General features: G+C 47.9%; 11 protein-coding genes across 18 annotated transcripts; 4 read left to right on the forward strand and 7 right to left on the reverse strand.

The window, feature by feature from the left end:
• Positions 1 to 13174: 13174 nt before the first annotated feature.
• Positions 13175 to 14042, reverse strand: LOC144143022 (uncharacterized). Its single transcript, XM_077674842.1, has 2 exons — positions 13936 to 14042; positions 13175 to 13845 (listed from the first exon to the last, which is right to left on the reverse strand). Exons 1-2 carry the CDS (start codon positions 13955 to 13957, stop codon positions 13175 to 13177), a joined length of 693 nt encoding a protein of 230 aa, XP_077530968.1. The 5' UTR covers positions 13958 to 14042.
• A 6819-nt stretch (positions 14043 to 20861) lies between these two features.
• Positions 20862 to 54425, reverse strand: Pug (pug C-1-tetrahydrofolate synthase, cytoplasmic). Of its 2 annotated transcripts, XM_077674348.1 has the most exons (11): positions 54205 to 54425; positions 44588 to 44766; positions 42411 to 42607; positions 39676 to 39877; positions 36281 to 36587; positions 33487 to 33563; positions 32824 to 32964; positions 31377 to 31557; positions 31154 to 31293; positions 23801 to 24100; positions 20862 to 21268 (listed from the first exon to the last, which is right to left on the reverse strand). In XM_077674348.1, the coding sequence occupies exons 2-11, from the start codon at positions 44606 to 44608 to the stop codon at positions 20894 to 20896; spliced, it is 1941 nt and encodes a 646-aa protein (XP_077530474.1). In that variant the 5' UTR covers positions 44609 to 44766; positions 54205 to 54425; the 3' UTR covers positions 20862 to 20893. The 2 variants fall into 2 exon arrangements, with proteins under 2 accessions (XP_077530474.1, XP_077530475.1); XM_077674349.1 differs by lacking the exon at positions 44588 to 44766 and having other exon boundaries at positions 54205 to 54408.
• A 2500-nt stretch (positions 54426 to 56925) lies between these two features.
• Positions 56926 to 57797, reverse strand: LOC144141565 (beta-1,3-galactosyltransferase 5-like). The gene has a single exon (XM_077673106.1). The coding sequence runs from the start codon at positions 57665 to 57667 to the stop codon at positions 56972 to 56974; it is 696 nt and encodes a 231-aa protein (XP_077529232.1). The 5' UTR covers positions 57668 to 57797; the 3' UTR covers positions 56926 to 56971.
• Positions 57798 to 80281: 22484 nt separating this feature from the next.
• Whd (carnitine O-palmitoyltransferase whd) lies at positions 80282 to 108809 on the reverse strand. 3 transcript variants are annotated; one of them, XM_077674354.1, is made up of 11 exons: positions 108565 to 108809; positions 106012 to 106477; positions 96166 to 96395; positions 91902 to 92189; positions 90644 to 90973; positions 89236 to 89445; positions 88586 to 88670; positions 85549 to 85712; positions 84267 to 84455; positions 83121 to 83427; positions 80282 to 80521 (listed from the first exon to the last, which is right to left on the reverse strand). In XM_077674354.1, the coding sequence occupies exons 2-11, from the start codon at positions 106450 to 106452 to the stop codon at positions 80456 to 80458; spliced, it is 2310 nt and encodes a 769-aa protein (XP_077530480.1). In that variant the 5' UTR covers positions 106453 to 106477; positions 108565 to 108809; the 3' UTR covers positions 80282 to 80455. The 3 variants fall into 3 exon arrangements, with proteins under 3 accessions (XP_077530480.1, XP_077530479.1, XP_077530478.1); XM_077674353.1 differs by lacking the exon at positions 108565 to 108809 and adding an exon at positions 107927 to 108106; XM_077674352.1 differs by lacking the exon at positions 108565 to 108809 and adding an exon at positions 107337 to 107490.
• Positions 108810 to 109622: 813 nt separating this feature from the next.
• Positions 109623 to 141510, reverse strand: Arfgap3 (ADP-ribosylation factor GTPase activating protein 3). Of its 2 annotated transcripts, XM_077674356.1 has the most exons (10): positions 141354 to 141510; positions 137645 to 137836; positions 134040 to 134171; positions 130520 to 130801; positions 128096 to 128281; positions 126692 to 127023; positions 120293 to 120416; positions 118209 to 118433; positions 109929 to 109949; positions 109623 to 109819 (listed from the first exon to the last, which is right to left on the reverse strand). In XM_077674356.1, exons 1-9 carry the CDS (start codon positions 141426 to 141428, stop codon positions 109941 to 109943), a joined length of 1557 nt encoding a protein of 518 aa, XP_077530482.1. In that variant the 5' UTR covers positions 141429 to 141510; the 3' UTR covers positions 109623 to 109819; positions 109929 to 109940. The 2 variants fall into 2 exon arrangements, with proteins under 2 accessions (XP_077530482.1, XP_077530481.1); XM_077674355.1 differs by lacking the exon at positions 109929 to 109949.
• Positions 141511 to 142554: 1044 nt separating this feature from the next.
• Positions 142555 to 186661, forward strand: LOC144142688 (RNA polymerase II-associated protein 1). Of its 2 annotated transcripts, XM_077674350.1 has the most exons (28): positions 142555 to 143044; positions 146350 to 146427; positions 148322 to 148547; positions 150116 to 150268; positions 151689 to 151898; positions 155901 to 156025; positions 158096 to 158203; positions 159121 to 159222; positions 159928 to 160092; positions 160235 to 160360; positions 161409 to 161543; positions 162028 to 162097; positions 162940 to 163046; positions 164513 to 164568; positions 165405 to 165506; positions 167271 to 167496; positions 168823 to 168965; positions 169718 to 169958; positions 170972 to 171127; positions 172452 to 172582; positions 174502 to 174684; positions 174842 to 174937; positions 175286 to 175416; positions 176064 to 176205; positions 178633 to 178798; positions 182882 to 182966; positions 184292 to 184425; positions 186291 to 186661. In XM_077674350.1, exons 1-28 carry the CDS (start codon positions 142745 to 142747, stop codon positions 186351 to 186353), a joined length of 3960 nt encoding a protein of 1319 aa, XP_077530476.1. In that variant the 5' UTR covers positions 142555 to 142744; the 3' UTR covers positions 186354 to 186661. The 2 variants fall into 2 exon arrangements, with proteins under 2 accessions (XP_077530476.1, XP_077530477.1); XM_077674351.1 differs by lacking the exons at positions 178633 to 178798; positions 182882 to 182966; positions 184292 to 184425; positions 186291 to 186661 and adding an exon at positions 176471 to 176594.
• A 1082-nt stretch (positions 186662 to 187743) lies between these two features.
• On the reverse strand, positions 187744 to 189771 carry Pex12 (peroxisomal biogenesis factor 12). The gene has a single exon (XM_077674359.1). It carries the CDS (start codon positions 189760 to 189762, stop codon positions 188794 to 188796), a length of 969 nt encoding a protein of 322 aa, XP_077530485.1. The 5' UTR covers positions 189763 to 189771; the 3' UTR covers positions 187744 to 188793.
• Positions 189760 to 191279, forward strand: LOC144142693 (LYR motif containing protein 1-like). Its single transcript, XM_077674360.1, has 3 exons — positions 189760 to 190267; positions 190354 to 190414; positions 190985 to 191279. Exons 1-3 carry the CDS (start codon positions 190109 to 190111, stop codon positions 191152 to 191154), a joined length of 390 nt encoding a protein of 129 aa, XP_077530486.1. The 5' UTR covers positions 189760 to 190108; the 3' UTR covers positions 191155 to 191279.
• Positions 191280 to 193369: 2090 nt separating this feature from the next.
• LOC144142691 (mitochondrial glutamate carrier 1-like) lies at positions 193370 to 205480 on the reverse strand. 2 transcript variants are annotated; one of them, XM_077674357.1, is made up of 8 exons: positions 205314 to 205480; positions 204522 to 204656; positions 202192 to 202247; positions 201591 to 201684; positions 201198 to 201313; positions 199572 to 199908; positions 196252 to 196389; positions 193370 to 195034 (listed from the first exon to the last, which is right to left on the reverse strand). In XM_077674357.1, the coding sequence occupies exons 1-8, from the start codon at positions 205340 to 205342 to the stop codon at positions 195019 to 195021; spliced, it is 921 nt and encodes a 306-aa protein (XP_077530483.1). In that variant the 5' UTR covers positions 205343 to 205480; the 3' UTR covers positions 193370 to 195018. The 2 variants fall into 2 exon arrangements, with proteins under 2 accessions (XP_077530483.1, XP_077530484.1); XM_077674358.1 differs by lacking the exon at positions 205314 to 205480 and adding an exon at positions 204779 to 205161.
• Positions 205481 to 206823: 1343 nt separating this feature from the next.
• On the forward strand, positions 206824 to 220259 carry Rpt2 (26S proteasome regulatory subunit Rpt2). Of its 2 annotated transcripts, none has more exons than XM_077674362.1 (9): positions 206824 to 206866; positions 207271 to 207336; positions 211951 to 212047; positions 212830 to 212969; positions 213837 to 213965; positions 215234 to 215590; positions 216141 to 216241; positions 216981 to 217287; positions 220022 to 220259. In XM_077674362.1, exons 1-9 carry the CDS (start codon positions 206864 to 206866, stop codon positions 220154 to 220156), a joined length of 1335 nt encoding a protein of 444 aa, XP_077530488.1. In that variant the 5' UTR covers positions 206824 to 206863; the 3' UTR covers positions 220157 to 220259. The 2 variants fall into 2 exon arrangements, with proteins under 2 accessions (XP_077530488.1, XP_077530487.1); XM_077674361.1 differs by having other exon boundaries at positions 206846 to 206905.
• Positions 220260 to 225090: 4831 nt separating this feature from the next.
• Cyct (Cyclin T) lies at positions 225091 to 260695 on the forward strand. The gene is given in 11 exon segments (XM_077674363.1): positions 225091 to 225273; positions 243735 to 243816; positions 245019 to 245147; positions 248414 to 248474; positions 248561 to 248623; positions 249668 to 249713; positions 251319 to 251409; positions 251534 to 251606; positions 253255 to 253424; positions 257377 to 259590; positions 259592 to 260695. Coding segments are annotated over 11 exon segments (3099 nt in total). The 5' UTR covers positions 225091 to 225127; the 3' UTR covers positions 259616 to 260695.
• The last annotated feature ends 24593 nt before the right edge of the window (positions 260696 to 285288 follow it).

Below are 285288 nucleotides of genomic sequence, written 5' to 3' on the forward strand. Positions count from 1 at the left end.
CGGAAGCTCGGAAGTACACTGCTTGAAACTCTATAATTTTGTAAATGTTTAGCAAAATTACCACTACAGAAAAAAGGCGTGCTTGCGTGCGCGCGCCCATGCGCTTCGTTGTTTTGAAGACTCCTGTAATACCCCTCAAATAAAGGAACATAAAAAACACCCATAGAGAAAATTAATCTACCGCGTGGTTATCGGTGCCAGCACTCATGAAGGCTAGCATATCTCGCGTCTGGAGGTGCTTTACATCGCCCTCGATGTTCTGAAAAACTCTTTCCGAGGGCGAAGCAATTAACTCTGAATGTTCAACAGACGTCAAAGGTTGTTAGAAGTCTGACCGCTATACTAACTACCGGTCTTCTCGACGCTTTTCAATCCAGCCATATCTATAAATGTGCATCGAAATTTCTGCTGCACTCGATATCGACACGAATTAGGATGTAGCCGTCAGAAAAAATTGTAACTGCCTGCGTATGAAAACCATAGAGAACTCGACATCATTAGTAGTTAATAAATTATGTCGTGTCCTAATCGTAAGCACGCCATCGAAAACGTGACTTCCATTTCCTAACCATAGCTGTAATAGAAAACGTATAGACATTATTGTAATCTGCAGCCCTTATATGATAAGGTAACAGCTTCAGTTTTGCTTTAATAAACGTTTTAACTAGACAGAAAAAGTAACACCAAGGACACCTGTATACTTGACGCGCCGTAAAACGCGGAGGCGTCCATCTTGCTCTCTTGTTTTCGAAAAGAATACGCCTCGAGATTCGCGATCGCTGCGCCGCCTGCCGCCGCTTCTCCGCGGCGTTTGCGGGATTAGCGCTGCGTGGCTGATAGGTGGTCATGCAGTGTTTTGGTTCCTTTCGATTCCCTTTGCCTTTCTGCGCTCTAAACAACTTGTTTTGGTGACGTCTGTAAGCTAACTGAACGTTTAGGGCACTTAAAAAGAAACAGCTGCGTCTTGGAAGAGCGCTCCAGCGCCAACAAGAGCTACCCGGGGAGGCGTTTCTGCGCGCTTCTTGGTCGCTCTTGCGGGCGTCGGCGATGGCAGCAGCATATCACCGCTGTCACCTTCGAACCCGTCAGCACAAGTGAATTCTATTTATTGTCGCCTCGTTTAGACCTGATATTCTCACTGTAAGAGGTTGGTTCGTTTTGCAGCGCAGACAACAAATGCGGCTTTGCTTCGAATATGTACGTCGTAGAAAAATATGTTTCGGGGACGTGATAACCCAATAGCTGTCAAAAACTTGTGCCTTTTATGGGAATATAAGCCACGCGAAAATGTTAAGTACACTCAAAGGCTGTGCATTGTCAGATATGTGCCCACTCATGCCTTTTAATTAGAACCAAGGTATATGTTAATGAAACCACGGGAAAATGAATGGTCTGCAAGTAAGGAATAAATAGAATAGTCGTACGGGAATGAAAAAAAAAACCGAGTGCAGCTTCTGAAATGCTAAAGACGTTTGTTTGAGCAAGGTATACTATTCACCAGACCAACTAGATGCGAAAGGCACTGGTATTTCGCAAGATATGGGGGGGGGGGGGGGGGGGGGGATGAGGAGGAGGACGCTTAACTATCGAACTATCGTTGTTTACTAATGCGGAGCGAAATCAACGAATGAACGTTTTAGTAATCACACACACAAGCTGCGTGTTCACTTTTCTTTTGTTTTTCGCCTTGAAAAACGGCTGATCACTCGGCGGACTCATTTTTTGAAGAATACAGGCTAGGCAGTTCACAAGCGATACGAGGTGTCGTTGGAAGAGTTGATTGATTGATTGCAGGGTTTAACGCGCCGACGCAACGGAGACGATGAGGCACGCCGTAGTGGAGGGCTCCGGATTAATTTTGACCACCTGGAGATCCTTAACGTGCGCCGAAATCTCGTACACACGGGCTCGTTGGAAGAGTGTCGTATCTGATAAGGGTCTCTGATTTCGGTTTATGCTAGATTCTGCAGTCTCCCTGTGTCATGACTCATATGACGATGTTTCGAAGAAGAGTTTGGTCACGGACGCGGATTACTCTATAAGCCCATCTTCGCGCTTCTCGTGGAGGATAAATGTAACACGTGAATCTTTGCGAGCGCTCACCTCGGGACAAGACGACCCAGCATTAAATTTGTCATCGCGTGCTGACTCCGGAGTGTAATTTTGCATTATCCATCGTACTTCTTTGGTACGATGTTTGTGAAATTTATGCCGCATTGGCTTGTCATGGTACTGATCAATATCTGATATGCGATATTGGCAGGCGTAACTTGCGTGCTGTCAGGTATGAGTGCTCCGGTGGATTTTGTAAGTGCACAAAGTCGATTTACATCATAGTGTGTATATATGGCCGCAACATGACCATCGGAGGAAACACTGCTTACGGAGACACTGTCACTAAATTACAGGGCAGCGGAATTACAATCAGCTGCATGCAAATGCTGGCTTCAGGACGCCGGCCTGGGACGCACGCCCGGCGCTCATATAGATCTCACTAAGATCGCGTCATAAACGTTTATACTCTCGTGAACACACCAGGCTTGCAAACAGAGTGCCTGCTCCACGTTCTTCGGTATTTCGAACGCGGACAAACGGTAAATCGCTGTCGTGAACGAGCCCCAAAAGCAACGGCGACAGGCGGGAGCGGGCCGGGGACTCCCGCGCCTGCTTTCGAAACGGGCCGCTAGGGGGATTTCAGTGGCGCCCCTACAGGCCGCGCTCTAGGCGTATAGACCCTATGCGAAATTGCTTGGTGATCTAGCAACACTGATGTAAACGAGACCGTCGGCCATATTGGTACGGGCGCCGATCGGGAAGTCTCGTATTGTTTACTGTGGAAGAGTAGGTGACGGTAACGCGGTATGGCTCAAACTGGACGGTGTTTTCCGGCTCTCGACCGCGGATTGTGGACGAAGGACTTGCCTGCGCTGCCGACTGTGTCTGAAGACTCATACCACTCGGAGTGCCGCGCCAAAGACCCATCCGAGCGGCAGTGGAGCAGGGCATGCCGCCTAGTCACCGAGGGGCATTGCTCGCCTTCATCGGTGCGGACAAACACGTGCGACTCGCAGTAAGTAAATCCTTCTTTGTTTTTACTTGACGCGAGTTAACCGGTATGAGCATTTGTAGTGCACTTTGTTCATCGTTGTTTACCACGCAAATGCGTAGCGGCGACCCTGTTGCAGTAACCCTGAAAGAGGAGAGCGACAATCGCCAGACCATAGCGCTAGTGGGTGGATTAGGTATTTTCAAATGCTGTACATGGAATTTACGGGATGATTTTTGGCGAAGATGTTTACGGAAAGGTTGCGGCCGTTTTCCGTGACGATCGTCCGCCCACGCGTTTGCCGCAAAGCAATCGTGCTTTGCGGCGAAGTCAACTACAAAAGCGCACAAACGCCTTGAATTTTCTTTTTTTGTGTGTGTGTTCATTATTTATTGCGCATGCTCTGCGCAAAAATCTGTTTGTGTGTCTTTCTTCTCCTTTTTTGGCGGTGGGGTGGTTGTGTTTGTTTCTAAAGCGCATGTTTTTGGTGTGCACCAATAGATAAAACAGTAAAACCTCGTTAGCTCGAACTCACTGAACTAGAAGATTTTTTTTAATTCGATGGGTCATCGGTATAGCCCGAATGTTTACCTGTTTATCTCGAAAGATTCTGGAAGTGAGTTCCAGATAATCATATTATTGCTTGCTTAAGTTATGACGAACACGATTATGCGGGTACTGGTATACATCATTACCCACGCTGAGGTTTTTAAATTTTAAAATTCCTTCTCTTGAAAAATGCATTAACAAAGCATGCAGAGATACTTGCACGCTCGAACTTGACAAACAATTTTGACATCGTTGCTGTTTGAGGTGTAGATTATTGCCCTTGCAACAGTGTTAAGCAAGACACAAAATCTGGTCATTTTGAGTCTGTTCCATGCGGCCACTTCTTTCTGCTCTGTCCCTTTACCATAAACTGTAGTGGACTAGTCCTGTTCTTCCCTGAGTGTTATTTACTGATACTCTCTCTGTTCTTGCAGGTTGGGCCTCATTCATGTGCTCAGCAGCTGCTTTCGCTCCCAGAAGAAAAGTGACCGGCACTATGTTGTGTGCCTCACCTTTGAAACGGACAGTGGGGCGATTGGGGAGGCATCGTGCGAGTGCCCGGCGGGTTGCAGTGGAGCATGGAGTCACATCCTGGCTGCTGTGCGCCACCGGAGCTTGCGTGCATTGAGCTGCCACAACAGTGGGGGCGTCCGAGACAGCAGGGCATCAAGCCAGCGAGTGTCCAAAACCTTGACTGGAGAAGCCCGCGATAAAATGGCCCCTCCCTTCCCTTGCCAATGCGTCTGTTCGATGCACTTCGAGTACAGGAGCAATGCGAGCAGCAACAAAGTGCCGTGCAGGCGCTTGGGAGAAAACTTGGTAGCCTTGGGAATGAGTTTTTTGCCCCAGTTGCGCTGGCCTCCCGCTCCTCCTCCCCCCCCTCCCCCCAGTTACTTGAACCTGAACTTCAAACCCAGTTACTTGAACCTGAACTTGAACCTCCCCCCAGTCACCTGAAGGGTCACCTATGAGCTACCAGCAAGCATTCATGCCACATTTCGCCGTGGGCATCTCGCAAGCACGCAGAGGCTGGGTAACGTCGTGTTTACTAGACCGCGACATGCAGGGGTGCGCGGATGGTTCTTTTTGTTCCATTTATATCCACAGTTATATCCACAAAAACGCAAAAGCACTCAAGCTGATGCGCGGCGGCCTGATGCAACTGTGGCCGTTTTCTATTTTCTTTTTGAATAAAACTTGAAAATTGTCTCAGCTACCTACATCAGTGGCCACTATCATTACGTCGGAGGCATGCATGCAGCATGTGAGAAACTAAAGGAGTGAGTGTATTTTAGTCGCGAAATGTTCGACAGTAAATACATCGTTGCTGGAACGACAATGGGCACCAAGTTAACTTGACGTAACAACAAACCTTTCATCCCGGCAAATAGGGAACCAAGTGCAAAGCTCGAATTTTCCACCGTTAGATCATCATAAAACAGTTCGCCACTTCTGCAACGACACGCGGCTAAATGCAACGTAAAGAAGAAACCAACAACACACTCCCATACCGTGCGCGCCCGCCACAGAGGAAATTTTCAACCGCGCCGTGACGGCGTAGTGCGGCAAGAAAAGTTTGTTTACATCCCTAGGTAAGATAAAAGCTCGTGTAGGGGCTAAGCGGTACCATTTAACAATGAAATGAAGCGGGCGCAGAGCCACAGGGACGAGTAAAGAAACAGCCTAATTTTGGCAAAGTGTGGTACTGTTTTCCCGGTCGAGCGCCGCTGTCAGTCGCGTGAATAGGCGGCGCACGCTCAGGCTTCATTTAGAATACAAAGGCTGGACAACAGAACTCCAACACAGCTGTATTTTTCATACGGACGGCGACTACGGAACCCCGCGCTTCGCGAACCAACGACAAATATTCGCTCCAAGCGCACCGCGCTCAGCGTGTCACAAAGGTTGCCCGCGCCGGCACAGTTCGCGTCACAAAGTTCGTTCAAAAGCGTGGAACTTCACGCACCTTTTCTCCATTTGAACCGGCATTTCCGCATTGCGTGCTCTGCGGCACGAAGCAATGCTCCGGCATTGTAGTTCATCACCAAGAGCGGTCAATGCCCGCCTTCTATGTTTTGCTAATTGGTTTCGGTTTCAAACGACCGTACCAAAATGGCGGACCTAGTTACCGGAGTCGACGTGAGATGGCGGGGCGCATTTTGCATAGGGTCTATTCAGCACCCACGGGCAGCACCATTCCGTAAAGCGGGAAATGCGAATGGCTGGCTGAGCGGTTCAAGTGGGGATGGCGACGATTATAACTCACAAAAATGATCTTGAAAGTCGCGTGCACAACTGTACACGCCGTGTCACGACGGGTTAGACTCGGCCCCTCCAGATAAAAAAAAATACGCGCAATCATGTTCAGTATACTACTCTCAATAAGACCAAGAGGCCCTTTTCAAAATGGACGTAGCAACAACTATCCCTACCCGAAACAGCTTTCGGGAAAATGTGGAGAATACTTGCTTCTCGATTGAGTCTGGTTCAGACGACACGGCACTTCAACCACCGTACCACTCCATCAACTCGATATTCCACACCTCACCGAGCGGCCCGCAAGCTGTGATGATTATGACCCAGCAGAGCGCTCGTGATTATGAGCAGAAAGCAAAATACCCGACGTAGTAACGCTACCAGTGCATTGTGCACTTTTCTGTCGGTGCATTTGCTGGAATATAGGTTGTATTCACTTGCGAGGCACGCATGCAGGCAACCATGCGAGTGCGCCGTCACTCGTTACGTCGGACTCCGCGGGATGGCGGTACTTGTCCGTGCTAAGCACATGATGTGTGTTGGACGTTCCAAATTCTACCCCACCGAAAGCAAAGTAGCGCCTTGATTCCAATGTGAGTGCGATTAATAACATCTCTGTTGACGCCACCGTTGAGAATCGGGTTGAAACGGAGCAGGCGACGTACGCCACCGTTTTTTTTTCTTTCGGCGTGCGGGCGCAGTGGCACAAGCCGCGCCATGTCCGTGGCGCAGCGGCCATGTCCGTGGCCGTCTCCAGTGTTGCCAAGCGAAGAAATTGACAGCTAAACTTTTCAATGAATACCACCTATGCATTTTGCATCGCACAAGTCAAGCCTAACCAGCACCGCCTGCAGTATAATATGCCTATATCGCTTTAGCTGATAATAACGAAACTACCGCTTTCCTGTCGCTCTTTCCTGCCCTTTTCCGCTCGCTAGCCTTTCCGTCTGCGGCCGCCTGAGTACTGTCCGACGACCAGCGCCGCTTCACGAAAACTAAAGATGGTATTCACTGAAAAGTTCAGGTGTCAATTTCTTCGCTTGGCAACTCTGAAAACGACCCCGGACATTGCCGAAGCGCCACGGACATGCGCGGCTTGTGTCACTGCGCCCGCACGCCGCGGAAAAAGAAACACCGGCGCGCGTCGTCCGCTCCGTTTCAACCCGATTCTCAATGCTGGTGTCAACAGAGATGTTATTAATCGCATTTACACTGGAGTCGAGACATTACTTTGCGTTCGGTGGGGTAGAGTTTGGAACGTCCAACACACGTCATGTGCTTAGCACGGACAAGTACCGCCATCCCTTGGAGTCCGACGTAACCAGTGACGGCCCACCACGGCCGGACTGGAGGAGCGGCGAGCGCGAAAGTGCGCGCCCGCCGCTCCTCCAGCCCGGCCGTGGGCCCACTTACATGGTTGCCTGCATGCGTGCCTCGCCAGTGAATACAACCATAGAGTTTTTTAGTAAGTATACTAGAGAGGAAACTGCGCCTGGTACTCCATGTCGTTGTGGGGGTTTATGGGAAGACCCCCTTTTTGGCTCGGGCTTGGCATGACAATTAGATTCTTAAGCGGTTTTGGGGATTTGCTTTATATTCACTATGCATTAACACGTCTACGAGCTACGAGGAAGCCGAAATCCTTCCTGTTCTGTGGTAGCCGTGTTCGGTGAAACAGCAGGCAGTGCGTGATCGCACCTCACGTTGGTCATGCCGCAGTCGAAGGACGTATGGATGAGCGGGTAATATGCCGTCGCGAAATTTGTAGCTGACGAAAAAAATAAACAAAAGGTACTTCGACGAAGACAAGATACGACAGATATACGGGCGCCTGAATCCGTCCTATCTAGTAATCGTCCACGACTGTTTAACGCCACGTTTTCTTTTTTATTGAAGAAGGGCTTGCGTTCGGGCTAGTTGGTACAGGGACATAGTCGGGCTACAGGGACATAGAGTGAGACAGGGGCAAGCGCTAACTTCCAACTAAATTTTATTGAGCAAGCGTGAAATATATACATGAAAAAAAGGCGATAGGAGAAACAGAAAAGATTAGAATTACATGTACACAAGAGATAACAGACGAACTCGGTGCTGTTCCACACGTGTCAGGCACTACCATGACCAGTTCTTTTTCAAGAACACTGCTTCCTTTACTGACAAGGCTATCGACGTTGTGCTGACGCATTCAAAATCACCTAATTGCATTTCAGCCGCTTCAACTATTTCACGCGTGCGTTGATCAGAATCATGAAACAACGTGACTGAATTTGAAAAGTAGGGTTCGCACCCCTGGCATTTAGCACAGTGATTTGAGAGGTTCCCATTTTTTTCTTTTTAGTATGTTATTCTGGTGTTCACGTAGCCTTGAGTTGATGCATCTGCCAGTCTGTCCTACATATACTATACCACAAGCCAACGGCACACGGTACACTACGCCGCCATCGCATTCGACATACTTGTTGTTATGTCCAACATTACACCCACTGTTTTCTTGCCTTACCGGACACGTTTCCTTACACAGCCTTGCGAGTTTAAGCGGTGCGGACATGACAACCAGAACCCCGGCCCTCTGCCCTATTTTCTTGAGCCTGTGTGCAACACCATGCAGTTACGGTATCACGGCCGTCTTACGCCGCTCATTACCATCCTGTACACTGGTCTCGGCCCCTTTTCCTGGTAGCCCTTCACGCCTGCGGACAGTCTCACAGACTGCCACAATGACGTGCTCAGGGTACCCAGATTCTTTTAGCCGAGAAACATGCGCCTCCACAGCGCTGTGCACTTGATGAACGCAGGACTTTTGCGCCTCCACAGCGCTGTGCACTTGGTGAACGCAGGACTCTTTGGGGACCTTTTTTTCATGCATATATTTCACGCTTGGTCAATAAAATTTAGTTGGAAGTTAGCGCTTGTCCCTGTCTCACTCTATGTCCCTGTATTTTTTTGGCGCTTAAGAAGTAGTCTTTTTTCTTGTGAAACTGCAGCTGACGGTCGGTGCAGCAGTTCACCACGAAGGTAACGTTTTCATAGGCACGCGGCAAAAACTTTGCACACTCTTCAAACAACTTGTTATTTGAAATAGTAAACTTAATAAAATAAGAGTCTATAATGGGTTTCCTCCCCAAATATTAACATTGTCCGTAACTACCACCTTGGCCTGCACAATAGCAGGAACAAACGTTCCGGCAAAAATACGCTTTTGCTCCGTTTCTCTCAGTTTTGAAACAGCCTGTTTTATTTCCCACTGACATAATTGCACACTATTTCTCACGTTTTTGTGGAACTTTGTTTAAATTTGCGGTTACTAAAACGTTTCAATCCAAGCCAATGATGAAATTTAGGCGAGCGCATGATCTAATTAGAGTGAACTAGAATAGTTCACTCTAATCTAATGACGCTAATGACGGTCCATGGCGACACAGACGGCCTTGATGTGAGCCGCATAGACGCTAGCGCCAGATTCCTCTCTAGTGTATATTGTAAGAAACTCTATGAAAACAACCTATATGAAATGATTAACAGGGTTTGTACAGCCTCCGCAATGTGGTGATCATACTATCCGTGTTTTAGGCCCCTTAGCTGTGGTGCGGAACGCGCCAGCGGACATGCCTCAGGCGCTGCCATTAAGAAGCGGCTGACGTGACAGCAGTGTTATAACAGGCGGCGTTGGCCTAACCGATCATGCTATAGTTACAAAAGCCTTTAGCGTGAAATGTCGAAAATTTCTCACCGCCTTGCACGATTTACTTGCGCCATTTTTTGTGTTGCGAGCGGCCCAGCTCTTCTGGCAGCCACTTCACTTTTCAGTAATGCATAGCCTGTGGTACACTTTTCGACATCCTGTGCAGCAAAGTCACCTTTTGCAGAAATGAATTCATTCCTCATTCAATGATGGAAAATTTATTTGCACGAAAGGTGCTTCCGCTATCCCAAGCAACCAGTGGACGTCCATCGACTGTCCATACGTCCATTCCGGCTCTAGTGGACGTCCGTACAACGTCCGTTTCAGGGCCGATGGACGTACCATGTACGTCCGTGGGACGTCCGAATTTAACACTTCCGTACGTCCAGACGGACTTCCGAAATTGTGTGTATTTTGCATGTATTTTGGATGTTCAGTAAAATTTCCAGAACCACATAATGACAAGCTTACGAGTTCCTACAACGTATACTACACCACACAAGACCTAAGCACTATACTGGGCAGACAGGCATACACGAACACAGTGAACTTGCTTCACGTGTGTCATCAGGGGTTCCCAATTCTTATATATCCTTCCTCAAAGAAATCATCATTTGAGTCGGTGAAGTTCTTCAGAAAAGTGAAAAATTAGGCTTAATTTTGGAAATATGTAGATTAAACTTGCAATATACAGATCAGGGTGTTGATGCACAAACCTTTGTAATCGAAAAACAAAGTAGCTTTTCGTTTTTTGTTGATGCTTCGTAGCAAATTTGTGCGTCCAGTGGGGGATGTCATTCGGACTTGTACATCCGTTTCTGGATGTCTACTGTACGTCTGAAAATCTACATTCAAACATGAACGTACAGTGGACGTACATTGGCCGCCCACACTGGGCATTTGATGTTCAACTGTATTTCGGACGTCCCACGGACGTCCGTGGTTGCTTGGGATGTGCACTTCGATGGCGCCTTTTCGATGCGAAGTGACCTATTATCGATTGGAAAGGCCTTTTATTGTACTGTTGCTGGAAAAAATCCAGCGCCCTTCCACACTACGTCCAGTCTGTGATGAAGGATTACCAGCGAAGTTGGGCGCAGTCCAAGGAGTGTACAAAATTAAACACGCATGTTTGTAATTTTAAATTGAGCATACTTATCTAGCAGAATGAAACTTGGAAGGACTGGAATTTTATTGTAGCGGACGAACATGGGACTGTCTGTTTCCCTTCTGGAGAAACCCATTTACAATTTACAATTTCACTGTGAACTACCGCAATTATACGATTCTAACGCGCCCCCGATTTTTCAGGCAAAAAACCACAAAAACTTGCACCTCCGTTTGTAACGCGCAAGGAACTTTGTGAGCAAGAAAAACGAATGCGAGAGAAACGGGTGATTTATTCCCCGAAGTAATCTCACTCGTCTCACCCCTCGTAGCTCTCGGATAGCTCCTTGTCGCCTTCCGCTGGCCGCAACATCTCGTCATTGGTGCCGTCAAGCGCGTTCGCGATGCCACACTTCTGAACGAACGTTCAACCATGTTCGATGGGATCGTGGCCCACGCCTCGCATGCCCATCCCGCGAGCTTCTCCAAAGGCATACGCTTCAGCCAACCGCTCGTTGTGAAAGCGTGGGAGCCGCTCGTAAGCCGCGGAAGAGGTGCACCTTCGTTGCCGCTGCTGCCATTGCTGTTATCAAGTACGCAAGTGGAATAATTTGAGGATTTGTGTGAACGCCGAAAGAAAAGCCTAGGCGCCTAGATCCGAAAAATTGTTGCTAAAAGCTTTGGCGCCATCTTGAGATGGCGATGGCGATGGGTGGAACGAAATTTCAGCTGTTTCGGCAGTTTAGATTTCGTATCCGATTCTAACGCGCATGCGATTTTTCGGCCTATTTTTGCGGAAAAAAGGTGCGCCTTAGAATCGGGTAATTACGGTAGATAATTGAGAAAACTAAATGACACTCGACGTACTGTTACAGTCGTCTTAGAGGTTAAAGGGACCCTGCAACACTTTTTTAACTTTTTTTTTTGAAATCCTAAATGCACACAGAACGTAGTCACCCAACACACCCAGTATGTAGATTATAAGGGGTCGCGAAATACCTCAGCCAAAAATTACTGCTGTATGCCCATCATATAACTTGGAAACTCGCTCAAAAGATTTTCCTCTCTTTTCCGGCCTTAACGTTCTTCGACGGCCCGAATTATGTCACTGAGGAAATGTAGCGGCTGTTGGCCGGTTTTTCTTCAGGTGCAGCAATGAAAGCGTTTCGACAGCAACTTTAAAAATAAAGCCACGAAAACAAAGCGGAAACGTAAGGCGTATCCGGTGTGACGAGCAAATCACGCAGTGCCGCCCCGTGCTGGCACTGTAGCTTTCGCAGTGCTTCTAGACGCGAAGGAAAGAGGAAAAGCGCTTATCGAAAGTGTTGCAGGGTCCCGTTAATTGTCGTATAATATGTTTCGGGGTCGTATCTTGATTAAACACGAATTACAGCCGGTTTTTTTGTAACCATTCTATCAGATCTCTGAATCGGTGAGCGCATAAAACTTGGCCACCCCATTTGGGCCATAAGGTCTGATTGATTGATTGATTGATTGATTTGTAGGGTTTAACGCGCCGAAGCTACTAATGAGGTGCGCCTTCGTGCAGGGCTCCTGCGGATTAATTTCTATCCCTTTGGAATTTTTAACGTGCGCCGAAATCTCGACACACGGCGTTTTTTTGCTTCCTAACTGTGGTGTCGCGTCGGCGATGGCCCCGAAGGGCGAAGCAGGAGACAAACGCTCGTGTCGAAAAGTCAAGCCAAAAGAGCATTTATTCTCAGTGACGTCACATATATACTCACGGCGTAGCCCCCTGGTGGTAGAACCACCGAGACGCTGAGATGCGAAAACCCCGGATACTACACTAACCCGCGACCTTGCGCACAGCCGCACAACGCCTCGCCGAGCGCCACGGCGGATCTCGCGCGACGCTCTCTTTGGGCGCACGACGAACATCGGGCGGTAACATCGTTCCTTCCCTTTGGGCGCACGACGATCATCGTGTGATAACATCGTCTCTTCCAAAAAGACTCTTTGGGCGCACGACGATTATCGTGCGGTAACATATCGTCCCTTCCAAAAATACTCTTTGGGCGCGCGATGATAATCTCTTTGGGCACACGAAAGTCATCGTGCGGTAACATCGTCCCTTCCAAAAATACTTTGGGCGCACGATTATCACCATTGTGCGATAACATCGTCCCTTCCACAAATACTCTTTGGGGGCACGACGATTATCGGGCGATAACATCGGATCCCTTCCACCAATACTCTTTGGGCGCACGACGATTATCGTGCGGTAACATTGTCCCTTCCAAAAAATACTCTGGGCGCACGATGATCATCGTACGATGACGTCGTACCCTTGCGCAAATACTCTTTCGGCGCACGACGATTATCGTGCGGTAACATCGTCTCTTCCAAAAATACTCTTTGGGCGCACGCTGATCATCTTTTGGGCGCACGATGATCATCGTGCGGTAACATCGCCCCTTCCAAAAATGCGTACATCGCCAGCACCAGTCCCTTTATAAGCAGCGTTGAATGAGCAATCAACTCTGACAGAGACAACGCGAATTTTATTACGCGCCTCATGGTCCTGCGGGGTCCGAAACGTCCTCCGCCGACGGAAGGCCAATCGCGATGCGAACCTTCCGTATTTCAGCATCACCTTCGGCCAAAACGCATTTGATGCCGTCGAGCATTCTGGCAATCTTTTCATTTCTCTCTGCTGATCGCTTTTCGAGCTCGCCGAAGAGTTTGTCGAGGCGGTCTTCGAGAATCGACACCTCTTGACGTACTAAGGCCCTAAAGCCGTCCACCAGGCGGGGATCTGCGGACCACGTGGGGACGTGGCCAACGTTGGTGCCAACTTCCGCTATCGCCAGGCTGCGATTGCCGGCTGTATCTGAGGCCGGTACGTTGCAAAACCCGGCTCTCTCAAGCCACTCTCCGACCTTTACGGTGGCACTGAACGTTTCATCGGTGTCCACAGAGGCTTCTAGGTTCGGTACGGCCCCTTGACGCTGGAGGCAAGACTGACTGTCTTCAAGATGCCACACCGGGGTCATGACATGGCCGGTGCCGCCGGGCGCCGGGCGCCGGGCCTGGAACATCGGTGCAGTCTCGTCGTGTTGCTCGAGTGGGGTCTGGCTGTTTTCGTTGACCCCGGTAACCACCCCGGGCATGCCATGGTCGGCGCCATTCCGAGCCTGGGTGGCCCGGAACACTGGCTCGTATGGTTCACTGTCCGCCAAAAGCCCTGCGCACACAACAGCGTGTTTCGTTCGCGTGACTTTGAATAGTTAGTGAAGTCAGCGGCGTGCACCTCAAGTATGGGATCAGCACTCACTTCTGCGTTTGCCGTGTTCCATGCCGGCCGGCTCCACCTCCTGTTCCGGCTACGGCCACTTTTCGCTTTCGCCGCTCAGCCACTTTTGCGATGCCGATGATGATAATGACTGTAATGGTGATGATAATGATATTTGGCCAGCAATTGGGGGAAAACATGGAGGGGAAGTGAGAGAATTCCGGAATTCCCCTCCCTCAGTGCAACTCTTGGGCGCTTTCACCTGCGGTGACCCGGGCGTGGCCACCACGCTACCATGCCCCGTTTGATGACACCTGCCCCTTCTGCACCGCTCCTGCCGCACAAGCTAATGCGGACCACCTAATATGGACGTGTCCCGCACTGAACTCAGCCAGAAAGCGACACCTGAGATGCAAAGGCCTCCATCCTGGAAGACCCCCCGAACTACAGCGGTGGATCTGGGGGCCGCACCACCGCACCCTTGCCTTCCTCCTAGAGACGGGTGCCCATCTCTACCTGTAAATAGGTAGGTTTTTAAATGCAGAGCATTTCTTTAACTCACATGTAGCGTCCGATGTCCGTCCGCAACAGCTCAGCGCGCAGGCGCGCCCTCTCCCCCACTCCTCCTCTCCCGCATCACGCTACCCTCCTCGCTCTCAACAACAGGTCCGCACCCCTCCCCCTACACTATATAAAAAAATAATACTTACCTTGCGATCCCACGACCCTGCGGGCGGAACGCAAGGTACATGGTGCTCTACCCACTGCGCCACAAAGCCGACACAGAATGGAAGTTTACGAACGCGCCTTATATCCTTGACTCATTCAAACTACATCAAGAAGCTGCTGATACAACGCATTCACTACCTGTGGGCGGAACGCGAGGTACATGCTGCTCTTCCCACTGCGCCACAAAACCGACACAGAACCAACACCAACACCACGGAACCCCACTATGCTCTGCATTTACACGTGTCCCTCGCGCGGGGGCATGCGATGGAGGATTTTTTATGCGAACGGGCATTCTATCGCAATTAAAAAAAAGCTCTTGGGCGCAAACGCCATCTTCGGCTAGTTGTACCTGACTATACAGGCTTCACAAACTCAGCGCCCATCAAACTCTAGTGGCTCCCAGCTGATGTGGGTGTCAAGGGAAATTAGGAGGCTGATTTCCTGGCAAAGAAAATTCACGGAAGCTTGCACTCACGCGCAAGTCTTGAATGGAGAAGCTGTTGTATGTGAGCATTGCCGGACGCATTGCCGGACAATATCATTGTTTATTTGCATAGTTGCGGTGCTAGTGATCGTCGTCATATGCACCGAAGTAGTCGTCGTCGTCTTCGCGGCGAATGGCGGATGCAAAGTCATGCTCAGCAATAGACTTCCACCAGCTCAACTGGCGAAGCTTGCTTGCACTAAATCAATTAAGCCTTGTGCGACTTGAAGTCGGAAGCTACCGGATTTCTTTCTACGTGAGAACTGAAGGACACATCATCAGCCATTTCTACAAGTTTGAAATTGCTTTTTTACCTGCTCCGCCTTCGCTTTACACTGTGCTAGAGTCTCATTTTTAACGCGGTAGCGTTATCGCTCTATCGTGTGATTTTCTCTCGGGTACAAGTTAAGAACGGCAACGGAAGTTGCCGCTGTGCCTCATCACCGCTGCCGGATGTTACTCCGCGCTGCGCAAGTACTGCGTCCACGGTCCCTGGGAACATCTTGAACACGGCACGAGCTGTTTCCGTAATTTTTTGGATGTAATATGCTAATAACTACTGCAGGGACGACAAACTACGCGCGTTTTGAAAGGAGATTGCTATGAATGCGTGATATCGTTTGTCTTTTCTCACGTAGTTTGCTTGTTGTCGCTGCAGTAGTTTGTAATCATATTAATTAATAAGTCCAAAAAATCACGGAAACTTAGCAGACGATATCACGCATTCATAGCATTCTCCTTTCAATACTCGCACGCCCGTTGACATCTGGGTCCGTCGCTACTTCAGCTAGCTATTGCCGTGTATTCGCCACGAGCTCGACATGTAGGTGGCGACACCGTCGCGCTGCTAGTGTGGATGCTCCGCTGAGCGGCCCGTAAGAATGCACACTGTGGGCGCGCTTCGTGCTTTTTTCTCGCAGTATGTGCGCACGAAAGGTGCAAACAAGAGTGGTATGCTGTAGTTCGGTTCCTCAACGTTCAATGTAAAGCATGGAAGCGGGAGTCAGTTTTCATTACTACGCCAAAAAAAGCGACGGCTCATCGGGAATCTCAGAATTGCCGTAATTGTGACAATGAACGTGTACGCTGTGGCTCGTAGCAACCTAGATCTTTCCAGACTATGGCTTTGAGCCTTCAATAAAAGCATAATTAGAAACAAATCAGGAATCCTCGATCTCTGAAATTCAGTTTACAACGGCAATCTCAATCGCTTTCACTGGTAGCGTGACGCATTCTTGCATTTGTGGGATGCCCTGAAATGGTAACACTACTTAACTGCCCCGAAATTCTTTCTAAGAGCTTACGATATTTTTTGTGGGTTCAAAAGGCAACATAAAATTACTGAATTTTGATCAACGCAGAGATATAAATGTAACCGCTCTAACGGGTCTTTTAAATTAAATTTTAGCGACTCTGAAGGTGTGATGAATAACGGGTTCGATTCCCGGCCGCGGCGGCCGCTTTTCTGATGGAGGCGAAAAGCAAAAACGCCCGTGTGTACGAGATTTCGGCGCACGTTAAAGATCCCAAGGTGGTCAAAATTAATCCGGAGCCCTCCACTACGGCGCGCCTCATTGCCTGCGTTGCGTCGGCGCGTTAAAACCTACAATCAATCAATCAAATTGATGAATAACGCTTTCAGATCACTTATTTACGGCTTTCGTCGCAAGTGAACTTGCGAATTGAATTGTCAACACACGCAGTACAATCAACATATCATGTTTAGCTAGGTTTTAGCAAAGTGACAAGCAGGTTTACAGTGTGCAAACCAAGCTTCTGGGACCTCACAGTGAGCACAAATTTTCTGTTACGGCTGCTCTGTTGACCATCGTTCCTTTTAAAATCTAACAGGTGCCTGCAACAGCGACATGTGTTTGCATTCTTGCGTATAAGGTCACTTACGAACCCTAAAGATGGCAATAAATGATCGAAGTTGCGCTTTTGCAGATGTAGTAAAACATTTCCTTTTTATTTCTCGTTGCGAATCAGCGCAACGGGTTCCCGGTAACTACTTTGTTTTGTAAACTGAATATCGCCTTTGTCTTGGCATTTAATTCTTGAGGATTGGTTAAAAAATGAAATTCTGTGCATTTCTTTTTTTTTGTTTTTTTTTTTCGGGAAGAGGGGGGGGGGGGGGTCCTGCCAACGTTGCAAGAACAGAGAGAAGAGAACGCATGTAACGCGAAAAGCCAAACTATGGTTATCAATACTTACAATCGAAACTACACTAGGAGTTGTGTTCTGTAGCGGTGAAAAAGCAGTACTTTAACACGTATTTTCAAAATTAATTAACCCCCCTTTGGTCCGAGATTGTCCAGAAATTGTGGTTCGCCTTTTTCAAAAATGTATTGAAAGCAAGCATTGTGGGAAAAAATTAAGAAAAAATCAGCGAGTCAAGGCACACACCCCTCACACATGTGGGCAACAACGAGCATTATATTACACGTTTTACCCTCTTTCTTTAAACTTAGGTCCACCTTAAGAGGTTAAGACGTGACCATATTAGGCATTTGGTTATGCTGAGTGAGACACGTTTCTGGACAAGGTGATTCATGTCGGATTTGAAAATGATATATATGAAAATGACACACGAAATGCCACATGACAGACGCAAACTCACAACTGCTTAATTTTACCAAAAATCTCCCCTAAATACTCTAGCGCATCCATAGAAACGTATTTTAAATAATACGTAAAATTAGCAACTCGATACAGTTGAATAAATGTTTATTCCTCCTCCTCAGTATAAACACGACTAATGGTATTTATTTTAGAAATATACGGGAAGGACACGATCACACAGGCGCTTGCTGGTGTAAAATACGTGTCCGGTAATGTATGGGCGATAGCTCAGGGGTCGTGTGCAGTGTAAATGTTTTTGTTTGTTTCTTCTTTCTATAAGGACACAGCGCAGTTTTACAAGGGTGTGGAATTTGCACGCGTATGCACAGGTCTTGTCGCTTCTTACCCGTTTCGCGTACTAAACTTTTATCCTTTAAATAATCACCACGCCACCTTCAAAAAGCACCCTTCGACGTTCCCGAAACGGCAGACGACTGCACTCAGCAATAGGAAAAGTGCAATGTGTGGAAGCAATTGATGTTCACACTCAAGCCGCGGTGACCACGGCGAAGATGTTTCGCGGAATTAAACCAGCGCATTAACCCGCAACGGCCGCTGATTATTGCGTTTCTAGAGGAAATGCACAAGCAGAGGTAACTATGTCATTGCTTACTGCCAAACGAGCACACATATTGGTTGTTTCGTCGTGTGCAGCACGCGTCTTGCGCCGCACGCAACGTGGAAAAGCAGACGACGCGAGAGCGCCATCCACACTAGGAGCAGTTCGTCCCGCCGCCGCCAGGGGCCGACTCTGTTCGCGCTCGGGGCGAATAGGCGTACGCAACTGCCGTGGTCTTCAGCGGTGTTCTGCAGCCGTTATCCCCGGGCGTCCACGCAGCCGGTAACAACGTCGGGGGAAAGAGAGAGAGAAAAAACTTTTATTGTCCCAAGGGCTATAATTCAGGGGAGGGGTGGAAACCGAGGGAGGAAGGCCCCCGCCGACGCCGAGTGCAGTCGGCGGGGGAAAGGAGCGCCCGGCGGCAGGCGGAACAGGGCGCAGCGACAACGGGTGAATGGAAAGGCGGAGGCGTCCGTGTCTGTAGGCGCGCCGGAAATTGTACAGCGGAGAAAAAGAGGCCACGTGATTTTTGCGCGCACCCCGCGTGCGCGGTCCCTTTTCCCGCGTTTTTCACTCGCACTGATAAGTCGTTCTTTTGTGTGCCACGGTGGGTGCGCCTCCTCCCCCTTCCGCGCGCGCAGGCGCAGTCGTGTCCCGGTTAACAAGGTAACTACGTACACAACGGAACAGACGGTCTGCTAAAACTCTCGAATCTGTCAACAAAACCCGGCCCCGGCAAGCTTCCCACGATTACCTTGTATGTCACTTTGTAAACGTTAAATTAACAGTCCCATTAGACCCTGGGGAGTGCCTCGTGGAAGGCACGAATATGTCCTGTTTGATTTGGGCGGTGTGTCTTTGGTGCTTTGTGTAGACGAACTTTGAGTAAGGCACACGCGGTGTGTCGACGTGTCGCTGCAGTAGTGCGCGATTTTCTGACGCAGAAGGTTAGCGATATGAGCGGGCGTTACGTAGGCGCTGATGTTTCTGAATTAGTTGCACATAGTTATGTTGTCTTCAATGTGGCAAGGAGCTCGCTTGTGCGCCAGAAGGAGTCAACATGCTCGTGAAATCTTTCACGGCCCCATCGCAAGAAGGAGAAATGATGAGGCGGCAATTGATTGATTGATTGATTGATTGATTGATTGTACGGTTTAACGCGCCAACGCAACGCAGGCGATGAGACACGCCGTAGTGGAGGGGTATACGGATTAATTTTGACCACCTGGGGATCTTTAACGTGCGCCGAAATCTCGTACACACGGGCGTTTTTTCTTTTCGCCTCCATCAGAAAAGCGGCCGCCGAGGCTGGGAATAGAACCCGCGAACTCGTGCTCAAGAGCGAAACTCCTTAGCCACTGAGCCACATGATGAGGCGGTGTATAATGTATACTGAAGGGGGGAGATGGTGAGAAGAGGAAGACATGTGGAGGTAGGGGTACGATGGAGAAAGGATTTGAGAGGTTAGTAAATGAAGGTGATGTAGTGCAGGCGGAGAGGCAGGAAAGATGCGAGCGACGGTGAGGTAAATGGCTGGCGGGAGGGGACTATGGAAGAGGGGAAGGATATGAGAGGAAAGAAGAGGCGTTGTCTGGCGTGGATTGCAGAAACGCCATAGTCTCTTGATGCCTTTTGCAGCGAGGCAAACATACACGTGGCCCAGTTTTTTTGTTTTTTCTCTGATGACTGCTTACCTCCAGACAAGGCCATATTTTGTTGCACTTCATTCCCACCCTCCTAGCAGATAATACCATCCGTTGCTGGCGCACGACACCGGGCATATTTGATATAGGTCTGCAATCCGACGTAAATAACTGGCATCGCAGTGCTCGTATCCTGCATCGTTGATATGTACAGTCTTTGTCAAAATTTTGTGGGCCATGGTGACCGTGGCCGGAGCAGGCGCGCGGCCGGGCAGGGGCGCTGCGCTTGCACTGTCGGCTGGTTGCGCGGCTAAAGAGAGCGAGGGGAACTTTGCTCTTCCTTTCGTAGTGTGTCCGGCACGACGAGTGCTGCGCAAAGCACGTGCGCTGAAGCGAAGTGCGCCTGCTCTGAGGAGCCGGCCGCGCTGCACTTATCGCTCCAGCCGTACTACGAAGGGAAGTGCGAAAGTTCCCCTCACTCTCTTTAGCCGCGCAACCAGCCAACAGCGGCAAGTACAGCGCCCCTGCTCGGCCGCGCGCCTGCTCCTGCCACGGTTCCCGACGCCCACAAAATTTTGACAAAGACTGTACCTCTTGTAAACATGCTGTGAACAACATTGGAGAGATTGTGCATCCTTGCCTGACGCCTTTCCTTGTATATAGGTATTTTACTGCTCTCCTTATGGAGAACGATGGTAGCTGTGGACGCATTGTAGATATCCTCTAGGATTCTTACGTAATGGCATCGTAGTGCTCGCATTCTGCAATGTAGATATGGTAATTTCTGTATTGTATGTACCATATACTCCCTCACCCAGAAAGCATAGCCGCGCAAGAATGCGAAGTCAAGAAATTTCGTAATAACCACGGACGCGGGAAATTTCTACCGCGGTATGAATGGCGGCGGAATTCAGTAAAGTTAGTGAAATGACAGCGTACAAGATAGCCCTTTATTCATATTCAGAAGAGCCCGACGGGGGCACCAGTTTCGAGGTCCAGGTCAATGTCCATCAGAGCCGGCCTGGTCGGGAGGCCCGGCATGGTCGTTACGTCGCCCGCGAGCGCGTACACGAAGCCCGCCCCGGCGCTGAGCCTCAGTTCCCTCACGGGCAGGACGAAGTCACGTGGTGAGCCCAGCAGCTTGGGGTCGTGCGACAACGACAGCGGAGTCTTGGCGATGCATACGGCAAGCCCGCCGTAGCCCTGGCGCTCGAAGCGCTCGGCCTGGGTCTTGGCCAGCGGACTGAGCTCCACGCTGCGAGCGCCGTAGATGGTGCATGCCACGGCCTCCAACTTGCTCTCGATGCCCATTGAAAGCTCGTAGGCGAAGCGAAGCTGCGGAGACATGGTTGAAAGAGACGGGAATTTCCGTAAGAAAAAGGGGTGGACACAGGACAAGACCTTGCGGTACACCCTGCAAACATTATCTTTTAAGTGAGCCCGCACTTTATGATTCAGAAAGGCGACGCCGGGAAAGCGAATAATGAAAAGGACAGAGACGTTAAGCTAACTACGCATAGAGCGAAGAAAAAGAAAACGGGAAATTGTTGTGTACTATACATCCGTGTCCAACTGGCGTAAATGGCCACTGTTAAACTCCGAAGTCTGCCACTTCAAACTTCTTGGACGCCTTCCTAAAATTTGTATGCAAATGCAAGAAATGCCAGGCGTTTTCATGCTTCCCAGCAATCAGCTACACAAATTTATTTATTTATTCACAATACTGCCAGTCTCTACTGAGAACAAATGCTGCACGCATTACAACAAATCGTGAAAGAAGGCTGCTTAGCATGAATGCCTCCGACTTTCAAAACTGAAAGTAGTGCTTAATAAGGATATATTATATATATATATATATATATATATATATATATATATATATATATATATACACACACACCATCCTGCAATTTGAACCCGTGTTCCGAATGTGACTATAATTTCCGTAATCATCTTGTACCTCAGAATGAGATTTCTCGGCGGCCTCGAGCAAAATTTGTCTATCAGTACGCACAGTCTTTCTCAACAGTAGAGAAATTATTTAGTAGGCAACAAATCGTTAAAACTACCAGGTAACCGTTTCATGCCAGAAAGCTGGTGAAAGCAGCTCTCTTTCTCGTTATCTTAAAGTAGTTCGGTCCCACCTCAAGCTTCGTCTTCGAATTCTTTGTGGCTTATGAACTTTCAGGGTGGCCTACAAAATTTTGACAAGGACTGTATGGACGAACGAAATCGTACGTCACGATATTGTCACTTTTAGCGTCGCCATGACTGGCTCTTCAATAGCTACGAAATGGCCTGCAACTCGCATTGGTGATGTAACCATAGCATCCTCGGAAGCCTGTGGCCGCCGGAAGAAGCCATGGTTTAACGAACTTCCACGCTGTTAGGGGTCGTGAACTCAGATACACGCAACCATCCAGAGCTTCATACTACCGTGATCTGGGTCCCTAGCTGGACACGCAGGTGTAAAGGGGAATGAGAAGGCCCACGCCTTAGCCCGAGTTGCTCTTTATGATCCGGGCACCCTAATACTCCAGCCTCGCTTTTATGACCAAAAAGAGAACCGCCGAGAAATGTATTACACTCGTAGAAAGTGCTTACAGGACGCCAGATATCAGAGAACTATCCTCCCGTACCCCAGAAAATTCGCCCGCACTGACGCCGTCCTCATTCGACGAGCACAAACGGGCACGCTACCAACACAACATATACAACACTACATAGACGGGCTTTCAGGCACACCAAAATGTTCACACTGCGACCAATACCCCAACAATGAACACACCCTCTGGACATGCCCAAACATACAAAGCACCCTGAGATCTTCCCTGCAACCAATTCCTGCCAGAAAGCGCCCTACTTGCTGGGAGGCATGGGTCACACCCCCTAAGGAGCTTGAAGAGCTCTATTGGACAACGCTTCTGAACCACGTTAAAAACACGCGAGGACTATAGACGGCCAGGACTATAGTGCCAGTAACCCAACCAAGACAACGAGTAGTCATTTGGACACAGGTTTCAAAATAAAGTCTCTCTCTCTCTCTCTCTCTCTCTCTCTCTCTCTCTCTCTCTCTCTCTCTCTCTCTCTCTCTCTCTCTCTCTCTCTCTCTCTCTCTCTCTCTCTCTCTCTCTCTCAAGACAAATCTGCGCTGAACCAAAAAATTGGCCGCGTATCTGCTCCTTTCGTTGCTAATGTCGACAAAAGACGACAGTATTAATCGACTTTTGCCAAGTAAATGCCTCCCTTCGCTTTTCCGCTCACCTCTCATGTTGTTCCTCTTGCGTTGCGCTCCTCCCAAGGTAAACACGCTAAAGGTGTGCTTAAGTAATTTTTAATTTACCGCGTTCCACTGCTCCAGGCCGGGTGTCTCCATGTCAACGCTGCCGTACGGCGGAGACGCGCGTGAATCGAGGCGCCCTACTTCAACGTTGATAGAACCACATTGCCCCACCCCACGTGCGTTCCAAGCAGAACGTGGAACCTATCTAGTGGAACCTTCTGTGACTGTTGCTGGTTGATTTCTTAAAACGGCGCCAGCTATAGTGACGCGGGCGATGGTGGAGTGAATTTTTTTTCTGCAGTTGACGAAGTATTTAATTTCGCAAAAATCAATCATGTTTGGTTTTTTTATACAGGAACACTGCAAATATCACCTCTGTATTGATTTGTTGCCTTATATTTGCGTAATGTCTTGTTATCCTTCAACAATGTTGTCAAGTATGAACATTACACCGGACTTAGACGGGTAGATTTAGCTGTGGGTATATAAGACTACTGCGCCGGCCTTGTTTTACTTTGGCCGGGTGTCTGAAGTAGCCTATAGGAAAGACTATCGTCTTTAAAAACCTCAAAGAGGACACCGACCTTAGGCCTAGGCTTGGAGCACGCGTCCTCGACGGCTCGCGCCAGATCCAGGGCGCCCTCGCCTCCGAGCTCCCAGTGGCGGCAGATGACCGCGCCCTGGGCTCCGGCGGCGAGGCTCATCTCGCGCACCAGGTCCAGCTCGGCCGGGCTGTCCGTGGCGAACGCGTTCACGGCCACCACGGCGGGAAGGCCCAGCTTGGCCGCGTTCTCCACGTGCCGGGCCAGGTTGCAGAAGCCGCTCCGGACCAGGGACACGTCCTCGCGGCTGTACTGCTCCGGCAGCGGCGAGCCCAGGGAAATCTGGCGGCACAGTGTCAAGGGACACAGTTATGCATAGAGGCGTCTTCCTTCATTGAACCTTGGTAAGGTCCTGGCATGTGCTGGACTGTGCTGCGCATGCGCAGATCCATTCCTCCCTTAGGCCATAAATAACGCGCGGCAGTGCAACCGTTAGCGACCAAGCTGTAGGTATTACCATATTTTCGCGCGCATAAACCGCACGGGAAATGCGAAAATTTCAGTGGTAAAGTAGAAGTGGGGATAATACGCGCGGTTTTTCCTTCACTGCAGCTTCACGGTAATGCGTGCTGTGCCGTGAAGCTCCTACGCAGTAACACTGAATAATTAAGCCTTCCATGGCAGCGATTGCGCAAAACATACAGGGACAACGAAGAAAAAACAAGGACGAGCACTATCTAATGTAATGATCCGAGTCTGTTCACTTGCGAACCATCTTTTTATTCTGTTCCTCAACCTTCTCTTCTTTTCCTGCCCCTAGTCCTGCCTTCGTCGTCTTCAGCTCTCCACACTCTCCGGGGCCGTTTTCGTCCTTCCTCTGCGTGTAGGGAACCACGTTGCTGATGGCCGCGACTTCCACAGTCCCGTTACCCGTCATGTACCACACGGTCTTCAAAACGACATTGGTAGATGCTGTCTTTATGACTTCGAAGGGCCCGATAGATGTGGTTTTTAAGTTGGCACATCCTTTTCGCACCAAGACCAAATCGCCTGCAGAAATAGCCGGAATACTCGTGTTGTGACGCCTGTCGAAGAAACGTTTCATCGTCTCCCTATACTTCATTTAACCCGCAACTGTCCTTTTCGTTTCTTGAAGTTTAAGCCTTGTCGTCAGACCAAGGATCTCGTCAGCGGGCAGGTATGATGGCTTACCAAAGGCTGCATACTGAGGGCTGCACCCCAGCGCACTTGTATGCGACCGGTTGTGATGCGTGACCGCCGCCTCCAGACAGCACTTCCAACCCCTGGGAAAGTTAGGGTAGAAGTGGATGTACTGTTTAATATCTCTTATGGCCCGTTCTGCAAGACCATTAGCCGCCGGGTGATATGGGGCTGCAAACTTGAGTGTGATGCCTCTGCTTTCCGCCCAGCGTATCATTGCTCGGCTCCTGAAAGCAGGTCCATTGTCAGACACAACGTATTTTACACCATTAAACATCTCTCTGTTCAGAAGCGCTATTATAGTATTTGCGTCCTCCTTTCCTGGTTTTGCAGCCACTATCCTGGAGCATTCATTGATACACAATAAGAAAAACCGTGTCCTTCTTACCCTTTCACCCTTCTTTTTGAGCTCCGCAAAATCTACATGTACTGTCTCAAATGGTATTTTTGAATGGGCTGCAAGGTCATTGCATTCATTTTCTGTCTCTATTTGGCCTTGTTGATTTTGCATGAGTGACGAGAGCGGACGTATGCGCTTACATCTTTTTTCATGTGTGGCCACGTGAACCTCTTCCTGATCTTGTAATAGGTTCGCCAGAAGCCGTCGTGATCTGACTCTGGACTGTCGTGGTAGAGCTCCAAAACTTTTTTGACCAGTGTAGGTGGAACGTGAAACCGTCCATCTACACATTGTAGTTCTTCTGTTCCTTCCCACAACCTCAGAGCAATCAGTGCATTTACTTGTTCACCACTCTTGCAGCTTATGTCAATAGGAAGACGGGAAAGGGCATCAGCATCTGAAAGCAACTGCCCGGATCGGTGCAATACGTCGAAATCGAACTGCTGCAATTCGCTGATCCAACGAGATACTCATCCTTTAGGTTGACTGTCATGCAGGAGATATGTAAGGGCCTGGTGGTCAGTAAAAAGTTTGAACTTCTTGCCCTCGAGGTACGATCGAAAGTACCTCACCGCTAGCACAACAGCCAGAGCCTGTTTCTCTGTTGTACAGTAGTTCTCTTCAGACTTGAACGTATACGAGTAGTACCCAACCACATGTAGTTCTCGATCGTTTGTAGCCGAATGTCCTCGTTGGTATAGAACGGCGCCTGCACCATATATGAGCTCAAAAGGAAGTGAGAAGTCTGGCAGCGTGAGCACGGGGTCAGATGAAATGGCTGACACTAAGTCGTGGTACGCTTTTTCGCACTCTTCTGTCCACTGGAAAGCCGTAACCTTTTGAAGCAGGCTTGTTGGTGGCTTCGCACGAGCAGCGAAACCCGGAATAAAGTTCCGGAAGTGTCCTGCCAGACCGAGAAAAACTCGCAGTGCGTGTATGTTTTCAGGTCGCTTCATATTTCGTACCCGTTCAATGGACTCCTCTTTCGTGCTTTTAGTGAATCCATCCAGCACGCGCCCGAGAAATGTGATTTTTGGCTTAAAGAACTCACTTTTCTTAAAATTGACTTTCAGCTTGGCTGCACTCAGTGCGGTCAAGACAGCGGTCAAATGTTCCGCATGTGAGCTATCATCCTTGGAGTACACTATAATGTCATCAACATAAACATTGCAAAATAGGCCCAAAAATGGTTTCAACATCCCGTTCATCATCTTCTGAAACCAGGCGGGGCTGTTCTTCCACCCAAAAGGTAGTCGGTTGTATTCGTACACGTCTAAGGGTGTGACAAAAGCCGTGTACTGTTTGTACTCCTCGAGAGGAATCTGCCAAAATCCCTTGCACAAGTCTATGCGTGAGAACACGTGGCAGCCTCCCGTCTCTTCAATGGTGTTGTCTATTCGTGGCATCGGAAATGGGAAAAGGTCAGTTTGTCGGTTTAGAATCCTGTAATCTGTGCAAAAACATAATGAGCCATCTTCTTTTAACGCTAATGTCTTGGGGCAAGCAAATTTGGAGACTGACGGTCGTATTATTTCAGCTTCCAGCATGTTTTGAAGTTCTTTCTTTAGCCAAAGCCTTTTTTCACGGGACATATTGTAAGGCTTTCGTCTAGTGGGTGTTACATCAGCAAGCTTGAAAGGAACAGAGAATTTTACCGACGCAAACGAGCTCTGGAAACATGAGGCGAACGTCCTCCTCACACCGAACAAGTCGGTCTGTTGTGCTCAGGAAACCGCAGGCCTCCGTGTCAACGCACACATTATCATTCCAGTATAGGTTTATTTCAAGGGTTTTCATATCAGGTCTTGAGTAGAAATTGGTATTCGCACCCATTAACAACTAAGGCGCCGATCTCTGTGCTTTGACCTTGGTACGTCACCTTGGCTTTTATCCACTCATCGTAAAGTTGTCTCCTTCCGTCAAAGCCCTGTATTTGTACTGGTCTCCCTTTAAGAATATCTTTTTCAGACACAAGTGACTTGTTTATAACGGACACGGAAGCGCCACTATCAACTAGTGCTGTGACGTCGGTGCCGTTAACTCCCAAAGTTATGAAAAGAAGATTTAATGTGGTCAAGTAAACAGTCTCAATTTTTGTCGTCGGGTGGGACTGATCACCCTCATGTATTAGTTTTTGTCCTGGGTTGCTTCAGCACTACTATGTGCTTCGACTTGACGGGACTCATCCGAGGTTATACTGTAACTGCAGGGGGATGCAAGGTTAATGGCACCATGTCCTCGGTACCGATTCTTTGTGTACCCGATGACACTTCGGAAGTTCCAGACCTCTGTGACGCTTGCCCGGTTTCGAAATTGAAACGTCGCGTACCCTGCATTCTCGGAGCAGCATCTATGCACAAGCCTTGAAAACACTCCAAAGGTTCCTCGATTGTCTTTGGGGACACCTGCTTCTGAAGATCCTTAGGCAACCCGTGAATAATCAGTGGCACAGATGAAGACTCCGGGAGATTAGAATCAGCCATTTTCAGTAGGCGCGTTTTCTCGTAAAAATACTCCAAGGGTTTGCCCGATCGGTATTTACGGAAAATTGCACGGTCCCACCTTTTCACATAGTTTTCTTTGAACGTTGCGAGAAAGCTTGCCTTCCAGCTGTCCCAGCTGTCTGACGCGTGTGTGAAGAAGTGCAGCTCATACCACTTCTTTGCAAGTCCCGTCAAAAACAACCGCATGTTTTCCACTCGGTCGATAGCTTCGTGCCAGGAGTTCTTCTCGGATGCGTATTCATAGGAACGAATCCAATCCTCAGGACTTGAACTCTCTCCGTTAAACCGATCCGGCTTCACCATTTGTGTGCGCTGTCTTTGTTGACCTTGGACCGTAGCGATGAGGGTCTCCATGAGCCGTTGTTGCCTCTCTGCCTGCCGTTGTTGCTCTTGCATAATCAGAAGAAGGCCTGGGTCCATGGTGGTAGCGTTAAAGCTCGGGGCCGTGTTCGTGTTCCCTGACGCCCTCATGGTTGGCTCCATGAAGTATTCCTGGAACTCGGACAGCTTCACCCTGAGCTTGAGAGAAGACTGGGTAGTCAGGTCCTCGGTTGTCTGGCCGGACTTCTTTGCAACCCAGCCACACAGTTGTGGTGTTGTGATGCACTGGGGCAAGTCGTACGGCACTTCGTCATCTACTTGGCATGACGAGAAGTAAAACTTCCCTTGTGAGTTCCACGTGGCATGCAGAGTAATCCACATAGTGTCTGTCTTCGGAATCCTGTCGGCTGCGCCAATGTAATGATCCGAGGCTGTTCACTTGGGAACCATCCTTTTATTCTCTTCCTCAACCTTCTCTCCTTTCCCTGCTCCTAGTCCTGCCTTCGTCGTCTTCAGCTCTCCACATCTAACATCTAACAACTGAATTTTAATAGTAAATTGTGACTTTCTCCTTGCACTCAGTGTATTCTACTTGATAAATATACGCTTTTTATATCTACATAGTATGTGATGTGTTGCTTGAGCAGTAGCTTTGGTGCAGCCTTCCCTGCATCAAATGTGCGGGAAATATGCGAGAATTTTTTTTTCTTTTCCGGTGGGCTGAAATTGGGGTTGCAGATTATAAGCGGGGCGGGTTATGCGCGCGAAATTGCGTAATTCCCTGCATACGAATGCGTACAATTTTGCAGCGAGCCATTTTTTGGCAACGCACACTAGCGCCGACAGCACAACCGAAACCCTGTGACGCCAACGTGCAATGTAAATCGTTTCACCCATAGAATTGTTTTACCACATCCATCCAAGAACGAGAAACTTAGGAGAGGCCCTGATTTGATTGATTGTAAGGTTTAACGCGCCGACGCAGCGCAGGCGGTGAGGCGCGCCATAGTGGAGGGCTTCGGATTAATTTTGACCACCTGGGGATCTTTAACGTGCGCCGAAATCTCGTACACACGGGCTTTTTTGCTTTTCGCCTCCATCAAAAAGCGGCTGCCGCGGCCGGGAATCGAACCCGCATCCTCGTGCTTAGCAGCACAATATATAGGATAGGCCCTGACGACCCGGTTTGTGATTCAGAAACGTCATCCTAAGAAGACCACTCGCCCTCTATATTTCGCATAATGTGCCATGTGCCAACTATGTTCGTGTTTAAAGCAATTAAGGAACGGTGACTGTTCCGAAGATGGCAGAAATTGGTAAGAGTCCCACAAGATTTCTTACTGCACCGCCGACGGTTATCCAACTCTGAAGGCTTGGCGTACAGCGCGTGCGAAGCTCCTCATCTCTCAAAGCGGCCGGTTCAGTCGCACACCAAGAACGACGCCATCCCGATATCGATACGCTCGTGCGGCATAATTCCCACGGCTAACCGTAGACGACATTATTAATAAAGAAAGGAAGTCCGCAGTGGTGCACCATCACCAAACAGTGTATCTGTTAGCAGCACGGAGCAAGAATTATATTTTGAGGCAAAACGGCCCCTTGCGGCAAGAGCGGGCGAGCGACCAGGTAACGTCGCAATGAAAAGAAACACGGACAGCAAAGCTTCGTAACTACGATGACGAGGTAGACGACGGTGGCACCTGGGACGATATTCTCGTGTTTGTCCGTTTTGCGTCCGTTTTATTGTGACCTTCCTCCAGTTGCACGCAGGCTTTGAGTTTACTTTCGCGCAACTGTTCTGTAAACACATTTTAAACAAATAAGCATATTTTAAACGATCTTTTATGTGTTCATTATACCACCAGCGAACCAACAACAAGACGACGAAAAATCGTCTGCTCCCAATCGTCTGCTCCGAGAATCCGCGGCTCATTGCTCCGCCGTGCTTGTATGGCGTCACATCCGGGTGTTCACTTTTAGCTGATCAGGGCTCACTGAAAACGGACACTTTTGAAACGGACCCAAAACGGACAAAATACGAAAATACCACCCGCGATGGACGAAATGATAGTGGCCACAATTCATTCCGGGGGTGTGGAAGGCTGATCGCGGCGGCCGTGCAGTTTCTTCATCTGCGACAGATGCCCCCGACTTCACCTAGGCCAGGCTCTTGTGACGTTATCTGGCCGCACTAGGAAGCGCCGTTTCCCCACCTGTCTTGTTGTCTTGTTCTTTTTCTGTGGTCAGCAGCAGGGAGGGAATTGTGCTGCAGGCAACAATCGCAACCGGTTCCGACACAGATGCAGTAAAGCAGTGAGCAATGCGGGAGCGTCTCAAAAAACAAACTGAAAATTAACGGGAACACGAACATAGAGACAGCTTCACGTGTTCGCGACCCCATTAATTTGCGCGCAGTTTGTTTTTCAACACGAAGTTTAAGTGTTTTATTCCGGGATACACAAACATTTGAGTAACGTCATATCCGTCACGGAAATGGCGCCAGTACAACGAGGCAAGCGGCCTGTAAAGGGTGCACCCCTGCACACAGGGTCTTCTTGCGGGGAAGCTACCTTTGGTACTAAAGAGTATATTATACGTTGTTCGTTTTGGGGTTTTATATTTCAACACGAAAGTGTTCTGTGCCAGGATACACCAAGATTTCACTGACGTCATATTCGTCACGGAAATGGCGCCAGTACACCTTTGCCGAAGCGACCCGCCAGCAGGACGTCGCTCCCCAAGTACACCCACACGACAGCCGCCGACCCGCAAATCATGCTCAGCTGCAGATTTCGCAGCACAATTCACTTTTGTGTTTTACCGATTCTTATGACAGAGGAATCAACCACAATTTTTTTGAGATTCATCGATTACCAACTCACCCAACTTTCGACCCTTTTACAGTGCGGACGCAGCTTCTTTTCACGAGTGACCTGTAGTACTCACCAGAGGTCCGCCGCCATGGACCTTGAGGGCACGTACGGTGACCACGATGACCACAGCGCTTGGCGAAAGACCTGACGCCCTGCACTTGATGTCCACAAACTTCTCCATGCCGTTGTCGGCGCCGAAGCCGCCCTCAGTCACTGCGTAAGACCGTCTAGCTAGCACTTCACCCAGGACCACGACCTTGCAAAAGAACCACAAGGGCAGAGGTACGTGCACATACCGACGTATCCGTTGGGGCCGACCAGCTTCAGCGCAATGCGGTCTGCGATCACGGACGAGTTACCGTGCGCGATGTTGGCGAAGGGACCGCAGTGGATGAGTGCGGGCGTGCCTTCTAGGGTCTGCAGCAGCGTTGGACACGCTGCGTCTTTCAGAAGGGCCAGCATGGCGCCAGCCGCACCCTGCAAGAGACGCAGTGCACATGAACATCGCACTTCTACTGCATTCATGTCAACACGCAGGGGTTTCTTTAAGGAATTTAGGCGGTAACATTACAACCATGTCTACGTCGTTTGGCAAGGGACAGAGGAGGAAAAAAAGGAGGAAGGGAAGAAAAGGCTTTTTATTGAAAAAAGCAGGCAACTGGCGGCGTTAACGATCGCCTACATATTTTTCCGCTTAGGATTGAGGATAAAAGAAGAGAAGGCCCATGAATGAGCTAATCAGGGAACAAAAAACACTGGTGTAGGCTTGGCGCGCGACGACGGAATTACATGCATTTCTTTTTGTTTTGAGCTTGGGCCACATAATTGAAAATTTCGAAATTAGGCCAATACCACCCATAAGCAAAATCTAAAGAGCTTGGCGCTGCTTCGAGGGACAAGTCTATGGTTTTAGAATAATCTTGAGAGTGATTGGTCTTTGTTATGACTAGTGTGCCCTTTGCGTACCCATTGGCCCACTTGGCGATAACAGCCCTTTATGAAGGGAACTATACGCTGCCCTACCAGAAATTACGAATCTGGTTCAATGGATCACATATTGAGAAAGTTGATTGGCAGAGCTGATTGAAGTTCCTTTGATACTTGACAATAAAAAGCGGTCTTGCAAACTTGTAAATAATGCATGTTTCAACTTGTAGGAAGTCTTTTCTTTTATAAAGTGTGGCATGCGACCGAAACGAGTAAAAAATGCTATCGATGAACTTTTCCGTACTACAAATTATCAACGTCACAAAATCCCAAAATGGGTTGAAACAGATACTAGAGTTTCAATGGTACAGAATGAGAGCTACTGCTTTATCAGAGATAAAAAAATCCCGGCCATCTCCACTAACGTGAAACCTGTGGAAAGGCGAAGCACGCAGTGTATAAGTGTATTCTTGGCGCATTCGCGCTCTTGCCAACGGAGATGAAACCGATGGGGGCAGAGGTATACAGCTTTGCTGTAAATGCCTCTTTTCTTTGAAGCACGAAGCTTTCTAGCGCGAGGCGTAAACGAGTGTGCTGGTGTTTTTTAGTACGCTTAAGAAGCGCTCCAGCGCAAGGCGTAAACGAGTGTCCCGGTGTTTTAGTACTGTGACTACATGAAACGACGATTACGACGACGACAGGAGACACCAACAGCCCCAGCCCCTAAGGGGCTTTGCCCCTAAAATCCGCCCCTCTTCCGCAAGTTTCTTCATCCTTGTGACAGAAACAACGTAGTATTCGCTACCATGTACTAACCAAGTCATCCGCTGTAACTGGGTTGCCCTGACGGTCGCTCGCCACCACGATAGCCCGAAGCCTGTCCCGGAGGTCCTCCAGGTCTTTGGCGAGGGCCAGAACCGCCATCACCTCACTGGCTGGCGTGATGTCGAACTGGGTCTGCGCGGCGTGCGAGTACATCGTAGAGGGTATTACCCGAATCGGAGTTACTGGATATAGACAGTTGCGAAACTCCCCATAGGCCCCATGTATCGAAAGCCGGTCTTCGGTTGCCCCCCTGCGCCGGGGCAAGCACGGGGCAAGTTGACTAGCCTGTCGTCTGTCGGCAGGACGTTTAAGCAGTACTCAAGTGCTTGCGGCTGCTGCCGTAAGTCATAAAAAAAAGCCGCAAAAACACAAGTAAATTTTACGTAATTATTGTGTTTTAATTTAAAAAGCAATCTTTATTTTACAGAAGAATTTTGAATAATAATAGTTTAACGAAGTTCCGTTTTCATCTCCTAGGTGCCGCGCGCGTCGACTTGCCCTCAGCTTCCACGGAGTGGGGGGGCTAGCGCCGCCCGGATTCTGAAGCGGAGTTTCGCAACTGTCTATATTGAGTAACTCTGACCCGAATCGCATGGCGCACATAGAAGTCCTGGCTATTCACAGAGAGTAGCGGTTGAGACATGGCGACCTTACCTGTCGCGCCATCTTACTTTCGGCTGGTCCCTGGCCAATTGTGATTCGGCGAAGGAAGCGGTCGTTGGTGTCCATCACTGTACGGGGAAGAGGGTCGGCGAATTTTTCATCAGTGCGACATCGGGGGAAAAAATGGCCGCGCATCTGCTCCTTTCGTTGCTAATGTCGATGAAAGACGATAGCCTTTCGTCGAAATTTGCCAAATAAATGCCTCCCTTCGCTTTCCCGCTCACCTCTCATGCTGTTAATCTCCCGTCGCGTTCCTCCCAAGGTATGCACGCTGGAGGTTTGCCCCAGTCAATTTAAATTTACCGCGTTCCACTGCTCCATGGCGGCTGCCTCGATGCCAGCGCTGCCGTACGGCGGAGACGCGCATGAATCGAGGCGCCCTACTTCAACGTTTATAGCAACGCGTTGCCCTTCTCCACGTGTGTTCCAAGCGGAACGTGGAACCTATCTAGTGGAACACTTCGTAACTGTATGTTGCCGTTTGATTTCTTAAAATGCCGCCAGAAGCTGTAGTGGCACGGGCGACAGCAGGCGACGGAGTGACTGTATTTTTCTGCAGTGGGTGCAGTATATTTCCTTTGTTATCGCAAAAATCAAACATCCATGTATTTGTTATAAAGATGCACTGCAAATATCACTAAGTATTGATTTTCTTATGTTGTGTTCTTGTTGAACAATGTTGTCAAGTATGAACATTAACACCGGACTTAGATGTAGATTCGGCTGTGAGTATATAAGTCTATTGCGCAGCATCTGTTTCACTTCGGCCGGATGGCTGAATCGAGTGACAGACAAACAGACCAAAATTCTCCCGTTCAAAAAACCTTCAAACTCCTGCCAGTGATTCCCCGATTGTGTCAGTATTCTACCAGAATTTATAACGTGGTCCACTTACTGTCGTGATTCACTGCAATACGCAGGAGCAATGCGCAAAAGACCACGCCCGTTTTAAAGTCGGCTTCGCGCCCTTACACGTGCGCGTTACTTGGAAGACATTTTTCAGGGACAATATAAGTACGAAATATGAAGGGCTCAAAGCTTTCTATGAAGTTCCTCCATCAGACTCGACGCATTTTTATGGAGCCCCTATAAAGTCGGTTTCACTACTATGCACAAATGCATTTCTGGGAAGATATTTTTCTTGTTGGGGGGTGGAGCGGGGGAGGCAAGATATGAAGGCCCGACGGTTTCTTTAACAAATACCTCCATAAACCCCGCGTATCATCCCTACGAAGCGCAACGCACTACGATACGGACAGGCATCTTTATTCTGGGGGATGTAGCCGAGGCGGTGGTGAGAGACAGGAGAGCAGAAGGAGTGGGTCTGGCACGGTCCCTTCAAAACTTGGCTTACCTATTGCCTTGAACTCGTTACCCTACAACAGATGTATCTCGCGCAGATCTGAGCTGCTGATCGCAGAGTGAAAAATATTAGAATTGAAGCTTTTTGAACAGAGTATATCGATTCGTGAGACGCCCATTTTAAAGGGCCTATTATAACCCAGTGGCACTCTTAGGTTAAAACGCGCCAATAGCGCCACAAGCTTAACGCGAAGGCAAAGCGGGCGCCGACGTTGGGACATAAAAATCGCGGCGGATTGGCCGATTGGAGCTAGAAGCGGAAAGTTTCCATGCGTCGCAAAATCTGCCGAGTGGCGTTGTAATCCTGACTTCACTGACGTCATCGTTCATCTGAGACCGTGCTGCCGGGCCGCTGCACGAATGCCGGAAGAGATCACGTGTGCGACGAATGCTGATTATCCGGAGCCCAAGTTCGCTCCAATAAGCGTTCGTTTCAACGAAAACAATATAGAGTGGGTGAATCATTTCCTCAAAATATAACTGAACGCTGGTTGCGATGCGCACACTAAAGCAACGAAGATGGGGATCATCGAGCACAGTCATTCCATTCCGTATACGATACAGAGTAAAAGCCCCTAACACCATCTACTGGTTCGCTTTCAATTCACCAGTGAAATATCCTTTTGAGAAACTACTAAAGAGGACCCGCTGTTCGAACTCTGGTTTGGGGCTGAGTCTCCGGTTTTGTTTGTAACGGAATAGATTTCAGCCCCCGCAAACCTAAGTGTTCTTCTCGAGTCAAGTGACTTTTGCGTAAGAATGTTCTAATTTACTTGCACCCATTTTTTTTTCTCGTAAAATACCAGTGGTTCGGATTGTGTTGATTGCTTTAGTCGCAGTGTGCAGCCTATACATAGCTCGCACTGACGTCATTATACTAGAGCACTGATTACACGGTGGAAGGCTGCGAACTTATCTGCGACCGTTACATGTGAAAGCTGACAGCAGTGCTCCAGAAAGGGCTGCGGTGACGTCACATGCAAGCTATGTATGTCCCCGTGATTGATTGATTGATTGATTGATTGATTGATTGATTGATTGATTGATTGATTGATTGATTGATTGATTGATTGATTGATTGTAAGGGTTAAAGCGCCGACGCAACGCAGGCGACGACGCGCGCTATAGTGGAGGGCTCCGTATTAATTTTGACCACCTGGGGATCTTTATCGTGCGCCCAAATCTCGTACACACGGGCATTTTTGCTTTTCGCTTTCATCGAATCCACGACCTTGAGTTCAGCGGCGCAACGCCTCAGCCACTCAGCCACCGCGGCGGGTCGAAAACTGAGAGCAATGCTCCAGAAAGGGCTGTGGTGACGTCACATGCAAGCTACGTATGTCCCCGTGTGATGCTTTGCGCCGTGCAGGAAGGGCCGCTGCTGTACGGTTGAGGAAACGGAAAGTCACCGCCGGGCGCTCACCCCTGTTCCACGTGATGCTGTCGGGGTCCACGTCGAGGCGCGCGAAGCGCTTGGCCTGCTCCGCGCTGAGTTGGTCGGGTTGCAGGTCCGTGGGTAGGCCGAGGCGGGCCAGCCGACGGCGCTGGGAGTCCGAGAAGTACTTGGCACCTTTGCGAGGCGTTACCAGCCTGGTGAAAAGCGCCTTGTCCTGCTGCGTGGCCTCATGAAGCATGCGCGCATCCAGTTGAGCGGCCAGCAGGTTATTGGCGGCCGTCACGGCATGCATGTCACCCGTCAGGTGCAGGTTGAAATCGTCCATGGGAATGACCTGCGAGCGGTGGCTTTTACAACGCAGCTGTTGACCTCTCGTTCGTCGAAATTGTTCCTGCCGTCCGTGTGCAGAAAGGAGGTGGGAGCGGGCCGACATCCGGATAGCAAGAAAACAACAAAAAAAATAACCCAAGAAGACAGTGAACGCGACACAGCCGCTCGCGTGCCGCTCAAAGCCAGAGGACACCTCCCTATTGGTCGCCCGGAGGAAATTAAAATCAAAGCTCATTTCTTAAAAAATGGCAAAAACGGGAAGCTTTCTCCTATGTAAACTGAGTCAGAACCAAAGTCCAAAATATGTTTTCCCGAATTCCGAAATTCAGACTGCCTAAGTCCAAAGCCAAAGTATACCTCAACTCAGCCAAAGTCCAAAGCTAACGTCCAACCTCACACCACCAAAGTCCAAAGCCAAAGTCGAACCCTGCTTAGAGAATTATTTCATCATCGCTACCCGTGTGCAGACTGGCAAACTATATTTTGCGTATTACGACAGTTCTGTTACGTGTGTAAAAACATCCCATTGTTATGTGGTGTGTGTGATTGAAGCACCCATTGTGAAACCTATTGCGTGCAGTTGGCTTCCGTGCAGTGTTTTACCCATATGTCGACGCCACCAGTGAAGCGAGAAAGCTTCGCCTTAAAAAATTAGCAGTGGCTTAGCTCGACTATGCCAGGATATACGTAGCGTGAGCTACGTTCAGCTGGTTATTCTTAGGTTTCCTAGTTGTTTAGGATTATCTGATTTTCACGCTCACTGCTGCTAAAACGATTTCCAATCCAATCCAGTCCAGTCGTGATCATGAGGCGATGAGGCGCGCCGTAGTGGAGGGCTCCGGATTAATTTTGACCACCTGGGGATCTTTAACGTGCGCCGAAATCTCGCACACACGGGCGTTTTTGCTTTTCGCCTCCATCAGAAAAGCGGCCGCCGCGGCCGGGAATCGAACCCGCGACCTCGTGCTCAGAAGCGCAACGCCTTAGCCACTGAGCCACCGCGGCGGGTAGCTGAAACAGTTAAATTATCATGTTATACAGTGACAACTGCGTATCCTAAAGCCCAAAAGCGAGCGTGGGCGGACGTGATGAGGGGGCTTATACTGTATCCGTGTCTGCTGTGGTTCAGCGCCGTACGCCGCGATATATTCGGGAGCTCCCTGTAAAGCACACTTCACTCCGAGTGTACTTATTAAAATGGAAAGCGAACTTTGAGAGGGAAGTCACTGCGGGGCTGAAGGCGAGTAAAATGAAAATTATTTAACTGCATTTTGACGTAGAGAGCGGAGTGGATCAGGGAACAAACGCGTGTTGAGGACATATTTGTAGAAATTGAAAAGAAGAAATGGACGTGGGCAGGGCACGTAATGCGAAGGCAAGATAACCGTTGGTCATTAAGGGTAACAGAGTGGACCCCTAGAGCAGGCAAGCGTGACAGGGGGCGGCAGAAAGTTAGATGGGCAGATGAGATCAAGAAGTTTGCGGGGATAAATTGGTCGCAGTTAGCACAGGACCGGGATAATTGAAGATTAATGGGAGAGGCCTTTGCCCTGCAGAGGGCCTAGATAGGCTGGTGGTGGTGATTATGATGATGGTGACGTAAACAACTCCGGAGCCTTTTGTCAAACAGAAGTCGATGGACAGCGAAGCTGTGAGGCGCCGAGCTGCTCGTTCTGGACCTCCCCGTCTCCCGTCTCTTATTCGGTCCCTGCGCTTGAATGTCTTTCTGAGCTCCACCTTGCCACCCGGCGGTGTTCACCTTGTTGGCGTGTGCCTGTGCACGTGTTCGTGGCAAGACCTTGCACCTTTCGTGTTTCGGCTCGCTTACACTCATCTGTCCCTGCCCCAAATTTTCTCGCTTTCGCGTATTCACTTCTCCTCGACGCTTAATGTTGCATTTTAATGAAGTTTTCCCTCCTTTTTCTTCTTATTACGACAGCACAACTTACACTGACCCCATATCACTGTCACACGACATCGTTTGCGAGATTACCATTTATGCCATGAAAAGTGACCTAGTACGCGCAATTTTGCCGTGGTCTACACCATTCAAGACACCCTTGCTTTCTTCTCCCCCCCCCCCTAACCACTGGCCTTCCTTTCGATTACAGCTCGCAACAATCCACTTCCTTTTTGCACACGGACGCCACTAAAAACACACACCAACAAGAGTCTGACACCTTCATTCTAAAACATAGGTGTCGGTCGCAAACCTCACAGTCCAAACGTGCAAACTCTGGATCCGCGCGAACATTCTTCACCACGTATACGTGGGCCCGTTGAACTGCAGACCACAGTTAGGACCTGGACCTAGGTTTTTTTGGACAAAACGAAAGTCTGACGATTACGGTACTCCCTAATGCGAAATTTGAGCGCAGCGCGAACTGCAGTCTTCACGGTCATGGCGCATGGCCGCTGCGTCTCAGGGAATGATCGCGTGATCATCGAACGCACGACGGCGCGCGCTACTCTAGCGTTATCTCGCAGCGCGTCGCCGCCGCCGAGCATGCATTGAAAACCGTGTTTAAACCTCCCGCGCAAATGTCACGTGGTTCGGATGGACCACGCAACAGAGAGGACGACGAAGGACCGATGTATGTGCTGGGCTTCTGGGCTTTTTGTGAACTTAATTGAAAAAAAGCCTTACCTCGCAGCGCGTTGCCGCCGCCCAGCATGTTGTTGCAAACCGTGTTTGAACCTCCCGCGCAAATGTCACGTGGTTCGGACGAGCCGCGCAACGAAGAGGGCGACCAATGACCGATGTACGTGCTGGGTTTCTGTACTTTTTGTGAACTTGAACTTGACAAGACGCTTGTTTTCATGGATGCCTGGCGTTGCGTCTCCTTTCTCGGGTGCCACTAGACGCCAAGGCGCGGTTTTCCCACACGTCTTGCGGGACCTCGGCATACCGCCCTCCCCCTCGCACTTCCGCCATACTTTCTTGCTCACTCTACCTCGTCTACCTCCGGTGTCCTCTTCGTTTTCTCGGTTACAGCGAGGGACGACGACGCCACGATCCACAGGAGCGTGTGCTTAAGAGCTTGCGCTCTAAAGAGTCTGTTCTCTGTCTGCGACCAAGAAGGTGAACGTACCTGGGCGTACCCTCCCCCAGCGGCGCCACCCTTGATGCCGAAGGTGGGTCCCTGGGAGGGCTGGCGGAGGCAGGCGATGACGTTTCGGCCGAGGTGGGCGCCCAGCGCCTGGCACAGCCCCACCGACGTGGTGCTCTTGCCTTCGCCCAACGGCGTCGGGTTCACGCCGGTCACGAGCACGTAGTGGCCGTCCGCTCCTTCCCTGCAAAAGGCGTGTCACGTGATAGATCTATTTCACACGTGAGCGTGGACAGAGCAGCCTCGTCCAACAACAACATTTTGCAGGCCGCTGGTGCTATAAGACAACTGCAAACCATTACGCTCTTAACCACAGACTACGCAGAAGGCTGCAGGCGAACGTTGCGCAAGACGAGCGCTCGTTGTGCTTTTTCCCAGTCACCTCAGCAAGGCTATACACCTAGTTGCTGCGATATGGAAGTGCTATTCCGGCACTCCTAAAACACCGCAGCACCTCCGAACGCACCTAAATATGAAAAAAGGGTGTAAGAAACATCCCCCTCGCGAGGGGCACGATCAAATGCAGAGCATTTCTGCGGGGGGGGGGGGGGGGGGCGCCTGCAAGTCGTATGGATTACGTATTGGTTGTTGTTGTTGTAATTGTTGTCTTCCAGCGTAGACATTGTCGATGAAGTCGATGGTGAAACGTGCCGTGAACCCCCTGCCACGGCTATGACGCAACGTGGAGCGGCTATGACGCAACGTGGCGCGGCTATGACGCAACACAATCCAACACAATCCACTTTACTCTAATCCAATCCAAATCCAAGCCAATCCAATCGAATCCAATCCAATGCCCCTCGCGAGAGAGTGTTATAGCGCCGAAACCTTCCGTTCTGTGGCGGCTTTGTGGCTCAGTTGGTAGAGTACCGTGCACCTTGCGTTCCGCCCGCAGAGTCGTAGGATCGAAACCTGGCGCCGGCAAGTATTATTTTTTTATATAGTGTAGGGGGAGCGATGCGGACGCGGACTACGGACGCCAACGCGGGTGACATCGTGAGTTACTGAAATGCTCTGCATTTAAAAGAGGCGACGGACAGGGCGCCAAGTGACGTGCCCTGAACAACTTTCTGGGAGTGCTATTAATACATCATACCTGTTAGTCTTCATAGCCACGTCGTTCACGCGCCCAAGGTGCAAGCTACGTGCACACTATCGTCTAACATGCCGTGCCGTCCTGCCGACGGCCGCCAGAGCGGACGTCGGCAGGGCGGCTGCTTTGCGGCTGTGCCGCTCTGCCGCTCTGCCTCTTCACGGCAGAGCGGCACGGAAAGTTCGACGCTAGTGTGCACGTAATTCTACAGAGAATGTGAAGACGAAATGCCCAGCAACAGGACGATATAAGATAACAATAAGCTTTCTCTAACAGAATCCTGAATTAGAGAATATTGATGCAAAATAACACATTCTCAGAAAACCGGTGTCAGCCAATAACATATCCCTAGAATTCCACTAAAAAAGCCGACCGTTCAGGAATCTTGGATAACTATTGCAGAAGAGTGATATTTCGTATAGCGTAAGAAGTCGACTTGATATGAACACTGTGGGAACACTTTGTAGAAGTATGAATAGTTTTTGTGTAATTCGTTGTAGAAAGTTACTTGCCATATCATGTTTCAAGCTGATAGTTTCACATGGCACCAGAACCCGGTATAAACTGCGCACTACACAAGCTTTCGCCTGTGCTAAGATACTTTGCACAACACTGAATAACTCCAAAGTTTTATGCCTGAAAAAAACTGCGATGAGCTTAAAGTACAGGAACCTGATCCACTTTTCTAAACTTAAGTTGCTTTATTCGAGATCTCGTTTCATTACAAGTGCTCCACAGTCGACACTGCAGTGCATCCAAAGCTAATAATCTCCTGTTTTAACGAATTACTGCTTACAACAAAGTAATACCCGTGCCACACGTACACGAAAAATGACATTAAGTGCTTAATGCCTTAAGTTTTAACACCATTAATTCGCTGCTAGACGCAAAAGTCTAATGCCATTCGCTCTAATGTCATTTTTGGTTTAAGGAGTTCCGCAAAACTCATTCACCTTCGCGAACGCCTTAAATCTGCCTACTCTCGAATGCGACGAGCACCAAATGAAACAGACGAAACTCTCAGTACCAGAGTATTGACGCGGAAACGTAGCTGAACTCGAAATAAGGCGATTTTTTGTGCACTCTTGGTGGCGAAGTTTTGAAGAATACGAAGTTCACTAAAACAGAGGCAAAGGCACAATGTGTTAAATTTTTCAAATTTGGCTACCGCTGGCAGGCGACGGTAGCTGCTCAAGCCACTTTTAGAAACAGCTCACACCATTTTTAAGCAAACACTAAATTTCTCATAACGTTTTCTTTCACAAAAAACATTTTTAACCATAGTAAGACACTTTCCTCTACGTCAAATACTTCTACAATATCAGTGAATTTCTCTTTTTGGTCATTATCTCCACCATGCCTAACACATTTAATGCCTTTGCGTTTTCGCGTATAGCACGGCCCGCCCAATTAACGTCATTCGGTATCTTAAGCCCTTAACACGTGTACGTGTGGCACGGGTATTAGTCTGTTCTCCCGAGGAATTCGTTATAACGAGGTTTTACCGTATTCTTCAACCAAAGGGCCCGTTTATGAGCGTTAGAGTAAAGAGTTTCGGCAGGCTGACACGATCCCGGCGGGGCCCCAGAACTACTGAGCGCATGCGCAGAGCGTTCCGACGTACTGTTTCAGCAGCGGCAGCAGCAGCTTCGCTTTGTGTCGACCGTGCGGCTCCCACTCGTGCGGTTTGAGGCCCATCTCCTGCGCCAGCTCGGTGATTGGCTTCGGCTTCTGCGCCAGCGCGATGTCCAGGTCCGATGGCACGGGCGACTGGCGCGATAGCGCCAGGTATCGCATCTGCCACGTGGACGCTGCAGCCGCCTGCGCATGCGCGGTGGCGTCCTCAGCACGCGGATGCAACTACTTCGTCCTGGGAGCTGCCATTTTATCAGTGGGCTGTGCTAGCGGCCATATAATTGGCGCAGTCGACAGGAAGATGTCACTGCGCATGCGCAACACAGCCCACAACATGTCCTGAACTTTAATATTAAATATTAACGGATGTCGACTTCACCGATTATAGCGCCGCTAGCACAGCCCACTGGTAAAATGGCAGCTCCCAGGACGAGAGAGAAAGAGAGAGAGAGCTATTTAATGTGGGCTGGAGAGGTCAGCTCTGCTAGCGGCAGTGCTTGCTACGCCAGATGGGGATGATTACAATGCAGTGAAGTGAATGCGAGAGATCGGGAAAGGAGCAATAGAGAGAAAACAAAAATTAAATAAAAATGGCACGCAATGAAGTGCAAGGAAAAATTCCCCGCATTTCCCCGAGGGGAAGAATGTGAAAGTGCGAATGCACGAGTTGAATTTGCGGGGTTCGGTAATGTTCGCGAAAGAGAGATCACACACACACACACAACTACAAAGAAAGAAAGATGCATTTATTCACAGACACCTATTTGTGTTGTCGTTGTACTTGATTGCTAGAGCGGATCTCAGCTTTGAAATTTCGTGTCAGTACTCCTTTAAGCGGGTGCATTAGCCCTTCTCACGCCCGATTCTTGGCCAATCCCCCACGTGGGTATGTGCCATGTCAGCGGCCAGGCTGTGCGCGCCCATCTCCACGTGCGCGGACATCGCTGGTGGACGCAGGTTCAGGGTCGCTTAAGAAGTGCATTGCACTTAAAAAAACTCGAAATAAAGTTAAGTAAAAGAAAAAAAAATGAGCGAATGGAGCCCACGAAGCGCACATCGCCTAACAAGAAAGAATCAAAGCGTACATGACGACGCAAACGCGTTCAGGCGTAGCCATGCGCACAATGGAAAAATTACAAAGTTTTGTCTAGTCCTGAATCTCGCAAAAAACGCAGAAGAATTTTTGTCCCTAAAGATGAGTCATTGTTGTTGTCCCAGGGTCCAAGGAAGTGACACAACTGAAGGCTTGCTCCACGTCGAACACGAGACAGGCAGCTCGCCGCTGTTCCTCGCGCAGCGAAGTAGTTAAGAAGCTATAGCTTTGCTTGCACATTCTTCAATATGGCGCCTAGGAATTGCTTCGTACAGGAGCGCAGTTTGTGTCGTACGCAATATCGTAATTTGTCGCGTGAAACGTAATTTAACACGTATTAACTTTGATGTAGCCAATAATTATAAATCGCCAATTTTCTGGTCTGAAAACCAGCGCCCCAGATGAAGTATTTGAAAAAAATGAAAGCACAGTTCTCCCACTAACTTATTCTTCGGGGTTTATCAAAAGGAGAGTAGACGATAGACATGAAAAGCCAGCTGCATGCAAGTCTAAATGAGATCCGGGAGACTGAAATCACGGGCGGAAACCTGAACACACCAAGTATGCTTCTCAGACTACAAAATATTTCACGCGCAAACGAGATCGGAAACGGCTTGCGAAGAACCCTGGCGAAAATTAGCAGTGGCTTGGCTCGGCTATGCCAGCATATACGTACCGTGAGCTAAGGTTCAGCACCCGTACTCCAATTGGATTGGATTTCAATCCAACACAATCCAATTTAATCCAATCTAAGCCAATCCAATCAAAGCCAATCCGATCCAAACAAATCCAATGCTTCTCGCGCTTGCGCAGAACGGCCCTTCACGGCACTCGCGAAACCGCTCAACCTCGGCCAGTGTATAGCTTACGCTGCAAAAATATAATGCACGCGTTGATAGCGTTTCTCGCCGATAGTTCGGGTATTATAGCCAAAGTACCTCAATCTCACGAAACCGAAACCTCCCCTTTCTGCAGCATAAGCACGTGCGCAGTTGCCTCTAACCACACAACAAGCATTCTGTGTCGGCGCAGACGAACACCACACTTACTTACCGCGACTAAGAATCGCTTACCATTGACCTTACTGATGCCATCAATAACACAAACGTTAGTACCTCAGGCCGGCTGGTTGGCTACACGCAGTTATGCGTTTCAGAAAGCGCTAAACCTCTATGTCTTCACGGCCCTCTTGGTCTCGCTCACGACGTCCAGCATGTCGCCGTGACTTGTATGTGAGCGCCCCCGACACGACCTATGGAGAAAACGGGGCCAAGGAGACGTCACCCCTGACGTCACTGCACCAAGATTCAATAAAATCTAACACTTAGCTTGCCTATAGACCCGTTCAACTTGTGCGCACTGGAAGTAGCAGTTTTATTACGGTGTATATAGCCCAGCTGGCTGTATAGTTGACAAGTCGATCTAGTTGAGCCTGCACCGCCAATTCCAGTAGACCTTGTTCGAAACTTGTTTCGTCAAATCCAGGAATTCGTTTCATAGAGATTCGTTACATCCAGGTTTAATTGTAATAACTTCAATACGCGCTAACTGTTTGGTTAAGGCTCCGTCAATACGTGTTTCGTTGACTGGTTGTCTGGTCACTGTCTGGCTTGTCGTCACTGCGCGAAATACTCTAACATGAACCAACCCGCCCAACATGTTTTATTGATCAAACTAATCAGTTTGCATCAGAAGCGAAGAGGGAACGGGACATCTTTCCGTCAGTGTAGTTGCTGTTGTTGGAAAACGTTTAGTTAAGCAGGATAAGTTCGGAGTGTCCTTTACTTCGGAAGATCACGTGACGACCGTGTGCCGCTCCGCTGCTCGTGTCGTCATAGTCAGCGGTGATAATGTAACCTAAACTAACAGTTTATAAGTTTTGGTCAATTACCCCGAGATATCACAGAGTCCTCGGGTGTAAATCAGTCAAATCTAGCTGTGTAACAGGTCCACCACGAGGGCACCTGCTTGGGCGACCAGCAGTTCTTGAGAGGCGTTGCAGTAGCGTGGACCACCACCCAATGTGTCATGCGTCAGGTGCTCAGATAGGGCAAATAAGCATTCAGTTTTACGACGAACCAACCAGCGTCGGTCAAAGAAGCTACCAGAATTGCTCTCCTCCCAACAACGATCCTACTACACCCATAAATCTTCACTGCGCCCTCAAGCCATCTTGCTCGAACAGCTCAGCCCACTCGAACCGGTCGGCCCACCTCCTTCCTAACGCGATACCCACAAGACTCTCCCTCCTCATCCCAGAAGACTCAACACCAAGGCTCCCACGATTCTAGAGTCCTTTTCATGCTTACTCTTACCCCACCCTTTAACCCGCTTCACTTAATAAGCCTAGAGCCCACCGGGCGTACAATAAAGGCATCTCTCTCTCTCTCTCTCTCTGTCTCTCTCTCTCTCTCTCTCTCTCTCTCTCTCTCTCTCTCTCTCTCTCTCTCTCTCTCTCTCTCTCTCTCTCTCTCTCTCTCTCTCTCTCATGAGAAGCAATCGCGCCTCGCGTGACCTCGGCACATACTCTCATGGAGCACAAAAACGTGCCAGCCATGCCAAAGTATACATAAACGCAAGACGTAACGTCTACGTTGCTGAATCTGACAGCGCGATGCAGAAGACCTGTACGAATCCACCCGAGCGCAAGAAAGACGACGAGCACTGTGCATGGGCTTGGCGTGACTCCCGAAAATGGCGGCAGTAAAGCGAACTCGGATGCGTTGAACGGAGGAGCGGTCATTACACGCACCCGCTTATTTAGGGGCTAATCTGAATCAATGTGGTCCGCCTTGAGTAAGGTGCGTGCACGTAACGTCGTTTGCAGGCTTAGTTTTTCTAGAGAACGACCACCACGAAGTACATTTCGACAGATCTCATGGACATCGTGTCTTCGGACTATAGCGGCCTACGTGCTCGTCTAAGATCCCAACGTCAAACTCCAGTCTAGCACTGGGGCAAGCACTGAACGTATAGCTCCCGTTCGATTCCAGAAGAATACTTCCCAGGACGTCAGGGAAAACCCTACGAACATACATAGCCACGCCACACCTCACACACGAAGTGCCCCGAAAGCCCGAACAGGCCGATGCGGACGTCTATACATGCGGAGTGTAACTGGCCACATGTTCGCTTTCTCCCTTCCCCATCAGCGCCCAAGGGCAGCTAGACATCATGCTTCGCGCGAATGCACAGAAGTATGCCTGGACTGAGGTTCTCGCCTCCGTCTTATGGCAAATCCTTTCATTCATTCACGCATCCCTTGAGGAATATTCAGCATCATCATCACCACCAGCCTATCTACGCCCACTGCAGGGCAAAGGCCTCTCCCATAGATCTCTAATCATACCGGTCCTGTGCTAACTGCGACCAATATATCCCCGCAAACTTCTTGATCTCATCTGCCCATCTAACTTTCTGCCGCCCCCTGCCACGCTTGCCTTCTGTAGGGATCCACTCTGTTACCTTTAATGACCAACAGATTATCTTGCCTTCGCATTACATGCCCTGCCCACGACCATTTCTTCTTTTTAATTTCTACTAATATGACCTTAACACGCGTTTGTTTCCTGACCCACTCCGCTCTCTTCTTGTTCCTTAATGTTACACCTATCATCTTCCGTTCCATTGCTCGCTGAGTCGTCCTCGTTTTAAGTTGAACCCTCTTAGTGAGCCTCCAAGTTTCTGCCCCGTGGGTGAGTGCCGGTAAGATGCAGCTGTCACACTTTCCCGTTCAGGGACAGTGGTAGGCTGCCATTCATATGAGAATGCCTGCCGTATGCACTCCACCCCATTCTTATCCTTCTGATTATCCCTGCCTCATGGTTGGGATCGGGGGTCACAATTTGGCCAAAGTAGATACATTCGCTCACCACTTCCACTGCCTCGCCACCTATCTCAAACCGCTATGCTGTCCCGAGGTTATTGATCATTACTTCAGTTTTCTGCATATTAATTTTCAGGCCCACTGTTCTCGGAATATTCACTTACGGGCAAACAGTTAGTACCTTTGCACGCACGGTTGCTTCAAGGACACGATGGGTTGGTTGAAAACGTTCGTACGTTGAATATTCCGCGTTTCTAAATGGAAATCTGCGGAGCCCACGCGAGGCACATCACTATTTCAAACGCAGGGAAGCGCATTAGGACGAATTCAAACGAACACGTTCCCAAACCCAGTACGACAAAATCATCTATCCCCTATACAATACTCCCCGGAGTGTGCGTTTTGCGGCAATTCAGGCACACTCTACCACATCCGACCTTCCCCCCGTTACAAACCCTTCCCGTGAGCAGTGGGAGAGCATGTCATCCAGCTACAGCCTCCACGACCAGATTATCTTGGTTGACCGAGCGGTGAGCGCCAGGATTGCCCATGGATTTCCGGACTAGAAAGCCACCCCACAATTTATTTTTGCAAAGTAAAGTTTTAGGGGCGAATCACCTTAAGAATTGTCCGTGGCTTGTCCCTTGGCGTCCGTGTGCACAGTGTTGCGCATGCATGAGGAGCATTGGATTGGATTGGATTGGATTGGATTGGATTGTATATACTGTACACACGCATTGTCACTCATTTACATGCGCGAGTGGGCAATGCCACGGGTGATTTACGGCAAGAACGATCCCCAGTGCTTCGCCCACTCGTCCTGATTCGCTTCGTGGAGATGCGTGAATCTCTCTCTCTCTCTCTCTCTCTCTCTCTCTCTCTCTCTCTCTCTCTCTCTCTCTCTCTCTCTCTCTCTCTCTCTCTCTCTCTCTCTCTCTCTCTCTCTCTCTCTCTCTCTCTCTCTCGGGGAATAGGTCCAGCAGCAGTCTAATCCCCTTTGGCGCTCTGTCATTAGCGCTGTTGGAAGAAACGAAGCTATTGCTGAGAACCGTGCTTTCGAACAGCCCACCAAACTTTTAGAGAAACAAGCTGTGGCGGCGAAGAATTTTAAAGCTGCCTTTACGACATGAAGGCTGCAGAAGAAAGTTACCTTTACCCCTCCGACCGGTTGTCCAAGCTTGACCCAATACGGAAGGAAAGAACTTGCCCAAGGAATGCGGCGCGTATACATTGCTTCGATCGTGTCAATTGCATATCGCTCATAGAGACATTGGATGGGACTGGGAAAACTTCATTGGGGCCTGCGAATAAAGTCCTATTACTAGGCCTTCATGATTTGGCCGGAGTCGTCACCGCAGATGTAGCCAACCCCGCTAGGGCCTCCCCGCTCCCCGTCACCGGGTCGCCGGGGTCCCCCTGCCTGGCCAGCGCCAAGATGACTCGCTGGACATCCTGGAGTTGAAGATTTTGATCTTCAGATATGCGTCTGTTTGCGAGTTGTCATGGCATATCGCTGATAGAGACAGATATGCGTCTTTTTGCGAGTTAGGCGATTTTGTAGCTTATTGCCGCCATCTTATTGCTGAGACTGGCAGTATGTCCAGAGGACGTCGGCGTCCGCGATGAGGTAAACCGTCATTTTCAAGTTGCGACTAAGGACAATATCTAGCGCGGTTAGGGATTATGTGGCGAGAAGTCTAGACGCAGATATAGTTTAACGTCGGTGCATCAGTGAAAATGTTGGTTACCACCACTTTTCAGAAACCAAGTGCACAATTTCAGTCTTTACTGCTACGTGCTGCCGCAGGGCCGCGTGCGACTCCTTGAGTGACTGCGGGAAGATGACTGTTAGCTAACGTTGATGATTGGGCGAGTTGGTGGTCCATATTCTTGATTTAACACCACACACAACAAACAAGGACGAAACGGAGAGCGAGACACAGCCTTCACAAATGCTTACTCCCATTTGATTGGAATGGCAAACAGTGAGGCGTGTGAAGTCTGCGACACACTGGAGTCCATACGCCATCTTCTATGCGAATGTCCGCGTTTTTCATCGGCAAGAAGGCAGCTCCCGGATCGCAGCAGCAAATGGGGCCCTGGGGCACCACCCTCTGAGAGCTAGATAGCCTGAATTTATAATAAAGTTTCCTACTACTACTACTCCTCAACTTTACGGAAGCTCGATTCTCGGCGGCCGTTCTCTGAGGAGAAAATCCTGGGCCACTGGCCTTCACCGTCATCTACGCACAAGGCCACAAAAACGCTCCTGTGCTTCCTAAAAACAACGAACTTGCACAGGAGACTGTAGAGCAAAAGAGTATAGTATATGAAGTCAGTGAACTCTATCGCCTATGGTGTCGTAACGCTGGCCACACATCTTTCCGCTCTCTCTTTACCTTCCCCTTCTTTTACTGTTTTCATCTTTTTTTTTCATTGTTTCCCTTCCCCACGTGTAGGATAGCAAACTAGGTCACGGCCTGGTTGACATTCCTGCTTTTCCTTTACCTTAATTCCTTCCTTACTTCCACAGGCGCTGACTTACAACTGAAGTTTATTGCTGTGACATCTGGCATATAAATACAGCAGAAATCTAGGCAACAAAGAACACGCGAAAACAAAATAACAAATATGCTACGGCATCGCTACCGTCATATGCTTACACACTGTCTAGATAGGCGATTTATTTTGCTGATACCGCCACAGAAGGGAAGCTTACACACTTATCTTCTTTCATTGCCATTTCGTGAGCCCCAGTAATTTCCCTTGTCAGTTAATGCTTATTTTAGGTGCGGAGCACCTTAGGACCGCACAATGTCCGTCCGCGTCCGTGCGCATAGCATTTACACTCGCAAAAAAATCACACAGGCACCGGCAGGATTACAGCCTATGTCTGGTAGACCAGACATAGTTAGTGACAGTCGTCTTATCGATTGGACTACGACCGTGAGTTAGTGGCCGAGAGTCAAACGGCTTACTCCCTCGCCTGTAACGGTGCGGAGTACCTTAGAACCTCCCGATGTCCGTCCGCATACATCCGTGCGCACACCACCATCAAGCGAAAATCAAGCGAAATTCGATTTGAGCCGTGAGTTCCAGCTTCATTTAGGGAATTATCAAGGTGCAACTCACGGCTCAAATCGAATGATGGTGGGGGCGCAAATCGGATGTTCCACTGGGCGCAACTTGGATGTCATTTCGAGTCCCCGTACTCCGCACCCTCGCCATCATCCATGGAGTGGAGATGCTGCCATTTTTATACAATATTTCGGTACTACTAAAGATAGGCTATTATTAAAGATAGGCTAATCATAGGCTATTAAAGATAGGCCACGCCTGTGTGTCTCGCTCTCCCTTTCGTCCATGTTTGTTGTGTGCACTGTGAAATCAACAATGACTGTTAGCGCTGTTAGGGCTATTGTTTATAACGATTGCCGCCGTTCCGCCTTCGTGAAAACGGTCGTGGTGTTGTCAGTGACGACGCTGCTGCCTTGAACAAAATTTAGCATCCCTTCCCAAGGAAAGCTGAGAGAATCGCGAAAGCTGGAAGTGCTTCAAATCGATCGTCAAACCTAGAACGAACCCACGTGACTATTTTTCGTGCAATAAATAAACGCATTTACGAGCGCTCTAAACGTATACCGATACGCGGTTTACGAGATATAGGTAAACTGTTGTACTCCTCCTTCATGATCGATGTGTGTACTGTCCTATCTAGAACCGTTCCTTTTTTTACGATTTTCAAGTAACCGTATTGACACAATGTGAGCCCGCCCGGTTTCACGCACGCGCCGCGTGTCAAGACGTCATACAAGAGCTTCTGGGTTCACCAACCGGTATATGAGGAAATACACGGTAGGTTCCTCTAAGAAAGCTTTCGCTTTAAAAATAACGAACTCGACAGGTGAAAGTTAGCTTTATCGGATCCGCCTCAGGGTTGCCGCCCATGCCCCAACTTCGAAAAGGGCGGGACCCGCTATACAGTCAAACCCGTTTATACCGAACTGCAATATGCACCGCGATTAGTTAGATATATCCAATAGTTCGATATAGCCGAACCCGCCTTAACGAGCTTATTGTTACGAGTTCGCAATCCGTGGGAGTCCCCCGCCCCCTCCCCAACTCCGCCATCCGCGTGTGCAGAAACGAACACAGTACAGTAGCCATTACCAGACCAAAATAGTACATTTATTGCAAGTATCAAAGCTACTTTCCGCCTTAACTGCCCACGTTGCAAAAAAAAAACAACGGTGATTTTTGTTTTCACTTTCATTTTGGCGGCTTCAACTAGCATAGCCATTCTCTACACGAAACATTGTTTGCACCAGTTCGAGTCCGTGTCCTCAAAAATCTAAGAAGCATTGGCGGAGCCCATCGACTGCCGAAAGCGCTTCATTATAAGCGTCGGACGGATTTCACTGGCGACATCATCGGAAACATTGGCGAGCTCTTCCCACAGTTCACCGATGCTGCTGTCTTGGTCCGCACTCACTGATTGGGCAGGTTCCGTCGCGAGTCTCGCGCATCGGAAACAGTTCCGGAAAATATTGGGCGTCACGTCGCTCCGTGCGAGGCGCAATGTCTCAGTCGCGGCTCTTGATCCGTGCTCGCGGCCAATCCACATCTCAATCGCCGCTCCGAGATCATGCATTTCGGCGGCCATTCTAGGCGCCCAGAGTTCGATATATCGGATGTGAACTTCGTTATAAGGAATATGTTTCCCATGTATTTCCGTAACTGAATTATTTTTGTTCGATATATAGCATAATTCGCTCTATCCGGGTTCGTTATAGCCGGGTTTGACTGTACTGGTGCCTGTGTAACAAATCGTCGCCACTCGAGCGCGCCGCGCCATTGTTCGCTAAATCACTATTGTTCCTCGGACTGTCGACATCGTATACAACGACGTATCGAATTACGCGCGTCCGCACGACGCTTGGAGAGGTGCGAGAAGAATTGGCGCGATAGATATGTCGACATCGGGAACCCAGCGCAGAGATCACCAGTTACAAAATGGAATATTTGTTATCAGTTAAAATCGTCTCCGTTTGGAACACGTGCAGGTCGCTACTTCTTTCTTCGAACTTATCTCCAGAAGAGAGGATAGGGCAGAGAACGAAGGGGCAGCAAAAAGAAAGGGAAACGGAAACGTATACGCCTTCTTTGGATTGAACAAGCTATAGCCTTGCCTTAATTCGTACTGCTTCAAGTTTCATTTTGCGGAGGTCAACATCTTCAGTCGTCTGCAGTTTGTGGCAGATCCGAAGAGGGAAGTGATCTCGAACGATTAAACGAATACGACTTTCCAGAACACGAGCGTGTCCGATGGGTTTTTTTTTTTTTTGAACAACATGAGCAATTCAGAATGATGCTTAACGCGATCTGCTCCGTCAGTGCAGACTGCGTGTCTTGTACCCGGTGGCGTACGCAGATTTTTTTTTTTTTTTTCGTTGAAGAAGAGGCGGGCACCCTCAAAAGGAGAAAGACGGCACACGCAAGGAGGGAAAGACAAAAAAAAAAAAGAAAAGAAAAATTTACCATCCCTTCCACAAGAAAGCTGAGAAGGAAAGTGCGAAATCTTTCTCACATCAAAAGTGCGTCAAAACCTTCGCTACACAAGTGCGCCCAAGCTTCGCCGAAAGTGCATCCAATCGATCTTCATACCTTTAAAGGCCTAAATAGCAAGCAAAATCGAACCCATGCGACGACTGTTCTCTCACTAAGTAAACGCATCAACAAACGATCTATATATAGTACGCTGATTCGTGGTTTATGAGATAAAGGTATACTACTGTACTCCTCCATGATCGCTGCGTGTATTGCCTTATCTAGAACAGTTCCTTTTTCGCGACATTCAAGTGACCGTTTTGACACAATGGAAGACCGGTTTCACGCATGCGCCATGTGTACAGAGATCTTATCAGAGCTTTTCGGTCGACCAACCGGTCTACGGAAAATGCATTAGTTTTTTTCACTGGAAGTCATCGGTCCCATTAACGAAACTTCGCTTTAAAAATCAAACCAGAAAAAAAAATGAAAAGTCAGAGCAAGGAATTTATTCAAAATAAAAATAATGGACTTGATGATGCCCTACTCTGCTAACTTTCGGATTGTTTTGTTCATTTTTTTTTACCCCGGTGAAATTTCAAAATCGCTGTTCTTGTAAGGTATATATCGACGCTGCATATGCTTGGTGCATGGATTGCGACACGAAAATTGTTATCGGTACTACTTGATGACAGGCAGCGGCGCCGCGTTCGCCCCCCCCCCCCTCCCCTCCCGGGATCGAAAATTTCGGGGGGAAGGGGGGCGGGGTGTACTACTCTCCTTCTCTCCCTCTGCGTAGGCCAGTGCCAGGCTGTACTACCCTCGAACAAAAACCTAGGACGGGGCCGGGGGCGCCGAAATTGCAAGGTGTACACAGCGCCATCCTGACAATTAATAAATTGACGGCACTTGGTGCGGGAGGTACAGCGATTCGTACTTCAACTGGCTATATCTGGAAGTGACGGATACTCTTCAAACAAGTGTAGGAGACTGAAGCGATCGGCGTAAACTTCAGAATGGTACACTAATTTTCTCTAAATCATTTCAAGCCAACACCGCAGAAGGCCGTACCTACAACGCACTCTAGAATTGCTTGTGATTCTGAAAACCTATACTGATATAAGCACGCGAAAACAAACCAGGCGACATACTCGTGCGGCCGGCGGGAAACCGGCTTTCTTGGCTCGGGCCCGGCGCATTCTGCTTTCTTTCCTGGCCACATTCTCGCACACACGCGCTCCCGTGCGCGCTTTGGAATGCGCTGCGTAACAACGCCGTATTGACGCTAAAATCAAGGAAGCATGCAACGACGTTTACCATGACGGTTGCCGCGGACGTCCGGCGATTCCACGGGACGGGACGGGACGAAGCGGTCAGCGACGACTCGGAGACGCGGGGGGCTGATGGCAGGCGCCTCGGCCGATAACAGCGTAGAGAGAGAGGCCCTTCACTGATTCCCAAGGCTATCTGCGGCGTCGTCCGTACTCGCTCTGCTACAGCGCCACTCGCCGAGGCTGTGGAAAGGAAACACGAATATAAAAGCCGCGCTCGGTTCGGCTTCGTGTGCAGAGGCGCTTCCCGCCGGCTTTGGGTGTCGTCGACGAGCTACTCTTGTTGCGTCGACGATGTTTTGACGGTGCGCACATCTCCATACGCCGCTTAAGAAAAAGCATGTTTTGTATTTGTGTATCAGGCCGGTGAACTTTATTTAACCACGGTCGTCTGTTCGTGGTGATAGGTGTGCTTATAAGAAGCAATGCAAATCACTATCTTATCAGAAAATTAAATCGTGACTACCAGTTGAAAACAGTTACACAGCCCTAGCGCGCATTCTACGGAGTTCCGAATTCCTTTGGTATGGTTCCGTAAGATTTCGTTAGGCAATTTTGCACACACTATTCTGTGCAAGGCGCAGCATCGAGCATCCTATACTTAATCTTTCTCAGCCATCAGTTTGAACAACAGCAGTACCAGGTTAACATTGTAGATGGTATGTCAGACCACAAAATGCCAATCTGTTGACTTACACTCGACCGTCACCTACGCATGCGATCTACCGGAACGCCTGTAGCTAATTTCAGTCAAACGGATGACGGTTCCATATTAACGTATACTTTGCGCATGAATTCCCCACGTTCTCAGACAGGGCTGGGGAGCCCGGAACACACGTCAATACGCTCTGGCTTCAGTTTAAGAACATCGTGTCACATTGTATGAATAACTTCATTCCCCTGAGATTAACACGGCCCCGCAAAAATAATCCGTGGATCACACGCGAAATTATACATGCCAAAAGAAAGGTCAAGAGGTTGCGTAAATCTTTCAAGAAAAACAAAGCGAGCTCTCCTAATGCACCTAACCTGAGACGCGCAATCGCAAACTTTAAGTCCAAAATAAAAGAAGCAAAATAGAACTACTTTAAATTAACGCTCCCTTCATTCATTAGAGATAACCCATGGAAACACATCCGCCCTCATAGAACAGACACCCCGGATTTTTCTACAGAAGAAAAAAAAAAGCTAAAGCTAATTTTTACAATAATTTTTTTCACTCTGTTTTCACAAAAGATAACAGAAGAACCCCTGGACTTCCTTTTGCCGATAGTATTTTAATTGACCCCTTGATTATCACTGATGAGGGAATGCTGAACCTCTTGCTGAACGTCGATCCTAAAAAGCATGCAAGCCCGATGAAATCCCCAGCAATTTTCTCAGACGTTATGCGGAATGGTGCAGCCGGTGTCTGGGACTATAGTCTTCCGTAAGTCTGTATCTTCTTCAAAGCTGCTGGATGATTGGAAAAAAGCAAAGGTCGCACCGATACCTAAAACAGGCAACAGCGAAGACCCATCTGATTTCTGCAGACCCATCTCACTTACTAGCACATCATGTAAATTACTTGAACACATCATTCTGAAGCGCATTCCTAGAGACAAATTCCTAGAGACAAATGGCAACTTATCACCTTACCAACACGGATTTAGAAAAGGGTTATCCACAACAACGCAGCTAACTGAAGTTGTACATGACCTCACTTTTTCTATCTTCCTTCACTTTTTTACACTGTCGCAGACGTAGGGAGCAAAATACCCCCCAAAACTCATAATCCTATACACCTTGCCCCAGGGCTTGGGCGAGGAGATACCCCTGCGCCCATCACACATAGTGTACCCGGTTTCTTCACCATCTAGCGCGCTTTTCGCGCGGCCATTCCTGTCCACGTTCCCCTTGGTTTTATGTATGGCGGCAACGTGGGACGAGTGCAAGTGTGACAGTGTCCTCGCTACTCGGAAATATATAGACGTTCCTGCATCGACTGTAACCGACTACCGCCTCACCAGAGAAGCTGCTGTATATTGCGTCCAGCGAATGCCCTGTTGGTAGGTGTGTGTGTACTCGTTTCACTAAGAAAACTTTGTTGTTGATTGTCGGAGAAATTCAGGTAGCATTCTCTCGTGATGGACGTGAATACCCACTCACAAGAGCATAGTTGACGCTACTTCCTTACCAGACGGGTACGCGAAAAGTTTTGTCGAACTGAATGCTGGTCGCAGCGAAATGTAGCCACCCGCACCTTAACCAAACTGGTATATTTTTTTTCTTTCCGTGCGACAACCTGCCCAAAAGGCATTGTTGAAGGCCTACGCTGTAAATAAAATGAGAGTATAGCTGCGAAGGAGCTCCCTATAATGTTGACAAATTTATTTCATGTAAAAGTCGAATGACACTGTCCATTAAAAGCTGGTAGTGTGCACTGCGAGTAGGTTTGCCGAATACCTTCCCAAATGGTAGTCTTAAAAGCCACGCATTTACACTATAGCACGTGTTTAACCAGTTGCCTGTGTGGAGTTTAACCCGTTGCCCGTGTGGAGACGGTCAAATATCACTGTTACCTCGCCCAGATAACGAAGAGGTTGCATGCTGCACTTTGTTACGAAACATTGGCTATTGTACTTTTCGAGTATCCTTTGGAACGACTGTGCTCTAGATGATGATTCTAATAATGCCTAAAATTTAGAACATTGGACTCGTTGGAATTCATGCTTTATTTGTTGCGCGCAAGATAGTGCTCGTGTCCTCGTTAGTCAGGCCCGCCATGCGGCGTTTCGCTTTCGCGCTGTAACGTTCGTAACGGCGGCGCCTGCGGAAAGGTCAGTGTCATCACAACCTCGGTCCTCAGCGATGGCGAACAGAGAGCGCCACGTCTGCTGCAAGTCCCGCGGCCTGTAGTCGTGGCTCGCCACTATCCTAGGCCTCGTGCAGGGCCTGAAACGCTTTTTGTAATTAAGGAAACCCTCGTCGTGCACTCTCTTGATGCCCATTTTGCCGGCCACCATTCCCGTGAGGAAGACGTCTTCGAGGTACAGGTAAGGCACGCCGGCGCTACCACGCACCAGGAGCGGAGCGCAGTCTCCGGACAAGAGGTACGACGGCCCGGTCAGAAAGTCCGGGTACGTCGAGTTGCGGTACTCTCTGGCGGACACGTACCACTTGCTCCGGGGGTTCCTATGCGGCTTCCACTCCCGGGCCAGCAGGCCCCACATGGTCCGTTTCACGCCTTGCAATATGCGTACCCGATCCGCGAGGCCCCAGACGTTGAGTAACATGTCATCGTCGATCTTCAGGACGAACTGGGGGCCAGGACAGTACTCGTTGGACCAGCGGACCATCGCTATCGACTTGAGGGTCAGGTTCCGGTACGAGTCGGTGAAGTCAGCCTGAACAAGGTCTCCGTGCTTGGTATCCTCGTATAGAATTTTGCTCTGGTCCGGTTTGAGCATCGGCCTGCCGATGAGAAACACGAGCCGATAGCCACGTCGGCACGCCGCTGCTCCCCACGTTTCCCGGATGACCTCACGTTGGGCGAAGTTGATGGTGCTGCTGAGCACCACAATGAGGAGGGTCAGTACTCGCGAGCCAGAGCAGATGTTGGGCTTGTTTAGGATGTAGCTGAATGTGTAACAATCCTCGGCGTTTGGTGCACTGTAGAAGAATTTGGGGGTAGACGGTCGTTGGCCAACACTGGGGGACTGTCTCGTCCTGAAGGCGACCTAGCTCCCCCATAAGCCGGTGAGGAAAGGTTGTGTCCTGTTCTCACTGGTGTCATGCCCCAGTCGAAGTGTATCCGGGAAAGGTGCAGGTACCACGTAAGGAAGACCACGTAAGCGGCGACGCCGCTTGTGGCGCACACAAGCTGCTTCCGCGACAAATTGCAGAGGACGGAATCGCCTGTTGTTGTTCCCGTCATCAGGAAGGGCCTGAAGAAAAGAAAACACGAAATTGAAAAAAAGAGTAACTCACGCGCTCTCGCTGCAAATCTTAAAAGGGCCATGAGGACGAAATACAAGTTTCTTTTACTCGAAAGATTTCGTCTTTTATAGACCTCGTAGCGCCTGTCCGGCAGCAAATGTTGCCGTACTCACTGAGAAATTAATCAATTTAGGTTGAAATTTTAATTCTCCGCCAGATCGTGCGTTTTCGGGACGTCAGCAATCAAGTCATAAGCGCGCGTATACAAAAGAACTTGCACTGCATGATTCGGTTGCAGCGCTGCTCGCCGTCAGTCTTCCCAGATGGCGCTACCGTGCACGGACTGTTGTCTGCAGCTGCTTTACAGATGACACCAAACAAGAACGACAGATCAGGGTTTTAACGGATAACAATAAACAACAATAATGATGTCAAGGTCCTCTGGGTACCCGGACACTCTGGCAACACGGGCAATGAGACTGCGCACAAGCTGGCCAGTGAGGCTCGCTCTTCCCACGACTCGAAGCTTGAGCTCATTCCTCTCAAATCTCAAAGCCCTGAGTCACAGCCCTGAAGAGAAGCGGAGAAGGAACAAGCTTCAAAAGTCCAAAAAGCTCCTGACCCACGTACCACTCCTTGAGGATCCCCTACCTAAGGGTCTTCCCCGGGGCGCCCAAATGTTCGTGTTGAAAGCACGAAGTGGCTTTGCCGTTACGGAGGACGTGGTGGCAAGGTGGAGCCACGCACAGCGGTACTCAAAGCAGCCGAACCTGCCACCTTTCTCGCCGCCCCAGTGCAGTGTGTGCTTGGCCGCCAAGCCGGCCAACATGCGTCACTTGGTGTGCAACTGTGAAGGACTGAAGGACGCACGTGACAAACATCGCCCGTCATCCGTGTCTACATACGAGGACTGGATCCGGCCAACACGCGACCACAAGAGAATTCTACTCTCACAGTGGACATTTGCGTGTGAAGCCTCCATAGTGCGACGCACGTAACCCCCTTCCCTTTTCCCCCTTCCACCACAACAGCCATAGTGCCGTCCTATTCATAATAAATTTTACAACAATTTTTTGACCGTATTTGCACCTGGCTTGTTTTTGTTAGGGCAGAAAGTAATCGTTTCGTGAAACATGGAATATCCTCGACAAACAGGGTCACGCAAGACAACGTCGCCTACGCCAAACGGCCAGTGCGTTTACACAACTCCAAAGCGGCGGACTGCTGGGCAGCATATATTAGTGTGTGCAGTACCAGCCACAGTACGGATCGGTACTTTTATGTTTGCCTCTGCTTTCGTAACGTCCACGGTTTATCCCCCCATTCCCAATTCTTTATAAAGAATGTGGCCTAAATTTAATCGCAAATAGCTCGTTCGGCAAGCTTATAAGCTCTGCCTAATTTTGCGCTTGCTTTCGCCGGCTCCCACCCATGGCAGAGCTGGATGGTATGACATCATATGCTCTGTCGCGGGGAATGTGCTAGTGGGTCGCATGGCACTTCCCTTTTTCCCTAATTATATAGCTTATTTGAGCGACTTTTACGTTAAAACTGGTGTCGGTGTGATTCTAACGAGGCCGTCTTTCGAATGAACCAAGCTTGTGTTTTGTCTTCATGGCCCCCTTAAGGTCTGTTCTCCGGTTCTACACAGTAATCGTTTTGTGTTCGCATGTTCATACAGTATGGCTCAGCATCGCAGTTTTGGTTGCCACTAACTTGAAGCCGTCCACCGGTAAAATCCTGGGAGCCTATCTTCACTACGTTGTAGCGAACTAGGCTTTGCCTGCAGGCCATCTTTCCGCATCAGAAGGATCAGTTTACAGTCAACTCCGAGCATGTATAAACACTTTTCATAATTTAAAACTTCATAGTTCCGGTAGTTTTCTGGACTGCGTTGCGCATGCTCGGTTAGACGATCGTGTCAGTACGCCAAGTATAGCGCCAGAAGCATAGTCGCTCATTAAAAGGACAGCTACCAGGAGGAAGTGGTTGAAGGGGTCGATAATCGCTTCACCACGTGGTCCACGAGAACAGTTCATTGCTCGTCACTCCCCGTGCAATCAGAACGAGCGGCAGCAAAAAAGGCTACCGATCTTCAGATGTCCCGTCTATTTCCCACGCGTCGTGCGTGATAATGAGCACACCTTCTGTATGCTGACCATGATTCAGGGATATGTAATAGTGGGCGTTATGATGCCACATGACCGGTGTAACCAGCCGCAACTGCTGAGACTATATGGCGTTAGGCTGTAGGCCTATTAGGTTGCAAGATTGGGCATTGATTTTATTGGTGCGCCCCCATCTGCCTCAACGTCGCAGAAATGGCTGGTTTGTGTCCCTTAGCTATGTACGTGATTTCACGGTGAACTTAGAGGCTGTGAAATCAGTGAAGGAAGCTAAACAAGCAGCCGGCTGCCGCTTTCGACTCGGCCTTTCACCAACTTTACTTCCATATGAATGTGTACAGCAACCGTATACGCAGGCTCGTTCGGCGGAGCGGTTAGAAAATTAGACCAAGTGAAGGAATTTTTTTTTTTTGGCTGAAGCACAAAAACCTGCGTCGCCAAGCTGTCGACGAAGTGGCTGCCCACGGACGGATAGCAAAGCGCAACGCGTGTACTTACAAAAAATGCTCCTGGAACGCTGTGATGAACTCAGGGTTCGGTGGTGGGAACCACGAGGCATGCACACGGAGTCAATGACGACAGAGGCCCCAAAACGAAGGGGAAACGTAGGAGCGATGTATTATGCGGCAAAAACAGCTCAAATGGGTCATGGGTAAAGGGGGAAGAAACCAAAATGTTACACACGCGGCAAACGCAAATGAAAAAGGAGAAAAACAACAAGCGGGATTCAGTCCTGCACCTGTCCCGCGCAAGTCCCAGTTCAGCGAGGGTAGCGAACGCCCCACGTACGCGTGCAATCTGGACTGGGCTCACATGGATTGTCGCAGTCACACTAGCCGAGGGTCGCAGACGTGCTGGTCCCGTTTGGCTGGCCCCACGTCACTCGAACCACACGTGGCCCGATCCGGTGGCGCAGCCCAGCAGGAACATGAGGCGGCCCGGCGCACGGACCTCTCGCCCGGAGGCCCAAGAGAGGCAGGCAGGGGCGAGGGCTCCGACGGGTGGTCCGCTCGAACCGATGGCGGCCCCGCCTGAGGGCTGATGACCAGACTCCCCGGCGCAAGGCACGGGTGCCCGGTGTGGTAGCGGGTACGAGCGACCGACGTCCCGGCGCGGTGGCACGGGCGCCGTCGGGGGTGTAGATCACGTTCGGTGCTGTCCAAACACACACCGAGCTTCCGCCGACCGATGGTGGTCCCCGTCGCGTTCCATCCGCTCACGCGCACCGGGGCATTATTGTCCTCTAATTGCAAGCATACCCCGTCGGGGATTGGCGGCACCATTACAAATACATTTGCCTATACCGTACTACACTGAAATAGTGGCACATTTTAGAATGAGATACACTGTTTTATTCTTGTGGATAAAGTTTCCGACTGCACATTTTGTAACACAGAGCACATGCAAACGCGCAAACACGCGCACGCACACACAAGCAGGTTTATTGGAAGCTTACCCCAATTTTCCTAACAAATGTTTTTCAAGGGTAAAAAGTATAGTCGTAACTTCGTGAGCTGTAGATGATTTGAACACTACGGAGGGTCTGAGCGGTAGATCGTAGTAGCCTTTTTAAAAGTCTCGTCTGACGGCTTCGTTTTGAATCACTCAAAAAAGAAAACACAGCAAAACAAATGTCAGAGCGACGCCACGATTGGGCGTTCGTCATCTTGTATTTCGATAAGCCATAACCCGATGACTGATTGATTGTACGGTTTAACGTGCCGACGCAACGCCTGCGATGAGGCGCGCCGTAGTGGAGGGCTCCGAATTAATTTTGACCACCTGGGGCTTTGTAAGCGAACCCGCGACCTCGTGCTCAGCAGCGCAACGCCTTAGCCACTGAGCCACCGCGGCGGGTCATGAGTCGATGCAATTGCACAAACCGTTCTCTAGAAAAGAGTCAGCGCCCTTTCACTCTATGAAGGAGGAGGACCATCGAAGCTGGGCGCAGGCAAAAGAGTGCACAAAACAAACAACTCTTGTTTATAATTTGAGATTGAGCGCACTCTCTAGCTGAATAGCTGACTGAAACTTGGAAGGACTGGGACAAACATATGGCCATGGGTTTGCCTCTCTCGTCGCAGGAATCTTATTGTCTGTGTAACGAGCAACTCAAACCTCTCAAACACGAAGGGAAGTAGTCAGGTCTCAAGGGGCCATGAAACGCCCCCGTTAAGAAAATGGCCGCGTATCTGCTCCTTTCGATAGTCTTCGACGACATTTGCCAAGTAAATGCCCCCCTTTGCTTTCACGCTCACCTCACGAGCTGTTCCTTTTACGTCGCGCTCCTCCCAAGGTAAACACACTAAAAGTTTGCTCAGGTCTATATAGATTTACCGCGTTCTACCGCTACAGGCCGGGTTCCTCGATGCCAGCGCTTTAGTGCGGCGGAGACACGCATGAATCGAGGTGCGCCACTTCAACGTTTATAGAACCGCGTTGCCCTAGTCCACGTGCATTCCAAGCAGAACGTGGAGCCTATCTAGTGGAACCTTTCGTAACGGTTGGCGCTTCATTTTTTTAAAATGCCGCCAGAAGCTTTAGCGGCGCGGGCGACAGCAGGCAACAGTGGGAATTTTTTTCTTCTGTAGTGGATGTAGTATTTCATTTCAAGTATCAAGTATCAAGCATCAAGCACCAAGCACCTATGAAGTTTTTTACAAAGGAATATTGTGTGGAAAGAGAACGGGAACACTGTGTGCAAGAGGGAGACTTGCAATCTTTGAATACACTTTTACACAGAATGCTTCGCCCCTCCCCAGGTTTCACGTTAGCGAAGATGGCCCAGGATTTCTGAAATGTATTTTTCCATACTCTGAAAACAAATGCCAGAGCTTTCATTACACACACCGAATTTTCGGTCCCACAGGCGCGAGAACAGGGTGGACTACACACACACACACACACACACACACACACACACACACACACACACACACGCGCGCACGCACGCACGCACACACGCACGCACGCACGCACACGCACGCACACACACACACACACACACACACTGTTATGACTCACTGGCGCCATGTTTGCGCGGGTCAGTCGCCTGCCGGTCGACCACCCCACCGCTTGTCGACGGAAACGAAAGGAGGCCGACACGTCGCCGCGGTGGCCACTGATTGACAGCGGCTTTTGAGCGGCGTTGAGTGTTGTCGCCCCAAAAGGGATTAAGGAGCCGCCGGTATTCCCCCGGCCTGAGCAACTGAACGCGTGTGCGCGTGAAAGCCCAGACGGCGACGACCGGACAATGGGACCCCGTGGCGGCGGCAGCACAGCGAAGAAGGCAGTGGCAATGGTCAAGCCATTAACCCTTCCCGGAGTGATTCCACGAACCTTGTTAATCTGTGCTGTTAGGCTCCCTGGGAACGCAGCGCGCGGCAGACACCAAAAGAATACGCGGCGCCGCGCGGGTCCTGACGAGTGGCAAGGGTGTGTGTGTGTGCGTGTGCTGTGCATCTGCCGACATACCTGAAAGGCGTGTCCCTACCCGAGGGCGGTGCTTCACAGCGAGGAACTTACACATCACCATTGGTCCGCATTGTTTTGTATGGGGATCCCCAACCTAGGGAACTAGGGATCTGGGGTCAACAAAAAGGGCGTGCTGCGGCCCGCCAAGAGCTGTCTTCTGTCTTCATCTCGACAACTCACTGTAAAAATGTAAATAAACCCGTTGAGTTTGCTCTAAGCTCTCCCCTAGTCCTGGCTCGACGAAGCGACGGCGACCGGCGCCGCTACCAGCAGACTGCGGTCGCTACAACTCGCTACAAGACGCAACAACTGGATGGCAAGCGGTTGGATCTGAGCCTGGACGTCGAAGAATGAACAACACGCCGAGATCATGGAGACTGACAGCTGTGAACTGGTGAGTGCTGGCTTTGGTTTTTTGGTTGCCAGGCTGATAAGATAGAAGTGCAATCTTTTCGCTGGTAGAGGCTACCACAGAAGCAGTTTTTTCCGGAACTTCTGGGTAGAGAGTGAGCCGCACCACACTAGTTCTCTGTCATGGATTGGAAGCGTTTGTTGAAGAATCAGCTGCTGATTCTGGGGGAGGAGCTAGGAGCAGAAGTAGATTCGGGGATGAAGAAAGACGCAATTGTTCACGCTATCGAGGGATTGAATCTGAGCAGTGAAGATATTACAGAAACATGGAACGAGATTCAAAAGCAACAGGAACAGGAGCGTGAGAACAGGCGTGAGCAACAGGAGTGCCAGCTAAAGCAAAAGGAACTGGAAGTAGAACGGCTGCGCCTGGAGGTGGAAGTGAGGAAGATGGCTGAGGTTCAAGGAGTAGAGGTAGCAGGAAGACAAAATCTTTGTGATTTATCTAAGCTAATGCAACCCTTCAAAGTAGGGCAAGATGTGGGCCTCTTTCTCGTGAACTTCGAGAGAACCTGTGAAAAAGCGAAGCTTAACCGTAGCACATGGGCTCGAAACTTGCTAAGTTTGCTGCCATGTGAAGCAGCGGATGTGATCGCGCGGCTTCCGATGGAGGATGCGGACGATTATGACAAAGTGAAGGATAGCCTTCTAAAGAGGTTCCGACTTTCGTCAGATGCGTTCCGGCAGCGGTTTCGCAATCTTAGCAAGAAGCAGGGCAGCACGTATTCTGAGTTTGCCTACGAGTTGAAGGTCAACTTGGTAGAATGGATGAAGGGAGCCAGCGCTTTTGGGAACTTCGAAAAGGCTCTTGAAGTAGTGGCTCTCGAACAGTTTTTTTCTAAGCTTTCAGAGCCAATGAAGCTCTGGATCCAAGATAGGGCCGGAGTAGTAACAGTGCAGGCAGCTGCCGACTTGGCTGATGAGTACGCGTCACGCCGGGGAGAAAGGGACGAGGTTCCTCCCGCAAAAGCGGGAGATAAAGGAAAACCTTGGACGGCGAAGCAGGGGGCTGGCGCAGGTATGACGGCACAGAAAAAGGCTGACTTCGCTGCAAGTAGTCAAGGATCACAAAACAAACAGGAGGGAAAGGTTTCGGAGAGTTCTCCCAAAAAGAGTCCGTTTGACGCTAGGCAACCACCTACCTGCTACAAATGCAAGGAGGTCGGTCACATTGCCATAGGCTGTCGTAGGCCCAGGCCAGCCCTTTCGTATACTTGTGACTCTGCTACTAGCGAGGAGCTACTTAGTCCGTACCTTTTTAACCTAACAGTGAACGGAAAGCCATGCCGCGTCTTACGAGACAGTGGGGCAACCATTGATCTGGTGCACCCGGACTATGTGGCACAAGCAGATTACAACGGCAAGTGCGCATGGATTAAACCGGTTTTGCAGGAGGGAAGCATTTGTCTCCCGGTAGCTCGAGTAGTCATCACTGGGCCGTTCGGAGAAGTGGAGACGGAAGCGGCGGTGTCAGACAAGCTGCCCTCGCAGTACTCCTACTTGTTCTCGAATCAGACCGACCGTCTGCTTGGAGAACAAGGGAAAAGTTTTCACGAGGGAACAGTCCAAGCCTTGAAAAGAGCTAAAGCACGCGCGCTAGCGGCCGAACTAGAGCGGAAAGAACCGAGTTTCACCGGAAGTACAGCAACACCAGCTGGAGTCAGCTCAGCGGAGTCTACTATCCCGTCGCCTACTGAAAAAAAGAGAGAGGGGTCGGAGGAGACTAGCGCTGATATAGCTGAAGGGGAATCGGAAGAGGGGCTGCTCGTGTTGCCTGTATCAAAATCACTAGACAATGTACGGGAGAAAGTGACAAGAGACGAGCTCATCGAGCAGCAGAAAAGCGATCCTAGCCTTAAGGAGGTTTGGAACACAGTCAGAGAAGGGGTGGCGAGGAAGAATGTCAGTTTTCCCGTAAAAAATGGCATCTTGCACCGCCACTACCGGGATGCAAAAGGTCGCGCGTTTGACCAGATTGTAGTTCCGACTAAGTATCGGCATGACATTGTTAATCTCTGTCACGGAGTTGGTCGGTCGGGGCATTTAGGAACTCGGAAGACCAAAGATGGGCTCCTAACGGAGTTTTATTGGCCAGGATGCTTCACCGAGGTTGAGAACCACGTAAGAGCGTGTGAAACCTGTCAGAGAGTGGGAAAACCGCACGAGAAGGGAAAGGCACCATTTAAGCTTGTTCAGCTCATTTCGGAGCCTTCTCGGCGGCTGGTAATAGACGTTGTGGGACCACTCCCAGCGACAAAATCAGGCTACCGGTATTTGCTTACCGCTGTTTGTCCACCAGCCAAATTTCCAGAGGCGATCCCAATGAAGGAGCAGAGCTCGGTAGAAGTAGTCAACGCACTACTGTCTATTTTTCTAGAGTGGCCTTACCTAAGGAGATACAGTGCTACCAGGGTTCAGTGTTCAGCAGCGTTCTGACTGCGGGCTTCCTGGAGAAGTGCGGGATAAGGCTGATGAACCGAGTTCTGCAGGGGGCTGAAGAATACGCTGCTCCCTACGTAGTCGACATTGCTATTTACTCTAATACATGGGAAGACCACCTGTGCCATCTTAACGATGTCCTCAGACGTTTGACGCACGCTGGACTGACAGCGAAGCCGGCTAAGTGCCAGCTAGCTCGCGCCGAAGTACGGTACCTAGGGCACGTGGTAGGGCAGGGCAGGAGGCGACCTGACGAGTTGAAAGTAGAGGCGGTTAGCGAATTCCCGCAGCCAGAAACCAAGACTGCTATTCGCTCCTTTTTGGGACTGACGGGGTATTATCAGCGCTACATTCCTCAGTACTCGGAAGTAGCCGCTCCGTTAACGGATGCACTGCGCAAGAAGGCCCCAGAAAAGGTAGTTTGGAGCCCGGAAATGGAGTGTGCATTCCAAGGCCTCAAAGCGGCTCTTGTTAGCTCACCCGTACTGCATGCACCGAACTATGATCGTCCCTTTATTGTGCAGTGCGATGCCAGCAACAGAGGCTTAGGAGTAATACTCTGCCAGGAGGATGAGAACGGGAACGAGCACCCAGTGCTATACGCCAGCAGGAAACTCTCAGTTCGCGAGGAGGCCTACAGTGCGTCAGAAAAAGAATGTGCCTGCATTGTGTGGGCCACCCAAAAATTGGCCTGCTACCTTTACGGAACTTCTTTTGTCTTCGTCACTGACCACTGCCCACTGACGTGGCTGTCGCAAATGTCGGGAAAGAATCCGCGACTACTACGCTGGAGCCTTGCGCTTCAGGAGCTTAACTTCACTGTGAAGTATAAGAAGGGTTCCGCCAACGCCAATGTTGACACATTAAGCAGAGCCTTTTAGCTTTCTCGCTTTTGCTTTCTTTTGTTTTCAGTTGAGGAACGTTTTTCTGTAGTGATTTTGAGTAGTGTTTTAAGTAATTCAGTCTAAGTTTTTAGCTGTGAGCAAGAGTATTAGTGTGGTTGCCATATGTAAAAAAAAAAAGCGTAGGTGCATTGTAGCACCTTTGAAAGAGCAGCCTGGTTGCCGAAAACTCATTGCCGGCGCTTGCTGGTTCGGGGAGGTTGGTCTTTGTGGTTTCAATGGTGCTGGAAGAATGCTGCTACTGTGATCTCTCCCGTCGAGCAGCTGATACTACGTGTACGACGTCCGAGATCTTCCCGTCGGCGGAGGAGCTGTTATGACTCACTGGCGCCATGTTTGCGCGAGTCAGTCGCCTGCCGGTCGACCACCCCACCGCTTGTCGACGGAAACGAAAGGAGGCCGACACGTCGCCGCGGCGGCCACTGATTGACAGCGGCTTTTGAGCGGCGTTGAGTGTTGTCGCCCCAAAAGGGATTAAGGAGCCGCCGGTATTCCCCCGGCCTGAGCAACTGAACGCGTGTGCGCGTGAAAGCCCAGACGGCGACGACCGGACAATGGGACCCCGTGGCGGCGGCAGCACAGCGAAGAAGGCAGTGGCAATGGTCAAGCCATTAACCCTTCCCGGAGTGATTCCACGAACCTTGTTAATCTGTGCTGTTAGGCTCCCTGGGAACGCAGCGCGCGGCAGACACCAAAAGAATACGCGGCGCCGCGCGGGTCCTGACGAGTGGCAAGGGTGTGTGTGTGTGCGTGTGCTGTGCATCTGCCGACATACCTGAAAGGCGTGTCCCTACCCGAGGGCGGTGCTTCACAGCGAGGAACTTACACATCACCATTGGTCCGCATTGTTTTGTATGGGGATCCCCAACCTAGGGAACTAGGGATCGGGGGTCAACAAAAAGGGCGTGCTGCGGCCCGCCAAGAGCTGTCTTCTGTCTTCATCTCGACAACTCACTGTAAAAATGTAAATAAACCCGTTGAGTTTGCTCTAAGCTCTCCCCTAGTCCTGGCTCGACGAAGCGACGGCGACCGGCGCCGCTACCAGCAGACTGCGGTCGCTACAACTCGCTACAAGACGCAACAACACACACACACACACACACACACACACACAAATATATATATATTTATATATATATATATATATATATATATATATATATATATATATATATATATATATATATATATATATATATATATATATATATAGGGTTTGGAAATGAGGTGCTCGTTAGGAAATACAGAAAGAAATGGAAAAAATAATGTAACCCAGTGGACCACAGACGTCCATCGAACATCCGTTGGACGTCCGGTGTCGGACATTTGGACGTCCGTCAGACATCCGCAGAAAGCCAGCGGACGTTTTACAGACGTCCGTGGGATGGTCCGATGCAAAGGAATTGGTCATCCTACGAACGTCCGACAGACGTCCCAGCCGGATTTTCCGATATCCGGCGGATGTTCAAAATTGGACATTTCCAAACCGAAATGTACAGGGACGTCCAGGGGATAACAAAATGCGGATATTGGATGTCCACTGGACGTCCGCTTCTAATCCTAAATTTCTCGAATCGGGGAGAACCTGTACTCGCTGTAAACCTCAGTGCTTTGTTGATAACATGCCTTGAAACACCACTCCAGCTTTACGAATACTTGATACAAAAGCCTCTTCTGTAGCTTGTTTTGGCACAACCCTAATTATAAATGCTTGCCCCATGCACTCTGTGGTCAGACAACTCCACAACCTATTCATATTTCTCTTGCCTAGAGTGCGAACAGTGATGTTACAGAAGCATAATACAGTGGAACGTTGCAAGCTTATCGTCATGACTTTTCAATAAGGACTATGCATACACTGCGGGCAGTTGTGCCAACATATATAAATATGAATAAGTTGTAGTAGGCAGTTACCACCTCGGTGAACAGGATGCTTCAACATGACAACCGACAGTGTACACATGGAAGCGGTTACGATAATAAGCTCGCAACTTTCCACGGTATTATGCTACTGCGAGCATCACTGCTCCCACTCTTGCCAAGAAAAATATGAATAGGGTGTGGAGTTGTGAGTCCACACATTGTGTGGTACAAGCATTTATAATTACGGTTTTGCCAAAACCAGCTACAGAAGGGGCTTTTGTATTGAGTATTCTTAAAGCTGGAGCAGTACTTCAAGGCATGTTATCAATAAAGCACTGAAATTTACAGCAAGTACAGGTTCTCAAGTTTACTAGAAAACTGAAACCTACACTATTAAGCTTTATGAATCTATACCGAGTATGTTTGGGATATTTCCATTAAATTGCTAAAGACAGAACTTCCAGCAATGCACGCTGAAGAACAACAAGTTAGCTTGAAAAAGTGAAGTATTGAACAGTTAAGCAGGCTGCTGAAAACAAATATACTGAATGAAATAGATTACATGTTGCAAAATATGGCAGGCAAAACAGATGAGACAATGTCGCAAAGCTTGAAAATTTTTTTATTTAACGCTTTATAACCTCCAATGTAAGTACAACCTTTCATGCTTCCATCACGCTTCATGCCAGGAACATCTCGGCTCAAACTTTCCCCAACTCTTCGGTCAGCACCTGCAAAACCAAAAGCAACAATTACAGGTTTCTTTTTGGAGCCACCCGACAGAACAAGTCAAATACCTGTAAATTCAAACTTCATGGTTTATTTAGTCCTATATATGGCTACATAATTAGACACACAAAAAGAATTTTAGCCTGCTTTTGAACTATTTTGGTTGGCGCGAATCTACAGCTAATGCAGATGCGAGCAATTTTCATCACAGCAACAAGAAAAGAAATCAGCACACTTTTGTTGCTCCTGTCGCAAGTGTGAATGGGCCTTTATACACAATACATTCACACGGTGACTGGCAGCTGCGGAGGGACGTAACTTCGCGCACCGAAAGCCTGATTGGCCAGGCTAAATGCCTCCCCCCTCCCCCCATATTTCAATATTTTTAATCACCAAGTAGCCCAACTCCAAGCTTCGCAGAGTCAGTGGAGTGCGTTTCGATACGATGCATGCTTTTCACCTACGCGCTTTGACGGCGTCTATCAATATGAGATGTGCGCGCCATAGTGGAGGGCGCCGGATGAATTTTGACCACCTGGTTATCTTTAACGTGCGGATAAATGTCGTACACACGGGCGTTTTCTCTTTTCGCCTCCATCAGAAAAGCGGCCGCCAAGGCCGAAAATTGAACCCGTGTCCTTGGGCTCGGCAGCACTACGGCTTAAGCACCGACACAGCGGCGGGTATTGATACGTGCGTCTACAAGTGCATAAGCAAGCACGGCAAATATATTAGTACACGCTCCATGCTCGCGTCAGCAAAATGCGTTTACTTCACCGCGTTCGCCGGCATGAGCCACACTAAAGGGCACCTCGGCGTAAACACTACGGCCGCGTCCCCTCTGGGGTCGTGAAATCACCCCCATACCTAAAACTCACCGTACAGCTTCCTACACGTTTCGTGACACGTGCCTACATTTCACCTCAAGGCCAATGCATAATGCATCTCTGCACCGAGCTCACACAGTAAAAATTGCTACAACCCTTTCCGTAAACCTGAGTGAACGTAAAAGTAGCCACTGCGCACACCCCGTCGTAGGTAGCGCCGGGCTGAATGCGAACGCGGGCATGCTCGACTTTCTTTCAACGAGAGTACGTGCACGTACTGCTGATAGCTTTAAGGAAACGGTATAACTCACTTGTCACGCCTATGTTTGCGAAGAAAAGGTGATTCCCTGAGCGCGTTTTTACACTGTCATTCAAAACGCTCTAATCCAGTCATGCCTAACTTCGGCACAACGTGCGGCTGGTACGGCGTTTGCAGTACACGGAAAGCTAAAGACAATTTCCTCGCCCTCTCCCCACTCACCGGCACTTATAAAAATGTCTTACCTTTCGTTGAGGACGCAAAAAGACGTCAGAAGAAAGCAGCAGGGTTTCTTTCTCTAAGATAATCGAAGTTCGTTGGCGCTTCACAACTCGCACACGATAGTGACACATAGTGACGATAGTGACACATAGTGACGATAGTGACGATAGATTGTCGCACACAAAAGCGAATGGCTATGGCTGTACGGCTTGACGTGTCTTGACCAGTGTTGGCTTTGCATCGCAAAAAAGAAAAAAAAACTTTCGTCATACAAAAAAATACTTTTTAGCCTAATTAGCAGCAAATCAAACAATACAACATTGTATAGCAACCCAACTGTTTTTATAAAACTTTACGAGATCTGCTGTCGTTCTTTTTTTGAATTCGTTCAGCCCGCAACGAGTTACTTGTGCGCGAGCCAGAAAAGCGCGAGGGTTACAGCAGGTTACAGATATTGCAATTGTTTCCTGAGCTTACAAATTGTTTGCCTCCCGCTGCAGGCAGCAAGAATATGGATAACATAATTAACGCGAGGCTAATTACGATAAGTTAAAAACATGATCGAGGAATATTGCTTCAACCATACAGACGTACGATAGGCGTCCAGCGGACGTTATTGATGGGACCATAGTAATCGTCCATGCACAAACGTAGCTCGGACGTCCGTCGGACCAAATTGTACGGACGTTCACGTTTCCCAGAAAAATACATCCGAAGTATGTCCACCAGACGTCGAGCGCGGGACTTGGACGTTCGGCCGTAAAACGGACGTCCTACGGATATCTGTGGTCCAATGGGAACGTTACAAACGGTAAAAAATAGTCTAACCATTCCCCTATGCCTTCTTTGGCGTTGTAGACTGCTTCAGTTCACGTCAGCTCTCGGGAATGCGCTGCATCGCTCGTGCACACACCAAGCTGAGGCGAGTTTCTGTTCACAGGTGGAGCGACTGAAGGAAGCAGGGTTTCCTTGCGACCTTATCTTGGCAGTTGGCAAGAAGCTTATTCTTGTCGAGTCACGCACCAAGAAGACGACGTGCGAACGGGGCAAGGGCGACAAGATGGCCGTTTTACCTTACGTCCATAATGTTGGGCACAGGATCAAGAAAGCTAGGGAAACGGTGGGGGTTAGTGTTGTTTTTTCGGCACCTAACAAGCTACACAAGTTGTGTAAGCGTGTAAACACCGAAGAAAATAGACATGCGGGGTGCTGGAAAAGACATGAGAAGCGCTTTTTTAACTGTCAAGCATGCGTCGTCTACGAAACCCCCTTGTCCAGTGGATGATCGCACATTGGCTAAACGGGCCAATGCATTAATGATCGACTGAGGGTACACGCCGACAGCCTCCGCACTTTTACCGGCAGCAACTTGGCCACCCACTGTAAAGAACTGCAAAGGCTGTGCGCCACGCCTCGAAGCACACAAATTTACAAAGCATTACAGGGGTGCGCGCAGGAGGGAGATTTTTGCAGTACGCGATTCTGAAAAAAAGGCGAAGATTGCGTCAGTTCACCGTCGGTGTCTCTACTAAGCACCGAGATTGCGTTTCGTGACTGGACTTTTGGGTGTGATTTGGTTGTTCATCTTAGTCCTGTGCCCTAGGTTATCGCACATGGGTAGATAGCAGTTTCCTCCGTGATGTGTTTTTCACTCAAATAAAAAATCACTTGCTAGTCTGCGCCCTGTGTCTAGTCGTCTTCTCTTGTGTCCTCGTTTTAATCGCAGTTTTCTTTTTCGGAATGTACCAACTAGCCCAAGCTTGCATTCTATTCTACTTAATATAGGTACTAAGAAAATAAGGTCAACTGAAACTTACCATACAGGGAAAAATCAGGGTGCATGAAGCGCTTTTTTGTGCTGGGTGAACTAGCACAGCAGTCACCAGCACGATCACACATCTATGAACGCTTTTCTGCTAAAGGAATGCAGTCACTAAAGGTGAGGTATTTGTGAAAATTTGAGGGTTGCTTACTGCAGAAGCGCTATTCAAGAAATAGTCGTCTGGGCTGCTTGGAATGCCGAACCTAGATAAAAATGTGAACTGGGTATACATTATATACATTATACTTATGCCCTTGCCAACACTGGCTTATGGCGGAGTGATCTGGAGCACTAGGTATATTGTTATGCAATTCGCAAGCTTAAATCCCATAGCACTAAGTGGTTTATTTGTTTTTGGGCGGTATTTCCTGCAGTCGAACCCCGCTACAACGAATGCCGCTTCAACGAAATTTCCGCTTCAACGAAATATTTCCAATTCCCCGTCAGCTAGCCATAGAAGTCAATGCAACAAAGTCCTCGCCACAACGAACCATTTGTCTGGCTTGCTTTCGCTTCAACGAAATTTTAGATGATTTGGGCTGGGTTCGAACAATTATTTTACAATAAAATAAGCATAGCGCCAGCTATCTGTAACTTTTTATACATTCAGGACGCTTAGTTTCACCGAAAACATGCGCGTTGCGACCACACCGCCACCCAAAACAAAACAGAAAATAACTCATAGGCGCACGCCATTGCTTGATGGTGATAACGATGTGGCTGGCCGTCTTTACACGAGGCGCAGGCCCGCTTCGCCAAGGCGGAGCCCCAGAGCTACAGCCAATCCGTATCCAGTTGAAATTGCATGAATGTGCTCCGCTGCTGGCGCGGTGCCGTCATGTATGCGTTGTGAGCAGCTGTCGTTGCCGTTTTCCTTCTACCATTCTTCATAGCCAAGAGCGAAAATCATGTTTGCGCGTTTGGTCTTGAAGCCTAGTCATCCTATCTTAGTCGCAGGCGCGCGGTCATGTTAAATGCAAGTGCGCGCGTCTTGCCTGCCAAGGTCAGTAGCTGCCGTGCCCTGTCGGAGGATAAGATAATGGCACTGCTCCTGCCACAAGCGAGAGGGGGGCTTCGGACTGCCTAGCAGTTATCTGCAAGTAATCAGCTCGGTGGGCACGCCTTGTTGTACAGTGATACGTTTTGCGCCTGCATATCTTCACCCCCCTCCGTAACGCGTTCTTTGGGTGGTGAAAAAACAGATAACCATTGGTATGTTTGTTATCCAAATAAACATGAGTTCTTGCGCATCACTCCTTTTTCTAAACATTGTATTATGCTGCCAATGTTGCGGAAACGTACGGGGCTATTTTTCTGGCCTTTCCGTGGTGTGTTGGGGCAGATTTCGCCTCAACGAATTTTCGCTTCAACGAAATTTTTCGCACGTCCCATCAATTTCGTTGTAGCGGGATTCGACGTATACTAAATTCACAATTTTGGCGCTGTTTCTGTAAATCTGGCAAAACTTTGTCGTTTCTGTAAACCTAGCAAAACTTAAGGGTGTGCAAATTATGCGAGTAAATACGGTATTTTACAGAACCGAAACAAACTGGTGTGAATTCTAATCTTGGACATTGTCCAATTACGTAGTAACTTGTATGAACGTCACTGCTTTAGTTGCTGTGGCTGCCTAAGACCGCGCATGGCAGTTTTTCCCCTTTCAGGCCTCGTAAAATAAATACCGCCTTATCGACAGGATAAACGATGAAAAGTGTGTTTATTTGAGCCATTATACGCAGTTCAAATAAAAAAGACAGGAGCTTGACAAATTCACTTCGGTGTCCTTTTAATACCCTACAACCCGCCGTTAGTGGCTAAGGCGTTCAGCTGAGCCTGAGGTCGCAGGTTCGCTTCTCAATTGTGGCGGCCGCTTTTCTGATGGAGGTCGAAAGCAAAAACGCCCTTGTGCTCGAGATCCCGTGCAGGTGGTCAAAATGTTAATCTGGGGCCCTCCACTATGGCGCACCTCATCGCCTTGTGTAGCGTCGGCGCGTAAAACATAATACCCCCTCGTGCCTTTGTCTCCTCTCTACCTGCCTGTCATGCCCTCCCCCACTCCCCACACGAGTGGACATACTGGTGTCCATCCCTAGGTGTGACAATTTACAGCTGCTGGTGCACATTCCTTTCTGCCTTCCTGGAAATTCATTCATTTTGGTAAAGGATATAAATTACTTCAGCCTTAATTCTTATACTTGCTTTCTGGCACCTATACCCATCAATAATACAGTAGAACCCCACTACAATGAACTCCGCTTCAACGAAATTTCCGTTTCGACGAAAAATTTCCAATTCCCCATCAGTTAGCCAGAGAAGTCAGTGCAACACAGTCCTCGCCCCAACGAACCATTTGTCTAGCTTGCTTTCGCATCAACGAAATTTAATAAGTAGCTGTCTGTCTGATACCTTTCACTGCTCACTACTGGTACACATTGTAAGTGACACAGTGCCTTGTGTTCTACCCAGGCATCCTGCTGGCACGGGCAACACGGCTGGAGGCAAGAAGTAAGGACACTCAGCTTCATGGGAACAAGCCAGACTGCTGATGACTGCCACATGAAGCTATCATCCCTGCTTATAAGTATATAGCGGGTTGACGGTTACCTTTTTTTGTGAGAGCTTTCTCCTGTAATTCCTTCTACTTCAATGCATATACCTAATGTTGCACTACAAATAAAGCTTGGTTTTCAAAAGATTACAGGTTGATTTTATCATTTTGTACGCAGGACACAAAACATGTGAAATGAGACCTAGCTGGCATCAAGCAACTCTATTCTTAAGAGTTTATGCGAATACCCCCTATTTATGTTGTGCTAACATCACCTTCAGTTGTGCTGCCCGCTTGATGCTTTCTTTGTTCACACAGGCCGGTTGTGGATGTTGCTGCCAGCTGTCAACAGTAACACTCGGCAATGACCAGCCCTTCTCCGATTAAGTATCTTTTAAACTGCGTGCCAGTTTAAGCAAAGATATTTATTCGGAGAACAGCGGGCAGTCGAGTCGGTGTTCCAAAAGCAGCTGCTGGGTGCGTCAGTTGTGGGGACAGCTCGTAGCGATATTTCAGGCTAGCCTGTGTGTACAGAGAAAGAATTTAGTGGGTGCCACGAAGGAACCCCTGAGTAAACGTGGATAACGTAATTCCTGAAACCTCTTGAAAAGGTCTTAAAACTACTTGAAAAGAAGTTGTATAGACGTCAACAAGAAGGTGCTGAGACATCCTACAAGAAGTCCTGTAGATGTCCTGCAAGCAGCCAGATAGACGGCTATAAGCGTTGCGTTAGCACAGCTACAAGACTTCTTCATGACGGCTTTTATAAATAACTTCTTTGCCAAGATGTCTCTAAGCAGTTCGAATCGTCTTGTGTAGATGTCTTTTAGATTTACGATAGCCCTTTTTGCATTTCATGGGGAGGTGGCCCACACTTTTTTATATTTTTCCGGGAGTGTGGTAGTCGTGGTTGCAAGGAGCACGGCATGTGAATTGGCGTGCTTCTTGGTCAGCAACTACAATTCGTTCGAGACCCTCGTGTCAATGTGTCAATGTATTTTAAACTTCTTTCATTGTGGATGGGATGATCTTTCCGAATTCGTCTAAGAATCCTCCTGTAATGATTCTTGAACTGCTGTAATGAGAGCCTCTAATGATGTTTGGGCTTGTATGTGATAGTTTCCCCAGTTGGATTGCCAGGATAGCCCCACTGTTCCCTTCTTCCATTCCTGTGTGTGGGGGAGGGTCATGCAGGCACGAAGATTGCCAGGGTAGTGCACTGCGTAGGTTGCTTCCGCTGTTCTTTCGCACATTTCGGCGTCAGTGTATCCGGTGTTTTATCATGGCTTTCGTAATTTAATCAATCAACCAATCAAACGTTTTTGTAGGAAAGGGTGACACGGTGGCCTGCGCGGGAAAAGGTAAGAGGGGAGTTGTTAATTGGGACGGTCAGAACCTGTGGAGCGAGCAAACTCCAACAGAGAGCATCCTCCACCGTGTATCGATGATCTGCACCGGGCTTGTCCAGTCGGAAAGGCGCCGAACATCTTGCGGAAGGTACTTAAGCAGTTGCATTTGTAGGGAATTTAGTCAGAAGAACTGGACTGTGGCCATGTTTTTTTTTTTTTTGCTTGTTTTGTTATGTTAGTTTATTTTTAAATGCAGAGCATTTTGTTAACTCACGATGTCACCCGGCATTGTCGGCGTTGGCGTGCCTCGGCGTCCGCAACAGCCGTTCCAGGTGCGCCCTCTCCCCCACTCCTCCTCGCCTGCTCTCCGCTGATCCTCGCGTGTTCTCTTGCGTTCGTCGGCGGTCGCAGTTGATAAGCGCCCTCTCCCCCACTCCTCCTCGCCTGCTCTCCGCTGCTCCTCGCGTGTTCTCTTGCGCTCGTCGGCGGTCGCAGTTCATAATAAGCGATGGAAGCAAGACCTTCAACTAGTACCTCGACGCAATCCAACATCAGCGCCGAAGCACCAGTTCAAGACGTCGTACCATCGTCGACGGCGGCAGAAGACAAGGCGGCGAGGCGGCGGGCTGCCGACGCCGAGCGCAAACGTCGTAAGCGCGCTGCCGACCCCGAACTTCGTGCACGCGAAACCGCGGCCAGGCGTCAACGTCGACAAGCGGATCCCGAGCAGCAGCGGCCAGGCGTCACCGTCGAGAGGCGGACCCTTCGAGTCGAGAGCAAGACACAGCTTCGAAACGTCAGCGTCGGGCCGCGGACCCGGCCGTACGGCAACGAGAGGCGGCGGCGAGCAAGCGTCGTCGTCTGGAGGCCGCCGCCGTCCCGGAACCCGCCGTCGCGGAAGCCGTCGGGCAACGTCAACGGGACTTTTGGGCCGGGTGCCGACGCGCGCTTCAACCCCACTATGCTCTGCATTTACACGTGTCCCTCGCGCGGGGGCATGCGACGGAGGATTTTTTTTTTTTTTAGTGCATAGCCCCGTATATACCTATATATGTTTCCTCTCTTACTCTTTCTTCTCCCTTTCCTGCCTTGCTGTTTTCCTCGCCACGCCCCCCACCAGCAGGCGTTCCGGTATACACACTTATGTGAGACAAAGTACGGCTGCAGGTGGACTTTCCTTTCCATAGTCTGTAACAACAAATACATTCATTCATACACTAGGTAAAAAAAAGTCAGCGTGCATCCCATGGTTGCACATGAACAGCTTTTTCTTTTTTAATTTTTAGGCCACGGCGACCAGGTAAGGCGCGACTTTAAGAGTCAGGTAAGGCGAGACTTTAGTTGGACGAGATCCTCCTTCCATCCCCTGCGACAAGAAGCACGTCGAAGCATGTTGGAGACCTGGTGAAACGCCTTCGAGACTTTCGTTTAATTACGTGTGTTGGCCTGGATGGCAAGGGCTGAAATTTGAAGCGAGGAGGTGGGTTGTATGGTATCGTCGTTGAGGTGGTACAGACTGGTTCCGTGTGAAAAGCAGGGGGATGTTTACGAACAATGACGAGTTCCGATTTTTGGGGTGAGCATTGAAGCCCGAATGATGAGGCATAACTGTTAACTTCATAGTTTTCGGGGAAGTCAGTGTCTGTCCACACGTTGACGTCATCAGTGTAAAGCGCGTAATGTACGTGTAGGATGAGTTGATGGGGTACATCCAGGAGGGCCACGTCGTCCCTGATGAAGGGCAAGAACCAGTTTGTTGGGTTTTGCAACATTGACATTCAAGTTGCCGACAATAACCACCGCTTAGTTTTCTTTGCTGACCTGCGCAAAATGCTTTTACACGACATTCTCAGCACCTGTTTTGAAGTGCTACGTTGGCCTCAGCGGCCTCGAATTATGGGGAAAACTTTGTTCAGCAGACCTCAGCAGGCATTTGCTGCTCTGTTGTAGACAACACTGTGCAAGTATTGCGACTACCGGAATGAAAATTCCCGCTATCTATCAACCAGTCTTCGCAGTCAGTGCTGGAGCCGACACCAGCCCCCACTGCTGAGTTGGCCAACGAGCACACCACACAAGACAGTTTGCTGTGTCAACACCAGTGCAGGCCACATTCTGTAGGTAGAACGAGGCCTTGCAGCTGCTTGCTATCAGGTTATAGACAGACAGCGTGTGAGGCTCTTCCCACACTGCCCAGTCGACACATTGTTCATCCTGTAGTGTTGTCTTGTTACAAACAATGAAGTTAGACCCCATTTCAGAGCAATAGCACGTGTTGCAGTAGCTGACCCTGGTTGTCCAACTCAACCGCAGTAAGAACACCTTTTAAGACGTACATTGTGGGCCGTGCAAGCTACCCTTTACGTTGTAAACAAAGAGCAAGTTTGTTGACGCGACATCCGACTCAACAAAACTTTCATACAATTAGTATGTAATGCTTAGTAATGTTTATGGCATTTTGTTTACGGCTAACGGACGAGCAGCCACGAGCAGCCGAGTATTACTTCATTTTTCTGTCGGCAGATGGCATGCCAACCTACTTTTCCAATGGTTTACAATCAGAACAGGGGAGAACTATGGACCGCTTTTTGATGCAGTGGCTCCAGGGGAGTTGTGCAGCCTCCTATACTGACTAACTCCGGTGCAGTCTAGCAGACGGCCAGAAACAGACACCCTCGCAGGGAGAGAGGGCACCCACACCAAATACAATTGCACACCGTAAGAGCACAACTAAACATTGATACCTGCACAAAAGTTGGTACCTTGCGAGAAAATGTTGAGAAGGCAAAAGACACAATTAACCGAAACGGTTTACTTTTGTTACTCCTTTATTTCTGCTCTCCCCCCCCCCCCCCCCCCTCGTCTCCCACAACAACAAAAAAATAAAAACTGCATTGAAGAGAAACAGGCATGCCGCGAACACACCCAACAATGTATTGCTCCGCTACCCCCCATGCCGCAACGACAAATTCTTGCTCGAAACCACTGCCCCCATCATCGGAGGAGGCAAATAACTAAAAGCTGAGGAGGGGGAGGCCTGTTGGCAGCAAAGTCCACACATCAATATCCATACCACTCTCTCTCAACACACAACCATGGAGCGTGCAGCCAGCACGCGTGTTAAAGCTTCTCAGTCCACCGCTAGTCTGTGAGCACTTTCTCTCTCTTTAGTAAAACTCGCGAGTTAAAAAGGGTTGCTGCGTGCAAACACTTGTCCGCCGCAGTTGCATTGATAGGGCTGGAGGGAAAAAACGGGGCTTCCTGAGCCGAACCACCCTGGGTCGGAAGGAGGCCAGGCACCCGCCCCCACTGGGACTCCGCTCTCCAGTAGTATGCGCGATCGCTCCTTCACTCAAAGAGCGCCCTCATGTCCTTCAGCGACTGCTCGATGTGGTGGGCGAACCGCACAGAGTCCTGCGCATCACGTACAAAAGGAACGTCGTCATGTGGGAGTGTTTAGAAACTCGAGAAGCACCACCGTGCAATGCAAACCAACTGTTTTGCAAATAAAGTTGAAAGCGAGCAAACGTGCTCAACATCAATGAGACGTACGAGAGAACGACTTTGAAAAAAATGAACTCTCCCAATTTCCCGGTTGTGCTCAATGAGAGAATGACCAGCAATAAAAAAGAAAGGCTTCTACACTGTTGAAGAGGGCAGCTGGTAATACCTGCCTCTTCTTCGTCCATAATATTTTGAACACACAAAATCATCTCAAGGTGACAAAACCCACAGGGAAAGCTGTTGAAGCCCCACTATGTGATTCCGATAATTTTTGAAGAGCAATATTTCATGTCGTATGTCCGAAAGTTCAATTAAAAACCCACTGACAATTACTATACAGTAAATCCTCGTTACAAGAGACACTTGGTTATAAGAGACATTGGAGTGAAAACGGTTTGGTCGGTTTTTTTTATGTTCGCCATGTTAGCAACATTGCATACAAGAGACCTTGGTTACAAGAGACAGGATTCCCGGGTCCCTTGAGTGTCTTTTGTAACAAGGTTTAACTGTACTACTGCATAATGTGAAATTTGTGCGCAGCGCAAACTGCACTCTCCTCGGTCACGGTGCATATCTGCTGCGTTTTAGGAAGTGATCGCGTGATCAGCAAACGCCCGGCGGCGCGCACTACCCTGCCGTTATCTCGCAGCGCTCCGCTGCGAGATAACGGCAGAGTAGTGCGCGCTGCCTCAGAGTATGTTGTTGCACATCATGTTTGAGCCTCCAACACAAATTTCATGTAGTTCGGATGAGTGCCGAAGAGAGGAGTGTCTGGCGGGGGAGCGCTACGCTGTGCGCTCCCCCGCCAGACGCTCCTGGAGTGCGTGCCGCCCTCCCCCTCACCCTTTCACCAGACGCTCCAACAAGCATCTCATTGGCTCAGCATACTGCCCTCACCCTCACAATGGCACCCCACTTTCCTCCGCCATTTTCTGTCTGTCTTCGCTCACTCGATTACAGCGCAGCCAAACCACAGTAGCGGCTGCCAGAGTGCTTGCGCACTAAAAAAGAGAAAGAAGCATTGGCATGAGCCACGTGCTTATAAATGGACCCTGGCTTAGAACGGCTGATACTCTGGTACTAGAGAGCAGTTGATCCTCCTCCAGTAAGGTGGCGTGGCTTTGCCAAAGAGCATACAGTAATGGTGAGCTAGAGACTAACTTAGACCAGCTTGGGTGAATACACACTGAGGTCTTGTACACATAGGCGATTTTGTTTTGCACCATCAGAAACAGCCGCTGCACAGAGGAATTGAACTTGCATCACCCTTCCAAGTATCGCTACCCATCAGCCATGGCGCCACCCCCGAAGGTACTTGGCAACATTTCCGTACAACCAAGGCTGCATAGCAAATATCTTGAGGGGTCTGCTTCTCGCGCCATGGTTCAGATCAACTGCAACATGGCAGTGCCGTGAGTTCAATCCATTTGCGGGCATAGCGACTACGACTCTGCCCTCTCCTCGAAGACCACCAGATTTGACTGTGCCCTGCGGCATGCGGCATCCATTCCCAAAGTGCCAACTAAGCATCTACCGATGCAAAATTCCACAGGGGCATGAAGTCAAAGTGGAGTGCCTTAGAGTATTCTTGTGCGGTCACCAGCCAGTACCTAAATGGCATCAATTAAACCTGTCATGGTGGCTCAGTGGTTAAGCCGCTGTGCTGCTGAGGCCAAGGATGCGGATACAGAGTACATACTAGACGGTACGGTGTGTTGTCCGGAGGAGAAAAAAAAAAAAAACAATAGAGAACACGGGTCCCTTTTGCGATGAAAAAATTGCATGGAGCGCAGGCAGTCCCCAGAGAACTCCTGTTACAGTCAGCCCCACTTCAAAGTTTTTATATCAGACTAAGCAGTTATTTGACAGGTTTTACAAAACTTTATGCCATAAAATAAACAAATGAGGCTGTTTAGGGCTATAAATAAAAATTAATTTAACAAACAAAGCTTCCGAAACAAATTGGTAATAAGCAGTGGCCACCAGGAGCGCTGCAGACAACAGGAGTTCATCAGCAGAAATTTTCATCGCAAAAAGGAACCCAGTTAAATCGGCCCCGGACGACACACCTCTCTCTTCTAAGTACACTGTAATGCGGGTTCAAATACAGCCGTGGCGGCCATTCTCCTGACGGAAGAAAAACAAAAAAATATGCCCATGCGTTGAAGTGCTCTCATCAGTCAAAGATCTCCACGTTTTCGAAATTAATCCAGCGTGTTCCAGGTGTAGCTTAGGCAAGCAAAAGACTTTTGTTGGTGCCGTCTTTTGCTTGGCTAAGCTACACCTGGCACACACCGGATTAATTTCGAAAACCTGGGGATCTTTGACTTGTGAGAGAACTTGAACGCATGGGCATATTTTTTTGTTTTTCTTCCGTCAAGAAAAAACATCGGCCTAGTTTGTCTTTCATCCAGTATGCCAATACGGCCTGAGCATGTCATGCCCACGTGACACGTTGTCACTCTTGTCGTTGCGGTCAGCCCATCTAGAGCCAAGTGACACCACTCACAGTCTCCGGTGAGGAGCGCTTGCTGGAGACGTGGAAGAAGAGGTGGTCCTCGCCCGCGATGAGGTACGACACGCCGTATCCATCGTCGGCGACGGGGCCGAAGCCGCCGCCAGCCGAGATGAAGTCCGGGAACTTGCTCAGGTCCAGCAGGCTGGTCTGGTTGTGGGGCGTCTGGCTGGTGGACAGGCGCCAGGGCTCGCTCAGCACCTCGCGCAGGAAGGGAGAGTCCACCTCCAGGTACTTGGACACCACGTACAGGCAAAACAGGTGCCGGTCGATGCCCTTGCCACACATGGCGTCCTGGTACCTGGTAACGCAACACCACCGTCACGCTCTCGTCGGACTGCGCTGCTATACTGAACGACTCCCACTTCTGACAGCCAAAAATGTAAGCTTTTACGTCAGAGGCAGACAAAATGATATGTGATAACTCCTTTGACATACTGGAAGGAATTGCCACTGGAACAGTTGTCACCAGAAATTTTAAGCAGCCCTATTCACATTCCCTATGATAAAGTAAGGAAAGGAGGCCATGGGGAGGGAAACATTGACCTCGCCCTTTTTCTGTCCTCTCGTTACACCTTTTAGTAGGTGCCAAGTGCACAACCCTTTTCGATATTCTTTTTCTCCCTCATTACAATAACCTTATGTCTCAATGCACACCCACTCTGGTGTTTTCCTCCGAGTCTCAACACACACCCTTTCGGTGCTTTTCCCCTTATTGAGACACCCTTGAGTGCCCAGCACACAGCCATCTTGGCGTTTTTTTTCCCCCTCCAATGTGGGACACCCTTCCAAAAGGATTCAACACGCACCCCCTTTGGCGTTGTTCTCCCTCATTACAACACTTTTGAGCGCTCAGTGCACACCCATTTTGGTGTTTTCCTCCTCATATGACACCCTTTCAGGTCTCAACACACCGCTTTCGGTGTTTTTCCTCCCCATTACGACACCCTCGAGTGCCCAGCACACACCCATCTTGGCGTTTTTTTTCCGCTCCAATGTGGGACACCCCTTCAGAAGGATTCAACACGCACCCGTTTTTGGTGTTTTTCCTCTCCCTTGTTACAACACCCTTGGGCGCGCACACCTATTTCGGGTGTGCGCGTATTACGACAGCCTTCTGCAAGCGCTCGGAACACGCACCCCTTTTGGTGCTGCTTGCAGGCAATGCCCAGCTTCTGCCGCTTCTCCTGCACGGTCGCATTGGGGTCCTGCATGGACAGCACCCAGCTCCGAGACTCGCAGGTGACCGGCCGCACCGTCTCTGTCCGGCCCTCCCGAAACAGCCGTGTCATCGACGCCTCGTACGTCAGGCTGAAGCGATCAGCATCCCTGCATGCACAGCACACCATCCTCTGTCGCAAGAGCACACCGCAGATATGTGAAAATGAACGAAATAAGCACCACTTGGAGCACAAAGATTCCACGGCGGTACCTATGGCAACTTTATAAGTGCAGAGCACTTTAGGGGCTCGCCTTGTCGTCGTAGCTCACTCGCTGGGCCCAAGTAGAGCCACACGGCGTTCTGTCGTAGTGGCGTAACCCAGAGGGTTCGAAAGCCAAGCGGTTTGTATAGTCATAAGCGTTAGAAGTCGTGATCCCCTGGCGCTTGTCAAACATCTCCCCGTTGTTTAGCGCAAAGAAAACTGCAGGTACACTTGAGGCAAAATATACGTAAATAACCGGCAGCACCCGCGTTCATTCAGTTAGGAATGCTCGTTGGGTTAACTTTTACGATAGCAAGCAAAAAAAAGTGGCAGTGCAACGCCAGCACGTGCGGGAGGGAAAGCAAGCACAAAAAGAAGAGAACTCCCGCTGGCGCAGTTTCAGGCAGGGGGCGAGCACTGCGAAGGTGGGAAATTTGAATTGCATTGGGTGGTGGTAACAGTGAGCAGATAACGGCGCCACAGCCCGTTATGGCAAATCACTGCTCTGCATTTCCGACAGCTTTCACCTTGAGTGGAACGGCATTAATTTTTTTTTCTATATAGATCACTTGTTTCACTTCTGACGCCTTACACGCTTCAAAGTAAAACTAGGTAACGAGACCCTCAATCTCAGGCTTCACTGAACAAACACGTGTGTTTAGTGAGTAAATAAAAACAAATTTTCACTGCCCACTTAAGCAGCAAATCTGGGGCTTTATTCCAGCACAACTCCTTCCATCTGACCAGCTTACACTGAGAAATTTCCAAACTCGGACATCAGCGGAATTGTTCTAACTACGAAGCGCAGTACAACATAGCCGATCAGAACCCCGATGGAAATCGCAAACTAACAAGCAACAAGGACAAGATCTTGTCCCTGTTTTCCTCCTTGACAGCCATTTTGTGCCTCCCATGATGACCCTAAATGGCAACCGACTAACCTAACAACAGGTTAACACCGCCGAAAGCGATGTTTGGGGCACACCGTGACCTCTCACCTGTAGTAGGCGAGCTGCAGTGCCATCTGGAGGTAGGCGTCGGGACTGCACCGGCACTTCTTCATGAAGCCCTTGCCGTAGGCCGGATGCGTCAGCAGGTACAGGTCGACATCGTCGAGCAGGGCCTGGGCCGCCACTAAGCTCTCCTCCACCCTCTCTATGAGCTGTGAACGAGGGGAATGGAAACCGTGAAGGAAATCACACACACACAAGCAAAATCTGGCTCCACACTGGGCAGAACACGCTTTTCTTGAAACCCGGTTAAAAACAGGACCCGGGAAACCTTGTCTCTCCAACCATTTTACCAGCGAAAAACGGACAGGGACCTAGAAAGAAGTAGACGGGACACTCGCTAGACTTCTTTATAGTCTACTAGCTAGTCTACTTCTTCCTAGGTCCATGTCCGTTTTTTGCTGGTAAAATGGTTCCAAGTGAACACCAACTAGCCCAACTTTCAGGCTTAACTAGTCTCTCCAAGTTGGACAGCAATCAATAACAACAACTATGCAAAGGAATAGAACAATAACAAAAACCACGAGTTTTTTTGGAGGGAAAAGGTGGCGTGGAGAGGGGGGGACCGGGCATCCTACAACTGTAGTTAACTCTACACACTGCGTGCAGCAGGTGGGGCGAAGCTACACAGCTTGCAGAGTTGGTTTCTCCTGCCTAGCGAGGGGACAAAAATGTCCCTCAAAAGCCCCAAAGCCCACTGCAGCTTTTCTTTATCTGTAGTAGAATGTCGCGGCGAGAAAAGCATGCTCGTTGGATGGTTTTGTTTCGAGCCTTGTAGCATCCACACTGCCGCACCCAGCTTGTGAAATGAACCACGATAGAACCCCGTTGATACGTTCCCGATTCATACGATCTCCCGGTTACTACGATCTCAATTACGAACACTAAAAATGCGCCATAGTACATTTCTTCCCGAATAGTGTGCTGCTCCCTCGCTTTTTTTAGGGGTGAAGCTCCTTAAGTCATGGGACTGTCCATCCCTTGTGTCTCGTGGTACGGGACCGCCGCATGCTTTCCGGAGATGTCGCAAAGTGGGCCACGTTGCACGCGCAAGAACCGGCTGCAACCGGCAGCGCAAACTCGGCACCGGAAGCGCGAGCTTGTCTGTGTTCGCCAACGGAGGCGCGAGCGCACGTGCACTGCGAGGGAGAGATCACGCAAGAGATCACGCCACGAACGCAGGCAGTCATTCTCGGAGATCGAACGAGACGCAAGGACCTTTGCTCGTTTCCTCTCGTCTTGTTCGGGCACAAGTTCGCCCTAAATAAAAGTTCTTTCTTTACCGTTGTGTCCCATCCTACGTGACAAATTGTGGTGAAGGTGCGGGGTAGTCCTCGATGGCGCGGGGTCTTCCACCAGGTCTGGGCCTGGGAGCATTGACTCCGAAAATAAAAGTTGATTTGTACAATGAACGCACACAGTCTTACGTCTTTCTTAATGATGTAATGGGCGAACTTTCACGGGAGAGTTACGGTTACCGATGATCTCCCCCTCTCGAGCTTCGCCCCACTTACCATCATTCATTCTGTGGATATGGCGTGATTTTTTTTTTAACATATCAACAAGGTCATACTGTATACAGTTAAACCTTGTTATAACGAGACGGGCTATAACAAAATAATGGATATAACGAGCAAATCGTAATTCCCCTTGAAAGTCCCCATAGAAGCCAATGTATTTAAAACCTCGTTTTAACGAGGTAAAATTTGCCCGTTACGGGATACAACGAACAAATTTCGTCGAGAAATCAAATTTTGAGCTAATTTTACAACAGTGCGCAACGCGGATTTAAGACAGTGCGCGACGCGGCAACTGTATTAACAGTTCAAAACTTCCGCCACGCGCGCGAAGCTGGATGGCGCGCCGTGCGGACGCTGCGCCCGCGAAGCCATTCCCACCCTCCTCTCGCTGCGCACGGCATGCAGACAATGGGGCCCTTCGATTTACAGTCTCGGACGCGGGCTCCCCGAGAAGCAGTCCGAAGTTCGTTTTTCCCATGTATCCCTATGGCTTCGGGGAATCCTCGGACTACCCGCGGACTATCCGCGGTGAGTACGAGAAGAGCCCCAATGCACACGGCGCGCGTGGTTGCGTCGCCTTCCTGTCCCCCCTCCTCCCCTGTTCGTATCGCCGACGTCGCTTTATCGTCGTACTGCCCGTGTGATTACAACAACGCGAGTGCGACAGGCGGGAAGCGAAAGCGAAAGACTATCACGCTTGAACAGAAGACGGTTATGATAAAAGCCTTCGCATCGGGCGCGATGGAAGGTAAGGTGTACTCCGTGGTAAGGTGGCAAGAGACTGACGTGTGGACGAGTACGCTGTCCACCATCGGGAGCAACCGAGAGTCCATGGTCAGCGCTGTTGCACGTGGCGTGAAAGAAAGCGCTAAGGACGGCGTCGGAGGCACTAGATGCGGTGGACGTGCTGCGCCGCTACTTCGGCGCGCACGAGGGCGGCGAAGATGGCGTGAACATAGCGGCCGCAGCAGAGTGAGCCATCGCTCGCATCAGGAAGGTGCATCACCGTCCAATTACGGACTTCTTCGTAGCCAAGTCTGTTTGAAATACGAGTTTTGAACTGCAATAAAGTAGGTTCGTGACTTTTCCTTTTTACCTCCGGAATGTGCTTATGTTACTGACTACCGCCGTTCGGCAAGATGCTATTTCGCCCGCTTTTTGTTTTAGGATGGTTTTAGGTAACTACAATGCATAATATTTGCAGTAAATGTCGGCTACGGCTATAACGAAATATTGGCTATAACGAGCAAATCGCGGCGCCCCTTCAATTTCGTTATAACGAGGTTTAACTGAAGTTTCCATAAAGGCAGACCTTTAAAGAGTTCTACCCCACTTATTCGCCCCCGATCCCCCCCATCTCGGCAGCCACTTCTAGATATTCTGCAACTTCGATCACCCTTCAACGCATGCTACCAGAGCGAAGTTCCACATAAACCACTTCAGCAGTGACCCCAGAATCAACCTGAGAATACCATCCAAATGCAAAAAAGTGCAGAGATGCTCACGCTGTCGGAGAGGTCCCATCGTAGCCTTACAGGCTCGGGTAGTTCCGCACTGGAGTGCCCCCTGGTGTTGCCGTTTTCATCGTACCTGCAAAAGGGGTCGCCAATACCAATTACTTACTCATCAGCGTGACATGGCCACTGAAAGAGACCATTTGTGTTTTAGCATGCGCTGGCACAACCATACATAAAAAAATAACACTATTTCTCCCAATCAACCCTATCGCATCTGTACTATGAAGAAATTTGAGCAAACAGTACTGTTGGCAGTGTGCACCATTCTTCATTATTGCTGATCAGCACGCATTTCCACTGGCTCTATGGCAGTTTGAAAGTAGCCTTTGTTTTCAAAGCAGATTGCCTGCAAGACAGATTGCTCTCTTTCCCACCACTCGTCGTTGACCCAACGAATCCAGAATAACGTTCTCTCTCTCTCTCTGTGCGTGCGTGCTGTGTGTGTGTGTGTGTGTGTGCGTGCATGTGCGTGCGTGGAAACTTTCCAAGGACATGGGGGTGTTGCCAAACTGTACTGTGAGAGTACAGCAAGCTGATGTGCCGCCTTTACGAGATATCCAGCCCAGTTCCATGCAGTCTCTTGCATGAATACCGCAGTGTAGCCTAAGCCTTCCGCTGAGAAAAGAAGCAGTGCTCACTTGAGAATGAAGAAGTCTTGCGCCAGCACAAACTCCCAGAAGTGGCCCATGATGGGGGCGTCAGCCCAGGAGTGCTCCGCGTTGAAGCCCACCCGGCCGTTTCGGCCGACTATGAGGTTGAAGGACTTGTCAAACCAGCGGTCGTAGCCCCGACCGTGGAGCAAGGCACGGGCGTACCGGTTGAGCTCATTGGGGTCGCTCGGATCGTACCTGGAACACCAATTAACTGGCTAGCATCATACGGTTGCGAGCACACATACGCGAGCATACGGTTGCGAGAACTGGCTAGCATCAGCGCGGTTGCGAGCACACATCTGGGTGTCAGGCACAGAACTAGGGTCCGGCACAAAACCCAATGACCACCGTTAACACTTCTTACACACCTACCCACTGCTCCAACAGTGAAGGCAAGCTTCAGAGTAAGGGTTTGACAGATCTGCAAGCACAAAACCACTGCGACAGCTAAAGCTGCTCCCTGATTTTAAATAGGAGCTTCTGACAACTGAGCTCATCATATAACACATTTGTGCCCAGGCCGCAAGTCACAGCTATTAAGAGGCCTCATTGGGAACATAAGTTGCGCAAACAGTCGAATGGCTCTAAACCGAAATTGAACAGACAGTGGAGCAAATTTCGCATTAAAGAAAAACAAACGAATGCTGCATGGCCAGTTGGTACAAACAGCAACAAATGTCAACACTTATTTAAAAAGGAATTCCTGTATTTTCCCATATGAGCACACGCGGGACTAAAGCACGCTCCAACTTTATCCGCCTTTTTCATAGCCATGCCCACAGGCATACTTCTTCGTCAAGCATGAACACAAAGATGGCCTTCTCAAAACCCTTTTTTTTCCCCGTACGCGCTTGCGTTCAATTGAACGTTACGACTTTGTCCCCTTTTTTAGGGCTGCGCTCATCAGAATGCTTCGTCAAGTGATAGCCCGAAGACAGACTCTCATTTGTCGTATTTTCCCACATGTGCGCACCCACGACTGAAGAACATTTCGACTTTGTAGCCCTTCTCTGGACTGCGCTCATTGGTATTCCTCATCAAGCACAAGCCTGAAGACAGCTTTCTCAAAGACAGCTTTCCCAAAGAACATTCACCGACTTCCTCCCCCTTCTCAGGACTGCTTACTGGTATCCTCCTTCGTCAAGCACGAGACGAAGATGGCCTTCTCAATTTCCGTATCCTCCTGTACGCAGCCCCGCAAGTACGAGAAGCATGTAAATACCGTATCCTCCCGTATGCACACCCACATGGACGGGAAGCATGTAATTTCCGTATCCTCCCGTATGCACACCCGCATTGTAGGAAGCACGTAACTCCCGTATCCCCCCGTATGCCCACCCGCATGTACGGGAAGAACATTCTGACTTTCCCTCGATCCCCCGTGCCGGCTTACTGGTACTCGTCCTCGTCGAGCACAAGCACGAAGGCGGCCTTCTCGATGGCGTCGAGGGAGATGCGGTTGAGGCCCTTGCGGAAGTGGGTCTCGCGCAGGTGCGCCCAGCGGGTGCGCTCGCCAGCCGTCAGGGCCCCCAGGTGGGCCTCCCCCCGCTGTGGCTCCCCCTGGTGGTCCAGGATGCGCTGGATCTGGCGCTGGAGGTCGCACGGCTGCAGCAGCCGATGCTTGTGGTACACCAGCAGCTTGAAGAAGCGGCCCGCGTGGTACACCGCAATGTGCTGGCTGTCCTGGTAGTGCACCAGCTGGTCTGTCTCCACGCCGGGAACCCTGCGGCACACAGTAATCGGGTCAATTTTGAAGGGAGACAACAAATATTCGCAGTGGTCGCCTCTCTGTTCTTAGACAACAAGGAATTCAGGTTTTACACACCAGTGCCACTCCAGGGCTTTGAAGACTGCCGAAGAGAAGGGCTATAGATCAATTCAGACTGCACAGGAATCTAGTCAAGGGCTTGACGAAAGTTCACCTTGTGAGACGTTATATAAAGAACGAGTAATGCAGTCACTAGCCAAGTCAAAAATAAGCTAAGACTATTTAATGTTAGTAGGTGCACTTTTCGCAACCTATACAGGTTTCAAATCAACTTAAAGACATCTTTTAACCTTTTTTTGCACTTGACGAGTGACTGCATTACTGTTTCTTCTAAGAATATGTAATGTGCACCGAAATATAGAAATGCGGGTGCATTTGTGTTGAAACCACTGCTACAAAAATGGCCACTGTGGCTGAGTACAGAACCATCAACTCAGCACTAACCACTGAGCCACCATGGAGAGTATTTCAAGCGTTTTTATGAAGACACGTGTGAAACCTTTCCCGATAAACACCCCTTGAAGGAAGTACTCCTACCTACAAGATAGGAACCGGCTCCTGAAGCGCACACCTTTTAAACAGTTGTCATTTCTAAACTACACCAAGCCTGCGATATACAAGAGCATGTGAACACTACAAAGCTGCCTATTTCCGCACGCAGGCGCTGCTCCTTACCGATACGGGTTCAAGATTCGTCAGCCGGCCTTGTACAGCGGCACCCACTCACCTAAACTACACCACACTTGCGATATACCAGAGCATGTGAACACTACAAAGCGTCCCTGCTACCTGCTTCCACACGCAGGCACTACTCCTTACCGATACAGGTTCAAGATTCAAGATACCGATACAGGTTCAAGTGGGTACAGCGGCACCCACTCACCGGGTGGTGTTGAACTGGCGCTCGTACTGGCGCGAGCAGAGGGGCACGATGCCCTGCACCATGATGGGGCTCATCTGCTGGGAGTCGATGCCCCGCCGGAAGAGCAGTGCGGCGTAGACGAGGTTGGCGGCGCGGGCGGCCTGGTTGGAGCTGAGCTTGACCAGGATGGCGTCGATGGCGTAGAAGTTGGAGTTGACCATGATGGGGCTGCGGCCACGCAGGTACACATACTCCTCCCACCAGTCCGACACGTAGTTGGCCGCCCACCACGACTTCAGCAGCAGATAGCTGTGCACAGGATAGGGCAAGGACAACACCGTCAGGGACAGACAGGAGGGGAACAGTGGAAATAAAAGACAGGACAAGAGGCGAAGACGAGCACAAACACGGTGCTGTGTTTGTCATCGTCTTCATATCTTGTCCAGTCTTTTTTGCACTGTTCTTCTACTAAGCATCATGAACCAATGAGCAAACAAAATGTCACACTCTCGGCAGCCTGTAGGCGATAAGAAACATCGACTTTTCCCTTCCCTCACTGCGACTGTGTAATGAAAATTGGGCTGCAAGACTGCTGCACTGCGCAACGGCGAAGACCAACTTCCGAAATGTGCATACTTGTTGCGTTTCGTATTTTTCTTTAAAAAGGCCGCACACTTAGAGAGTTTAAATACTTCAAAAGTGTGACCCTCAAAAGCTTTTTCGTAGGTAAGCCTTTGTCTGCTGACCGAAAGATGCGGGTTCGATCACTGCACCCAGCTGCTGTTTTTTTTCTTTTATGTAAATGAAAAACGAAAACTTCCATGTTTGGACATTTCGACGCACGTACAGATCCCCAGGTGCTCTGCCTGCCCTCACTATATTTGCTCTGCCTGCCCTCACTATACGGTGCGCCTCATAGCACCGAAGTAGCTTCGCGGAATAAAACACACCAGTATTATTTGACAAGTGTGCTTCCACGGGACCATCTCACGGCTTTAAATTATTTCGCCCAGAGTTCCCACACAAATAATTCCGGTTCTTTCTTTGCTGCATTCAGCCATCGAATAAGCGAAATACCAGAATACAGATTTTGCTCTAGACGTCCCGTCCTATGTCCAACCATTAACATAGCCAGACGTGCCATCACAGCGAATGCAGCAAGTATTGTGGTGCCCACCACAATAGTCAGTTTCCAGGGCGTTTAGACCGGACAACTTCGCGTTTTTTAACGGATCCAAATGATAACTCATGTGGCAGAAAAAAATCAGTTAGCGCATGGCTCCCACCTTCTTTTGCGAGAAAATATACCCCCGAATGTGCAGGCACTGCAACGTATTTCGTCTTCGATAAAAAAATGACACTAAAGAAGTAGGCACATGCATAAACGCAGGCCAGTTCACGTTATTCCATTTGCCCAGCGCAAATACTTTGCGCTTTTTTTGCGGTTTTGTCTTTTCAGGGATGCTGTGCCTTCGGCTATGCGCTTCACTGACTAGTCTCACTGACTTACTCTGTTGCCACTGCTACTGGTTCCGAGGGTATTGGGGGTGGGGAGGGGCGGACACTACTGTCAACAAATAAAATAGCCCCTCCTCAAAAGAGTTTCACCTCGTGCTTTACGAGTTCCTCCCCCTTCTCCCTGTAGCCTGTACTCCCTTCCTGCCACCCTGGGTTGTATGCTGGTGAACTCCCTGCTGAACTTTAAAATATCCCCAGTGCACTTTTTTTCCTTTCCCTTCCTTCAAACCAAAACAACAATGACCGTTTATTCGTTTAACTAAATTTTGGCTCACACCCTCGAGTAGGTGGCTGCTAACAAATTACAATCGAATTCATGGGTAGCATTTCCCTCGCTGCTGTAGGGTTACTTTTCTTACGCTACAACTGATGAAAAGAAAAAGAACGCTACTGGTATTTAAACACTGCCCCTACAAATGTATGGCGGGGACTCGATGGTACCCAGGCCTAACTCTAGGGGTGTAACGTTCAGCGTGATGGGCCATCACAGAGATGATGGCCATTTAAAACAACAAAAAAAGAAAGTGGCAGGCAGTAAGTGTATCCCACAGAAGGTAATGACCATTGTTGGTTGTAAGTACTGTATTTATTCGATTAAAAGGCGGTCATGATTATAAGGTGAGGGTGCAGTTCGCGAAGTAAAAACAATTGCCTTATTATATATACGCATATATATTGGAAAAAAACCTCACCTTATATGGGAATAAATAGGTAGCCCCTAGGACAACTAGGTGTTGGGTGGGAAAGTAGTTGGTAAATTGTCACTACTTCATGTGTTTTTTTTTTTAAATATCTGACCTAGTCACTCACTGTTGCTTTTAAAATTGCACTACGTTTATTGGGAAAACGCAGTATTTTAGATTCACCAGAATTGCATTTACTCTTCACGGTCACTTTAAACTGCAAAATGTTGCACGTTGCTAATTTAGCTCACCGAACTGGTTGGTGAACCGGTTCAGGTTTTGATTTAGTCAAATGGGAACTGATTGATTGATTGATTGTGGGGTTTAATGCGCCGACGCAACGCAGGCGATGAGGCGCACCGTAGTGGAGAGCTTCGGATTAATTTTGACCACCTGGGGATCTTTAACGTGCGCCGAAATCTCGTACACACGAGCGGGCGTTTTTGCTTTTCACTTCCATCAGAAAAGCGGCCGCGGCACCCGGGAATCGAACCGACGACCTCGTGCTCCAAACGGGAACTGAATTGAACCAGAACAAACTGAATCTACCCGAACCTGAACCATAACCAAACCGGTATTTTTTCCAGTTAGACACACTGCCTCCTTCGCCACGCCGCAAAGGCAATGTCCACCCTGAAGTGCTTCTAGTACATGACTTGCATAACAAAAAGCTGTACCACCTACTAAACACACGCTTGCCGCAACAACAGCTCCTTATCTCAGCCAAGTGGCAAAGGTGAAGCCCCATAACAGAGCAGATTAGCAGTGAAAGATAACGACAAAGATATCCGCCCGCTCAAGAAGCAACGTAACTGGCCGGAGGCCAATGTGACACTACGCTGGCCGAGGAACACGCTAACGCAAGGGCCACCCGAGATAAGTGCCAGAAGTCAAGGCGTCAAAGAGGAGACGTTATCTCCGTAGCAGAATGAGTCACGAGCCTGCACTCCTGGGACTCTCGGCGAGCGATAAGATTCACATGGAAAAAAATATTCCATGCATAGTTGGAGACGTGCCCCGCTTCTGCTAAAGATGCAAAGGTTGAAAAGTACGATGAAAAGGACCTGTTAGAGGCACATTTTCTAGAACATGGGGGAAGGGAGGGGGAATGTGCTGAAAGAAATGCACTACTGCTCTTTTAATTAAATCAGCATTAATTGAAAACACCGTCCTTGCTAATTAGGTGACAGTGGCTGTGATGGCCTACTTTACGAGCAGTAGTTAGCAGATTAGGGGAATGTTTAGCCTGCTTCCAGTGATGGCCTCTATTGCATCACTCTGTACATTACTACAGTGCAAAATTTGAAAGTCGTTCCCTATATCTTGCTTTTTTTTTTTGTCAGAAAGAAAACGTTCGTGGCTGCAATGAGGCTAAGCGAGTTGCAAAGTTGTGTTTTGTCTTCGTGGTTCCTTAACCGTAAAATCGGCGAACATAAACATCAAAGGCACCAAAAGGCCAGTCGCATGGAATTTTAAACCAGTTCACACAGCAGCTAAAGAGAGAACATTGCTTTTGTTCTCTTTGTGCAAGCACTACAAATGAACAGGCTCCACTGGACAGATGAATGATCAGATATAAAAGTTTAACGACACAATGCAGTCACCAGTAAGGGTTCGACTAGCGTCACTAAATAAGCTACGCTTAAGAGTACCGCCACTTCGCGCACCCGGAGGCGTCTGAAGGCCATTTTGTTTCTGGCTTGCAGTGTTGCCATCTCTCCGAACGAAACCGCCGCCGGTTGTGACGGGCAGAGTGCGACCGGCCGCTCTTGCGCCCGCGCAGCCGAGAGAGAGAGAGGAGAGGCGCCCAAAAACAAAATGGCTGCGCCCATATGTAAACAAACATCACGTGGTGCCGACCGACCAATGGAAATCCCGGCGGCACATAACAATGAGAGAAAAGAGTGCCGATACTCTAAAAGCCTTTATTTAGTGACGCTAGGTTCGACCACCTAATAAACTCCAGACCTTTGCCAAGCAGTTGAACGACCATAAAAGTTTAGAGACACAACGCAGCCACCAGTGATGTTTCGGCAAGCTATCTCACGCCCCTTCTATAAAACACCACTGAGTTACAGGCTCACCGCTGCAGCTTGACGGCGATACCCTTGCGGAACTCAGCGGCCAGGGCCTCCATGCGGTGGTAGTTGGCGTCGTCCAGCAGGGGCCGCACAGACTTGAGGTACCGCTGCATGGTGTCGTCCAGCGAGGGCAGCGGCAGCTTGGGCAGCGTCGACTGGTAGCTGAACAGCAGGGGGTCGCGACCCTGCAGCAACTTGACCGCCAAGAACCACAGCTTCGTCGGCAGGGACACCTGCGAGGCACAGAAGAGGAAATAATGCAGGAATACGTTTGTCACCCGTTTGTCCCTCGCAGCACTGTTTTCGTTTTCGTTCGTGCTGCACCACCATTTTTAAATATGCACACAGTTGGTGCCGCAATAATTAGCAAGAAAACACTTATTAAAATGTGCACACACAAGCGCAGGATGACTCCTCCTTGGAAACATTTTAAACACTGTGAAATTTGGGTTGCTTCAAACTTTGCCTGCACTACCATATGTTCCGGTCTACAAGTCGCACTTTTGTATAAGTCGCACCTTCCTCAAAATGGCAGTTTTTCCGAAAAAAAAAAAAAAAAAAAAAACCCTTATATATACAAGTCGTACTGGTGTATAAGATACATTGGTGTACACAACGCACTTGTTAATCAGGTTAACTCATAGAGGATCAGTTTCTTAGCAAGTACGGCAGAAGTACACGGTTGTGGCGGCTGCCGCGTCCGAATGCATTCCGTGGTAAGCAGTGCTAGACACGCGCATCTACCGTCCAAAGGCTAGACAGAACTGACTTCTCAAAAATGGTTTATTGATACACACAGGGCGTGTACTTACAGACGGCGTTTAGGCAAAACCATCGAAGCCTTCTTCCTCTGACTTGCTAACAAATAACTCATTCATTTAGACTCATTCATTTAGCTGCTTCTTAACATGCACTGACATCACGCAGCACACAGGCACCTTTCCGAGTGCGGACTGCACGCGACCACCACGTACCACATTTATTCCATACATAAGTCGCACCAGTGGATAAGACGCACCAACAAAAATTTCAAAAAAAAAAAAAAAAAACGCAACTCATAATACAAACCCCTTTGACACCCTGGTTCGAGCACTTAAGGCACTATTACCCAATGTGCCAGATTTGGGGCTTAAACCCCTCCTGAAACACCTCTCCCATCCAACTTTTTAATGAGATTGAAACTTTCAAGTTGCAAAGTTTACTCACAAAGTAGGTACTGAAATGCCTCAAACTGGATTCGTGAAATTGCGCACAAGGGCGACACCCATTTAGTAATACCAGTTTGAAGCAGAATGAACTGCATTCACAAATCACATTCATACTATCGTACAGTAGCACTTTTAGGTTGCCCGTAGCTGCAACGCAGATTCGATGGATATAAAAATCAACACCGGCCGAAATTATATTCACCGGCGTCTAAAGTAACATATTCAACCATTAGTAAAAAAGAAAAACAGCATCCTGTGCAGCCTGCGGTGAGGAGTAATGCCACATACAAGTCCAAAGAGAAAAAAAAAATTCTAGAAAATAAAAAGCATACTTTTAGAGCCATCATTTTTCCTGTCACGATTTTCCAGTTGGTGAATGCAACGCACCAAACACCTGCTGTTCTTAGATGTCGCACACACTTGTACAAACAAACAGTATGCTATCATTCCACAGTAAATAATAAAAAACAAAAACAAAAGACACAAGCAGCATACTCGCCGTTACACTTTACAAAAAAAAAAAAAAAAAACAGATTTTGAACTCGCCTTCTTATGCTGCCATTCATTGTATGCAAGCTAAGTATAGGTACAATTTCAGCCCATTGTAACTGAGCTTCCCTTTAAGTAGACAGAAGTTACCCACTGTCAACAAGATGGCCACACACCTCTTGTCCATTGTACACCCCAATGAATTTTAGTTTCCATGAGTCATTCTATGTTTTCAACAAACAAAGGTGTCGAAAGCTTGGCCACTATAAAAGAGTTCAACCATTATGCGGCCTTGCAAGCCGCCCAAAACATCCCTACATGCAAATAAGGTGCGCTGTAAAAGCCCAGCCTTCATGTGACAATGCCAGGGCATTTGTTCATAGCGTGCAAAAAATTTCATAATAAGTGGACTGCAACTGCATACATAATGTGAATGTGACAAGTGCTTTAAAAACGGGGCCACCAGAAACAGGCATGACTCCATTGCAACCACAACGGAGGCAGCCACAAAAGCAGCTTTTTTGTTTCGGTCAATGTGCACAGAATGAACAAAGAAAAGTTTTCAGAAAGCACTCCCGCAGTGTAATAGTAGAAGGGACCTCAAAATGCAAATGTTAAAAAAAAAAAAAAAAACAGTTGCTTCCAAGGACAAGTTTCGTATTACACAATCGATGGCCTAAAAGCATTCCGAACAGGTTTCATGTTTCCATTGCAGCTCATCTTTAAAACGCTCACAGTCGGATTGTTTTAACACTGAAAGGTCCGTGTACATGCGCTCTTGAGTCTGAAATGCAGGAGGAATTACGAACCCCGTGCCCATGAAAGTTTCTCCCAGCGCGATTTTTTTTTATTTGTTTGTTAAGCAATCCGTAAAAAGGCGAAACTAGCCAGCTGTGTTAAGCCAGTGCGACCGGGAGGATTCAATTCAAAACGTTCGACAACAATACTCAACGATTGATTAAAGGGGCCACCAGGACAAAATACACGTTTCGCTCATTCAAAACACCACGCTGCATTAACCCGGCAACAATGATGCCCAAACGCTTCCAACTGCTGCTGTTGGGTTGTAGTAGTGATTCCAGTTCCATATTGATTATGTCCCTTCAATGCTGCACATTGACAGGTCCGTTATTATTTCCCCTATTACATCACTCCTCACCTCGTGTAGCACAAGATTTGAAACTTTTAGTCTTTTTTTCGGTTAAAGAAAACAGGGGGGGTCTTTTGGCGTGGGAATTAGCTTGTAAAACGTGTTACCAAAGGCTAGGGCTAGTCTATCAAATTTCTAGTCTATCTAGGGCTAGTCTATCAAATCTAGGGCTAGTCTATATCTAGGGCAATATCTAGGGCTAGTCTATCAAATAGTCTATCAAAGTCGTAATTTGTCTTCAGGATCTTTTAACATAATATTAAAAATATATTTTTAACGCACACCACTAACGTAGCAGAGAAAGTTAAGCCGCAGTAACATAAGCCAGACAGTCGTCATTGCGCCATTACTAAAATAAAGATAGGAACGGAGAAAAAGCAGACAAAAGAACGACTAACAGCCTTTGAACCCTAGTATCTTGAGGACCTAGCCACCAGAACCACCCTCTCTTTTGTTTTTTTTTCAACACTTCCCTATCTACGTACATTCCCAATCTTTATTTGACAATTCTTCCCCACGTGCTCTTCCCGAAGCGCAGATCTATCGTCTTCCTCTACACGTTCCAACTCCTTGGAAAACCCCTTCGTTTCCAAATTACTACACACGAACACGTGCCAGCAACGGCAACGCACGCCCGGCGATAAAGATCACGACAAGCGAAAGTGCAGATCAGCAGGAAAGAAAGTCTACGAAGACGCCCGACGGCAGGGAAGCGAGGCTGGCTTTGGGCCAAGCCAATTGCTATGCGGGCACGGTCAACAGGGAAGAAGACGTGAGCTGCACGGGTCAATCGAGATAAGTGCCGTACGCCCCCAGCTGCTTATCAAGGCCAACCAATGAGTCACAAGGAATGGCAGAGCTTTCCTCGCACTTGACAAGTCCTTTACTTCCTTCGTTCGTGGCAGTTTTACTATACGTTACTATGCGAATAATAAAAAGTCGTATCTTATGTCTTATGTATCGTACATTGTCGTATCGTACAAGTTGCATTATGTAATATTCGTACAAAATACACCCTTGTTCAATTTCAAGGAACTTGCTTTTGGTAGCCCATTCGATGCCGTTCCAACCCCAAAACAAACTTCGCTAAGCAAAAAAAAAAAAAAAAAAAAGTCCAAATTTTACAATACACATCAGGAGTGAATAGGGGTTTGCTTTACACATTCATATGATTGTTGTTGTAAAATTTATTTTGAATAGGACGGCACTAGGCCTGCTGCGGTGGGAGGGGGAAAAGGGAAGGGGGTTACGTGCGTCGCGCTATGGAGGCTTCACACGCAAATGTCCACAGTGAGAGTAGAATTCTCTTGTGGTCGTGTGTTGGCCGGATCCAGTCCTCGTATGTAGATACGGATGACGGGCGATGTTTGTCACGTGCGTCCATAAAACTTTAATGTAGAAGAGCTAGCTTTTGGCAGCCCACTCGATTCCATTCCACCCTTGAATGACGTTTCTTTTTAAATGAAAAAAGATAAATATTGAAAGTTTCGAATTCCACACTACACAACGTTAGGAGTGACATACTAATAGGCGAAATAACAAGGACAGTTATTTTGTTACTAAATCACTCCTCTTTCTTTGGTTGAAGAAAAAACATCCTTCGAGGCTGCAAAAACGCTTACTGAGCTGCCAAACGCAGCTTCTTTAAAATATAAGGCGCATTTTGTTTTGACGCCCCCTTTACCACCGCACCTCCCCGGTTCCGTTGCAAGTTTCAAACGCTCCCCAGTCGGTACAGGCCCATGTTGGAGCATTATCCAATGCCGCACCTGTTGACACAAGTCCCTCAAACCTTCCGCGGATCGCAAACAACGACGCGCAGTAGAAGCAGCTGTTCAGCCAGCGCAAAGCTGTACCGAAGCTGCCGTTAGCATGCCAAGTGCCAACTAAACAATGCGGCCTGCGAGGGGACACAGCCATTGTTCATGCCGAGTGCCGCCTGTCACAACTCTCTTCCCGCACCATGGCAAGGGGGAGAGAAAGGGAGAGAGAGAGAGAGAGAGAGAGGGTGGGTAAAAGGGAGAGACAGACAGAGAGAGAGAAGGGAGAGAGAGAGGGATTCCGCACGTGGGCAAACCTTTTCCTGGCGTGCAATTACACATTTTCAGGGCCACTAAGGTATTCCACTTCCTCGTGCCACGGCAACGGTCACAAACTTCTTTCAAATCTCCCGCCCACAGCCCCCTCCCCTACTTGTTTTCCGAGGAAACGAGGAAACCCTTGCAAGGACTCCCGTCGCCGGCAACACCGAGTCGTTTTTCTTATACACGGCACAAACTCTTAATTGTGCCAGCGGCATTGGAGCACGCACGCACAGACGGCGGGGATCGTGTTTTGACGACTCGGGAATAGAGGGGAGGGGCAAAGAAATGCACGAGTCTTACCGCCCCTTCGAATGCGGGCGGCTGAACAGAAGGGCTGGGCTGTCTCTGGAAGACGCTTCCTTCGCTCGTGCACGACGCAAATATTGCGGCCCACGACCTTGACAGTCAAGGCTGCCTTTTTTTTTTCTCCCTCCATGCCCTCGCGGTTGGCGGGGCGCTTCAATGCATCTTGGGTATTGACATAACTGCCGGATATCGTTAAAAAGGCATCACCTGTACCATTGTTCGAATTGTTATCGATCGCGGCACTTGTCAAGATCGTACCAGCTTTCATCTCCTCCCTGTGGCCACGTCCTTCCTGGAGTGTCACGTTTTGTTTAAATTCTGCTTACCTAGATTTGTCTACCTTGCTTCATTCATTTTTACTGTCTTCACTTATGACCAAAAAGGCCGCCAATTCATGCAGTTTATTCATAAAGGAAAACATAAACAAACAGCACAGAGTGTTTTCCTTGCTGGGCATTACCGGTCGAAACCAGTTACAGAGCCACTGGGACGAGGTAGCACCAGTTTAAAACCAGATGTCCCACAAGTGGGACTGGACGAAACCAGTTTAATACTAGCAGCACATTTTTATCCGGGTTAACACGGGTGCTCTAAAACGAAGGCAACGAGAGAATTACGCAGCAATAACCTCGGCCGACAGCTACGCGAGGGCCTTTTCACTTTCTTTAGAAACCAAGGCGCCAGTGAACGCTATCCGAGCCTCATAAAAATGCGCTTGCGAAACTCGAATCCCACATTTCACAAGGCTGGTTTAAAACGAGTTGGCAAATCTCGGTTTGCATGGCATCAGCTGTGCCAACTCAGACAGTCACGTCGCGAATGGTTTAACAGAGGAATAACAAGAAGCTTTTCGTACTTTCTGCTACCTGTTATTAACTCTCTCTAAACCGGTGGTTACTTCACACTTCTGTGTAGTCAAGGCTAAAAAGCACTGCCTGCGAAAACAAGACTGATGGCGTACAGGTTTCAGCTGCTTTTCGCAAACAGATCGCACGTACCTCTAAACGCCACGTCGCTACTCTGCTGCTTGCAATGAAGCAGAAGTCAATGCTTCTCACTTCCAATGCCTCGTGTACCAAACATGGGGTTGGGATTTATACATGAAAGCTACGAATTATTTTCAAATGCTGCAACAGATGGCAAAAGGTTTTAGACGCAACCAAATTTAGAAAAAAATGTGCAACTGCCCCCCCCCCCCCTCTACTTTTTTACGGTATCTTTCATACTACCGCTCCCTGCACACTAGACCTGTAAGGTAGTTTTAAAATAGAAACCAGCTACACAACAACGAACTGTCTACCTGGATCAACTAAAAAAAATCCTGGTACTTTTACATAACACTGTCACCATCTATGTAGCCATTCTGTAATAGGTAAACCCCTTCTTTCCTAAACATACCGCGACAGCACATACAGTGGACTCTCGTTAAAGGAGCCGTGAAGACAAAATATAAGTTGGGTTTATTAGAAAGACTGCTTAGTCCCGATAACAATGATACCAATATCATGGCAATCTTTGAACAAATAACGGAGATATTAAATAAAACGTGTGAAGCAGTCGCAACCCCCTAGCCAATTTTCCGCAACTTTTCTATGACGTCACGGAACCTTGTTTGTGCGATTGGCGGCCGCCTAACTGACCTGTCGCGACGACACATGACTGCACGTCTGTAACTGGACGTCTCTAGTTCCATTTTGACCGCATCACTTGAATGCTAACGTGCAGTTAACGCACTGAAAATTATGTTTTATGGTTGGCCCATACGACGTCATTCTTGCTCATAACACGTCACTGTGGCGCAAAATTTGGAAGTTTTTAAATACATTTTGCTTTTTTTTTCGTTAAAAAACATCTTTTGTGGCTTTAATGGAACTGAGTGAGATACTGAATCCTAGTTCTTTCAAATTAAACAAAGTTGTATTTTCTCTTCATGGCTCCTTTAAGATGACCTCGGTTAAGATGAACATTACGGTTAAGATGAACAACACTTTTGCTCTCTTGTAACGTACACAATGCAAAAAAAAAAACCTCCGCTCAAGACGAATTTCTGATAATACGAACAAATTTTTGCGCTCCCTTCGAGTTCGTCTTAACGGGATTCCACTGTACCTGCAAAAACCCACAAGAAGCCCCCTTTTATATGCCCAAGGAATCTAAGAGAAACGGGCATACACGTAAATTCTTCCTGCCAAAGCTTCCCGAAGGATTACCGTACTTTCGCGCATATAACCCGCACCAAAAATGCGAAAATTTCAGTCGCAAAGTAGGGGTGCGGATAATACATGGGGTTTTTCTTTTAGTGCAGTTTCACGGCAATGCATGTTGTTCCAAGAAGCTCGTACGCAGTAACACTAAGCCTTCCATGGCAGCGATTTTGCAAAACATACAATGAAAAGCAAGAAAAAACAAGGACGAGCACACTCTAACAACTAAATTTTGTTATTGAATTGTGACTTTCGCCTTGCAGTCAGTGTATTCTGCTTGACAAATATACCCTTTTTCTGTCTACATAGTATGTGATGTGTTGCTTGAGCCGTAGCTTTGGTGCAGCCTTTCCTGTATCACATGTGCGGGCAATACACGAGGATTTTCTTTTATTTTCCGGCAGGCTGAAAGTGGGGATGCGGATTATATGCGGAGGTGGGTTATATGCGCGAAAATATGGTATAATTTGTTAGCTCAAGTTCTACCAAAGGCCTGTCTCGACAAACAGCAGAGAGGCTTTTAAAAACCTTTCCGCAAGAAAACTGCTGTCACGGGCTGGGTGACTCTTACAACGGCACGGACGCAGTTATTTTTACGCTTTAGATTTCAAACGCGTTATTTTTACGGCCTAGTACTACAGCAGTGCCCAGGTGCTTTCGCATTATGCGCTGCCAACTGTTTATCGCGGGGCTGGATGCGAGGATTTATGCTGCCACAGGTGCTTCGGTGCCACTTGCAGAGGATGGTCGGACGAGGCACGACTCACTGAACGTTGGCAGCTTTATGACAGGAAATGTCACTGTTGGAAGCCAGGCACTGTATGAAACAAGGCACAGTAAAAAAAAAAAAAAAAAAAACTCCCCCCCCCCCTCCCCCTATGGCATTACTGTATTTTTATTATTATAACGTCCGCATAGCCAGGTATGAGAGTCTTTCCATTTGCATGAATGTAGAGCAACAGCAGCATGAGATTTGCATAGACAGCTATAGGGCTGATTTCTAGAGGGTGAAGGCGATAAGAAAACAATACGATAAATCTGCCAACAATCAGACAGTCGTGTTTCACTTGAACATCCTTTGCGAGTTACTACATCAGCAGCATAATTTTCTCTTCTGGCCGCGCGAGAAGCGGTCGGCAGCCCAAAGTACAGAAGAGCGAGCCTACATGCACAGATCTTTACGTTCTTAATCTAAACTGCAAAAATACAGTGCGATTCGAGCAATCTCAAGAGGCACCTGGTTTGCGCGAGCAGTTTTCACACAGATGTTTTTTTTTTTTTTTAAACTCTGCAGCTTTGTCGAGACAAGCCTGCAGAGAAAAATGGGGGGCGGAAAAAGGAATAACGAAATTTAATCCTTCAGGAAGTTGCGACGAAAGAAAAGTTTATACGACGGTTTCTCCTTTTTTTCTTGTACATATTAGATGGGCCTTTAGGTTAATGCAGTTGCGAGATCATACTGCAGGCAGAAATATCGAAATGTAGAGCCGTTCTAAATACACTTGCATGTAGTATGCCCAAGAATGCAATTTGGGTCAACTTTCGGAATAAGCTGAACAAACAAAAAATGTTTAAACTTCCACAACAGCTAATAAACAAGCGCACACTAATGAAGTAAAAAATTACTGAACACAGATTGCTCATAGTAAAACAGTTTTCAAGGTGCCTCAGAGCTGATTACAACATCAAGTCCGCTCTAAATAGCTAATGATAACAGATAAAAAAATTTACTACGAACTCATGCAATTGGAATTGAAGCCTGCGCAGTATGCAGTTCTCCTTTTTACCTTAGATCCTGCCCCCCAAAAATTGAAGCCGTTCCACTCAATGCGAAAGCTGCCGGAAGTGCAGAGCAGTGATTCACCATAATGGGCTGTGGCGCTGTTATCCGCTCACTCTTACCACCCATCACACTCTTCGCTGCCATGTCACATTCCTCTCCCGATGAATTCAACGGAGGCATTTCAATCCCGCCTTCGCAGTGCTTGTGCACCCCCTGCCAGAAACTGCGCCAGCGGGAGTTCTGTTCTTTTTATGCTTGCTTTTCCTCCCACACGCGCCGGCGTTGCACCACCACTTTCGCTTACTACCGTAAAAACCAACCCAACGAGCGTTCCTAACTAAATGAATGCAAGGGCTGCCGGTTATATACACAGATTTTGCCTGAAATGTATCTGCAGTTTTCTTAGCGCTAAAACGGGGAGATGTAGGACAAGCGCCAGCGGTTCACGAGTTTTGAACGCCTACGTTTATACAAACCACTTGGCTTCTGAAGCCTCTGGGTTACGCCGCGACTACAGCTGCTACGACAGAACGCCGTGTGGCTCTACTTGGGTCCAGCGAGCGAGCTACAACGACAAGGCGAGCCCCTAAAGTGGTCCACACTTAAAATATGCGCTGGAGCTCACCTTGCTGCCACTGCCCCGGCTCTCGTACATCCATCCCTTGTAGAGGAAGAGTCCCTTGAGTGCGTAGCGTTGCGTGAGGCTCCAGAGCACCCATAGAGTGAAGCTAGTCACCGCACTGGCCGCTAGCCGCGGCAGCAGGGCCGTCGAGGCCCCCGCCGCAGTTTTCTGGCTGGAGATGACCGAGGCCAGCCGCAGGGTGAAGCCCCCGTCTCGCTCGAGCAGCGCAAAGCCCGTCACGATGGAGAGGAGCAGGTAGAGGCTCCGGTACGACGACGGGTACACGCCGTTGTAGAGGTTGGTGAGGAAGCGGGCGACGCGCTTCTTCCACGAGCGGAGACCACTCTGCCAGACCAGCAGGAGCACCTCGCGGTCATAGTTGATGTTGACCCCCTCGTGGGTCACCGTAAAGCTGAAGGCCACGGCCTGGTGGGCCTCCGCCATTCTGGCTGCGGACCTTCGGCCGGAGCTGGAACCACAGCACACAAAAAATCTGGATTAAAACTAAGACTAAGACTAAAAGACTAAGAATAAAATCCGGACTGCACAGGCAGCAAGCACGTGACAAATAGAAATGATGGTTTAACGCACCTTGGTATAGGGATTCGGATTACTTTTGACCACTTGAAAATCGTTAATGTCTGCCGAAATCTACACATAGGCATTTTTGCTATCTACCGCCTCCATCATAAAGAAGCCGCCAAGATCGAACCTGCGTCCTCTAGCATTAGCCACTGAGCCAGCCGTGGCAGTTAAGGATTGGACAGTCAATGGCTGGCCAAAGAAAATGCCAACAAATTATGGGATGCCTGCGTTAGGTGCGAATATTAATGCCTGCACGGGACAACCATGGTACATTTGACGGACATCCCTTAGATGTCCTGTATACTACTGCCAAAGGATGTACACAGGACAACAAATGACAGCCCCACTGTGTGTACAATCACCACAGGATATACACAGGTGATCTAAAAATACAAGTCAGTCGTACGAATGATGGATATTTACATACAGCAGCTGCGCCAAAGATGCACATGAAGAAACTACGCTGAACATTCACGTTTTCATCTTCAAGGATGGCGAATGCGTTCAAGTCACCAATCCACGAATGCAACGCTTAAGTTACTCGACTGGTGTTCATACTTCTTCGCTTTGCTTTTTAAGAAGACATTTGATGCAAACAGGATGACGTGCTTCATGCTGTTTTAAATCTAGTTACTGAAGCAAACACCAACTTGGCCAAGAAGGTTTGACAAGCTAGGTTACAGTGTCTTAAATGTAAATCAGAGTAATTAGAAACTAGACTAGCCAAAAGCTGCACACAATACCTGTGTAGAGGTATCATATTGGACCCTTGATTTCTGCCAAAGCGCACAGTTAAAATTTTCCACCGTTTACTACATCACAAAACAGCGCACCACACAGCAGCACCTACTGGACTCAACTATTCGCTATTCCGGCACTTCGGCACTTCCAGGAAAAATTAACCTAATGCTTCGCAACATCAACTTTCGGCTTCGCGCGCAAGGAGAGGGGGGGGGGGGGGGGGGGCAGCAAAATTAAGGCACGTGGTATCGCGACCACCAGCGCTTGACGACGTCATGTCACGGCGTTTCCCTCGAGTCTCCAAGAGCGGTATAAACGTCAAGGAAAAGAAGATTATGTGAAACCTTTCACATTCTCACCATTAACATTCGCCACGCTCGACAATTACGAAGGCCTCCCCCCTGAATATTTTTTTTTCTTTCCCCTCATTCAACGCTTCTTCCTGCCAACGTCGCAAGAGACGCAAGGTCGAGGGTCTAGCTCCCACGCTTGACCGCGAAACGGAAACAGGTAGCGTGCAACTGACACGTTCGGAACTTCCTCACAGCAGCGACTGAGGCGTGAAAAACAGACAGATTTATGACCGACGCACCTTCGGGTCCCCGGTGATCGGGCAGGAAACTATCGTTCGGAACGAAGGTTGTGGAGCTCCTCGGCACGCGAGACGGCACCGGAGAAAAAAAACACGTCTGCCGCGGCCTTGCGAAGAAGCACGGCGACGGGTTTTTTTTTCTCGCCGAAGCAAAACAAACAAGAGCAGGGAAAGAGGGAGGACCTGGCCGACCTACTCCCCTCCCCCGAAACGATTTGCGCCAGCGATAGACGCGGACGCCGCTTACGTCCACTGCTTACGTCGCCAAACGCCCTCGCCGCCGATTCGCGGGCGGCTACGTCAAGGTAGACGCTCGGGCCTCTCGCGGGCTGGGATAAAAACACGGCGGCGTGCAGTCCGGTCGTCTCAAAGATCACCGCTACTATCGAGCAGCGTTCCGACTCGAATCACGGCGTGACGACGTCACTACACGCGGGAGTCGCGGAAAACCTGACAATGTTTAATCGTCGTCCCTATTTGGAACGCGCGTCATTTCGCCAAAATCAGGCCGCGGGCCCGGCTAATTAGGCGTTCGCTGGCGAAGAGGCAGTACGGGACGGTGACGAAAGCAGACGCATACCAACGTGTTTCTCGGCAGAAGCGCTGCGGGAAAGCCGAACTTGTAGTAGTAAACTTACCAGAGGCAGACGCCGCTCGGCCGTGTGGTTTAGCGTGGCTCGAAAACTCACGAGGAATGCCAACGTCGTCAGGAGGTCGGTCGGTAGGGCACCCTGCCGTTGTCGTAGCGCTGATAGCGCTTTCTGAGCACGCCGCTACAACACATGCACCGCCGTTGGAACGGCGCTAAGGCTGGCTCTAGGCGGCACACAAAACAAACACTGGAGACCCGGAAATAAGCTCGCATGCGTCGCTCGCCGCCTACGACGCTATGTGGCGCCACAACACGATTGACCTCTGCGGCGCAACCTCGACGGCGCATCTACATTTTTCCGCCCACGCGCGGTCGTCTGCAATCGCTAACGAGTTATTGTAAACCAGTAACAATGGGTACTACTGAGAGAAGCAAGCAGTGTGCGGTTTTATTACCAGACGCGAGTAAAAATGTTCAGCACGAGCGGGGGTCTTAACGAAGGTCATTAATAATGCACGGCGGGAAATTTAAATGTCTCGACAGGCCCACCTGCACGCAGTGTAAGCGCGTGCCGATTTCACCGTCATTACAGCACAATGGCAGCGCATGCTTCTACCTGAAGCAGTGAAGGCCTTTATCTCGGCGGCTCACTTCAGGGACGCCGTTCATACACAACATCGATAGCAGTTATCAGTTCCGGTAGCGACGTCACTGCCGCGGGCGGGTCACCGCTGACTAAAAGAAATAAAAAGAAAAACAGCAGAGACCGTGCATGGGGTTCCCCGCGCGCCGGATGCAAGCAATCTAATCGCAATGGCGCGTGTCCAACACAAGCGGTGAAGCACTTCTTTCAACCGGGAGCCGCAATCTGCGGGGGCGCCGGAACCTTTCCGGCGGGGTTGAATTCCCACGCGGTGTCACGTGATAGGCTGCGTGCGTAAAAAAAAAAAAAAAAAACAGAGCGCAGAGCCAATCACGTGACTGCGTGAAAAACGAACACTGTCGTAAAACTTCCGGCGCCCCGCAAAATTTGGCCCAGATATGCGTCATACGTGAACGCAATGAATCCTTGTAAGGAAGGACAATGAATCGATACACAGCCACCATGGTTACAAACCTAGAAACGGCAGGTCTTTATTTCTTTTTTTTTTTTTCTTTTGCACTTCCAATACGGGCCTTCTCTGCAGGGCAGGTCGAAAGACAAGCCCGCGGGAAAAAACTTGACCTCTTGCGAACCGTCTTGAAAACTTCATCGGAGAGAAGGGGGTGCCAAGGCCTCTTTTTCAATAGCCGTAACGATCCTGAAATGTCAAGCACATTAGCATCCCTGGAGAGTAAACAAAAAGAAACACTTCATGCACACGTCGTTCCCACCTTAAGAAAATGTACGTTAAAGGAAGCCCTCCTTACCGTGAGCACTCTTCACTTTCTCTGTGAGCACAGTGCAGAGAAAAAGTAACAAGGGCAGGCAGGTTAGTGCACTGTTAGTGAACAATTAACAAGAAACGCAGACAAGTGCAAAGACACAACACTGCACACACAAATTTTTCTCAAAAATTAAGTTTGGAACTTTCACGGTCCAAGAAGCCCATCTAAGACACCGACACCAACATAGTGCAGTATCCTATGTTCTGCTACGCTTTTCAAAGCTTTAAGAATAACGTAACCACAAGTTCACGCAGCCCTGCCATGTCCTTAGACAAGAAAAAGGTAGAAAGGCATGCATTGAAAGATTGCCAGTGAGAAGGAAAAGAAACCTGTGAGCTTTCATGCAGTGGCAACTATGCTTTCCAGTGCTAACTACGCCTGACCCGCACCACATAGTGCTAACTAAAGCTTAATTAAGCATTCGGGGGCTAAGCAAGCAGCTAAACAACTTCCAGAAACAAGTAAGCAAAGGCAGCCTTTCCAGGCACAGGTGACCTTACACCCGTGCCATTAACGATTGCAGCAGCGATAAATACCTTCCTTTAAACGCAACAAAACAAAAACAGTTGACAAGTTCTGAGGACCGGAGGCAATAGGGAATTCTTTTTCGTTCCAGATGCCATTCCGAATGCCTGCCTTCTAAAACATGGCAGCTTGTTAAGTGAGAACAATTGCTGCCTTTACTATTATTACTGCAACACTTCTAAACCTCATTATGAGAGACACTCAAGTGACCCGGGAAACATGCCTCCTATAACCAAAGTCTCTTGTATGTGAAGTTGCTAACATGGGTATCATAGGAAAACCTACCAAACCATTTTCATTCAAATGTCTCTTATAACCAAGCACCTTTTGTAACAAACGAGGTTTTACTGTAATGCCTAAAAAAAATAAATGTAGCATCCAATGCTGAATGTTTCCTTTCAAGCATTTGAAGGCAACACAACTCGCTTCCGAAAATGGTGCACTGCTTTAAAAATTATGACAATTCGCTTCCGTATGAAGGGGGGAAGGGGCAGGAACAGTGCTAAATTTTTTTTTTTTCACCAGTGGACACTCCACATTAACGTTTTTTAAAAGGCTTACAGTTGCATCTTGAATGAATCTCACTTCACCCGCTAGAACACGTTCACAAGTGAAGTGAACCTGGGTTCACTTCCAAAAATGACGCCAAAACGATCACTACCGCTCACTACGACGATCACTGTCGCTTGAAAGAGAACTCTGACGCGGAAACATTGCTGATCTTCGAAATAAGACGATTTTTTTGTCCACTCTTGGTGGCAAAGTTCTGAAAAGGACGAAGTTCACTAGAACAGCTCCAAAAGGCAAAACATTGTGTAATTTATCGCGTTGAATTTTTTGGATTTGGCTACCGCTGGCAGGCGACGGCAGCTGCTTAATTAAGCCACTTTTAGAGATGGCTCACACCCCTTTAAAGAAAACACTATGTCTCTGTTGTGTTCGTGCCCAGCGGAAGCGCATTCCGTTTCGGCGCCTTCTGACAGCGCGCCAGTCAGTGCCTCTCGACCGCGTGCCAATTATTGTCCCCCGCAAGGGGCCCTTTTCCCTCGCTGACGCCGCCCCCGACTCTGCGGTGCGATGGACAATGCGCGACAGACGCTTTGGGGACCTTGCTGCAGAGCAGTCGCAAAAAGCCGCGTTCTTCTTGAGTGAATAAACCCTATTTTCAAGTGTGCCCGTGCATCAGCTTGTCACTGACCGCGCGGACATAACAGTCTCATAACGTTTTCATTCACAAAAATCATTTTTAACCCTTGCAAGATGTTTTCTCTATGTTAAAGACCTCTAAAATATAGTGAATTTCTCTTTTTGGTCATGATACCCATCATTTAATGCATTAACACATTTAATGCCTTTGCATTTTCCCGTGTAGCACAGCCTGCCCAGTTAATGTCATTCAGTAGCTTAAGGCCTTAAAGGAGCCATGAAGACAAAATACAAGTTGGATTTATTAGACAGACTGCTTAGTCCCGATAACAATGATACCAATATCATCGCAATCTTCGAACAAATAACGGAGATATGAAAGAAAACGTTTGATGCAGTTGCGACCCCCTCGCCAATTTCCCGCAACTTTTCTGTGATGTCATGGAACCTTGTTTGTGCGATTGGCGGCCCCGTAACTGACCTGTCGCGACGACACAAGACCGGACGTCTGTAATGGGGCCTCTAGTTCCATTTGACCGCATCACTTGAATGCTAACTTACAGTTAACGCACTGAAAATTATGTTTTATTGTTGGCCCGTATGACGTCATTCTTGCTCATAACACGTCACTGTGGCGCAAAATTTGAAAGTTTTTATATACTTCTTGCTTTTTTTCGTTAAAAAAACATCTTTTGTGGCTGTAATGTAGCTGAGTGAGATACTGAATCCTAGTTCCTTCAAACTAAACGAAGTTGTATTTTCTCTTCACGGCTCCTTTAAACAATGTCATTTTTCATGTAAGTGTGGCACGCGTATTAAATATTAAGCAGTGAGTGAAATTTTTACAGCACTGCTGACTTTAATCACACTCATGATGCTTCAATAGACACTCTGGATGATAGCTTCGAATCCTTTGCACTGCTAGTGATTCCATTACTATGGTTACCTGTTTTGGGAAAAAAATGTAACATTAAATTTTGGTTACAATGCTTAATGTAGATTCAATCAGAACAAATTCCTCGGATAACCTGAAGCCATGAAGGCATAGTTAAATGTGAACACTAATAAAATAGCGCTATTACCAAATCCTGAGGATAAATTTTCTTTCGGTGGAGTCACCTTATGAGCTCACAACTAACCTCTGCAATTTAAGAATTCAATGCAACACAGTAACACTTCACCAAGCTCCCCCACAATGGATGATGAGCAAGCACCAAATGCGTTCAACATGTACTCACAACAAACCTTTTGCATCTGACAATGACAACATCTATTCTCTTAGCACTTATACCAGGAATGATTCGGAGACCTCTTTTTCTTACCATTGTGTTTAACCTATTTATGAAAACTAGCCGAAGTTAGCGCTAAGAAAGAGGATAGTTTATTAACCCACCCGCTTCTTTTAGCGGGTTTATATAAGTCGCAGAAACAAACTTCCACAATCTTGAATTCACAGCGCAAACAAGAAACAAGGACAATATGGAAAAAAGCACGACACGCAGGCGCTGCACGACACACAGGAACACCAACTCGCCCAAGCGTCAACTTTAACCAATAAACTTCCAGAAACTAAATCAGAGGTAAAATCAAACGTGTGGCTTGACTTTAACTACACCAGAATACGAATTTATGCTAGGACACTTTTGTCTATGACTGTACGGGTATAGATATTTCACTTCTGAAGGAGAAAAAAAGGAAGACAAATGGGGGGAAGGGAGGGGGGGGGGGGGGGGCAAAAACATAATGGGCAATTGAAGAGACAGCCTTAGTGTGTTTACCCAAGACTTTGAGCACTACGGTTTACGTAATAAAACCACGTGTTTCCGAACTTCCAAGTTTGTTTCCCTCAATTTTTTGTTATACCACTGGGGACGATTTCAAGGGAGGGAGGGCTTTGACGAGAGTTAAGAGGTACTAAATTTTCATTTTTCGAATCCTGCCCTTGGTATAGCTGCCCATGGTATACCATGGTACAGAAATGCCAAAAGTGGTGGCTCACAGACTATTTGTTTTCTTATAAACTTGTTAAGCGAGAATTTTGTACTGTCCCCTGCTACAAACACGAAAAACCGAGATAAATTCGCCCTCCACATTTGATCAAAGTAAGTCCGGTCAAGCGGTTTGATTTTAGGCAGAGTCCAGACTTAACAGCGTGCACATGAAGAATTTTTGCAACGCGCAATGCTGTGGCATTCCTTCATACGAACCCCTTACATATGGATGTTCAGGGTGGTCTTATACGCAGATTCGCTTTTAATACAACTGCATAGATTTGCAAATAACATTTACCCTAAACCCAATGCAGCAATGGCCACCCCACTGTGCCTTTTTAGTTAGCAAAACTAATCCTCTGTAGTTAACAGAACTAATTTTTCTGTTGTAGACGTGTATCATCGGGCATTCCACAGGGTTCAGTTCTCCCGCCGTTGCTGTTTTTGGTTTACACCAATAATGCACCACGCAGAAACACTAAAACATTAGCCAAGGGCACTAAAAATCCCCAAAATGCGTTTGTGTGCGGTCACCTACACAAGAAAGCAACTTCCTTGGAAGGTCACTTACAGCCCCAAGTACTGTTTTCATGAGATCTGTTCTGGTGCAAACAAGGCAAAAGAAAATTTACTCCCGTAAGACATCGTGAATTCTGCAAAATCAACACTTCACTAAGCGCTTCCAGCCACCGTTTTATAAACTATCACTTTACAGTGGAGTCACACGCAGTCAAACCCCGCGACAACGAAATCCCGCGAGTATGAAATTCTTGCAGCAAAAAAATATTTTTGGATCCCCAGCGAGTGTCCATAGAAGCCCGTGTATTTCATATTTCAAGGCAACGAAATTTGCTTCAAGTCCAGTAGGCATTTTATGCGCCCATTTGAGGCTAACAGAGCCCAAAAAGTGCTCAAATATATTTTTTCGGACTCAAAGTGTGTAACCTTCTGCCACAGTGCGCTTGCAAGGTCACCGCCACATTTGTTTACATAAAAGACCGTGCAGCAAGTGGCCACGGAGGAAGCCCGACAGCAACACCACCAGGGGGCGACACATGGTGACCCACGGCAGTGATGGCATGTCTTTGGCTTGGGCTACGCTAGCCGGCTACCACTGAATAGCACGCATGCATTCATTGTGTGTGCGGCAATCCGCACGTTTGCTCTCAATCAAAAGTGGAAGTTTTTGTCGCTACACGAAAAGGCAGCCATCATTGCCCAAGTCAGTGGCCCAAGTGTAGAAGGGAGGATAACACCGACCAGTTTTGAACCACCTGCAGCTCACTCTACCATTTTGAAAATCAGGGACGACATTCTTTACTGGCGTACATGCTCAAAGCAAAACAGTGATGGCTGTGGCCTTCCTGCGCATCAACAATACGGTGCTCACTCAGTTTTGTGAACAGCATTGGAACCATGAGGTGCCACTGTCTGGTAAAGTTCGTCAACAGAAGAAGCTGGATTTCACTTGCATGCTCGGACATACTCGGTGCCGAGGACCAAGGAGAAAAACGTGCAGAGAAGGCGAACCAGCGGGATGTTTTGGATGTGTTTGACACGATTCGGCCGTTCTTAGGCGTGCACGACGTGAAGTACTTCTTGTAGTATGAGAGCTGAGCTGTGAAGTTACTGCAAGGTAAGGCTCGCGAAGTGGTATAACCGACTTTCAGATAAATTTTCCTGTCGTTTGTGTTTCATTCTTGCGGCAATGAAATTTCCGCAAAAGCAATTTTTTAGCTTTCCCCGGCGGCTTCGGTATTGCAGGGTTCGACTGTAGTACAGTTTCAATTCGATACTTACGTACACATCATTATTCTAGGCATTAAACGAATATGCATTTCATACCTTAAATCCAAACAAGCCACACAAAACTGATCGAACTGAAGCCACTATTAAAGAAAACTGTTTGGAAAACAGATGAAAAAACCGCAAAGAGAAGAAGGCTGCTCTTAAGCCAAGGTGGTTACAGCTCCTCCCGTTTCTCAGGTGAGCCTAAGACAAGTTAAGCAAGCTAAGCTAAGCTAATGCCAAGCCAAAACTAAAGCTAAATCTAAGCTAAGCTAAACCTGACTTTCCATATATCACCACACAGCCCCCCTAAACTTGCATCCTCCGTCTAAGTTTTTTTTTTCTCCCCTCAAAGAACATTGCCTTCAGTCACCTTTCCGAAAATGCAGTAAAACTTTTAATACGTACCCGGTTAAACTGCAATTTAATGTTAAAAATAGTAATGGATAATACTGCCAACCTTCTTTGAATCGAGTTAAACTATTTTGCGCTAATTTTCTCCACCCTGTTGAAGAGTAGTCTATCAACAAAGGCTCTACTGCGATTCTTTTGCTTGTTGTAAGCCACCGGTACAATTGACGCTTACATGGTTCAATAATTTCTGTCCGCTTCTGTAAACATTTAATAGCACTGTACACTATGACTGTTATCAGTGCCAGGTGCCTAAACTGGTTTGAATGCCTCTCCCTCGTTCTCTACAGCAAGTTTGTTTTCTTGAACTCACTTCTGCAACGGCACCAAAATGAACCCTATAAGAATAACACAACTAAACCACACATCTGCCAAACATTTCTTTTTTTTTCCCCACTTTTTCTACATTTTCAGCATTGATAAAACATAATTCACAGCAGTGCCAGGCTCCGCAAAGCACGAAATAAATGACTTCCCAGATTGCCTCTGTATATGGGGTAATTTTGAGTCCCTTTTAATAACACTAGCACGTTAATTGATGATGAGGGTTCATTTTTCGCTCAAAGCTGCCGGAGACACAACAAAATTGTTCCTTTTGCTGATGTACAGTTAGGATTGCATAAATGGAAACAGCTGCTTTACTTAAAAGCTTCTATTCTTCCTATTTGTTACTGCACACAGGTTTAACGCTCACTGACCGCTCTCGACATGTTGTAGACGCTTAAGTCACAGTATGGGTGTTAGAAAGAAGGTTCCCTCCCACCCCCCCCCTGCCCGAGTAGTCTGAGTGGCGCTGGCTACCACCCCTAAGCACAGAAATAATTACCTTAACATAAATACCCAAGAAAGCGGAGGGAGCACAGCCCCGCCGGTAGAGCAGTGTCCTTGCACCAGACGCGTACTCTGGAGGTTGTGGGTTCGGATCCCACCTGGCGGGCATGTTTTTCTCCACTTTCTTTCAAAAATCTGTACGTGGCATGCATGACTGCCTAACCTTGTTTGTTTGTGTGTGTGCGTGTGCGTATATATACCGTATTTACTCGCATAATCCTCGCACTTTTTTTTCGGAAAAGTCAATGGAAAGTTAGGGGTGCGAGAATTATGCGGGGAAAAAAATCCGGTGCACAGTGTTGCCAACTTGCCTTATGCCAATCCTGCTAAATGCAGCGGTCGTTTTTTGTATATGTAAGCTCAGTTTTGCCAACAGCAGATATTTCTTTTTATTTTATTATTTACAACGTAAACAGTCTCCCGCCGATCAGCGATCATGAAATTGCCGCCTTTGCTTTCTGGCGCGCGCCCTATCTCGTCGTCGTATGTGCGTGCCCTACTCCAGTAACTCACGCTGAAGTCGGTGACGCCGAAGTGCCTGCCTGCGGCACGGTTGCCGTGTTCGATCGCGTACTCTTTCGCTTTCAATTTGAAAGCGACAGTGTAGCTGGCGTTCTTCCCCATGGCGAAGCAGCACCAAGCACAAAACAAAGAGATCAAAAAGTTCTCAAAATGGCAGCGAGCTATCCACCACTGACACGAGTGACTCACTGACTGCTGCCGCTCAATGACGGGACCACGACGGCTACACGACGACACGACAGCGGGCTGTGCGAACACCGTCTAGTTGCGCGCACGCGAAGCATGCGCGAAACCGGCTCAAGGACAGTGTGAGTAGCGTGTTAGGGCGCCTGTTAGGGAGTAGCCGTGCAGGTTGTTAGGGCACCTGGATGGCCTTGGATACACAGCGCTCTCCGCCGAACGGAGAGGAGGCGGGGGAGGGCGCGCGTTGGAGAGCGCGAGCACCATGTGGGTTTCGCAAGCAGGCAACTTTCGCCGCTGCAAAGTTGGGGGTGCGAGGATTATGCGAGGAACCAAAAAATCCAAGTTTTGGTGGCTCACATTAGGGGCGCGAGGATTACGCGAGTGCGAGGATTACGCGAGTAAATACGCTATATATATATATAATCAAGGTTGCAGTCGTCATTGCCAGTGCTATTCGGCTTATTCCTGAAATATTTGGTAGTGCCGAATGACGTGTGTTTGTCATGTTTCTTCGATACAGTGAAAATAAGCGAAAATAGAAGTCGAGAAAAAATCCGCCGTTTTTTCCGGAAGCGGGAATCGAACCCACATCTCCGCATAACGCGTGCGGTGCACTAGCCATTATGCTATTTTGCGACGGCTCCTCTCTCGACTTTACCGCGGGGGTTTATATTTACAACTTCTCTGAGGCCGGTCAACTATATATATATATATGCCAATATTTTTTACGCTCCAAACTGCACCCTCACCCTATAATTATGACCGCCTTATAATTGAATACATACGGTAAGTACACGTGAAAGGTTCATACACACAACAGAACGAGAGGGCTGTGAAGGGGTGGTGGCAGGAAGGGTGGACTGACCTGGAGTGAGCTCATGACCCCATTGGCAAGCGAGGACAGGCGCGAAGCCACCTTGGTGACCCCATCTCGTACACCCTCGCGGATCTCGTACAGGTTGGGCCCTGCCGACCCGTAGGAGGCAGACGAGCCGCCGCCCGACGCTGAGCCGGGGCCCCCGCCAAAGTAGTCGGCGCTCGAGATGGACGAGGAGCCCTCGAAGCGCGCCAGTTGCGCCTGCTTCTCAAACTGCAAGTACACAGAGAGAGCCAAATGTCGCTAAAAAAAAATTAAGGCTGGTCCACTTGATGTGAAAGCTATCGGAAGTGCACAGCAGTGATTCGCCATAATGGCCTGTAGCGCCGTTATCCGCTCACTGTTACCACCCAACGCAATTCAAATTTCCCGCCTTCGCAATGCCCGCATGCCCCCTGCCTAAAACTGTGCCAGCAGGAGTTCTGTTCTTTTTGTGCTTGCTTTTCTTCCCGCACATGCAGGCGTTGCACTGCAACTTTTTTTCGCTCACTATCATAAAAACCCACCCAACGAGCGTTCCCAACGAAATTAATGCGGACGCTGCCGGTTAATTACGTATATTTTGCCTCAAATGTGCCTACAGTTTTCTTTGCACTAAACAACGGGGAGGTGTATGACAAGCACCAGCGGTTCACGAGTTTCGAATGCTTATGACTATATAAACCACTTGGCTTTCGAATCCTCTGGGTTACGCCGCGACGACGGAACGCCGTGTAGCTCTACTTGGGTCCAGCGAGCGAGCTACGACAAGGCGAGCCCCTAAAGTGCTCTGCACTTAAGCAGCTGCAATCGAGAATGATCGGTTTGCTAAAGGCGCACGGGAATAGAGTCTTACACTAATATATGCTAGATGGAAATCTGTCCCCGCAGTCGCCAGGCGTCATGGGCACAGCCACAGCGGTTAGAAGCGTTCCCCTTCTACTTGGCCTGGATTACAACACGGCTTTCTGTGGTCCCTCATGACGTAGGCAACGAGCGGGGAAACACTTTTTCTTCTTATTCAGGTTGCGCAGTTCTTTAAAAAACTCATACAAAACAAGTTTTTCATTAGTTATACCGTTATATCGATAAAATAGTTTTAAGTTGTCTTTTGAAACCATAGTTATGCTTTTTGCGGTCGCAAGAACCTTTTGAGCTCGTTGGCGAACAATGGAAAGGAACAATAGGACTTCCTCTGTTGCACGCAATGGCACACCCGTCGAAGTGCGACTCGCCTAGATACTAGTGCCAGATACATTACCAGTATTTATTAGGATTTACTAGGACATTACTAGGATTTAGTATACATTACTACGGAACTGTATGTTCCAGGGCCTGCTTCTAAACTGCACAAGTGTAGGAGGACAGATGAGGATTCAGTGTGCGTGCGAAGTAACTAAAAGAGTGCTGTCAGCAGTTGATGATGATGACGACTGCTTTTCATGACCCAAGAAGGGACGAGAGAGTCGAGGGTGCCAGCAAGCGTACAACTAAGCAAGCACCTGGGTTCCAGCAATACGTCAGCCGTCGACAATGATGATGCTGATGATGCCTGGTTTCGCTTTCTAACAATGCAAAGGCGTTCCTTTTGTTTGCACTTTACATCACGTTTGGCTTGACATCAACTCCCTACAACTAGCTAGCTCTCTATTCTGATCGATTGATTGTGGGGTGTAACACACAAGGCTACACCTGTGCTTATAAGCTGCACGGTATATAGTGGAGGGCTCTGAATTAATTTCGACCACCCGGTGACCTTTGAGGTGTGCCGAAATTGAGGCACGTGGGCGTTTTTGCTTTTCCCCTCCAAAGCTCTCCCTTCTGTCTCAAATTCCACGATGTGAGGGTGGTACGGCGGCAACGACAACACAAGCAGCGACAGCAGAGGGAGTGAGGGTGCCACTAATGGACACAATCGTCTTCATCATTCGGACATAAACAAAAGGGGATAGAGTGGGGAGTGATGGAGGTTCGGGCTGAGTGAGCGGAGCAAAGCGGTGAGTCGGTCAGACGTGGCCGACTTGGATGAGTGGGCAAATGTTACAACGCCAAAACGAAAAGCAGCCTCAGAGAGCGGCGCTAAGTGGGCTCACCTCCGAGTCCCTGGAGCCGTGAAAGAACTGGTCCGATGAGATCGCCTTGGCGTTGCCGAATTTCTTGCGGGCTTCGTCCGAGGCGGGTCCCTGTTGTACGACATGCCGACTGCGGCCGAGCAGGCTGCAAAAAGAATTGAATTGAACTAAATTTCATTGTATTTGAATTCGAATTCATTATGATTTCCAACAGTGTTAAAACACATTCAAGTTAATATACACACAAGGGTCCCATAGTCAACAGACTGCAGCGGGACCCTCGATTAATTGTAACAAAATAAAGAATACACAGAGAGCAGCAAAATCAAACGAACAGTAACTAAAAACAAGTAACTAAAAGGAATGAACACAGCTTAGGGAGCGCTAAATTACAATAAGAAAAAGTAAAGAATTCGGTTAAGGGGGGACGAGGGTCTTAAAACTAACTTTTTTATTTATGGGTAGAAACTTATGAAAATTTGCACACTGATGTGCTTTTCTCTGTAGATTTCAAATATGCAATTATATTTGAGCTGGTGCTGTTAGTTCAAAAGTTATCATACAAAGTCTAAACCGCAATTAGGTAATTTCTTACGCAGCTTTAATGAACTTTCGCATTGCATTTTGTCGCTTTTAATTACATGAATGGATAGCCAGAGAGTTCCCATACCCGATGACATTCTTCGTTTTTCTCTAAAGTCACGGCATCCTAAAAAAATATGTCAAGTACAAAAAATGGCAGTATTGGATATTTTGGCTCATCAAAATAACTGCAAGTCATCATTTATGCGTAGCCTAAACAGAAAAACTAAGAATGTCATCGGCTGCCTCAGGCTGTACTGAAAAAAATGGTACCAAGATTGACCTTATGAAGCAAAAATAAGTTTCCAAAAAGCTGCGTAAGGCTGAGGGAAGTGACCAAAAATATGAAACTGAGAAAACTGCATTTGAAGTTTGGCCATGTGTTACGAGATGAACCATCAGTAGTGTAGCTTCAAAATTTCCCAGTAACAAAGACATGTTCTTCCCATTTTCAAATCTGTCTTTGGATTCCAAAAATGTCAACTAGAACTGGAGATACAAAAGGCCAAGTAACGGACCCCAACAGGAATTTAGCAAAATTTATCGACTTCGAATCTGTTGGCATTTTGTTAGCGTTGTGAAATCTGGTGGTGTCTTGCTGGCGTCGTGAAAACTGCAACAGTCCTTCGTGAAGTGCCATCATCTATTACAGTGCACTGTGGTACCCAGAATATTGTGTACGGCAAAAGTGTGAGGGTGAAACTTGCTTTAGGTGCCCCCCTTTTTTGTTCTTTGGTGAGGCTATTTCATTCGCGGTTTTTATGCTGGAAGTTTGAGAGGATACAGGGGTGGGACACTGCGCAGTGCGTTTTCCGCAAATGCATCATGTTGTTGGCCCTCAAAAGAGTCTTTTGGGGAAAATAAATGTAGCTGGAAGGCAAACTTTCTTGGCCTCAGGGGATAAACCCATAGACGCCTTTTTCCTTCAAGCCGTGCATGGTGCGGCTATCTCCATCGGACATCACGGTTGTGTACTGCAGCCCATTCTTGGAGAGCGAGCGCTTGAACATTATCAGGGCTGCCTCTACCTCCATGCGTCCTGCACCACAGTCAATGTTTCGCTGACACTCATGGTCTGCCAGCCAATCTTCGTAGCCCTCATCTGAAGCTTTGGGTCTGATGGTGCAACCTAAGCAAAAGTTAGAGAGGACTACATGATCAATCACCAAGCCGGTGTACACTCCAATGATGCAGCCCACTCCAATGTGTGACAACCGTCCCTTTGTCATCCACGTGCCATCAAACATATCATCTATGTTGTTTGGCGGCTGACCAAGGTGTACAAGTCCTTGATGGCACGCACACTATCAGCTTCAGAGGCTGCTGCAGTGTCCTCGCAAACCTGAACCACTTTCCTCAAGTGCGCTTGGAATGTCTTGTGGTGCAGGCCTCTGTGGGACAAGTTCATACCAGCACAAAAATCTGAAAGAGCAGTCACCCCCTTCCCCATGCTTTGAATACTTTTCAAAGCCCTCATATTCACTTCAAAAAGAGTGATATTGCCAGATCCTTCGGTCCTTGGCGAGGAAAAACGTTCCACACGGTGTTCACAAATCGAGCACGTCACCTCGAGCTTCACGGCGAGGCCGTACTGCCGGTCAGGCTTCCTCAAATCCGGCGCCGCCAGCCCGCACTTGCCGCACCTGACGTGCGCGAAAAGGTCCTTCAGCATTGCAAAATCCACTAAGACAAAATCTGTGCCGGATTCTTCCTCTGAGTGCGCCAAATCCACTTCAAGGAGGTCGAATTTCCGCTGCGTTGCTGACTTGGTCTCCGTTCCGCGCTTGACCTCGTCCGCGTGTTCCGTACGCGCGGCGATCTCCTCCGCCGTGTAATACCTCGTGTCAAGCCGGCAGGACGTGCTTGGACCAGGTATGGATTCCGGAGGTGGTTGGTCAGGCGATGGGGCAGGCGAGGCAATACGAGGCGGCGAACGATTCTCATCCGGCGGAGTCGAGCGGCCCGAAGTCGCACCACGCGACCTTGGGATAGGCGGACGACGCTTTCGCTTCCCGTGCGCATGAAGGGTCGTCTTCTTCAAACGTACGTCTCCTGGCATCATTCACGAAAGTACGCGATGGAAGAATTAGAAGAAACTGTAAAAAAAAACTGCTCTAAGCGAGCGCTGCGCCAGAAGAGCGGACTCCGTCAGACGCGCGTAGCAGACGCCATGATGGCGACCGCCATGACAGCAGTCGCGCCGACCAATGGGAGGGGTCGTATGGCGAACTCAAACCGCGCGCGCCCGCTCTAGCCAATCAGCGGCCGAGAAGGTGCCTTCGGAAAACTGGCAAGGCCGGTCGTTCTACTCAAGCGACGCCATTTTGAGATATCGCAAAATGCGCACAAAGAAACAAGCTTCAAAACAAGACCAAGATGGCGGCGATCGGTCGGCTGCTTCGCCCGCGGGGCGCGCGGGAATTTGAAGCAACTTTTGCCCAATTCTGGGCATTTCGTGGCCCTCGAGGCGTTTCAAAACATGATTTTAGAGTATTTCCCGATGGAATTTCGCGTTGATATTTTGAAGGCAGGTGCTTGAAGGTACAATAATTCCAAAAATTGGATTTTCTCAAAATCGATATTTTGGCCATTTTTGACCATTCTAAGACCCGCGTCCCCCCTTAAACAACATGTGGAGAAAAAACAAGTGTTGCACATTATTAGCACAATACACATTATTAGCACAGAACCAGATGAAGTTCCGAGGGTTCTTCAGGCACAGATCTTGGAAGAAGCTAATCATCGGCACCACTTTTAAGAACCCTAGAACACTGCACAAGCAAAGCTTTTGTGCCCCATTATTTGCAGTGAGCTCATCGATTCTCACTTTCTACCGAACAAGTGAGGAACATATGCACAACTTCTATTGCGGCTCGGCTTGGCTTGGGTTTTGGAACAGCAATGCGACCACACGAGGCACGAACTGAAGGTATCTGCTGGGTGAAGGTTTTGCTTTCTCGATTTTACCTGACCTTAGCAATCCTGACCACCAAGTTCCAGCTAATGACACAATGGTGCTTTTATGCCTCTCAAGGCTCACCACTTGTCATGACCACTCTGCGGATAGAAAAGAAAGGCTTTGTGTGGCCGTGCAAAACAAGTGAGAATTAAAGCTATGAGCTGGGTTAAAGGAATCATAGCGGTAACTCGTTAAGAGTGAAGCCCGCCTATGCCGCCATCACTTGCAATGAACACGATACACTTAAGGTGGCACAACCGTCACAATATACATTAAAGCAACAAAGGTCCATTACTTTGGTGGAAAAGGTGCTCAAACAACACAGACAAAGAAAGAAACAGACAACACTGTGCTTCTCTCTTCATATTGTTTTCCCTACTAGTATGACTACACACCAACTAACCCAACTTTTCGTTCTGCTGCAGTAAAGTCCATTCATTACTATGACCATAAAAAGTCCTCCCTTGTGCCCTTAATGTCACATTTCGTAACCTTGAAGAGACTGAGGTGGGTCAAGTCGGCTCATTACTATGACCATAACAAATCCTCCCTTGCGCACTTAATGTCACATTTCGTAACCTTGAAGGGACTGAAGTGCATTGTAAAAATTGCTTTGCCGAATTAAATTTGACAATCAGTAAGCCATGTTTGAAGTTCCTCCAGCTGATTTATGTGCATTTTTCCCCACGAAAAGACCATTCAAAACTGCCATTTCTCTCGCCCCATCGTTACCGCCAATTTGCTACGTCAGCTATGACAACACACTAGTCACGACTAACTTTAAAAGACGTGGCAAACTTTCAAAGGCTGTGCCTGCTTCAACTGTACAGCCTTGTGTGAAAAAAGAAAGCAGTCGCAATCAACCTCAAAGTCAGTGAAAATTGAAATTCTGAAAACTGAGATAGCGCAAAAACACATTTCAAACCGATGTCGTGTCGTGTCAGGTGTATGGTGTGGCTGTCACGAACGGCATATGGTGTTGTCTCTGCAGCTGCCTATTACAGATTACTACTGAGACTCCAGACTCCCACTAAATACCATATTTTCGTGCATATAACCTGCCCCTGCATATAACCTGCACCCCCACTTTCCATCGACAAATAAAAAAATATATATCCCTGCATACTGCCCACATATTTCATACATAAAAGGATGGACGAAGCTGCTACTCAAGCAACATTACACATTTGTTTATGCAAAAAAAATTACCTAGCTGACTACGTAACTATAGTTCATACCACAAGCTAGGTGCAGCACTGTGGAGGCTACATTGTTATCAATAGTGCGCCCACTGAGGACGCCTAACTCGCCATGAAGAGGGTCCCCAAAAGACATTCCCTTCTCCCCTCTCGGCAAGTGAAACCGCAAGGCTCCGGCACTCTTTGTCGCTTCCTTCGCGGTGAGTTGAGCGCCCTGAGGGGGCGGGCTGTTGACAACAATGTAGCCTCACCAGTGCTGCACCTAGCTTGTGGAATGAACTATAGATGACTTGCCACATACCTTTTTTCAGGCTGGTATATTGTTGAGCTGTGTGTGTAAAATAAAATAAGCCCAACTTGCATTGCGGTGAAGCTTCAACAAAGGAAATACCTCGCATATAATCCGCACCTCTACTTCACCCCTACAATTTTCGCAGTTTTGGTGCGGGTTATACGCGCGAAAATGAGGTATTCAAATAACGAATAACACGGGTTAAACAGCGCGAAGCAGTCACAAATAAGACTGCAGTGTTCCTTTTAACGTCCCCTTAGCATTAGGACTTTGTCCAATAGCGACATGTTTATTAATAATCCGTTGCGTTCAAAATAGCAATCTCCATACAGGAAAGGTGCAATGGAAAGTATTGCAAGTTCCAGCCCAACGAAGCTACTGTCATCAAAGAACCCCTGTTTACTCTTTTCCCCCTGACTGCTCTACATACGGAAGATAGCACAGCGCGTGCATCCTGTATCAGTCACACGCCCTTGTGTGCACAGGTTGCCTCGCGCGCACACCCCTACACTTTCACAGGTCACCGAGATAAGACACGGAACTTGGATAAGCCGCCGCCGCTGCTGCGAGGTCACTGCCTTCCTCGGGTAACAAAGGTTCTCAAATTAAAGGGACCCTGCAACACTCTCCGAGCAATGCAAGTAAACCGTTTAGATTACACTGCCAGGAATACCTGAGCCAAATGTTACGCAGCACGTGAAGCGGTGAGCGTGCAAATTGCTGTGAAAAATAAGGAAAACCCAACCGTGCTCTCTTCAATTTTCCTCATTATGCGCCCGCAAGCGACTTCAGTGAGGAGGACAGCTCCGATGGCAAGTAGAAAATATTAAAAAAAAAATGGTTACGCAACTACCTACGTGTTTTTACTGGAAAGGTGAAGTTTTGTCAGTGCTTCTCTTAGCATCTTTGTTGTCTGAAATTTCAACTTTTAGAATCTGTTGCAACTCTTTCCCGCACAATGAACCCTCCCCCCATATTCATGCCGGATTTTCTGAAAAAAAAAAAGTGGGTTCATTATGCGAGTAAATACGGTAAATTGGTTTCCGGCCTCGGATTATTTTAACTACCTGAGGACATGCACCAAAATATCCCCACATAGGCGTTTTCGCCTTTCGCCTTCATCAGAAAAACAGCTGCCATGGTCAAGAATCGAACCCCCGTCCTTGGGCTCAGCAGCATAATGCTTTAGCCACTCAGCCACAACGACGGGTCAAATTTTTAACATAGCCCAAGTGGTTTGAAATGCAGGGAAATTTTTCTCATGAAATGTTTGTCAAAACTTTTTGAGAAACTGCACTATGTATGCTTAACAGTTTTTGCGCAACCATAATCTAGAATAAACAAGGAGTGCGATGCGAGTTGTTTCACCTGGCCCCACCAGAACGCACCTGTCGCTGTCTTTGCTCGACGAACTCGGCATTGTGTCCCAAGAGGACGACGACTGCATTGTCCTCGAAGACGGCCCGTCGTCGTAGGGATTGTCCCCTCCCGCGATGCTGCCGTAGCCTCCTCCTCCGCCCCCCCTGGAGCCACCGGACGAGAAGAATCCCGTTCCGCTCAGGAAATCGTGCCCCTGCCGGTCTCCCGCCGCACACTGGGGTGCCTCTTGCGTGATGGTGCGCATGTCGGCCAGCGCCGAGTGCGACACTGGGGCACGTCCGCCGCCACCACCCAGACCCATCCCGAGCCGTTCCAGCTGCTGGGCCTTGCGAGGGTCCACCTGGTCGAGGGGTGGTGAAAACTAAACTTTAGGCTTAGCAAAGCGAACAAGCATGTGGATTCAGTAGTGGGCTATTGTTTAGAAATAACTCAAATTTCTTGCCATTCTTTCACTGGCTTAAAACTCTCTGCGTGGGCCTTGTGAGGGTCCACCTGATCATGGGGTGGGAAAAACTAAACTTTAGGTTTAACGAAGTGAACTAGCATAACTCAAACCACTCGCAATTTTTTCACTGGCTTAAAACTCTCTGCACACGGCCACTGTAGCCTCTAAAGATCAAAAAGTCTCATTTTGGATCACAAAAAAATACTAAACTTTAGCCTTAACGACACATGAAGCACCTGGGCTGAGAGGCAGGCTATTGGAGAAAGATGCAACTACATAAAAAAAATCAAATTTTGGGTCACAAAGAAAAACTAAACTTAAGCCTAAGCAACACACATAACACTTGGGGAAAGAGAAATTACATTTTAGGCTTAGAAAAATCCCCAAGCCTGTGCCACAAAGCAGGCATAGTTTGGAGGGCTGTCTGTGATCAAGTCAGACCTCTTTCAATTTTTTGCAGTGGCACAGAACCTTCAATGCACAATGGCCGTGGTCTCTAAGGATTGAAAATTCAAATCTCGGGTCACAAAGGAACACTAAATACTATATGATCAACGACCACCCTTAAACACCTGAACTGATGAACAGGCCAAAGCTGACATTTCTGGTTAAACATACAAGCACATGCAATTCTGTCAAGGGTGCGAAACATTCTACTACACAACCAGCACTGCCTCAAAAAACTAAACTTCAAATCTAGGGCTGTGCGAATTCCAACCCAAAACACACCAAAAGGTGCCTTTGTGTACTGCAGTGCACGACCCTATACTCCTGCCCATGCCAATGTAGCGTGAAATTAGAAAGTTTTTAAACAACTCCTGCATTTTCTCGATTCAAAAAATGTTTTTTGTGGCTTAAATGAAGCAAAGCATGTTACCACAGGCTAGTTCTCTCTAATTAAACAAGGCTGTATTCTGCCCTTGCCTCTAAGAGGCCGAAAATGCTCTTCAAAATACGCAATCCCAACCTTTTTGTTGCGAATGTCCTTGTCGAGGTCTTTGTAGGCCAGCCGCATGGCAGCCAGCTGCTTCGCAGCCTCTTCTGAATCCACAGTCGAAGCCGCCTGGCTCGCACTGGATTGGCTCGCGCCCGCCGCACGAATCTCGTCTGCCTTCTGTGCCTCCCGCTCAATGTCCTGGAAGTTGGCACTGACCTGCGAGCGTAGGACACGGTGTCTTCAGTCAGACTACCACCGTTACTCAGCAGAGCTGACTCCAAGAGCTGAAATGAACGCACAGCAGATGCTGAGGACGTCCCTACCGCTGAAGTCTTCTACAAAATGTTCTGAACAACTGAGGTGTCACAACTCTTGCAACTCTTACAGCTTACAAGAGTATTACAACGCTTGCGAGACAATGGAAGAATACAGTAGGAGCCCGGCAATACAAGACACTGAGAACTCAGTTTGTATGCTGCGAGACGGCCCACAATTTGCATCAACTACAGAATAAAAGCCCTGAATAAACTAAAGTACTCGTTTTTGGTAGAAGTTCAGCAAATTTACAAAACGTGAGCAACTGTGTGACCCAACATGCCCTTGTAATGACTGCTTAGTTTGTCTTTTATGTTCAAAAGACTAAAATGTTTGATAAAGCGCATAAACGGAATGATGGTAAAAAATGCCAAGCACTACAAATGCGTGTGCCGTGCCTGGCTTTCCCAACTACTAAAGGCCAAAACCACTAAACACAAAACAGTTTTGACAAATCTAGACAAAGACCAGAGACTAGACAGCAAGGCATTCACACAAAAGACTTTACCATCCCTTTCTCAAGAAAGTTGAGAGAAGCTCCAAAGCTTTCCGATGTCAGAACTGTATCAAAAGAGTGTCAAAACCTTTGCTAAAAGTGTCCAACCTTCGCTGAAAGTGCGTCCAATCGATCATCAAACCATCATTGACGCAAGCACAAGTCGCAAACAAAGAACAAACCCATGCCATGATTTTTCATGCACTATGTAAATGTAACTACAAGCGATCTAAATGTATGCCGGTATGTGGTTGATAAGATAAAGGTTTACTATTGTACTCCTCCTTCATGATCGATGCACTATATGCTTAGCAACGTGAAAACTTGGGCGAGCTGGTGATGCATGTTGAACCACAGCGATTCGTGTGCTCTGTTGCTATCGTCCTTTGTCTTGTCGTTTGCGCTTTGGTTTAACTTGTTGTATATGCTTTTACTTGTTTTACTTTTACTTGTTGTATGTGCTAAAACTTGTACTCATGCCTTTGTTAGCCCCCCTTACTCAATGTCCTCGCCAAGGGCCTGTAAGGTCATCATCATCATCATCACCAGCCTATCTACGCCCACTGCAGGGCAAAGGCCTCTCCCATTATCCTCCAATTATCTTGGTACTGTGCTAACTGTGACCAATTTATCCCCGCAAACTTCTTGATCTCATCTGCCCATCTAACTTTCTGCCGCCCCCTGCCACGCTTGCCTTCTCTAGGGATCCACTCTGTTGCCCTTAATGAGCAGCGGTTATCTTGCCTTCGCATTACATGCCCTGCCCATGTCCATTTATTTACAGGCCTGTAAGGTACCTGTAAATAAATAAATAAATATTGCCTTATCTAGAACCGTTCCTTTTTCCACGATTTTCAAGTAGCCGTTTTGACACATTGGAAGCCCAGTTTCACGCACGCTTTGTGTGTCCAAAGATCATATCAGAGCTCTTCAGTTGACCAACCAGTCTATGGGGAAATGCATTAGCTGTTTGATAGGACGCCATTGGTCCCGCTAAGAAAGCTTTCGCTTTAAAGTGGTGCTTTCCAGACACTGTTAAACAATGACTCATTCTGCCAACCTGCTCAAACCTAGCCAGTTCCAATCGAAAAGCGACAACTGCTCAACCTCCTTGAAACAAAGAACTGCACAAATCAAGCAAGCATCGAACAAGACAACCGAATTGAATGCCCTATCCCGACGCCTTGCCTGAGAAACCTAGAAACTCGCATTAGTGGGTAAGCAAGACTCCCATTTTGGCTGCATCCTTGTCAAAAAAGAAACCTTAACAATAACAACATCCAGAGAAAGTTAACTGCGTACTTGTTGTTATTCATTGCCTGTCTTTTGTTTGTGTACAAAAATTGCATGTTTCTGTTATCCTACCCAAAGTTTGAGTGTGTGAATACATACATTTGTACAATGCCCTAATCCTCTTTTCTATATCCGCAACGTTTTCGCATCTTGCATTCTGTATCCCGTTACAATGCCTTGTATCACAACATTGGACCCTATAATAGCCTTTGGCTATGGGTCCAAGCAGCCTTTTTGAACTATCATGTTGGAATCGGGAATAAAGTGAAATGAAATGAAATGAACATGCGTTGCTGCTGGGGGACTGATAACAGGACTGGAAGCTTCATAGTGGAGACAAGGACACTCACCTTCTGTGCTCCCAGGCCCTTGCCTGGCTTCCGCTGCGGCTTCCGTGTCAGGGAGGACGGAGCCGAAGACGAAGCCGAAGCCACGGCTGTGCTGGTCAGGGAGGCAGTCACCTTAATGGGCTCCGCCGGTGGTGGCTGAAAGAGGGCTGCTGCGTCACACGGCGTCGGCGAAGTGTTCTCGGCCTTGCGAGCAGCCATGGCCTCCTCGTGCTCACGGAAGAAGTCGTGCTCTTCCTTGCTCTCCGGACTTCCCATCGGGCTCTCGGGATGGTCCATCAGGGGCTGCAGTAAGGCCACGTTTTAACACTGGGTGACACTGGGTAACACTGGGTGATAGTGCAAGGGACCACACAGGCAATCGAGAAGTGCTAGCTAAGACGTTAATGCAGCACTGGGTAAGGAGTGGCTAGTAAAACCTCACTTCTATGCATTAAAGGGGCCACGAAGACCAAATACAAGTTGGGTTCGTTAGGAAGACTGCCTTGTCCCAATAACAGCAGTACTACCAATTCAAAAGATTGCCTCGTTAGAATCATGCTGACGCCACTTTTAACGTAAACTTCGCTCAAATAAGCTGTGTAATTACCCGATTCTAACGCGCACCCCGATTTTCCAGGCAAAAAACCGAAAAAACTTGCACCTCCGTTTGTAACGTGCAAGGAACTTTGTGAGCAAGAAAAACGAATGCGAGAGAAACGAGCGATTTATTCCCCGAAGTAATCTCACTCATCTCACTCCTCGTCGCTCTCCGAGAGCTCCTTGTCGCCTTCCGCTGACCGCAACATCTCGTCATTGGGGCCGTCAAGCGCGTTCGCGGTGCCACACTGCTGAACGAACGTTCAACCATGTTCCATGGGATCGTGGCCCACGCCTCGCATGCCCATCCCGCGAGCTTCTCCAGAGGCATACGCTTCAGCCAACCGTTCGTTGTGAACGCTTTGGAGGTGCTCGTAAGCCACGGAAGCGGCGCACCTTCGTTGCCGCTGCTGCCACTGCTGTTATCAAGCATGCAAGTGGAATAATTAGACGATTTGTGTGAACGCCGAAAGAAAAGCCTAGGCGCCTAGATCCGAAAAATTGTTGCTAAAAGCTTTGGCGCCATCTTGAGATGGCGATGGCGATGGGTGAAACGAAATTTCAGCTGTTTCGGCAGTTTCGGTTCCGTATCCGATTCTAACGCGCATGCGATTTTTCGGCCTATTTTTGCGGAAAAAAGGTGCGCGTTAGAATCGGGTAAGTACGATAGGAAAAAAAAGGAATGGCCATGCGACCCACTAGCTCATTTCCCGCAACAGAACCTATGATGTCATACCAGCCAGCTCTGTGATTGGCTGAGGCCGGCAAACGCAAACAATGAAAGTTACAAAAATACACGTAAACACCGAAGTACCGCTGCATGTTGGTAGTGAGCGCACTATGCTTGTTCTAGCTGCAAAGCCCTGCGGTGCTTTGGGGTTGTCTCTGACGACACTGGCCGATTAGCGTAAGCAATGGTGTCATACGTGACCATATTTGTTGAGCGAACACCATGTTTCTTGAAACGATTATTTTCTTCCTGAACAAAAACAAGACAGGCACAAATACACCTAGAAACAGAGCAAAGGCCGAAAACAGCCCTTCACGGTATGGTGGCGCCATCTAGGTTGACTAACGGTAAACAAGGCTCGCAATCGACTGCAGAGTGGTTCTTGTGATGTCATTGCAGACAACGTGAAAACCCACAATTTGGTGTGAGAATCAAAATTTTAATTGCTTCATTTTTCAGTGAATTAAGCACCATTTGCTTCTGGACAAGTGCTTAGGCACTACAAAACACAGAATGTTTCAAATAAAACAAAGTTCTATTTTGTCTGCATGGCCCCTTTAATAAACATATTAACATTCCCCGAGGAGTGTCATAGCATCACTGGCATGAAACATCCCCTGAACCACTGAGCAGAAAAAAAAAAAATCCTGGCAGGGGGCAGAAAGCAGCCTGAAAGAAAAAAATGAAAAAAATTCCTGGTAGTCCAAACCAAGCTCTTCTGGTAAGAGACATGACAGTAAGCACCCACAGTTTATCAGTGGACTGAGAAAAAGATGTTGAGAATTTCGCCCTCCCCATTCCCCCTTGAATGCTTACAGGGTAACGAGCCTTCTTATACACAAACGCATCCTGAGAAAGAGAAAAGAGCAAAGATCAGAGCCGAAATAAAATCTTGCGATGCCGGAAAGAGAAAAGAGCAAAGATCAGAGCCGAAATAAAATCTTGCGATGCCGGTTTTGCATTACATCCCCACAACTTCAAGTCATAGCTGCATTCACAAATGCTGAAGTAATCTTCCATGCTAGTGGGTCCCGAAAAAAACCTTAAAAAAAGCACTACACAAACAAACAAAGACGTGCATCGTGAAAGAAACACTACACCCCTAGAGCAACATTTCTTGAAATGTTTTGTAACAGGTAATGTTGAACTGGTGCCTGTTGGGACTGGTAAATTCAGTTACGCTTACCGCAGAAATTTGGCTCTGAGGAGTTTCATTTGTTTCTACGCACTGAGCCAAGGAGCTGCAAGACTGCATGCAACTGAAGCAGTGATGCCATTTGTGCTACTTCTGTTTCAACAGGTTTCCGCTGCATATTATGTGCAATAGACAAATCAGCAGCCATTTCCTTTCAGGGCATGCGTCCTTCATAGAGTTTCATACTAACATACACTAGAAGGAAATCTGTCGCTACAATCGCGTTCCGCTGTGGACGCTGCCATAGCAGCTTGAAACATTCCTTTCCAACTTGGCTTGGCTTGCCTAAAGGCTTGTTTTTGCTTCCGAAGCCAAAATCAACAACAAAAAAAAGGGAAACTTTTTTTCTTGCCTATCTAGTATGCAGCTTCTAAAAAATCCCTGGCAAGTAAATCTTTTGAACCTCCGCTTATTCTATAGCTAAATCCTTTCTAACTTAGCTTGGCTTGCCTTATGACTTGTTTTTGCTCCCGAAGCCAAAATCAACAACAAAAAAAGGGAAACTTTTTTTTCTTGTCTATCTAGTATGAAGCGTCTAAAAAATCCCTGACAAGTAAATCTTTTGAACCTCTGCTTACTCTATAGCTAAATCCTTTCTAACTTAGCTTGGCTTGCCTTATGACTTGTTTTTGCTCCCGAAGCCAAAATCAACAACAAAAAAAAAGGGTAACTTCTTTTTCTGTCTTGCATGATGCTTCTAAAAAATTCGTGACAAATAAATCTTCTGAACCTCCAGTTTTGTACTGATAAAACAACTTTAAATAATCCTTGTGGTTTTTTGCAGCCACAGACAACTTCTGAGCCTGTTCATAAGCCATGCCAAGTAACGAAGGAATGCTTCTCCACAGGTACACGACGGTACATTTGCTGAGACGCAGCTCGCCTAACCACTAACGCCAGATTTATTTTTCGTATACATCAGTATGAAACTCTATGGCACCTCTTCCTAAAATTTCTGCACAGCAATTATCCCTAGATTTTCCCCAAAAGGGAAAAAAAGGGGGCAAAAAAGTACTCACACTGGTTCCATACAGGCGCATGGCTGTGGCAGCCTGCTGCTGAATCTTTTCCCTATACAGCTGTGCCGCCCGGCTGTGGTACTTCTGTTGTGCATCTGTGCTGGTGCAACTATGCTGCTGGAAGAACGACACCTGCACACAACAGCACAAACCGGCATTATGTACGTGATGACAATGATGATGATGGTCGCTGCCATGCCTTTGGTAGTGTGCGATCAACTCCTGAATTCTTTAAGGATTTGAAGAAGATGCACTATCCTTTTTACATGGATGATACAGGCCACCCGGAGCACACGTGCCGCGGTAATTGCACGTCACATAAAGAAGAAACACGTGCGTCACCAAGAACCCACCGTGGCAGCTCAATAACTAAGGCATTGTGCTGCTGAGCGCTCGCCATTTTCTTGGCTGCGTTAACTGCCGGGCGGTCGACGCGAGGCCCGCGCTCGCGTGCGCACGCTCGGCAATTTCTTGGTATTTTTTTTAACTGCGGACACGAAAAATTGCGATTTGCTAAACTACTTCACTGTTAAACTTCGTTCCCAAAAGTATGAGTGGCAGCTCAAGGTGGTGCAATAACAGCTACAGTCTAACTCACTCATAACAATCCTACCACCAAAAAGTCATTGTCATAACCAATAGTAATGAATGGGTCAAGCACAATAACAATTTTCTACGTATTTGGTGGCTTTTACCCAGTGCTTGAACAAATGGAAACCGAACTCTATGGCCAGCCCACGCAGACTACTAAATGGTGCCCAGTAACCGACTCAACGCAACACACAGAAAAGGCCAACACCTTCCACAGAAGAGGAAGCCTCTTCATCACCCACAACTTTTTTCATGGCTGGCGAGTCTATTACTGAAGCGATGCTTCTTTTTAATCTCAGTGATTAACAGTAGCTTTGAGAGTCCGGCTCATCAAAATACGCAGTGTTGCGGCCTTATTTTTATCTCAAAGGCATTGGAAAGACGACACTCCCCACTTCTCTTATCTGTTAGGCCCGCTGGCAGCAGCAGGAGATAAGAGGGGCCCAAGCAGTCTGGCACCGGATAGTGAGGCCGCCTTGAAAACAGCAGCTCAACTTTTCTTCTGAAGGCTGGAGAGGTGCGGCTCAAATAATAAGTTGTGTGACTTCTTTCCTGTTTGAAAACTTGCGTCGTCGCATTTTTATCCGCCTGTCATTCTTCCCAAGTATCCAACGGCTGGATTTTAAGTTGGCTGATACTATTGTTATAACCGATAATGAGAAAAAAGACCCCTCCAGTAAGTGGACATGGGTCCTCAAACAGAGGTCTGTGGACCACAAGAAATCTCGCCAGGACATTTCCGGGGTTCATGAAGCTTTCGGACTGAAAACAAAGAGAGTCCAGTTTGGCCGTGACTGCGGCAACAAAGGAATTCATCGTACCAGCGAACATTAAAACAGGGATAAAGCTGAAGCGCAGACGAAACAAACGCTAGAACTTACTCAGTTTATGCCACAGAAGCAGGGAAACGCCAAAATGTAAGTGATATTTCAAAGGGTTACCGTAAAAACGCAGCGAAAGCAAACAAAACAGTATCGCTCACACCACAGGCCACATTACAGCAGTGGCCCATATCGCATGGCGTAAATTAAACCCGCACGTGCGAACAGCATTCATCCATTGCCCATGCGCAACCACCTTCCCCTCTCCTGAAAATTGAATTCCTTTGTGGACAGCGCTAAAGACAGTGCACTGAGGCGCCTTTCCCATCCCCTGTCTATCAAGATAGCCTCAACATTTTCTCGGTTGGTTTGGGAGGGAGACCCGTACACGATGCATGTCTGGCAGAAATCTGGAGTGCAACCCAAAGAGAAATTGTTGAGGCTTTCTTGATAGGCAGAGAAGGGGAAAGGTGCGTCAGCGCACTGTCCTTAGCTGTCCACAAAGGAATTCAATTTTTAGGAGAGGGGAAGGTGGTTGCGCATGGGCGATGGATGAATGCTGTACACACGTGTGGGTTTAATTTACGCCATACGATATGGGCTGCTGCTGTAATGTGGCCTGTGATGTGAGCGATACTGTTTTCTTTGCTTTTGCTGCGTTTTTATAAGCCTTTCAAATGTCATACACATTTTGGTGTTTCCCTGCTTCTGTGGCATAAGCCGAGTTGAAGTTCTAGCGTGTGTTTCGTCTCCTCTTCAGCTTTGTCCCTGTCTTAATATGTTCAGTAGTACAATGAATTCCTTAGTTAGCAAACAACTCGCCCAACTTCGCGCTTCTGTTGCGGCAACAATCTGCGCCAGATTGGCTTGGTCACGTCCTTTCCCTCTTCCCCACATCTTTCAGACTTTCTCCCGCAGCCAAATTGTATCGCGTAAGAGGTTTTTCAACTGGATGGTGGCTCGCATGCTGAAAAAGCAAATGTACGCCGTACATGTACGCCGATGCCGTACATGTACGGCATCGGCAAACACTTTCAAAATGGTCAACTACGTATCTTTAAAAAGCGCGCCTTTTTCGCCAACTTCTATTGCTTGGCATGTGCTGCCACACTTCGGAAATACGTCAAATTTGTTTCTTGCACCAATGGCTCTTCTTTTTATTTTTTTATGATTTACTTCAGCGGCGCGGTGGCTGTCGCTTGTGCATCCGCTAACGAGGGGGCGCGCTGGGTATCGCCCACCGGGTGCCCAGGCGCCTCTCGCTTCTTGCGCCTGCCACAAACCAAGGTCGCCTGCAAAACTGATGAGGCTCTTTTCTCCTTTTTTTTGTATTTTATGAGCGGTGCGCCGTCTATCGCTTCCGCATCCGGCCGCGCACACCCGCGCACGCGCAGCGGCTGTTTTCGGTATCGTCCTCCGGGCGCTTCCCGCTTTTTGCGCCCGCGAAACTGATGTCTATCTGATTTTGATTCACTCAAAAGGTGCCGGCTTGTTACTCTCTCGTTTTTATTTAGAATTTTTCTGGTGTTACTCATGAATAAACCACATATATGTAACAACACAAACGATTTTTTTGTCACTTTATGGTCACCCTAAAAAAATTACGATAACTTTTTCTCGAAATAGATTCATCCGAAGAATTTAAATCAGCATTAAAAAAATCGACCATGGGGGGGCCCGGCCGCATTGGCAAAAAAATTCGACCCTCAAAGGCTTAAGTGCAACTGTGCCGTGTATTGATCTACTGTCAAAATATGAAGTGACGGGGCAGTTTCATTGCACCAGGGAGCAATAAAAGGCCCCTGTTTTATGCTCCAGTTGTGTTATTTATCAATGTATTCCCCCCTCCCCCCCCTCCCCGCCAGCAAAATGGGTCCCCCTTACTCCCTTTCCTTGAAGAAAGTAAGGTCAATATAGTAAAAGAAGAACTTTCATATTATTATTCTTTATCCACCAAGCTTTACAAAAAACCTCATATTTGCAGTATTTGCTATAGGAACTCCTGTCGTGCGACAAATTCCTGCCGCCAAAGGTGAGACCCTTGAGAGTAGATTTTGGAATTTCAGTGCTTCATCAATCAGGAAACTGCAGCTGTCAGTCTCTTTAATCAAGAGGACTGGCTTTTCCCGAGTGTTTTGAAGCATTTTAGCGCAAGAAGCCGAGGGCCTATACGAAACAGAGCGAGGCGCGTACCGCGTTGGCGTTACCGCCCACTTGCATGGAGCGCAGCTGTGGCCAGGTCCAGTTGGTGTCCAGCTGGGTGGAGCGCACGAAGGACAGGTGCACGCCCAGTGAGCGGTGCACCGCCGAGCAGTCCATGCAGATGAACACCCCATATGTGACGCTCGACCATGTTGGGTTCTTGGCCCCGCAGTCAAAGCACACCTGCATTGAGGGCAGAGCCGAAGCAGAACGACAGAATAATGCAGCGGAGGTCATACACCTCTCTCTCTCTCTCAATACACACACATATATACATTTCAACATGAAGACTTGCCCTGATGAAGGCAAGTCGCCTTGCCGAAAGAGTAGCACCGGGCTGAGGCCGCTACCTCGTACAAAGTACTGAATAATGCTACAGAGGTCGTACGCTTCTCTCTCTCTCTGGATACACACATACACGTTTCAACATGAGGACTTCCCCTGATGAAGGCAAGTCTACTAGCCGAAACAGCAGCACCTTGCTGAGGCCGCTACCATGTACAAAGTTCTGTCTCATACGCGCATGTGTGTGTGTATATCAGTAGCCTTACGATTTTTTTCTTCTTTTTCACACAGTTTTAAATTCCCATTTCCACACGAAAAAATGCCAAAACACTAGCCCTACGCCATCCCCAGTGTTCTGGCACTTGTTTCTCTCAGTGTTCATTCAATTAGGTCCTCATTGCCAATTCCAGCAAGTTACATATTTCCTCGCACACATGCACATGAACGCACACACACATGCATGCATGCACACACACAAAACAAAACATGCAAACTCTTACAAAAACCGATAGAATTTGTGAATTTTTCACTCCTGCACTATTACAGGAATACAGAAACTTCTCTCGGAAATTTGTGAGCAGCTGTTTTCCTCCATCGGGTCGCCTTCCCTTTATTCCTTCAGTCCTACTACAGTGCCCAACTCGAGTCCTCTGTCAGTATACAAGCCTTTTTATAACCATTATACTATCGTGATAAATTGAAATACGAACAACGGAGCGTGTGGCTTTCAGCACTGGCGACGGGCCACGCATGCGCAGAGCGAACAAGTTATGAGAGTTCATGACCAGCCTGGATATAGAAAGACCATCGAATTTCCATCGTCCGTTGGGCACTCAGCATGAAATAAATAATAAAAAATACAGGAATATAGCTTCATGTGCCGTTTTCACTCATCGCAGCAACAAAGGTAACTCCGGCGTGAGCGGGCGCCGAACGCGGTGGGAAGACAAACCAAGACGCTCACACGCCGAACGACGGTGTTTCCATATCAAAAGTTGGACGCAGAATCTCGTAACTTGTTCGCACTGCGCATACGCGGCCCGTCGCTAGGATGCACGGCATGTACTGAAAGCCACGCGCTCCGTAGTACATATTTTTAATACTAATAAACTGAACTCCCCAGAGAAAATGGCAGCTGGTCCTAACTGGTTTATGGTTAAATTCCCAGCTGGGACCAGCTGTGTGAGCACATGCGCCACCCCATGTGTGTGCATAGTGTGTGGTACAACTGGGAAAGCTGGGTTTCGTGCAAAATGTATTATAACAGCAGTTGGCTAAACCACTGTATTCCATAAACTGCAATTTATAAAGCCTTTTCACGAGCACGTAACCCACCTTAAAAGTGGCCCCCATAGCCAAGGAACCAACATAGCATCAGCCGCGCCTACCATGAGAACGTGTGCGTGTGACCACGATGTGAAATACGTCGCGCGACCCGTTGCAAACGGTAAAGTCACAATCGCCGTCGTGACGTCATCAATGCAGTGTGTAATTAGAGCGTATAATTACAGATCCAATACATGTCTGGTCTGGTATCATTATCCCTGCATGAACTAAATTGGGGTTTACCCAATGGTCACATAGCAGAAACCGGTAGGCGTACATTGACTTAAAACACACTAACTACCAACCATGTTGCATTTGGCAAAATCAGGACTTCATTAAGGTAGTAAGCCAGTAACATATATCCCACGAGTTAAGACCCCATTAAGACTAATGGTCGAAGCTAAAGTAGCATGTCTAAGGCAATCCAACGCTACAGAAGTTCGTTACAGCTGACTGCAGTGGTTGTATTTTAGCATTTCGCAGAGCTTGCCGTAGCCAAGTCCTTGACTGATGTTTGTCCTTTGGGCCCCCTTATTTTAAAGCAATGCCACACACGAAAGCGGTCTTCACTGACTAGCAATGTTAACCTAGTGCATTTTTAGTTGTGGAAGCTCAGTTTGAGTTGGTAAGTTAGTTTAGGCTAGGCCCCTGGTCATCGTAACATTCAGAAGTCTTGAAAGCTTATGAAATTCTTGAAAGAAGTCTTGAAATGTTTGGAACACTTACAAGATAAGGCCTCTTTAGAATATTTTTATGACGATTAAATAAACCTCACTGCATAAGACCCTTCCAAATCATTTGTAGAAGTCACTCTTTGATGCTGAAAGCTGATAAAAGTCTTGGAAAGTGTTGAAATGCTTGGAACATTTACAAGCCAAGGCCTCTCTAGAATATTGTGACGAGGATTAAATAAACCTCACGCCATAGTAACCTTCAAATAATTTGTAGAAGTGGCTCTTTCATGCTGTTTTGCAGCCTTGAATTCTACTAGATCTTGCAGCGTGCCTCTGGGAACAATGACGTCATTACTGCCGTCCTAAGCAGGTGATATTTACTGAATATGCAAGGCCAGTTAGTCCAGCCAAAGCACTCGTGTTTATTTGCATGATTTTCGTTGCAAGCAGACACAACTGAGCGAAACAGTCTTTAAAATGTAATAATCTCCTTCTCGCGCGAGTGACGGGTCAAAAACAAATTTATTTCACCGACAGCTCCCTTCACCCAAAAACCGGTCATGGAGACCTGATAGCATCGGAGCAGTCTCGAATAAATCTCGAAACATAAGCAATGCGCGGTTCGGCCAATGTCCCACCAGGCGGAACTGATGAGAAGGCACAGCTTTCAAAATGTTTGAAGAAACAAATGCTGTAGCGCACGTTCGTGTTTTCGAGCGGATGCCGGCTTCTTTTTTCTTATTAGTTTCGTTTTTTGGTTATTAGTAGCGGCGTTGAAGCAAAAATGACCGCGTGTTGCTGACATTAGAACATTAAGAATATTGGCAGACAAGCAGTTCTTCTCGCGAAAGAAAGCAAAGCGTCACAAGCATAAAAAACCAAACAGCGCGATTTACTTGTACTCGCAGTTGACGTCCCCGACTTCGACGCGATAATAAGATAACGCACGCACGCATCGTACAAAAACAAGCGAGGAACAGTGGCACTGCTACCGGCAGACAGAAGCTCTGCAGCTTTTATACATCATAAAATATACGGCCCGGCGCTCAAGCGTCAGTCAGTTGACGAACAAGTGTCGGGGGCAGGTTGAATCGCAGTTGCAGAAGCATATGGTTATACGGATGCCACATGCACTTCGCAGGCTTCCGAAAGGACCGTGACAATCGCTCCCTGCTTTAGCTATACGCGGATATAGTAGCTCACGATACAGTTACGAAGCTCGGCGTGAAGTTACGCCGCAGCGGTGACTATGCGACGTGTTCTTTTTCCTCGGGAGCTGTGATGACACTGCGTGAGTCGGGGCGAGTACGACCTCGGTCGCGCGGTTCGCCGGCAACGCCTGCGGCTTAGTTAAAGCGACACATACAGGAACCGCTGAATCCGTGTAAAGCGACGCATCGGTCCGTTGCACTCACCTTGTTCGCCGGTATCGATCGCAGTCGTTTGAAAATCGTCGCAATATCAGATTTACTAGGGGCCTGATCTGCCATGTTGGCCAAATGAGCGGTGGCCAGACGAGGTGGGCGCGATTGGGACAAGCTCGGTCGGATCGGTGACGACACGCGTCACCTCCTCCGTCACCCCGGCGACCTCTTCACTGGCGCGTCGCTTTTTTCCGCGCACTCGAGACCTTGTTTACCTTGTTCGTGCCACACTGGCGATTTGTTTTCCTCGTCTGCTTAACTTATAGAGCTTAACTGAACGAGAAATATATGTTTTTGCTGATTAAATAAACAAGCTTTGCCGCTTTGCCGCCGTGAAATGCGTTTTCTCTTTTTTTTTTTTTGCGTAACTCGTCCGCGCGCTCGTTCACACCAGTTCGCCCCAGAGAACTTGTTTGGCGAGAAAGCAATGCGTGAGGGGAGCATGAAAGGAAGATGAAAAGCGACAAAGGCACGCCTTTACCCGATTACTTTCGTTGAATGCGTGCCATCTGCATCTAGATCTGCGTGTGTGTCGCTCATTTTATGTAGGACGCGTAGGGTTTCGCAGGAACTGTCGTGTGTTGCGAAGCGTTTAAACCGTTTAGACTGCTGCAATATCGACAGTTTTTGGCATACACTAAAACAGGGACATTTGATCAACTGTTTAGACGCATGCGCTACCAGAAAATGTGCTTTATTAGTTCAGCAGCTTGCAAAGAAAGTGAATGGCTTCCAATCACTTTTTTTTTTTTTTTTTTGTCGGCAGCTTTGTGTTCTGCACATTGGCGAGCAGGCAACACCTCAAATTTTGAGCAGTGAGAGCCAGAGCTCTACCGAGAGCTGCAGAGTTTGGTAGGAGTACATAATATTTTTTTAGTTCGTTCTTGTTCTTGGTGAGAGTTCAAAATATTTTTTTGCTCGCTCTGTTCACTGAACTCCTCCAGAACTGCACCAGTGCAGTGCCGGTGCTGCCATCGGTCAGAATTATTTGCACAATTTGCATGTTTTGTAAAACAAAGTTTTATACTAATACTTGTCATAAAAGGACCAAAGGGCGAAAGACGATGGCCACAAACTATGAAACAAAAAAAAGTGGTGCGCCGATTAGTTCGTAGTTGAGGTAATGCTGACATTTCGAACGAACCAGCATCGTCGAATGCCATGTGACTACTTTTGCGCCAATGGCAGTACGGAATCCCACACATCGTGCGCGCATGTTTTTGGTGTGGTGTCCGTGCGTGTGTGTATGGCTCGAAGATCCGGCCAGATTTCCCGTGCTCTGCGATTGGGACAAACTGTAGCGAATGACGATATGCAGATTGAGTTAGCCCTCAAAACGGCAAAGTAATTTCTAAACTGAATTGTGCTATCTCGGCACCACGATGGATGGGCCGGGTCTGGTTCGCAGGCCGAAACGAGGGGAAACCGACGAGGAGTTGATTCGAATGCAGGAAGATTTTCTGAGAAGTGGCGAAAAACCTTCGGTGCAGTTGGTGCGAGCGAAGAGGGAAGGTGAACCTGCCACTTCTGACGGCACTGCGAAGTCAAGCGAACCCCTTGCTGGCAAATGGTCACCTAAAGGGTCTTCCCCGCATGGCTCGTCACTTGGTGCCCCAAGAACTGTGTTTCAGCCTCCCGAAGTGGACCATGTGCAAGTGGAGTCGGTGTTGTGCGATGTCGTTGTAAGAAATTGCCCTGATTTTCCAAGCGACCTCATCCCGATAACTTCTCATTTGATAAGTAATTTGATCAAACTTCACCGGGAACGCTTAGCACACTTTCAGCTGTTACGCTTTATTCGTTTCGTGGTAAGCCACGCTGCTGGTTTGTATCAGCAGAGTTGGAATTGTAGTCACAGGATAGATGCCGCCACAACCTTATTGCCTGTTAGCTTATTTGCCACGTTTACTACGTAATAGGAGATGCTAGCAGATATAACTCACGTCCATATTCTTCGACCAAGGCCAAGAGAGTGCCTTTCTAAACCATAAATTCAAGTGTTTTTCCGCATTCACAAAGCTAACGGCGATCTGTGCCCGAACAAATTGTTTACGTGAAAATGACTTCATAGTTTCGAAGTCGACATAGTTTTGTGCAAGAACACCAAGGATAAATACGACATCGTGGCACATTTAAAGGGGCCCTGAAAGGCGTTTTGAGCACACTAAATTGACTAGCGCAATCGTTAGATTGGGTCGTCAACATCATCTGTGCCAAGTATTACTCTTTTACGCGCAGCGGAAAGCTCACACTTTTGTTGCAAAGTTTGTCGCTTTTTTCTCACCCTTTCCTTCGTGTTTTTGGACGCCGCCATCTTCACATGTCTACATCATCGATTCCCAGATGTTCATCATGAGCTAGACATCCTGCTATTGGGCGGCTTTTTCACGCACTTCCGGCCAAGAGATGAGTCGTCTGCTCAGCGTCGGCTCGCCGGCCGATCTGCCAGCTGAGTGCCGGAAAGCTTGGACATTTTACAACAAACGAAACAAGTGTAAACAAACGCTTAACCGTTTGTATTGAATGCAACAGGGCCATAACACGACATGAATATTCTCTTACTTGAGTACGTTCCATAAAGAAAGCGTTGAAGCCCCGTGGCACTTCTTTCTTGCAATCGCAGAGAACGCCCTGAGCCGAATGCCCGGGTTTGACGCATACATTTTATTCAACTTCCAAACAATCCAGAGATGCGTTTCGAACGAACACAACGTCACAACATGCGTTGCAAGTCCGAACCGCGATTGACAGACGATGGGTTGCCTCCTCCTGCCCCTCGTAAATTCGGCACTCACCTCGCGCGCGGTTTGCGGGGACGAACAGCAAGTCACTTAACTCTGGCGCACAAGCCGAGATGGCTTTTAGCCACGCACACTGCACATACGCCATGCGAGGTTGAGTCGTACGCCGCTTGAGAAAGATAATCCAGACCATGGGAAGCACTATCCACCCGCAGAAGCACAACGTCGCATTTCATCGCGAAACAAAGGCGTCCACAACACACACGCCATCGCCTCCTGTAATGCCAAACGCATATCTCGCACTTCCAAATGGGAGTGAGTAGTATGCCTGCAGTGCCCATATGCCGCGAGGTGGGGCCCCAAGCTGAACCGGGATCACGCAACCGTAACTGACTTCTAGAGCGGTTTGTGCTTTGTTCCCAGGGCAACCGATGTTTGAGATTGTCAAAGAAATGGTGCTCGCTCCAGCGCTAGAAAGCTCAGAGCCGCAGAGGAGCATGTTTTGCCAACGTTGCCGCTCTCCACCACGCGTCGCCCCAAGCTGAACTGGCGTTTTATGCACGGGTTCTGTATCGGTTTAAAATGTCTTTTTCACATGCCGCCGCCAGGAATTACCACCGCCACAAAATAAGACCCGGCACCAGCGGGGCCACATCTGATACGGCGCTTTTTGGATAAACAGTGCGCTGTGCATCCAAGGGAGCGAGCGCAGGATCCTCCCCGTGCGGCTGCGAGTTCGCCGCCGATAAAGAGTCGCGTGCCGCCGATAGCAAAGTTCTGCAGCAACGTACACCGCGAAAGGGCAAGGCCAGGCCGCCGCACACATGCGGCCAGATTTTTCGTTCGCTTTTCCAGCCTTGAGCGGAGAGCGGGATTCATGGTGTCAACAAAGCTTGCCCGTAGCAGACGGCTATGTGAGCAGCGCAATAGCGGAAGTACGTCACCGCCGAGGAGCGCAGCATCATGGGAGGGAAGGCTCGCTCGCCGTCAACAGCGGAGAGTATGTAGAAAGGAGGAGGAAACGCGGCGCGACGATAATACGCGGTTTTTGATTTATGATTTCTCAGCTAATACTCATCGCTTCAGCAAAATTTTTGCGGGAGGAGATTGCTAATACATTGCTTTATTTGGTTACATCTACATCCACGCATCGGCGGAAGGTATTTCAGGACCCCTTTAAAGAGCTGGGAATAGAGGCAGGCTCGATACCTTGTCGGTGGCCTCAAGACAGCATCGTTGAAATTTTTGCCTGCATTCTATTGATATGGTGAACAAAGCTTGTTATGCTGTATTGCATGTGCTGGGCGTTGCAGCAAATGCATAGTAAATGTAATACCCCAGGTACACTAGGGTCCGAATGTGATTTGAACCAAATGTCATTCGACTCAAATGGGGTGCTTCGAATGCCATTCAGTATCTGCCGTGCTACACTACAATTTCGATGGCATTTGAAAGCTTTCACAATTGCTTGCCGTGCTGTAGTGGCGCTGTTGTCGCCCCGTTCCGTTTTCGTATAATAATACAACAATCAAGTTTAGGAGCAGTCTAAGGCAGTAAAATGATGTTAAATTATAAGAGGCACCAGTTTTGACTCTAATGTGGTGGCTGTTTGCGTAGTTTTATTTATTTTTTTTTTGCAACTGACCCACTGGTTTTGAGAATATAAAAATTAAATATGTTGATTTCATATTTCAAATAAATGAACAGTGAGCAAAGTTCCACAAACAGAAAAATTTTGTTTGTTTTACGTACGGAAGTATTACATTTTTTATTGCCGATCGAAGACGCTGCGTGCGAGAGGGCTAGAATTGGCATTTGAGAGCCCAAAAATCTCTCTCAATGCTCATTTGGCTTGAATGTCATTTCAAAACCTAGTGTAGCAGCACAACTTGGCATTCGAGTCAAATGACATTTGGTTCAAATGGCATTCGAACGCCAGTGTTGCAGGGGTATTAAAAACAAAGGATTCATTCGCTAAGATTTCTGTTGTGGGTTTCTGCCGTAAATAAGCGGTACATTTGACTGCACGTGCTTACAGTGCTCAAGATCTGAACGGCAGAATAGGTTTCTGAGGTGCGAGCAAAACGTTAGCGATATTTTTAGTCGTCAGTTACAAAACTAAAAACTTTGTTTGCTTTCAGAAAGGTCGTTTCATTGTTGACTGACTGACCGTTGTACTTGTATCGCAATGAAGAGTGAATCGAAAGGAAACTAACCTCGGAATCTCGCTTTTACACCCCACACAGGAACGCAATGTAAGTGCGGACATCGTAAAGCCTCCATCGGGCTCAAGTGCACCGTTTCCAAAGCCCACAAAAGTGTCGGTGAGTTAGCGCTGCTTCCTCGCTTTATATTTCCCGTTTGAAAGAGCCTTAAAGCGGCCATGAAGACAAAATACGAGTTTAGCTCATTAAAAAGACTGCCTTGTCCCAGTAACAATGGTATTAATTCTATCACGAACTTCAAACAAATAATGAAGATGTTTAATAAAACAAGAAGAAATAGCGATTTCCTAGCCATTTACAGTAACTTTTTAACTTCATGGAATTTTGTTTGTTTGATTGGCGGCCATTGACCAAACCCCAGCTAAAGAACATAACTGGACATTCGTAGTTGGCCTTCTAGTTTCGTTTGATCGCATCACTTGAATGCTAACGGGCACGCAGCACACTGACAAAAATATTTTAGTTCTGGCTGATATGTAGTATTGTTGGTTTTCGGGTTTTATATTGTTTTAAAATTGGGGAGGGGGGGGGGGGTAAAAATCGGGTGCTATTTTTCAAACTGGCTATCAGGGAGAAATGAGGTTTTTTTGTAAAACCTTTCTGAAATTTGGGTTTTTTCAGGTTGAATCTACAGATGCACTAGGTAATACCAGAGTCCTTCAAAAGCATTGAAAGACTCTGGTAGTACACTCAGTTTATTTTAGATGGCATCGTGAACTTCTTAACTCTAACGTGTTAAAACTGGTGTTTGTTTCAAGCTAGTATTCGGAGGAACATCGGGGTTTTGCACAAAATGCTCTCCGAAAATTTGGCATTTGTTTGGAAACGAATCAGTAATGATGATTGACAGTAAAGAGCAGGGATAACTGTGAAAAAATGAAACATTTTATTCGCAAAAAGTTGGTGATGAATTTTTCGTTCATCCTTGTTTACAGGCATTATCATCTGTGTGTGCAACGTGTCGGTCTTCGTTCAAGACCTGCCTGATCGCTGAATGCAGCTGAACTGGGAGAGAGCTCTCTCGACGAGAGCTCTCTCGACGAGACAGCTTCCATTAGTTAGACAGAACATTGTCAGTGCAGCATTTGTTAGCCTGAGGCAGCAAGCGGTAGAGTCGTGCCAGTGCTCAATGAGTTTGGAGACTGTCTAACTGACTAATGAACTCGTACTTCTAGCGAACTTTAGCACAGGACGAAGAAAGAAAAGACGAAACGCACGGTAGACTTCAACTTGGTTTATGACACAGGGAACAGGAAAATGCGCATATATGTACATGATTAGAAAAAACAAAAACAAACAAGCACATGATTCTGCAGAAATGAAACGGCGCAATGTATACACTCGCTCTTATCACTTTTCCATTGATGCACAAACAACGCCTGGTCACATTACAGGACATGATCTTCACCGACACGTGTGCACACCAGTCGCCGATTGCGCATGATCATGGGACACCCCCTCTCTTACCAAAAAGTGGATTTCACTTGTTGAAAGTGCCAAAGGTGGGGCACTGGCGCAGTTCTCGCCCTCCCTGTTAATCGCAAAAGCCTCGAAAACTTCTCTATCAGTTTGAGAACGACGTCTGTGTTTGTGGGGCTTGCTTCCAGCAAGTACTGGTTGAGAACGGCGGACCGTCAGCGCACTATTGCGCAGATCGCTACTTTGAAAAAGTACATTCGGGTCGAAATCAGGCTTAATTCGAATCTCCTGAAACATGTTCGGGGTGTAAGAATCGGGTAAAATCGGGGTTTGCCCTAAAACGAACAACCCTGCTGATATGACGCCACTCTTGTCCATGTTATGTCACTGTAACAAGAAATATTTTTTCGACATTTCTTTCATGTTTTTTGGCTAAAAAACGTCTTTTCGTGGCTGGAATGAAGCTGATTTAGGTACTGAAGCCAAGTTCTTTCGAATTAAACGGAGCTGTATTTTGTCTTCGTAGCCTCTTTTAAACTTTTCAACCAATGGTTCGATTGTGTTTTTGATGCAGGGGTGTGCATCGGCAGGCCACAAGCAAAGCCTGTTTGCGTCCCGGTTGAAAAAGGAGAATGGCGGTGCGAGGCAGTTCATCTCAGGACCGAGCTCGGCTTCAGCGGCTAGCACTGGATTGCCCAAAGACGACTTTGAAGCCGTGCACTTGGAAAACCTCGACCGGCTTGCAGCCATGTCGCACGAAGAAAAGCTCAAGGCACAGAAGGAGCTTCTCTCCCGGCTTAGTACGTCTTCCTTTCTTGGGATTTGCTGAGCTCATGACATCATGGACTGCGTCCGGTATTTTTGTTTTGTGTCCTTAAGGTAAAAGCAGAAGTTAAAGATAGAAATAAGTTGGCCACGCTCTTTGACAGCTTGTAGTTATACCTGCGCCGCACGTACGCGAAAAATGACAAGTGTTAAAGGCCTTAAGATACCGAATGACATTAACTGGATGGACTGTGCTACCTGCGAAAACGCAAAGGCATTAAATGTGTTAGGCATGATGGTGAGAATGACCAAATAGAGAAATACACTCATATTTTACAAGTTTTTAATGTAGAGAAAAATGTCTTACATGGGTTAAAAATGCTTTTTGTGAAAGAAAACGTCATAAGAAATAGTGTTTTAGAAAAATTGGTGTGAGCTGTTTCTAAAAGTGGCTTCAGTAGTGGCCGTTGCCTGCCTACGGTTGCCAAATTTGAAAAACTCAAAACGACGAGTAACAGAATGTTTTGCCTTTTGCGCTGTTTTAGTGAACTTTGTCTTCTTTGGAACTTTTCCACCAAGAGTGCACAAACAATCGTCTTATTTTGAAGTTCAGCTACGTTTTCACGTCGACACTCTGGTGCTGAGAGTTTCTTTGGTTTCATTTGGTGCTCATCGCGTTCGAGAGTAGGCAGATTTAAGGTGTTCGTGAAGTTGAATGAGTTCAGCAAAACTCCTTAAACCAAAAAGGACATTAGAGCAAATGGCATTAGATTTTTGCATGTAGCAGTCAATTAGTGGCATTAAAACTTGAGGCATTAGGCACTTAATGTCATTTTTCGTGGCTGAGATGTGGCAAGAGGAGGTGTGTAAGGGAAAGGGGACCTTGCATAGCCATTTGGCTTTATGTCTTGATACTTGGCTGCGGATGCAAGCAGAGCATAGGTGTTTGTGGCGTACGAATACATCCACGAACTGCCATTGTATTCTTAATTCTTGCCAGTGTTGTCTACTCTCTAGCGGTGATTACAGATGGATTACGGCTGTCTGTTAAATATCTTATTAGCAAGCATGTGGGATGATGAGTGAATTCGAGCAATACAAATGTTGCAGCAAAGTTTGCTTCTTTTTAAGCATCAGTCTACCCTGAAGATATCCAAGCTGATTGTCCGCGCTGTTCGCTCTTTGATTAGTGATAACAATTTTGCCGCCTTCGTCAATACGTCATTTTATCAATCCATTTCTGTGGTCTATACACAAGCTGCCAGGGCCAATATAAGGGGCAAATACAGTAAAACATTGTTACAAGAGACACTCGAGGGACCCGGGAATCCTGTTTCTTGTAACCAAGGTCTCTTGTATGCAGTGTTGCTAACATGGTGAACATAGGAAAACCAACCAAACCATTTTTATTGAGATGTCTCTTATAACCAAGTGCCTCTTGTAACAGTGTCTCTTGTAATGAGGTTTTACTGCAGCGCAAAATGTTTTTCAGACGTCTGAGTGTGAAATATCAATTTCAAGAAAACAAGGTTCCGACGTTTTCGTTTTGACATGTATAATTTAAGCTTGTTACATTTGACACGCACCCTTCTCTCTTATGCAGACCCAGCCACAGTGGCTTTCTTAAAATCCCGAAATCAGCAACAGAAGGCGTCTCAGAAGACGGGTACAGTTCACGCAGGAGAGAAGAGCCAAAACCTAAGAGGAAGCGTGGGCAGTGGTGTCGCTCCTGGAGCAACGAACCTACAGGCATCAGGTTGGTGAAATGATGCCGGTGTCATCTTGCGTGGGTCGATATCGCACGCACTGTAGTGCATCTCAATTGCATTGTGACCAGCTTCTTTTAAGTGCAGAGCAGTTTAGGGGCTCGCCTTGTCGTCGTAGGCCGCTCGCTGGACCCAAGTAGAGCCCCACGGCGTCCCGTCGTAGCGGCTGTCGTCGCGGCGTAACACAGAGGCTTCGAAAGCCAATATATATAGTTATAAGCGTTCGAAACTCGTGAGCCGCTCGTGCTTGTCATACATCTCCGCCGTTGTGTAGCACAAAGAAAACTGCACGTACTATCGGCGTCAATTGAAACGCGAACACGAAAATATGAACCTGAACACACAAATAGCGCGATTTCTTTCCATGCAAGCCAAAATGATGTGCGGCTTAGTTACAAAAACAAAGTTGGGAAAAGTGGATTTTCAAACATACCAATAGCAAGCCATTATATGAGCTCTACGAACAGTATTTTTCAATTTTGCACGTTCTGGTTTATATATTTGTGTTCGCGTTTCATTTGACGCTGATAGTACATTTAGGCAAAATCTGTGTATGTAACCGGCAGTGCCCGCGTTCATTTAGTAAGGAACGCTCGTTGGGTTGGTTTTTACGACAGTGAGTGGGAAAAAGTGGCAGAGCAACGGTGGCACATGCGGGAGGAAAAGCAAGCACAAAAAAAACTCTAGCAGGCTCAGTTTCAGGCAGGGGGCGCACGAGCACTGCAAAGGCGGGAAATTTGAATTGCATTGGGTGGTAGCAGTGAGCGGATAATGGCACTACAGCCTATTACGGCGAATCACTGCTTTGCACTTCCGACAGCTTTCACATTGAGAGGAACGGCTTTAATTTTTTGGCTATATTGCTGTTATGCAGACAATTTATACATGATCGTAATGGTTGTGTGGTTGCAAAGAATTTTTGTGGTGCCATCCACCATGGTAGGTCTAAAAGCCTGTTGCTCCAAACAACTTTCCTTCATTTTTGATTTTTGTCTTGAGTGTCGTGTCACCAAATGAACTAGTATGTAGTGGCGAACTATTTCGTGCCGTTACGTGTGCAGGTGGCACCTTTAAGACTAATTAGAAGCGGAGTTTTGCTAATGTAATTAGACTTTTTCTGTGAGGTTGCTTTTGGGTGGCTATTTACAAACATGAAGGTGGTACGCACCTCAATCTCAAAGGGCCGGCCCCTTGAAAGTGTGATTGAGAATCTCCGTAATACAGAAGAATTCCCAAGCCCATGTTCTAATTATTTTGGATAGCACGTGTACGTCATTCTGCTTGTGCAAGGACATAGATGAAGATGAGATAATTTTAGGAGAATAAGATGTGTGCATGGTAACACATTGAATTAGGGTGAAACATGCCAAGGGCTTTGTAACCCGGTCTTTCTTTTTTTCCACTCCGCAGTTGCGAGTGCTCTTTTTTCTTCACAGCGTCAGCAAAAAACTGTGGGAGAGGAGACACCCAACGTGGCTGCTGAGCAACACAAACCTGAGCACAAGCCTGAAGCCAAGCCTGAAGACAAGCTTGAGCACAAGCCTGAAGACAAGCCAGAGGACAATCCAGAACTCCATGTTGACAGCCTTGGAGCTGGGGATGCTCAGGTGCCAATCCTAGGTGGGTAGCACTTACAGGCTGTTACAATGGGATGTTTCTTGTCAGCTTCTCGGCTGGCTGGATTCTTAACTGGGTTGGTTCTCAGCACATGCCATTGCTTTCCGTATCAACTCCGAAACGACGTAATTTTTATTTTCTGTCATTGTCTGACAGAACAGATAAAGAACTGCGGACCAGAGCTGTTTCAACTGCGATTTTTTTCATTACAGCACAAGATGCAATGTTATTAGGTTGTCAGTGGCAAAAGTGTTGTTTTGCACTACAAAGCCTTGCAGGAAAGCCAACTTCGAAGGCCAAGGCCTGGAATGTTCACCAATGTGTGTCGTTCGTTCTCTACACTAAACACCCAAAATATCCTGGGGAGGGGTACGTGAGAGTGAATGAAAGGGGAGTGTAGTCTGCATGACACAAAACTGATAGTTGATGTGGGCTAGTGTACGGGATAACAGAGGACCTCGACCAGCTCTGCTAGAGAAAGCACCACCAGCCGTACACTAGCCGTAGCCGAATCCGAAGACTTGCACACGGGTTCGAGTACTCGCGCACGGTAGACAGACTCCGGCAATCGAAGTTGAGGCTTTATTGCCTGGTAGGTACAGGGGACATACCAGACAATACAACTTGTCAATCGCGAAGAGAAAGGCTCCTTAGACTCTGATAACTTAGACTCCGATATCCATTTGTGCGGCCACAGGAAGAACAGCTCCTTGACGACCGGTCTGAACCGAATCTCAGAGCAGAGTCCTCAACCATCCAGCTTCTTGGCTTGGGGGAGAAAAGGTCTCCATAAGGAATGAAGAAACAAGGGTCCCCAGTTTGCCAAAGGGTAGTGCTGTTACATGGCTGGAGAAGTGCCAGACATGAGGGAAGGTCAAATGAAGTAGATGTGACCGGCGCTGATGTGACCGGTTAACGTTACACGGCCATTAGCATTCGCTGTTTCCAGCCAACGTTGAGTGAGGTGTTTCGGTGCAAATCTAAATAATATTTTTTGTCCGTAGTACGGTGAAAGGTCGTTAATTTGAACTTGAGTCATTCAAATTCGGGGGTAATCTGAAACTGTACGATTTGATGCAGCCAAGCTCTGAGACGTCTATGTACAAAAAATTCTATTAATTTGAATGGGAGTGGGCTCTGCCACGGATAATTTGAACTACGCGCTACCGCGCCACTGGCTTCGCGCCTGGTACACGACCAGAGAAACACACCCGCTGCCTACACACAGGACCTGCGCACACTGCTACAAAGTGTGTGGAAACTTTTGTCTCAATTTGTGAAGGTAGGAAACTATTGTTACTTTTGCTTTTAAGTGCGGAGCACTTTAGGAGGAGCCCAGCTTACCGTCGTAGCTCACCTGAGATCACGGTATCTAGCCACTGTTTTCACGCAGCATCACACACACAAACAGAGGCTTCAAAAAGATCACCACTTCCCCTGGTCGGTATCAAACCTGGGTCCCTTGCGTTGTGAAGAAGCCGATGTCCATCCCATTGAGCCACGCAAGCACATGTTCCTCATGTGCAAAGTCTTTGGAGTGATCTTTGCACTGCGCTGTTGCCACAGAGGCTGCCGTTGCTGGGCCTCAAATAAGTACACATTGATTTAAAATAAGGAAAATAAATCATAAATTGATGAATTCATCTTCCCAAATTAATGAAAGCTCAAGCCAGTGTCTCTTTATAGGCCTTTTCGGGGGCTGTGGCACTCTCTCTTGGCTACTTTCGGTATCAACGCCAGGCTGATACTGAAACTAGTCAGGAGAGGGCAGCACAGCCCCTCTTGCGAATCAGTGCTCCGCACTTCGACAGCTGTCACGTTGAGTGGAACTGCTTTAAGTTTTTTTTTTCCCGCATTCACCAAAATAATTTTCAGAATTTTTTGGCTGCAGTAAAAGGCTGTTACCCGTTTTCTTTTTTTTTTTTTTCCTTTGCGTAGAACGCGTACCTTTGTTTTGCCTAGGTCACTAACTATATGGGGAACGTGTTTGTGCTTTTTTTAGGGGCGAAGCCCCTTAGGGGCTCGGGCTGTCGGCGTCTCCTGTCGTCGTCGTAACCGTTGTCCCATGTAGTCACGGTACTAAAATATCGGGACACTCCTTTACGCCTCGCGCTAGAACGCAATGCGTGCTAAGAAAACACCGGGACACAGGAAAATCCCTTCTGAAATCCGTGTTGATTAGTAAAAAAGAAATTGTGTGTCTCGAGGTGATTGTACACGTTAGAACTGATAATGTGCTCCTGCATTTTGCAGCATATGCAGGTTAAAGATGTTGGTTGATAGTTGTCAGGTGAGTGAATATCTCCAGTTTTGTGAATTGGTATTATTTTCCCTACTAACCAGTCGGCAGGTAACTCCCCAGATGTTAGGGATTGCTGACATATGTGGCATAAGATCTGGCTTAATATAGCGAGGGTGTTCTTCAATATCTTTGTAATAATGTTGTCGATACCAGCTGATGTAGATATTTTGAGATTCCTGATGAGTGACACAGTGCCTTCAGCAGTCATAGTAATGGGTTCCATATATGCGGCGTCAAATTCGGAAAAGGTTGGAACATTTGAGGAGGAGGAGGAGGAATCACTTTATTGAGCCTTAGGCTGGTTTACGGAAGCGGTGTGGCCACCGGTTTGAGGCCGGCAGCGGCGTTGGCAGCACGGGTGACCAGAAGTATCTGGACCTCTGGGTCCGAGCTGCCCAGCGCTCCCTCCCACTGCTCTTCATTAACTACGGGTGGAAAGGGGTCTTGAGGACAGGCCCACATGGAATGAACCAACGTGGCTAGGTCCCCGCAGAGTGGACAATTTGGCGATGGGAATTGCGAGGGGTGAATTCGGTGCAGAAGTGCTCGGCAGGCCAAAGAGTGCGTCTGCAGGAGTCGCCAGAAGCGCTCCTGATCGTTGGTCAGCTCAGGGTGGGCAGGAGGGTATTGACGGCGAGCGAGGCGGTAATGCGCAGTGATATCATGGTACGTGATTAGGTGATCCCTGGCTGACCTGGCGCCGTGGTAGGGAACGAGGCTGGCACCGGCACGGATAGTAAGTCCTCGTGCTGTGTTGTGTGCTGCCTCATTTCCCCCCAAGCCGGTGTGCGCCGGGGTCCAGACGATGTCTACCAGGGAGGTCAGGGGAATTGAAGGAGAATTTTGGCCGCCACGGGCGATATGTACCCATGGGCGAAGTTTTGAATGGCCGCTTTCGAATCCGTGGTTATAATTGTGGGTGACGGCCGAGTCGTTAGTGCGAGCGCTATTGCCGCCTCCTCTGCCGCTGCCGGGATAGTGGTGCGGACAGTTAGGGAGTTAGCAGGGGGGTCATTCAGGCTGTTAACTACTGCGAGGGTAAATGCGTCGAGGTGGCGGTATTCTGCCGCATCAACATATAGGATGTCGGGTTTAATGAGGAGTTTCTTGGTCCTCCCGAGTGAAAACACATGAAAAAAAACAAGTTGAATACTGTGGGGCAATCGGGGCTAGGGATGGGTATGTTATCTGTTCCGTGTAAAGTTATTGTGTTAGCTTTTCTGGCCGGAGATATGGTTTGGCAAAATTTTGGGGGATTCGAATTTAGCAGGGACTCATTCACACGTCGCGCTGGAGTGCTTCGTAATGGGTACTAAAAAAACATCAGGACACTCGTTTTCCAACGTTTGGCGCTAGAACTCTTCGGGCTTCCAAGACACGAGAAGTTTTGTTTTGGTTTATAGGCCTCAGTTCTGTCAACTACTGGGCATGTACATTGTATCCGTGAAATAAACATATTATTTTTGTTGTTGTTGCTGTAGAAAAGACCATCAAAAGGGTACTTATGTTCCTGATACCAATAATCTCAAAGAGTGTGGCAGCATCAAAAGAATTCTTGCTTTTTTTTTCCCCCAGCAGTGAAGGAATTAGAGGTTGGGCCAAAAAGCCTGTGGCCCTGTTTACACATCTATGTTACGCACAAAGTGGGATATGACCCAAATGAATGCGTACTTTTTAAAATTTCTTTCTGGCATTACACCCAGACGAGGACGAGCTGCCCATCAAGCCGTCAGAAGCATCTAAGTGGCTGAACATGAACACAGTCGAAGAGGACAAGCTGCAATGGATGACCATGCTTCCCCCGGTCAAGGCAGCAGAGGGCTCACAGGTGCGGCAAAGCTTTTGTTGTTTGCGGAGGGAAATCTTGTTCTGGTAAACTTTCAGAGAATTCTGATTCGCTGCAGCTGAGCTCAATCGATTGCCATTCCCATCAACTCTTCATGGGCAATGCAGAACACCAACCACACATTTGTTTCTCTCGGGTAAAACTAAAACTGAAAGAACAGTCACACTGACACAAAAAACCAGAGCACTGTAAATTGAAGGGGCCCCTAAGAGGAAATGAGGGGAAGTGGACTTATCTTTTTCGTTACTCGTGGTGTCACAGTGAGGCATTTGCTTAACTCTTTCGGGACCGCCTGAAAAAGTGATGAAAAAGTGAGGTCTCGCTACAAATTTTTTATTACATAAAGCAAAGGCACCATCCTACCTTAGCATATACCAAAATGCAGCTAATTATATGTTCTTTGACATACAATACCAAGTTTTACTTCAACACTGACGATAGAACCATGAAAAAATCTAAAGTAAGAACTTTGTAAAAAAACTACAGAAAAAGATGGAAAAAACACAAATATAAAAATATTAAAAAAGAATAAAATTATTTCAGGATATACAAAATCTAACACAATGCTTTGTTTCTTCATCGCGAAAGTTTAATGCGGCTAGGTGTAACTGGTTTTTTGTTTTGTGCGTGATCTCTTTGGCACTAGGGCCATGGCTACGTCATTGCCCAGGTACACACCGGGCTTTCGTCTTGGCGAAAACTTGATCCCTTTCTGAGTTGGTGGCAGGAGATCACCACCATAGGTAGTTAACACCCTAGCAAACAAATATAAACCAGCCAGAACATATTTCAAGCGCACATACCTACTCCAGAGACAATTGAAACCGAAACCAACACCCACCTTTGAGCGCGATTTGATGTTCCAGGCTGATCGACACTTGAATCCTCACTGGAGCTGAAATCCGATCTCTAAAGCCGCATTCCGACTCTTCACTGCCACTCTAATCGTTAAAATCCACAGTAGAAGGCGAAGCTATGCGAGACGAGATGAGGCGGATTTCTTATCGCGCTCACGCGAGTATGACGCCATGTTTGTTTACATTCAAAACCACTGCCCGTCAGAATAAAATATCTGATGCGTTGCCGCCTGGCGATAAAAAAAGAAACTTCACAAAGGAGAAAACTATAGTTTTATAACTATCTCCTAGATGTCGCTAGGTGTTCCATCGAGCGAAAATTTGTATTCGGCAGGCTCGTGAAACCATCGATCATATGTGATCGATGGCCTATGGAGCGGTCCCGAAAGAGTTAAAGCAGAAACAAGATGCATAAGTAAAGAGTAAAGAAGACCGAAAAAAGGAGCTGCTTTTTTTGGCAGCGTGTCTGCCTTTTTAGAATGAAACCTTTCATAGTGGGACCGGTGGAAAACAATGCACTTCCCCATAGACCGGTTGGTTGACCGAAAAGCTCCCGTAAGCTCTCTAGACACATAGCGCGCGCGTGAAACTGGGCTTCCATTGTGTCAGGATGGTTACTCAAAAATCGCGAGAAAGGAATAGTTCTAGATAAGACAGTACATGCGTCAAGTATACCTTTATCTCATAAACCACGTATCGGTATACCTTTAGATCATTCGTAGATGCGTTTACTTAGTGCATAAAAAATCGTTGCCTGGGTCGTTCTTCATTTGAAATTTGGATCTGTGAAGGTTTTGACAATCGATTGGACGCACTTTTAGCGGAGGTTTTGACGCACTTTTGACGCTGTTTTTATGTTAGAAAGCTTTCGTGCTTCCCTCAACTTTCTTTAGGAAGGGATGGGGAAGTTTTTTATGGAACTATAGTTTTTTTCCACAACCAACAGAAGAAATGTAGTTCGTTGCCGAGCACTGGTTATATGTAGTTTTGGATTTGCGAGGGTGTAAGCTGTTCCTTTGCCCAAGATTTAGATATAAGAGAAATGCATTCTTAACCATGTGCTAACTTCGGTTAAGCCTAAATTAAACTTTAACTCAACTTTATCCCGAGTTCACCACTCTGGCACTTTGAGTGGCACTTAGGGTTTATGAGCATTGCAAGACACTTCAGCACGTTTTTTATGTGTCCTGTCCAGAACACGGCCCCCTGCGTTGGACGCTTCAACTTTGATGGAGAGCTCGTGCCCCCAGACCAGGAAGTGCCTGTTCACCAGGGCTTGCACCACCATGGCAAAGACGCAGAGGTCGGTGCATTCGTTCTGACAGCACTCACTAATGCTGCGAGGCTATGCGAGAACACTGTAGCAAACACTGCGATGGTGCATACGCGTTCTCCTAAATTACTGTTTCCTTTTTTTTTTTAAATGAGGCTCTTTATGTCTCACTGATGGCAACCGTCCCATCACTAAACCGCACTGCAGGGAAGCCAACTTTACACAGTGCGTTTCAGAAAACGATGGTGATGCTAAGCAAAAGCACGTCAAGTGCCTCAAAAAAAAAAAAAAAAACAACGCTTCCCGTAGTCGGAATCGAACCTGGGTCCCTCGAGTTATGAAGCTGCGTCTATCCGACTGCGCCATTCCGACAAGCAGTTTGGATTTGAAGAGAAGCTTTCATGTTCTCACTGATGGCGACTGTCCTGCGTCACCAAAACTCTGTGAGCCTCTACAACCCCAACGAAAGGGAATGAACCCCTCATGAGAAAGCTGAGCACTTCAACCATCGTTCTCGTTAGATGAAGGGGCGTGTGATTTTTATAAGAAAGGCCTGTTGCATTGCCAGAATTTTCTTTTAATCTCGTGTGGACACACGTTTAACTTTTGCGTGTCCTGACCTAACGTTAATTATGTGGTGCTCTGCTTAGCTAAGCTGGGCCTTACCACAAGACACAGGTGCCATCGTTGTTGTCGCAATCATCATCATCATGTTAATCATCATCACCCCGCTGATGACGGCCTCTTTCATGTTCCTCAAGCCTTTCTTCCCCGTCCTCCCCATCTGAATATAAGACGTCTAAAATGGTAGCATCACTTAGCCAGTTATAATAAAGCTTGGAATATACTGGCTTAGCGGGTGTTTGATCGTGCACTGCGACTTAAACGGTGACAGTGCTGTAGACCCTTGACTTTGGCTTTGACTTTGGCTGTGGCTGTCTCCGCAGCGGGCTGGCTACAGCAGTGCGGAAATTCTGCGGCTGCTGCGAAGCCAGGTGCGTTCGCAACGCCTGCTCGCCCTACAGTTGCTGGAACGCATCCTGACCAAGGTAGGCACCACACGTCTCTCCCTCTCTGTCTTTGTTTATCTGCCCAACTACATTACTCTTTTTATGTCTACCTGTGCATAATTATCACTTAGTTTCATCCCCTTTTTCTTCCCCCTGGGTATTGTTTTGTTCATTCTCACTTATTTAGCCGTGATTCAGTTATAACTATTAAGAAATCATCTATTCTTGGACACTCTGTACTGTTTTAAACTTGAGAGTTTCAAAAGGCCAAATACAAAGTGTAGTGTGTTAAAGATACCCCGGTGTTAAAAATTAATTCGGAGCCTTCTACGACAGTGTTATATCATAACCCAAGTGTAGCTTCAGCGCATCAAACACCCAAAATTTTTTTTAAAAGCAAGAGCTCGGTTTACATTCTTCGTTTAGCAGCCATTGTTAATGCCCACAGAAGACAATTGACACAGAGAGGCCAAGAGTGGAGGATATGCTGTCGTTCTTTGGGAGGTTTGAACAAGTCAACAGCTTTTTGTGACCACTGCACTGCACAGGGTTGAAAGGATGCACTGTTCCAGTTCCTTATCTAAGGGTGTGATGAAGAGCACACGTAACAGTTCGCAACCTTGATTTTGTATATTCTCTGGAAAAGCATCTTTGATTGTTCTCTTTACGTTAACTGGATGATTTGAAAAGCACCCTTATTTCCTTGTGTTCACTCCCACTTAATTCGATCCTCCTGGCTCCCAGCACTGGCTTGGACACTACACTGGACGCCTGGAAGGGGACGACCTGTTGACGCAGCTGCTTCAGTCGGGACTGGCTCCTCTCCTGCGGTCAGCTCTGGACGACCGGGCGACTTTGGAGAGCGCACTGCTTGCACTTCAGGCGCTGCTGGTCTCCCAACCTCAACAGGTGCGACGTGTCAGCTGGCAGCTGTTAACTTGAAAACAGTGTGAAATACACAAAATGCACGAGCGGAAAATGTAGATGCATGCTCTTTGAATGTTGCTGTATACTTCGCTTTGACTTTTTTTTTTTTCTTCCCTATTGGCAGGCCTTGTTCGGCAGGGCGTTCTTGTGGCAACACGGTTATCGTACGTTCTTCCTCAAGCCCGTCAGCGAATATGGAAACGCGAGCGAGATTCCGGATGCAGATTTCTCGCAGATTGATCTTGTCCAGGTAAGAGCTTAAAACTTTACCCTCAAACACCCTCACTCTGCCCCCACCCCCTCCCCGTCCTGTTTCATTTATTATGCTGGCTGTTGGTGCGGGAATCTCCAAAATTTGGCCATCAAATGTGGGTGATGAAACGGTCAAACCCGAGACAACATTTTGGTTCGGCCACACTTCGCAAAAAAAAAAAAAGTCTGCGTGAGGTTGGTAAGGAGCAGCTGGGAAATTGGCAATGTATTAAAGCCAAGCGACAGAATGTGCTTTGCGAGAGAGTTCTACCGAAGCAGTTGAAGCAGAATGAGTTTGACTTGGTTGCTTGTTCTACAGCCTCTCTTTTAAGGGGGGACACTGGTCTTATAACAACTTCTTTAAATTTTCAAGTAAACTCTGTGAAACCTATCAGTCTTGCTGCTTTTTTTTTTCACTCATTTCAAATGTGCCATTATTTTCTCACTCAGTCAATTAGTTCCCGAGATAATTAGAGATAATTAGCCATTTTTTGGTCAAACAATAGACAAAACAGTGTTGGTCATAAAACTGCAATCTTTATATGTATTTTCCAGTACTATGAATCCTGGTGAATGCGTTAAGAGGAGCAGTTTTTTTATGCATCGTTTGGAACTAATCTTACCGCTCATTAAACTTCGTTGTTTGAAATGGGCACTCGAAATGGTTCCTTGCCACTGGTGCCACCAAAGTTTAATGAGCTGCAAAATTAGTTCTAAGCGATGCATCAAAAAACTGCTCCTCTTATTGCATTCACCAGGATTCATAGTATTTGAAAATATAAAGATTTCAGTTTTATGACCAACACTGTTTTGTCTATTGTTTGACCAGAAATGGCTAATTACCTCTGATTATCTCGGGAACTAATTGACCGAGCGAGAATATAATGGCACATTTGAAATCAGTGGGAAAAAAGCAGCAAGGGTGACGAGTTTCACGCAATTTGCTTGAAAATAAAAGAAGTTGTTTTAAGACTAGTGTCCCCCCTTAAAATTGCCCGTCAGATTCCATGTGCTGAGCGGACGGTTTCCCTTTTGTCTTGTTCCAGGCATTGCTTCGCATGGACCTGCTCCCCCGTCTGCACTATATCCTCAAGACGTGCCTGCCAGGGGCCAGCTCTGTCGCCGCTGCTTTGCTGGTCATAGCGAGGGTGGCGCAACACTCGGTGGAGTCGGCGACAAAGGTAGTCGCCGATGTCGACATTATTGTTAATGTTTCACCATCTGCTTAGTTCTTGTGTGCACGGATTACAGCTTTGAGGTTTAGTTATCAGTTAACGAGATGAGCCTGTATTAATCCTTCCCTCCTGTGAGGTAGACGGCCAGCTTCCTTTCCAAGACAAACACTTTGGAACAACGTTTTATATGGAATGTCTGTTCTTCTTGCCTCCGAGCAAAACTTTATTCATATGTGCCGTACCTACATAGCACATCATAGCATCCTGATTTGATCATTTGTTCGAAAGCTGTCAGCAGGGTTGGAGGTTATTAGTGGAGTGGGTTAAAACAGATGCATCATCTATACATTCCATTTAGTAGCTAAAGTTTGACACATTTGTCCAGAGCGTAGTGTACGAGTGTGTTAATATTTTTTTGTCAGCAACTTAATCGGCACTGTATTTTGTTGATGATGTTTTTGTTTCGTTTTTTTCTCTCTCTCTCTCAAAGGTGCTCAACCATCCGAACTTGATGGACCTCATCTTCAAGGAGTTTCTTCCCGCTAGTTGGACCTCTCCAGGTCAGTGCCACCGACTTTGACTTCAAAAAACACGGCTTTTGCAACTGTTCTTTCTGGAACATGGTTTGTTCTTTGTGCGTTAGCATTGTGGCACTCACCTGAGTTCACAGTCAGACTTGAAACTTTTGGCTCACACCAGGAGCTGTGGCTTTCAGCTGCTTATGGTAACACCTAAAGCTGTTCAAGATAAGCAGTGGTTGTCAGCTATTCTCGAAACTTTTCAGTTTTTCCCCTAAAGCATTAAAAAATTTCCAAAGATTAGGTTAGGAGCTGCTAGCAGCCACAATGATCGAGGGAAGTGAACATGGAGATAAACTTGGAGAAACTTGCTCTGTAAAGTCTCTTTCAGAGCTCGCTGTCTTGCAGCAGGCAAATTGAGGTTTATATTGAATTCCTGTTGTTTATTAAAGGGACACTAAAGGCTGGATAACTTCCTGCTTTAACTGAAAGATCACGGGTCTCCTAACTGTCTCAAGTTTTGTTTGGCAGCCATTGATGCCTTGTTTGCTGAAAAATAAATTATTATTAGCAGTTTTGCCTTTCAGTTTTTTTTGTGTGTGTGTGACAATAAAGAGCATGTTGCAAAGCTCTCTCTCTCTTATTCTGTCATTCACTCGGTGATTGGCTCACTCTGTCACTCGCTGCTAGCGCTTGCAAAAATACTACACTTGCATCTATGTGTTGTGTCCAGGGATAAAATGCATTTCGATGCATCTCACGCATGCTGTCGCCGTCAGCCCGTCTTGGCGTTCTCGCAGCAGTAGGGGTTAACTTTAAAGAGTAAAAAGTTACTTGTCTCTGGATTTGGATTTGTCTCAAAGAAAGCCTCTCCTCCATTTCAGCGATGGTAAAGGGCAAGGTGGCCAAAGCTTACGGTAACCCCATGTGGCCGGCGTTGGAGCTGGTCCGGACGCTTGCCGCAGCTGGACGGGAATTGGCGGAGGCGCTGGTAAGATTTCTCGCTCCATGAACGCCGGAAATGGGGCAGTCTACATTGTTGTTTAATTTAAAGGAGACACAGCAGCAAGGTTAGGGAATCAAAAGGGTGCAAATGAAATGGACAGGGTCATCCCAGTAACAAAAATAAGATTTCTTCTGCTGTAATTTAAAGGGGCACTGACACAAAATTTTGAAGGCGAGATAACTTCGGAGATAGATTGGTGGGAACACATATACATCATCTGCAAAATATCAGCGGCGAATACAGCCTAGAACATATTTAAAATCAATTTTGAAGTGTGCGAAACACAACCGAGCAGCCAGCAGAGGACCACGCGCAATTGTAAATAAACAACATCCAAACACGTCACGAGTTTGTGTTTGCCGCTTCCCTACTACCGGCGTTTTACGCCGGCTCGCCGCTCCAATCGGAGGGCCGGAGGGCGGAGCTTCTGCTCTCGAGAACGAACGACCCGATCGTTGGCGGCGGAGGCGCCGTGATTTCGTCAGCTAATCGGGCAGCTGGCCGCGACAAAAGTTCTACAGCGATTCCAGGCACTCTGTTTCTATTACTGTTTATTACCATTGGATGCGAAAACGCGCCGGAGGCACGAAAAGCTCACTGAGCTAGCCGCACGGTCGCTGTGCAGGCGGCGGCCACGGCCGCGAAGTGGCCTAGGCCGGCACAGGTAGCTCGAGTGATAGCTTGTTACCGCTGCACGAAATTGTCCCCAAGTCCCGACCATGGTGGCGCACATGAGAAAGGAGTTAATGATGCGATGGCGGGTTGCATTAAAAATTGTCATCTGCACCGCTTACGAGAGCGGCACTCGAACATCCGCCGCAGTGCTGAGCTGAACACATCTGTAGGCGGACCTGTAGGCAGACCGGCCGGCTGCTCCCAGCGCGCGTCTTGCAACCCACCGTCTCGAGCGTCGCGCGTCGTTCTTTAGCCGCGGTAGCATTGGCACTCGCAGCGCCTGCATCACATTCACTGTCGCTTTTTAATTAAGCGCCTCACGAGATCAGTACGTGGGGATTCGTCGATGCGGATACGTCGATGCGGATTCGACAGTGCTACGGTGGCTCTGCTCTCTGATATCCCTCCGACGGTCACGTGGTCAGCTTTGTTCACACAAAATCCACAAAATCCATCGTTTCCCGGCACTCGCTGAAACCGAAACTGCGACTGGCCGCATTGAAAATGCCTCTAATTAAACAACCGTCGCACGCTGAAGCAAATGAAGTTTCTACAGGTTATAAGTAGGTCACTAGCTACTTATCGCAACAAAAAAAAACAAGATGCAAAGTTTTTGTGTCAGTGCCCCTTTAAGTGCTAAAATAGGTGTAGGGCGCATGGACTACTGAACTGTGCGTAAACTTTTTGTCAGGCCTCTGTAAAAAGCTTTGGTATAGTTTTTGTTTGTTTATTTGTTTGTTTGTAAGCTGTTTTGTGCTTCCATGTCTGCCATTCAGATGCAAAGGTACAACCTCCACGAAAGCCTGGTTGCCTACTTGGCACTGGAACCCAGGTAAGTTATTTGCACGCTTGCATTTTTTTTTGTTGTCGTTACTGTTTGTGCGCTTAGGATCGACTAAAGCTTGCGATAAAGAAGTCATCGGGGAAGATAAGGGCGACTAAACACAAATGTACTATGTTGGGGGATTGATCGTTTTATACGTAGCGACAATTTGAGTAAGGCAATTCCGTTACACCGTTTTTAGTGCAGTTATTTATTTATTTATTTATTTTCTGGAGGTATGCTTTAGTCTTATAAGCCCAGCTGCTGTTGTGGCTTGGTTATGGTACAGCAATTTTGAGAATGAAATTACATGCTTTGCCTAGTTTTTACTATTATGTACTACTTGCCAGCAAGCGAGTGTACAATTCACTGCCGCCACAAACTGGCCGACAATATTTTCGTTATTGGCAGACTTTTGCTGTAGTAAAGTTTACCAAGGCTGACAGAGGAATGGACTACAAATGGTAGACAAAGAATGTGCTTTTCTGATGTCCTCGAGGCATCGTTCACAGTCATTACTGTGCTCGACCGGTGTGCACCAGAATTTGATTCGTTATAATTTTTATCTGCACACCTTCTCTGACATTTTGGTAACAATATTAGTTTGTATTGTAATATTATTTGAAGTATGTGTTACACAGACCAATTCGTCAGTTTACCCAACCTAGTTGAATTGTAATTGATCTAGGTAATACTAAAACTCGCATAAGCAAGCCTCTTCTTTTAGCTTCTCCACGTGTGTCTACATCTCTTTAATGCCTGTTTTTGTTTCAAACCTGGCACATTTATTCTACATTTTCTCTGGGTGGTGAAGCCGGATGTTTTGTCTTTTTCGGAATCTTCAGTTCCAGCCAGCTGCCTGCCTCAGACTGCCTGAACCTGGCCTTGGAAGCACTGAGGACGTGGCGCATTCTTCTCGCTTACAACCTCGGTGGAGACGTTTTCTTGTGAGTGCCGCTTAATTGTTTTTGCCTGTACGTAGCTACATGCATCATTACACGTTGTTGTCATTATGGCCTGCTCCTCACGAACGGGACAGTAACTGCTGCTACTTTGTTATGTTCAGTGACTTTTCTATGCGAGCACAACCCTCCCCTTACAAGCGACCGCTGACGTGTCGTAAAAAAATTGGCCGCATATCTGCTTGCTTCACTGCAGATGTTGTCGAAAGACGATAGCCTTTTGCCGTCCTCACGTAAATGCCTCTCTTCTCTCACTGCCCACCTCTGATGCTGTTGTCCTTCCGTCTCATTCTTACCATGATAAATACAGTGGACGTTTGCTCAGTTGAGTTCAATTTTCCCGTGCTCGCACCGCTGGCACGCCATCTGTTGGGACCTTTTGTTATTGTTAAGCTTGGGGGGCTGCCCCAAGCGCAGGCTTTTTTTTTTTTTTTTCTTTTTGGTTAACTCGTTCGTTAATCACGTATTCAAAATCGTTCAATTGGAACGATAAATGACACTGAACGTCAAAATGATAAATGACGGTGAACGTCAACTAGCATCAACCACGGAGTTTCGTTTTCAACTTCGTGCATGTTTTTCCGCATCGCGTGCTTGCCCCAAATACTGTGCTGGCCGTAAATGCAAAGTCAGTCATTGACAAGATGTTTTTACGTTATGTGGGGGCAAATTGGTGCCTCTGATAATGTCAAACTGCCAGATTTCTTCCAGGGAACCACCCGAAATCGCACATTTTGAAATGGAGGTTGGGCTTCACCGCATGGCAAGAGCACCACGCGTGCTAACATTTTTTTTTATATCTGACAGACTGTTTCGCGCAAGTCGGAATTTTCTCTAGGGCGTGTTTTTGAAATGTTTCCCTACAAAATGCATATTCTAATATTTTTCTACTACCGGTGGTTTGTTATACACAACTCCTTTTTTATCATTTTCTTCGACAAAACTTGACAAAAATTTTTATTTTGATATTTTTCTTTCGCAACTATGATGTATGAAAACATTTTAAAAACTGGCGTTATTAAAACGGCCATTAAATAATCTGCATTTTCGGTTCCTGTAATTAGTGCCTAACCAATTTTTTAGCAGAAAAAAAAATGTTTTCTTGGACCCCTAAAAATCGGTTCAATTTTCCCGCGGTCACGAAAGAGGTAAAGCATTTTTTATGTGCTTTTATTTATTTTCTCTCACCTTATTTTTAATTTAAAGAGCACTGCTACTATCAGTTACTTATTTATTTATTTATTTATCTCTCTTCTTTCTTTCTTTCTTTCTTTCTTTCTTTCTTTCTTTCTTTCTTTCTTTCTTTCTTTCTCTCTTTCTTTCTGTCTTTCTTTAATACTGCCGACCTTTGAAACAAGGTCCTTGGCAGGAGTGAGCAATGCAATATACAAATGACATCGCATAGAGGAACATGTAAACAAAAGCAGTTCAATGGGTTACTGATACCGACCCATACAGCACTTCATACGAAAATCAAGCCGGCGTTTTGTGTTGCCTCAAATATGCTCAATGTTTTCATTTTGCTGAACAATGTTGACAAGTATGGAGTACACCACCTAATTTCGTAGTTTGTGAAGGTTGTGCCCGTATAAACGTCTTTAGTTAAGATGGGCGAGTGACAAGAAGACAGACACAAACCAAGTTTGCCGCATGTTGTCATATATCCCTGTGTTCTGACTCATTCTATCGTGAGCGAAAATAACTGGGTTTTCTTTATTATTATTTTTTTTTAATCTTTCGCCCATTCAGTGAACTCTTCTCAGTGGTAGCCAGGCGGCTGCAGCTTTTTTCGGCGCTCGACCTGGACGGAGTGCCCTTTGACCTCGAGTATTGCGCCCTCTTGCTTCACTGCTTGGCCGCCTTGACCCCGGAGGTCAAGAAGTCGACACTAGCCGGCTTGGGCCCCAGCTTGAATTTCATTTGCACCCGCTGGCTGACCCTGCTTGCGAGGTTCACCGACCCGTCAACCATCCAGGTAAATCTTTAATGCAGCTCTCTGTAGTGAATTGAAGTGGTGGTCTTTAATGTTCGTGGGACTGCAAGTGGAGGCATTGTGGCCGTGCTTGAAATCCGTTGGGTTGAGAAGCTCAAATGGCATATTGACTGGGGTTTTGAGTAGCAGGATTGTACGTGTGTTCTATGGGGTGGGCTTTAGTGAACAATTATGGATTCATTTTGCCTGGTTAGTGATCGCTAACACGCCGAAAAGTTGTGTTCACGGGCTATTGCGTTTTTCGTTTCTATCAGAATAACAGCCACAGCAGCCAAAAAATGAACCCATGACCTATGGGCTGTAGTTTGACGCGCTAGCTGTTGAGTTATTATCTTGTGTAGCTATCTCATTTAATTACCTTGTGTTTTTTCATTATTTTTCATTTCGATTTGAAATTGAAACATTTAAAATCAATGTTTTGTTACTGCCCACTATACCTTGGTGGTACGGGAAGGGTCTCTGATTGTACAAGCCAGTTTGATAAAAAATCTACTGAGCCATCCTGGCAGGTGATTGCAATGCTAAAGGAAGGTGGTTACAATAAATTAAAGGGGAAGCATCGTTAAGATGAAGACACAATTGCACATATGGAAGTAAAGGCTGTAACTTTCCCATTTATGTTTTGTGGAGATAACCTGAGAACCATGTGAACAAAAACAGCGTTTTTATCAAGAAGTGTATTTTTTTTTTTCCCCGTGGCCATTCCTATTCGTGTCACCACTGGCTGTGATATCAAATAATGTGCTTTTTTATTCTTTTTGGCCTACCATTGGTGGGCAAGCGATTGGCAGACAAAAAAGAACACACTGTGGTTTGAGAAAATTTTGTTTGCTGGCGGTCATGTACAGCAGTGAGATTTAGCTACAACATGAAATAGCCTCACCTTGTCACTCTATCTTTGTCATTCTTTGCCATCATCTGATGTCCAGCTCATGGCCATCTTGAAATAAAGAATGTTATTATAGTCCAGCCCGTTTATAACAAATGCATCGGGAAAGAAAAATAAGTTTGTTATATCTCCGTTTTTCCCTATACCTGAAATTGCAATGCAAGTATACAAATGGTGATGGGAAATAAATATTTGTTCGTTATAGCCGGGATTTCGTTAAAACTGGGTTCACTGTAAGTGGGCTATACTGCATAACTAAAAAGAAATCTCACAACTTGTCATCCTCTCTTATGTGTCGCCTCTGTTTTTACAACTGCACAAGAACTGTTATCGCTGTGCCCCTGCGTTTTGTTTTCGTAGGCGTTGCTCTCTGATGCTTCTCCTTTTTTTTTCGTTTTATCCCCTGTCTTACCAACCAGACTGGGCTGCACGCAGTGGCTGCGTTGCTTCACTGCCTGTGCTCCCTGTGCGAGGTGGGTGTCCCACCCAACCCATCAGTTGTCGATGCCCTGCAGCTGGTGCTGAACTCCAAGTTCGCAGTGGAGCTCTCGTCTCAACTCAGGTATGATGCATCTTCCTTCATCTGCCCATCTAACTTTCTGCTGCTCCCTGCCTGCAACGCTTGCCTTCTCTAGGGATTCACTCTGTTATATATATATATATATATATTATTGAACATGGGGCAGAGCTATTGTTTTTACGGAGCGGAGTGGCGGCCTGTCTCTGTTGTGTTGTTTGTATCTTGCATCTTTGTAGTTTTGTGTTTTACAGCTTTGTATCTTTCAAATAAACGTGCCAAACGCCAGCAAGAAAGGTAGTAGCGCCATCTGTTTTGGAGCAAACGAAACAGGCATAGGCGCATGACCCACTGTTGGGTCGCGCTGCACCTTGGAGATCTGCCGCATGACCCACTGGTGGGTCACTCCACACGTAAAAACAAGACCTCAAGAAAGCATGCTGCAGCGAACGAGTTAATAGAGACACGCACTGAGGCACTAAGGAGGACATCCCACCAGATGTCCTCCCTAGGATGACATCTGGTGGACTTCCCACCAAATGTCATTGGGAGGACATCTCATTAGGAGGACATTAGGAGGACCTACCACCCGATGTCCTCCCTATCCGAGATGCCAACGTGGGTACGTGTAAAGTCAAAGTAACCGAGACACAAAAGGAAAAGGATAATGATAATGATAAGAGAACATGTTCGGCAATCAGACACTACTAATGCTTTTGCTATCACTACATCGTAAGGATTGCTTAGGTGTCCTTGTAGCTTTTCCTCTCTCTTCCTCAACGTACGTCATCTTGCAGAAACTGCTCCTTTCTTCTGGTCGACGGATCGGGCGATGAAGGGAAACCAACCCCCAAAGGCGTCGACGACTGTCTGCCCTGTGTCTGCGCTGAGGAGTCCGATCTTTCGAGGGCCGTGAACGTGGCCCCCTTAGAGCTGACAGCAGCTGTGGCGAAGTTTCTGTACACATTAAGAGGCCAATTGAAGCAAGAAGGAAAAGAGGTCGTGGACAACTCAACGCTGAGAAGCAAGCTCTCTGAGGTAAAATTTGGGGGTGGATTTCAAACCATTCTTAAGGGGGGACACTGCTCTTAAAACAGCTTCTTTTAATTGTTAAGTAAACTCTGTGCAACTTGTCATTTGTGCTGCTTTTTTCCACTTATTTCAAATATGGCATTATTTTTTGAGTAAGTTAATTACTTACCAAGATAATTAGTAAGTAGTCATTTTGGGGGGAACAATAGACAAAACAGTGTTCGTCATAAAACTGTAATCTCTATATTTTCCAATACTATGAACCCTGGTGAGTGCAATAAGAGAATCGGTTTCTTGATGCACCGCTTGGAACTAATTTTACAGCTCGTTAAACTTTGGTGTTTGAAATAGGCATTAAAAATGGTTCCTTGCCACTGGTGCCACCAAAGTTTTAAGAGACATGTCACCCCTTAACAAAGTGCAGGTTTGGCTTAGTTGGTAGTCAATCGCAACGATTTGGGAGCACACCCAAAGACAGGGACGAGAGGAATCAACGTAGTTTCTGCTTCAGTTGTCCCTGTCTTTTTGGCATGCCTCGTTAAGACATTGCAGTAGAACGTTCTTGTTCTTGTACTTTTACTTTCTTTCTTTTTCAAAGTTGTAACTGCAGGATCTGACTGTTACGTTCCAGTGGACAGAGAATGAACTTGCAGTACCCTTATTTTGTTGTTGTTGTTGATGATGATGACAGCGTTCTGTTTCAGGCTGCTTGAAAGCATGAAATTCTTTCCGACGACTTGGGACTAGTGTGTCTGTGCTTTAGGAGTGAAAATTGTTAGGCAAACATTCACAACGCTGCAAAAGCGAGTTTTTTTGGATCCGCTCGCAAAGAGCTGGAAACACGGAAATGAGTGGTCACTTGAGGTGGGACGGAATCTGTCTTTTCCCGCACAACTTCACGAAACCAGCAAATATGTGCTCTTCCACTAAAACTACATCGCCACACCACACAGCATCTCTTGCAAAGCGTTTGCTCTCGACGCAACTGCCATTCGCTGAAACACCCTTTGTCTCTGCAGGCAGCGATCAGCTTGTTGTGCAGTCCTGGCATCAAGGCCTACCTGGACCAGCTCTGCTTGCACGCCAAATGGTGGACCGTGTCCGGCGGTCAGCGTTGGCTGTGTCGGTTGGAGTTCAACTTGCTGTACGAGTTGATGCGCCTTGCAGTCTGCGAGGTGAGGTTGACGCCGACAGTGGGAAATTTGAAAAGCGTAAGCGGACTGCTTTGCTGCGTTCAAAACCATGTAGATACCATCCTGTCGTCACCTGTGTGCAGTGTGGTTTGCTACCGGTGTTGCCGATTGATTGATTGTAGGGTTTGACGCGCCGACGCAACGCAGGCAATGAGGCACGTCATAGTGGAGGGCTCCGGATTAATTTCGACCACCTGAGGATCTTTAACATGTGCCGAAATCTCGTACACACGATCATTTTTGCTTTTCACCTCCGTCAGAAATGTGGCCGCACAGCCAGGAATCGAACCCGTGACCTCGTGCTCAGCAGCGCTACGCCTTAGCCACTGAGCCACCGTGGCGGGAAGTTCTTCACTATTTAGAAAAGACACGATGAAAGGGGGCCCTTATACGAAGGACCTTGTGGAAAACTGCCCTGAAAATGAAGCTTGGCCCTGCATCCAAGAGACCGCAGAGGTTCCAGGAGCTTTTGAGGAGTTTGTGTTTGCAGATGTGGGCCTTGTGTGTTTGAGGAGCCTGCAGATCATGCGATCCTCGCACGTGCCCTAGAGGGTGAACCAGAGATTGATTGATTGATTGTAGGGTTTAACGCGCCGACGCAACGCAGGCGATGAGGCGCGCCGTAGTAGAGGGCTCCGGATTAATTTTGACCACCTGGGGATCTTTAACGTGCGCCGAAATCTCGTACACACGGGCGTTTTTGCTTTTCGCCTCCATCAGAAAAGCGGCCGCCGCGGTTGGGAATCGAACCCGCGACCTCGTGCTCAGCAGTGCAACGCCTTAGCCACGGTGAACCAGAGGAGGAGAATGATGATAAGGGTATTGTAGAAAGAAAGTGTCGGCAGTTAAGGGTGACGATTGTCTAAGAGCACTTTAACGGTACTGTGAGAACAGGATAGCTTGCATAGTGAAGTGCTTTACCCACAAAAGTTGGGAAGGAAGCTATAATTCAATCTGCAGTCCCTGAAACTATTGTGAATGACTTTCTTAAGCCATAGTGAGAATTTTCTTGTCGACCTGTGTGAATACACTTTGACACTGATTTATAACAAATGGTCATGTTCGACTCCGCACTGTTTTTAGGATTTTCGGTTACGAGAGACCTAATTTACAAGAGGCATGTTTCCTGGGTCCCTTGAGTCTCTCTTTTAACAAGGTTTTAGTGTATGTAGTGGGAAATTGTTAGTCAGGTCTGCTGATATGTGTAATGTTGCGTCCCAAGTATGTCAGAAACAGCTTCGAAAGGTTGCAGTGCATACAAGTGGATTGTCATCTTACAATAACTTGATCTCTGTCTCTCTTGCAGAGCTTGGATCAGAATGATGCCGCACTCTACCACGAAGTGGCACTCGCACTGGTGGCCACATGTCCACCTGGCTTCCAATACGAGCACTTCAGTCTCCTCAAGGCAGTTGTGTTTGCTCCAAGTTTTGCTGGGTGAGAATTCTAATGATGCTCAGGGAAAACAAAAGTGAAAGCTTGTCTTTTCAGCTTGACTGTGGATGGAACATTTTTATTGCGGCTCCAGTCCTGTTATTAAAACGTGTTTGTGATTTCTCTGGTACTGATCATGCCAGACCTGGCGAAAGCTTTCAGCTAGTGTTTTTTATTATTACACTGAGGGTTATGCCTGGGCAAGCATCTCTCAGTACATGCTATTGTTAAAACTGGATCAACAGCCTCTTTTACCACCTCTTGAAACAGTGGCGCCATCTATTATATTAAAAACAAAACACTTTGCCCTCTCGTGGACTGCTGTGGGGCACTTTGCTTGGATGCTTGGGTACCGAATTTTATTAACCACAAGTGTGTGTGCGTGTGCATGCGTGCGCGTGCATGTGTGAGAGAGGGAGAGAACAATTTTTTAGGAATCACTTTTCTTTTTACTGGCACAGGATTTCCTTCAAAAATTCTGTACTTGGAACTGTAACAGGTACTTATGAAAGCCACTGAGGCCCGATTTCAAAAAAAAAAAGAAAATCATAATTCACCACTTCGACTTGAGTGGTATCGCAGTGATAGGAAATTCTCGAGAGGTACATCACAGCATGTAGCGCAGCTAGGAAGATCATTTCTTTTGCACTGTGAAGTTGAACGTTTAAACCATCCAATGAGGGAAGCAGATTTGGCATTTTGTGTTTCAGTAGTTGTTTAAGTAGCATTATTTTTAATTGGTTAGCATGAGTGCTTAAAACCTGGAAGCTAGAATGGATATTAACTTGTATGTGATTGCAAAACAAAAACAAACTGCTTCCCACATTTCATTCTTCACAACATCTGGTATCTATTCATGCCTTGCTGATAATCTTTTGTTGAATAGTTTTTTCCTATTGTTCTCAAGAACAGTCAAGGAATATTTTTAATTAATTTGGAAACTAATTACCTTACATCAAAACTAATTGGATATTTGACATCAGCTAAAAAAACTGAACAAGCCCATGAAGTTTCATCAAAATTGACTGGAAATCAAAAGTTTCTAAAACCAGTGTGCCCCTTAAGTTACAGCACCAAGACCAGGTGTGTGTTTGAGATAGCCCACTTGTATCAGACCAGTCTGACTGCCCTAAGCAACAGTGGCGACGAGTGTTTTAGGGTTCACACTTGTTCATGTACTTATTTTCATTTTTTAGCTTGTGTTTGCAGTGCTTTGCTTCGACTCTGTATAAACGAGGCTTGCTTTCAACCGTGCATTCTCCGCGGAGTATTTGAATCAAAGCAGTCACTTCTAAAGTTATGGACATGATGATCGCTATTGGTTTCCCCTTTGTAGCGGGGTGATGACGTGTCATCTTACCAAAAAGGACTAATATACCTATGTTTTATACTCTTGGTTTAATACTAGCGCTGCTTAGGGCAGGCACAAAAAGCTTATTAGGCACAAAATACTTTCTTTTCCCTGTTACAGGTGGTAACTGTCCTAGGCAATATTCCCCTCCCTGCTTTTCGTCCACCAGCATTCTAATCTTCATTTCGTCGCCTCGACAGCCTTGAAGTTAACTTCCTCTGTGCTACCCTTAAATCCTAGGGCTTCTGGAAGCCGAATATTTCCCTCATGTAGATTTGGATGGACACCCTCGCATTCTAACACTATGTGCCGCATAGTTTCTGTTTCTTTTCCGCAGACCACGCATACCCCATCATTTTGTGATTACTTCCCCACAAAACTCTTAGTTCGCAAGCAACTCGCTCTAGCCTCAAAAGGCAAAGCATTGCCCAGGGAATTATCGTAGAAATGTTCCTTTCTGATGTTCAATTTCTCAGCCCTGTAAATCTCTAACGTTTTTGGTCACACCATCCCCCCCCCCCCTTTTTTTTTCCCGGCGTATCAATTCTTGGTTTGTTTTCTTTGCTTTCAGCGCGGAGTCGAGCACCGTGAGAACTCTGTTGGGCGAAGATGCTTCCGTCACCGAGTTGGAAAGCGTCACCGGACACGCGGTTCCTCTTGCCACATTGTCAAAGTTGGACAGTGCGCGGCTCTCCAGTATCAAGAACACTTACGTGAAGCTGTTTGACCTGGGTCCGAACCAACGGAGTGACAGGTGACGCACTTTTAAGTGCAGAGCACTTTAGGGGCTCGCCTAAATTGCTTCAAATTACTTCAAATAAACGAGCCCATCTTGCGCGCTGTAAAAACTGTGAACCGCCTTGTCCTTTATAAATGGACTACCCGGGCCAACTCTGCCGTCTTTTATGCAGCTGTGTGTCGCTGACTCGAACGAAGAGGCCCCTGTTTCCGTGCGATTGGGTGTACCTGCCTGTGGAGTCACTGTGCAACCTCGAGGAAAGCCCTGCGTGAGTGAAGGCGTTTTCTTTTTTTCTTTTTTTGCACTTTTGTGTTCTGGTGACTTTGCCAAACCTAGAGGCTCAATAATTGTTAATGCACCTCCAGATGCATTTTAGATGCCCCTTTAAGTTTGTGCAGCCAACTGATCAACAGCTACTGAAATGTTATCATCGGGTAGTGCATTTCTTTTTTCTTTGGGAGCAAACACAAAATTTCAAGCAACAACTCGCCATCGCACTTCAAGGTTGTCAACGTTTTCCCATGAGAGGGTTTTGTAGAACTGACAGTTGCTTGCGTGCCTTTAATTTTAGGCATGCACAGCCAACTTGACCACACTTTCCTATTGACTTTTGCAGAAGCTACGACCGTGAGGACGTCCTCTCCTGCCTGCGCTGGGCCGGTCACTTGCTACAGCTTCGGCATCGGTTCATGCGGTCGTTTGCACCGCTCGTTCATTTCACCCGCCTCGCTTCCGTCTTCCTCGCCGGTGAGTTACCTTTGTAGCAGAAGTGACCTTGCTCGAAGTACCTCATCGTAAAGTACATTACATGAAGCAGTGTAACCTCATTACGATGAACGCTTGCACAACAAATGAAATTTGATATTGGGTGGTTGGTTGCACTCTATTTAAGGGCGGACATTGCTCTTAAAACAATTTCTTTTAATTTCTAAGGAAACTCTGTGAAACTTGTCAGTCTTGATGCTTTTCTTCCCACTGATTTAAACCATGCCAATATTTTTTGAGTGAGCCAATTTGTCCCCAAGATAATTAGAGATAATTAGACATTCTTGGATGAACAATAGACAAAACAGTGTTGGTCATAAAACTGTAATCTTTATATTTTCCAATATTATGAACCGTCGTGAGTGCAATAAGAGAATCGGTTTCTTGATGCACCGCTTGGAACTAATTCTACAGCTCATTAAGCTTTGGTGTTTGAAATGGGCGTTCGATATGATTGACTTTCCGTATTCTTGAATTCACAGTGCAACGGGCAATGGCAAGAGGGAAGGCAAGACACTGCCCTGTCGTCCTTGCCTGTTGCGCAGTTAATTCAAGAATAGTATGCCTATTCTGTGATCAGGGACGCACCTAAAGTCCTGTTCTGACCTGCCGGGGGGGCATTCGTGCAGGACCGGAGTTATTCCTGGACCTAGACGTGCAAGCGACCATGCTGTCACTGCTGCGTCTTCTCGAGCAGACCAAGCTGCTCTGCCGCATGCAGCGCCACCTGGACCTCAAGGACTGGCCGGGCTTGCCACCCTTTTCGGACTTGTGAGCATTGCCGGGCCTGCCTCCCGTTTTCGGACTTGCGAGCATTACCGGGCTTGCCGCCCTTTCCAAACAGTAAAAGCCCGTTACAAAAGACGCTGTTACAAAAGACACTTGGTTATAAGAGACATTCGAATGAAAACAGTTTGCTTGGTTTTCCTATGTTTGCCATGTTAGCAACGTTGCATACAAGAGACCTTGGTTACAAGAGACAGGATTCCTGGATCCCTCGAGTGTCTCTTGTAACGAGGTTTTACTGCACTTGCAGGCATTGCTGGGCTGCCGCCCTTTTCTGGACTTGCGGGCATTGCTGGGCTTGCCGCCCTTTTTGGACTTGCGGGCATCACTGGGCTTGCCTCCCTTTTTCGGACTTGTGAGCATTGCCATGCCTGCCTTTGTTGGGGGTGGATGTCGGGCAAGCCATTTTGCGTTTTGCTGCTTTGCTGTTGCTCGTCTCTGGGTGTTTGCGAGACGAGTGCGTTATGTTCTCTTAACGAGCGAAAATCAACATTTGAAGTAACAATATTTTGCAATGTTATCCCGGGTGGATTTTGTTGAAGAACTGATCTCTACGTGGTCGTCTAGGTTGTTTGGCAGTCAAGCGTGCTGCGTTCTTTTTGTGAGCAAAAAAAAAAAACATATCTTGAGGTAGGGGGTCACCAAGCCGTGCAAACCTTTCATTGTTATCTGGAGTAAGTTTTGTAGAAGTGATGTATAGGTGGATAATTTTCCCATGTACCCGTTTAGCAACTCAAGATGAGATATCTCAAAGTGTAGGTCTGCATTGACTGTTACTACGAATTGGGCTTCGCGCAGTTGGGGCAGATCATGAGAGCAGTAATTGACAGATTTTTGCACATTTGATGGGAAATGGAAAATGGTCGGAATAACAGAGCAGTCCAAAAACGAGAGTTCAAAAGTGCAGTAGTATGTTGCTGGCCAGCTCTGTAAAAAAGCGTCTCTACGTCTTACAAATTCAAAAAATGCACTGGAGACTGTACTGTGTTTTTCTTTAAACCATAATTGGAAAACACCATAGGATGAATTCTGTGGTTCCCTATTCTTTGCTGCGGTAGAGCGAGAAATACATGCAAGCATTTATTTTTTTCTTTTGTGTGTGTGTGTGTGTGTGTGTGTGGGTGGGTGGGTGTGCCAGATGACATTGGTGGACCATTCACCTTTCCCTGGGCTGAATGGCCCACTGATAGCCACTGCTGTTTCTTTATCATCCTGTAATGCACTTGCCTAGAGCACCATATTCTCTTTAATTGGCTATATCTGAAAAGTTCTGACACAAATTTTTGAGATGAATGGGGGGGACTGAAGTAGCCATCTTGGACTTTACACTGTTAGGCTTAGGCTCAGGTGCAGTACCTGTATCTAAATTGGTTTACCTTACTTCAAAGCAAGAGAAGGCCAGAAGTATCCAATGCTGCAGTTTAGACAAGCCACTCTCTTGTGTTTATGTAAAGATGTCTTTCTGAAGTCAGTGTACTCACATATATTGTTAAAACAATCAGTAGGAGTAAGGGATATTAAATGAAGGCTAGAAGGAGAACGTTTCCTGTTGAAAATGCTGGGTGGGCTTTTATGAGAAAGATGCAGGAAGGTGCAAGTGGTGAAATTGTGTCGTCACAAAGATGTAATTAATCAACGCTTCTAAACCTTATCAAGACATGTTAGAGCAGACTTGTGTTCTAAAGCAAACTCACAAGAAAATAGTGAGCGTAGAAGGGTTCTAACAAGTAGGCATGCGCAGTTGAAAGTCCGAAAATTCAGTGGTGCTGCATGTGATTGGCCGATGTTACTAAAGTCTTTTCCTGAAATGGGCAGTCAGATCTGCTGGGGAAATCTAGGGAAATCCACTAGTGAAACCTACTAGGGAAATCCACTGAGGAAATTCCCTGGGGAAATTTACTAGCGAAAGTTGTAATGGTTGGAGCAAGTTGGGAATGTGATACATTGAGTAGATGCGCAACTATCACACAAAATAGACGAGCTTGGGCTTATGCAGCAAATAAAACACCGACAAAATGCTAACAGGGCCCACTTTGCATTGGTACAAAGCAGGCCTTTTCACTCAGCCACTACGCCCGCGTGTGAAAAGGAGAGGTGGAAATGTTTATTGTAATGTCTACTGATGTCACCTAAACTGGTGATTTTCATTTAAAAAAAATAATCCTTTGTTATGTTTATCAAAAAAAATTTGTGTGAAAACATTCTAGACACACAAAAATATTATTTTGCGGGTTTTGCGAGCTATCGTCACTGCTATCACAATCAAATGACATTAGTTTTGCCCTGTAGACACGCACAGCCAAACCGAATGTCATCATTAACAACTAATGTCATTCACTTTGAATGACATTAGGTTTGCCGTGTGACAGGGGTATTAGTCATGTGACGTCCCGGTCTGTGTCACGTGTGCAGCTTCCCGCGGCTGCTGGAGCAGTATGTCGGCGAGTCGTACGGCGACGCCGTGTTTGCCTGCTGGCTTCTGGTCCCCCTGCAAGCAGCATGCGACCCCCACTTCCGCAAACTTCTCTTTGCCGAGAACCCAGAGGCCCTGGCGATGACGCGCATCCGACCGCATCAGGTGCGCAGCTTTGTTCACGCAGCCGCGGTAGCGAGACGTCCAAAGTGGCTTGCCCAAGGCTTGTTCTCCCAAATTAAATTGTTCAAATTAAATTGTTCGTTCAAAGTGGCCCTTCTAACCCTTTTGGCCCTGTTGCCCTATATTTAGGACATTAATCAAAATTATTTCTAGCAATTTGAGCACGAAACCAATACAGCTTGTTTTCTGGGAGATAGTTCTTCAAGGATGTCTCTTTCGATAGATATCACCATTGTTCATTTTTCGCTACAGCTGAACGCTAGAAAGATAAGATAAGAAGTTTATTCGTTCAAATAAATGCATACATGTGCATTATCTAGCCAGCATAAGCCCTGAGGCTTGTGTGTGAGGCTGTGCAGTCTCAGTTAAAAGCAGTTTTACCAAAAACTAGATAGCCAACAGACAAATACAACCTAGAGCATAAGCATACAAGTACAGCCTAGAAAGGAAAATGTTCTTTCTTTCAGAGAACACAACAGAAAATAGCAAACTACAATCTGATCTTATACAGGAAACAACAAATTACTAATATTGAAAGTAGCAATCATTATTTAAACTACAGGCCATACAGTCATCCTTCTTTCAAACTAGAGAAAGCAGTTGCAGTGAAGACCAAGCTGACGTCAGAGTGACCCGAAGGACAGAAGTCTTAGTTTGATGACATGGCTTTAAATCTAAAAATACTTGCACTGCCAGCTTTATTTTTTGTATGTGGGCTCAGTGCTTTCCAAAGATTAGGAAAACAAGCAAAAAAATTTCTGGAGGATTTTGAAAATTTAATTGCCTGCTAACCTAATGAGATTTGATGCTTGTAAATCGCTGATTACTTGCATCACATGCTCAGTTTAAAATGTTTGTCAGCTTTTAGGTTTAGAATATTGAAGAGAACACGCAGAAAAATCTTTTTGATAGAAAGAAAGAAAAAGAAAACAGGGCCAGCAACCAAACCATCTTTACTCTATCCTCCACCAAGGCACCACTTATCCACCCTTTCTCTTGAATGTGCACAACATTTTTTAGAAACATTTCTCCCGTTGCAAGGGCATTGAGCTTAAACACACTGTATGGCAAGTGCGACTTCCGCATTTCAAAAGCACAACACAACATCATGGTTTTTCATTTCTTTCTGCACCCACAATTCGTAACTTCTTTTCTTTAGTGCCTTCTTCATTAACCGCAACTGGCATATCAAAGTAGATAGGCACCTGATTGGCGCTCCCCGTTTTACCCACTTTGTAATTTTTCTCCGGCAAGTTCTTGATTGTCTAGAGCATGAACCCAACCAGTTTCTCGTCAAAGTCATGACGGAGGTTGTGGTGGACTGTAGTCCGTCATCACAGGCTGCAATCGAATTGCTTTGTAAGTCATTGTGACCCAGCTTCTGCCGATCTCAGAGCTAGGTTCGTGTAATAATCAAATGCTTGTGACTTTCCTTGCCTTCACCTACGTAATTACCATTGCTATGAGCATTCCTGCTACTGTTTATGACCTGATAAAGCATTTCTGTCTCTCCGCATTGTAGTGCCACCCTTTTTGTGATCCGGTGAACATTGTCCACTTTGCAGTGCAGTTGAAGATCTCTGCTACGGTTGCCCTTTAATGTGCCATGCAGACAAAGTGCAAGTTTGTTTTATTCGAAAGACTTCGTGTTTTATAGTGCCCCCAGCACTTGTCCAGCAGCAAATGATGCCGTATTCACTGAGAAAGTAATCAGTTTATGTTAAAATTTTGATTCTCCCGCCAAATCGTGTGTTTTCACGACATCTGCAATGACATCGCAAGAACCGCTCCGCAGCCGATTGTGGAGCCTTGTTTACTGCTAGTCAACCTAGACGGCACCACCATACCGCGAAGGGCCGTTTTCGGCCTTTGCTTTGTTTTTGACTGTATTTGTATACCTGACTTGTTTTTGGTCAGGGAGAAAATAATCTTTTCGTGAAACACGGCGTTCGCTCGATAAATATGGTCACGTAAGACACCATCGCTTACTCGAATCGGCGAGTGTCGTTAACGTGGCTAGAGTGAGTGTCATCTGAGACTACCCCAAAGCCCCGTGGTGCTGTGCACCTAAACGAAGCACAGTGCGCACAGTACCAACAGCAGTACACATCAGTACTTCTATGCTTACGTGTACAGTTAAACCTCGATGTAACGAAGTCGGTAAAATTCGTAATTTACTTCGTTACATTGAAATTCGCGGTTATAATGAAGTGTTCATCCCGTGAAGCGTTTCCTTAAAAAGAAAACGTGGCGCGCATACACGGCCGGCGCACTGTTTCTGTTTCTATCGGTGCTTAATCGTCTACGCGGGCATCAGCGTGATCCGCATGGAGCGTTTTCTTCCCGCAAAAACGCGCCCCGCAAGCCATAGGCGCGCTGACGCAGCCGCGGAGACCACCTGCGCGATGCGGGTAGCTCCAGCGACCGATTCTAACCGCTCGCTGAAACGCAACTCGAGGGGCAAACGAGAGGGGTATGCGAGAAAAAAAAGCGGATAACGTAGGCGAAATTTTCACTGTAAAACGCCATACACGCCGCTTACGAGAGCGCCCATCAAATATCCTTCGCGGCGGCCTTATCGTCTAGCCAGCCAGCATCCCCGAGTGCTTCGAAGCTCCCGCCGTAGGGTGCGCGCCTCCCCATTGGCGAAACCATGGCGAAACTGCTCAGGCTCCTCCCACCGCTGCGCGCAGCGCGAGCAGCGCGAGTCACTTCCCGCCGCCGGCACGCAATCGCGGACGCCGGTGTGAAAAAAAAAACGCGCGTGCAAGGCTCATAAAGATTCACAAACGCTTGCTGGGACGACGAAACCCAACAAGCATGAGCGAACTTGAACGAAGTGCAAAGCGGCGGCTTGCGGCGGCGGCGGCAACCATGCGGCAACGCCAGCGGCGAGTAGGCTTACCACCGCGGAGGATATTTGATGGGCGCTTTCGTAAGCGGCGCGTGTCACGTTTTACAATGAAAATTTCGCCCACGTTATCCGCTTTTTTTCTCGCACGCCCCTCTCATATGCCCCTCGAGTTGCGTTTCAGCGAGAGGTTAGAAGCGGTCGCTGGAGCTACCCGCATCGCGCGGGTGGTCTCCGCGGCTGCGTCAGCGCGCCTGTGGCTTGCGGAGCGCGTTTTGCGTTTTTGCAGGGAGAAAACGCTGCGTGCGGTTCACGCTGATGCCGATTAAGCAGTAGACGATTAAGCTCCGACAGAAACAGTGTGCCAGCCGTGTATGCACGCCACGCAGTTTGTAGGCAAGGGACTTAATCAAAGACTCCGTGGCTGGCTGCATCCGCGGCATTGGGCGACCTGTGTCGCCGTTCGCGTTTTATTGGGACCCCATTTCGGCGCTTGCGTCTCCCAAAATCTACTTCTACAACTTAAATATCGTGCCTCGTTCTCCATGAAACTTCGTTACATTGAAATTCCGGCAAACGGGACTTCGTTACACAGAGGGTGAAAATACATGGTGTGCATACACTTGAAGTTACAAAAAATTCCGTGGTTCGTTACATTGAGGGTTTCGTTACATTGAAGTTCGTTACATCGAGGTTTAACTGTACTTTCGTAACTTCCGCTGTTTACCCCACCATTCTTTCTGCTATAAAAAGAACGTGCCCTAAATGTAAGCGCAACTAGCTCATTCGGCAAGCTTATACGCCCTGCCTAATTTGTGTCTGCTTTCGCCAGCCTCAGCCAATTACACAGCTGGAACGTATGGCATCATAGGTTCTGTTGCGGGAATCGAGCTAGTGGGTCGCATGGCCATTCCCTTCTTTCCTCTTTATATAGCTTAGTTGAGGGAAGTGTGCATTTAAAGTGGTGTCAGTGTGATTCTAACGAGGCAATCTTTTGAATGAACCAAACTTGTGTTTTGTCTGCATGGCCCCTATAAAGACTGTGCATGGCTTTATGGCAGTCGCTTCCATGTGCAAAGAAACTTAAGTTTAAACATTTACAGAACAAGTGAGGTCATCTGCTGCGGGCTGCTTACCAATGCAGGATACGTTCCTTCACCATCTTCTTGCCTTGAGCTATTGAGTTCACGCTCTAAACGTTTCTCTTTGTCCAGTCCGTCGTACCCCTGTCGAGGTTCGTGGAACCCCCTGAGCAGAATGAAATGCTCCTGGAGACTTACCTGAAACTTTTGCTGTCGGGTGAGTGTGTTGCACGCACACCTTGGAAAACTTTGCAGTCCTAGTTATTAGTATCGAAGATACTAAACTGTGTCCTGGCTGTCACAGCCATAGAGTTTCTTACACTATACGCTAGAGAGGAATCCGGCGCTACCGTCTATACAGCTCACATCAAGGCTGTCTGTGTTGTCACGTGCCACCATTATACCGTACGCTCGCCTTACTTTCGTCGTTGGCTTGGATTGAAACGTTTTAGTGGCCGTAAATTCAAATGCATTGCCACAACATGCCAAGAAGAGCGCTTTGTTATATACCTAGAAAAAAAAAAACACTGTTTTAAAGCTAAGGAAAAAGGAAGTCAAGCGTGTTCCTTTTAATGAGAGTCTGTTGGAACAGTTGTCTTGGCATATCAATGCCTAGTGAAGAAAGCAAACCTCCAAAAAACGCTTCGGAATCTGATCCTCCCATAACCCCCTACGCCGACCTGGATTCCCAGGCGTAGTTTCATCTCTAGTATGCTTACTAAGAAACTCTATGGTCACGGCCTTTCCTAGGCTTCTACAAAGCCATAGTACATTATACATCATTGCAACACATTATACCATGCATTCGGTGCACAGTTCTCTTAGTCAGTCATCGCGCGTCTGTGTCCATCTGCCCTTGATGATGATGATAGAAGACCTTCCTTTCATATTGGGGTGGTGGCTTACAAAAAAATCGACCTCGCCTGCACTTGTCAATAGTTGCTTACTTCTGCAGTAGCTATACTTCTTAAAACCTCTTCTTCATTATGCTGTTCTACATTTTATCTATTGTTATTCTATTGTGTCTAATCTCTAACCCCCTTTCCATATTTTTAAGCCATAATTCCTACCTTTGTCAGTTACCTCAAAGGTTTCGCAGTTGATGCCCTCACCGGCATCAAAACCCAGAGCCAAGGTTAATCGTGCACACTTGACCTCACTTAGGCTCAAAGTCTGTCGCAATATGAATCAGAACTCCCATTCTCTTCCGCACTGTACAAAGCTCCCATCTTGCCACTCATGTTTGTGCACATTGGACTTAATTCTAAAGCCCTTTGGTCTCAAAAAAGAACGCACTGCTTTCAGCACAGCGCTCATAGCTCCCTCTGTCCCATTCCACGGGGTTCATAGTGGAACGAGGCTTGCTAATAAATGGTCTCTTTTATTCGCCTCTCCAGAGCACCTTTGAGCAGTTCCAGGGCAGCCCAAAACTGCTCTAGCAAAAAGAATTCCATGGGCAAACAAAATACGAAGCTGCTCTAGGGCAGTCCTGAGCAGTATAAAATGACAGTTTAAAAAAAAAAGGCCTAAACTTTTTTGCAGGACGGCTGGATCGCAGCAGAAGCCCCCTGCTCCATGCTATCGCGGAGCAGAGTGTTGTTCGTTTCGTACACAGCACGTCGTCCAGCCCCTTCAAAGAGCACCTGCTTCAAGTCCTGTCATGCTACCGCAGCAAGGTACGTAGTGGGGTGATCTGTGCAGTAAGGTATCTTTGGGCAGTTGCCGCGTAATCGTCGTAGTTGACATACCTAGTGCTTGAAATATTTGCTCAAACTGTTCTTTCCAGGAGATGCAAGGGTGTCGAATGGAGAGTAGCATTTTATGATTCTGGTTGGGAATTCCCGGCTGGTTTGTGGGTGGATTGTGGTGATCTCATTATGAGTAAACGCAGCTAGCTCGCAACTGACTACAAAGTTAGAGGAGTGTGCTTGCAAAAAAGGATAGAGATCGAGCCCCCCCCCCCCCTTTCCCTCTCTCTCTCCCTCCCCCCTCTCTCTCTCTCCTCCCCTCTCTCTTATACCTATCTATCTCTTATCCCTATCTCACCCTCTCTCTCTTATCCCCATATCTCACCCTCTCTCTCTTATCCCTATCTCACCCTGTTACTCTTATCCCCTCTTTCTTATTCCTATCTCTCTCTCTCTCTCTCTCCCTGTGCATTTTAATATTATAGAATGCGGTGGAGCAGATCTAGACTGACCTCTTTAAAAAGGGGTGAGGGGGGGTGGGGGATGCTTTGAAGAAATGGTCGGTGGCCAGTAGGGAGGGATGGCATGTTCTGTAGGTTCAGTAGCTGCTAGCTTTAAAGGTGCCCCGAAACTTTTTCTCCTTCCATTCAGATCTACCACTATCGTGAGTGGCATATGCTGCATTATTTGTTACTCTCTGATATTAAGTGAGGTGGAACGTCAATTATGTGAATCACTCGAGGTAGTGAAATATATTTGTATCGGCCCAAATACACCAAGAAAACTTGCATTCATTTTCTCTACTTGCACCCGTGAGAGTCTCTTACTTTCTGCAACTTTTCCTTCACCTTGAGATGTCTGCGCGTGCATTCTGAAAGGCCTGGAAAACTTGCACCAATTCCTCCATTTATTGTGTTAGCCACAATGTAAACTCATATTTTGGCTATAAACTCATTTTGCTGTGCGAAAACTTTTTTTCACAAACCACAATACCAACTGCACTCCGCTTTCCGGGATGTCTAATATGTGGAATTGCTCTGTTTTCATATCAAGCCCGCCGCTCATGTCATGCTTAGCTGCGTCAAAAGCTATCAAGTAACGTATATTGTGCTGTGGAAGTAATATCCCACTCATAAGCTTTCATACATAATAACTGTGAGGAGCCTTACGTGTGTCTTTTTTTAAGCGAAGCTTTCTACGTCTCACTAATGGCATCCGTGTGCACCACAAAACGCACTACGGGAAAACAAACTTTCCGACGATGATGATAATGGGTGTAGAAAAAACGCTTCTGCGGTTAGAATCGGACCCAGGTCCCTTGTGACGTCTATTCGATCGCGCCATTCCAACGCGGTCGAAGCAGTTTGGACTTGAGAGGGGTGCACGGACGTGCCAAATTAGAGAGAAAAATCACCTCCGTCTAATGATGGCGATGGTTGCACGCAAAGCTTTATTCGTGCGAAATCAAAACGCAAAGGGTAAAAGTCGAAGCCACTGTAATCAAAAGTTCGAACTGTGTGCGAGTCAAAGTCAAGGCTCAGCGAGTCAAAGTCTAAATCATCTGCAAGTCAAAGTCCAAGCTGAGACGACAACCAAGGAATCCCTGACGAGAAAGCTTTGTGATCACTTATCATCATCGTTAGACTGAAGGGGTGCATGATTTTCTTTATCTGTGAATTTTGCAATGCTGCGTCTTCTGAAGCTGTAACAAGAGTAGAGATGGGAAGGTAGGTAAGGAAACACCCGTCATGTGGATGTTGTTATTGATCAACTGTGTTGGAAGCGCTGTAGGTGTAGTCTTTTGTGCTTCTCATCACAGCAAGCCTTTGTTGTACTCCTTTCTACAATTACAGGAAGCTGCCGAACGCATTCTTCAGTGGACACCGCCAGGGAAAGCGATTGGGAAAGGCACGTGACCTTGTCCCCCATTGTTCATAGTCTCTCATCCTTACGTTAATGTATCATGCATCCTGTGGCAAGCATCGAATTATGGAGTGAATCGTCATCACTCTCCTTGGGGTTTTTAGAACTTCTCTACAGCTTGGTACCATCGTGCGGGGATGGGATCGACTGTTAATTTTAAAATGTCCTCCGAAATTTGAGGAATGTGCAAGTGCCTTTCGCAATGTCAACCTCCTTCCCATTGTACATAAAGTTGCCCTGTGTGACATTATCTATCTTTCGGCATGAATAAAAGGTCGTGCAAGTTGTTGCTTTTCATCAATTTTTCAGTGTTTGGCTATTCTTGGCTGGTGTGGCAGCATGGATGAAACGTTATTGCAGGCTTGTCGGTACATACTGATATTAAACAACAGCTCCTGAATTGGACAAGTGACAAGGTTGAGCACCAACAAGAACTGACAAAGCATATTAGTGCAGGCTAATACGCGTTTTCATATTAGTATTACTAGCCCGCACTTATATACGCTCTTTCAGTTTGGTCAACGCTCTTTCTTGTCACCTCTGGTCCCGTTCAAGTGTTGTTGTCAATATGAAACATTATTGTCGCATTGTCGGCAATTAAAAGTGGCAAGAAGATCGCATTGAAGGTGTGGGAAAGCAGCGTTGTGCGGTTTGATTCGCTTTCCTGTGCAGAGAAATTGAATTTGATTTTTAAAATAATCTTTTCGGTGGTACAGAGCATGCAGTTGCGAACGATTATTAAAGCAATCGCACCAAACTGAAATCTCCTTGCGCACCAGTGACCACACTGCGACTATTACTTGTGAAAACGTATTACCATACTAGTAATCAATGGCATAAAGTTGCCTAGCTAAGCAATTAGTTTTTAGAACTACATTTATCCAATGCCAAATACAACCTGCAGGGCAGGCAATGGTCCTATAGGACTGCTAAAGTTTATTATTGATATTTGTTGGCATTTTGAAGCTGTGGCTCAAGGCAGACATTTACTAGCGCATTTTTACAATGTTGTCTTGCGGCTTGACAGAAATACTGACAAAAAGACAACACACTATTCAGAATGGGTAGCTGCAATATTTTTCATTTTCCAGCAGTGTTTTGGCACATGCTGGCTGCGCAATTCAGAAGAAAATGAAAACTGAGTTTCCAACGGCTGATCTCCAAAGGTAAAGAATAATTTAGAAGATTGGTGCTTTTATTGGTTTTATGCTACTATGATAGCAATAAAAGTGAAAAACAGCTTCATTTATTTTTATCTATTGGTGCTTGCATTCGTACAATGCTCTTAGATTCTTGGTTGAAGCTCGTACCGAGATATCGGGGCATTTCTGCGGGACCTTCGTTTTTAAGCAGTTCCTTAAGAAATAACACCCAAACTGCACACGTAATACTTGGGTATCATTTATTTAACCGCCATGATTGTACACCTGTTTTCAACAAGTTGGATGGCATCACGGCGTTCACCCACGGAATGGTGCCCAAATGCGGCTGAAACTACACAACACAGCATGCGCGCAAAGTGCAGCATAGTATGGAGAACACAAAATGAATAGACGCAAGTTGTAGGCACTCTTGTACCTGCGGAACTCTAGGTCTCCATCTTCTAATAGTCTTGGATGGTGTAAAGGCAGACCAGTTAATGGACTCCATTCATACATGTCACTGAAAGACAAGGGCCTCTCACTGACTTCCAACAGCTTTTAACTACTACTATCTGAATCCATTCTTTGCACTTGAATTTTTTATTGAAGCGTTTATCTGCACTTGGAGTCGCTTCCAACAATAAACTAAACGATGAATGGTTTTCAGGTCGGCACACCAAAGGTCCACAGCTGCTAACTGATGGAAGAGACCGCAGCGACAGCAGTCGACAAAATACATGGACAAGCATTCACTTAGGCTGGGTTGTCCACACAGCCAGGACATTGGTCTACTGGTTTGAAAACTAAGAAAAACCTCATGACAAGTTGTTTACATACATGTGGTGGTATAGCGCATACCCGTGTGGGCGATTGGCCGAGAAGCGGTCACCTTTATGGGCAAAAGACGTGAGGTTTGTGCAGTGGAACCAAAACTCTTTCCAACCGTTCCAAATTGTCTTTTCTAAGCACCTCGTAATTAAATAAGAACTTTATTTTTCTTCTGTTCATTGGCCGATTCCCTGATTGGGTATGTGCAATACCTAAAAGCGCAACAACAGACAGAAATATCCAAATACGACTTGGCCAATTCCCCACAGTGGGTTCACGCCAATGATTTCTTGGGTCCAACGCACCAATTTGCTGACAACGCAGGAAAGCAACATTCGCCCCCCATTGCCAGAATCCTGTTTTCGCGACCACTCAGATCGCACAGCGCGGCTTAGCTCATGGCAACGCAATAAAAACGGCGAGCTCGGCTGTTTGAGATTCCGTTCAGTCGACGTCGAACTCGTCACTGTCCCACAAGAAGCACGACATTATCCTGCGACGAAGGATAGCCCGTCACGGGACACGTCGCGCGACCGCTCGACAAGTGAGTCCGGATGCAGTCGTAGCAAAACACGTATCCGCTCGTGGTCAGCACTGCAGCTTGGGCTCCGATCTCGCCCATGCAAAGCGGACACACGCCGCGACCGACGGAACCTTCAGCGTCTTCCGAATGCTCGTCGGGTTTCGGTGGCGGTGGCACGGGGGGTTCCGCAATCAAGCTGCCTTTCCTCTGAGAGTTCCACCAGTCCAGGAAGTGCAGGAGAAACGCCGCTGTCGCTAGGGTCGCCGAGAACGCGTCGGCAATACCGCGTAGCACCCGCACAGCCCTACCCGCATTGGGGTCTGCTAAATCTGTGAACGCCGGCGCCACTTCCAGGCGCACTGACGACAGGGAGAGAGTCGGTGAATGGACGGGTGACTTCCCGATAGCGTAGAGCAACGCGTACGTCAACGAAGCCGCTTCGCAAGTGAGCGAGACGACCGGGTAGAGTCGACGAAGCGTCGCGATCCAACCGTCTCGCGCAGGTGCGTCCTCGTCGAAGACGACGGAGTCGAGCTTGTTCCGGACGTAAGGCAGCAGCACGAGAGCTGCCAGGGACTTCAGAAGGTGGCTCCGCTTAAGCTCGCCGCTTTGCCGAGCCGTTGTGGGAACTCGGCGCAGGCCGTAGAAGTGTTCGGAGAACGAACTGGCGTAACGCGTGAGATGGTACAGCTGAACGGAGAGGTCGGCCAGAGACACAAGTTCGTCGCGGTGTGTCTCGAGCCACGATCGGCCAGCGCTTCTGCCGCCACTTCTCAGATCGGCGAAGTAGGAGAGTAGGTGCCGTAGTGCGTTTCTGAGCGCGCGAGAGAGATTTTCCTGCGCGAGGACCTCGAATATCGACGGTTTCTCGGCGAGATGTGTCGCCAAGTGAGCTCCGTACTCCGCCATTTTGTGCTCGGATTTGGCTTGGGCTGATTGTTTTGTACTTTTTCCTGTAGCCAGTATCACCATTGCCTGCACTGAGCTGCATTAAAAGCTGATTACAAATATGCTTAATTTTATTTTACCAATAAAATCTTGCAACCGTTTAGCCGGTATTTCAAACGTCAAATGTGAGATGATCCGAAAGCAAAACGGCCCATGGGCAGACGACCAGACGAGCACGCGAGCACGGCCAAGTGAATGCACATTGGTGCACACTGCATATGGGCCCGGTTAAACTAGTGGACTTTCCTCTTTAATCGCTGCAGCAAGTTTTTGGAGCTACCGTTGGCAGAAAGCTTGGGTATTTTTAATGTTCTCGACCACCATGCTTCGCCGCGACGTGTTGCGGCTCTATAAACAGCTACTTCGGACTGGAAGAACATGGGCAGCAGAAACGCCGGAGAAAACCCAGGAAGAGCAATTCTACATCGTCTCAGAAACGAAAGACATTTTCAGGAGAAACAAAGACGTAAGCTGCCTGACAATTAAGAAAGTAATGTGACTTGTGTGCGGCTTTTTAATCGTGGAACGGTGTTTTTATAACTTTTGTTTTAGATACAAGATACGGAGACGATCAAGGAATGTTTGAGAGAAGGCCAGTCGAGATTGGACTTGGGTAAGATGCATGCGAAACTGCTCACTTGATTGCCGCTACAAACCTTCCTACAACCTCTATTTTAATGTGCTCTAATTTTACTTTACTGGACTCCTGTTTGCTGTGGCGTGGTTGTTAATCAACTAGCTGCTGCATCAATGCGTACGGGTAATATAGCATTAGTGGTGTTGCACTTGTAAAAAAAAGCGAAACAATGGATTCTCGTAAACTGCTCAAGCTCGAACTCTTCTGATCAAATATCACAGATTTTCTGTATAAACTACGCCTAATTACCATACTTTTCTCGTTTCTTCGGGATTAAAATTCGCGTCGCCTTTAAAACGAAACTTCACTTTATTGTGGACAAAGCAGCCTCATCAAAACTGCATTTTATGCATTGACTTGATGCGGTATTCGTGCAGTCATTTTTGAACGCGAGCAGTGCAGACGTCTAACTCCCCCCTCTTGTAAAAAAAAAAAAAAAGAAACTTGTACAGAAGTGACTTACGGCACTAGGTATGCATGCAAATTTTTCCTCAAGCCGCTAACAAGGTTTTTTTTTTTTTTTCTTCTTCTTTTTTTGTATTCCAGCTCTCCACTACCGCAACCCGTATCCAAGACCCGTGAACTTGGCCCCGAGTGCACTTAGTCCAAGTCACGCCAAACACCTCAAAACACAGCAGAAACTGTGGAAGGCGTCAAGACCCATCTACGTTCGATCCCTTGACCCCGATGGTACACCACCGGATGACAAGAAGTAGACAAGGGAATTTTAGCTTGCACCAATTTCATTTCTTGTTGTTGTACCGTTGCGTAACTTGTTAGCCTGCAGTTCTTCTCAGGAAAGCTTGGAAACCCCGCTGAATAAATAGTATGGTAAAAGTAATGTTTCTCCAGGCAAGTCAATTCATTTTGATAACACATGTTTCACAGCCCATGGACTTCTTCTCACGACACCGGGAGAACCTTGGCTAAAATTCCCAAGGGTGTACTGAAGAGCTTGTTGGTACATCATATCGTTTAAAAACAGCGCGAAAAGACTAAGGAAGGAACAGACTGTTCCTTCCTTAGTCCCGTCTTCCGCTCTGTTTTTAAATGATAAAATTCCTGCCCATTCAAATAAAGAATAACAATGCGTAAAAACAAGTTTTTCTTAAGTTGGTAGATTACGGTTCCATGAATACGAAATGTACCATTCACAGCAGCAGCTGTTGTTTATCGATGCACAAAAATGTCGCTAGCTTGGAAATGACATTGCCACGTCGGGAATTTTTCTCATTACGATTTGTGGTATGTAGAAAACCTTGAATGGCAAAACAGAGTTGACAGAGCTTGTCTAAGCATGTTTCTGTCAAAAAGCAGCAAGGTATAGACATCTAAATTAATGTATCTGGAAACTTCTCAGTGTATGTTTTTAAAAAGACACTAACTTCAACTTGTAACAATTTGTTTAAAAACAGGCTGTCTCCTTACGACTGGCAACAGGCTTCATTCCAGCTTCGATTTTGGTCAAACATTTTGCTTTGTTGTGTAAGTGTTATATAAAGATTTATGCGGGTGACGCTAGCGCCCCTGCTTACTGCCAGTGCATATCCATATGAAAGGCAGTGGCAAGAGTAGAATATTACGAGTGCAGTCGGTTGTGCTGCCCGGTCTCCTGCTTATCACAAAAGTTGATGCTCATTCGGCTGACTGTGACGTGCTCTGTCACGTTGCCAAAAATCAAGGGGAAATGGGCAGAAGAGATAAGGCAGTCGCAATCATTTATTTTCTAATACAACAAGGCAGTGTTTGTCATCAAAAAGCCAGAATAGCAACAAATGTTGTGCTCTTTTAGCTTAAAAGAAACTATTATCAGCCTTTGTTGCCCCTCTCAGTAAGACAAAACTGTCATCAGCATGCAAGCATGCACAACCTGCCAGCGCTGTTAATCTGTCTGAAAAACGATTTGTGTAATCTTTGAAATCTTCGCAACGGTAGAAACGAAGAAAAATATGTGCCTAGCTTTCGGAGTCCGCTGCTGTTTCATAAGCCATTTGCTAAATACTTTCTTTCTACATGCGACCAGATTTGGTTCTCCCAAAGCTTTGCTACCTGTGTGCCTGTAGCCGGGTAGTTTCATGCATTCGGATGACTCTAAAGTAGTAGGTTTTATTTCTTGACGCAGTACCCACATTCGCAATGGAAGCTAAAGCCAAATTCTGTGTGGGTGAGTGTCCTGACATCAGCACGTAGCTCACCAATGAAGATCTATTTTCCGTCTGCATACAGTACTTCAGCAAGCGTAAATCAGTCTGTATATTTCCTCCACTATGACACACCTACAACCCAGGTGTAGATAAATCCTGGATTTAGAAGATTGTGCACTCCAGTGCCGTCGATCCAGTAGACAAGCGTAGGTAGCATTGGTTGGTTGGACCCTTGAGTCATGATGCATCCCCATGCGGGGGATTGGCCAAGAAGCTGCTGTAATGACTAGGCTGCGACCCGGTTTATTTTAGAGAAAAAAATAGAGAGTAGCATTGGAAAGCCTTTGGGCAGTAGTTGACTAGATCAATCTTCAAATTACACATGCCCACTCTGGGGGATTGGCTAAAAATTAAAAAAACATGCATGCGAATTGCAACGAACACAGACCTGTTTGCCATTGCGCCAGCTGCCTCGCCCCCAGGTGTTCCAGTCTTGAGAACGCGAGTGCTTGAGGACTCGCTCACAGGCAGACTTAACTGCCATTTTGGTTCAAAGTTTTATTGCTGGTTGGTGAAACAAGAATGCCGACATACTGAACATCTGCCACCACTCACAAAAGCCTCAAAATTCAGACTAAATTAATCCCAACCCCTCTACTTTTGTGGTCAGTGTAAATAGGCAAAAGCTCCGCTCTGTTTGAAATATCTTTAAAAAAGATGCTTTCGCAATTCATCTTTTTTCCACAGGACCGCGTTAAAAGCAATATCTTGAAGCAAAGACGACGTGGCAACGGGAATATACTTTTTATTCCAACCCTTTTCCCCCTTTTTATACAACACAAAATCCACTAAACAGAACTGTACACAAACATTCAAGCAGCTGCAAAGATTCCCATATTCAATACCTACATAAACGGGCTGGCTGGTTTCAGGCTTGAAGGGAATTAACATTCTTTTGCGACGTAACAAAAACAGTTACATAAACACAAAGCAACAGGGCTGTCACTGTTTGTAGTAGTCTCCGTAGAAGTGACAAATTGTGTAAAAGCCTACAATAAAAATTCATCGTAACCAAGGCCACAACAGCCCGCAAAAAGAAGTGTGGTCCGTTTCTAACCCTAGCTTCCAGACACAATCCTCGTTATAAAAAGTCTAACATCTGTGCTTACAGACATGATTCGCATTCAAAAGTTCAACACTGTTCTTCACTAACCGCAATAAGTAGAACTTGCATCCTTGCAGGACTTCATTTTACAACACATTCGGGAAACGGACTCCAGGAAAAGCTAAATCCTGCCCTTGGAGTGTTTTTGCGACCTAATGACATAGCTTGCCTTTTGGACAAATTTACCTAAGTGGTTTGACCACATGAAATACTGCCTGGTTCCAGGATTCAATAGCAAAATCTACGACGCTTGAAAAATAGGTCAGCCATGAATACACAGCCAACACGCATTGTATGCGCAAGTTCATTCATTGGTAAAAAAAAAAAAAAATCAGTTGTCACTTTGACGCTTCATGCCCAAGCATTCAAAATTCCCGCCTTCAGGGCAGAAAGCTAGTAAAAAAATAGGTGCACACTTGTGATGCCATGTATATAGAGAGCATTCTTTTCTGCACTACTAACCAGGAGAACAAATGCTTGCCAGCTTAGCGACAGAAAACAAAAGCTTTTAAAAATTCACCGGCCATCAGGTGCACCGTAAAAGGCAGAGTTTTGGTGCACCATTAACATGTCACAAAGAGAAATAAAACAAAAAAGAAATAATCCACAGCTCGGATAGCTCGCTGCTTGAAAAGGTACTTGGAAAGTATACATTTGAAAGCACTATTATGGCTCGTACGTCGACAAGAAAAAAGTATTGTCGCGTCCCACTACCTAGCGCGGAGTACAATGTTGAATGCTCCTCCATTTTTGGTCACACCTACTACGCATTGCATAGCTTTGCCCAGTTCAACAAAAAGATAAAAAAGAAATATCCGAACTGCTGTATTATTTCACTTGTAAGCACCCTCATGTTTTAAAAGCTATGGTGCTTAAAACAGGACGCGCACCTGATTCAAAGCACACCCATTCAAAGATTCCGGCTTTTCCAAAACTTCCTCTAAGCTAGAGTGGGAGACAAAGCTCATAATCGAAAAAATGCATTAATGCAGAGTAACAAATCACAAGTTCGAAATGCACAACATAGTTTCGCAGTGTTTGAAACGCAAGCTACCAAAAAACATTCCCAAAACTTCCGTCTGTCAGTGAACATTTCGTGCAAATGCGCGATTAGACCTGTTTGTCGCAAAAGCGGGCAGGGATACGAGCTGGACCAGCAGCCATAGTGGCAGCAAATTCTATAGGGGTGTTGGAGGAGGCATGGAGTCTTGGTACGAAAGCCCTTGTGGTTTCTGTGGGGAGTTTGGCGGCATTGAGTCTTCGAGTTCGGACTAGGCAGTCTTGGCTCTGAAATAAATAAATAAAAAAAAAAACAGAATAAGTGGTGCTGTTTTACCCATCTCCGGTGCTGTACATCAAATGGTAAAATGACCATCCGTTTCGCCTAGTTATGATGCACGCAGAAACGAAGGTGCATTTCCTTTACTTTCCATTTGTAAATGAGAGACCAGATGGCGCCACCATCTTGCTAGATGGTGCAGGGGCATAACAAGTACTGAGTAGCGAGAGACAAACTAAACTTTGAGGACACCTAAGCACTTCGTAGGAGCTGTGAATGCTGAAGCATTAATGCTCAATTACCAGACATGTGCCAGTATTGTGGGGGCACTTTGCAGAGCCCTATGCTGCTGGTGACCGCTGAGCCTCTGGGCGAGGCTGCGGTGGTGGTGCGGAGATCGAGATGAGGCACGCCTATGCACTTCCGAGAACCCTAGTGCTAAATGTAGGGCACATATTCCAGTGAGAATGCTTTCCCCCGCCGACGCTACATGACAGGGGCCTTTTGTGACTTCTTCAAGGTGTTCCTCGGTCCCTTTAAAAGGACCATGCAGACAAAATACAAGTCTGTTTTATTTGAAATATTTTTGTTTTTTAGTGCCCCCAGTGCTTGTCCGGAAGCAAACGATGCTTTATTCACCACGAATTTATTCAATTTGTTAAAATTTTGATTCTCCCGCCAGATTGTGTGTTTTTATGACGTCTGCAATGACATCACAGGAACCGCCCTGCAGCCAATTGCAGAGCCTTGTCTACTGTTAACCAACCTGGATTGGCGCCACCATACCACGAAATGCCGTTTTCTGCCTCTGCTTTGTTTTTGACCATATTTGCTCCTGGCTTCTTTTGTTAAGGTAGAAAATATACGCTTTATGAAACATGGTGCTCGCTCGACACATACCGGGCTTATGACATCATAGGTTCTGTTGCGGAAAATGAGCTAGTGGCTCGCATGGCCATTCCTTTTTTTCCTAATTATAGTTGAGCTTACTTGAGCGAAGTGTGCGTTAAAAGTGGCGTCAGTATGGTTCTAACGAGGCAATCTTTCGAGTGAACCAAACTTGAGCTTTGTCTGCATGGCCCCTTTAAGCGCAAACGAGCCAACAATTGACAAAAGATATACATTCCTTTAAGCTACAAAGAGCTTCCTGTACCAGTGCCAGGCAAGTTCACTCCCACGCACTTTCTTAGCCGTGTCTTAAAAGCGTCTGCAGCGACACGCTCACCTCTTCATCCCCATCAGGTATTCCGCAACGCCCAGAAAGTAGACAGTCTGGGCGATACCAAACAGCGGCGCAATCACGATCATACGGCAGCCGGCGCCCTTGAAGAAAGCCTGTACACCTTCCTCTCGTAGGATGCGTCTGAAAGACAAGCAACGGAAAGGGACGGGTGTGAACTTTAGGGATCGTGATCATCGAACTAACCGCCACATTTTGCTGCTGCTGCTGTTCGTTGATGTTCAGAAATGAGGGTGAAAATGGGAGGCCAGATGACTGCACTCATTCTGGCCGCCACAATGTGCAACACCTCTCTGCGACTGCGCAACCAGGCCTTTAGAATCATGTCCCTAAAGTAGCACGTAGCCTAACTTACTTACCACAAAGCTGGGTTGTAAACCCGATTCTCGCTAGCACGACACTGGTCAAATAGAAACCAAGGAGAAAGGAAGAGAAAAATTGAAAGTTGTTTTCAATAAGGTGTGTGGAAGTTGTCGTGCTTAAAGCTGCTTGGCTTTTGCCGGTTGTCTTGCCCTTTTTGCTCTTGTTTTGAATTGTTTTTACCACAAGTAGTGTTGTTTACAGTGTAGCTCTGTTCTATAAGAACGATTGATTTGATTGATTGATTGACAGTTGGGTTTAACGCACCGACGCAACGCAGGCGGTGAGGTGCGCCGTAGTGCAGGGCTCCGGATTAATTTTGCCCACCTGGGGATCTTTAGCGTGCGCCGAAATCTCATACACACGGATGTTTTTGCTTTCCACCTTCATCAGAAAAGTGGCCGCCGCGGCGGGGAATCGAACCCGCGTCCTCGTGCTCAGCAGCACATATTCTATAAGAATGGCGCTGAGCACCTAAACTGAATAAAGTACTTGGTTCATCCCCTCTCCCAAACTATGGCGAGATGATAACGGTGACGGGGACAACACGCTGCACAACCACGGGGAGAAAAAGAGCGCTAACAAACATCGCACTTGGAACGCTCTCTTTTTTGCCCACGCGGCATTATTTTCTTTGTTGCCTTGATTGAAACGTTTCACATACTGACAGAGGTGATTTAACGAGGCAGGACCCTTAGCGCTTTTGTGCTAAAAGCAGCTTTTTATATGATACGCTTCTCATAAAATGCTTCTAAAAAAAGCATCTCACGCTTAGAGACAAATCAGAAAAGCAACTCGAAACCTCTCCAAGAAATCATTATTTTTCTCTCTCTCTCTCTCTCTTACTATGTGCTTGGTGTAAGTCGAGTTGCCACTTGGCCACTGACATCACACCAGCAAGAATATTATAAAGCTACATTTTCAGGGCAATACACATCCGATTTCCGATTAGGAAGAGGAACTAGTAAGAAAGAACACTGTCACTACCACTGCTGTTAAAATCGGGGGTAAAAGTGGGGTAAGAGCACTGCCACAATCATCATTATCATCATCACTATCACGATACTGAAGCAGGCGCAGGACATACCCCATTTCTGCTTAGAAGCCGCTAGAAAAGCAGGCTGCACTACTACAGCTACCAGCGTCAGAATTAAGACCAGGTACGTGACATTAGCAACATAATAATACCCACCACTATCATCATAATCAGAATTAAGCACAGACATGTAGCACAAGCGTCTCGGAGAGTCTGTTTGCAAGTCATTACGCAGCACCGCGCGCCTAAAACAACCGTTTCAAGGTAATTTAACCCAAAAAACAATGTGACTGGTTGATTTGATTGATTGTGGGTTTAACGTACCATATTTTCATGTGTATAACCCACACCAAAAATGCAAAAATTTGAGGTGTGAAGTAGAGGTGCAGATTATATGCGAGGTATTTCCTTTGGAGCAGCTTTATCGCAATGCGCGTTGGGCAGTGATGCCCTTACAGCAGTAATAGCGACTAAGCCACAGTTATCCCATTGACAGTGCTTATTTTGCACACACAGCTCACCAATATACCAACATGAATAAATGTATGCGGCAAGTCATCTAGTTACATAGTCAGCTAGGTAAGGTCTTTTGCATAAACAAATGTGTAATGTTGCTGGAGTAGTAGAATTGGTCCAGCCCCTTATGTATAAAATATGCGGGCAATACGCGGGGATGTATTTTTTTTTTATTTGTTGACGGAAAGTGGGGGTGCAGGTTATATGCAGGGGCAGGTTATACGCGGAAAAATACGGTACGTAAGCTACACCTGGGCTGTGAGCCGTGCCATAGTCGAGGGCTCTTCCAGATTAATTTTGACCACCTGGGGATCTTTTACATGCGTTGAAATCTCTACACACTGCCTTTTCTGCTTTTCGCCTTCATCAAAGGCCCAATCTAAAACTAACCTAACGTTGCGTGAGTTAATCTAACTAGACGTTCTTCAATTTTATTTCACTCAAAACGACGCGACAATGTGGAAAGACTTACAAAAGGACTCTCCTGGTATAAGCAATGCAATCATCAGCCATTACCATGCTCATCACCCCAACCCGTCGCGGTGGCGTGGCTAAGGCCATAGAGTTTCATACTAATATATACTAGAGGGAAATCTGTCGCTGCAGTCGCGGGCCGGCGTGGGCGGCGTCATTGCCGCTAGCGACGTTCCTCGCCTACTTGGCTTAGATAGCCATATGACTTCTTTTTTGTCTCAAAGCCAAAATCAATAAAAACTGGTAACATCATTTTTTTTGTTCATCGTACATGAAGCTTCTACATAATCACTGACAAATTAATCTTTTTGGAGGTTCAATTTTATAATAACAAAACAAATTTGATGAACCTTTTACAGTAATATTGTTGCTTTTTGCAGTCAGGGGCAACTTTCTAGCCTGTTAATGAGCCATGCCAAGGACAAGTGGAACGTGCCTGCCCGGTACGTGACGGAACGCTTGCCTAAGCGCGGCTCCCCTAGACAGTGGCGCCAGATTTCCCTCTAGTGTATATTAGTATGAAACTCGATGGCTAAGGCGTTGCGCTGCTGAGCATGAGGACACGGGTTCGATTCTCGGCCACGGCGGCCATTTTTCTGATGGAGGTGAAAAGCAAAAACGCCCGTGTGTACCAGATTTCGGCACACATCCAACATCCCCAGGTGGTCAAAATTAACCCAGAGCAGCCCTCCACTATGGCGTGCCTCATTGCCTGCGTTGCGTCGGCGCGTTAATCCCTCGATCGATCAATCAATCAATCAATGGAGGCAAAATGCAAAAGCCTGTGTGGTGAGATTTTGGCACACGTTAAAGATCCCCAGGCAGTCAAAATTAATCCAGAGCCCTCCACTATGGTGCACCCTTATACCCCAATGGTAGCTTCGGCAAATGATGATGATGATGATGATGATCCACTCACACGAAGGCATCTGGAATGCCTGAGTAGGAGGCCTCGCCCGGCGCGCGACTCAGCAGCTGAAGTCGCGTCTTAATGACGTCGCACGGGTTGACGAGGAAGGCGGCTGTTGAGCCGGCTCCGCAGCCGGCTAGGAACGAGGTCCAGAAGACCGCCGTGCCGTCGGAGCGGCTCGGCCCGAGCGAGTTGAGGTGGGCGAAGAGCGGAAAGTAGATGACGGAGAAGGTGACGTCTCGCAGCATCGTGGCGCCCGTTCCGCGGTACAGGCCGACAAGTCCGCGCTCGCGGATCAGCTGCGTGGCGATGGCTCGCGCCGACAGACGTTTGCTGTCCGCTCCACCTGGGGACGAGAGACGGCCATATGTTGGGCTCTCGCATGATTTTCATGCGATTCCCTCCAAGATGAAATACTCACTGACGACCGCATCACAAATTTATTTAGTTCGCCTGTGCCCATTCCAGTCTTGCGACACCAGAAAGCCTTGCCCACTAAGACTCGAGGGGTGGGGAACGGCATAATAGTAATATATACTAGAGAGAAATCTGGCGCTGAAGTCACGGGCCATTGTGGGCGCGCACCGCCACTGCAGCTAGCGACGTTCCTCGCCTACTTGGCTTGGCTAGCCAACATGGCTTCTTTTTTGTCTCGAATACAAAATTTACAATAAAGGGGAACATTGTTTTTTTGTTCATCTCGCATGAAGCTTCTAAATAATCCCTGACCAATAAATCTTTCTCAAGCTTAAATTTTATAACAACGAAACAAATTTGGTTAATCTTCTGCAGTAATATTCTTTTTTTTTGCAGCCAGAGCCAACTTTCCAGCCTGTTCGTGAGCCATGCCAAGGACAAGTGGAACGTGGCTGCTCTGTACATGGCGGAACGCTCGCCGAAGCGTGGCTCCCCTAGACAGTGGAGCCAGATTTCCCTCTAGTATACAGGAGTATGAAACTATGGGGAACAGCGGTTGATATTTGCACAACTACAAGGCTCATTTTCAACCCTAGACTAGACTGAAGTGACCTGCGAGTGTTTTTAACAACGAAACTGTTCCCGGTCGAGGCTTTCATGGGAAAAAATGTGGTAACGCAGTCACAGCAATGCGGGAAGGGCATAGCCTAGAGAGAAGGAGAGCAAGCGCCGAGCACACATGCAGCAAGCTAAAATAATTCTTCACTGAGATGCTTATATAGCCAAAGCTTTTCTGAACAACTAAATATGGTGGCAATGCTTATACTTGTGAGCACTGTTGAGCAAAAAGGAAACTTTTGCTCAACAGTGGTGCTCAACTTTTGCACATTTGCGGCAAGACATCAGTGCATAAGTGATGTTTGCATTGTTCTTTTAATTGCGAATACATGACTGCTTGATTTTCGTGATGGCAAACAAAAATATATGCAGTGAAAAAAATAAAAAGCACCCGTGGCGCCCCCTCGTGGCAGTGTTCCAAGTTCAAAAAATAGCAAAAGGTTCCAGTAGATGGCGCAAGCAGTGGAACATGGCAAAAATGAATCATGACATTGAGAGGTTCTATGAAGCTTAGCCTTGTCACTAGGGAATGGCAGGCCGCTTCGCTGTTAACAGGTTTGGCGACATTAAAAGCTTTTTTTTTGTTGTCACGTAACATACCCGTGCGGCCGGCGTCCTGCAGTTGAATCTTCAGGAGCTCCATGGGTGTTGTGACAATGATTTGGCAGAATCCCGCTGCTCCACCAGCGAGCATCTCTTGTGTTAGGCTTAGCTTCCTGCGAGAACAAAACGTAACTATAGAACTCTGAAACCGCACTCAAAAATAAGTTCTTTTGTTAGAATCACCAACAACGCTGCTCTCAAAGCGAGCTGGTTCCCTTTTTTTATTTTTTATTTCCGATGCGGGAATCTCCAGCTTGAACTCAACAGGCGTGAATCACGTGAGAGAGTTCTATCGGAGAAGGTATTTACAAAACACCGAAAAGAGTAATAAACATCACCTAACTACTTTATCGGGGCAAAAATAAGGTAACACAGAAATGCCAAACTCACCCAGCTGAAGATGAAAGAGCATGACGAAACAAATCGTTGGCGGCGAGCTTGATGGCTTTCTCGGGCGTGATCAACAGGATGTTGACTGCCGAACCTGAAATGCGAGAGCACTCCGTCAGGCTGCGTGGTGGTAAGTTAAATAGAAGATGCACTGCCCAATGCCAGCCTAGACCGTTGCTCTTAAACTTCTCTGGAGTAGATATGTTCCTCCTACGTCTTCCATGACAGTACCCACCATTTGAGTGAGGTCTTTTATCCTCATGTTTGCTAAGGGAATTGATTGATTGATTGTAGGGTTTAATGCGCCGATGCAACACAGGCGATAAGGCGCGCCAAAGTGGAGGGCTCCGGATTAATTTTGACTGCCTGGGGATCTTTAACGTGCGCCGAAATCTTGTACACACGGGCGTTTTTGCTTTTCACCTCCGTAGGATGTTTGCCAAGGGAAGCTCACAATGACAGCTTTGATTGTGCGAAACTAACGGGTTAGTCATGACGTTCCCCCAGTCTATAACCGAGTAAGCTGCACAGAAAATGCTGAAATAATTTGCTCAAGCTGAGTGCACGTATGTTCCGCTATGTGAGCGGCCCCAATTCTTACCTCTATACATGCCAAAGAAGCCCTCCGCAGTATAGGTCTTCCGAAAGCAGTCAAGCCTGTAAGAAGTACAAGTCAATGGGGAATTGCCTTCATGAATACGGAGCACTCTTCTTTTCTTTTGCTTTGAAGTGTACGGTGAATATACAATTGTGCGGTTGAGAACAAGTCTGAATGTATCACTTGTTGCCTCGTATTTAGCCAAAACTAGGCTAAATCAAGCTTAGTCGCCTCTCGTAACACCAAGACCAGTCAGCTAGTATACTCTTTGAAATCTTTCCAGAACGCCGCCACAGACTACTGCACTAACAGTGCTACCTGCTTTGCCAACCAGCTTCACTGCGCTTGGTAACACTGCCTTTGTGTACAGGTCCGATCACAAGTAAACAGAGCACCGGAGCATTGGCCGAGAGATGTCCAGTCTACTTTTAAATCTTCCCAGAACACTGCCCCAGATTACTGCACTAACAGTGCTACTTGCTTTTCCAACCAGCCTTTGTGTACAGATCCGATCAGAAGTAAACAGAGCATGGGAGCATTAGCTGAGGTGTCTAGTCAACTCTTAAATCTTTCCAGAACACTGCCACAGATTACTGCACTAACACTGCTACTTGCTTTTCAAACCAGCTTCAATGTGCTTGGTAACACTGCCTTTGTGTACAGGTCCGATCAGAAGTAAACAGAGCACGGGAGTGTTGGCTGAGAGGTGTTGCTGCGCTGCCTAGTTGGTCCAGAAAGGACAATGTGGAACAACAGGCGCATTCCGGAGATGCGTTCACACTTTCCCCACCGTCTTATCTGATATGCTTAATTGTCGCTCTGCTAGCCTGTCGGACTGGGCGCGACAGTTCCCAAAAGTCAGCGCCAGGCTATACAATGGTGATGGTTATATTGCCGCCAGTAGCCATCAACGGCGACGGCATCTACAGCTGATGAGTTTGAGCAAGCTACACACATATGAAAACATGCCTTGTTGTGTGCAAAGGCGTGACAAACGTGCTCATGGGTGGCGTAGTATTGCCTACTTATCAGATTTCCCGCTATGCCCCTGTGGTTCAGGACGTCATACACCGACAACAAAAATTGCCATGGAGAATGTACGATGCACATTCAGTATTCAGATGATAAATCACTGAATAAATTATCGTTGTTTTAAAAAAGAAGCCAGCTTTTGATGTCGTTCTTTGGTTAGACGTTTAACTGCTTGCTCCAGAGTTATGGCTGTCTCTTAGTTCAGCACTGTTATGGCAAAGACGAAACACAAAACGCACATGTTCAGATTAACTCCCGGTTGTATACATGTGAGTCCCCCATCATGGCAGGCCTCATGGGCCAGATGCTTTACTTCTGTATTAAAATGTATTTCAATTTACTTAGCACGCACCTTAGTTGAAAAAATAGCCATATCTTTGTTTCTGGCCTCGATTATGTCCCAGGAATGGCAAGGAAAATATCAATATGATGATGCTCCAAGACCCATCGCAAAAAGAAAAAAAAAAACTCTGCCTCACTTTACAGCACTCAACGAGGCACGTTTTGCTGTGCGCACAGCTCCCTCGAATTCAACAGCAGCTGATTTAGTCACCTCTGATAATTGCGGGCAGCAACGTAACCAGAGCCATTGTGTAGCTTAGTGCTGCCCTTTGTAAGCCATTACGTTTAAACACCAGTAGAGAGGCAATAAAGTGTATCGCTTAGACCGAGACGCCAGTACAGATATGAGAAAACATGTCGGATAGCGGAGCAAGGCAGTGCGAGCGCATCGCACCTCTTGGTTCCTGTTGGGCTTCCTATGTGGCACAGTGACACCTCTTGGCCACCGCTCCAATTACTTCTAATTGGACCTGTACGTCATTTGTGTCACTTTGTCTGACAATGCAAGTCATGAAAGCAAAGAAGTCGACAATCTTCTAGAAATAACAAGTTGGCGTTAGTTGAGTGACTGTACAAGACCATGAAGACCACTGGACACCTCAAATGTGTATCACTAATACTGGGCTTGACATGGAACTAGGCAGCTGCTGTTATTTAGGTTGGAGCTTTCAGCACATAAACACATCCCTGTCACGAATTCCAATGTCAACCTTAGACAATCTTTTACAAACTCGCTACCAAAGACGAGTTCAGGCTGGACTCTGCAGTGGAGTGCAACTGTGTTCACTACTTGATTTGGTTAGTTCCTCAATGGTGGCTCAGTTGACCATTTGCAAATTCCACTTCCAGATGAATATCAGCCGGTGGACTTTGTCCCTAAACTCTGGTCACGTGACGCGTTCTATAAGATGTAAATCAAAATCACACACACGCACGTGAAGCAGGCAGATTTAACTTACATGGAGCGGTACATGCGCTCTCCATTGGGGCCAATTTGTTGGTTCTGTAATCTTGTCTTGACCAAGTCGATAGGAAAGACGCATGTGACACCAATGATACCCGCGATACCGCCATTGACTATCTTGGGTACCAACCTGCGAGAACGGGAAAACGCTATTTCAGCAATTAAACATTCCTAGATCCTTCAAAAACAAATGACAGCTCTCATTTTTCGGTGAAGACGACACAAAGAGCTACGCATGTTCGTACAGCTCACCAGCTAAAATTGCGGCATTGTGTGGCGTAATTCGTACGCACTAATCGCGACAAGATTTCAATCAGTTTCTTTGTCGAATCTTTACAAATTCACGCGCTGTCGGGGCTTCAAGTTTCACGGTCAGGGAGAACCAAGCCGAAATACGGCTGACCGATCGTTTGAAGCGACGGGCGCAAAATGATTCGGCCAAGCGTCGGGGCAATCCCCGCACTTGGCCGTCGCCTCGCCGTTATCAGCTGCTAGCCGTCGTAAAAGGCCACTTCATTGATAGGCAGCGAAGGTCGTGACATCCCATCGCGCTTCCCCGCCGGCCAATTGAATTTTCCATCGCCAACGGCTTCTGTAGAAGCTGACAAAGAGCGAAGTTTCGCAAAGGCAGTAACTAAAACGATGTCATCGTAAGCAGCTGGTTATGCTAGACAGAAGAAAACAACAACAAAAAAACACGACAATGCGCGACTCGACAGATACGCGCGCGCGCTCTCAAGTAGTCCGCGCGTGACTCTATCCGCATGCGCGCTGCTTTTTCACTCACGGAAATCGGCCCTTGGTTTGAGCGGCCATGGTCTTCAATGACTTTTGGGGCCGAACTGTTTCTTATTCAGTGTCGCCGAACCGCCGGAATCGCCGAAGGACCTGGAGTCCGCGAGCGACTGACTGCTGCTTCCCGGCTCCGTCGGCTCCGTCCGGCGACAGAAGACACGGCGGCTGCTGTTGGAAACGGATTGGCTTGGATATGCGATTTGTACAGCAGCGATTCTGCCGTTCTGCGCTAGCAGAGCTTGCAGAAGCTCACACTTTACACTTTTTTTGGCAGCTTTTCAAAAGTTACGCCTAGAGTCACTAAACCGTATATAGTGACACTAGTTACGCCCATCTGCTCGTCCCAACAGCTTGCCTCTTGCCCAACATTTCTGACGTGCCTGCCAGCAGATGCTTTCGGTTTTTTTTTCCTTGTGCAGCACTCGCGTAGTCACTCGTCTGCCTTTCTGCTGTCTCGTGCGCCCTTTCTGGTCTAGGCTCTTCAAACCGTAATCAAAAAGTACACACAAAACTTTATGGCTGTGCCAGCTGAAAAAAAAAACAATTAGTGGTCCGTGTGGACCTGCTGAAAACACAATTGGTTCAATTGGAACCAAATGTAAATGCAAAGGGTTCAAATTCGACCGGTTGTGTTTTCGGTCGGTTTCGTTGGGCCTCCAGTTTTTTTTAGGCTACAGAATAGGTATATTATAGTATTATGGTTAATTCCCTGCGCGAGCAGGAATCACAAGAAGCCACTAGAAGCAACAAACAACACATCATCCTAAAATTTTGTGAGAAGAATAATTATTCCGAATAATTTTTCCCTGGCCGCATCCCATAGCGTAGGACCGTTGCATCAGAACACCAGACCTCTCCGGTTTTCGCGGCGGTCGCTGGCCATCAGCGCTCCAGTGCCTACCATTGCTCCGCGTTAAGATTTTGGCTCGTGGGGATCATAGAGTTCAAGAATGGGGATCAAGAAGAAGAAGATAGGCAGACTGGGTAAGAACCCGACCTCGAAGAACCCCAGCCAGACACTCTGCAACACTAGCAGATCAGAAAGAGATACCCTCGGCCACACGATATCGAAAACGCGCACTCTATCACAAGGGTATGGTCCGCCCTAACAAGGACATGAAATATGATGATCTTTCTTGATGATCGGCACACACCCGAACAGGGGATCGGCCAGTCATCAGTGGTCGGAGAAAAAAAAGATCTTAACTACACGGCACTGCATAAAGATAATTTAGAGTGGTTGGAAAGCATTTTGAATGTGAAATTATAGATCGAGATCTGAGAAGAAGAAAGCGAAACTATCCTTTCTTAGCAGCAGTAAAGCAGCACTCAAAAACGAAACCAAATAACCATTGCCAACAAAAACATTTTATTAATAAATTGTGCATATTTTGCATAAAATCAGTATATATAAGGTGAATTTATATAAATTCAGATAAAAATAGTTTGTTTTAATTATTTTTTATGTGATGGTTTCATTGTTCTCTAACTCGACTCATCGTTCGCCACCATCGCAACCTGCATCAGTCTTCTGTCGCCGCAATGGTGAGCAAGTCATTGTAAATTTTCTGTACGGGCGAAATGGTAATTCCTGTGGTCATATTTTTCGCGATAAATATCACGCCGCGCGTAATGAACAGGTAGAATAAGTGAACTTGCATTATCTGCGCTCGCATTTTGCCCGCAAATTGACTTAGAAGCTAGCAAGCGGCTAGCTTGTCTCAGGTCGATCTATGGCTTTGAGGATGACTAGTCAGAATGCCTTTCTAACTTTAATTTGAGAAAAAAACATCGCCCGCACTGGCAACTATTTCTTGTTGTGTGTTGTATACACTTTTTAAGGCCTGGAAGTTTGCTGATAAGCCGTACTTTTGCTCTTCTGTTTACCACGCTAACCGCTGCATGCGTTCTTTGCCTTTATGTGTTTTTTTGGCCATCACATTTCCCAGGGTCAAAATCAATCCGGAGGCGGCAGTGGAGGAGGTGGGACTGGGGGAGACAAGAAGGATGATAAGGTGAGTGCATCCTAGTATACACACACTTGTAAAGTTGACGCCAACACTTCGGTTATGAAGACGCCAAATCATGCGCGTAATCGAACCGGGTACAATCGCTTGGTCATTGAACCTAAAGCCGACATTTAATCAATTTAAACGCTGTGCAGCGCTTCTAAACTTGTAAAAATCTTCCTTGGCTTTATCTCGTAGCTTTTGTGGTAAAAAACGATGGGCGTCTAGTGGGCTTTGACATTTCACTCTCACTCGACACTGTCAGAGCACTCCCGGGTCACTCTCCGGTCTGCTCGGTGTAATCTCAGAACCAGTAATGCCTCGCAAAGATTGCAGACTTTTGCAGTTGGTAACCCTCAGACGCACCTAAATGGCTCGATTAGAAATTCGCTCTGTCTAAAGGTACGTCGGACGTACCCGCAAAATTTTTTAAAGTTACGTCGGACGTACCCGCGAGATTTTTTTAAAGATACGTCGGACGTACCAGCAAGATTTTTTAAAGATACTTCGGACGGATCCGCGAAACTTTTTTAAGTAGGTCGGTGTATTCGGCTTCACTCAGCCCAAACATGCAGCGTACGTTCAGCGTTTTCTCGCGTCGCCAGAAATGCATGGCGACGCGGGCTGAAACGCTGGCTCCCCTGCCCGGAACAGACGTTCGGGCCGCCCAGGAGGCTCTCTGCCTTCATATCCAGAAGATCTCCAAGGACATTCTGGACTACTATGAAGACAGTGACGCCTCAGGATCCGTCGTTTAGCTGACCTGGACTTAGGTCGGTGACTGGGCAATAAATGTTTTCTCTCTCTTTCTCGAGCGACGCCGATGTCTACGCTCGCCAGATATTGGCGTCGACGCAGCGTGAGAGAGCATCAGAAAGCAAGCGGCAGCGTCTGTCTTCGCTTGGTTTGGGGTCGTTCCTTTCAGCAGAAAACAGTCAATTTCTTTTTAACTTACGATAATCGGTTGCCTTGAGACACATTGCAAGCTATTTCTGTTCGCAAGCGCTCATCCATTTGTGGCTTGTTTGGCTTTCATCGGGGAGATCGGGGATCTGCGACAGCTTTGTGTGAGTTAAATGAGGGAGCTCTGGTTACATCGCATCCAGTATTAGCATAATGTGGCTTGTCAGCAAGATCGGTGCGTGACGAGCACGCGTTATCAACGCCAGAATTCTGGCGCATTCCATTCCATTTGTAGCTCCCGTGGCTTGCGCAGGTGAGACCGGGGATGTGCGATAGCTTTTTTTGACTCAAATAAGGGAGCTGTGGTTACATCGCTTGTAGCACTAGCATTATTGTCCTCGGCTCCAAGATCGGTGCGCAAGAAGCAAGCATTACCACTTCTCAAATCTCTCAAATACGACCAAAAGAAAGCACGCCCGACACTATTCGTGTGCAGCCTCAGTTGGTATACCGAATTCTTCTAAACTTCTCGTCTCCTCCCGTGGTCGAGCGGTTGAGAGCCGGGCTTCTATTTTGAAAGTCCGTGGTTCGGATCCTAGCAAAGACAGTATTTTTTTTTTTTTTTTTTTTTTGCGGCGAGGGTTTGATCAGTTTTTTTTTTACAGGGTACAGACAGGGTGTCAGAGTACCCTGCCTTTCAACCTACAAATGACGTTCGACGGTAACTTCAGTATCAAGGTAGCGCTGAAATTTGTTTTGCTTACAATTTGAATTCATGAACGTGCAGTCGGTACGCAACATGAAGGTTAAATCAAGTAGCAACTAAAGCAGTTGTGCGAGGTGCGTCTTCATTTATCATTCCATCTTATTTTGTTCTGATTTGACCGTGATGGCTCGAGATACATTTCGCAGCATTTCAATATTTGCCCGCCAACATACTTAGCAATAAATAAAGATGCGAAGTGATTTTTTTTTTTTTTTTTTTTTTTTTTTTTTGCTAAAACCAAAGTTTTGATAATTGCAGTTCAAGAAGCGACAATAACTGCTCATAAACGACTTCAACAGGATGGCATACGTGTCCAGCAACGCCCACCGACGCAGTGACTGGCGCGCGACTTCGCCGGTCTCCTGCGGGCCCGCGTGTTGATGCCGAACGATGCCGACGCTCGCGCGACGCGTGATTTCGCGTCCATGTGGTTAGGGCTTTAAACAGAAACATATGAGGGGAAAAAAAGAAAGATACTCGCGTCGCGCATGATTTTGTTTCCCTCTTGCGAGAACCCGTAGTGGTCCGCTTTCGATCTCTGACCTCAGCGAAGGCTCTAAAGCGCTAACCACATGGAGTGATTTTTCCAGCGACGCGATGAGCGACGCGACTAGGATCCACAGTCGCTGCTCCGAAGTCGCTCGCCGAGGCAACCACATGACAGCGATGGCTCGAGCGACTGAGGACGGCGATTTCAATGTTGCCGCACTGCGCATAGTAACGCGCTTGGTACGCTGGTTGTTTAAGAACATTTATTTTTGTTCATTTGCCATAAAAACCATGACTAAAAAGTATTACACCCTTCTACCTTGCTTTTTGCACTTCATTGCATCTCTAAAACTGGTTTGGGTTAGCGATAGCGCGCGCTTTTCCTTCTGCACCTCGTCTCTCGGCTCCAACATGAACGCCGTGAAGAATTCGTTTTCTTGACGTCGTTTTTGCCACACGGGCCTCAACCAGTGTGTGCGGGAGCCTTCTTGCTTCTGCTTCAGCATGTACACAAGCATTGCCATGCAAAGCTTTCTTTGCCGCTGCATCGCAAACACCGTCTGCGCGAATCTCCCTCCCGTTCTCTTCCAAAACCGGAGGTTGCGTGCTTACGTAGGGGCTCTCCTATTGGCTAGTCGCTGAGGCTACTTCCGGGAGGCGAGCGACTGTTTCTGGCAACCCAGAACCGAGCGATTCGACGAGCGACTTGGTCCGCGGCGAAAAGTAGTTCGTTGCTAGTCGCGTCGCTCCCCAAGTCGCTTGCAAAATCGCTCCATGTGGTTGGCGCTTAACCACCCCTTCAAATAAGGTCCAACTAGAGAATACGAGGAAAAAAAATGCATTCTGCGTCAGATTAGGCATCGTTAGATTCTTGGCTTATACCAGCAAACGCGTGATGGTTTTGCAGTCGATGGTTCGAGATAACTACGCTAGTTTCGAGCAACGCCGCTTTCGAGCCACTCTGAGCCCTGTACGTCCGACGTATCTTTAAGAAATATTGCGGGTACGTCCGACGTATCTTTAAGAATTATTGCGGGTACGTCCGACGTATCTTTAAGACATTTTGCGGGTACATCCGACGTACCTTTAGACACAGCGTTAGAAATTGCGAGCCACTCCACTCTCTGAAGATGGGCGACGTGTGAAGCTGTATAAAATACACCTCCTGCGCATGTTTAGAGAATAAGCACGTATTTGTTTTTCTCAACATTTATTAACGTTACTGACTGTGGCTTTGGCTCTGACTAGTTGTTGAGAGTTAGTGAAGCTTGCCGCCATGATCAGTCGTCTCAGCGGCCAGTTGCCGCATAATTATTTTCAGATAAGTTTTGAGAAAACAGTTACAGCCGTTTTCTGCCGAGCATTCGCGGCAAAGTTAACTTTGCTGTAGGGATTTTGGCACACGCAGAACACGAATGCACAGAACCCTAGCCTATGTCTGTCCTGAACTCGGATCACTTCATCTTGTTACTTAAGTAGCATCAGTGAAAGAAACGCTTTCTCGGCGTGTTCTTGAGACTGCCGTAGACGCTAGTGGAGAAACTGCATGCCACTAGCAGTTGAGGCGTGTCTTGCACTCAAGCCGAAGTGCTGAGCCTCTTCTGTGAGGAAAATGAACAAAATAACTGTGCAGTCACCATCGAAATCATAGGCCATTTAATACCCCTGCCACATGGCAAATCTAATGTCATTCAAAGTGAATGGCATTAGTTACTGACATTCGGTTTGGCTGTGTGGGTCTACACGGTGAAACGAGTGTCATTTGATAGTGATAGTGGCGACGATTAGCGAGCTTGCAAAACGGCAAAATTATATTTCAAGTGCATCTAGAATGTTTTCATGCACAATATTTTTTTTAAGATTTTTTTTTTTTTTTTTCAAAACAAAATTCAGAAAATCACCGTGTTAGGGTAGCATGCGCATTGGGGGCGAGATTTTCTTTTTTGTTAGTACTTGTTTGTCGTTCTTTATTTGAAAAACAACGTGAAGGGTTAAATATAAGTTTGCCAACAGTTTTTAGAAACAGTATTCTTTGGTTTATTACTGAACTTTCTTGTCTAGTGACGCACCACTGCTGTCCAGGCTGCTCATTTGGCTGCTGAATGAGCTCCCGAACCTCGGTTAGCCGCTAAATGTCATTCGGTGTTTTCGTGTAGCGCCAAATTGACATTTGGAGCGGATGACATTTGCTGTAAACATCATTATACCTGCCGTATGACAGGGGTATGAACCGAGATACGGACCCCCCGAAGCTTTCAACTGTCACGAAGAATCGAGGGAGCCACGGCTTTTTGATGGTGCCTTCTCCATCAAGGGAGAGGGCAAGTGTGTTTTTGTGTGCGGAACAGAAAAATATGCGTAAGCCTTGTTATGTACAGCTTTGCCGTAAAAAATATTGGTCTCGTATTAGAGCTTCGGTGGTTTCACCTTGGGACCCGACGTTGTTGTGGACCGCGTTCCAGGACAAGAAGCGGAAGTATGAGCCACCTATACCAAGCCGTGTCGGAAAACGGAAGAAGCGGACCAGGGGACCTGAGGCGGCGAGCAAGCTTCCACTGGGTAAGCAGCCGCCATGCTAATCTGCCAGCAATGCCGACAGTGGAATGGAAGATGATAGGTGTAACATTAAGGGACAGGAAGAGGGCGAAGTGGGTCAGGGAACGAACGCGTGTTAAGGACATATTAGTAGAAATTAAGGAGAAGAAATGGACGTGGGCAGGGCATGTAATGCGAAGGCAAGATAACCGTTAGTCATTAAGGGTAACAGAGTGGATCCCTAGAGAAGGCAAGCGTGGCAGGGAACAGCAGAAAGTTAAATGGGCGGATGAGATCAAGAAGTTTGCGGGGATAAGTTGGTCACAGTTAGCACAGGACCGGGGTAATTGGAGAAGAATGGGAGAGGCCTTTGCCCTGCAGTGGGCGTAGATAGGCTGGTGGTGGTGATGATGATGATGATGCTAATCTGGGCATTGGAGCGTCCAGACATTGGAGGGCAGGAGCTGCTGGAAGTCCGTGGGAGAGGGCTTCCTCTTGCATGAATAGACTGCTGCTGGTGTCGATGAACACAATATCGGCAGGCTTTGAAGATGCAGGTTGTCTGCTATGTTGTAATTCCAGTGCCGTCCGTGTCTGTCTTCTACCCCTGTGTAGCCCCTAACACTGGTTCCCACTTCCAAAACTTTGTGTAATACATGCTTCAGCCCCATCGGGAAAGGTGGGTAACGCTGGCTGCTTGCGATCTCTCTTCAAAGCACTATTTTCCCATGCTTTGATTGATTTGTAGGGTTTAACGCGCCGACGCAACGCAGACGATGAGGCGCATTTTCCCATGCCCTGTGCAGTGACGCCACACACGCGATGCCGGCTGAAGCTGCTCAAGCAGGAGCGCATCAAAGACTACCTGCTCATGGAGGAGGAGTTCCTCAAGAACCAGGAGCGTCTCAAGCCCCAGGAGGAGAAGCACGAGGAGGAGCGCTCCAAGGTTGGCACGGCTACGACTTGGCTTGGCTTGAAACGGCCAGCGGGCAACTTACACGCAAGCAGGACAGGAATGGGGTCAGAGCTACTCAATATACACCAGTTGCGAAACTCCCCGTAGGCCCCATGTATCAAAAGTAGCCGGCAGTTGGTCTCCTGGGCTGGGCAGCAAATGGCAGGCATGGAATGATGATGATGATGATTAATGGCCTCTTCTTCAATGGGAGGTCACTGACTATCCCTTTGACTATTGAGTTGACTTTCCTGCTATTTGTTGACAGCAAGTTGAAGTAGTACTTGGGCCGTAAGTCAGCAAAAAAAGAAAAACTGTGGAAACCTTAGTAAGTGTTACCTAATTTAAAGTCTTTTCATTCGAAAATCAAGCTTTATTTATTAGGCTTTGCTATTAAAAGTAAATGTTTAGCAAAGCTCAGTTTCTGTACCCTAGGTTGTCGTGCCAATGCACTTGCTTGTCCCTCAGTTGCAATGCAGGGGTGCTCCTCTCATGGCCTGGATTCTAAAGCAGAATTTAGGACTGGTGTCTATTGAAGCGGAACAGGATTAGTATTTGGTTGCAGCCTAGCCCGAATCAAAGTTTTTAAAACTCCGCCTTCAATTGTGCTGCCCGTGTCTGCTGCTCCTCGTCTTCGAAAGTGTGGCTACCAGAAAAAGAAACAAAGCACGAACACTCAGCCCCGCACACAACAGGATTGCACCGTAAAGCTGTTAGGGTTCCAATGAAAATGGTATTGCGAAATTTATGGCAAATATGTTCTGAATTGCGGTTTGGCGATGCTTTGGTTACGAGCACACTTAGCTGTGCTTCTCTCGTGTACGTCAATGACCTGTTGTGGCATCGTCATCGTGACAGGTGGACGACCTGAGGGGTAGCCCCATGTCCGTGGGCACCCTGGAGGAGATCATTGATGACAGCCACGCCATCGTTTCCACGTCCGTGGGCAGCGAGCACTACGTCAGCATGCTGTCCTTCGTCGACAAGGTGGGTGCCCTCCCTTTTTAGTGCAGAGTCCTTTAGAGCCATGCCTTTTTGCCGTAGCTCACTCGCTGGACCCAAGTAGAGCCACACAGCGTTCCGTCATAGCGGCTGTCGTCGCGGCGTAACCCAGGGGCTTGGCAAGCCAAGCGTTCGAAACTCGTGAACCACTGGCGTTTGTCATACATCTCCCCGTTGTTTAGCGCAAACCGAAGTGCAGGTACATTTGAGGCAAAATAAATGTAATTAACCGGCAGCGCCCGCGTTCATTTACCGTACTTCCGCGCGTATAACCCGCACCAAAAATGCAAAAATTTCCGGGGCGAAGTAGAGGTGCGGATTATATGCGAGCTATTTCCTTTGGTGCAGCTTTATCGCAATGCACATTGGGCCATGAGGCTCCTAAAGCAGTAATAGCGACTAAGCCACTGTTATCCCATTGACAGTGCTTATTCTCCACACACAGCTCCACAATATACCAACTGAAAAAATGTATGCGGAAATTTATCTAGTTTTGTAGTCAGCTAGGTAAGTTCTTTTGCATAAAGAAATACATAATGTTGCTTGTATAGTAGCTTTGGTCCATCTTTTTATGTATAAAATATGAGGGCAATACGCAGGGATATATTTTTCATTTGTCGGCGGAAAGTGGGGGTGCGGGTTATATGCGGGGGTGGGTTATGTGCGCGAAAATACGGTAGTTAGGAACGCTCGTTGGGTTGGTTTTTACGATAGTAAGTGAACAAAAGTGGCAGTGAAACGCTGGCCCTTGCGGGAGGAAAGGCAAGCACAAGAAGAACAGAACTTCCGCTGGCGCAGCTTCAGGCAGGGGGCGCGCAAGCGCTGCGAAGGCGGGAAATTCAAATTGCCATTTGGTGGTAGCAGTGAGTGGATGACGGTGCTACAGCCCATTATGGCAAATCACTGCTCTGCTCTTCCGACAGATTTCACATTGAGTGGAACGGCATCAATTTTTTTACTCTCTCTCGGGGATCTTCAACTTCAAATTTTGTGACGTCACAGTCTTCGTTGAGTGGAAGATGTGGCACGTGTTTTGACTTTCTTTCTCCTCATTTTGTAACCCATCGAAGGGCGGTTGTCTTCCAGTATGGTGTGTGTAAAGAGACCTCAATATGAGTTTCCCACGGTCTCAAAGTCGTCCAGCTTCAAAGTTTGTGTCGTCACAAATGGTTGCGTGAAAGATGGGGCCCATCTCTTCTCATTCTCATAACCAATACTAACGCTCCTTCCCCTCCCTCTTCTTCACGAACCAGGACCAGCTGGAGCCCGGCTGCTCGGTGCTGCTGAACCACAAGGTGCACGCGGTGGTGGGCGTGCTGTCGGACGACGCGGACCCCATGGTGGCCGTCATGAAGCTGGAGAAGGCCCCGCAGGAGACGTACGCCGACATCGGCGGCCTCGACCAGCAGATCCAGGAGATCAAGGAGAGCGTCGAGCTGCCCCTCACCCACCCGGAGTACTACGAGGAGATGGGCATCCGCCCGCCCAAGGGCGTCATCCTGTACGGGCCCCCCGGCACGGGCAAGACCCTGCTCGCCAAGGCCGTCGCCAACCAGACCTCGGCCACCTTCCTACGCGTCGTCGGCTCCGAGCTCATCCAGAAGTACCTGGTGAGTTTATGCTCAAACGTTGCTGCATGTTGGATTTGTACTCATTTGTTGGACATTGTGTAGGCAGAACAACATTTGTAGAACAATGACAGATGGGATCTGAAGAACAGGTGGAGGGGGTTCCTTGGCACTGTAAGAAGTGCAGGGAATGGCAATGAACTGCATGGCACCACTTTTAAACACTGCACATTGTTCTTGCATACACCACTGTTTTGCACAAAACTTTTTTGCGTGGTTATGTTATCTGACGACCTTTAATGGTGACGCCGCTTCGAAAGCAGAAACTCGTCAGCGGCTGTGGTGGGTTTGCTTGTAAGTGCAAATTCTACGTAGCTTCTCACGTGTACTCGTAGGTAAAAGAATGGCAATAAAACCACACCTTGGAGTCTAGGCAAGCAAGTTATTTCTGTAAATGTGTTAATTTTCATCAAAAAGTTTGCTCTAGTTGGTGAGGAACTGCACTACTCCTGTGCTCAGCCACAAAGTTGACTGTGTTCCCTTCAAGTGCGGCAATGCCAGGATTGTGAAGCATCTGCGTTGTGCTTTGCAGGGTGATGGCCCCAAGCTGGTGCGAGAGCTGTTCCGGGTGGCTGAAGAGCACGCGCCATCCATTGTGTTCATCGACGAAATCGACGCCGTAGGAACAAAGCGGTAAGTATTTCTTTCAGCGCCCACTTCATGTGCAGGGCACACATTTGAATCCCCTCCCGCTTTTTGTCATCAGAAGTAAGGTGTGTATGACTGGCAAGGTGCAGTAATCTCTGGGATCCTTCGGTTGTTGATGTTATGCGTATATGGAAATTTGAAATTGCTCTCGCATAGATCCTGCATGAGGTCGTATAGTTGTGAGATGTTTTGCATTAAGAGCACAGTGTTCAATACTATTAAGCTTTCTCTTTTCTTTTTCTTAATTAAGGGATTGAGGGACGTTTCTGGATACTAAGTAATCTCAAGTGATAAATTTAGGACACCAGTAGTGACCTCTACTTATTCGCTGCTGACATTAGCGCTAAACTTTAAAATGAATGAAATGACCCTGTTTTCGCCCGTTAAAGAGAGTTGTTTGGCTTCAAAAGGCAGCATTGCTCAGCAAATGGAGCCTTAAAATCGGTCAATTCTTGATTAGGAGTGCTGTCTTTCTGATGGAGACAGCAAGTTAAAGCACCTGCATGTACAAGATATTGGTCTTGGTGAATATGAAAGATACCCAAGTAGTTTAAATTAATTCGCAACCCTTGTTATAGCATGGCTTGTAAAACCCCAGTTGCGACAGCTGCTTATATGAAAAGAAGCGGTAGCCACAAAGCTGTCCGATTCCGGTGCAAAACGTGCTCCGGTGCAGACCTGGGTGAGGAACGGTGCGGCTTAAGCGAACACCTCCTCCTCCCAGGTACGACTCCAACTCGGGCGGGGAGCGCGAGATCCAGCGCACGATGCTGGAGCTGCTGAACCAGCTGGACGGGTTCGACTCGCGCGGCGACGTCAAGGTGGTCATGGCCACCAACCGCATCGAGACCCTGGACCCGGCCCTGATCCGGCCCGGGCGCATTGACCGCAAGATCGAGTTCCCGCTGCCGGACGAGCGCACGCGGCGCCGCATCTTCCAGATCCACACGGCCCGCATGACCCTGGCAGGGGATGTCTGCAGCGACGACATGGTGGCCGCCAAGGACGACCTCTCGGGCGCCGACATCAAGGTCACTCTCTCTCTCTTTCACCCGTGCTGTCGTTGACGCGAAGGTTCCTTGATCTCTCTCTGGCTATAGCCAACATCAAAGTACCCCTGTCTCTCTCTCTCTCTCTCTCTCTCTCTCTCTGGCTATAGACAACATCAATGCTACCATTTTTTCTATCTCTGTCTCTCTCTGGCTATAGCCAACATCAATGGTACCCTTTTTCTATCTCTCTCTCTCTCTGTCTCTGGCTATAGCCAACAATGGTGGTACTCCTGTCTCTATCTCTCCATCTCTATCGCCAGCATCAATGGTACCCTCTCTTTATCTTGCCATTGCTGATGTCAAGGTACCTCCCACTCTCTCTTTCATGCTATCTCTGTCTGTGGGTCTCTTGGGTGTGTGCATCCTCACCTGGCTCGACGACATGCAGTACAAGGGCCAGACACTGGAAGCCGTTTTTGTGCTCACGCTCAAGGTGTTGCAGGGTTAACTGCTCTGTGGCAGGCTCCATTATGCATCGTGGAACACAGTCGCACCTTGTTAGCAAACAGGACTTCATGAACGTGCACTGGTACTCGCCTTACAACATGTGGAGTCCTTTGTGTATATCGAAAGGTGTAACAGCTGCGGTGTGCATAGGACTGGTGTCACCTGACAGTCTGTGCACCGAGATGGCCACAAGTATAGTTACTCCGAAGCGTAGCACAACATCATGCAACACAACATCACGGTGGTGCGTTGCTTCTTGTAGCTTTCAGTTTTGACTTTCACTTCTTTCGCACCCTTGTCATTCACGGTGTAGGCCACAGGTGCGTCAAAACACACCGGAGTGGGATTGGCGTTACCGATCTGGCCCAGTCGGTACTCCTTTTCCACCCGCTTCTTGATGACAAATCGCTGGGGTGCGACTAGGTTGTCCTCGAAGTCATGGGGTAGCTTTTGGCACACAGATGTCCGCCGTCACAAGCTGAACCCAAACCGCTTCATAAAACAAGTGACCCAGCCCCTGCTAGCTGTGAACTGAGTCCCCACGGCGCCTCGAATGTTTGCGATCTCCCTCGCATTCGCCTGTGTTATCACCGTCGTCACAGGCACTCCACCCTCTCTTCGCGGCCGGATAAAGTCAGGGACTTCCTTTTCCACCTTGTAGCGTCGATCTTTCTTGGTTCCTGTGAAGGCCATTCGCTTGGCAGTGCAGTTGAAAAGGTTGTCCCGCTGCTTCTGCAATCTTCTTTTTCTTCTCATTGATGTACGTTCTTCTCATCGGCGCTAAAGTCGCGCTGTGCTTGGAGATTCGAAGTTTTCTCGGCCTCCAAGACTACTTTCCGCTTAAAAGCCGCAGTGTAGTGGCACCGCTTGGTAGGCGCCATTGTGCCGCGAACATGGGCGCTTCTCGAGGTCACACGTCAACATATGCAAGCAAACAAGCGCAGAACGCTGAGAACCGGGTTCACAACGTTCGAACAAACAAAATGGAGCCTGGGAACCTGCAAGCCTGTGGCCGCAAGATGGCGTTGAGTGTCCATCAGTGACAAGAAGGCCGCATCCTCAAATCTACGCTGACCCCCTGCATAGATTCGAGTGAATGCGGTACTTCAGCCCACCAAATCTAAGAATAGTGGATTGAAGAGATAACAGGCTTCAGTGTTGTGCAGTCGTGCTCTTGTGATTACTTTGCGCTGAGTACAAAGTCAGCGTTGCAGAGTAGTGCATTGATCACTGCACACTATGCCGCCCTTTGTCTTTCATTGACGAATAATGACGTGTTTAGTAGCTCTGTGCGGCGGTAAACTAGGCTCACTTGCATTAGCCCCATTTTAAAGAAGCCATGCAGAGAAAATACGTTTTTTTTTTTTTTGTAAGATTTTGTGTTTTATAGTGCCCCCAGCACTTGTCTGGCAGCAAATGATGCCATACTCACTGAGAAATCAATCATTTTAAGTTAAAAAATATTGATTGTACCGCCAAATCGTGTGTTTTCGTGACGTGTGCCCTGATGTCATGAGGGCGGGCATTCAAATGAACTTCCAGTGCGTCATTAGGCTCTGCAGCCTTGCTTATTGTCAGTCCTCCCAGGTGGCGCTCCCCATACTGAGCCACAGACCGTTGTCTGCTGTTGCTTTGTTTTTGACCGTATTTGCACCCGTCTTGTTTTTGTTTCGGTAGAAAGTAATTGTTTCGTGAAATATGGGGTATGCACGACAAACAGGGTCACGTAAGACATCGCTTACGCCAATCGGCCAGCGTCGTGTAAGACAACTCCGAAGCGGCAGACTGCTGTGCAGCTAAAACAAGCATAGTGCGCCCAGTACCAACAGCAGTGTGCATCGGCACTTCCATGTTTCTGTGTATTTTCATAACTTTCACTGTTTACCCCACCATTTTTACGGCTGTAAAATGAATGTGCATTACATTTAAGCGCAGATAGCTTGTTTGGCAAGCAAATAAGCCCTGCCTAATTTGTGTTCGTTTTTGCCGGCCTTAACCAAAAGCACAGCTGGGCATATGACATCATAGGTTCTGTTGGGGGAAATAAGGTTGTGGGCCGCATGGTCATTCCGTTTTATCCTCATTATATAACTTATCTGAGCGAAGCGTGCGTTAAAAGTGGTGTCAGTATGATTCTAACAAGGCCACCTTTCGAATGAACCAAGCTTGTGTTTTGTCTTCATGGCTCCTTTAAAAAGGTACAAAGTTGTCGGCGAAGATGCCATTAGTTCGGAGTGACTCTAAACAAACTCGCTGTTCTTTGCAGGCGATCTGCACGGAAGCCGGCTTGATGGCCCTACGCGAGAGGCGCATGAAGGTGACGAGTGAAGACTTCCGCAAGTCCAAGGAGAACGTCTTGTACCGCAAGAAGGAGGGAAGCCCCGAAGGGCTCTACCTATGAACGCCACGTGTCTTTTTCTTCTTTCTTTTTTTTTTTTTTTTTTTTCTCCTGAAAGCCGACTTTTAACACGGGGGCTGTTGCTAATAAACATGTTTCACTCACACCTCCAGCCTGTTGTGTTCCTCGACTTCTTCCCAATCATGGCCGTTGGGTGAAAAAAAGAGGACTTCATTTTTGGGTACACAAAATAGCCACTGCTGTCGAGGTATGAAAATGGCGGAATTGGTGCCAAAATGCATATGGATTAATCCTGGAGTAAAAATCGGTTATTTGGAAAAGAAATCTGGCTGCATTTGAGTATGGGAATCGAACCTAAGGATCTAGAGGTAGAGCTGAGTGTGTTTTCCACCATGATACCTGAGCATGTTGCCATCGATGGAATAAGAGTTAACTGGTGCACTCCAGTCGTGATTAATGCCGATTCTGGGTAAGTAGTGCTTGCATTAAAGAAGTAAAAACTCTTTCCCGCCTTCTTGATATGCTGGCAGTAAGCATGAGAGAGTTTAATGGATTCTGCGGCGTCAAATATATTTCAGTGCCACTTATTCCGGCATTTAAGCACTGCTAAGTGTCTCTGAATTCTTTTTTGAACAGTGAAGCTGTTGAGCAAATTGTTTGTGTACGGTGCCCATACTTCAAAATACTAAGAAAATGCCTAGTGCTCGTGCACGCGTTGGTCAAGCTAACCATACCCACTTCGGGAGATTGGCCAAGAATGGCTACAAAAAAAATTGGCTGGTGATTACGATACTCCCTAATGTGATATTTGGCCACAGCAGCAGTGTGTTGAGGCAGCACTCACTCGTGGGTTCTCTCGACGGCAGCGGTGATGAACCTCGGCATCGGCGGCGCGAAGTGCGTCTCGGGAAGTGACCGCGAACTGCGTCTTAAGCGAACGCACGTCATAGTCATGCGGACGCCCCCCTCACGTTTTCGCCAGTGTCGCGCAGACAAGCGTCTCGTGCAGGCACAGCGTACTGCCCCTTCCCTCCTCGTACACTTTCGGAGAGTGCTGGCTCACGCCGCCACGACGAACCTCCCCCCCTCCCATGTTCGCAACACTCCCCTCCTTCGCTTTTTCTTTCACTTTTTGGTCTTGCCATCGTTCATTCGGTTACACCGACAACGTGGCTCAGCCCAGAGATGGCCGCCTAAGGGCTGTGCCCTAAAACACTCCAGCGTTCATATCGTGGCAGCACTTGCCCGGAACGAGAAAGAGACGTCATGGCAGACGCCCCTCGTTCCTTCGTCCTCGTGTCATCATGCGGATGCGCTCTGTACCCTAGAAGAGCCACGACTTGAATGTCGAAGCTTCTGTAAATGATCATTGACTCCACGTGGCCTGGCCGCGAATAGCTCACACGGCCAAAGAAGACGCCGCGCTTCGAGAGGCTCGGCGTGCAAAGCATCCACCAGAGACGATAAGTCATACTTGCAAAGTGGCGTACGAAAACGTCGACCAAAACGACGATCTCACTCTGGCCTTGAAATGCCGTGCTGCCGATGTCAACCCCAACACCACAACGATGCTATAATTGAACTTTGTGTCCATCAGTGATCACATACAGCAGCTTCGCCATTCAAGTCTTGTGTGTGAGCAAAGCCATACAAGTCTTGCGTGTGAATGCAAGCTTCCGTGAATTTTTTTTACAGGCTTGTAAGGTACCCAAGGGTAACCGTCTGATTTCTTTCATATGGTCAGTCTGTTTTAAAGGGACCATGCAGACAAAACACAAGTTTAGTTCTTTCGATTTACTTCATTAGAGTCATACTGACACCACTTTTAATGCAAACTTCGCAAAAATAAGCTATATAATGAGGAAAAAAGGGAATGGCCATGCGACCCACTAGCTCATTTCCCGCAACAGAACCTATGATGTCACACGTGCCCAGCTGTGCGATTGGCTGAGGCCGGCAAAAGCAAACGTAAACTAGGCAGCGCTTATAAGGTTGCCAAACGAGCTATTTGTCCTTAAATGTAATGCATATTCATTTTAGAATCGTAAGAATGATAAGGTAAACAATGAAAGTTACGAAAGTACACGTAAGCATAGAAGTGCCGATGTGCACTGCTGTTGGTACTGGGTGCACTAGGCTTGTTTTAGCTGCACAGCACTCCGCCGCTTTGGAGTTGTCTTACACGACACTGGCGAATTGGCGTAAGCGACACTGTCTTACATGGCCCTGTTTGTCAAGCATACCCCATGTTTCACGAAACGATTACTTTCGACCGTAACAAAAACAAGCCATGTGCAAATACGGTCAAAAACAAAGCAACGGTGGACAACAGTCCGCAGCTGACTATGGTAGTGCCATCTGGGAGGACTGACGGTAAGCAAGGCTGCAGAGCCTAGTGACGCACTGAAAATTCGTTTGAATACCCGCCCCTGTGACTTCATGGCAGACGCCACAAAAACATGCGATTTGGCGGGACAATCAAAATTTTAACCTAAATTGATTAATTTCGCAGTGAATAAAGCAATGTTTGCTTCCGGACAAGCGCTGGGGGGATTATAAAACACGACATCTTTCAAATAAAACTAAACTTGTATTTTACTAGCATGGCCCCTTTCTGGTACCCTTCCTGGTAACCTTCCTGGTACCAGGTACCCTTCCTGGACAAAGGCATCATGCCAGTGATTGAAAAAAAAAAAAAGTGAATACAGGAGTTCATTCTTGGCACCCCTCAGTAACATCCACAACTGGTAATTGAAGTGGTCCCCAAAATCAAATTGGTCCCAAATGCCATAGAAATTGTGTCATTTTCAAAGTTTTATTCGACTGGCATTGTTGTATTAACACCAATTAAGGGTCTAGTTTGTACATTCATAGACAAATGAAAGGCAAACACTAGAATATGAACCAGAACACACAAATAGCGCGATTTCTTTCCATGCAAGTCAGTCTTGTGGCTGTATTACACTAACAATGTTCGGAAATGTGTCCTTTCAAATATACCACTAGCGGTCCGCTAGGTTATCTCCACTATCCTTATTATTTGATCGTACGTGTTTTGCTTCATATTTTCGTGTTCGCATTTCATTTCTATATGACTCTACATGTTCGAAATAACGAAGCAGCGTAGATAAAGAAGTGTATTCAACTGGTACAATTGCATGATTATTAACACCACCAACTGGACTAGTTGGTATCATGAAGCAGTGCAAATGAAGGACAGACCGTTCTCTATTCATGCTGTTAAACCATGTCACCCACGAAAGATGTTTTAAATTGTGGTAAGCATGACAGGAGGACCAGGAACGAGGAGTAAACTTCATTTAGGTGAGTCAGGTGCTAATGTCTGATACCCTTGCCTACGCTGTCTACCCGAGCCCTCTCCACCACGCTATGCTGGGAGGAGAAGTTGAAGCTGGTCAGCTGTGCCACCTACTGCTTGTACGTGGGTGGGGGTTTGTTGACACATCCATACTGGATAGTACCGGGCGCCAGGGTGGGGCAGTATTTGACAGTTAAAAAAAAAAAAATGGGCCCATCTCCCTGCGAGGGGGACTCGAGTAAATGTGTCGCATAGGGGGTGGGTGTATTGCGTTAACGTTTAGTGTTTGGGGGGTTGGTGCTATCACGCATACACCACGCAGCTAGCACGCCGCTGAGTCACCAACGCACGCCGCTGACGGCGTAGTTTGAATGAATCAAGGATATAAGGCGCGTTCGTAGCCTTTGATTCTGTGTCGGTTTTGTGGCGCAGTGGGAAGAGCACCATGTACCTCGCATTCCACCCACAGGTAGTGAATGCGTTGTATCAGCAGCTTCTTGACGTAGTTTGAATGAGTCAAGGATATAAGGCGCGTTCGTAGCCTTTCATTCTATGTCGGCTTTGTGGCGCAGTGGGTAGAGCACCATGTACCTTGCGTTCCGCCCGCAGGGTCGTGGGATCGAAACCAGGCGCCGGTAACTGTTATTTCTTTTTATAGTGTAGGGGAAGGCTGGCTGCTGCGGACGCCGACGCACGGGTGACATCGTGAGTTATACAAATGCTCTGCATTTAAAAAACTGCCTACCATGTATAACGCCTATTGCTTCCTCTAAATTTTAATGATAAGCTGTAGGTGTTTTACATTAATTCATTATATTAAAGCATTAGTTATACATATGTATGCAGTGTGTAATTAGCCTGTAATGAGTGGAACTAAGGTCAGGACAACACTTGACTAATGAAAGGAGACACCCTGACCGAAAGGAGCCGGATCCGGCCCACACGTAGATTGGACTCGGTTTCCTGATGAAGGTGAGTTACTCAACTGTTATGCGTCACAGTGAGAGTCCCTACTTTCGAGGCGAATTTTAAAAAAAATGCAAACTCTGCCGATACCTCGTGACGGAGATTTTGTTGAGAACGCATTGAGTACTGGTAGACGACCTTTCTTTCAGCCGCCACGTGTGGATGTTTCTGTGACTGAGGTCTTATGCGAGACTTGTGTATGCGCCAAACATTAGACCGCACTGAAAACCACCTATCGGATACTATCCCTTTAGCTTTGCCCTACATCACATATCGTCGCCGTGCGGTTGCGCCTCTTGGTCTCACTCGGGATTTTATTTTTGTGGTTATACCAGCGCAAAGTTGCAGCAAAGGAGAGTTATGTTCGAGGTTATGTTTTGAGTTGTTTTATCCGAAGATTTTTTCCCCGCGCATCCATTACAAGCACTTCTACCCTCAAAGCCATTTCTTTCCTCCGTGCTCAAAACAAACAACGCTATGAGTCATTCATCGCTCTGAACAACGTTAAAATTTTGCGCCACTCGGCCACCATGATGCCACCTTTACGCCAAAAGTGTAAATAACGCGAGAAATTATTCATTTTGTCGGCGTTTGCCCTTTATAACATTAAAAAACATCGTAATAAAAAAGATTAAGTTTTTATACGCAACCATAATTGTTGTTGGATAACTTTACCGATATTTCGTTGATGCGGGACTGACAGTGATTCCGTGGTCGATGCAGGGTCAATGGCGGCGGGAGAACGATGGTATTTTACCAAAGAACAATTGGCCTGCACCCCGAGCCGAAAATGTGGTTTGGACGCGGACAAGGAGCTCTCGTACCGACAGCAAGCTGCCAATTTGATCCAGGATATGGGACAACGCCTGCAAGTGTATCCTTGAGCCCGGTGAGGGTGTCGTACGCAGCTTACATGGTTAGGCTTAGCGCTTCTGCTGCCTTTTCAATCGCACCGTGCCCGTTTTCGCCGTGAAACCGTGCCTTTTTTCGGCAACGCCAAGTGCCCTGGTCATCATTGTACGCTGCCCACGCAGTGGTTAGTGAGTGGCTGGCGCTGGTGAAGAAATCCCTGTGCTGTTCTGCGCCCCGCCGAAGCGCCAAGGTCTCCAGCTTTGCAGCGCAGATAACGCCGCGATGCTTCCCCGTTGTCTTGTTCGCTGCTTTTCACGGCCTCTGGGCTGTCCGTTCGACGCAGTGGCGCTTTAAGGAATGTGCGCTTCGCAGTGTTGTGCAATGTGTGGCGTCCGCCGTTAAAGTTTGTTTCTCGGCGAGGCCTCAAGTCGCCTGGTTCTACTACGCATCTCCCAAGCACGTGAGCCATTGCACTCCGGTCATTTTGTTGTTTTGTAGCACGCACGGCTGCCGGAAAGTTCCGTGGCCTTCGTTGCGATCGCAGTAAAGAAAAAACAACGAAAAAATGTGTTTGCGGTGTTTAGGTAAACGCACGTGGCGATGGAGGCGTTAGTAAATGTTTTGATCACAAGGGCAGTGTACTATGGATCACGTTATTGCGACCGCGCTGCTGCCATTTTTTTTTTTTTTTTTTCTGAGCGTGTGTGTACTATGTGTCGTTGCGCACGCATCGTGCAATCTGCAGTGACGTTTCTTGCACGCTTGCTTCTCCGCGTTATCTCGGTCACTGGATTGAACCGAATTAAGTCTGAGGCTATTAGATATTTACCTACGTTTAAGCTAGCACGCCGGTCGGTTTTGGGCAATTCATTCATACGGTTTGCGTGCGGCCGGCGGCGATCCGTTGAAGCTGAGCGCCGAGGTTGGTTGAAAAACTTTCCCTAGTAGCGAAAGAAGCGGAATGCTCTAATTTTGGGTTAATTTTGTTGCACTGGGCTCGCAGTTTGGGAATTACAGGAACAGGAGGCTACCTATTACAGCGCCCCTGCTAGCATTGGCTACTTTGAAATAGTTGCTTTGTCATTGAAGTGCCAAGGGCCGTTGCTACGTCGGCTGTCACATTGTTTCTACTAAAAGACTTTGATGAATTGTAACATTGTGCGACGTTTGCCAATCAAGCAATTGTTTTCATTTTGCGTTTGCTTTAGCAATATTCTGGGAGAGCTTACTCATACATTTACCTGCAAGACAGGCTAAGGGGGTGGAAATGAAATGTTTGCTCTGTGGCCTAGAGTGTTCGATGTAGCGTCCTACTGGATGTTAGGTGAGAGACTTTATTTGCTGCATACCCTTCTGGCTTCAAAGAAATAGAGAAGAGGTTCCATTGGAAACAATTTCCACTGAGTAAGCACAAAGTCAGGGTATTGCTAATCCTTAATTCACACTAGGATTGAAAATTTTTTGGCAGTGTTGTGCGTGTTCTTCAACACCGTCGTCGTGTTGTTGGTAGAAATGTCGATTCTGACGATTGCTTCCTGCGTGGCTCGAATGCCCGATTCTTTCGGGACTAGAGTGTAAGTTAAACACTGTCGGGACATGGGAAGGTTTACCTACTGGCTTTTTATTGACTAGCCTTTCTTTGTAAGGTCAGAGGAAAAGTTCCTGGCCCATTTTACCAAACGGATTTCAAAAGCCCGACTTCAGATGCATGGTTAGATGCCTTTGTCTCGAAACAACTTTTGCGGCCTTTCACTCCTGTTGTGCAGGAAATTGTCGTGCCACAACCTCTTCCAGCAAATGCTGTCATCCGATTTCCGTCGATTGGATGTCTGGAGCGTGCAGCTTGATTTTCAAATAGAGCTTCTCACCCGATGCCAACGCTTCGTTGAGCACTTAAAAATCTGTCACCCGATTTCCATCGAATGGATGTCTGGAACATGTAGCTTAATTTTGTAATAGAGCTCATCCAATTAATAAATCTCTGGTTGAGCCCTCAACCCTTTGTTGAGCACTTAAAAATCTCTGTGTGTTAAGTGCTAGAGGCAAGTTTGTGACACACTGATTCTTATTTAGCTCAAGTCCTAATTTTTTAAAATCTAGCCACAGGCTAGGCCAGTTATTTCTCGCGTACAGTGTGCAAACGCATCAAGTGAAAGCCTGCGTGGTAATGTGCTGCTACCGTGACACAGTAGGCAGTTTTTTCTACTTTTGTAGCTTATTCAATTTGTTTGTGTGCTTTGTGCAACTGTTGAGGTGTTTGGTGGCGAATGAGCTTCATGACCATGTACACCCAAGGGCAGAAGTTCACGGGCTACGAAAGCAGCAATTTTGAGTTATTTCTCGGCTGCATGGCAGCCCAGAGTTACTATGTGCGATAGTTTTCATCAGTTTAGTACCTATACATCTCGCATTCATTCGACAGTTTGTCAGACTGCTATAGGAAGAGAAATAACCTAAAATTGCTTATTCCCTGGTCCGTAAACTTGATCGTGGCTGTACATGAATTGTAGTGGGTCACGACAGTTTGTCGGGCTGCTATAGGAGAGAAATAACCTAAAATTGCCCATTCCCTGGTCCGTAAACTTTTGATCATGGCTGTACATTAATTGTAGTGGGTCCATACTCTAGGTCAGCACGTGGTGCTCGACTGCCTCGCTGGTCTTTGGTATGCTGGTCTGGGCTAGGTGTGAACACGACAGAAGTCCTGTCTGGTTCGGTTAAAAATTGCTTACAAAACGGTGCCGCAAACGAGGCTGTGTGTAACGAGTCCTAATGTTTCAAAACTGGTTAGGCTCTCCCCGGGGGGTGACTGGTCCAGTCAGCGACAGCATGCTTATTTGTGGTGGCTGTTCCTGGCCCTGTTATTGGCGAATTGCCCTTGGTCACATGGCAGAGTCTGTTATGCATGGAGCCCGTGGACGCATTGACGGATGTTCCCATGTATTGGCTGCAAATGCTGGCGTTCTGCGAAGAGCCTTGTTACGGGAGGGGTGTCACTGTTGAGAGTATGGATCATCTTTAGAGCCTGGAAGATGTGACTCACCTTTTGAGGCGGGCCTGGAGATCCCCTTTTTCAAGCATGCATGCAATACATTTGCTAAACCTATGTTCATAGGAGATGGAAACCCGCCTGGTTCAAAAAGAGCTTACTTAAAGGAGCCATGAAGAGAAAACACAAGTTTGGTTCATTCAAAAGATTGTCTCGTTAGAATCATACTGACACCACTTTTAACGTAAACTTTGCTCAAATAAGCTACATAATTAGGAAAAACGGGAATGGTCATGCGACCCACCAGCTCATTTCCCGCAACAGAACCTATGTCGTCACATGAGCTAAGCTCTGCGATTGGCGGAGGCTGGCAGAAGCAGACGCAAATTAGGTAGAACTTACAAACTAGACGAACGAGCGATTTGCACTTAAATTTAGGGCACATTCTTTACAAAGCAATAAGAATGATGGGACAAACAGTGGAAGTTACGAAAGCACATGTAAACATAGAAGTACTGATGCGTTCTGCTGTTCGTACTGCGCACAGCATGCTTGGTTTCGCTGCACAGCACTACGGGGCTTGGGGTTGTCTCAGACGACACTGGCCGATTGACGCAAGCAACGGTGTCTTACGTGACCCCATTTATCGAGCGAGCACTGTTTCAGGGAACGAATATTTTCTCCCAGAACAAAAACAAGCCAGGTTTAAATGCGGGCAAAAACAAACCAAACGCTTGCCACGGTATGGTGGCGCCATCTAGGTTACGGAACGTAAAGAAACGCGGGAACAAACCAACACCGCTGTACAGGGTGGAGACAAGCTTTGAACGGTCCCGTGCCGCCGCAATTGGGCCAACGGGCTCAACGCGTTATTCTTTTCGTTTCCCACGAGACCTAGCAACGCGAAACAGACAATATGATTCAAACTTCTTCAGTAAACTGCGTTGCGGCGATAATTTTAGCGCGGTTTTGACACAATGATTTGCTTCGGCGGCGAGCGAGCAACCGAAAATGGCGGCGCCAGCGTATACGTGTCTCTACCCTGTACGGCGGATGCGTGAATGAAGGTACTCTAGGCTGCAGAGCGGTCGGTTTCAGTGATGTCACTTGGGACCACGAAAACGCACGATTGAGCGGGAAAATCAAAATTTTAACCTAAATTGTTTAATTTCTCAGTGAATAAAGCACCGTTTGTATCCGGACAAGCGCTGGGGGTACTATAAAACACGAAATGTTTCGAATAAAACCAACTTGCATTTTCACCTCATGGCTCCTTTAAGCTCTGGTTCGTTCTCCGGGGGCGTACGCTTGACGGCGGGTTGCTTGCTAACCTAGCCGCATATTTTGCGATTTTTTTGCTACCTTGATTCTTCACTTTTGTTTTTATCTTTACCCAACAGAAAAGATGATGCCATCAACCCTGTGTTGTCAGAGTGGAACACCAGGTATCGCGTGCTTTACTGTAATCCCTTCGGTTTACCGAACACTTGAAGGGACCACAAAGACGTAATACAAGTTTGGTTCACTCGAGCGATTGTCATGTCAGAATAACAATCGTACAAATTTCAGTGCGAACTGCGTACAGCTAAGCTAGATAGCAAGGAAAGCCTTGCGCTGCCCGACGGGTGTGTGCGATTGGTGGTTGCCCACAAAAGCTACTGCCACGAAACATGATTGCGGGATTGTTGCGGTGTGTCTGGTTCTATTTAATTCGACTTCTTGAAGGCTAGCGCGGATTTAACATGTTCATTATACCCGTGCCACACGTACACGAAAAATGACATTAACTCTTTCGTTACCGCGAGAAATTGACCAATTTTGAGGGGTCTAAGAAAACATTTTTCTGTGCTATACATACTGGTTAGGCACACATTGCAGTGACATAAAATGCAGATTATTCCACGCGCTTTCCAACGACACCAGTTTTAATAATGTTTTCATAAATAACGATTGCGAAAAAAATTATCAAATTCAAAATTTTTGTCCAGGCGTCGAAGAAAATAAAAAAATAGGAAGTTGTGTATCAGGGTGTCTAGCGACCGGGAAAACCGGGAAAAGTCAGGGAATTTTGAGCCACCGGGAAAAGTCAGGGAATTGTCAGGGAATTTTTGAATCAAGTAGTACTACCAGTCAGGGAAAACCACTTTGGGGCCTGCCCACAAAGTTTTAGAATAGGGGAAGCCAGTGTTGGAGGCCCCAAGAAGTTACCGAACGCAACACGTTCGCGCGCGACAAAAGCGTGAACCGCATGAAAAGTTTTCTGATTTTTTTTTGCAAGGGAAAACGCGGCGCGTACGCTGAGGCGCGCTGACGCCGCCGCGAAGCCACCCGCACGGTGCGTGCCGAGCGGAGCGGTAGGCGGTGGCAACATGGCGGCAGCACCGGCCGTGGAGTAGTGCGGTAGCTCCAACGGCCGCTTCTAACCCCTCTTTAAAATGCTACTCAAGGCACAAACGCACTTGCTTGTGCAGAAAAGGAGCCACCGCAGGCACGAAATCGTAGACGCGGCGGTGAAAATACCGCGCACGAATCGCGTGCAGAAACTCGCCGTGCGGTTCACGCAGCTGGCTTACGTTGCTTGGTGCATTTGCGGCAGAGTCAAGGTGGTGCCCAAATCGCACGCAAAGCGGGCTTTTTTTTTTTTTTTTTTTTTCAGCGAATTTTAAAAAGCAGCGCTTTTTGGGAGCTGGTCTTGAAAGAACTTCCTTATGACATCAGGAGCCAGAATTACATAATCAAAAAGGAACATGGTTTAGCGCGAACCCAGTGAACCGCATAGGGTGTTTTCTGCCCGCGAAAACGCGCTGCGCACGTCACAGGCGCGCTGACGCTGCCGCGGCCTCCGTGCCGCGGAACTACCCGCACGCTGCGCGTGGTGCTGCCGGCGGCGGCAACATGGCGGCGGGTTCGACCGCGAAGTGGTGACGGGAGCTCGAGCGACCGCTTCTAAGCGCTCTCTAAAATGCCGCACAAGGCACGCACGAAGTTGCTTGTGAGGTAAAGGAGCTTACAATGTGGGCGAAAACTGTACAATAAAACATCATCCACGCCGCTACCGAAAGGGCCCATGCAATACCTGCCCGGGGGGGTGTAAGCCTTTTAACATGTCTGGCAGAGCCAGCCGGCTGCCTCGAGAGCTTCGAAACTGCTGCCATGAGGCGCGCGGCTCCCCATTGGCGCAAGTCGTCAGGCTCCTCCCACTGCCGCGCGCGACGCGCGTCATTTTCTGAGCGAGGCAGAAGCTGCCGCGCGCGCGAATCGTCGACGCAGGCGTCAAAAAATCGCACGCGCAACGCACCATGCGGTTCACGTTGCATCTCAAGCCAGGACAATCAAGAAAAAAAGAAAAAGGTGCTTGCTGAAGCGCAACTTGAAGCTTCTATCCCGCAAGATGAAATAAACTCTGAAGCCGTAACTGAAGGCAAGCAAACCTCAAACTGAACAAACTGAAAGTAATCAAAGGGCATTTTGAGAATTAAGGCACTTGCAACAAATGTGTTTGTCCATATGGTAGAATGTGTTTTCTCTACGCTTTTTATATGCTTCACGGACCATTTCACAGAATGGCGCGTGTTGTATTGGTCAGGGAATTTCAACTAAAATGGTCATGGAAAACCTGGAAAAGTCAGGGAAATTGAATTAGGCAATTTGCTAGACATCCTGGTGTATAATATACCACCACTAGTAGAAAAAATTTAGAATATACATTTTGTAGGTAAACATTTCAAAAACCCGTCCTAGAAAAAAGATTGCGTTGCACGGTACAATTTGTCAGATATAAAAGAAAATGTTAGCACGCGTGGTGCCCGTGCCTTGCGATGAAGCCCAACCTCTATTTCAAATATTGCTATTTTGGATGGTTCTCTAGAAGAAATCTGGTGGTTTGACATCATTAAAGACCCCAATTAGCCTTCACGTGATTTATAAACACTTTGTCAATGATTATGACCAACACAATATTGAAGGCAAGCAAGCTATGCGAAAAAATCCGTTTGGAGTTGAAAACCAAACTCTGTGGTGGATGCGTGTTGATTTTCTGATCATCGCTTATCAGTCAGAACTTTAATTTGCTGTTTATTATCATGTTCTGACTCGCTCTGGTAGCCCTGCTAGCAGGAATAAGGTACGATGCGCTAGAATCGTGCCCAGGAAGCTTTCACCAAGGCGCCGTCGTGCTATGAAGAGAGTTCAGCATTGCAAGCCTACTACGTTGCAGCGCCACCTAACAATTTTGAAAAGAAACAATTACAAGGCTGTTGGAGACTTTGTCAGAATAGACAGCTCTACTAAGAAGCAACACTAGACTTCCGGAAATACCCTCGGACAAAACTGAAACTGGCCGGTGAGCAGCTGGCGGTGTTCAAGGCCGATTGGTAGCGTTCTCCTCGTCTGAACTGATATCCGCCGACTCGGTGTTATCTTTTGACTTTCACCTGAAGCTGTAATCACAGAAGTAAGGCGTGGGTTAAGTGGAAGCACGAGCGGCACGCCTGTTTCGAGGCACAGTAGTGGGCGACGGAGGCGCCATGGCAAATGAGCTTGTAGTTGGGTAACTGCGTAGTAGCGCCAAATATGAATTTCGCAACGCAAAAACGAAACCGAAACTGTTGGAAACTGGCTGAAAATGCCAGGCACACTTGCTAGACATGCGAGGGACCATCAGAAATAAGATTTGGTAGAATAAAGCTATCCTTTCTCCGAACCAAAGATCACTAGTGAATAGCTGGTGTCATTTTCAAGTAATTATCACCTCTCAACGCTGTCGGATTACAAAGCTGGCAACATTATTTGGTACTTGACTTGCCAGGAGCCTTTTGACAAAAAAAAAAATTATGGTAATGTAGCCTAACCACTAGCGGCATGTGTTTTTGTCAAGTGCAGCGGCCACGCCCCCTTCCTCAAAAACACACGCACCTCCCCTCGCAAGAAACGTCAAAAATCTTAATGTCGCCTGAGCGGGAAATTTTTAACTGATTCTAAAAGGGCAGTGCCTAGACTAACCACTGGCCGCATTAGGTGTACGAGAAACGACAACATGTCGAAATAGGCAATATAAATCATCGATCACCGGTGATCGATTTGAATAGGCGTGGTAACGAAAGAGTTAAGTGCTTAATGCCTTAACTTTTAATGCCATTAATTCGCTGCTACACACAAAAATCTAATGCCATTCGCTTTAATGTCATTTTGGTTTAAGGAGTTTTGCACAACTCATTTACCTTCGCGAACACCTTAAATCTGCCTACTCTCGAACGCGATGAGCACCAAATGAAGCACCAGAGTGTTGACGCGGAAATGTAGCTAAACTTCGAAAAATGACGATTTTTTGTGCACAATTGGTAGCGAAGTTTTGAAGAAGATGAAGTTCACTAGAACAAAGGCAAAAGTAAGAACAACGCGTTACTCTTCGTGTTGAATTTTTCGGATTTGGCTACCGCTGGCCGGCGACGGCATGCTGAAGCCACTTTTAGAAACGGCTGCCACAATTTTTAAGAAAACACTATTTCTCATAAAAGTTTCTTTCGCAAGAAGTAGCTTTAACACTTCTAAGGCGTTTTTCTCTACATTGAAGACTTCTAAAATATGAGTGAATTTCTCTTTTCGGTCATGATCATCGTCACGCCTAACACATTTAATGCCTTTGCGTTTTCGCGTGTAGCACGGCCCGCCCAATTAAGGACATTTGTTATCTTAAGGCCTTAAACACTTAATGTCATTTTTTGTGTACGTGTGGCACTGGTATTAGTCTGTTTTTGGTATTCTCCAAATGATGTCGCTGCTGATGTCGTGTAGACGAGGTGTGAAAACTTTCCAATATTTGTGATATCTTGTTCATGAAAACGTCCTTCAGAGCTATGGAAGAGTTATGCATAGATCTCTTCGTGGTCACATGAAATTCCAGCATTGTGCGACCACTGTCTTCTGTAGCAGACATAAGAAATTAACATCCCTTAGCAATGTTTTCATTTTTGCATTGAGTGACTCTAGGGCTCTTACTTTGCATCTTGCCGTCTCTAAGTCTGCTGTTGTCACAGAAATGGGAACTTTGTTGCTGCTCTGGGGGCTTGTTTTGTAGAGTTCCCCCTTTGCTGGAGAATTCGAGGAGGAATCGCAATACGTGAATGTTGAGGTTTGTTTTGGGTTCGGTTCCCTGTGCCAGTCTAGAGACTAATATGCCGGCAAGCAGGGGTCCAGGCAGAGCTGGCATTGGTCATTTTGTTGTCTTAGGCACGTCGGGAAACTTGGGTCACGAATGCCGGGCTGTCAGCAGTGTGGCGCGCTTTAGGTGGGAGCACTTTAAAGCGTCCATCTGAAGACGTCCACTAATGTGCAATTTTGCTTACAGTATCATCATAGCACCATGGGTCCAAATGGAAGTAATCTCCAATGCCTCTTGAAAACGGTAGCAAGGTGTAACTCATTATTTTGCACTCAGTTCCTCCAAGAAAGCCATTTATATATCGTTTTCCTGGTGAGATGTATTTATACTGATCAGTATTTATACTGATGTTATTATCTGTTGTGATGATACTGTTCATGATCATACATACTGTCATACTGTTATGATCTAACATAACAGGAGACTATCATGGCTCAGTAGTGACCACCTCTATCTGGAAATTATCCGTGATTTCTGACTGTTCTACCTCTTGATAAGCTGAATTATAAAGCCATCATGTTCACCGGAACTTCATTAGTTATCTCTCTCAACCGGTTATTTGAACATTTGTATCGTCGCAGATCCCGTGGAAGTCATTCAAGAATTCTAAAAATCTTCCTCCCTCCGACCAGATCATCGCTCTTTACTGAATTGCTGTGACTTGACAGTGCAACAGTTTGTATTTAGTGGGTACCGAGACACCAGGAGGCCTGCATTGGGAACCTGGCTGCTCATGGTGGAGCTCATTGTAGTTCAAAGCGCGTCCCCCCCACCGATTCGCGTGAAAGCGAATCCTCCCACGCCTCTCCCAGCCCTGCTTACCATCCACTACAAGAAAACGAAGAAGCAACGTTACCAAGACAAAATCCTTGTTAAAGGGACCACAAAGACAAAATGCAGAGAATACAAAGACAAAGTGAATAGGAAGGCAAAAGATGTTTGTTTCATTTGAAAGACTACCTTGTTGTAGCAACGCTCATGCCACATTTGAAGGAAACTTCACTCAGATAAACTGTGTAATGGGAATGCAGCAGGCAGGTTACTCACCATTTACTTTCTCTCGTCTGACTCATTAAGGCCCACTTCTGGGAAGCCCAAGCCGACAGAATCAAATGCAAATAAATTTAGATCAGAAGCTTGTATAAATTTAGTACATATTCTTTTCATGGCAACAAGAATGGTGGGGTAAACAGTGGAAGTTTCAAACAAACCCCCTTGACATCCGCACTGCATTAGGAACTACCACCTGCCTTCGCTGCAGTAGCCTGGCATCACACAGTAGATTTTCTGGCACGACACCGGCCAACTGGAACATGCCTGTGGAGCCATATGCAACGTTTCGCGAAACAATAGGGAGTTTTAGCAGTCCGTCCGTTCTGTTGCTTACGTTGTTGACCGGGACCCGCCCGCGGCGCGGAAGGGCGAGGAGGTGCGTACATGGCGAAGGCAGGCCGGTGGAACTAATCCCCCTACCGCGACAAATGCACAAGTGCCCAGACGGGTCCCGGTCAACCCGGTAACTCCGCACACGACGGAACGGACGGACTGCTAAAACTCTCTATTTACTGTGAGCTGTAACAAAGTATGGCAAGAATAGGTCAGATCAGATGCAAACAGAGCACAGGAGCGGTGGCCCGACAGGCATCGTTGCACCACCTAGGAAGGCCGATGGTAACCATTCGTTAGCTCAGTTCCGGTTTCTGTTGGATTGCAGGGCATCGCAATAACTATCCTTCTGGGGTTACCTTCGTCTATCACAGTTGATGTCACTAAACTTGTGGTGCAGTGGGAGATTTGAAATTTTTTTCTTTATTTTGAATTTTCTGAGTAAATAAAGCACCGTTTGCTGCCAGGTAAGCACCCAGGGTATTGTGAAACGCCAAACCATTTAAATAAAACCAAGTTGTTTCTTGTCTTTATGGCCCCTTGAGTAAGGATGTCGCTAATGCAGCCTACACTCCTAAGGTACTTGGCAAATGGTCCTCTTGTCATCCTTCACCAAGATGTCCTTACTGTCAAGCCTCCACACAAGCTGACCTTCACCACCTTGTTTGGAACTGCTGTATCACCTAATATCGAACCTCAATCCTAGCCAACATGTGACCGCCAGGCCCGCACTTTAGTTACAGACTTCTTATAAGAGCCTTGTTCTTGTTTAAGAGTGGCCTTGAACGAGCGGTGTAATGAGATCGACGACACCACATCTATGAAGATTGAACAGTCAAGAGTTCGCAACCCACTACCCTCCCCCTACCTTAACCCACTTGGCCGCTGGCCTTCCTCCGCTAATATTCTTCAATAAATGTGTTAAAAAAAACCTGTACACTTGTTGGTTTCCTCTTTGAAGTGTAGCTCCTCCAAGCTAAAATTACTGCAAAGAATCCTTTAGTGGAGACATCTACCAGGCTTGGCTGTGCATGCTACTGTTGCAGGGCAGGGAATTCTGTTTACTATCAACAAATGTAGCAATATTGGGATCAGAGTAAGAAACACCTCGTGAAGGTCACATTCAAGGTGTATGCTAGTGAGAGTTGATGCACCTGGTTTTGCACAATTTGGGCGTGGCAACTACCAGTGTCTAGAAAATTTGCTTGGACCCAAATAAAATCTGCTGCATTTCTAAACAAGGCAGTGTTTCATTCCTTTTCCGAGGCTGGTCTCGCCAATGACTTTGCATTACCTGAAGCCAGCCTGGCTCCAAGAAAGGTTTCTGAAGGCAATAAAGGCAGTTTCTTACTCCTTTGGGCATTGGAATGACTTGGAAAGGATTCAGTTAGAGCTGACAAAGTAATGTTGACAGGGCACACATTGGCTGTGTTGGACTTCACACCCTGGCACTTCTCACACACAGGCTGAAGAAATTCTTTGGCATTGTAGTAACATCCTCAGACAACCGAGTAGAGGTCCACTGTGCTCTATGCGGCCTTAGATGCACATGTGCCAATTATGGCAATACCCTGAAGGGCTTGTATTCAAATGCACTTTTTCTGTTGGCACGGAGTGGCCTTGCCGTTCGGTTTTCCTTGACGCCTGTCACACGCCCCTCCAGTTCCACTTTCGGGGCTTGTTCCTGTACCTCCAAGCTTCCATTGTGGTCCAAGATCTGCTCTGTGGAGGTATGGAGAGATAACTCCCTGTCACTTGGCTTACGAACACAGCCTGTATCTGCGCGCAGTATCCATTTGGCAGTTAACGAAGACAACATTCATGGGCAAGTTTGGCCATCCCAGGTTGCCACCAGCAGTTATATTCAGCACGGGCCACCAGGGCGGAGCGACTGAAGGCACCTTGTGTTGTCGCCTTGTCGTCGTAGCTCGCTCGCTGGACCCAAGGGCGTTCCGCCGTAGCGGCTGTCGTCGCGGCGTAACTCAGCGGCTTCGAAAGCCAAGTGGTTTAGGCATTAGCGTTCGAAGCTCGTGAAACGCTGGCACTTGTCATGTGGTTTAGCGCAAAGAAAACTGCAGGTACATTTGCGGCAAAATATATGTAATGAACCAGCAGCGTCCGCATTCATTTAGTTAGGAACGCTCATTGGGTCGGGTTTTACGATAGCAAGCGGAAAAAAGTTGCAGTGCAATGCCGGCATGTGCGGGAGGAAAAGCAAGCACAAAAATAACAGAACTGCCGCTGGCGCAGTTTCAGGCCCGTGCGCGCGAGCACTGCAAAGGCAGGAAATTTGAATTGTGTTGGGTGGTAGCAGTGAGTGGATAACGGCGCTACAGCCCATTATGGGGAATCACTGCTCTGCACTTCCGACAGCTTTCAGATTGAGTGGACCCGCCGCGGAGGCTCAGTGGCTATGGCGTTGTGCTGCTGAGCACGAGTTCGCGGGTTCGATTCCCGGCCGCGGAGGCCGCTTTCCGATGGAGGCGAAAAGCAAAAACGCCCGTGTGTACGAGATTTCGGCGCACGTTAAAGATCCCCAGGTGGTCAAAATTAATCCGGAGCCCTCCACTACGGCGTGCCTCATCGCCTGCGCTGTGTCGGCGTGTTAAACACTACAATCATCGTCATTTCACATTGAGTGGAAAGGCTTTAAATCTTTTAGGAAGCTTGTCAGGTGAATGATCACGACACCCTGTCGATCTTGGATGGAATTAATGCCGGGAGAACTCGTAATGGCTTGAGGGCCCTTGTCACTGTTTGTTGAAACCCCCCTTACAGTGCAGCCCAGCTGTAATGGTCCTCGATACCCTCTCCCTCTGGACACTGGTATTGGATCTCATGGGCCAGGCACTCTTAAAAATTACATGAATGTAGCCGCATTTCTGACTGGGTAAACACTGGATCCTTTACAAGAATCCCTGCATTTTTTCAGAGGGTAGAATCAACCACGAAACCCTTTCTCCCGTCCCCTTTGGTATTAATGAGCAGGTACTGTGAGGGTCAACCACAAGCTTCGCACAGTGTCGCACATTGGACAGTGCTTTGTAATATGCATAGAGTTTCATACAAATAACTAGAGGGGAAACTGGCGCTGGCGTCAACGCGAGCATGGCAGCGGCGCTTACGCTTCAATGGGAATGATGGGTAGTTCTGGAACCGGATTGTGTAGGATCAAAACGGGCCTCTGGCTGCGCAAATGGTGTTTTTTGACAAAAGAGCTCTCATTGCCTGGTTCTCCGTTTGTAAATTACATGACAAACAAGAAAGTTAGTGACCAAAAACTGGTTTTGTACGAAATAAAACCGCGCGTTTAAATGAACAGCAGACGCGAAGTCGAGGAGTTTTGTGGAGCAGGTTTGCCATTTTCCGCCAACTACAGCAGAACTCAGACTTCTTTAAAAACTACTTGTAAAAGTTTCGTCGCTGATGGTTTGTAATAGGAAGAGAAAAGTTGTGCTCATAAAAAAAATAAACCGATTAGCTTTGGAGAAGTTATTCTTGCCTGAATTAGCGACATTCATCAAGCTGCGTTCCTATCAGCTGCTGATGCTGCTGTTCTACGCCGTAGGAGCCAACGTTTATAGATGGTAGGAGCCGGCGTTCGCACGGAAGTTGTGGCTGTTCCAAGTGATTTGCAACCGTCTTCAGCTTCGACAATGCATCGCTTTGCCGCATGAGCAGCGCCGCAACTCCTAATTCGCAGACAACTTCGCCGCACAGAGCGCCGTCATTTGTGTTTTCGTACTCGCTGTGCCGGCAATGAATTGATAAGCCACCCAATTCGCAACTCTGTTTATAAAACATTCCACTCAGGGCGGCATCAGTGCGCGCGAGGCGTGTAGTTCAAGGAGAAACGTATTTTTGATCGCTTCTTCCAACACCCCGCATAGGCAAATGCGTTCATGTAAGTCCAAAACGAAAACGAAACTGCCTGCAATCCATAGCAAGTTCCACAAGCCATCGAGCGCCAATCCGAATCCAGAACTACCCATCATGCCCATTGAGGTGTACGATCGCAGCTCCAGATTCCTCTCGTTGTTATTGTATGAAACTCTACGGTAATATTAACACCAGATCAACTCAATCGTTTTAGACAGCAAGTTAAGTCAAACAACCACGCAGTGATTTCAATCAAAAGTAATGTGGAATCACTAGGAGGGTCAATTGAAGAAATCTCTCAACATACTCTGAAGCTTAGCACAGTGTTAAATTAAATGTCCATAGAGGCGTGTTTGACAGCACTATGAAACTCCTGACCGGCTCAGTCGTTTCGGTCGGCCAGTGAGTTGAGAGTTGACCGAACAAACCGGTGCGAGCACCCTGAAACCTCGTGCAGTGTTACATGGCCACAAAGTAGCGCGTACCTGCAGAGGGGTTAATGGACAATGCTTTATAAAAGGATGACCAGCTTGATCATTTCAGTAAGTCAACGAGTTCGGTCAATCAGTCAATCACAAATAGCATGAAAGCACTCAAAGGTTCGGCCACAACAATCTGTACATACCCTGAAGCCTGTGTTACATACCCAGGGGAGCACATACCCTCAGAGGTGTATTGGACAACACTGTACAAACGGGCTAATCAACCTGATCATTCTAGCCAGTCGGAAGGCTTCATCAATGAATAAAATAAGTTTAGGGCCAATGCAAGCTGGGAAGGTAATTTGGACAACACTAGCATCATGTATGCTTTGTAGCAACGAAAAAGTGCTACTTTGGCAACATTGTTTGAGTTTTGGAACTCGGACGTAATGACAAACCCTGGAGAAAGTGTTGTCCAATACACCTCTCAAGTGTATGCTGCTGCCTTTGTTCGGCTTAATATTATGCATCCTTTGTGTGGAGCTTATTGATGTGCCAAGCAGTGTCAAGCTTATTGTTTGTTAAGCTGTGGGCACCTGTTGATGTCGTTGGGCCTTGGAAAGCAACGTTCAGACTAATCTTCTAAAGCTGACGCTTTTGCGGGTATGTGTGATCGCCCCTGTTAAGCTTAACTTAAGGCCGCGCTAATTTTGAGCCTAATGACTAGCCAGGCAATTCCAGACTGAAATCTCGGCTGTGGATGTTGGATAACTTCATTCGACTACCCCGGTAAAGAACAAAATGAAAAAGGGGAAGTAAAGCGTGTGCCACTAAACCTCTGCACGGGTATCTGCTTCTCTGCACTTGGGTGTTGATGATTTCAGGGCGCCAGTATTTGCTAACGTGGTAGTAATTTCAATCAAAAATAGTGCACTAGCGCTAGGAGGGTTGGCCGCAGGAAATTTCCAAACGGGTTTGAGCTTGTGCTTGTGCTCTGAAGCAAGAGGGAATAAATGAGGGAGGATGAGTGATAATGCAGCACAAGCATAGAGAGGGGGAGAATGAGCAGTCACAGTTGTAGAGGGCAATGCACTTGTCTATAACACAGCTTTTGCACTTCCAGCCTTAATTTGCCTTGCCAGAAAAGTATTCGGAGAAAACTGCAGCATTTTGGAGTCTTCTTAACCTTTCTCCTCAACGTATTTGTAAAAAGTTGGTGTCCGCTGTTCTCAGAGGTAACTGGTTAATCTTGAACTCGCCGTTGGCATAGAGTTTCGTACAATAACAACTAGAGAGGAATCTGGCGCTGCGATCGTACACCTCAATGGGCATGATGGGTAGTTCTGGATTCGGATTGGCGCTCGATGGCTTGTGGAAGTTGCTATGGATTGCAGGCAGTTTCGTTTTCGTTTTGAATTTACATGAACGCATTTGCATATGCGGGGTGTTGGAAGAAGCGATCAAAAATACGTTTCTCCTTGAACTGCATGCCTCGCGTACACTGATGCCGCCCTGAGTGGAATGTTTCATAACCAGCGTTGCGAACTGGGTGGGTTATCAATTCATTGCCGCACAGCGAGCACGGAAACACAAATGACGGCGCTCTGTGCGGCGAAGTTGTCTGCGAATTAGGAGTTGCGGCGCTGCTCATTCGGCAGAGCGATGTATTGTCAAAGCTGACGACGGTTGCGAATCGCTTGGAACAGCCACAACTTTTGTGCGAACGCCAGCTCCTATGGCGTAGAACAGAAGCACCGGCGGCTGATAGGAACGCAGCTTGATGAATGTCACTAATTCAGGCAAGAATAACTTCTCCAAAGGTAATCGGTTTTTTTCTTACGAGCACAAAACTTCTCTTACTATTACAAACCACCAGCGCCAAAACTTTTATAAGTAGTTATTAAAGAAGTCCGTGTCCTGCTGCAGTTGGCGGCAAATGGCAAACCTGCTCCCCAAACCTCCTCGACTCCACGTCTGCTTTTTATTTAAACGCTCCTTTTTATTTCGTACGAAACTAATTTTTCATCACTAACTTTCTTGTTCGCTATGTAATTTGTAAACGGAGGACCGGGCAATAATAGCTTTTTTTGTCAAAAAACACTATTTGCGCAGCCGTAATCCGTTTCGATCCCACGCAATCGGGTTCTAGAACTACCCATCATTCCCATTGAAGCGTAAGCGCCACTGCCATGTTTGCGTTGACACCAGCGCCAGTTTCCCCTCTAGTTATTTGTGTGAAACTCTATGGCTGTTGGCATAGACAAGTGTGTTGTGCACTTTACTACAGCAAAAAAAAGAAATGACTGGTGATCTCAGCTTTTTCCACCCTTGCGCAGTGTGTTTTGCATGGCCTCTCTAGTCGGCAACAGTGAGTGAGGAAACGTGAAATGAGGAGAGAGCGATAGGACTAGAAAAAAAATTATTTGAGAGAGAGAGAGAGAGAGAGAGAGAGAGAGAGAGAAAAATACTTTTTCCGGCCAGACTAAGATCTGTTGATATTCTTGAAGATGCATTGGTGGACCATTAAGAAAGAATGTGGGTGCATCTTGCCCCCCCTCCCCGTGAACTTGTCTTGGCCTGGTTTCACATGCTTTGCTTCTGAAGCCCACCACGGTGCATTTCTCGCGTGTCCCTCGTACACCGTACACCGTGGCAACCATGCTTTGCATTCCAACCATCTTGTTAGTCACGTTTGCTCGCGTTAGCGGCAGTGGTGGCTGCCTGCCTCTCCTTTAGTGGTCCACCAGAACCAGCCTTTCGTCGACGTCGTTCCCATCCCTTCTTTTTCCGCCCTAGACTGGCTGCACACATTCCATTTTACAATGCGTGCAAGCGTTGGCAGGTGTCTTGGTACCCAGACACATCGGCAGAGGCAGGCTTTGTCTGGGTGTCCTCTTAGCAACATCGCCAGCAGTGCAGGGGCAGCACCACTGCAGCCACGCGCACATTTTTTCCCTGCTGTGTGACCCTGTGGACGAAACGATGTTGAAAATTCTTGCGCGCGTGTCTCATCTATTGCCTGGCAATAAAAACTGTGCAGAGGAGGAGGAAGCGAAACTGCACAGTGTGAAATGCTTGCGTTTAAGATTGCTCTGCAGTGGAGTGCAAAACAAGAACAAAAAGAGGTCCAAAAACAGGAATGTATGCTGAGTGATGCACACATGTCAGAGAGGACAAGGGCGATTCATTTGGACCCGCTGCGGGGGCTCAGTGGCTATGGCGTTGTGCGGCCGAGCCCAAGGATGCGGGTTCGATTCCTGGCCATGGTGGCTGCTTTTTTGACGGAGGCGAAAAGCAAGAACACCCGTGTGTTGGAGATTTCGGCAGATGTTAAAGATGCCCAGATGGTCAAAATTGATCAGAAGCCCTCTACTACGGTGTGCCTCATCGCCTGTGTAGCGTCGGTGCATTAAACCCAACAATCAGTCAATCAACCATTCATTTAGGCCCACTTAATGACACTGATGAATCAAATGAGGCATGTTTGTGAACCTAGAATGAATATGCACGAGGTTTTCTCATCATTTTTGTTCTTGTTTTCATGCGTATTTAGTCGCATGTTTGGGAGAGTGGTGCGTTTTGTGCTCTTTTTGTGTGTCTGTCTGTGTGCTGCCCCCCTTGTTGGCTCCTTGACTGGGCCGTCTCAGAACGCAGCTTTGCATCAACACTGCCATTGTCTACATGCATCGATTCTACTACTACCACTCCTTCACCAAGTTCCACAGAAACGTAAGTACTCCCCCCCTCCCTCGTTATCTTCTCCTGCACAAGCTGCTCAGAGCACGGCCGGTGTGAAGGGTTTGCCAAGTTTCCTGTCGAGCCAGAAGAAAATGGTCTGCCCAGCCCTCAGTCTTATTGCCCGTGGGGCGCCACCTATGTTGGGGACAGTGTAATTGGAACTGTGACATAAGCTGTGACTACCTCGCTCGGCTGTAACCTAATATCTCGAGTGGGCAGTACCACTGTGCTTAGCTGCATTCAGAAGTATGCGTGTGACTTGCACTTAATAGCTGTTTCGGAAGTGGAGTGTTTGTGGACTAAAAATGTGGGGGCAAACACTTATAGAGGACCTTTTGTAAACAAGTGCTGCACCCCTTGATAATGTGCTTTTTGAAATGAAGCCGCTTGTGACCAAGAGCTTCCACTAGCACTGTGTCAATTTGCACTTCGGGAAATGCCTGTTTGTCTTAGCAGATGTCTTTGGGTAGAGTTGCTTGCAGGGGATTACCAACTCATGGGCTGGGACCAGCTATTTAGGACCTTGTCTGCAGTTTGTAAGCAACCTGGTGACACCGTTGCCGTTTTAAGTGCAGAGCACCTTAGGGGCTTGCCTTGTCGTTGTAGCTCACTCGCTGGACCGAAGTAAAGCCCCACGGCGTTCCATCATAGCGGCTGTCACCGTGGCATCCCACAGAGGCTTCGAAAGCCCAGCGGTTTATATAGACATAAGCATTCAAAACTCGTGAACCGCTGGCGCTTGTCATACATCTCCCCTTTGTTTAGCGCAAAGAAAACTGCGGTACATTTAAGGCAAAATATATGTATAACCACAATGCTCGTTTAGTTAGGAATGCTCGTTGGGTTGGTTTTTATGATAGTAAGTTTTAAAAAGTGGCAGTGCAACGCCGGCACTTGTGGGAGGAAAACCAAGCACAAAGAGAACAGAACTCCCGCTGGCGCAGTTTCAGGCAGGGGCCGTACTAGCACTGCGAAGGCGGGAAGTTTGAATTGCATGGTGTGGTAGCAGTGAGTGGATAATGGCACTAGAGCTCATTATGGTGGATCACTGCTCTGCACTTCTGACAGCTTCCACGTTGAGTGGAACGGCTTTGTCTTTTTCACGTTCCCTGTGACATTCTCTTTTCGAGTGAATAGTGTGATTTTCAGTTGACCAATGCCTCGCTCTCTCCTCCCTCCTCTTCCCAATGCAGTCCATAGCGGCGTGTGCGCTGTTCCTTGCGGCCAAGGTTGAGGAGCAGCCGCGGAAGCTGGAGCACGTCATCAAGGTGGCCCACATGTGCCTGCACAGGGACGCGCCCCCGCTCAACCCGGCCTCTGAGGTGAGGGAACTGGGCATGTGTCATCTGGCGAAGGTGTTTACACCATTTTTTGTAGTAATTCCAACACTGTGTGGTGTGCCACAACCATTTCTAGCCAGTTGGCCAATTCCCCTCATTCCCACTAAAAAAAGATGCTGTCTCATTGCCAAGTGGGGATCATTTTTTAACAACGTGGGTGACGGCAAAATTTTGGGGAATAGGGTATGGTTCAAATCTGTTGCTGTTGCCTGAATTGTCCAAAAAGAGGTACTACCCCAGGGTGTCTAGCGACCGGGAAAATCGGGAAAAGTCGGGGAATTTTGCGCCACCGGGAAAAGTCAGGAAATTGTCAGGGAATTTGTCAATCAAGTAGTGGAAAACCACTTCGGGGCCTGCCCACAGTTTCAGTGTTGGGGGCCCCCATGAAGTTACCGAACGCAACACGTTCGCGCGCGACGAAAGCGTGAACCGCATGAAACGTTTTCTGGTTTTTCTGCAAGCAAAAACGCGCCGCGCACGGGGCGCGCTGACGCCGCGGCGAAAACCACCTGCACGGTGCGTGTCGAGCGGCAGGCGCCGGCAACATGGCGGCTGCACCGGCCGCGGAGTAGTGCGCGGTAGCTCCAACGACCGCTTCTAACCGCTCTTTAAAATGCTACTCAAGGCACAAACGCTTGCTTGGGCAGGAAAAGAGCCACCGCAGGCACGAAATAGTCGACACGGCCGTGAAAATACCGCGCACGAATCGCGTGCAGAAACTCGCCGTGCGGATCACGCAGCTCGCAGCTGGCTTAGGTTGCTGGTTGCTCTTGTGCAGAGGGTCGATGTAGGTGGTGCCCAAATCGCACGCACAACGCGCTTTTTTTTTTTTTTCAAGCGAATTTTAAAAGTCAGCGCTTTTTTGGAGCTAATCTTGAAAGAACTTCTTTCTTATGACATCAGGAGCCAGAATTACCTAATCAAAAAGGAACTTGACATGGTTTAGCGTGAACTGTGTGGGGTGTTTTCTGCTCGCGAAAATGCGCTGCGCACGTCACAGACGCTCTGACGCTGCCACGGAACCGCCTGCACGCTGCGCGCGGTGCTGCCGGCAGCGGAAACATGGCGGCGGCTTCGACCGCGAACTGGTGACGGGAGCTCGAGCGACCGCTTCTAAACGCTCTCTAAAATGCCACACTAGGCACGCACGAAGTTGCTTGTGAGGTAAAGGAGCTTATAATGTGGGCGAAAACGGTACTATAAAACATCATCCGCGCCGCTAGTGAAAGCGCCCATGCAATACCTGCAGGGGGGGTAAGCCTAAACATCTCGAGAGCTTCGAAACTGCCGCTGTGAGGCGTGCGGCTCTCCATTAGCGCAAGTCGGCAGGCTTCTCCCACTGCCTCGCGCGACGCGCGTCATTTTCTGAGCAAGGCAGAAGCTGCCGCGCGCGCGAATCGTCGTCAAAAAATTGCGCACGCAACGGCGACGCGCCCGAATCGCGTCCAAAAATGCACCATGCGGTTCACGTTGCATGTCGAGCCAGGACAATAAAAAAAAAAAGCAAAAGGTGCTCACTGAAGCGCAACTTGAAGCTTCTATCCCGCAAGATGAAATAAACTCTCTGAAGCTGTAACAGAAGGCAAGCAAACCTCAAACTGAACAAACTGAAGTTGATGTGTTTTGTATATGCTTTTTATATGCTTCACGGACCATTTCCACAGAATGGCGCCTGTTGTATAGGTCAGGGAATTTCGTTTAAAATGGTCATGGAAAACATGGAAAAGTCAGGGAAATTGAATTAGGCAATTTGCGAGACACCCTGTACCCAAAGAAATTTCCAAACAATCGTGAGGTAAATAATGCCCCAAGTAAAACAATGCAGGTGAGGCACAGAAAGTTATTTACTTTTATAGCAATTCCTTTAACGAGTAGCATTGGTTACTTGGTGTTATTGCTTTTCTGATGGAGGCGAAAAGCAAAAACGCCCGTGTGTTCAAGATTTCAGCGCACGTTAAAGATCCCCAGGTGGTCCAAATTAATCCGTAGCCCTCCGCTACGGTGCACTTATCACCTTGTATTGCTGGTGCGTTAACCCTCATAATTAATCAAATGAACTTAGTGTTGTCATCCTGGACTGAGGCACTCTAAATTTTAAAAATATGGTAAGCACTACAGCTGTCTAGGTAATTATGTAACAAAAATTAGTGAACTGAAATTTGTATTCTGCTCTTTTGGCCATTGGGCGGAATCGAGGGGTAGCTTCATTTTCTTTAACGGAAAAAACACCTTATGATTACTGTACATTTTTGAAGTATATTGAAAGATCGACACAATATTCCGAATGGAACGTAATTTGAGTTACGTTGGCAGTGCTGGGTGTACGGCGCATGTTCAGTGGCACCTACTATGCACTTTTGAGGATTCAGCCGCCCCTCAAGTCATCCCAACGTGACATTCAAGCGAAATTAGTTTTCTTTTTCTTTTTTTGCATCACTTTCATGTTTTATTTTTGTAATTTATCAATGCATCCTTGCATCAACACACAGAAAAAAGCCACAGCCAGTTTACTAGTAGGTTGCCTACAATTGATCTGTGAAAGTGTCGAAATTGGGCAGCCTTTTCACAGTTGTGGGCTTTTTGCGCCAATGCTATGGCTGCCGGAGCATTGATGTTCAGTGAGCCCAAGGTCTTCCTACCCCCTGGTGAGTACAGAATGTAGCAGCTTTGGTGTGAGACTCTCGGAGCAAGTTGGTCTCAAGCGGTAAGTGTTGGCTGCAGTAACTTCGAGTCGGAAACCGTCACACTTGCATTGAAGTGATGCGTTAGAGGGGTACTGAATGGAGCTTCTGACTACGCTAATCACATCATTTGGTTCAAGTCGGGAAAGTTTTGCTTGGGCTGGAAATTTGTTGTACTTAGACTGGCTGAGAATGAGCAAGATGATGGCATTGATTGTGGAGCGGTAGCATTAGACCATGTGCAAGGCACTGTGCTATCCACTGGGGTAGTTTGTGAGGCATGCCATTTTCTCCTCTTACGAACCTCACTAAGCTTCCAAGTTTCTACTGAATAGTGTTTATTTAATAAAGAGTTTGGGTGTGTTGAACTACACAATGCAGCCACAAAGGATCCTGAGTAATTCACATCAGTACCGCTTCGATTCAGGCCATCATGTTTCACATTTCCTACTGGATGGCAGTGTAAAATACACAGTGGAAACTGCGTAGTACTTGCTGTATATACGTGTTTTTAAGCAGATGTCTGCCTGTCCCTCTCCTCACCCTGTGTGTATTCATTCCCTCCAGGCTTACCAAGAGCAGGCACTCGAGCTCGTCTTGAATGAGAACATGATGCTCCAGACGCTAGGTAAGGCGGCAACGGTGGTGGCGTTTTCGGCTTCTCCACTTCCTTGCTTGGTGCGTCCTTGTGAGCTCACACCTCTGCTGTTTCAGGATTCGACATTGGGATCGAGCACCCGCACACCCATGTGGTCAACTTCTGCCAGCTAGTCAGGGGTGAGTAGCCTTGCCCCTTGTCTGCTCTGTGCGGGTCATTTACCTGGTGTGCACTGTGTCATTGCAGGAGTTGTGTCGTCTCGCACAATTCAGTGGCTTGGGAGCACGCATTAGAGTGGCTATGAGGAATGGGACCACATATAACCAGTGTACACTGTGAATTTGTTTTGTGCCCACAAGTTTCGTTAACTTCGAGTTGCTTCAGCAGGTTTACTGTGTGTGTGTGTGTGTGTGTGTGTGTGTGTGTGTGTGTTTTCTCCCTACGTGCTGGCAGTAAGTGGCAAACTGTTGTCCCCTATCGGCTGTGCAACGGGGTCATTGAGCACCTAAAAAGTAGGCCTTCCAAGCCTCGCTTATTAACATTTCATTAATCTCTTGTTGCCTAACTTGTCTTTTAAACCGGTATCGTGTAAACCGGTATCGTGTAGCCTAGCTAGATGTGTGTCCTGTGCGGAACACTGCTATGCATTGCAGTGGAGTGCACGTGTGTTGCTTACGTGACGTCTGACCGCGGGTGTAATTTGACCTTATCTCCAAGGAAAGCTTTCGCGGAATGTTTTCTCTAATGTTGACGGGGCTGTGGTCGTACTGGAAAGCCACTGTAGACTGTGAAAAGCTAGTAAGTCAGCTGTTCCAGACTACTGTGGCCTTGCCACTCTAATGTTTGGACTGTGGTTGTGCACTTAACCGACTGAAAAGCCATTATAGACTGTGGATTAGCTAGTGAGTTAGCTGTTCCAGACTGCTGTGGCCTTGCTGCTCTAATGCTGACAGGACTGTGGTCGTACACTTACCGCACTGAAAAGCCACTGTAGACTGTGCAAAGCTAGCAAGTTAGCAGTTCCAGACTACTGTGGCCTAGCCATAGTAATTCCTAACCTTAGCTATGCTAGTCCCCATTGCAGCTCGCTTTGGCTGGGAGGGAGAGAGGGATAGTGGGCCGCTATAAAACTGCTGTGCACGATTGTGCTGGATGTGAGGCGTGTGTACGGGTCCTGATCTGCTTTTTACCCTTTTCCTTCCCTGCCGTGCGGCGGTCTGCAGCAAGCAAAGACTTGGCCCAGACCTCCTATTTCATGGCTACAAACAGGTACATGGTTGATATCTGTGCGTTGTACGATTGTCACTTGTTCTGAAGGCTGGGTTCGTTGTTTGTAACAGAACATAATTTTGATGCTGTGGAGCCGTCGCCGCATGTGCCAAACATCTGTGCCGAGGCATGTAAGCTGCCCTTGAAGGAATGTATCTGGTTAAGAAACGGGGGGAATTATCTTGTATGAAGTCAGATATGTGGTGCTCAAATTAATTTAATCGACAGGCATCTTTTACTTGGTCAAATCTCTTGAAACACGGAAAAATGTATGAATATAAGCGAATTGATGTGCTTGTAAGAGAAAGGGTCACCGGCATTATAATGCAGTCTGCAAGGAAACTGTTTACAAATTTGCACTATGTTGAACAGGGGTTTAGTTATAAGTGATGTCAGATTGACCTGTAATATGCAGGAATACATATTATAACGTGGTAAGGGCATTGTATTTGTAACTATTGTTTGGAAATGCAGATAGGTAACAAATTTTCACCTTCGTCATCTTGCAACGGTGGCAAGGGGTTGGTTGCTTTGTTTAACCCCCTCATCAGGCACACACACTGACGTGTGCATTTAATGCATATAATGAAGTGATATATGTGTCATGAAGGCATCTTCTTAGGCCTCAAGATGTGAAGGATAAGTATTATTGCTACTGCTACCCGAACAGGTGACCCGACATCTGTGTTTATGCGCAGAGAGAAGTATTTTCTGAACCTCAGGGTGGAAAGTAGTTGCTGGCACCTTTAGTGCAGTTTGTAATGTCATTGCCAGCATCCTCCGTCGTCACGCTATTGCGTGGCAGTCTTATGGGTTACCATAATGGACTGAATTTGATTGTTTTGCCTTGCATTTGTGTTTGCCACTGTTGTCATGGAGACTCGGGAGTGCCCGATTGCGCTGGTCAGATCAGGGGGCTAGAAGCGTGTCACAGTGTTTTCTGGCGGCTTCTCTGTGACAGAAAGACTCGTGTTTGCGTTACCTTTGAAAAGGTGCAACTCCACTGCCGATGCACATTGAACAGCATTCATAAAGGAGCGAGGGAAGGTAACATAGTCTTTCCCACTGCTTCAGCTAGCAACACAATGGGGGAAGTGCAATAGGTTGGTCGTGGTGTCATGTAGTTCTTTGGAGTCCATGAAGGGCCTTTAGTTGCACCGAATGCTCGAGAAGGAAACTGGAGCCCTGCACGTGGGATGCTACTCTGTTGCCCAAGTTTTCTGCACCAAACGGATATATTTGCACCACATGTCTAGCTCTACAGAACTATTGTGTAGTGTGGTTTCCGTTGCCACCCAGTTGTGAAACCGTCCTAGGCAACTGACCCGAGTTGTGTTTGTACATGTCTGATCCTGAGCGAGTATAGTGCAGCGATTGTAGCCTCCTAACAGGGCTATGGTGCCACTAAAACACCCCCCAAAGGGTGTAAAATAACTCCCTCTTGTTGACCTGTTGCAGGGCTACGGTGCCAATAAAACACCCCCAAAGGGTGGTGTAAATAACCCCTTTCCTCCTGTTGCCCTCGCAAGGCTGCTGTGCCAATAACCCCCCCAAAAGGGTGTAAAAATAACTCCCTTCCTCCTGTTGTTGCCCTCTCCGTTGCAGCCTGCACCTGACGATGATGTGCCTGCAGTACAAGCCGCGGGTGGTGGCGTGCCTGTGCATCCACCTGGCCTGCAAGTGGTCGAACTGGGAAGTGAGTGGTCGACACTCCCTTCTGCCCCCTCCCCCTAGGCGGTGACGATGAAAGGGGGCGGGCCCCCATTTCCCCTCCGGAAGCGTGCTTTTGCGGAGCTGTGGTGTGGCCCCCCTTTTTCCAGATACCCAAGTCGAGCGAGAACAAGGACTGGTTCTGGTACGTCGAGCAGAGCTGCACTGCCGAGCTGCTCGAAGGTCAGTCCACCCCTCCCTCCCACCCACGGTGCCACCGCTCCCTTTTTGTCCGGCCCGCCTAGCGTGCATCGGCCTCGCGCCTTGCGGGGTTGGGGCTGTTGGCAGTGCGTATGGGCGGTTGCATTCCGGTTTTTCTTGAGATGATGGCATGGCGGGCGGCGGACACCAAACACCCTTTTCACATTGGACGTCGCACGAGTGACTGTCTTAAGCATGTGACTCGTACTGCCGACGGGGTGTGGCGGGGAGAAGTGGCCCACCTATGCTAGCAGTACCAGCTTGCTTGCTTGCCTGCGGTCTACCTCGGCCGAATGTTTTGTGACATTGCTGTCTATAAAATTTTCCCTTGCCAACCCTGTGCATAGTCTTCTCTCTATTTTATTTTTCTAGAAATTGTTAAGAATGCTAAGCGGAAGAACAGAAAGCTTGGCAAGTTGGTATGGATTCATCATACTAGTACAAACAGCGCTAAACGAATGAAGAACAGGCACTGCCGTTCTGTGCCGCCTTTTCTGTGTTTTGTTGGTTTAGCGCTGTTTGTATTAGTATTAGTAAGGTGATAATTCGGCTGTGTAATTAGAAAAAAAATTAGAATGGCTCAACAAGAGAAAAAAAAAATTTGGTTATTTCAAACGTGTTGCTCATTAAAGAGGAGGGCATTTGCTGCCAGCAGCGATCATTCTAGAGCTGTTTGTACTGTGAACCGTCTGTGGTTTGGCAGTGTTACCATGCTCGCCTAGAGGTTTTCCATTGCAACATCGCCTTTCCAGTTGCCGCCCACTCTGCTGTCTACGTAGATATCCGAGTAGGCCGCCTGCCATGCTGTTTACGAATCGGAATGCACCGTCCAGGGCATGGGTGGAGGGAACTATTGAGACTACGAGCAAACTCTGGGTGCCAGTGCCAGCCAACTTTGTCACTTCTCTGTACCATATGTCTGTTAAATGGCATTCCAAACATTTGCTGCATGCAGCACAAGCACTCTATTCCTGTGGCCGGTATTTTTCCTCACTGGAAGCACTGCTGTGTTGGTCAGGTGCTGGGCTGTCGTCAGTTCTAAAGCCGCCGTGTCAAATATGGGAAAATTTTTACCCGCCGTCTTAATTAAAGGGGCCATGAAAACAAAATGCAACTTTGGTTCCTTAAAAAGCTTTAAAAGCCTGCTTTTTCCTGGTGACAGTTATGCCAATTTTATGGCAAACAAATAATGGATATATCAGGGAAAAGAAACAGTTTGTGCGATTTTAGTGGGGCCTCTGGTTCCGTTTGATCATATCACTTGAGTCTATTTTTAATGCTCACTGATAATACATTGCTCCTGCCTGTACCACGAAATTTAGAAATTTTTCAATATTTCTTGCGTTTTCTTTTTTGTTGTTGCTAAAAAGTCTTCTTAGTGGAATAGAGCTGGATGAGTTACCAGAGGTTTTTTTTTTTTTTTCTTAAAGCTCCTTCAAGCGGCCTTACTCCGGCTGCCGGCGTTCTGCCACTGAGCCGTCTAATTGCTAGGCGAAAACAATGACGGCCAGTGTGTGAATGCCGGCATTCTGCATTCGAGTTGCGAGTGCGTGGATGTGTGCACTCAATGGCTTCTCGTGTAACCCTTGGTGGTGCTTGGCGGTCGCGTCGTTTTCTCTGCCCTGCTCAGAGCTGACCTCGGAGTTCCTGGCGATCCTGGACAAGTGCCCGAGTCGACTCAAGCGCAAGATCATGAGCGGTGGGTCCGGCGGATCGGGAACGGCCGCGGCGGGGGCGCCAACGCCGGTGGCGGCGACTCCAACCACCAGTGGGGGCAGCTCGAGTTCCTCTTCCCGAAAGGTGTGTGGGGAGCTGGGTTTTTCATTTGCAGTAGATGTTCGTTAATTGGAACTGCAAGGGGAAGCCGTCACAGGTAGAGTTAACAGAGGTTCGAAGTAATGAGTTGAAGAACAGCAGTATGCCATGATAGCAGTAGGGCATGCTAGCATTTTGCGGTTTGAAAAAGTCGCTGATTGCAGTCTGTCTTTTGTCCTTGAAGGTGACAGCCAGCAGTTTTTAGTGTAGTGAGCGAATGTGGTGGGAGACCTCTTCACCTTCCTGTGAACTGAAGTATAGTGCAGCTTCCAAGCAAGTCATGACTTTCAAGCAGACAGCTGCGATGGGGCTTTACCCCCTTCCCCCCCTTCCTCCTCCTACCCGTCATCATCATCATCACTGACAGGGAGGCGCCAGAAGCGTTCTTCGGTCATTTGCTCTGCATCTGTGTCTCCCGTCTCGTTCCTCCCAAGATAACATGCAAGAAGTTTGCTCAGGTCAATTTAAATTTACCGCATTCCACTGCTCCGAGTTGGGTGCCACGATGCCAGCGCTGCCGTACGGCAGAGACGCGCGTGAACCGAGGCACCCTACTACAGCGTTTATAGATCCACGTTGCCCTACTCCACGAGTGTTCCAAGCGGAACGTGGAACCTATCTAGTGGAACCTTTTGTTGCCATTGCCGTTTGATTTTTAAAATGCCGCCAGGAGCGCGGGCAACAGCAGGTGACGGTTTTCTGCAGTTGATGTAGTATTTCATTGCTATCGCAAAAACCAAACATCCGTGAATTTTAATAAAGAAACACTGCAAATATCACTCATGTATTGATTTGCTGCCTTATATTTGCGTAGTGTCTTGTTCCTGTTGAACAACGTTGACAAGTATGAACACTGACACCAGACTTAGATGTTTAGACTTGATTGTGGGTATGTAAGACTATTGCGCAGCTTCTGTTTCGCTTTGGCCAGGTGGCTGAATCGAGTATCAGACAGACATACCAAAATTTCTGCATTTAAGTAGCCCAAGAAAGACTGTGCCTTTGAAACCCTGATGATACAACACTCGGGCGCACGTGGTCCACTCCATACCGCTAAGGTTGGTGGGGCGATATGCAAAAGAAAACAGTCTGTGGCGGGTCCAACGACTTGCTTAACAGGCTCAAGCTAGTGGGTGCTGGGCGAGCGGGAGCCTTTCGACCCTTCAACTGCGAGAAGTCAAAGTCCAGGTGGCCGGCGGACCGCAGGTTGATTCTCCCATCCAGCCAAGGAAAGAGAGAGTACATACGCAATACCTCACAGCAGTGACCACTTGTTTGCCCCCATATCACTTGCCTGCGGCCTTGGCCACGCACTCGCCTTTTCCCCTCTCATGTGGCTTGCCTGCGTTGGCCTTCCCAGCTTATCCTGCGCGCACAAGGCGCAGGCTGGAGGGCTAGCGCACACTCTGTGGGTAGCCACGAAATGGGCATTTTTGTTTTCGAAACTCGGGATTTCAGTTCGGGGTTTGCAAATTACTCGAGAACGTGCTAAATGTAGTAATTTTAATAATTTCTTTGCCCACCTGTTAGGCAGCATTTGCCCATACCATGATCATAACACCTCAGTCATACGACGCTTTCGCGCGGTCCTGTGAAAGTCGTATTATCGAAGTTCCACTGTACTTAAACAATAACAACAACAAAAAAAGTCAAATGACAGGACGAAGCAAGGGAATCGCACAACGCAGGCGCTGACAAACAACTGTGCATGGTTTATTCCGGCAGGAACATATACATGAAAAAGCGGAAAAAGAATAGCACAACATAATTTCACCCGCCACGTGATGATTCAGTGACAACTAGTCATGGCGGGTAAGTAATCTTGCCGAGAAGTGAAATCGATTGTTCACAGGTGCAGGTGCTTCCTTTCTGGTTGATTTCGAAAGCATTGGAACTTTTCCTCTCCCTCCAGCCAGGTTACATCGGGAAGAACCATAGAACACGCAGTGCGTGGACATGCTTGCTGTCGATGACCTGAGGTTATACGCGTGCTCCTTGAGGCAATCATCAGGCAGCGACCTGTCTGTCCTATGTTAGAGCAAGCATGTGCAAGACAACGGGATCTCGCAGACAACGTCCACCTAGCCGACATAATGTGCCATGTGGTTTCCGACCTGTGCATGTGGGTTAGGATTTTTGGTGTTTACACGCTTGCACAGGCAGCTCAGTTGTCTTGGAGCTGAAAACACAAGCCGTACATCCGCCTTGCTGACAATCTTCTTGACCACACGGCTTGTGGTCATGAATGTACGGTATGATGACGTTTTTCTCTTTCCTGCTGAGGACACTTCTCCAAAGTGCTTGGAGAAATTTCCCATGGCAACTTTGTTGCTCAAGTGCACAGGGCGTCCGTCAGATGTGCGGCACACTTCAAACGGTGGATTTGAGCATCGATGCTCTGTTGCACACAATGGGGACGGTACCTGTTGCAAGCACTCCTAAAATTGCCCGTGGCAGTTCCCCTCTTTACATGGTTAGAGTGCATCTAACTGAAAGGTAGAAGGCCCTTTTTAAGGACTAAGCCAGATGTAGTTATTGCCGGATGTGTCGTGTGATTCCCTTGCTTTGACCGTCGTTTGTGTTGTCTTTTCTCCTTACCCGACTCGCTTATAACAACTGTGTGAAGTTCCAGAGAAAGGTGATTGTGGTAATCAACATTTATTTGATTCAGCTTGGGCAAAGAAAAGGCAGTCTCGAGAGCACAGAATAATTTGTACCAAGCATTTCACAAACTCGAAACGTAACTCAATGGCTGTGTGAGCTTCTTTGGCGTTCACAAACCTGTGTTGTGCACTCACGGTGGTGCAGTGCATCTTTTGCAGTAGGCTCCGAGTGCTACAGCTTCAGTTGGCGCACACTGTTAGGTTCATAGTTTGCCGGGAGGGCTGGTAATGGCCTGGCTCAGCTGTTACGACCGGTAACGCGGAATTGCAACATTTCAATAAGCAGTTAATTATTCAACGACACAGGGTGATGTTAGCGGTGCTGTGGCTGTTTTGTGTTGTATCTGGTGTAATGTTGCAAGTGGGACGGGTGGTTGTTTTGTGTTGTATCTGGTGTAATGTTGCAAGTGGGATGGGCGGTGTGATGCACGAACTAAGACTGACCAATGTGCTGCTGACAGTGTTGGCAGTTTCAGTTACTTCTGCATCGATTTCCGCCGCTTCTGGGGAGCAAGTTCAGGGGGCCGTTATTGAGAGTCACCGTTTTTGCTCACTAAGGTGCCAGCCTTGACTCGGGGTTTCAAAAGCGCCCATGGGCACCTTTTGCGCCCACCAGCCTTGATTCAGGCCAATTCGAAGAATCAGTCCTCCTAGCATACAGGAGGTCTGGGAGGTGAAAGGAGATTTGAGATTTGTTTTGTTATTTTTGCTGTTCACTGCTTTGTCTGTTTCGTTGCATTTAATCTGCATGTCGGGGACATGGAAGGTGTGGACCCCTCTGAGCTTGATTGGGTAGAAGTTTCTGCACCTCACACCTCCATTCATGTGGCCTGCGAACCATTTGACGTCGCACAGTGGCGCTTGAAACCATGGCGGCAGTACCGATTCAAAATTGGTTTCAAGAGCGTATGACATCCATAACTGCAAAATGGCATCGTTGTATCAGCTTTGAAAAATTCATCTTCGGCGCGTTAAAATCTTTTGTTTTTTGCCTCCATCATACGAACAACCGCCTAGAGCATGAACTTACCAGCAAGGCGTTGCGTCTTGCATGAACCTTAAAGAAGTGGCTTGCGCATCGACTGACTGGTCAGGGCTTGACAGGTGTCACAACTTTTCTTCCTTTGTTTTTTTATTGTCGCAAAATGCTGTACGCAAGTTGTTTTCTCGCTGCTAATTGATAGATGCATCTAAATAATATGCACTTCTGCTTCGTGGTATCCTTGTCAGTGCCTTGATGTAAGCCTGTATGTTTACTTTGCTACATTCCTTAGGACGTCCACGGACAGCAGCAGCAGAGGAAGGAGGAAAGGGCTGCCGCCGCCACCGCCGCCGCCAACCACGAACCCAGTGGCTCGGGTGACGGCCCCAGCAACGAGCGGCACCCACCCAGCAACCACGGGAGCAGCCGGAAGCCACCCACGGACCCAACCCAGCATCGGAACGCCAAGGTCCCATCGCACCATGGCCCAGTGCAGCAGCAACAGCAGCAGCGCTCTTCTCCGAACGTGACACAGCCACAGCCCAGCAATCAAGGCGCCGAGCATTTACTCTCTCCAGGAAAGCGGAAGGCACAGGAACAACTCCCTGCGGGCTCCCAGTCGCTCTCCCTGGACGCTTACCGGGACAAGCGGTACCGACAGAAGAACCAACAGAAGCCTCCTCACAATCCCTTGGAGCGACCCGAGTCCCACCATGGGTCTGGCACATCCCGCCCGCAGCCACACCCATCACAAAGTCGGCACCATCACCATCACCCTGAGCCAAGCCAAGACGTAGCTGCTGCCGCGGCTACAGCAGCGGCGGCACCGCCGCCCCCACCCGTGGCTCCCGTGGTCGAGAGCGGCAAGCCGGAGCCAGCTTCGAAGCAGCATCCGGAAGATTCGGGCGGCTTCAACTTTGGCTTTGGCTCGCAGTTTGGCGGCGACGGCAACGACTCCTCGATCGACAGCTTCTCGTTTGGCCTGGACGGCCCGGATATGATGCCAGCCATCTCTCCGCTGCAATTCGACGCGGACGACCGGAGCAATTCGCAGGACTTGGCAGTCATGACGCTGCAGTCGCTGCCGGCTCCACCGCCACCGCCCCCTGCCCAGGTGGAAGAGAGCAATGGGCCGTCGAAAGCCCCGCCCCCACTGCCACCCCCCGCTCCACCCGCAAAAGCAGAACCCCGGACGCCGCCGCTGCCGGCGCCGAAAGCTCAGGTCTCCACGCCGCCACCCCCTGCTCCCAAGCTACGGCCGTCTACGCCCCCGCCCGCACCCAAGCCCCCACGCCCTGCAACGCCACCACCTCCTCAGAAGACATGCCCTTCGACCCCGCCGCCACCGCCGCCTCAAAATATGCCGCCTGTGCAACCAGTGCCACCACCTGCAGCCATGCCACCAGCACCAGTGGCCAAGCCAGAAGTCAAGCCCGAAGTCGCCGCACCGCCCGTGAAAGAGAAGGAAAGGTCATCGGAACGATCCGAGCGGAAGGAGCGTAAGGAGCGGCACAAGCACAAACACAGCTCGTCCGACCGCTCGAGGAGTAAACACGCCTCTCCTGGCAAGCACGGGGGATCAGAGAGGTCTTCCGAGGGCAAAAGTCACGGTCCCGACCGAGTCCTGGAGGCCCAGCATGCTGCGGCGAATGCTGTCGACGCGCAACCTACCCTGCCTCATCCTGCCGACGGTCCCACTGGGCCGGAGGCCGAAAAGAAAGTGGAACGCAATGGCATTAGCAAGCACGAGCGAAAGTCCGGCAGCTCGAAGGAGAAATCGGAGCGGCGAGAGAAATCGGAGAGGCGGGAGAAGGAGCGCCGAGAGGCAGCGGCGAGGGAAGAGAACGGCGGCCGGCAGTCGGCCGGCGGCCCCCTCAAGATCACCATCACCAAGGAGAAGCTCCAGCAGTCCGGCAGCGGGTCCACGGGGAGTCCGCCGCGCGAAGCCCTCAAGATCAAAATCCCCAAGCTCAAAATCGTTCCGCCCACGCCCACGCCTCCCCCGCCCCCTCCGCCACCTCCCGCTGAGCCGGCGACGGAGCCCCCCTCTTCTGGCAAGGGTCCCCAGACTCCGCCGCCGCCAAGCGTTGGCCTCAAGCTCAAGATCAGCAAAGAGCGGCTCAACAGCGGCCGGAAAAGGGACCGGCGGTCGGAGGACGGAGAGCACCGCGGCCGGTCGCCCAAATCGAGGAAAGTGGCCGCTGCACCCGTTCCCCCGCCACCACCGCCTCCGGGACCAAGCTATGCCGCGGTGGCTCCCGCCGGCAACAGCAGTGCCAACCACGTTCCCATGGGAGCGCCGCCGCCCCCACAGTTTCAGGGCTACGTCCCGGCTCAGTTCGCGGCTCCACCGCCACTCTTCTTCGGAGCGTCCTACGGCTACGCACCCCCGCCACCACCACCCATGATGGCCCCCGGCGGGTACCACCAGGTGCCGCAGTACTTCGGCATACCGCCCCCGCCGCCACCCGTCGATCCGCCGCTGCCAAAGGAGCCCCCGCTACCGCCCCCCGCCACCGCCGTCGGAGTGAGCTGCAACGAGAGACTGGACTTCTTTCTAGGCTAGGATTTTATACAATGTGTGTGCATGCACACGTGCACGCCGCCGAAGGTTCGCCGCAAAGCGGACTCACGTTGAGGAAGCGGCCGAGCCTTCGGTTTGTCCTAACTTATTCAGGAACGCAGAGGGGCCGCGAGACCTGGCTGCCCGTAGTGTTGGAATCTGTGAATTTGCGGCTGCCCTGGTTGTGCTGCGAGGAGCGCGCGGACTTGTGCAAAGTGCTTGTTCACCTGTTGCTGCGACGACTTACTCCCTCCCCTTTCGGGGTGGCTATCGGGGGCGCGGAAACCCATGCGGCGCCGACGAAGCCGTTGTGTTGTCGGGGATTGCAAGCAGTCCGCTGGTTTGCGCCAGGGCATTGGTGCGTTCTGTTCTCCTTGGCGCTTTCTTTTTTCTTTTCTTTTTTTTAATTAGCTGGCGCTGCCTGCGTCGAACGTGGGCAGTTGGTCGTTTTTGTTGGTGCAGTGCGTGCAGTTGTGTACATAGTAGCGTGGCAGACTCTAGGAGAGTTGGGCTTAGCAATTGAGGGGGGAAGGGGGGAGCTTGCTGCGCGATTGGACGCTCACTGTGGATTTGTGTATGTATGGAGGGTGATGGGCGACAGTTACGGGGGCTCATACACGTGTGTGTGTCACAGGTTAGGCACTGTCAAAGCGTCTTGTCCCCCGCCGAAAAAAAAAAAGGAAGAAAAAAAGTGAAAGAGAAAAAAAAACGTGAGAAGAGGTTTGCTCATGACGACACTTGTAAATAGGTATTGCTGTACATATATATATATATAGGAGTTAAACCATGATGCTGTGTTGTGGGGCGTGCCCTGCCCTAGTGTTGTGTGGTGGGCGGGAGTCCCCCGTAACAACTATTCTTCTGCTTTTGTTGCAGTGTATGTTCAGCCCTGACATGCCTTGTGTTGTGTGGCTTTGCGTCTTTCTGTTTCTGAGGCCGCGGCTGTGTCGTCGTCGTCAGCTGGTCGTCCCTAGGTGCTCCCGTGCCTGGCGCCACTCTGTGGCTTGCCGAGGCAGTGTAAATAAATATCCAATTGATTGACACTTAACCCTGGTCTCCTTTGAAATCATTGTCGTTATCTGCGGGGTCTGCCCTAATGCCTGCCTACTTGACTTCGAGTCACTTATACAGCGCTTACTTGAAGCCACTGCTTGGGTTTCAAACCTACATTGAATCTGAACATCCAGGGAAAAAAAAAAATTCAGAAATGCAAAGTTGTCAGAGTTGTCACTTGTCAAGGTTGTCAAAGCTGAGTTGTGATAAGGAATCGGATCTTTCAATTTGCTGCGTCCTGTTGCGGCCAGTGTTTCAAGCACAAAATGACGACAGTGTCATTGCGGAAATCGGTTTTGAAGGGGCCGTGAAGATGAAATGTGTGTTTGATTCATTAGAAAGATGGCTTTGTCCCGATAACAGTGCCAATATTTTTGGAAACTTCGGACATAATCAAGATATTGAAGGCCTGTGCTGCAGTGGTGATATCTGCCACTTTCAGGAGATTTCTCTGACATCACAGACTTGAGTTTGGGCAATTAGCGGCTGCCGCCGGCCAAAATTGCTGCCAAAAAGTATGATGGCTATTGTAGCGTAATGCAAAGGCAATAGTTTGTTTTGATCTTATTACAATGCAAAGGCAATAGTTCGTTTTGATCTTATTGCTTTTAGATAACACCGATAATGTTTTAGTGCTGGCCTATATACGTCACTGTAGTGCAAAATTTGGAAGTTTTTCAATGTTTCTTCTGTTTTCCGGTTTAAAAATGTTTGTGGCTGGGTTACCAGTCTGTAGAGGATTACCAAAGTCTAGTTTCTTGAAATTGAACAAAGTTACGGTTGGTCTTCATGGCCTCTTTAAGAACAAGGATGTTTCAACAAGTTGAATTTGCCATAACTTTCGCCGTGCCATGACAGCTGCAGAGCGTGAAGGCCCTGTGTATCGTACCAAAACTGATAAAGGCAAAGCAAGTACTGCAGAGGTATCGCAGGTGGTCCCTCTATCTGTCCAGAATAATTCTGAGAAGTTTGCGAATGATCTATCTACCAATGCTGAAAAAAAGCCCATGGCTACTTTGGGTAATGGTCTTGAAAGAAACTTGTGGTCTAAATTGCAATGTTGGGTCAAATCTACCCCTCTGCTTGCAGTGTTTACAAATTTTGCCTGAAAACTAAATCTGCGGTAAGATTTTTCGCTGTTTTTGCGCGTTGACGTATTCCGTGTCGTGCAGGAATTGAAAGCGAGGTCTTGTATCTTGAGAGCATTTATTCTTTCTGGTCCATTTATATGCAATTTTAATTGAGGTTTCGGTGTGTTGCATTGCTTTAATCATGCTTTTTAAGAGACGTATCCTAAAGGCAGGCCACACAATAAAATGGGCAATTGCAATACTGTAGTAAACATTGTACCCTTTTCAACGGTGCATGTGAGCAGGGCTGAAGGCAGCACTGCAGGTGTAAGATTGGAAGGGTGTATGTTTAAACAGAGTAGTGAATTATTGGAGAGACGGGTAACTTTTATAACACAATTCAAGTCCACATTTTGGTTCATTATACAGTGGATCTTGCATTTGCGCCGACAGCTGTATGTTCCCCATGGCTCCACGCACACTGTAGTGAATGCCGCATAAGCACTGTCACTCAATAGGTTTGCAATTCAGACAGTTAACCGTAAATCGTATAGTTATCTACTCGCATGAAGAATACGCTAAGAGCACAAAAATTTAGCATTTCAGCTTCCCTAGTTTTTTGTCAAGAATATGTACCCTGAGTCTGCAACTTTGCGTTGCCAGCCGAGTGATACATAAAGGAGGCTTATTCTAGATCGATGCATTTTGTGCGATTGTTTTAGCTGTGGTAGCTTGCGGACTCTAAATGAAAGATTTGAAAGACAAAAGTGCCCGGGTGAAACGGTAGTACGGCCTGACCATTTAGAATTGAGCTTGGAGGGCCGGGTTCCGGGGTCAACGAGACTACTTTTTAACCACGAGCGCCTAATGCTCTGCACAGCGCTCGAATTGACTACTTGTTAACCCTAAACAATGGCTGTACTAGCCGAGTGATACATAAAGGAGGCTTATTCTAGATCGATGCATTTTGTGCGATTGTTTTAGCTGTGGTAGCTTGCGGACTCTAAATGAAAGATTTGAAAGACAAAAGTGCCCGGGTGAAACGGTAGTACGGCCTGACCATTTAGAATTGAGCTTGGAGGGCCGGGTTCCGGGGTCAACGAGACTACTTTTTAACCACGAGCGCCTAATGCTCTGCACAGCGCTCGAATTGACTACTTGTTAACCCTAAACAATGGCTGTACTAGCCGAGTGATACATAAAGGAGGCTTATTCTAGATCGATGCATTTTGTGCGATTGTTTTAGCTGTGGTAGCTTGCGGACTCTAAATGAAAGATTTGAAAGATAAAAGTGCCCGGGTGAAACGGTAGTACGGCCTGACCATTTAGAATTGAGCTTGGAGGGCCGGGTTCCGGGGTCAACGAGACTACTTTTTAACCACGAGCGCCTAATGCTCTGCACAGCGCTCGAATTGACTACTTGTTAACCCTAAACAATGGCTGTACTAGCCGAGTGATACATAAAGGAGGCTTATTCTAGATCGATGCATTTTGTGCGATTGTTTTAGCTGTGGTAGCTTGCGGACTCTAAATGAAAGATTTGAAAGACAAAAGTGCCCGGGTGAAACGGTAGTACGGCCTGACCATTTAGAATTGAGCTTGGAGGGCCGGGTTCCGGGGTCAACGAGACTACTTTTTAACCACGAGCGCCTAATGCTCTGCACAGCGCTCGAATTGACTACTTGTTAACCCTAAACAATGGCTGTACTAGCCGAGTGATACATAAAGGAGGCTTATTCTAGATCGATGCATTTTGTGCGATTGTTTTAGCTGTGGTAGCTTGCGGACTCTAAATGAAAGATTTGAAAGACAAAAGTGCCCGGGTGAAACGGTAGTACGGCCTGACCATTTAGAATTGAGCTTGGAGGGCCGGGTTCCGGGGTCAACGAGACTACTTTTTAACCACGAGCGCCTAATGCTCTGCACAGCGCTCGAATTGACTACTTGTTAACCCTAAACAATGGCTGTACTAGCCGAGTGATACATAAAGGAGGCTTATTCTAGATCGATGCATTTTGTGCGATTGTTTTAGCTGTGGTAGCTTGCGGACTCTAAATGAAAGATTTGAAAGACAAAAGTGCCCGGGTGAAACGGTAGTACGGCCTGACCATTTAGAATTGAGCTTGGAGGGCCGGGTTCCGGGGTCAACGAGACTACTTTTTAACCACGAGCGCCTAATGCTCTGCACAGCGCTCGAATTGACTACTTGTTAACCCTAAACAATGGCTGTACTAGAGCGCTAACATTTTAAATTGTTGCTTGCTTTCTGGGTTGCCCATCAAAGCTCTGTATACATACAGGTCGGTCTGCATTTCGTGTTCACGCGCACATTAATTATAATAAGACAGCTAAGGAAGCGCCACGTGAGATTTTTTTACAGCTAGCCCGACTGGGCGAAAAGCCTACACCCACCACCATCGCTGCTGATCGCTGCCCTTGACAGCGCCAGTACACAGAAGTCGGGGTAAGCGTGCATAAATTATTGTGCTGAAAAATAAATGCTACTGTAGCGAGTGCAGCCAAATAGAAGACACCTTATAATCTGTTTTATGTAAATACACGTTTACAAAGGCCTCATCCCCACACTTAAAAATAACCAGCACGCCGGTCCACTGGCTGTGGCGGCTTGCAGAGGCATAAATGTAAGAAAAATGGGTGTTACATAGCTTGCACATGACGTCATGACAACCCTTTCTTGTGACCCACTTCCAGCTTTTGAAGTGCTCCGAAAGATAAAAGCACCAGATAGACGTGCAGCTTTCCGCCGAGCTTGTGGTTCACGAAGATGGCAGCTACGGTGGGTCAGTGCACGCTGGAACACTTTAAAAAATTTCCTGAGCGAACCGCCGCTCTGTTCGCGCTCAAACTTGCCACGAAGGTCGCATTTTGTGGTCTATTTTGTTTGATACCGGGAACAACGATGGCACATACCTGTGTATTGCGAAAATAAATAAAAACGCTTTTCACCTTTCTTGTTTTTGTGCAATAAATACATACATATGGGAAAATGGCGGCTGATTTTGGACGTGCGAGCCAGCGCAAGTTGATGTTGGAATGACGGAACCACCTAGGGTATGCAGAGCGAAACGCACGTTTGGGATTCACGGTAGAAAGGAGCCAAATCGGCCAAATGGTGCAGCAGACGATCAGAAAATATACCTAGGAATGAGCTAGCAGACGATCAGAAAACCCGGTTTTCGGGCTCGCACGTCCAAATCGGCCGCCATTTTCCCATAGGCGAAAATCGTTTTTGTTTATTTTCGGGGTAAAAGGTAAGTACCGTCGTTGTTCCCGGAGTCAAACAAAATAGACCACAAAATGCGACCTCCGTGTGAAGTTTGAGCGCTAACAGAGCGGCGGTTCGCTCAGGAAAAATTTTTTAAAGTGTTCCAGTTATCGTCGCAACACACCACCTGCAAATGCCGAGAGAGAGAGAGAAGTGATTGGATGGAAGAAAGGAAAGGAAAGTGCACTGGGGATATTATTGAGCTCAGTAGGGAGCTCACCTGCATGCAACCCAGTGCGGTGGGGAGGGGAAGAGGGGATAAAAGACTTGGGAGGAGGCTAGGGGTGGAATAGAAAAGGTGTGAGAGAGAAAGACAGGAAGAAAGGAGAGAGAGAGAGAGAGAGAGAGAAGAAAAAAAAAAAAGAAAAGAGGGGGGGGCACTACATAAGCGACAGCGGCACAAGTGTTCGTTGAGTAGCCTCAGCTACAGGCGCTGGGTTATTCCAGTGGCCTCGAGGAAAGCCAGGAGGTGTCGGAACACTTCACGACGGGAGCTGGCAGGACCCGTCGGGAACAGCAGGTCCTGCAGGTTTTGTCTGGGCCGTCCGAGACGCTGGAGTGCAGCCTGCAGCACTGCTCTGTGTGCTGCGTGCTCGGGGCAGGACAGGAGCAGGTGCTCCAGCGTCTCGGGTTCGGGGCAGTCGGCACAGGCGGGGGAGGCGCGTCGTCCTTGGTGGTGCAGCAGGGCCGCCACCTCGCAACAGTTGAGGCGCATCCGGAGCAGCAGGCTCCGGACGTCCCTGGTGAGGCGCCCTGGCAGAACGGGCGGGGCCTGGCCAGACACTACTCGGGGGTCCGGGTGTCTGGTCAGGGCCATTCGGGCCAGGATTTGGCGTGGGGCATCAAACGCAGTCACGTCCTGGGAGGCAGGGGTACCTGGCTGGTGGGCACCCTTGGCCAGAGCGTCGGCCGCCTCATTGCCCGGGATGCCCATGTGGGCCGGCAGCCAGTGTAGCTGCACAGTGCAGCCACGGGACGCCACCGCATGCAGTTTGGCCACCAGCGACCGCTCCACGTGCCCACTGGAGCTGCCCGGTTGGTCAGCCGACTGCAGCCGCAGGAGGGCTGGCCGGGAGTCCGTGAGGACGAGGGCCTTGCAGTCTGGGCCTGCCCGCTCGAGCAGCAGGTCCGCAGCCAGGTGCAGGCCGGCCAGCTCCGCGGTGGTGGACGAGGCAGGGAAGGGCAGGCGGCACACCCGGCTGGCGCCAAGTGTTGGGGCAGTGCAGGCGGCTGCCGCATTGCCCGTGCGGGGGAGCACCGACCCATCTGTGAAGACGTGGAGGCTGGCGTTGTTCTCCAGCAGGGCAGCCACCTCCTGGTAGATGGCCTGGTGCGGAGTGGCCCTCTTGCTGCGCACCCCAGGCAGCTTGGTGTTGATGTCTAGGGCCTCTCCTGTGCCGGGCGGTGGAGGCTCCAGAGGGGGTCGCTGCGGCACCACAATGTCCTCCTCATAGATGTGCAGCAGCTTGCCCATCTGTGAGTTTGGACGGGCACGGAACCGGTGCAGCAGGGCGGCCCCGTCCGGGCTTTTTTGCAGGCGGTCTATGTGGCGCAGGCCTGCCTGGAAGGCCCGCAGCTCGATTGGCCAAGTGGCTGCCTCGGTGTACGTGGCCGCCACAGGAGATCGGCGTGGGAGGCCCAGGCAGAGCCGGATGGCCCGGCGTTGGTCGAGCTCGAGCGCCTTCCACCGCAGTTGCTTCAGGTTGGCGAGGGGCAGCGCGTACAGCACAGCCGAGGAGGCCATGCTGTGGAAGACACGCTGCGCAACCTGGTGGGAGCAGCCGTTGCCTCGTGCCAGCAGCCTCCGCACGCCCTGCTGCACTGCCGCAGTGCGCTGCCGCAGTGCCCGCACAGCTGGCAGCCATGACAGCCGGGAGTCAATGAGCAGCCCCAGGTATTTGCCGCCCGCCGTAAGCCGAGAGGCGTCGCCGCGAGGCGGCGCCACTGAGCTTCGGCGGCCGCTTTCACGTTGGTTGGAGGTTGACCGTAGCAGACGACACCGAAAACGCGGTTTCTGTTGGGGCTCGCACCCTGGCTCAAATCGCTTGAGAAACGGCCAATTCATGTGGTATCCCGGACTAAGCAGAGGATCATCAAAATTCCACTCTCTTTAGTTTTTCCCTCCTCCTCGGTAGCTGTGATTCCCACCTGCATATGTCTATGGCTGCCTAGAATGACCATACGTGTTAAATATTACTTGATCCCCGAAAAGTGGTACTCTTCGGCGTGGTGTTATGTGCTGCCAACGACGTAAACGTAACAGACCGTGTGCTAAGCGCCGTGCATGCTAACTGGCACCAGGGATTTATACACACCCCCCTATCACCCCCCAGAAGGACTTCAACACCCCCCCAAAAAGATGCCACAACCTCAAGAACCCTGCCTAGGGATTTATACAACACCTTCCCAAAAATCCCACCGACATTCACCCAAAATCGAAATTCTGCATAAACCCGGGCCCCTGACTGGCACAATCGGCATAGAATGTAACGACACAGTTTTTTGAGTTATCAAACATCCAGGGTTAGGGAGGGCCTCAAGGCAGTACGCTGTGGTTAGAATCGGAGAGCAATACTCGTTGTGAACATTACCGACTCTGCGTTCATCGTTTCTTCACAGAAAAGAGCGGTAGCGTAGCAATGAGGTTTCTACTAGCACTTCAAATCGTAGCTGACCTCATTGCACTTAGGTGGTGCCCAAAGCTGCTGATCACGTAGTTAAGTGGTTCTCGATCTGTACCTCGTAAACTTCCATCAAGTTGGCTGTTCCGTGGTAGAAAACCGTACGGCGACCTTTTGAAATGTCTGTTGTTGTCGGTACCCCGGCGGTCAATCCCTGCAAGTTGGATCTTTCGCATATATTTTTCATTCGTATGTTTTCACATTAATTTTGTCGACGTTTCTACCACTTCATTAGCCCGACACGCAGGTTCGTTGAGCTACTTACACCTGACTTCGAAAACGCTTCATACTCAGCAGAGAAAACGAACACATGATCGCCAGTGACCATGCCATGTCTTCGCACAATTCGAGGTAAACTCTCGCAGCTCGATACTACAATGGTCCAAACAAATATAAACTTGCTACACCCACACCACTGTGAATGCATTTATGGCTGCACACTTGCTACGGCAGCCATCTAATGCTTTGCGCACGCATGCCTGTTTTTGAGGAGGTAAACAGCGCAAAGGCTTATGAGTACGTCGTCTGCTCCCGCCACTTCCGGTTCGAGATCTCTCCTGTGGCGGTATTCTCGAGTTTTGTCCCTTTTGCGTCCCTTTCAAAAGTGTCCCTTTTGGCGTACCTGATTGGCTAAAAGCAAACAAGCCAACACCCACTGCTTAACCGGAAGTACTTCACGATGAAAGGGACTCAAAAGTGACGTTTTCAAAAGGGGCAGTTACGAGAATATCGCCCCTGGCCTCCCGTACGCCGGCGGCTTTCACGCGCCTGTCTGCGTGTTGTTTATTCGTCACAGAGTGCTTACCTTTCAGAGAAGCCCCTAGCACTATTAATCGTTGTTATTCATTGAATGCGCGATGCATGAGCGTTTTTTTTTTTCGGTGGAAACCGATAAACAACATTGCGTATACGCCTGGGTTTACTGTTTGTCTCCCCGCAGTGCGGCCTACTAACAACGCCCTGACGTCACAATCATATCGTCTGACAAAGTCAAAATACTAAAGCTAAAATGTTAACAGAATGGCTGTAAAATTCTGTGCACAGAAATGTCTGCTTTGAAAGGTCCATGCACCAAAATGTCCACGCACCCAAATGTTCGTGGACCGAAATGTCCGCACCGAAATATGTTTGTGCACCCAAAAGGCCGGATCCCTTGAGGCCATCGATATTTCGTTTTAAATGGAAAGTGACGAGCTGGTTGAAGGCAAATCAGTTATTGTCTCTGATGTGTGGTCTTTAATTCTGCTGTGATTTTTATTCCACTTTCGGGAGGTGACTAGGACGTACTTTACAGACCGACACATGGCCGGTTTTTTTACATGCCACACAAAAAACCGTTTCTTTACACTTATCTGTGTCACTGTGAGTGCGCCCGCATTCCTTATAAACTCTAGGTGTCGGACAAAATTTTGTCAAATGGCCTAAACTATGGCAATTGAAGCAGACAATCCGTGGTGGTAGTCCACGACTCGAACAAGCTCCATGTAGTACTTCACAACCCGAGGTATAGTGGTAGAGTCAAAAGTGAGTACTGCTATGTCGGATTTACCGATCTAAAACGCCCGCGTGTTGGAGATTTCGGCGCACGAAGATCCCCTGGGGGTCAAAATTAATCCGCAGCCCTCCACTACGGCGCGCCTCATCGCCTGCGGTGCGTCGGCGCGTTAAACCCGACAATCAATCAATCAATCAATCAATCAATCAATCAATCAATCAATCAATCAATCAATCAATCAATCAATCAATCAATCTACCGATCTTGGATACGGATGACACGGTTTGGTCGCAGCGTACCCATGGCACTTCATGATATTTTCATTGCTGTCGGCAGGATCTACTTGAATAACACCTCGAACGGTATTCTTGTGAGACTGCATAGGTTCGGTGACTACTTCTATAGTGCCAACTATCCCGTCCCGACGGAATGTGAGGTGGTCAACTTGGAGGAGTTTAGCTGCATGATTTTCGTCGCACACAACCATGTGAGCACTGTTCACTTATTATGTCCCATAACGTTCTGTAACAGCAATAACTTGCCAACAGACAGAAACTACGCCAGGAAGAGAGAGAGAGAGAGAGAGAGAGAGAGAGAGAGAGAGAGAGAGAGAGAGAGAGAGAGAGAGAGAGAGAGAGAGAGAGAGAGAGAGAGAGAGAGAGAGAGAGAGAGAGAGAGATAACTGACAAGGCTTCGCTTGTGAGAGAGAGAGATAACTGACAAGGCTTCGCTTGTAAGTCGAGAGTCAGACTGGTTCTATGCAGGAGAGCCAGGGACAGTTGTGAAGCGTGAGATCGGAAGCACCTGCCTCCAGGTTCAAATGGGAGAAATCAGCAACCGGAGGCATTGGAAAAGCCTGTAAATGATTACGACGCTCTTCACAACAAACCGAAAACGAAGTCCCTCACCGTGATTTCTACCCCAACGCATTGCGGAGATACAACTGGGCGGAGATGCAAAGCCAGAGGAGAGTCTTGCTTCGCACATTCGCCCGGGAGAAGTGTCGATGGGGTAATAAGAAGACAAAAAAAGAAGGGGGGGGGGGGAAGCAGAACCTATCTCCGACGACGGTCTTTGACGGCCCTTGTGATGCGGTTAGCATTCTGGCGTTTGGCGAGCTAAATTCACCACAATTTCCTCTCTCTTTTCCACCTCCACTCCCTCCCTCCCCGGTTTTAAAGCTAAACTGCCTCCTCTCCGCCTTTATTTTCCCTCCCTTCATTTCCTCCTACTAAGTTTCTTGTTTTGACGGTCAAATTGTCTCCATACCGCGGGGAGACCGTCGAGCGGGCACAACCAAACCAAAACTGTTTGAATTAGTCAAATAACGCTAAACACTTTATAAAACGAGCAGGAAAGAGTGCACGTAGAGTTGCAACTGCCATTTCGGAAAACGATTAAATTATGAGAGATCGAATCGGCTTCATTCTTACTGGGTCCTGAATAGAAAGCTGTACAATTAGTATAACTCATGTTTAACTTGGCTCGTCACCTCCATCTCGCGTAGCAAGCCCTGCCGTCAGCAGGGCTTACCTTAACCGTTCACGTTAAAGAGCTCCCTCTCTCAACTTCCAACTCGGTTCTACGCATAATGCCAAGGCCAACTAAAATTAAAAGCTTTCCTGTAGACTTCGTCAATCGGAGTCCGTTTGTTTACAAATGTCGCGTACTTGTTCGGCGCGTTCGACCACGGAGTCCTCCCGAACGCTTGAGAAGCTTCCACAAATCGTTTCGCGTTCCGCTAACTAATAACTGAACGTCTAGACGACCCACTTGGCCAATCGAGTACATCGCGTTGGTGCGGGAAAGTAACAGCTGCAGTATGGTTCGCTTCCCATTGCTGAAACAATGGGGACGCTTTGTGGAACGCGGTACGTGGACTAACCTCAGTTTGAAACTTTGTGTGACAACGCTTGAATTCCGTACTGCAGGAAACGAAAGTGTCGTGCTCGCAAGGACTCGGCCGCTCCGATGAAAAGGGACAGTGCAGAAGGCGATAAAGAATTCGGCGAGGACACTGCAGTCTGGCGAATGTAAGTTTGAATTGTACGTGCCAGAACTAGGCTAATGAACGAGGCTCTCGTTTGCTTGAGAGGGAAAACAACTTCGGAAGATTTTTTTCGAGCTGAAGTGAGCGTTAAAACATTGTTGGGTTCATAAGGAAGGCATTTGTCTACGCACCCGGTGTCATTCAGTCTGCTAAGCTATTTGAATTATTTTCTCGTCCCCAGGGTTTGATATTCGTGTCTCTGTTTCCTTAATTATCGTATTTGAACCTTCTTTTCTATTCAACTGTTACGGTTTTGTGATCATCTAGGCAAAATGTGTTGTAACTGGAGACCCATTAGCTTGAAGCCAACGTCTGCATTTCCGAAATACGTTTTCCCGCGTATGGGAGGGGCAAAAGAAAAAAATAATAAACGAAGCTTCTTTACGGATTATGATAACTGTGAAATGAGATGGATGAGCGTGTGGAAGAAGCCGTGAACGAAAAAAAAAGCGCATAATCTCCGCGATTGCATTTGACAGATAACAGAAAAGATAATTTAGGCGGACATATCGCCTTTTTGCGCAGGCTCGGCCGCGAGCGATCATGTTCCACTTTCATCGCTCCAGATTCGAGCGGTTTCCGCGCAGACGACAGCAAAAAAAAAAAAAAAAAAGGACGAAAAAAAACCCCGGATGAAAACGAAACTATACAAAACGAAAGCAAAGCTTGGCATGCGCGCGGCGCGGCCGCCGATGGGACCCGGCCGTCGTCGTCGTCGCCGGAAATTACCGGGGCACTCCAGCTTAATTTCCTGTCCCGACGATTCTCATCACCGGCCCATTCGCCGAGACTGCTGAGCAAACAGCGCCCGGGCTAATTATATTTATCGCCAGGCTCGACAGAGGGCGCTGTAACGCGGCGTGCGAGAGGGCGTAGTTGCTCGTCCACTCATATTCCTCCCTACTCTGTCTTCCTCACTGCTTCCTCACCCTCGTCTCACGTCTGCTCTGCCCAACACCTCCGAGTTCAGAACGACTCAATCACACACCATCCTTACTCACACCATTGGCTGGCCTATAGCGTGAACTTACAACACTATTAGCCGTACTTTTCCTTTAGAACACCCAGTGAGCATGATTTGATTGGGAAGTATAGTATAGGACACCGTTACGGAACTTCGACCTTTTGACCAAGGAGGTGTCGGCGTCTTCGATCGTGACGTCCCACTTTGGGCCAACCAACCGTCTCGTCTGTCCGCTCTTCCCTTAGCGTTCCCAAAAGAGAATGGAGAGCTCATTCAGGCAGCCTTCCGCACTGCACTTTAATTGACGCCTGTGCTCGACCTTTTTTTTTGTTCTCGTTTTTTCGTTCTTTTTGTACCGTTAATTTCTCGGCGACGCAAATTAACTGCACGCGAATTCAGTTTGTCGGACCGGTAATAGGCTCGGACCGATTGTGATGAGTTTACCGGAGGTGTAAAAGAAGTCCATCTCACTTTGGGGTTCATTCCAGGGCGATACAAGCGCCGATCGAAGCTCCTTCCTGCAACGTGACACCCGGTGACTCTTAAATATGATGTACTATGACACATCTTTCCGTTTAACGGAAAAAGAGTAGTAGGTGGGAAGGGGGAAGGCGATCTGTCGCACACACAAATGAAGCGTTAGAATTTTTATTTTACCGTCTTTCTTTTATCGTTTTCGCGCGAGGAGGGCGGCAAAAACGAAAGGGCCACGATGGTGGAGTGGTATCTGGGAACCGCGGGGCCGATCTCCGCTGAGAAAAGTAAATAACGTCCGTGGCCGGGTGAATCTGATAGCCAGCTCAAACACTGAACTGCACTCGCGTGGCTCCCAGGCGCTTATAACGTATATAAAGGAGCCGGAGCAGCGCTTTTCGAGGGTTCCGTAACGGAAGGAGGCACTACGGGTGAACAGTAAACAATGCATGGGAGGAAAAAAAAAAAGAAAGTTGTAGATGGGATGAATTTTTTTTCGCAAGCACAGGGTGAGTATCACAAGAGATGGCGTTTGCCAGCGGCGGTCGCGTTTATCGTATAATCAGCGAAGCTGTTCTGGGAGAAAGTCAAGAGACTCGGGACAGGGCTTGAACAACTTGAAACAAGAAAGAAAAGCGATAATTGCCACCCCCCCCCCCCCTCTTCTAAGCCAGCCTTGTTCTTGTATTAAGTTACAGCGCAAATGAATTTGCTTTTAACAAGAAAGTGGTTTAAGCTTTCATTTCCGCCATATAGCGTTACCAAGAAAAAAATAGCAGTGGCTTTGCTCGGCTATGCCAGGATATACGTAGCGTGAGCTAAGGTTCAGTTGGTTACTCTGTTATCTATATTGAGAACCGTTGGCTGAACTGAAACAATTCATTTTAATTAACTGGTTTTCTTTACAACGGTGGTTCGCGTGGCCCTTCGGGGAGCGCTCTTCTTGCTCTCTCGACGCGGTGGTGCGCGGGCGCGGCTTCCGCTCACCTGCTCGCGTTACACGATCGCACCTGGAGCAGATCGGTGACGTCATCCAGCGGAAGCGCTGCGTGCACTCTTAGGTTTCTTGTTGTCTAGGATTAGGTGATTATCATGCTTACTGGTGCTATAACGATTCCCAATCCTATCCAATTCAATCCAGCCGCGGCGGCGGCGGCGGCGGTGGCTCCGGCGTGCGAGCTGGGCGCTGTGAGACGTCACTGCTCCTCGCACATGCGCAGCACGGCTCTCCAGGAGGCACGCGAAACTGCCCAACCTTCGCCAGTGTAGCTCACGCTACAAAAATACCGAGTGCCTAGAGCACCCGCCTTGTGAGTAGCGACCGGCGTTGTCTGCCCGTGGACATGCGCCATGTGAGGGGGTCGCAATGAATGCCAAGAAAAATACAGAGTACACGTGAGTGTGCGCCTCGTGAGGAGTTCCCGGCGTCGGCCAGCTCGACCTTCGAGAACCCTCTGCCCAGCGTTCGGGGCGGGATCTCTTGCATATTCTTCTGCTCGCCAGTTAACGTGCGTTCGCGCCTGAAGTGGGGAGCCCGGATGCCGAATTCGCGGTGCAGACGCCGAGTTCGCGAAGCCGGTTGCCGCGGGTTCTAGCGCGTGCTAACCGGTCCACTTGGGGAGAGATCTGAAAGCCTGCGGACAAAACGATCCGGGCCTGCCAGTCACGAAGACCTTTCAGCGGCAAGTTCGTAAATTCATGTGAGGTGCAACTGCCGTGTGTCCGACGAAAGGAGAGGGTCCTCCAGCTCTGCTGTTTCCCCATACTTGCACCACTAGCGCAAGCTGCGTCAATTTTTCTTTTAAGCCGAAAGCGTTTTATTCCGGGATTCACGAAGGTTTCACTTGCGTCATATGCGTCACGGAAGCGACGCCAGTACAACGAAGCAAGCGGCCTGTAAAGGGTGCACCCCTGCGCACGGGGTCTTCTTGCGGGGAAGCAACCTTTAGAACCAAAGAGTACGTTATACGTAGGGTTGTTCGTTTTCGGGTTTTATATTTTAAAGCGAAAGTGTTTTATACCGCGATACCCCGAGATTTCACTGACGTCATATCCGTCACGGAAATGACGCCATGCACCTTCGCCGTAACGACCCGCCAGCAGGACCTCGCTCGCCAAGCACACCCACAAGACAACCGCCGACCCGCAAATCATGCTCACCGGCAGATTTCGCTGCACATTTCCCTTTCGTGTTTTACCGATTCCTATGACAGAAGAATCAACCACAGTTTTTTGTGTGGCGCGTAAGTCTAAGTCATTTATATCGAACTCAGACGTTTAGAAATACAGCGTGTATAGAAAAGAGCGAACGACGTTCCTCTTGAAACATTTTGTATCGTATACCCTAAGCCTTCGTTACAATTAAGCGGCAGTTCGTTAAAGGCGGGTATGATTTGCTTCCCATGCATTGGAGTGTATATAGTCCATAAAACCATCAAATTAAGCGATTTCGTCATAATGAGGATGTATTGTACACTTTGTATGTTTTGTATATATCGAATTGCCGGTTTCTCCGAACTACTTTCGAGCTCCTCCTTCGAATTCGATATATTTGAATTAAGCGCGCTTTTGACGTTGATTGTGATCGCGAGCCTCGGCTCGTGTACTTCTCCTTCGACTGCTTTATGGACAGTGGGTTCGTATGTGAGTACCAGCGTGGATGTCCAACACAGTCCACGGGTTACAGCAGCTTTTAACTAGCCAACATCCCTTAAAACTGTCCAATGGCATGAGGTGATGAAATTAGTACACTGTAACCTCGTTATAACGAACCCCGATACAGCGAATCATCGGATATAGCGAACTAAATAGGAAACTGGTTGGCCACGCTTCATTTAAATGACACTTATTCTTTTACAACGAAAGTGAAACTGTGAGAGCCGCGCGCACTATCGGATATAACGAAGAAATATTTGACCAGTAGGCTGAGAAGGTATACTTGGAAAAATTCCCGGCGTCCGAAACTGCAAAAGTAGAAGAGGCCGCTTTGTTTGTGGGCACTGTGGGAAACTTTATCCTGCTCAGTGCTGTGAATAGCCACACGACAAAGATCACATCCTTCCTCGAAAAAATAGGACCGCAGGCCTGTTTTGTTCTGTATGAACAAAACTTTGTTCTGTTTTGAACTTTGAACTTTGTTCTGTTGTAATTTCTCATTTCATGTCCTCGTTCATTGAACTCGAAATGCCACAAGGAGAAAGATAACGGTTACCTTGTTTATATTAGGTTCGAAGTAGTAGGTTCGAACAATAGTAGGTTCGAAGATTAAAATAATGTGTTTTTGTATCAAGGATCTTTGCGGGATCCAGATTACCGATTGGTTTGAACCGATTTTAGCTACACTGTTACAACGAATATCGGATATAACGAACTGAATTACAGCCCCAGTACTACTTTTTTGTAACGAGATTCGACTGTACATCTTTACACCGTTTGGTTGAACTTGCACTAATGTAACTTGCAATGGTGTGTATTGTATACGGTTTGAACGGTCTGAAAAATCGCTTGCTACCTTAAAATTTAAATTCATAGCGCATGAGTGACACAGTCGGAGGTGGTGTACTTTTCAGCACGCAGTAAATAAAGCCCCTTCGCTATTATATGTACACCCGCCCATTTTTTTACCAATATCACGGGAGCGTCGACCATTCCAACGATCAGCGCCATATGATGGGGTGATACCACAAACTCGGCGAGAATAACCGCACTAAGCGGAGGCCGCTGCTGCCGTCGCCTGCTAGGCTGTTCCATGAGCAGACAGCCACCCCATACTGCTGTTAGCACTCGCTTTGACTTGCCCTCTTCGCCCCGTTAACGGCGGGTGGTTGTCTGCTCTTGGAACAGCCCAGCAGAAGACGATAGCAGCGGAATTTGCTTAATGCGCATGAGGTTACTCTCGCCGAGTTTGTCGTGTCGCTCCATCATACGGCGCTGATCGACGGAACGGTCGACGATCCCGTGATTTTAAGTGCAATGCACTTCTTAAGCGACCCTGAACCTGCGTCCACCGGCGATGTCCGCGCACGTGGAGATGGGCGCGCGCAGCCTGGCCGCTGACATGGCACAAACCCACGTGGGGGATTGGCCAGGAATCTCCTCGTCTTCCTTGGCAACGGGGGGAGATGGGCGCGCGCTGCCTGGCCGCTGACATGGCACATACCCACGTGGGGGATTGGCCAAGAATCGGGCGTGAGAAGGGCTAATGCACCCGCTTAAAGGAGTACTGACACGAAATTTTAAAGCTGAGATCCGCTCTAGCAATCAAGTAGAACGACAACACAAATAGGTGTCTGTGAATAAATGCATCTTTCTTTCTTTGTGGTTGTGTGTGTGTGTGTGATCTCTCTTTCGCGAACATTACCGAACCGCGAAAATTCAACTCGTGCATTCGCACTTTCACATTCTTCCCCTCGGGGAAATGCGGGGAATTTTTTTGGTAAAAAATTGGGCGGGTGTACAGTTCTGCCAAGAGGGAAACGGAAATTCCCGCGGTCATTGCTTTTCCTTATAAGATAGCCAAGGTAGCATGGTTCGCACCCTCTTGTAGCAAGTGTTCAGTGTGCGGCTGATGAAGACGATTTTCCCTAGATTCCCCAGCAGCTTCCCCAGGCTTCCCTTTTTCCCCAAGGCGACCCACCCGGAGGGCAACCAGAGACACCGTACTTACTCGCCAGCGCCAGCAGATAGAGCTTACTGACAGCACCGTTACGTCATCTGTTACGTCATTGCTTACAATCAAGCATACACGCATTTCCGGAGCCCAGAGCATCCTTGCGTGGGCTGAACACTTCTCCGTTGGCCCTTTTTAGAAAGCGGCTGTTTCATAATGAATCCCCAAACCGGAACTACACGGACGACCCGGTATAGTGCTTTCGTTTTTTTTTTTTTTTTAAGCAAAGCTTTACTACTTTCGTTCAGCGATTTCGTGGAGGATGCGCAAGGTGACCTTTTGACCGGAGTGCACACCCCCGGCGACACACCCCTCGAAGCGCATCGTCTAATTCGCCGGGCCCGCTGTCGGCGCTGCGCACAAGGTCACGTTTCCAGTCGTTCTGCGCAGAACGAGCAGCGGTCCACCGAGGCAGCCGACCACCCCTGCAGCCTCCCATGCATGCGGCGCTGGGTCGTCTCGGGCAACGTGACTCGTCTCGCGCCCGACGAAGAGGAACGGTGTGTTCGCCGTGAATGAAGGCCGCTTTAACCCGGCTTCCGAATTCTGTGAGCGTTGCACGGGACCGAATGGCTTTGAGACGTGGTCGGCAATGCAGCTACATCAAATGTTAACCAAGAGAAACCAATACTCAACCAGGCTAAGCCAAGCTTTTGCTTTGCATATTCAAGGTTAGCTGAGCCACTTTTTCTCACTGTGCATTTTCTCACTTTTCCTTGAAGATAATTATAAGTACCCCTGCTATTTGGACCCACCAATTCCCCCAATTTTTCGCATTCATCGGTATTCAAACCTCTGAGACCAGCGATGACTGGGCGAGAGGACACGGCTGCGGCTAGCAAGATCCAAGGTATCCCTGACTAAGGGCGCATCTCAATGGGCGGGCGCCCTAATACCAGCGACTCGAATGAATGCAATGGAATTTATCCATTACCATCATAATGGATGCTGTATTCATGAATAATGATGAACTTCAAACTCAATTCTCCGGTAATACTAGTTTCTGTGGCTGAGCTGTCACGTCTTAGGGGAAAGCCGGTAGCATACTGCTTTCGGTGGGTTCCAGTTGTGCTTGGTACCGATACGCGTCTTTGGTTCTTACGATTTACTGCGCACGCGCAGTATGTTAACAGGGTTAACCTAAGATGAGTTAATACCCCGCTTCCAAATGAATCTTTTGAAGATTCCAATGCCCAGTGAACTCTCGGACCGATGAAGACTGGTCCTCCAGTCGAAACGTCTGTAAACTTCCTGAAACGTCAGTAAACTCTAATTTTTAATATTTTTCTCGTGTGTCTCTGTCGCTACTTACCTTATTTTCTCGCTCTCTTTGCGAATTTCTTTCCAAACTCTCTCTCTGCCTGGCATTTCTCCTATCGTTTCCACATCAGGCTTTCGTGTGGCGACAACGCAAGCGCAAACGTCTTCATGGCCTCTTTAGTGCGCATCCGAAAAACACAAGCACGCTGACACCACGCAAGATGACAGCATTATTACTGTATTCGCCGTAAATCTCGAACACTAGGAACCTGCACCATCCGCAGCCGTAGTTGGCTAGAACACACGCAAAAATTCCGACAGACATATGCCTGGTCATAATTTATGTTCATTCCTTCGATATAGTAGTTCATACACAATGCTAGCGTGCCTTCTGCCATACGCATTTCCTTAGCGAGTTAATTACAGTGTTCTTGTAAACCAAACTGTGAAACCTTCCAAAAGAGGGCCGAGAAAATAGCCCAGCTCACGCCTTCTCTTCCGGAGGGACTTGTATTTAAGGTATTGATTGGTTATTGTACTGACTGGTTCTATGAAAGTCGATGATGATAATGAAATTTTTAATGGTGCAGGGCCGACTGCGGGCAAAGAGTTCCATGAAAGTCACAGAATTGATTTCAACGTCCGTGGTTGGCGGAATAATTGCTATGCACCTACCTATGTATGGAACCCACTACCCTCGCATTTGCAGAGAAATCCTGAATCACGAAGTTTTCCAAATTTCATCATCATCATCATCATCACCAGCCCATCTACGCCCACTGCAGGGCAAAGGCCTCTCCCATTATTCTCCAATTATCTCGGTCCTGTGCCAACTGTGACCAATTTATCCCCGCAAACTTCTTGATCTCCAAATTTCCAAATTTACCTCTTGCCTAATGAGCAGCTAACCGTGCAGCTCAAACATTGACCGAAGAGGCACTTTCCATCCATCCATCCATCCATCCATCCATCCATCCATCCATCCATCCATCCATCCATCCATCCATCCATCCATCCATCCATCCATCCATCCATCCATCCATCCATCCATCCATCCATCCATCCATCCATCCATCCATCCATCCATCCATCCATCCATCCATCCATCCATCCATCCATCCATCCATCCATCCATCCATCCATCCACCCGTCCGTCAGTCAGTCCTTCAGTCAGTCTCTGAATGACTCTGTCTCTGTTGTCCTTCTTCGTCCCTTGTGTAATTTTTTTGCGCTTTACTTGTCAGCAATGCAATACCAACTTGCCCAGAAGAGTCAGTCAGTCAGTCAGTCAGTCAGTCAAACTCAGTCAGACTCAGTGAGTGAGTGAGTGAGTGAGTGAGTGAGTGAGTGAGTGAGTGAGTGAGTGAGTGAGTGAGTGAGTGAGTGAGTGAGTGAGTCAGTCAGTCAGTCAGTCAGTCAGTCGAAGAAGCAGGGGAACACTTTCCCAACTGCCAACCCATTTCCTATACGTCCCTTATAGTATACGCATGCCTCTTGTACGAGGGCAAACACGGTATCTGTTCTCGCGGCGAGAGCCGCCGAGCCCACAAGGCTTCCCTGCGGAGCCCAAGGCAGTTCATTAGCGCCCAACGCAACGCCTCGGCTTGATACGCTGACTGCTTTATGAAATTGACCCTCCGCTTCCTCGACGCCTTTTCACCCGTTGCTTCCATGGCTGCCCGCATTTCCCGTTCTTTCCTCCGACTGTTCCCAATGAACCGGGCAACCCTTTCCTCCTGGAAGGCGTTGCAGGCTATTTGCATGGGTAACTGGCTGCGAGCGCTCTGCTGAAGACCTTTATGGAATACATTATTGCGCGGCGGGTGGTCTTTCCATCGGCTCGCAGTTTCATCGTCTTTTCTCGGAATGTAAGGAGCGCCTGCGAGCACATGCTTTCTCAGAACCGGTTAAACGAGGGCTTAGGCTGAGCTGGGGACAATGCGGTTGCGCATGCGTGTTAGTGCGTCTGGGTGTGTGTTGGGCTATGTGCTCGCATTATCGGTGTTGCACACTCACACACACATATATATGTAATATATCATCATCATCACTATCACCATCATTATCATCACCAGCAGCCTATCTACGCCCACTGCAGGGCAAAGTACTCTCCCATAGATCTCCGATTATCCCGGTCCTGTGCTAGCTGCGACCAATTTATCCCCGCAAACTTCTTGATCTCATCTTCCCACCTAACTTTCTGCCACACCCTACCACGCTTGCCTTGTCTAGGGATCCACTCTGTTACCCTTAATGACCAACGGTTATCTTGCCTTCGCATTACATGCCCTGCCCACGTTCATTTCTTCTTCATTTCTACTAGTATGTCCTTAACGCGTGTTTGTTCCCTGACCCACTTTGCTCTCTTCCTGTCCCCTAATGTTACGCCTATCATCTTCCGTTCCATTGCTCGCTGAGTCATCCTCAATTTCACTCGAACCCTTTTAGTGAGCCTCCAAGTTTCCACCCTGTAGGTGAGTACTTGAGTACTGGTAAGATGCAGCTGTCATACACTTTCTTTCTTCTTGTAATATATATATATATATATATATATATATATATATATATATATATATATATATATATATATATATATATATATATATATATATATATATATATATATATATATATATATATATATATATATATCTATATATATATATATATATATATAGCGATGAATAAGTTCCGGGATTCGGTTTCAAAAATACACGAGAGGGTAGACACACGTATGAAAACGATGATCGAACTAACGTTTCGACCGGGGTCCGGTCTTCGTCAGAGTAAAAAAAACTCTGATTTTTTACTCTGACGAAGACCGGACCCCGGTCGAAACGTTAGTTCGATCATCGTTTTCATACGTGTGTCTACCCTCTCGTGTATATATATATATATATATATATATTGACAGAAAAAAGGGCCAGCATTCAAGAACGACAAGGAAGGTCAAGAGAAAAGGGGGAGTTATCTTCGTAATGTTCTTTTCCCCGGGGCTTCTCCTCCAAGCCGCAGTAGCGCTGAGGATCTGACCCCGGGTATCCTCAACCGACAAACTCAGCTTCCGATACAAAACTGTACATTTATTTACAGCCCGGCGGGCGACTAAAAAAACAGTACTCGCGCGGAGCCCGAAGACGACGGGCCGAGCTCTCCTGCGCCCGGACCACGTCTCTTCATGTCGTCTCCTTGTCTTCATCTTCCCTCCACGCTGACCCTGGGGGCCAGGGAATAGGGAAAAGCGAGTCCTTCGTGGGGGTCCAACCCCATGCGGTAACCATTAGCGCATCCGGTGCGAGCAGGCGCGACCTTCCGCGGGATGCGCGGAGTTTCAAGGCGCCGCGCGACACGTGCGTTCAATTTCTGTGCTGCTCGTCCCGGGGCCTGCGCCAGTTCGTGCGTCGAAGCGCCCGACACCTCCACCGCCACTGTGAAACATAACTTCAGGGATGTTTCACACACCAAACACACACACCACACACACTTTTCGCGCGTGATCCATCATTCCTTCAATTGGCGACACAACAAGCAGCACGGTCAGTGCCTCTTGACACTGGCTGCAGGTCACCATGACAAATTTGCCACAACCTCATCTAGCTCATTCAGAGCGAGTGGCCTTTAGCAGGTGGTACGCACCGGCCGTCGTCATCCGAAAACCCCCTTGACATGCGGTGCACCTCGTCGCACAACAGTATTAGGGGCCCCTCTCCTCCTCGCTTCCTCGCTCGGGAAGGGACCACTGCTGGCTCGTCAGCATGCGTTTCAGCCACGCTGCGCTCAGGTGAAGCTGACTGACGCAACAGTATCGGGAACCCCTCTTCTCCTCGCTTTCTCGCTCGAGAAGAGACCGCTGCTGCCTCGTAGGCCTGCGTTGCAGCCACGCTGCACTGCGGTGAAGCTGGCTGACTCTTCCTCCCCTTTTTGTCCGAACAGCCCAGTTCAGCCGAACCTGAGCTCGGAGCGCCGTGCTCCACAACGCGCTGTTCGTCAGAGTAATCAGCAGACGGCTGCCTAGCGGCCACATCAACGCTGACATGCAATGCTGGAGATGCTATCTCTTCAGCCACTCCCACAGTCCTACCTGCAACTCCCTGGGGCTGCATTACATGAGCGGCCGGACCCTGAAGCACACTTTTAAATGCAGAGCATTTCTTAGCCTCGCCTGTTCCTGCGTCGGACGGTGTCAACAGTTTCGCGTCCGCAGCAGGTGCGCCTCTCCTTCCCTCCTCTCTCTCAACAGCAGCTGGCGCGCGCATGCGTCGTAGTCAGCCCGTTCGCTGCGTCGCGGTCTCAGCCTAACAGGTGCGTGATAGCAGCGCGGTGGGTCGTGGAAGGGCGCGCGCTGCTTGCGCATGCGCGCTCTCCCCCCCCGTACTGCTCTCCCTCTACTGCGCGCGCTGCAAATATAGCGGCTAGCGGTCGCTCGTGTTTCAGTCACTGCGTTGCTCCTTCCTTCCTTGGTTGACGCTCGTGCGCACGTTTACTCGTGTCTGCTACTCCAGCATCACAGAAGAAGCGATGAAAGCAACACTGCCTTCAATCAGTACTGAGGCCCCAATGCTCTGCATTTACTCGTGTTCCCCTCGCGGGAAGGCGCGGGAATTTTTTTCTCTAAATTCGCTGGAGCTCCCCATGGCGATTACATTTTCGCGGCAAGACACTTGGGGATCTCCAAAAACACAAGACGAAATGTGCGCGACCCCAACTGCGGCTGATTCCTCGCGTGATTCAGGTTCTGCTGCATCCTGTAAAGCAACAGGCCGCTCGCCCACGCTCCCGGAATGTTCTCCGTCTCTGAACGCGGCGACAACGGTCTCACGCTTAACTGAAGCCAGCCTCAGCCCCTTCAGTACTGCTGCTTTAAGAACCGCGTAGTTCTTCCGCTGCTCCCCCGAGAGTCCAACTAGGCACCCTCTAGCCCTCACACTCAAGTAGGGAAGAATTACCGCTGCCCGCCATTTTGGCGGAACACAGTAGGAGTCTAGCCTGGCCTCGGCATCAGCGAACCAATCCAGCACAAGCGCTTCCTGGGAGGGCATATCTATGAGCACCCCTTGCAGCATGCTCGTGCAATCTAATCTCCCATCCATCTCGCTGCACCCTTGTGCTCGCTGCCCGATCGGTGAGGCGGTGGCGTTGTTAGCGCTTCTCAAACACTCACTCTTGAGACGTTCCGCTGCTAACTCCGCCTCAGCGACCTTTAATTTCGCCTGCAGTAGGGCCATCTCGTCAGCGAAAGACATGGCTGACCTAATTCTGACGCTCGCTGCCTCGTCAGCCCTCACAGTCAGCTCCATCTCACCATACCTAGCTAACCGCCCCCCATTATCTCAGGGCTACTCATGCAGCACCCCCTACATGTCATGGTGAGCCACGCACCCAGGATCAAGTGAGGCACTGACCTGCATAGTTCGGTGCTTGTGGTGATGGGCTGGATCTGTCGAGGTGGCAATCCGTATTCACGCGGCGCCGGCCGCGTTCTCCTTCTCGGGGCTGCAGGGGTGATCCGGCTTCTTCCGATGAGGCGTCCGCACGCGGCACTAGAAGTCACCACCTTCTGCCGTGGCCAGCTCACTCACTGCTCCAGCCGTTCCCGTTCAGCAGGCTGCTGCTCTCCGTTGAGAAGCCCGCTGAGCGCCGGTCGAGCCGCTTCTCCACCAGTCTGACGATCTCGCTGCTCCCGCCGATCCCGTTCAGCAGACCACGATTTCTCCGCGTGCTCCGTCCGTCGAGGGCCCGTCTTGCCCGCCGGCTGGCTGAGTCGTCGCTGTTGAAGATCCTGTCGACTGCGCCAGTTATCTTCGTAATGTTCTTTTCCCCGGGGCTTCTCCTCCAAGCCGCAGTAGCGCTGAGGATCTGACCCCGGGTATCCTCAACCGACAAACTCAGCTTCCGATACAAAACTGTACATTTATTTACAGCCCGGCGGGCGACTAAAAAAACAGTACTCGCGCGGAGCCCGAAGACGACGGGCCGAGCTCTCCTGCGCCCGGACCACGTCTTTTGATGTCGTCTCCTTGTCTTCATCTTCCCTCCACGCTGACCCTGGGGGCCAGGGAAGAGGGAAAAGCGAGTCCTTCGTGGGGGTCCAACCCCATGTGGTAACCATTAGCGCATCCGGTGCGAGCAGGCGCGACCTTCCGCGGGATGCGCGGAGTTTCAAGGCGCCGCGCGACACGTGCGTTCAATTTCTGTGCTGCTCGTGCCGGGGCCCGCGCCAGTTCGTGCGTCGAAGCGCCCGACAGGGGGGTAAGTCAGATTTTTAAATGCTTGAAAGATAGGCAGAAAGGAAAGCAAAACATGCTCGCCGGGTGGGATCCGAACCCACGACTTCCATAATACCGGTCTGGGACGGTACCAACTTCGCAATGTAATTATTTCTATACTACTAACGACAAGACACCTGTAAGCTCACTAATCACACGAAAACAAAAAAAAAAAACAGAAAAACGCCACCCTCGCAGACGCTCTCGACAACACCACGCCGCAAACCACGTTTCGCGCCAAAAACGCGCTCTCCGCTCGGCAGTGTGTTAGTGCACAAATGGAGTCGGCGCAGCCCGCGCAGGTAGCGCCGCCGTTCGGTCGAGTTCCCAGTACCGGTCGCCGGCGTTAGAACTGAAAGCGCGAGGTGTTTAG

Source organism: Haemaphysalis longicornis, unplaced genomic scaffold, assembly GCF_048455015.1.
Source record: "Haemaphysalis longicornis isolate Haplotype H1 unplaced genomic scaffold, Haemaphysalis longicornis Haplotype H1 scaffold_6, whole genome shotgun sequence".
Classification (NCBI taxonomy): domain Eukaryota; kingdom Metazoa; phylum Arthropoda; class Arachnida; order Ixodida; family Ixodidae; genus Haemaphysalis; species Haemaphysalis longicornis.

What these genes read in the sequence shown, in the direction of transcription:
- LOC144143022 (XM_077674842.1), bottom strand. Translation starts at nt 13,957, where the DNA reads ATGGAACACGGCAAACGCAGAA. An exon ending in GGAACACGGCAAACGCAGAA is followed by an intron (nt 13,846 to 13,935) that starts GTGAGTGCTGAT and finishes TTGTGTGCGCAG; the next exon opens with GGCTTTTGGCGGACAGTGAA.
- Pug (XM_077674348.1), bottom strand. Translation starts at nt 44,608, where the DNA reads ATGGCATCAGTAAGGTCAATG. An exon ending in AAAGTAAGATGGCGCGACAG is followed by an intron (nt 32,965 to 33,486) that starts GTAAGGTCGCCA and finishes CACGCCGCGCAG; the next exon opens with ACCCAGTTCGACATCACGCC. An exon ending in TCCATGGCGGCGGACCTCTG is followed by an intron (nt 24,101 to 31,153) that starts GTGAGTACTACA and finishes CTGTGCCGCCAG; the next exon opens with ATTTCCCTGGGCTCGCCGCT.
- LOC144141565 (XM_077673106.1), bottom strand. Translation starts at nt 57,667, where the DNA reads ATGCTCAAACCGGACCAGAGCAAAATTCTATACGAGGATACCAAGCAC.
- Whd (XM_077674352.1), bottom strand. An exon ending in ATCGCCGTCAAGCTGCAGCG is followed by an intron (nt 92,190 to 96,165) that starts GTGAGCCTGTAA and finishes TCCTGTGCACAG; the next exon opens with CTATCTGCTGCTGAAGTCGT. An exon ending in CTCGACGAGGACGAGTACCA is followed by an intron (nt 89,446 to 90,643) that starts GTAAGCCGGCAC and finishes TTGGTGTTCCAG; the next exon opens with GTACGATCCGAGCGACCCCA.
- Arfgap3 (XM_077674355.1), bottom strand. Translation starts at nt 141,428, where the DNA reads ATGGCAGATCAGGCCCCTAGTAAATCTGATATTGCGACGATTTTCAAA. An exon ending in AGGACATTCGCAACAAAAAG is followed by an intron (nt 127,024 to 128,095) that starts GTTGGGATTGCG and finishes CCCCTCGACCAG; the next exon opens with GTGGACCCTCGCAAGGCCCA. An exon ending in TCGAGCAAAGACAGCGACAG is followed by an intron (nt 120,417 to 126,691) that starts GTGCGTTCTGGT and finishes TTCTTTTTGCAG; the next exon opens with CCTGCTCGGCCGCAGTCGGC.
- LOC144142688 (XM_077674350.1), top strand. Translation starts at nt 142,745, where the DNA reads ATGGATGGGCCGGGTCTGGTTCGCAGGCCGAAACGAGGGGAAACCGAC. An exon ending in CCGAACCAACGGAGTGACAG is followed by an intron (nt 174,685 to 174,841) that starts GTGACGCACTTT and finishes TCTTTTATGCAG; the next exon opens with CTGTGTGTCGCTGACTCGAA. An exon ending in TTGCCACCCTTTTCGGACTT is followed by an intron (nt 176,206 to 178,632) that starts GTGAGCATTGCC and finishes TCACGTGTGCAG; the next exon opens with CTTCCCGCGGCTGCTGGAGC.
- Pex12 (XM_077674359.1), bottom strand. Translation starts at nt 189,762, where the DNA reads ATGGCGGAGTACGGAGCTCACTTGGCGACACATCTCGCCGAGAAACCG.
- LOC144142693 (XM_077674360.1), top strand. Translation starts at nt 190,109, where the DNA reads ATGTTCTCGACCACCATGCTTCGCCGCGACGTGTTGCGGCTCTATAAA. An exon ending in TTTTCAGGAGAAACAAAGAC is followed by an intron (nt 190,268 to 190,353) that starts GTAAGCTGCCTG and finishes CTTTTGTTTTAG; the next exon opens with ATACAAGATACGGAGACGAT. An exon ending in CCAGTCGAGATTGGACTTGG is followed by an intron (nt 190,415 to 190,984) that starts GTAAGATGCATG and finishes TTTGTATTCCAG; the next exon opens with CTCTCCACTACCGCAACCCG.
- LOC144142691 (XM_077674357.1), bottom strand. Translation starts at nt 205,342, where the DNA reads ATGGCCGCTCAAACCAAGGGCCGATTTCC. An exon ending in GCAGGACGCCGGCCGCACGG is followed by an intron (nt 199,909 to 201,197) that starts GTATGTTACGTG and finishes TCTCGTCCCCAG; the next exon opens with GTGGAGCGGACAGCAAACGT. An exon ending in GGCATTCCAGATGCCTTCGT is followed by an intron (nt 196,390 to 199,571) that starts GTGAGTGGATCA and finishes CTTGTCTTTCAG; the next exon opens with ACGCATCCTACGAGAGGAAG.
- Rpt2 (XM_077674362.1), top strand. An exon ending in ACGAGGAGGAGCGCTCCAAG is followed by an intron (nt 212,970 to 213,836) that starts GTTGGCACGGCT and finishes TCATCGTGACAG; the next exon opens with GTGGACGACCTGAGGGGTAG. An exon ending in GACGCCGTAGGAACAAAGCG is followed by an intron (nt 216,242 to 216,980) that starts GTAAGTATTTCT and finishes TCCTCCTCCCAG; the next exon opens with GTACGACTCCAACTCGGGCG.